The 288,358-nt window shown below is 25.1% G+C and overlaps 3 protein-coding genes across 12 annotated transcripts; 2 read left to right on the top strand and 1 right to left on the bottom strand.

Moving 5' to 3' along the window:
• Positions 1-124,180: 124,180 nt before the first annotated feature.
• On the bottom strand, positions 124,181-267,404 carry LOC129605517 (glutamine-dependent NAD(+) synthetase). 8 transcript variants are annotated; one of them, XM_055515323.1, is made up of 12 exons: positions 267,296-267,383; positions 264,855-264,949; positions 249,861-249,907; positions 198,597-198,706; positions 168,818-168,845; positions 128,553-129,037; positions 127,848-127,937; positions 127,471-127,782; positions 127,156-127,405; positions 125,989-127,083; positions 125,757-125,933; positions 124,181-125,696 (listed from the first exon to the last, which is right to left on the bottom strand). In XM_055515323.1, the coding sequence occupies exons 6-12, from the start codon at positions 128,696-128,698 to the stop codon at positions 125,412-125,414; spliced, it is 2,355 nt and encodes a 784-aa protein (XP_055371298.1). In that variant the 5' UTR covers positions 128,699-129,037; positions 168,818-168,845; positions 198,597-198,706; positions 249,861-249,907; positions 264,855-264,949; positions 267,296-267,383; the 3' UTR covers positions 124,181-125,411. The 8 variants fall into 8 exon arrangements, with proteins under 8 accessions (XP_055371298.1, XP_055371297.1, XP_055371296.1 ...); XM_055515322.1 differs by lacking the exons at positions 264,855-264,949; positions 267,296-267,383 and adding exons at positions 264,106-264,300; positions 265,223-265,283; XM_055515321.1 differs by lacking the exon at positions 264,855-264,949 and having other exon boundaries at positions 267,296-267,402.
• LOC129605661 (cytosolic carboxypeptidase 1) lies at positions 166,928-266,989 on the top strand. Its single transcript, XM_055515554.1, has 18 exons — positions 166,928-167,015; positions 180,946-181,124; positions 234,801-234,953; positions 251,540-252,112; positions 252,788-253,065; positions 253,364-253,510; positions 253,593-253,716; positions 253,787-253,921; positions 255,607-255,887; positions 256,020-256,179; positions 256,254-256,412; positions 256,532-256,600; positions 262,468-262,559; positions 262,690-262,840; positions 265,150-265,592; positions 265,667-265,879; positions 265,945-266,175; positions 266,272-266,989. The coding sequence occupies exons 1-18, from the start codon at positions 166,928-166,930 to the stop codon at positions 266,723-266,725; spliced, it is 3,930 nt and encodes a 1,309-aa protein (XP_055371529.1). The 3' UTR covers positions 266,726-266,989.
• Positions 267,405-268,660: 1,256 nt separating the features above from the next.
• LOC129619397 (SUN domain-containing protein 2-like) lies at positions 268,661-273,891 on the top strand. 3 transcript variants are annotated; one of them, XM_055534660.1, is made up of 5 exons: positions 268,667-268,932; positions 269,107-270,624; positions 270,681-271,718; positions 271,799-271,975; positions 272,038-273,889. In XM_055534660.1, exons 2-5 carry the CDS (start codon positions 269,136-269,138, stop codon positions 273,558-273,560), a joined length of 4,227 nt encoding a protein of 1,408 aa, XP_055390635.1. In that variant the 5' UTR covers positions 268,667-268,932; positions 269,107-269,135; the 3' UTR covers positions 273,561-273,889. The 3 variants fall into 3 exon arrangements, with proteins under 3 accessions (XP_055390634.1, XP_055390635.1, XP_055370700.1); XM_055534659.1 differs by having other exon boundaries at positions 268,661-270,624; XM_055514725.1 differs by having other exon boundaries at positions 268,667-270,624; positions 271,802-271,975; positions 272,038-273,891.
• Positions 273,892-288,358: the final 14,467 nt, after the last annotated feature.

Here is a 288,358-nt window from a genome sequence, read left to right as displayed (position 1 = left end):
TTTACCAATTTATATTTTAACACGAATTCGTATTATACAATTTATTTTTTATATTGAATGTTTTAATAGTAAATTGGTAATTTTGGAAAATCTTCTAAACTCTTATATTAGAAAACTAATATTTAAGAGACAGACATTTCGATTTATTGATATTAATTTCGGAAGTTTATGTAGAAAAATATTTGTGTTACAAAATTATTATGATATTTGTTTTAATATAATAGAATATTTTATGGAAAATTGTAAATTTTCATTAACATTATTTATAATTTTAAATCAAATTAGTATAATTTTGGGTATTTATTGGTCTTTACTCAAATATTATAATGATGGCTTTATATTGTGTAATTTAATTATAAAATTAAATATTTTGTAATAAGATTATTAAAATATAAAATTTATGAAGCATTTATAGGAATGGCATTACCAATATCAAATCTATGGACAATAATGTCATCAGCTCAAAAATCCATTGAAAATGTAATTTTATATAAATTTTATTATATATATATAGTTAGAGTTTAATGGTTATTATTGTATATTTTTATAGGTTGCGATTATTAGAAATCAAATAATAAAATTTGACTATACTTGTGTTTCATTACTAAACATTCAAATATCGGAACGTGTAAGAAAATTTCATTTTTAAAAATAACTTTAGATTTTAATTTTTATTAAAAAAAAATTTTTTTTAAGATTCAAAATTTTTATCTTCAAATTCATCATGAATGCATTTCATTTGATGTCATTGGATTATTTGAATTGAATTTGTATACTCTTAAGCAGGTAAAAGTTTTATGAAAAAGTAAATTCTTTGGGATTTTACGACTACGGTTTTATGGTGTTATTAGTTTTGTGTTCTAATACAAATTAGAAACATTGAAAAAATTAGACAATAAATTGAAATTTTGCATATAGTTTCTAAAATACCTAAAAATATGAGATCGGAATTCGTTACATTGACATTCGTTCTATTTAATTCTAAGAAGGTGTTGTTTCGGCTTTTCCATTAACTGGGTTTATAAATTAAAGCTTTCAATTCCAACTTTATTAAAAAGAATATTGCCCCAACAAATTTTTATCTTCATTTTCCAAATAAAATATAGGTGACGAACTCACAAATGCTGCATAATAGTAGCGACTTTTTTCACATTATTGCCTCTTTTTTCTTTAAATTATTTGAAAATTTTTCATGATTATTAATTAATTTTTTTTTTTAAATATTTTTAGATGTTTTCGTTTACTTTCACCTGTTTTCTAATATTCATCCAATTCTTGCCGAAACTGTAATTGCTGTAATGTGTATATTACATAAGCTTACGAATTTGTGTAATCTGTTAAAGTAGAAAAATAAAACGCATTTTTAAAATAAAAAATTTCTAGTTTCATTAAAAACAGAAAATTCCAGAGGTATTCAATTGTTTATGGTTGCCATTGTATAATCAAAGAGAACCGTAGTCTATAAATATTTTGGTATTCAAATAGGTAGAGAAAATTTATGGTTTCGGGTGAATTGAGTTCATAGTTCATGTTAAAATTTAAAAATATTTAAAAATATCACTTTTAATAACTGGAAGAGGTACATTTATTGAATTTTAATAGAATGTAGACGAAACTATCGTCGAGAATTCAAATTTCTTTAAAATTATAAGAGGATTCAAAAAAATGTAAGACTCATGTAAATTTACATTGATCACATAATAATTAAAAACAAGTTAATAAACAATTTTGGAATTAAAATCAAAATTCCAAATTTTTCTTATATGCAGCAACAACGTAATTCAAACAATTATTTGTTTGATGTCATTTGTACGCTGAAGTAAAATGTTTTCTACCTCTGTCTTAATAATAAATTGATTTCGAAAGTGTACCTCTATATTTTAAAGTGCACATGCATGCCAGTTATAATCAAAAAAATTTTAATAAAAAAAATTTAATTTAATGTTATTAAATAAATGTGAGCTCACTTTTAAGTAAATGAAATTTTCAAAATTTTAGAAAATGTTTAACATTTCAAGTTTTCATAAGAATTTTATAAAATTTTTTAGAATATTTTCATTTAGTACAATAATTTTTGATGATAATCCAAATAGAAAATGGAAAATTTATTTAATAACATTTATAAAATCCTTAATTGGCTTAATTATTTTAATTGTACCTTTAATATATTTTCAATTATTTCTTGAATGTGGTGCACTCTTAAATAATATTGTTGGTACAATGACTCATTGTTTCTGCTCTATAATAATTCAATTGACAATATTTGAATCAGTTATAAAATCTAAATATGAATATAAATTTTGGAAAGAATTTTCTAAGCTCAAGAATAATTATAAACTAGTCATTTATAAATTAAATTTTTTTAATATTATTAATGAATATTTAATTTGGTTTTTTAAAGCAATTCTTTTAATCGGAAGTTCATTAGTTGAACCATATTTTTTATTTTTTGTTTTTCCAAATGATAAGCGTTGGATGCGATTTTATTTATTCTTTTTACCAATTATTATTTTTATGCGATTTCGAATCATACATTTCGTATTCCTTATCGAATGTTTGAATAATAAATTGGGAATTTTAAAAAATCATTTGAATTTTTTTATTAAAGAGACAATATGTAAGGAATCCAAACTTCGATTTATTGATATTAATTTTGAAATTTCTTGGAAATTATTTCAATTACAAAATTATTATGATAGTTGTTTTAATATGATGGAATATTTTATGGAAAATTGTAAATTATCATTAGCTTTATTTATATTTTACAATCAGATCAATATAATTATATGTATTTTTTGGTCACTTTTGCAATATTATTATAATGGACTTACTTCAGGTAAATATTATAAAATTAAAGTTAATGAGTGTAAGAATCAACATATAGCTATATAGTATCTAATTTAAATTGTAAAGTTTATTTAGGAATGGCATTACCAATGTCAAATCTTTGGACAATAATGTCAGCAGCAGAAAAATGTATGGAAAAGGTACGAAAAATAAGTTAATTTATTAAAAAAACAAAATTATGATATTGCATACTTTTAGGTAGAAATAATTAGAAATTACATTGTTAAATTTAATTGTGGTTCTTCTTATTGTTTACGAAAACTTAAAATTTCTGAACAGGTATTTGATGTTTTTTTTTTTTTTTTATTTGAATATTTTTAGAATATTTAAAAATTTTTGGCATAATTTTTAAGATTCAAAATTTTTATCTTCAAATTCATCATGAATGCATTGTGTTCGAAGTTATTGGATTATTTAAACTTAATTTACATACTCTTAAACAGGTAAGAGTATGTGTTAATTTTATTGATACTGTGACCAGCGTGTTATACTTATTAAATCTATAAAAGGCGCTCAGAAAATTAGTGGCCTAATTGCAAAAATGGCATTTTGATTAAATTGCGATTGAAATATTTATTAAATTTAAAATATTTAAAAGCCAAAAACAAATATATTTCAAAATAAAGTGAAAAAAGGAGTAAATTAAATATTTTAAAAATGTAGAACAGTTCTCTAAGCAATTTTTTACAAAAATTTTAGATAGGCCATTAATGTGCACAGTGCCTCATATACAGCCTTCTAAATTAATTTATTTTCCATTAATTTAAAATTTTGTGATTTTAATTGAATACAATATGTTTTTATTTTCTAGATGTTTTCTTTTATGTTCACTTGTCTTGTAATATCGATGCAATTTTTACCGAAATTTTAATGACAATAATATGAATATGGAAAGAAATACGTCCTTCAATACTAATAATTTCTCTTTAATAAAATACTTAATTATAATATAAATAAATGTATAATTAAAATTAATTTATATGGTGTTTGAATTCTATTATTTTGTAAAATATTAAGCAAAAATTACAATTTTTTGAATGATATTTGTATTACAAATTTACAAACAATTCGTAAACATTATTAGCTGCTACAAGCAAATATTAAAATGATATTGACATTAGTTCCTTCTATATTAATGTAAATTCTGAAACAATTAATTATAAACCATAATATTTTTTTGAAAGCTCATTTCATAAGCTTCAAAATACTTACATTATATCTATATATGCTGCTTCTCAACAGATCTACAATATTACAAACAACTTACAAAATTATATTAATGAAGTAATGAAATTGTCTTTTTAAAGTGAAAAATTTTTTAATTTACTTTGCAATAATTTTAACTGTTATACGATTTTGCGTGCAAATACAATCATTAATTATTGTGAATAATATTGATTTTATGATAAATTAAATTATTTTCATTAAAATTAAGTAAATATATTTTTTGAAATTTTAAAAAATGTTTAACATTTCAACATTTCATAAGAATTCTATAAAAGTTTTTAGAATATTTTCATTTAGTACAATAATTTTTGATGATAATCCAAATAGAAAATGGAAAATATATTTAATATCATTTATAAAATCTTGTATTAATTTTATTATTTTAATTATACCTTTAATATATTTTCAATTATTTCTTGAATGTGGAACGTTATTAAATAATATTTTTGCTATTGTGGCACATTATTTCTTTTTTGCTGTTATTCAAATTACAATATTTGAATCTGTTATAAAATCTAAATGTGAATATAAATTTTGGGAAGAATTTTCTAAGCTCAATTATAACTATTATCAATTGGATATTTATAAATTAAAATTTTTCACAAAAATTTCAAAATATTCAGTTTGGTTTTTTAAAGTAATTCTTTTAATCGGAACTTCATTAATAGAACCAATTATTTTATTTTTTTTTTATTATAATGATAAGCGTTGGATGCGATTATATTTTCTATTTTTACCAATTCATATTTCAATGCGATTTCGTATTATACAATTTGTATTCCTCATACAATGTTTGAGTAATAAATTAGAGATTTTCGAAAATCATTTGAAGTTTTTTATTAAAGAGAGAATATGTAAAACATCCAAACTTCGATTTATTAATATTAATTATGAAATTTCTCGGAAATTATTTCAATTACAAAATTATTATGATAATTGTTTTAATATGATGGAATATTTTATGGAAAATTGTAAATTATCATTAATAACTTTTATACTTTATAATCAATGTTCTATAATAATAAGCATTTATTGGTCACTTATGCAATATTATAATCAAGGTTTTGAGTCAGGTAATTATTAATTTTAATATAGTTTATTAATAAAAGAAATAAATTATAAATTTAATTTAAATTGTAAAGGATATGTAGCAATTTTATTACCAATATCAAATCTTTGGACAATAATGTCAGCAGCAGAAAAATGTATGGAAGAGGTGATAAAGTTTTGAAAAAAACAAAAATGATTTAAAATTTTTAATAAATTATATTGCATATTTTTAGATCGCAGAAATAAAAAATCTTATTGTAAAATTTAATTGTTCTTCTTATTGCTTACGGAAACTTCAACTTTCCGAGCAGGTACCTATATATTGTTTTCTAGTATAAAAATTTTTAAAATTTTTTATTATTTATATGTAAAATTAATTTTTAAGGTACAAAATTTTTATCTTCAAACTCATCATGAATGTATTTTGTTTGAAGTCTTAGGATTATTCAAGTTAAATTTAAATACTCTTAAACAGGTAAGAATTTCTTTAAAATTTAAGAATTCTCTTTATTTTTATTCTTTATTCTCTCTTAATTATTGAGTGTTCTCTCTTAAACTGTAAAGTGTGATAATAAATTATTGATCTGCACATTTATTTATTTTATAGATGATATCCTTCATGTTCACATGTTTTTTAATATCAATTCAAATTCTGCCGGAACATTAAACAGAGCTTCTTTCTGAAATATTACTTAACATATACATGATTTCTGATCTAATAAATGCGCATTGCATTTTTGAATACAATAATTATAAAATACATACAACAATATTTTATTATATTAGCATTTTTAAATAATAAAATAAATTTTAAATGGTCACAAAAATGTAAAGTGTTTTGTTGGAATTTATAATTGTATTTTAATTTTGCAAAATATTAAGAGCAACATTTCCTCATTTCCGTTTGAAACTTAAAGGCAGTACAAGAAAAATGTAGAATATTATTAAAAAAAAACTCATTCTGAAGTAAAACTACCCTTCTGAAGTTTACGTATTGTGTACTTCAGATTATTTTATAACAGTTATTTCCGATCGATCAAACTCTATAAATAATTTATTTCTTTAATATACAAAATGAGGTTTTAATGAAATTGTCTTCTTTGTAAGTACACTGTAGAAAAAAATTGTGTAATCGGAGTGCAAATTGTTAATATAACTTTATTGAAGATACTCTATGATAGTAGAATATAGAAATTATTTGTCAAATTTAAATTGAATCGATTAATGCTAGAATAACAAAATGTTGTCATGAATGTTGGTCATACATATTAGTTGGTTATTCATACTAGTCTATCATGTGCTTAAAATATATTCGTCATTCATATTGTTTATGGAAGCTGGTCATACATAATGGTCATAAATACTTGATGGAAATTCATATTGGTAATGCGTACTAATCAAGAATGTTGATCATGCATGTTGGTCATACATGTTGGTAATGTATGTTGGCAAAGCATATTGGTCATGCATACTAGTCCATCATGCACTTTAATTATAATTTGGTAGCACATGTTTGATATGCATGTTGGTAATGAAAGCTGGTCATACATGTTGTTCATTAGTACAAGTTGGAAGTTCCTGTTGGCAATGCATGCTGTTCAAGAATGTTGATCATGCATGTTGGTCATACATGTTGGTAATGCAAGCTAAGTATACATGTCGATCATGCATATTGGTATAAAACCTACTAAAATTTAATATGCATTAGCGAATATACTGCAATAGTTAAAATGAAAATTACTCTTGTTTTCTAACTGTAATTTTCAATATATTTTTTACAGTGTGCTGTTCATATACTTACATAATATAAGTTAGCACGCATGTAAAAACTTAAAATTATCTTTGCAATTTATAAACTAATAAACGCTTTTCCATTTAAGTGCAATCTTTAATTATAACAAAATATTGATTTGACCATAACTAAAAGTAAGTTCACTTAAATTAAATAATTTTCAAAATTTTAGAAAATTGGTAACATTTCAACATTTCATAAAAATTCTATTAAATTTTTTAGAATATTTTCATTTAGTACAATAATTTTTGATGATAATCCAAATAGAAAATGGAAAATATATTTAATATTGTTTATAAAATTATTAATAAGTTTAACTATTTTCATTGTATCTTTTAAATATTTCTCAATATTTCTTGATTGTGAAACGTTCATAAATAATATTTTGTATTACACTAACACAAATTTCATATTTTGCAATAATTCAAGTTACAATAATTGAATTAGTTTTGAAATCAGAATTTGAATATAAATTTTGGGAAGAATTTTCTTAATTTAATAATGATACCAGTTTAACTAATTCTAAATCAAATTTTGTTAATTGTGAATATTTAGTATTTTTCTTGAAAGTAATCCTGTTAATTGGATGTTCATTAGTAGAAACTTTTATTTTATTTTGTGCTTTTCCTAATGACAAACGTTGGATGCGATTGTATTTTCTTACTTTACCAATACAAATATTAATGCTATTTCGAATAATACAATTTATTTTTATAATTGAATGTTTAAATAGTAAATTGGAAATTTTGGAAAACAATGTAAACTTTTTTATTAAAAGAATAAGATGTAAAAGACACAGAGATCGATTTTTTGGGGTTGATTTCGGAATTTCATGGAAAATTTTTCAATTACAAAATTATTATGATAATTGTTTTAATATAATGGAATTATCGTTAACACTTTTTATAATTTTCAACCAGATTAGTATAATGACGAATATTTTTTGGTCTATTCTTATGTATTATAATGCAGAATTTATATATTGTAATTAATAAAATTTAAAATTAAAATATGAAAAAAATTTATCATAAAAATAATTTTTATTTTTAAAGCATTTTTAGGAATAGCTTTACCGGTTTCAATTCTTTGGACAATAATGTCATCAGCTCAAAAATGCATTGAAAATGTATGTACGATTAATTTTCATTAATTAATGTATAATTTTGTTGAAATAAAAAATATTGCATATTTTTGGGTAGCAAGTATAAGAAATAATATTAGAAAATTTGATTACACCTCATTTTGTTTACGAAAAACTCAAATCTCCGAACAGGTAATACCTTTAATTTTAAAATAAATTGAAAATTTTAATTAAATCAAAAAAATTTTTGATTTAAATTTTTTTAAGATACAAAATTTTTGTCTACAAATCCATCATGAGTGTATTTTGTTTGAAATACTTGGATTATTTGAATTAAATTTGTATTCTTTTAAACAGGTAATTCTCTAAATTTCATATTATTTTTCAAAATTGGATCATATTCCCAGAAAAATTCCCCCTGAGAAGAGGGCGAGTTATTTTTATTATTTTTTTTATTCGTCTGGGCGAATTTTATCCTTTTACTTAACGAATACCATCAAATCTTTCACAATCTCGCAATATGAATACCAAATTATAATAATCTTCTATAATTGTTTAATAATCATTCTATATCTTTTTGCAGATATTTTCATTCATGTTCACATGTTTAATAATATTTGTTCAACTTTTACCAAGACTTTAGTTTGCAGCAATGGATACACGTCGGTTAAGAAGCAGAAAGCACTAAGACAAAAATTTTGTTTTGAGTAAATTCAATTTGAGAAAAAAAAAGGAAAATCGCAAAGCTAATCAATTAGTGCAACTGGATTGTCATTTGTAATTTCTAAACTGTTTTCTAGACTTGTATATAATTAATAATACAAGATATTTGTGCTGAACTGTAGAAGAACCTATGAACTGGAGAAGAACTTGATTAAAATTTTTCCCCAAAATGTTTGTATTTTAAGTAATGGATTCTCGAATAAGAAAGTCTGAATTTGTGTTTGAAATAAAACATGGAATGAATTAAGCAATAGGTTTTTTAGAACTATAATCTGTTAAAATAGACGCCCTTTCCCTAATCTGGTTTCATTTACAGAACTGAATTCGATGAATCTTCTTTTCTATGAAATGAGGGATAAAATTCACAATGCAACTTGCAAGGACTATATTCTTTCAATATTTATAAAATGCATAAATTTCTAAATAATACACAAAATTACATAAAACATTTGTAGTTGAATAAATTTTTCTATATTTTTCTATTGTTAAAAAGGATTTCATTTTTAAAGCGCAAAGATTTCTAAATGAAAAATAATAGAAGAAAAATTCTATTCTTTAAAATTCTTTATTCACTTTAAAAATTTTTATTTTTTGCGCTTTTTTTTTATTTAACATTCTATTTATAGTTCACCAGTTTTATACATTTTTTATTTAGGTACCTGTTACATAGTTTCAAGGTCATTTCATTACAATTTGTTCCTTGCTTTCGCCACTTCATTATAAATATTTATATATATGTATATATATATATATATATTTTGGCTGTTTGCTCATATTGTTGTTTATTTGAAATGAATTTTAAAATTTGAAAAAAAATATTCTGTGATCCTGTTCAAAAAAAGAACGCTCTATTCAGTAAGACTGTACATTTTTCTCTTTTCTATTTTCATATTAAAATCTACTACTGTGCTTCCTTTTCTTTCTTTCCTTTTAAATTACATTCTCTTAATACACAACTACTTATGTGTTTTGTAATCAAAAAATATTTTATAATAAAATGTTTGGAATTAAAGAAAATCTAAAACGTGTAGTGTAGCATTAAAGAATGTTAATTTTAGCTTTAAAACGCCTGCGTAGTATTAATGTAGTGGGCAACATTTACATATTTTACATTGAAAAAAGAAGAGAGCTTTTTTTATATTGTCAGAAAATTCACTGTTCCATGGTAGATGCACTTCTCAAATGTTAATTATTTTTAATATTAAGGGTAATGTTATTGTTAAAAAGATGTCAATGTAAAATAATTCGTAAAAAGAAGAAAGTCAAATAATGAGTGACACCATTACGGTGGTGTTTTAAAAAATACAAAGTCCATTTTGTATTTAGCAAGAGTATTGGTAAAATTCAAAAGAGAAATATTTTAAATTTTAATATTTACAGTCTTAAATGACGATTTATTTTCGAAATTGAATATGACATGATTATGGGATCCGAATAAGTAAAAGTATTTCACTCAATTAAATACCGATTCAGTGACAGGCTTCAGATATGCTCAAAATAATATGTTAATGTACAAAATTTTTTCACAAAGAGTTTTCGGAAAGGAGCTTTTATGATTTTTGTCGACATGAAAACAAATTTTAGGAGAAATATTCAGTTTGCATTTTGCTTTGTTACAAATTTTCTTCAGGAAATTTTCACCACACCATGCATATTGTTTTGTTATATTACCGAAATCTGTAAATTCTGTAACAGTTTTTTATTATTTTAAAATTTTTTTCTGTAAATTGTTGATACATTATGAATTTTTTATTGAGAACAGATTCTACATACCAAAAATAGAGGATTACAAATTTTTTTTTTCCATATCCGAATGTAAATTTACTCCGAAAGGATTTAGTATTAAAAATTATGGGTCAAAGAATGGATGAAATTTTTCTTATAATTTCAAAAAAAAAAATATTTAAATTAAATTTTATGATAAATAAATATTTATAAATATTTTGTTATTATTTTTAATATTTAACAAAAATCTTGGAATTTAGAAAAAGGATGCGTGCAGTTTAATGTTATTTTTAATGTTATTTTGAATTTATTTTTAGTTTCAGGGTTAATAAAATTAATTTATAAGTATTATCAGCTTCATATTGAAGTTGCATTTAATCATAACATTTTACATTTTTTTTTAATTGTATTTAATTTACTAGAAATGTACACAAAGTACAAGTAGCAATTGACTGCGTAATTTTTTCTAAAATATAACTATGTATATTGTTCTCACAAATTTTATAACTTGTTGCACATTCCTCTACTATTGTATAATTATTATAAAATAGAATTTTAATGAATATTACATATACTATTAAGTTATATAAAATCTATAAACTCCTCTAGAATACTGTTCAATAATTGCTACAACATTAAATTGGTATATTTTGCATTTTTCATATCACAAATGTCCTTTTCTAATATTGCTTATGTTTCTTTTTAATATCCTTGTTATAATAATTTGTAATTCAACTGGTTTCGTATTTTGAATTTGTATTACTATTTTGTAAAATAATAGGAAAATTGTCTTCCTTATTATTATTATGTGCACATCTTTACTTTTTACATATAGAAAGGAAAAAAAAGCACTTATATTAAAAATATTTAATTAAAAATTTTTGCCATTTACTGTTTCTTTCTTTTGTTTTTTTAAATTTCAATTGACTGTGTTTAATATTAATTGAAATATTCATTCAATGTTGAAAAAAAAGTATCCTTTTTATTTGCTTGTTTTTTTTTTAAATTTTTTATATAGGAAAAAATTAAAATTAATTTTTGTTTTGTGAAACAGTTTGTTTTTGTTCGCTCTATAAAAGATAAAAGAATTTTCATTTGAGAAAAAATTAATTTTTTTTATATCTAGTACAAGGTGAAAAATTAATTTTATTGGAAAATTTTATAATCAATACTCGTAACTATTTTTCTGTGGTAGAAATTTTATAGATTTGCAATATTTTGTGGCCTCACATAGCAATAGAATGAATTTTTGTAATTGGTTAATATGTAAGACTTTTAATATTGGAAGCTTTTAGCTAAATTTAATTTAAAGTTATTTTTACATATTATAAAAATTTTATTATGAATATTTTACAATTTCTAAATACAGAGAAAGTGCATAAATTATGGGGCGAAATAAGAAAAGATATTAATAATCTAAAAAGTATAAAGTTAATATGGTAATTAAGTTACGGTGGCTGACGTGATTTAAATTGATAGCTCGGTGTTTCCGCTAATGGAAGGGTTCCTAGCATTATATACAAGGAAACAACAAGAAAAGAAAAGGTGCTTTGAAATGGCATACAAATATGCGACCAAGATCAATATGGCCAAGGAGGGATAGAGCGAGGACATGAGCTATGTTTTAGTGTGAATGTTATTAGTATTACTGTAGGAAATTTTTCTGGGTATACTGTCTCTTAGGTAAGATAATTAGTCTAAGGTTTGTTGTGATTGCCAGGACATTGGGACAGTGGAAGATACTAGATAATCTTTCTGATTACCACTGCCTAAAGAAAAAATATCTTAAACGGATTCAGAAAACCTGTTGTGATTTATGAAGTTGTTAGACCATTTTAGAGGCGTAATGTATTTTAAAGGATTTTAATGGTTCTCTTAGTTGTCTAGCGCTGTTCGTTTACGTAAAGCAAAGGCCCCTATCCTACCACTACTACTTCCACTGCTAAGTCCACGTTCATAAAATAGTAGTGAATATTAATATTAATATTGCTTTTCAAAATCAAAATCTCTCTGTACCAATATTTTTTTCCTCTATAGATTTTTTGAAAATCCTCTCAATTAAACAACAATACAATGTCAAATATAACAAAAATTTCTTTTAAAACAACAATTTTCTTTTTTAAAAATAAAAAATTTTTAATGGATTAACCGAAGTGATGCATCAAAACAGAATGTCAAACCCAATAAGCAAAACATTTTCTGTTAAATTTAATTTAAAACTTTTGAAAAAAAAAATTGTTTTTCTAATTTATACGGAAGCATTTAAATGCATTGAAGGCGGAAAAACAGATTTTTTTTTTGTTGTTGTTTTTTTTTTTGTGAGCATCATTAACATTATGGTACAATTTTATTCAATTACCTTAACTTTCTCCTCACTGTTATTCATTTTTAATTGTTTTTTCTTTGTTTTTCTGCTTTGTTGTTGTTCCTACCAACTTTAACAAAAATTTCTGATTTTTTTTTCTGTTTGCCTTTAAATATTTTCTGATGCTGATGGGGCTTTTAAAGATTTTTTTTTTTTTTTTTTAAGTCATTAAAATATATAAAAAAATTTTAACATGGAAAGAATATTTAAGTTATTCTGAAAGGATAATTGTGTCATATTTTGTTTTTCTTTGTGTTTTTCGAAAATATTTTTAATGTTTTTGATATTATTTTATTGCAGGAAATTAATTTTGATGCGCTTAAACAAAAACAATAAGGGGGGGGCTGAGAAGATTAAACAAAACTTTTATATAATTGAATTAAATGGAAGAACCTGTTAAATATTAGACATTTTTATATATACGTACATGCATATAATGTAGAATAATTAAAATAATTTTATAAACAAGGATTTTTAAAGTCTTATAAGGTCTTGTTAATAACAGAATAAATGTTTTTGTGGAATAGAATGGGAAGCATTTATTATTGTGATGGTTATTAAATAATGTGTACGTGTAATATAAATTTGAAATTAGTTTATTTTTTTATAATGAATTTTAATTACACGGCTATCAGATTACTTTTAATGACAAAAGGAATTTTGATTGCAAGTGTTGATATGGGCGAAATAGGTGGAGGAGATTTTAAATTTAATCTTAAGTATGAGTTTAGTAAACTGAATTCGAAGTCTAGTTATCATACTTGAATCTTTTCCTGAAAGAGAATTGATATTCTATCAAGGTTTCGTGCTAAATGTGATATTTTGCAATTTGTTATTATTTATGTATTCAAAATGTAGATGTCCCAAAGAATATCATACGGTATTATACATTGATTTACAGCCCTGGAAGTGTATTTTGATTTTAAAAGTTTTGAAAAATTTTATTCGATATAATCCGTGTCATTAACATTTATAGGTGTATGAGAAACTTGATAGGAAGTCATTGATGAAAAAAATTAGTATAAAAAAAACATTTGCAGTGGTTACTTCAATAACTCCTAAATCATAACAAGCCAAAATATGCCTAAAACTCTGTTACCAATTGTAGTGCCAGCTGGACTAAAATTAAGGAGTGTGGAATCTGAGAAGAGTATTACTGATGTAGATGTTCATAAGAAATCCTTTGTTGTGAGAATACAAATTATATTTAATCAAGTGCTTATCTGAAACAGAAACTAAGTAATTTTTAAAATTTAAGGGTAAAAAAAACGTAATTGAGATTAATTTTCAGTAAATCGAAGCCTGTTGAGCTATCAACATTGTTTCCTTGTAAACTCGTGAGCGTCTATCCAATGCTATATAGAGGTATCCTTTACTTTATTTCATAAACGTATGGACTGTGTTGAATATTGAACTAAATAGAAGAAGATAATAGAACCTTTAGAGTTTATTCAAAAAATTCTAGCACTTTTAATTATTGTTTTGTTAAGATTGCCATATGCATTTAGTTTTAGAATATTTTCTCTCATATTATTATTAAAATAATTCAGGATCACTGTGTATGCAATTGCTATAAGATTATTGTAATTCATTTCACGATAATCCAAACTTTTCAATATTTTCCTAATTTTTTAAAATTTTCAAAAATTTTCCTAATAAAAATAATAAAATTGGTTAAAATTGAATAATTGAAATTTCAATTTATATAAAATTGCTCCCATAATCTTTTCTATTTGTTTAATTCTATTTTTTTCAAAAAATAAGTGAAAATTTCCTTAGAAAAAACACTAATATTTAAAAATTACTTCCAATTACTTAGTTTCAATTAAGCCATTAAAAAAATTTTTATTTTATAAATTTATTCTTTCTTTTCTAAAAAAAAAATTATTTTGTAAATATTTGGAAATTATTTCCCTTTAATTGAGCTCAATGCTGGTTTTTCTGTTTTTGTAAATAATGAATTTACTTATACTCGTACTCTTACTCTTACCATAGCAAAAATATTTGCCTATTAAAAAATTTCACTCTAAAAAAAAATTCAAGGATTATGTATATTATGTAAACGTTTCTATATTTATATGTCTTATATGTATACATACAAAATATAAATTACATTTTCGAATTTAATTGAATTTAAAAGAACGAGAAAAATGTTTTGCTTAGACTAGATACTTGCTCCAATTTCATCACCAATTATACTTGTTTGTATGTGTACGTGTGTACATCTATATAAGCTATTCTAATATTAAATCTATATTATAATTGAACTCTGTTCATATTTTCGTTATATGGTCACGTACGAAAATAATCTACTTTAGTATTTAGAAGATAAAAAAAAGATTTTTTGTTTTTCAAAAAAAAAATTTTTATTTGACTGGGATTTTGGAATGGACGTATAGCAGAGAAGAGTATTTTTAAAGTTGTTATCAATTTGAATAGTAAAAATTTCAATTAAATTTAAAAACACCATTAAAATTATTTGTTTGTATTAAAATATTTTTATTGCTTTATATTTAAGTTTGATATTGGATGAAAATTTGGAACAAAGTTATAATTAAGAATATCACTGAGGCAAGACCGCATTTAACTCTAAAGAAATTGTTAATGAATTCAAAATGCAAACCAATGTTTATTATACCTTCTTCCACTTCAATGTCCTTCACACACCTACTTAAAAAATATTTAAAATTTTTAATAATTTCCGAAATCTGGAAAATTGCATTATTTAAGTTATTACACTTTGGAGAATAGGGGTGCATTGCGTATAAAATATTCGATTGGAATTTTTAATTATTTAAGATAATTCAATTAAATTTTTTTCGAATTTATTAATTTTTCATTATAGAATTATGAGATTAATTAGCTTAAATAATTCATTGTATATATGCAATAAATTAAAATCAAAAAAGGTATTTTGTTAATGTGCAATGAATTTTAAATGATTCCCGATTTAACATATGTGCATTTGTGTATTCACATATATGTATATAAAAACCCTTTATTTTATTTGCTCAATGTAAGAGAAACTTTTCATCTCTTTCTTATTTTCTAGAAGGAGCTTTTCATCTGTTCCTTATCTCATATGAGGGAGAGGTGGCAATGTAGATTTATATATTGAGTTTACATAAGCTACACTACAAAATTCATGAAAAATTCATAAAATTTAAGATTTATTTATTTGAATTAATTAACCATTTCAAAAATAAGGATAAGTTTTAAGAAGGTTTTTTTTAGTTCATAACTTTTTAATTGTTACTATTGAATATGAACAATGTGAGTTAATGAGGTCATGTGTTCTGAAGCTAACACTTTGAATAGCTCCTAAAATCTCCTTATAATTATGTAGAATATTGAAGTCTGAGCTAAATTAATTTAATTATTAAAGTAATATTTGTATTAGATTTTGAATATTTTTTTAAAATTTTTCATGTTCCTTTTGTGAATGCCCCAAAAAATATGCAATTTTTTCTTTTATAATATTTGCCTGTATAAAGTAGTTTGTTTTTCATATAAACTTCTAGGTATAAATTTTCTATATTACAAAAATACCTACTCTATTTTATTTAACATAAAATCAAGTTTTCACTGTGCTAAAAACTTCTTCAAATCTTAAAGAAACTATGTTATTAAAAGAAGCACTCATTAAAAATTTAAAATCGTAAAAATTTTTTTCTAGAACTGAAAAAGAACCCTATTTTTTTTAAATATTTAAAGAAATTTTATCAAATGCCAAATCAAAGCTAACTTGTAAGCTACTCAAAAATTAGTTGACTAATTATTTTCCTATAGTTCAAAATAAAATTAGTTCCAGATTTTTTTAAGCATAGCTGAGTTTTTAATTAAAATTTGATTTAAGATTATTTTTCATTTTGTAATTTTTTAATGAGATTTAAAGTCATAAATTTTTTTTTGGTTTTTCTTAATTAAATTTCGTTATTACAATATTTTGTTAAAAAAATTTTTATTTCCTCTATTTTCAACAAAATTTCATTTGCTATCTTGGCATTTAAACTAAAAACCTTGTGTATACAAGTTTCTATACACCTATAATAAGGATTTGATAAAATTTCAAAAAAATTTTGTTTGTAAATAAAAAACAAGGTAAACAAGGATAATAAATTTTCATTGGAAAATATTTTAGTGTGCTATACAAGATATTGTTTTTTTTTTTGTAATTTAAGAATAAAATAGTAGGTGGAGGCAAAAAAAAATTTTAAAATAATTTTATTTTTGTTTTTAAAAGTACACAAATAATATCATAAATTTTTGTATAGAACTTGTAATTTTTTGATAAAATTAATGATTTATCAACTTTGATTTAGCAGTCAACTTGATTTCAGAGACTGAATTCTACATTGAAATAGCAATGGTTCGATATAAAGCAAATATTTATATAGAGAGTATGCAGAATAAAATTTTGGAATTCAAACTAAAAAAATGTGTAGAAAAATTTTTCTTTGATTCATTGAACTAGATCTTCAATTGGTATTCTTCCACAAAATACAATTAAAATTCAAATTTCAGTATAACAGAAATTTTAATGTTATTATTTTGCGGAAAAGAAGGAACAAAACTCGTTCATTTCAACAGATAAATGGCTTGAAACAGTAAAATTAAAAAATTTTCTTGGTTAATTACAATTTTCTAAGGGGGTGCTTTACATTCACTGAAATTCGAACTCACCTTCAATTCGAAATTATTATTTTTTTAAATTTAACTAGATTACTTTATTGAAATGGTCTAATTACTTACCGAGATATTTTTTTACAAGGGAAAAATGTTAAAAATATTCGGATCATTTTGTTTTGTTTTCAATCATAGTGTAGTTTGGGGAAGTAACATTGAAAAAGGATTTCGTATCAAGACTGTAGATACCATTAACTCATTTTCATAAATTTCTTCTGCGACAACAACATTCGAAAATTTCGAAAAATTCAATTTGGTCACTAAAGCAAAGACGAAAACCGCAAAAATTCTCTTTTATAGTAACTGCATTTTTGCTTGTATGTATTAAAAGCAGTATGTACCAATATTTTGTTTAACCTTTAGTAACATCTACATACACATAGAAATTTATTTTCCCTTTAATATTACCTTGTAATTTCACTAGTTATTGTTATGTCTTTTTAAAATAAATTCCTATTTCTTTTTTGTTATACAAAAAATTAATTAATGACTTTTAGTTACACTTACAAATATTTCGGATTCCTATGTAATTTAGTACAGTTATTGTGCTATAAATTTATTTTTCGTATTGTTCACACATTCATACATAAATATTTGTTATAAGATATATGTTTAAAATTTGATCCTGGGGTACAGGTGTTTCTTATAATGGAATTGCTTTTTGTGTCTATTGGTATGCTTATTATTCTATTTGTACATAATGTAGAAATTTATAAAATAAAATTTATAATTTATAATAAATTTTCTTATATTGAAATTATTTTTTGTTTTGAATTCTCCATTTAAACATACCCCCAAAAAAAAAACATTATTACGAATAACATGTATTTGTAAATACATGGGTAAAGTGAGTGTAATCACATTGTAATTTTGGGGTTGTAGTTCACCACAATTTACAATAAATGTGGTTGGTTTTCCTCTTTATACTAATCAATATAATAAATAACCTTTAGGCATCAAATATCCTTTTAATTTTTTAGATATAAAGCAATGAAAGTAATTTTATTTCGATTCAAAGATTTTATTAAAGTAATTTTTTAAATAAAATAACAAAATTTTGAAATTTTAAATTTAAGGATTTATCTTGGGCTAAATTTAAAATTGAGCTAAATTTGAAATTAATCTCGTATAAAATATGGATGTGAGACAACAGGTTTCACAAAAGAAAGGTAAATTTTTTTAACAATGGATAGTATGAAATCCTTTATTTCAATTCTTAAGCTTATCTAGAATATTCGCATGAAAAAGTTTTATAAATGACTGCTACCTTGTTTTAAATGGTTCGTATCATGCACGACTTTCAAATATGCTGTAACTCGACGGAAAATCTACTGAAATTGTAATAAATTTTTTAAAATTTAACCGCGTCGGGTATTTTTTCCTAAAGTAACGCAACTCTTTTGTTAATGATTCACAAGCAATAAAGAGAAGAAAGCCTCACAAGCGATTAAAAGAAAATTTCGGCAATTCCTTCGAATATTAAAAATTTACTAAAAATTATTTATTTAAAAAAAACCGAAATTGAATTCCAAAACCTTCCATTTGAATTCCAAAAATATTTCAATTGCAAGTTCGTAGCCAAAACATAGGCAAAGAAAGAATAAAAATAAAAAAAATTAAAAGAAACTTTTGAAAATGTTCGCGAAATTTGGATAATTTTTCAGCTTTGGCTCTGCATTATGGTATAATTTTAAAATGTCTAATTTTTTGGCTTCTAGCGTCAGATGCCGGTAGTCTGGCAACACAATTTGCATCGTAAATTTATAAATTGTAATTAATAAAAAAAATTTTCACTGTATCGTTGCTCGTAGTGGTCATTTATAACTTCTTTGTAGCCAAATTCTAATTTCTTTAAATAATACTAGTTTAATTGAGACAAAATTCAGTGCCATTATTACTCAAACACTTTATTCAATTTTATTTCATCGTAGTTCACTTCTTTTCTTCTACGTAGCACACTTTTTTTGATTCAAAAAAGACAACTATAAATTTTTTAAAATGCTGAAATTTTACAATGGCAATATGCGACCTACATTTTTTTAATTCTCAAACTTTTTAAATTAAGAACACAAAAAAAAAAGATCTTAAGAAAAAATTTATACTTAAGAAGCAATTAAATTCTTAAAGGGAATAACGAAATAAGTTTCCATTTTTGTTTTCTAAAGTTTTTACAAACACTAAAACAAGAAATCATCTTTTTTAACTTTATCATTAATTGTATGTGCAGAGTCAAACAAAAGGTATCCAAGAGTAAGTAAAAGAATAATAAGTTAAGTTTTGGCAAAGAGAATGAAAACGAAAAAACAATAGAGCAGAAGATGTGAAGCTAAACAAAAAAGAAAATGTAAAAGTGAAAAGTTTAAAATTCTCTTATACAACAAAAAAAGGATATTCAAGAAAAAGAAAACTAAAATCTTATATAAAGGAGGGCAGAAACAGGAGGCTAAAATTTTCTATAAGATATAAAAGAAGATATGGGAAGTATTAGCGTTTATGCCCCGAGAAAGATAAAAATTTTATGACCTTTTGTGCCAGCGAGTGGGTTTTTCTTTTTGAAGAATCTAGAAGAGATTAAATTGATTCACAATTCTTCTAGAAGAGATTAAATTGATTGACACGTACTCATTTTGGTATTAAGCATTCGCGACGCAAACTTGTCACGTTAGAATAAAAAAACTGTGAATATAAGAGTAGCACTTTAAGGAAATTTAAATGCACTAAAACCCGATTAAATTTTTTCTTAAAATGTTAGAAAATTAATGCAAGGAAAACGAAATGATCGTCGGTCAACTGTACAACATATGGCATAATCTGATCCATGCAAATAAAAAATGGGAGCTAATTAATGGACCCAAAAAAAAAATTTTCACACATTTGCACCAGAATCAATGAATGTTTTTTATAATATCGGTAATTGTGTGGGAAATACTTACTTGAACTTAAATCTTTTGACTGAAGACAACTTCCAACATATATGCAAGATGTACAGAACAAAACCCTATTAACAAATTCAAATGAAGTACCTATAAAAGAATTGAAAATTAAATTTCAAAAAATCAATAAACAAAAATTTTCTTTGAATTCATTGAAATTTACAAAAAAAAAAAAAAGAAAAATGAATGAAAAAAAACTGAAATAATCTTGAGATTTCAAACCTTCCCTTTTTTGTTCTTCCATTTTTTTTCATAAATTTAATAAAGGTTGCCTAACAAGTTGTGTAATGGAAAATATTAGCATATTCAAATTAAGTTGAAACTGTAAAAATTATTAAAATTTTAAAAGAATTGTAACGAAATTGTAAATCGAGAAGAATTGAGAAGATTTACAATTTTAGAATATTGTTATCGTATCTTACGAGCTGAAAATTTTTAATTAAATGAACGGAATTTCATTAGTAAGTCTACTAATACCGGTTTCATATACCTACATTTCGCATATTAAGATGATATGGCGCCCGAAATTAAATTTATAAAAGATTTGAAGTTAAAATTTTAGAATTGTTTGATTGACAATTACCTCCTTCATTATATTCAGCACCTATTTGACTCTTAAATTCAATATTGTTCAATACCGGTCCTAGTTTCAATATCGAAATTGAAATTTGATGTTAATATTTTGATTGCGGAATAATTTGTTATTTGAGCAGATTAATCGGTATTTGAACCCAGTTGAATTTACTTGAAAAATATGGAGAACTATACGGTTTTGCCTGTGATTCTTCCTCATAATTTGGATTATGTATAAATTTACGGACCAATTGAAATCTTTCAAATTTATTTTGAAATTTCAATCTGTTGAACGGCACGTAATAAACTAAAATTTTCAATCTTATGGCTCTTAGAATGAAATATTGCGTATGACCAAAATATTTGTAATGCAGTGACAAGACTTTTTACCAAAATCTAATTCTTTTCACAATCTTTTGATTCTTCATATTTCTTCCACAATTTTTGTACATTACAAATACCAACTTTTAAAATTCTGTTCGTTCTCATTTCACTTTTTGATTTAAAAACGAAAAAACTTCTTTGATTAATTTTTTTTTCATTCAACTTTTCATAAATAACCAAACCATTAAAACAGAATATTAATGTTAAAATAATTTCTCAAAAAATTAAGAATTCCTTAAAGTTTTACAGCTCTTATCTAGCTTTTTACATTATAAACTTTATTTTATATTACTGGTTCGTACATTGGAAGAAAAATTGGAAAATTACTTTTATTAAAAAAAAATTTTTCTTTTATGTTTTTACTTTCAGTATTGGTTTTTGATCTTAGGAAACTTTAAAAGTTATGAAAATGGCAAACTAGCAAAATGTTAACATGGATACGCTTTTAATGCTGGAAAATTGTTTGAAAGAAAATAAAAACCATAAAAATTGCAAGCCTTTTATTAAGTAGAAATTTTATTATTAGAAATTGGAAAATAGACGACTACGTGTTGAAAGAAACTTTTGTTTTATAAAATTTCTCAACTCAATTGGATTGTAAGTCTATATGGTAAGCGTCATTTTCTTTGGAGGAAGTCATCCTAATATTTCGTCCATAATTTTTAATTTAATTTTTATAATATTTCGAGAAAATTCATTGTTCATATTGCAATTTGCCTATGTAAGGCCCAACACAACAGTGTAGCAGGCAATTGTTAATTTAATAATGCAAATTTTATTGAAACTCGAGGTATAAAGTTTTCAAAAAACATTTTGTGAGAACGGGATGTATAGGTATCGATTTTGTAAGCCTAAAACAATGTTTCTCGATCCCGAACGTTATGCAGTAAATTTGAAAATCTTTATATATTAAATTTTGGGTATTGAATTCAGATCTAAGTTGAAGCCTGAATCCAGACCAAAAATTCAACTTTGACTCATTCGAAAAAGGAACCATATAGTTTGCTTCAATTATTTTGAAAATGTATGTTGCACAATCTCATAAACTTTCATACTTTACGTGAGTCTAGAATACAGCTGACACCAGCTTTAGCTCAAAGTAAATCTAAAGCTTTCACTATAGTATATATTAGTCTACGGGAAATATGTTACCCTTTGGATTTAACTCTATTTCATATTGTGATATCGTTAAAAAGTTATTCTTCAGGATACACTCTAGAATTTGAAATAGTTTATTAGGAAAAATATAACAATATTAAATTACTAATTCAAAATTAATGTACAAACTCTTAACTCATTAATTTGCATTTGTTCCATTAAATGGTAATTCAAATTTAAATTTTTTTATTAAAATTGTTTTTTAAACCATTCCATATGGGAACTTATTAAAAGAAATTATTAAAACAAAGATTGAACTTTTGAAATAAAAATATAAAAACATTTTTACAATTATTGCAAATTTCAAAATGATACTTGAGTTTTCAACTATCATTGAAAGAAACAAAATTAAAAGAATAAAAAATAATCAAAGAACAAATTCAATGAAAATTCATAAGTATCAGAATTGAATCCTTTCCCCACTCCTTTACTGTACTGCAGCAAATTCTCTATGAATGCTGCAGTTCAATTAAAACATTTTTCTTTGTGAAATTAAAATGTGTTTGAATGTTCCCACGAGTTTTACATATTTGCAATTTTCAGTCCTATTGATTGAGAAAAGACTTATTCATGGCCATGATGAAAATAATAAAATCAATAAAATTTCAAATATTTTTTATTACAAAATAGAATTGGCAGTACGCGTTTTTATTGAGAAAATTTTAACAAGTATTTTATTGTAAAACGAAAAATGTTAGAATTTATCGAATCAAATTTGTGACGAACGTACAAATATTTTCTTAGAGATATTCTGTTAGCTCCTGTCAGCGTTTAATTTTTTTTATAATGGTGGCCCTGGAACTGAACTAATTCATGCGAAATTTTTTGAAAGTTCTTTAAAATTCGTAGAAATACTAATGGAGGATTATGACATTGAATTTCCAGATCAAAATTTATGTCCGGAATCTCGTTTTTTTCATTATTATTTAGCTACGCTAAAATTGTTTGAATTAAATCAAATTTTGCTGTAAATTTTGCTTTTGTAATTTGAACTGTAATTATGGGAAATGTTATTATGGATCAATTACCATCATTAGGGTGTTAAGCCTTTCACTTAAACTGGAAAATATTGCAAAATTTCCAAATTTTTAATTCAAATTTAAAGAATTGAAAAATGGCAACGGGTTCATATGTGTTCCTTTAAAAATTATTGGATTTGATGATGTAATTGTATCATACATAAAATTTCAGATAAAAGCTTCGAAATATTAGGCACGAAATTAAATTAATTCTGTGGGAAATAAATAGCATTTTTGAATTGAAATTGATCCCTTTCATTTTAACACTCCGTTCTTTAAAAGAAGTGAAAAGTCATTGAAAATATTTTCAAAAAAAAATGAAACTTTTTAACTTTTGAATTGAAAATTTTTTTGGATATCTTATTAAGTTGCCATACTTATAAAAAAAAATTTTAAAATTTATTCGCGAACCACTCGACTTGACTTGTCCGTCTTTATAAAAATGAATTTTAAAAGTTTTATGGTTTGTTATTTTCTTAGAAGGCAAATAATTGCTTCTTTTATTTGTTTAACCTAAAATGGTAGAGTGCCAGTCATCATCTTTAAAATTCTTTTTAGAAAATTTTTATTTTTTTTTGGTTTTTTAGTTTTTCCATTCAAACTCTAAAGATTTCATCTCGATGATTTTCTTTTCGCTTACTTATTTCAAAACTTATTAAAAATAAAGCGACTTTAGGGAAAATAATTTCAAGGACTTTTTTTGATTCTATATTAAAAAAAAAAAAAAGAAAAACTTTCGTTTTTTTTTTGTTGCAGTTCTTTAGTGGAGCTACATAGTTTAAATATTTTGTGGTAAACTTCTGAATAGTGGAAAAATAAAAATCTCGGAATGAAAAAAATTTGAAGATGAAATGGGATAAAGAGATGAAAAGATAGAATCATAAGTAAATGCGATGATTGCTATAAAAAGTGTATAATGTTAGCAATGAATGCAAAAAAAAAGGTGTCAAAGCAACAATTTCAACAAAATAAGCTGATGAAAAAGTGAAAATGAAAGAAAAATTATGGTAATAAGTTTTTTTATATCTAAAGTGAAGTTTTTGGAAAAAAATGATGATTTTGTTCAATTTTATGACTTATAAAATTGCAAAAAATTTATTTTTATTTTAGTTGGTCATAAGTACATGGGTTCTTTTTGACTTACGGGCTCTTTTTAACGGGTATTTCCACTAACAATTTGTTCCGAAGCTGAAAGAGTTTTTCAAAAATAATTAGGAACATGCAGATAACAAAACTCAACTACGGCTAATTGTTGCATTAACATTTTTAATGTGGACTACTCTAAGAAGAAGCGTATCAGCAACAATCCCTAATTATTATTAAGCTCATTGTTGAAACAATCAAATTTTTACAAAATTGAAATAAAGCTGTCCCTGTGCGATTTTTATAATATTCGAGTAACTGAGAGCTTCCATATTTAATTTGGTAATTTATTTAATTTGGCAAACACTGTGTAGCAAAAGCTGACCTTCTATCACCATATTAATGTTTCACGAGAATATCAACTACAATATAGCGAGGTTCGACTACATCAAAACTACAATGAATAGCTTCAAAAATTAATAGATTATTAAATAAATAATCCTTAATGGTTTCTAATGGTTTAATGGTATTCTAAATATCTAAGCTGAAGAATTATTTTTAAAGCAAAATTTGACATTTTTGTTTATGAAGCACGTCTACACGTCTCTAAACTTCATATATTTTTCGTAATTTATGCAGGCATAAAATACTCATTTAATTTTTTAAAAGTTTTTTACTGTTTTTCATCAAAATGTCAAAATTACAAATTCTTTCATAAAAATACAAAATTTACCGTTATTAATTAACCCTTTCCAAAAAATTAAAATCAACGGGTTTGGTAAATTTGTTCCCAAAAAAAAACTTTTTTTTCTTCTGGTATTTTTTTTGGGAAAAAATTTTCCACAAATTTTTATATAGCAACAAACAATCCTAATTTGTTAGTTTATATTACAATAATTTTGTATGTATATATATATATATATATATTATATATTGAACTTTTGAAAACTATAAAACATAAAAGTAATAATATAGGGTAATTTATTATCAGCGCGAATTCTTAAAATACAGAAATGAACGGCAAAGTAAAAAAAAAAAAAACAATTTATTTTCTCAAAAAAGTTGCGCTTATAAAAGGTATGCTTGTTTATTGCTCAGGTAGTCACTCATTTCCACAATTTCCTCATATCCATATGTGCGAATTTTATGGCTCTTTTTTATTCAATAAATTTTTTTCTAAAAGTTCGATAACGAAACTTTGTAAAATAATGAGAAGAGTTTCGATTGGGAAAACATTTTGTATTATGTTGCATAGCTTAGGGAGTAAAATTTGATGTTAGTTAACGGTATTAGAATTTAAAAATAATTTACGTATTTTTGTAATAATATTTGGTAACCTTAATTATTTAGGACTTGCACATCAAACGCGACACATACGTTCGTAAAGTAACCACTGCAGTATAAATTGGATTTATGCGTGTCATATTTTAAAGAACCGCGAAATCGTATTCTTTGTTATATTCTTTATCGAATTTTCTTTGTTGTTGTGATAACATAAGTTGCAGGCATAGGATGCGATATTATATAGCGCTGTATTAGTGGTACCATAAAAAGAAGTATGCAAAAGTTTTCTTTTGCCAACAAACTGCACGACATTCTAATAGTTCTTTCAGATATGAAAAATGTATCCTTTAGAACTCCTACATGTACTTTCCGATACTTTTTAATCTTAATCCTTCACAACTAATGTTGTAAATTTTGCCCATATTTTTACGTTCATACACCTACAATTCTATAGTGTCGGTGTAGTTTTGTTGATTTTTTAAATAATTCTGTTTTCTAGCTTAAAAACCAAATAATCTTAAAAATTTTATAATTAGATTCCAAATAACTTAATTAACTGAATTTTTGCTAAGTTACTAAGGACTGACATCTAATTAGTAGTACGTCCTACCAGTTAAATCAGTATAGCGCATCCTGAGTAATGAAACGCATTTAATTTCCGGCATTACAATGTCGTTCATATCGAGTCTATTTAGGGGGTTATGACTAAATATATTTTTTTTTTGAAAATATACTTTTAAATAATTTTCTACACTTTTTAAAACTAGCATTGTTACACTTTCCATAAACTTAAATATTATGGTATTCTTCCAAAAAAAAAAAAACCAAAAATAATATTTACAAAAAAAAAATGTGAAAAAAATTTTTCAATTTAAAAGTGTAATGCAGCGTCAACCAAAATCAATTACTTTATTGTCAAAATTGTGTCATATTTGAAATTTCCTAACCCAAATAGGTTTGAGTGCTGAATTTTTTTTCTTATTTTAAATTTCTTCGTTATAATTTTTTTTCTTAACAGTGTTAAAAAAAAGACCAAAAAAATTTAAAACAATTTTTCACCTGAACAGAAACTATATTATGATTTTTCCGATAGTTGGTGCTTCTCAATCGCATTGCATATAGTAGTCATTAATGCTCGTTCTATATTAAGCACAAAGGCGACGATGTAAAAAATAAAAAGTACAATAGTGAAACAAAACGTGATGAATAAAATAAATGGATGAAGAGAAATTTTACAATGTATGAACGAATGAATAAACTTGTAATTTTTATCACATCTACAGTATAGAGGTAGAGATATACAGTATAGTCATAGGTAGAGATATACACCATATATGTAAATGGGGATCTCTCTAACTGTAGATGTATGTTATGTAGAAAATTTAGGTAATTTTGTAAAATCAAAAAAATATTGAATATAAATGGTATTACTCGAAATTCCGTTCGATATTTCAACGTATTGCTACATGTTTGAAAAGAAAGTATGGATGATGAAGCCAAAGGAGAGAAATTGCGGTGAAGAGAAATATTTTATGCTCTTAAATATTTTTTTTATTATTAACTATGATTACGTTAAAAAAGTTTTCTTTTTCTGTTTTTTGAAAGGTTATTTTTTCTCCCATTATGTTCAATTTACTCTTTTTTTTCTTTTCATATAATATAATTGAAAATAAAGAAGAGAAAGTTTGTGTGGTAAACGATAAAATAATGGTAATAAATGTGGCTAAAAATATGAAGAAAATGAATATTTATATACTCACTATAATGTATATATGTACATATATATACATGTTATGTAATACATGTAAGAGAGGGTACATCAAAATAAGACTACAATTTTCTACCACAATACTTAGAATTTTTAATATTGGTTTATGCACTTATGTCTATTATATGAAGTTTTATATCACTAATTCAAAATAGAACATATCTAGTGTTATTTAACACACAGTTCACACAAGTTCAGACCAAATATTATGCATATTCGAAGAAATTGGAAAATTCAATACGGAAATTCTAAATTAAATTAAGTAATTTTAGTGTTGTTGAAAATAAGACATTAAAATAAAAGAACAGTTCAAAATATTGGAATACTAAAGCGTAAATTAGAAGAGACATGTTTCTGGCAGCAGGATAACACGGTAAAATTGTATATAATGTCAGTACATTTGCTTTATATCATGCGATTTCTTCCTTATATCAAATGAATACAATTTAAAACATAAAATTTGCATACTTTTAGGCAAATTCAAGATTTCAAATAGAATTGAAATTAAAGTCTGTTTGAATTTTGTAACAATTTGAAACAAATTATGACTAAATTCTATACTAAACAAATTAATTCATTTGTGACTGAGATTTTTCAAAAACTAAAGTGACGCTGATCGTAATTCAAAAATTTTGGTATTATTAGTGCAAGTCTATTTATACTCATGTCAAATTAAAAAAAAATCAATATATTATTTTAGTTTGAAAGTAGCATGGCAGGGTTTTGCTATGAATTAATCGCCATTTGATACTTGTTAGTATTTGTTGTCAGCTTTAATTTTAGAAAATACGATATAATCATCAGTTTGTTGGCAGGAAAGTCGTTTCCTGCCATTAAAAAATTTTCTTCGCTCAAATCTGTAATTTACAATTTCTCATACACATGTATGGGGTTAATGATAAAATAAGAGGTTTTTTGTGTCACGATAATGCTATATGTGAAGTGCAACACGTTGAGGTCGTTATGTACGTGCAACATGACCGCTAGTCACTATTTAGCTTGGATATTTTGGTTTTTTCAACTGAATTAAACTTTAGGGATTGCCATATAGTAGTAAAGCATAGGTCTTAGCTTAATTTCCTTCAATTGGTTAAAGCAAGTCTTATTTCGACTTTATTTCCAATAGCTTTAGAAAAGCCTCAAATATTTTTTTCTTGATAAAACGAAGCAAAATTTTGATCTAGCTATTTTTAATAATTTTTTTTAACATCATGTGGTTTTTGAATTTATCACAAAAAAAATTGCTTGAGAAAAGTTCTACCAAAGTTTATTTATTTTTATTGTCATTTTAACTTTTGTTTTTTTGTTTTCGTTTTTTATTGAATCTATATGAAGAGAAAAGTAATTTGGTTTTGAAGTTTTCCTTTTTGGTATTTGTGATGACACTGATGAGAATTTATTAATTTTTTTACTAAAAATGTTCAAGAAAAAAAAAATTATTCTTAATTTTTTTTTTTTGGAGGCGGGTAGGTACATGTGTACCCACTACTCAAATAGAATATTAAAAGGGTATTTAAGTGAACACAATGACGGAATTCATTATGGTTTACTTAAATATTTCCTCTTGTTCTTCTTGGTACATTTACGATAAGAAAACAATCATAATACCATTGTGTTGGTGCGTTTAAAAGAAAAAAAATATGAAAAAAGGCGAAGAAAAAATTTGAAAGAAAAAGTTATCGTTCCTTTTTGGGGTTAATTTTTTTTAACGGTACAAAATAACATTAAATTTGTATTTAACCTAGGCAAACACAAAAAAATAAAAACATAAAAGGGCGCGGTTAAAATTTATGAAAAGAAAAATGATTAATGAAAATTTTATAAATATTTTTTTGATGAACTTTTTTTTTTTTTGGAGCGATGATGGATGCTTGGCATATTGTAGCTTTTAGCAATAAAATTTTTTTTATTTTAATGTTATACGAAGAGAAAAAAATAAATCATCACATTATGTTGATTAATACGAGGAAAAACAAAAAAAAAAATATGAAAACAAAATTAAAGGAAATGAAAAATTTTAGGAAAACAAGAGAAACGCAATGATGCGAGAACAAATGATAAGCAATAATTGTCATATCGTAATTTCTTTGAATTTTTCCACTTTATAAGGTTGTACGCCGATAAAACATTTTTTTGCTGTTACTGTAATGAGTAAAAAATTGTTATAACAATTGATGGTAGGTTGATATTTTTAGTGTTATTAGATGGTAGCTTGGAAGGAACACGCGTTATTTTACTTTTATGAAGGGCTCTTAAAGAACACGTAACCACGGATATTATGGAAATTAAGAAGGTAACCCAAGTAAGTTTCTGAAAATAGCAAGTGTTTTCTTAAAAATTTAGATGAAAATTTGTGCGTGGGTAGTTTTAGGTTCAAATAATAAAAATTACTTTATAAAATTCTCTGGTTTGCCACATCATTATCTGGTTCACCCGAATTACAAGCTGGAGCACATCCCATTCAAATAAGACTATCGAAATTACTATAATAAAATGATTTGCGAAATTTTGGAGATTTTCATTCTTCCAGTTTTTGAATTATTTGTTATAACTCTTTCAGATGGAAATCTCAGAGACTCAGAATTCGACAATGAAATTAGACTGTTAAATAATGCATATATATATACATATATAGAAGATAAGAAGGTGATTATTACATTTTACATTATCATATTTAATTTTAAATAGAAATTCGATGAAATACGTATGAATTGTTGAAGATATAGATTAATTGAAATTAAACAAGGTTTGATATAATTACTGAAGAGAGGCGGCAGATACATATAAAATCTGAAAATTCTAGACTTACTCAAAATGCCATAATATGTTAAATAACTTTAAAAATTAGGAGAAAACCAAGATTGGTTATCGTCTAATTCGGTTTTCTGAGACTCAAGAAATACTTCGCCTTTAGTTTATTTAAAAATCATGCATTTTTACGGTTTTAAACTGAAGATATAAGAGACTTAGCAAAATATCATAAAATTTGAGTAGATGTGTAAAATTTAATTATGGAAAACATATTATATTAAATGTGATTTTAATGACAACACATTTTGCTATCACAAGAAATAACTTTATGATTAAGAAAACCTTGATCAACTTGAGAATCAATTATTTTTCGATACAAACGCAACATTTTCTTACAATATTCCAATTACTTCTAACTAATTATTTTGAAAACCCTTTAAGTTCCAAATTTTATAAATATTCCAACTCATTCGTTAAATCCTTTAAATAACTTTACTTTTATTATTTTTTGTATATATATCACGAAATTTCATTAAAATTATGCTATAATATTAATCCTATATTATTACAAATATTATCTGAAATTTCCTGTAACAAGTCTTTAAGACGTACAGAGCGTGTCAACATGGAAAAAAATCTGATTATAATTCACTAAAATGCTATAAGAACTATTTAATAAATTTATTCAGTGTTTCAAACTATAATTATAATCAAATATAATATTGTGTTCTGTAAGGAGTAAAATAATAACAAAAACAAAAACACCTTTATTTTTTCTTCACTTAATTTTCATTCAAGGATATTATATTTTCTATTTACCCTATAATAATAAAAATATAAATATTTGCATATCAGAAATTATACTGTATAAATATACTGAAAAATATACTGTTAAAGTTAATTATGGTCATAAAATTTGAAGTTTCCTGAAAAAAAAAATTTTTTTAGAGGTTCTTGAAATCAAATTAAAACCAGTTATAACGTATAATGTATTTCATTCAACAAATTATATTATTGAAGGGCATATCAAGTATTGTACTTTACAATTGAAGTGTGTGTCCTTAAAATAATAATTAAGTGAACTTGATAGCATAAAATTTTGTACTAACAAGAATCCTTAAAAAAGTTTTCATTTAATGTTATTAAATATACAGGTACAAGTAGAAAACAAAAAAAAATTTTTTTTTAATAATATCCTGAAAATATTTGTTGATTATAGAAAAACAATCAAAGTTATAACTATAATTATATAAAAAAATTTATTCATATTAAGGGATTTAATGGTTATATTTTTGGATATTTGTGTAAATTGCCGGTTATAGCTATTGTTGTTAAGAAAATGCAAATATATCTAAGATACCAACCAAATTTACAGTGACCTGCTACAAAATTCGTGTTTTCTTTCGTTTTTCCTATATTATTGCTACAGCATCTTCAAGCTAGGCCGATTCTAAACTAATATTCACACATTTTTACACACTCTAAATGAATATAAACATTCTTACATACAAGAAAATATTTCATAAAAATTGAAAGCAAAATTGCAGAAACGCTGGTGGTACTCAGTATTTTTTGCAGAAATCTACTTAAAAATTCCTATTTCCTTATTTGTTCCTTATCCGTACAGAAATTTCTTAAATGTTATCTTTAGTGAATGTAAAATCTAACGATCTTAGCCGCAGAAAAAGTAGTGATTTAACAAGGGGTTAAAGTGGCCATAACCACATACTACTCGGTGGTCATCCTCACTTAGCTTTAATTATTTTATGTTCAATTCATCAACCAGAATATTTTATAAGATTTGGAAATATTTTTTAAATAGTTTCGTAGATTGTTTAGAGTGAGCCGCCAAGAAATGTGATTTTTCATATGATACAAAATTACGCACAAAAGGGTAATAAAGGGTAACAGGAATTATTAATATTGTGTATTCGTTTAATATTGCAGAGGATACAGTCATTTGTAATAAATAAAGGATATTTATAATTCCCTGTCATATCTTCTACTCATATTCTTTGTGTATAGTAAAATTATTGAATAAAACCCTAGATATTACTTAAATACAGTAATAATTTAAACCCAATTGAATATTTTCTTGCAAAAAATGGGGTGCATATAATGAAGTGGTGGCACAAATAACGATTAAATTATGATTTGCTCATATAGTATAAACAAATATACATGGTATTTTAATAATATGATCCTGACAGGAAAATATAATATTAATTGACATTATCCTACAATAGAAAAGGCATTATATTACGCTCTATATGTATCTTACTCCAATGTTATCTGGAGTAAGATACATATCTTACTCCAGATAACATACCTTCTTTATAAACATATGCAAATTTCTTACATGTCATCATTACTTCACGTGTGCTGCATTTACATTATTAAAGTATGCATAATTTATTACGTAATCTAATATTATAACAGTAATAAAATTCTGTTTATGATTATAGAACAATCAAACATATATGCGTTTATTTCATGTATCACTTTACATTTTTTTTTTGCTCTTAGATATACACGTTGTGTACCTAATTTGATGTGAATAAGAATTATGTAAAATATTCATAAGTGCATTCACATGTTAAGTTATGGATCTGTCAATAATATTTTATATATATTTATAAATATATATATGTAAGTATACAAAATATCCTTGTACTATTCGGAAATATGTCACCTTAATCTTATTCTCATCGTCTTCTTTTTAATATTTTATATTCAATAGTAGAAGCGTGCATGTTTCAATATTTGTTTCTATATTAAAAAGAAGGAAGCAAAAATTGGAACTGACATATTCAATACAATATTTGTATCAGAATTTCAATATGGCACTTCGGTGTTTACAATTTTACATACGGTAATATATAGCTTGTGTATAGTGAGCAAATAAAAAATAGTGTTTCTAGCACTACAAAATGTTGAAAGAACAATATTATTCTTGGCATCACTGGTAAAAATAAATTTTTAAAAATTGTTTTCAATAATAAATTTATTATACAATTTTTTAACTATATGGATTATGTACCATTCAGAATAATTCCGAACTTATACGGAGTAGTAGTCTACATGCTCTTGCTTTCATTTGGGTGGAATTAATTTAAATATTGAGAATTTCATATTTAGGGCTTGATTATATATCTCGCCCTTTTACTGGGAAAGGGTAAATGTGCTCGTATGATGTAATTTGCAAGTGCAAAGGTTTACAAATTATTCAATAATAAAACCGAGAATTTCGATTTGAAAACGAATAAAAAACTGCTATTTTTGTAGAAAGGCCATAACTATACTCTCTGGAGAGTATTATGGTATAGTCCGTACACTACACTTCCTCAAATTCTCCAATGCGTAGGCCGGTGTACTTGGGAATGTTATAAAATCTTTTGAACGAGTATAAAGATTATAAGCTGTCAATCTCAAAAATAAAAAAATTCACATTCCTTACATGATGTTTTCAAACACAGAACTAGTATAGCCATTTGTAAATTCAAATCAAGCCAATGATTTGGAAATTTTGAAATAAGAATGTGTACGTACAAAAAATGTTTATTGCATACTTTTAGGGAGAAACGAAAAAATTCTGAATATTAACAATTTTTCAAAAATTTCGACAATAACTGAATATTAAGGCGGTCATCGAAATTTGGAACCATAAAAATTTTTAGAAAAACAAGAAAAAACAGATAAATTGTTTTTAAGACATCAATGATGTTAAAAATTTAAGTAAAACAAGTTCAAAGAAAATGCGATTTTCTGGAAAGATAGAATTTTAAGGACCTTGAGGGACAATAAATTTTAGGGGACAGTAGGTAAGTGAATTTTTTCTTCTAGAGAAAAAACAAAATATCACACTAAAAATTGCAGTTTACTACAATTTGCTATATATATTAAATTTTGTTAACAGAAACAGACAGACGAACTGATAAACTGAAACTAATAAGTGTATTTTTCATTTTCAATTCAATTGAAAATATGCTTTAAATACATTCAACCTCTGTTTCAATAAATTTCCAATTAAAAATTTTTTATTTTTTAAGGATTTTTTTCTTCAAAATTATTTTTCTTCAAATTTTTTTTGGAATTTTTACAATATGGTATATACCAGTATTTTCTGTACATACAATTACACTTTTCACATCTACAATTACACTAGCATTTTTACGAGTAAATAGAAAATATAGATACTGTCTATATTTCAAATAAAAAAAAAACAGCAAAAAGAACTGACGTTGCAGTTCATTGGAGCATTCAAAAAAAAAAATATGTATAGAACTTACGGTCCTTATATATCACGGTTTATTAATTTTTGGGAAAAATTGAAAAATAAATTCAAGGATATTCGTGTAGAATTGTAGATAATATAGTAAATTGTGCTATAGATCAGGTACAAATGAGAAGTGTTTTCATTAAAACTATAGAACAATTTTTGAATAGAGAATTTTCAACGTTTTTCCAAATTTGTTCAGAGTGAAAGATACAAAAGTTGCTATTTTTTTTTATTTTTTGTTGTTTTTCTTTTTTTATGTCAATATTTTTTCATTAAAATTTTGAATTGCAATGAATACAATTTTTCTTTTGTTTTTGATAGAATAAAAATCTATTGAAATTTTTTTCTCATTCAATCCTCTATATACGTATATATTAATTATTTATTAATGAGAAATTTTTTACCCTGATCCTTATTCATATTCTATTTTATGTACAATAAAATTTTAGTTCTATAATTTCTCATGCGATTTTCATTTCATACAAAAATTTCTATAACAATTGTTGATTTAACTTAAAAAAATAGGTGAAAATATAGAAGATACTGAAATAGAAATGCCCAAAGGAATATAATATGAATAAGTGTGGCTGGTACCTTATCTGGTTCGCTTAAATAATTAACTATAAGAAAAGGATGTATGTATAATGTTGCCATAGAATAAGGAATATTTGTAAAGGTGCGAGATTCGAAAGCAATTTATTTCATTTTGTGCAGTTAAATCTGATAATTTAGTATTATAACTGTTCTATTCGAAAGATAAAATTGCTAATTTCAACTAAGCGATTGAACTGCAACATGTATATCTGATATGGGCAAAAAAGGAATTACCCTCGTCACTATTACCTTCAAGGCACTTATTACCGTTAGCTTATCATATATTCAGAACTACTATATGCACGAAATAACTTTTATGACATGGAATTTGTTTCACTGCAATATTATAACAGATTATATACAGATAGCGTAACAGTACACTCTGAACAGCTGTATATTGTGTCCTACTCTCATACAAAGAATCGTTTTAATTTATCCTTTTAGAATTTTTAGTGTTTAAAATTCTTTATTCAAAAACGGACGAAAATATCTTGAATTATTCGATCATAGTCATTTTACTCGTCCTAATTTAGCTTACCATATTATGAATTCGTCCTTTAAATAAGCATTATTTAATAGATAATGTAGTACAAATATTTTTACAAAATTACATAATATGCACTAGAAATATTTGAATTTAAAATTTTTTTAATGAAATTTCTAATGCCTTATGCTTGCAATAAAAATTCTTCACAATAATTATGGTATTTTGTAAAATTTACATATTGTACTTTAAATTAGTTTCTGTTCCTCTTCTTAAAAGTGACCCTAAGTTATTTCTAAATGTTGATACTTTCATAAGACGCACATACAAAAATTGTAATTTTAAATTTTTATAACTTTAAAATTCGAACATTAAAATGCACATAATCCTTACATTATGACCTATTTTGTACGAACGTATCACTACTATGAATTTCCAAAAGTATGTCACTCCATAGTTCCGTCAATTGCAATATAAACTTGATTACATACATATGTTATCTTTGGTTCCATTTATGCAAGTACCAAAACATGTAAATGTAACATTAAAAATTTTTTTTATATTCATCCTTTATATACGCATACATATAAAATTTAAACTTTTGAATTTTAAATGACACATGAATGACACTTAAAATATAAACAGAAATAAGAAACAACAAAAAAACACAACCCTAACAACATTTTATTTTTTATTGACATTACTGTACAATGTGCCATTATGTAAATAGAATTTGATAGAGGGAGGGGGGCACTCAAATATTGTAAATAGTGTAAAATATGGAAAAAAATCTTTCCCTTTGGTATTTAAGCAGCAAATTCTGATCAATTTTTCAATTCTATTTAGTAATAGTAGATGACGATGCCATTTTGTATTTTTATTCCCAATTTATTTTGTGAAATAACATTTATGGGATAGTGTTGATTTAAGACTGAGGATTTGAATCCAATAATATAACTTCATTTTTAAAAATATTATTGGGTTCTTACCAAATCGTATTTCATTAATGTCCAAAATTGGATCTACCACATATTCATTTACAATGAGCACTGGAAAATACTGAAAACTTAAAAAAAAAAAAAATTCAACACCATGTATCTATGTATGAACATTGCAAAACAAAAGCTGACATTTTAATTCTAGGCTTTAAACTCTATTACTAATTTTGTATGATAAAGTTACAAAAAAGTGATTTAATGTACGCAATGTACAATATTTAAAGCTTAAAAATGAGGTGGGTTTGATGACAATGAAACTCAGTATACATCTACACGTTACCATACTCTTCCTAATAGCTAGCACTGCGGTAGCGCTATTTTTTTAAAAATTAAATTGATGAGCAAAATGAAACATAGAACATTCATACTTTAATTGTAAAATAAAAAGTAGTTTCAACTTCGTTAACACGATAGATTGTTCAAATTTTCATTCATATGTGTGTAAAAAAAAGTGATTTATTACTCATCTGCATTATGAAAATGTATATATATAATTATATATTCGTGCCCAGTATAAAATTCTAAATTTGAAAATGCCGGTCCGTCCATCCGATCGCACAATCAAATCAAAATATCAGAAATTGTTTCTTTTCTTCCAAGGACGGTTGCTGTTGTAATAAAACAAATTCAAAGAACAGGCTTATGTAGGTACCACATAACACACCAAAAGCTAATTTTACATACTTATTCCAAAAATTAATTTTGTACCGTTAATTTGTCATATAGTGTAGGTTGTAATGCAGCCTGTCAAGGGTCAATTTTAAATACTTGACACGTTTTTACTTGTTCACTAATCCTTTTACTTTTAAATTGATTAAATTTTAAACTGCGTGATATAAAACTGGCCAATGTACAAATTCTTTATTCTTTTTGGTTGATTTCATCTCACTTTTTTTTCGCGTTTGTTACCTTTTAATTTATTTTCTAACCAAAGTTTTTTTTTCCTTCTTCCCGTTTGCAATCATATACCATTCCATATATTAAGAGATTTATTATGAAAATTGAATAATAAATAAAGTGAGTGAGTGTGTATGCGCTGCTATCCTTTTTTTTTGTACTTTATGAAAATCCATATTTTTCTGTCAAATTTTTCTGAATTTAGATTATTTTTTTTTTGTTTGTATTTACTAGAATTATTCATATTTTCATATATACATTGTGTGTAGGTCTTATGACGCGCACATGAACAAACATCCTATATATTTTCGTAATATTTTTTATAATTTCTTATGTGTATACGGAAATAAATTTTAAAACAGCACGTATACGCGTAAATAATCCGCATACCTTTATTTTATACGTGCAACAAAAAAAGAAAACAAAATTTTCAATTTCAGTAACGGTAAATGTACAACTAAGGGTATATAAGGGATTTTTATCTTTAATTTTTTTTTTATAATATTCTGCCTCCTACATCTGTTTTGTGGTGAATTTAATGTCTTTATGTTGTGTTCGTTATCCTTAAATGTATTTTGCATAATGTTTTATATACGAAATTGAAAGTAATCAAAGTGAAAAAGGAAACAAAACCGACAAAAAAAACGAATATCCAATGCTATTGTTGAAAGGACGAGAAATATTATATACAGCTATGTATGTATAGCGTATATGAATATAAAAATTTAAAACCGTAGCTGTTTTGATTGATGATGACATGAGTAATTGTGAATATGATGTATTATTCCTAGGAGCTTTTTAAATAAAAATTTGTGTGTATATACTTACATACTAACATAAACGCCTAAAAATAAATAGAAGGAGAAAATGAAATGATTTATTGTGAATTCTATGTTGAAATAGAATGGATTGGGGTTTACTTAAAATTAAAGAGTTTTTAAAATTTCAAAAAATTTTAAATTAGATTTTTATTTTGTGACATTTGCATATAGGGAAATACGCAAGAACGTTGAAATCTCACATAATATTCTGTATTGAAAATAATATTTTAGAAAAATGTAAATTGTATTAAGAAATTTTACTTATTCCAATTTGGTTTATGAGATTTTGTTTCTTGGTATTAAAATATTGCTTTAGGGAAATTTGCGTGTGAGAATTTTGTTGACAGTCAGAATAGAGTGAATACGGTGAGGATTTTGTTGACAATCAGAATAGAATTGTACATTTTCATTTTCTAAATGAAAAATTGCATCTAATTCTTTGTGGTGTCACATTATTAAATTCGAAATAAATTTCTGATTACAATCTTAAAATAAAATCGATCTTTTGTTGCAATATTTTAAGAGCATATGCGTCAAACCTTTACAAGTCAATAGACTTGATTTACAGGTAAAAATATTGTGTGGGCCAAAGCAGTTTTGGACATGTTAGTTTCTGTTTGTCAAATTTATATAGTTATTAGTCGGGCTTCAATATATATGTGGGTGTTCCAGAGCTTTATCTAATGAAATAATCAAATATTTCAATATGTTCAAAAATTCAATATGTTTGTATTGCGTCAGATAGTTGGAATTGGATGACAGTAATATAATTATTAAAACTTGAAATTTCTTGGTTTTTCGAAATAATTTTTTAGGGTTTTTAAGATTATGGAGTAGTTTGAAAGCAATACAAATAATTATTATTTCCAATGGATTTGAGTGCGTCCATATTTCTTCAACAAAATTTTACTGTGATTTGTCCATAATACAGCATGGTGGGTTCAAATATAATTTGAAAAGTCACAAGCCACACAAATTATCAAAGCCTGTTAGATCTTAACTAATTCAATAAAAACTACTTGTATAATTATAATTAAATTTATTTCTCTTAATACACAAATTCACGATCTCTTTGAAAATTGAAATTCTATATTCTAGTTAAAAAGAATTTTTCAAAAAACTTGACATAAAAATTTATTGAATTTTTTTTTCCATATTTTGTATATTGCAATATAAAATATGGAGTATATTAATATGTTAATGTATGTGTGTATATCACAATATTCATTATGTTATTCTGCCACAATATGTTATTGAAATTCAACTATTTCATTAATGAGAAAATCAATATACGCTTATAATGAAAAATAAGATGACGTAAGGATTATGTTTTGAAATAATTTTGCACGTAGCAAGTGTATAGATAGTTTTTGAATACATATAGACTTTATTTAATAATTTATGTCAGGGATAGTCGATCGGGGGAAAAAAAATATAAAATATTCTTACAATCTGTCTATTCGATTTGATTAGTTTCAGAATATTTTTTTTTGTTGTTTATAAATAAAAACTGAGGTTATTATTATGCTTACATAGAAATAGAACGAGGATATTATGATTTTAATACAATTTGGTATCTGGATGGTGGCAATGATGTAGACAATAGAGAAATCCTATACAAAAAAATAATTAACCACCATATTGTATTGATTATGAACAGAATGAATAAAATTCTATAATTGAGAAAAGATTATGATGGGTCTCAGGTGTTATATAAAATAATAACCGTACCTTATTTATGGAATATCCATGATTAATTCAGTTCGAAAAAGATTCTTCCACTTTGAATTGCGTGGTTTAGATTGGTTTGCCACCCTTAAGTAGTCATTCTATGAAAATGGGATGATAATTGACTTAATAACGCTGTACCCTCGATCGCTTATATGATTTTCATTCATCAACTTATTTGGGGTGCATGTTGGGGCACCAAAACTGTGAGTGTTACTTTCTTTTAAGGAAAATTCAAATAACTTGAGACCGGTTGCGCTGTTCAACGTTCATTTTTTTGACAATATATAGACTGTAGTAGAAATTATAAAGAATAGTGCATTTTTGTGATGTCATTCACACCTTGTTAGTTTTTTCTGTAGAAATGTAACCCTAGTGCTAATATAATTTCTATATCTTCAATCCAACTCTAACACACAAAGTTTTTACCATTTGTCACCTTTCCGTTCCTTGTTCAAATGACAACGATCCTTTTATTTTATATGTGTTTAGACGACGGTCTTTTTGCATTTTGTACTATTTCAGTTTTGTATGACAATTTCAATTTCTTGTAGAAAATTAATCTCACCTTCTTAAACATAGTGATATAATGTAAATTCGTCAACTAAAATTTTTTTTTCACATTTCTTGGAGCGGACCATTATATTGATAAATTTGGTATATAATTTTAATATTTACTTTAAACAAAAAAATTCCCTGGTGCAAAAATTTGGTAAATTTTCTCTTTTATCCTTGAAAAAGAAAATATTCATTTTCCACCTGTTTGAATCGATAAAATCATATTTATTTTACCATTAATCGCCATTTTCGCGGCATATTTAACTTTAACGGAATTTCTCGGCTCATTTCTTTGTGTACATTGAAAAAAAAAAACTTCCTGCTTTCTTTCTTGGCGTTTTCTTTATTGTTAAATTTTTTAAAAAGCGTTTTTCTTTTACCAATTTGTTTACTCTGTAAAACAAAAAAGAATGAAGTGAAAATTTTAAATCTCTTTCTTGTTGGCGTAAAAATAAAATGGTTTGTCCAACAAATATCACTTTATCAATGTTGTAAGAATGTCTAAAGAATGTTGAGTTGGAATTAGAAAGTGAATGAGAGTAAAAGAGGATGACAAAAGAAAAACACTTATTAAGAAGAAGTAAAGCGATGAATAATGAACAGTAAATAAAAAGAAAATGTTGTTCAACCGCAGGTGTTTGACTTTGTAAATAACATCCTACAATTATTGGAGGAACAAGTGTGTAATTAAAAGTCGAATATTGTTATACAAAAATATATGCACCTATTATACAGAATTGATTCAGATAGGGTCAACAAATTTATGAGATTTTTAAGGTTTTTAAATTTATTTACAAATTTTTCATGTAGAACTTATGCCAGTTATTGCGGCCATATTAGATCAGGGAATTTTATAATTTAATTGTTTTTTTGTAAAAATTTTATATTTTATAAATTCCTTGCAGCAAATTTCTATTTATGAAATCAAATCGAAAACAAAATAGAGACTTTATAAAAAAAAAATCATTTACATGAAGTTCATATCTTCTATGAGATAATTTCAAAAATATTTAAATTTTGTTAACCTCTTGGGGAAAATTTTTCAATAGAAAAATCAGCACGTATACAATTTTCATTTTGCTTTTTTCGAAAAATAAAATTAAAAAACACAGTCCGCATTCACGTTAAAAATTTCCCACGAGTTTGGAATAATAAATAAAAATTTTTTTTGTATTAAAAATAATAATACAAGTAAAACCGCAGTTTCCTACATACATATATACATTAATACCTATATATAATGTGTTATATTCGAATGAGAAACAATAATGGAGAAAGGACGGGTAAGGTGAAAAATAATGGGAAAAAATACGACGATCCTTTATGATTACGAAATGAATATTAAAAAAATAAATTACAAAGTTTTGTGTTCATTCTTGCAGAATATTTCCTAAAAATTATTTTGCTTTAAAAATTTTAACCCTCTAAAAATTTTCAATTTTTTTGTTATATTTCAAAGTATTTTGTATAACGAGAACACAATTTAGTGATCCTTTATGTTTTAAATCGGTAAAATCTACTCTTTAAATATCAAGTAAGTAAGATATGCTTATGTGCTAATAAAAAATGGCTAAATGATTCCATTATGGCATAATTTAATTTAATTGTTCATAAAGATTATTTTTTGATTATAAATGCATAATGAGTCTCTTATATACTAAGAGGTATATTATGAGATTATTCGGTATTAATTAAATTTATATTGAGGACTTTAATAAAAAAAGAATCTTCAATTCTTGCATTAAAATAATTCTTTTATATTGCAGCGAAATGTAGTACAAAAACCAGTGCAACAAAATCCAGGTGTTGATTAGTAGATGCCTATAAATTATATGTAAGATCTTCTGACCTAGAAAAATAAATTGGTAATACTGACCTGTTGGAATTGGTCAACGAGGAACCAGTAAATGTGTTGATAAGAAGAAAGAGATGGCGATGGTGCTGGCATACTTTTCGTTAGGCACTAGAAGCTATTGCCCGACAGGTTCTAGAATGGAAACCATAAGGAAAAATGCAATGTGCGAAGACCTCGATTTTTATTAGACTACCTTGTATTTTATTAAAGGTATATAAAAATTAAAATATGTAATTTCATAGAGGAGTGACTTAGAAATTAATTGTTCTTCAAATTTATTTAATCATTAAAATGTTTGTTTCGACTTGCATCCATAAAAAATATGCAACCATTTTTGATTTCCGATTTGGTTTTCTTGGTCTTACATCAAGTCGCGAGGAACGACCCTGGTACAAAGGCTTAAAATTTCCCAAACGCATATAGGCTCTTACTTTTAATTTACAATGTTGTTTTTGGAAATTCGGAATACTAACATTCTTGATGAAATTTCTCTTATTTCAAATTATTCAAGAAGAATTTCGGCATATTAAGTAAATATTTTAAATTGTATTTTAATTGTAATTAAATTTCTTTTTACTCTCCAAGATATTTCTAAAGGAATTTTGATTAAGTATAAGACATGGTAAGGCAAAGTAAATTTTAAATTATACTTTTATACCAATTTATTTTAATTATAAAAATATGATGTTAAAAAATTATTAAATTAATATTTACTACCTTCATACTAAATTATAATTGTCTTTTGTTTTAACAAAATTTCATCCATTTTACAAAATGATGGCAATTAATAATATTTTTAATGATCTTTCACCAAGTGTTATACTTAATCTACCTATATAAAATATAAAAATATCTAAAATTCTTCTAATTACAAAACTTTATAATGTTTGCTAAATTATCCTTGAAAAGTACTCAAAAAATAGAGATGACTTTCCTTATACTTCTTTTATAAATTTTGTTCTCCTTTTATTCATTCGTTACTCTTTCCTCTTCATCATAGACTATATACAACAATATTAGCTTTAATTTTATCTCATTATAAAGTACATGGAATTACAAAGAATTTAGAGACCAAATTATTCTTGATTTTTTATATTCTAATATTAAAACCATTTTAAAAGCGTTTCAAATAATTTTATAAAAAATTAAAAAAAAAATTAATTTTAGACGAGTATAAACTGGCGTAGATATAAAGAATCAAAAATATTTCAGATCAGCTAACCAGCCTGCAGAGTGGATAAGAAAGAAAAAAATTTATTAAAATTGAATATTTATTAAATCCTTATTAAAGGACTTAGACAACTTTAATACTTTACTGGTGAGTTTACTGTTAAAAATTAAAATTTAGTTTAATATAGTTAAAAAGAAATCAAAATTACAGCATTTTGTTATTCTCCCGGGTGTTTTATCATGATTTCATTTCTGTTAAGAGAATTTTAAAATATTCAAAAAAAACCATGAGAAATTGTCGGAACAAAAGAAGTAAAAAAATAAATTATGAGAAAAATTGTAATTTTCTTAAAGTTCGAATGCTTGTATTTTCGAAAAAAACATGTGAAACCAAATAACCCGCTGTTCTTTATTAAAACTCCTCTTAAAGCTATTTTAAAAATTATCTGTTTAAAACTTCTAACTTTTTTGGAACGGAAGCTATAAGCAAAAAAACATAAGTATGTTAAAATTTCGCCAAATTTCTTAAAATTCTTGTAGCTCAGAAACGGTTCCAATTTAACACTATGTTCTTAACAAAAATTTTATTCATTTTCGACCCTCTATCCGACGGTATATGGCTCCTAACATGTTGGTGGATCACCCTGTATAATAGAACACGACACATATCTATCTCTGTCTGAATTCAAAAATTTTATTCTCTGATTTTTCCAAAAAAATTTACAGATTCATTGTTTGTACACCCGAAACTTTAATATTAAATTTCAAGTAAATTGCTTGACTATTTGCCTTGATATACGCAAAGATGTGAAACTGACCTGCGAAATGTTCACTTACCGAGACCTGATATATTCTAAAAGTTCATCAATCCGTGATATAGCGCAAATAAATCCACATATAAAATTTCATAAATATCGGATAAGCTGAACTTGAGATCCTCGCGTGTATACAGACAAATGGACAGAAAGACCGACATTTTTGTAAAAACAGTTTATTTGCACTTCCCTACGATGGGGAAGTGCGTTTCCACTAAAAACTCGATATGCGAAACTTGGTGCCAACACATAACCTTCTTTGCTGCACGCAACGCAGTTGGTAAAAATGTAAATTTTCGAAGAGTACCACTTTTTTTCCTCCATAACCATATCTTATACTTTCCACACCTCTGCTTGTTCTTTAAATCTGTATTTTAATATTCAAGCATTCACGCTTGTGTATATGAAACATTAAGCATTAATTTACTTGTGAAGGTCCATTTATTCAAAAAAAAAAAAAAAATGAGCAGAAAAACAAAAAACTACAAGTATAAATGTCTTAAAGTGTACACTTTCATGTTTTCATCTTGTTGGTTTTAATACCATAGTATAATCGTAATTTTGCTTGTACACTGGCATAGCAGTATACACATAGTTATTGTATAATGCAAATTTCTACAATTGTATGTGTATTCTTATGTACATATATTTAAAATTAAACCAGCATATAGTTAAATGAATAAATCAGTAGCAAGTGAACCATATACAACAATATGTACAATTACCACAAAAAAATGGCTCATTAGAGGCATTTAACTACATGATGGAACAAAAAGCAAAGAAGTTAAATTACCAAAGGAACATTATCATTATAAAGTTTTCGTTTTCGTATACCATAGACTACATGCAACATTGTGTTTTACTCTTTTGAATTATTGTAGTGAAATTATCTCCATGTTTTCTTCACTTATTCTTTTAAATTGTTTTGAATTTCAGATATTCCATGTTTTCTTTGGAATGTGAAAGCATAGAAAATCTCTTACATTGACTAAAATAAAAATGCATAGCTTGGGGTAGCCTATGAAATGTAGAAAGTGAAGAATTTTGGAAGTAATTAAAAAATTTTATGGATGGTACCCCATGATTTTCGAACTTAAATTTCTTCATTTTACTGTAAAACAGCCTAGAAGATTTCCGAAGAATAAAATGAGGTTCTGACTCTAGTACACATAATAAATTTTAATATTTTTTTGGGACAATGTAATTATTTGAGTAAAAAATGCGATGGTGCCCTTATTTTTGAGAAAATTAAAATTTTCATTTATATTAAAGGCTTCTGAGTGTGTGCTTAATCATTATTTTCCCCGTAATATTTAATGTATCACATATAATATAAAAATTAATTTAAATCCCAGTGAGAAAACTACTTGAAATATTAAAATTCAAATCTTGTATATGAAAAACGAGCTTCAATGAGAAAATCAATCTTGATTAGATTTTCTCATTTACGTTTTCCATTGACAACATCAAAACTCAAAATTTCCCTTTTTTTAACTCACTTTATACACTATCAAATAAATTAATGATTTGAGCAACAAATAAGAGAATAAAACGATAAAACCATTCATCATCATTTTACATAGTACAAGTAATGTGATTCTAAATATAAATTTACTGTTTTTGTCTTGCTTACACGTGTGTATGTAATTTGACAGATTACAATAGCAATCGTAAATATAATAAATCCAATTTATTTATAGTATCAATGTATATTTGTAATAATTTTCTGTCATCATATTATATTTTTCATTTATTTGAGTATTATTAAATTTTATTAGAGGATTTCAATCAATTCTTATTATTAACACACACATACACACTTGAGAGTATAAAAGTATATACAATTGATTCTTGTATTCGTAAGTTCACGTTACCTTGTTGTTAATATTTCGTACTTGTTTTATATTGATTTTAGCACTCTTCCAAAAAAAAAAAATGCAAAAAAATACTTATTATTTTCATTTTGTCTGTCTATCCATTCATCAATACCTCGGTTTACAAAACTTCTATACCCTGTGAAACTGAAATTTTATGCAAAAAAAAATCTTTACTAAAAATTTGTTTTTGTATGGAAGAAGCTTTCCAAACTTTTTCAGTCTCAAAAGTTATTAAGGGGTTATAAGACCTTAAAATGTAATTTTTTGACTATTCACTGTAGCGAAACCATAAGCTTTTTTCAAATTTTGTAAACGCAGAAAAATAGCGGCTGGCTTCTTTCACCGCGGTATATCATAATTGAACTTTAAAAAACAAAATGGCCGTAAAGTTTTACCATTATCTAAAATCCGTTTTTTTTATACCAATTTCCATCTTCAGTCAGTTCTGGAGTAGAGGTCTGGAATTTTAGCTGCTATAAGATACTAGCAAATAGTTTATTTCATTAGAAGAAATTTTTTTTTCACATCCACTCCCTTCCAAGTCACCGTCTGTCGAAGTTCGTGTAATTTGAATTATCAGCGCCATATATTTTTCAAACTGCATGCTTTTCCTATTTCCCATAAAAGTAAGGAGCTAACGGTAAATGCTATCCTATTAAAAAATATTATTATTTTATCTTTAATCACTTACTTAAACTTCGAAGTTGACTATTATGTCATAGCTTCTTAAATTTTTTATTTGCTCATCCTAAATGTATGCAATTTTTTCGAAATATTTCTGTTTTTAGCACTTTTCCAAAAAAATTTTTTGAAAAAAGTGCTTATTAGTTTCACTCTGTCCGTCCGTCCGTCCGTCCGTCCGTCCGTCCGTCCGTCCGTCCGTCCGTCCGTCCGTCTGTCCGTGGACACTTTTTTTGTTTACAAAACTTCTACACCCTTTAAGATAGAAAGCTGAAATTTCATACGTACATAGATCTTCACTAGAAACTTATTTCCGTAGAACAAAATTTTTACCTATCTCCCCCCCTCTAGAAGTTATACCCCCCCAAAACCCTAAAAATGGCCTTTTTTAAATATTTGTTGCAATGAAACCATAACCATTTTTGAAATTTTGCAAACGCAGAAAGGCGGTAGCTTGCTTCCCCTAGCGCAATATACTATAGTTAAACTTTAGAAAAACAAAATGGCCGTTCAAATTTACCGTTATCTAAAGTCCTTTTTTTCCAAATTTTTGATGTCGTTTTTCTTCTAGACCCCAGCCTGTAGAAGCTTGAAATTTTAGGAGCTTTTAGACATTAACAAATAGTTTATTTTGTTAGAAGAAAATTTTTTTCCATCTCCACCCCCTCTCAAGTTATCACCTCTTGAAATTCGTAAAATTTGAATTTTTGACACCTTATATTTCCGAAACCGCAAGGTTTTCCAAATTTTTATAAACGCAAAAAGTTAACGGTAAATTCCATGAAATTAAAAAATATAATTATTTTTCTTAACTCACACAATTAACCCTTAAAATCGAGCGTTATGTTAACCCCTTTTTATATTAATTTTTGCTTTATTTCAAACACTGCATATATGCGTCATCCTAAATATATGCAATTCTAGAAATAGTTTTGTATATGAATGAAAATAATTTTAATAGTTTGATAGGTATACATAGACTGTATTTAAAAGCAGAATTTTCACTTGTTGAAGGGAAAAGTGCTACAATACAAACCATTGGTTTGACCCAACTTTATTTTTTTTCAAAGCAATTTTAATAATGTAATAACTATGTATATTGCTCAAGCAGTAGTATTTTCACTTATGGCAGAGAAAAGTGCTACTACACAAACCACTGGCTTGATCTAAATTTATTTCTCTACTTACCTTCATATATTTACTGACATTGTACATTTGTTCTTATGTACATTTGTTTTTTTTTTCTTGTATATCTTAAGTCCTTGTCAAAATGCTATAAGTAAAATTTCAGATGGTGATGCGGTTCATTGAAGCGCTCGCATTATTATTATTATCGAAATGAATACATCACGGTTTATTGAATTTCAACAATTGGAAAAATAAAATGAAAAATGAAAATGTAGAAAAAGAAAAATTGGAATGTTTATTTTATTTTAGTGAATTGGTGAAAAATCGTAAGATTATGGATCGTATAACAGTTTGGTTCAAAATTTTTTTTTATTTCAAAAGAATATAAAAAATTTAATTTGAACATAAAAAATATTGCTATATCGAATGTTGACAAATTGTTTTGTATCATTTAATCATATCACAAACTTACACTTTCAGCTCTCAAACTAATAAAATTTAAACAAACTCATAAGATTTATCTTCTTCTCCATTAGCTTCAATATAGTAATTTCGATCGTTGGCTGGTTCAATTAGTTATTCTTTATTTGAAATACTTGTGCACTCACTAATAAATTCTCTTTCTCTTTCAATTTCTACTTGCAAAATAAGTCAAAAAACATTAACACTTCATGTGAAAATTCTTCATTATCTTCATATGAAACATGTTGCTGCTCTTGAAATTATTGAAAATTAAATGACTGACCATACGAATTTCTGGCATTTTAAAAAAGCACCTCCTGTTATCATTATTCAGGAAAACTAATCTAGTGCAATCCCAATCAACAATAACAATTAGCAATTACAATGGGAAACAACAATTGGCAAAAAAAATTAAGCGGAAAATCTATGTATGTAATAAATTTATGGTTATATACTTTACGAGTCTGTGTTAATTGTGTAAATGAGTCATGTTTCGAGCTATATGTGTATAGCCGTTTTAATTTGTGCAATATTAGTCTATGTCGAGCTGAATATTAGTACTCTTTATATTCGCAAGGATATAAAATTTAAATAAATTTCTTTTAAAGATTTATGGTAGGTGTTCGGATGCCAGAAAGAATATAGAAAGTTAGCAGTAATTCCGTCCATATTTCATCGTTTATGTATTTTAGGTATGATTACAAAATGACAATATAAAGTAAACAATACAATATTTCCTCCATTTATATTTAATATTCTTTTATAATTCAAAATTTTCGGGAAAAAATAAAATTTTTTTAATCTGAATAGAAAAATAATTAAAGAGAGAAGAATATGTTTTTGTTTTAACTTTTCTTATGCCTCTAAGTCGTAACTTTACAAAAAAAATATTGTTTTTGTTTATTCAACCAGACTCTCAACAACATTCATAAAATGATACTTGTATATTTTGTTACAGCTATTTGTATATCCTACAATATTATTGTATTATAAAAATAATAAAGAAATTGTGATAACGTTTCTAACGTTTAGAAATTTTGAAAGGTCGTATGAAGTTTATGGGATAGCCCCAAATTTCGCATATTGAGTTTTCGGTGGAAATGCAATTTTTATGGTAAATAAACTAATTTTCTCACATTTCTCTTGTTGAAGGCCTACATTATATGAGTTTGCTTATGTTACGAATTGATTAACTTTCTCAGACTTTGTTAGATTTCTACAAGTGACTGATAAAACATGACCCAGGCCTCGTAGAACTAGACCTTGTAACGGACTGATATTACATCTTATAATTATTTTTAAGAAAATATTTACTATAAACATAATCAGAGCATAGTAATCCCAGAATTGCCAAGTGCACAATAATTGTTATTTAAAATACAATTATACAAGAAACCCAACAAATTATTTTGAAATTTAAATAACTGTAACACTTACCAAAAATACGATGCTAAAAAGTGTACATTGTTTTTTTAATATCAACATTCTACTTAAACCTACGTTACAATTTTTTTTTTTGTTTTTTTGTTCCTAATTCGAAATGCTTTTAAAAAGGACGAAATTGCATTTTATTTCGTTGGTCTTTTCATATATTTTTATTTTTATTCTCTTCTTTTTATAATGTAGTTAAAATATTTTTGTTCAAAATGAAAATAATTCCACCTCTTTGTTGTAAAATGCTCGTTTTACATTTTAATTTTCCAAAACGATTTTCTTTTGTTTCTCTTCCTCCCCATAGCTTATATACTAAAACGTTATTATTTTAAATTTCTTTGTTATTCGTTTGACGCCATAATGCACACTGTAAGTTGTCGTTTTTATTGAAACTTTAAGCCTTTAAAAATTATTGTTTTGTGTTTTGGTTTAAATTAAGAAATAAATTTTGGTTCAGCGATTTAGTGAAGAAATTTTTTAATATTTTAAATTTAAAGAGCCTTAAAAAAGTGGAAGAAACCATAATAATAAATAACATATTTGAAATATTTAAAAATTTTTTTGCGATTTAATAATTTAATAAAGATTATTTCAATTCTAAAGCTTAAATTATATTTTATTCTTTATCGATGGAATTATCACTTCATGAGACGAGAGATTTGGCGCGGCCCTCATGGCTAACATAGTTCAGATCCTCCGTTTCCTAAGCATTTATCTGATATAAAAGCTACGTACAAGGTTTTTGCCTTAAGTATGAATGGAGTTGTTCTGCAGAAAAATTACTAGGTCTGTTTATTAAAAATAATAGCTAAAAGAGCTGCTAAAGAAGAACTTCAACCACACCACTTGTACTACAGTAATATTATCAACCCAGGGACCCGCATTTCACAAATCAGAATCCTAAGATATTTATTCAGATTTCTAGGTTTCATTGTCTCTATATGGTTTCATAATTTTTAGCTTAATATCCCGAGTTTTATTAAACGTTCATCCTTCTGTGTTTGAAACAATTTATTGAAAAATATTGAGTATCTTATAAACTATTGAAATAATTTTTCAATTAATATTTCTACACTTTCAGAAAGCCGTCAAAATATTTCTAAATTTTCAATTGTTATCACTTAAAACATAAAATTTCACATACTTAATTTTAAGTATTACAAGAGTGCAAAACTATTATGTTGTTAACACAATTTTCTATTAAAATTTAGTAGAAATTCGAAAGGTTACAACAATTACGTAGAACTAGAAATTTCTATATAGATAAATTTTGTTATTATAGAAGTATATAGAGAAAGATAGAAAAAAATATAGAAAAATAAAAGATTTTTTCTGCCATGAAAACAAAAGGCTAATTCCAAACATTCTTGAACCGAACAAAAAGAAGGAAAAAATTAAAAATGAAATTCAAGTTGGAAAGGATTTAAAATTTTTTTTTTAAATTCAAAATGTATTTTAAATGTGTAAGTTTTCTATTGTAAACGTAAATGTAGGAAGGATATAGGAATGAAAATTGTTCGAATGAAAAATTTTTTTTGTTTCTATTTTAGTTGTTTACAGCAAGCATTCAATTACAAGGAAACTTTTGTAATTAAAGAAAAACTTTAAAGGAAAAATACAAATATTTTTTGCTCCTTTTGTTTCGTTACTATTGTTTTTGCATTTTTACCTTGGGTTATTTGTTGCACTTTTAATTTTGTTGGTCCTGCCAGTGTCTTTCATGGAATTTTATTTTTAAAAATAATTTAGTAAACATTTTTTTAATTTTTTTTTTTAATTTCTCGGCCTGAGTTGCGAATAAAATATATTTTATGTGATTTTAGTGCAGTGCCGAGAGCTTATGTCTGCAGGTCTATATTGCAATATTTCATTACCCGATCTGACATGAAGGTATCCAATAAACATAATAAACATAGGCTTCCACTTTTTAGTTTCCAGTTTTTTTGTTTAAATGGAATAAATTTAATAAGGTTGCATTGTGTATATAAGGTGTGCATTATGGTGATTTTGAGCCGGGTTAAATTTTAACATTAGCATTATTAAAGTACAACAGCTTTACTCTCCCTTAATTAAGACAATGACGATTCCTTTATCATATTCATAATTTTTGCAGCCTAAATTTTAAATCTCTGAATAATATTAAGAAATTCATCAAATTTAAAATTAGAAATGATTCACTGCAATTATTATAAAAAAAAAGACAAAAAAAAAAAACATTTTCTTTTAATAACATGAACTTATTGTTCTTCAATTCATTATAACACTTAATAGAGCAAGAGATGTAGGTTGAAGAAAAAAATTCTAAAAAAAAAGGTTTAAAAGATTTTTCTCTTTTTTGTTAATTCTGTATTAAATTTTCAAGAAAAAAAGAGAAAAAAAAATCAGGATTCAAAGAAAGGATTCAAAAGTTTTCGAACAAAAGAATGAAAATGAAAAAAAATTTTACAATTGTTCAGAATAAATTTTCAAACAACAGTAAAGGTCCTTTTTTTGTATATAAGAATGAGTGATTATACCCGTAAGAGATTTAAAGGTTCTAAAATTCAAGTGTTATTATGAAGCCGTCATAAATTTTTACAAAAAAAAAAAATTTTAAATTACAATGAAAAGAATGGCAAAAAAAACAAAATGAATGACCATTTTTATCCTTTTGAAATTGAAACTTTCGAAATGTATGTAGTTTTAAGTATTTAAGTGTTAGTGCTCGGTAACAAATAATTTGAAAGCTTGGGTTTTAAAGTTAAATCTTATGATAGCGTAAATTTAATTGCAATACATGAATTTTGCTCCTATAAGGAAAACATTTCGTATATAACGATTTTAACCCTATGAAATTTAAGATGTAAAAATTATTTGTGTTTCATTCTGAGAACGTACGATAAATCTGCAATTCCGATTTGTATTTTCAGAACCGGATTTTATTATAGAATTTTATTTAAAATCCAATTCCTTTCAAATTCTGTCTGAATTTATAAATTCTATGGTTACAAGGAATAAAGGTTTAATTTTAATTTAGTATGTGATCTCTCGTATTCTATTAAAATTTAAACGATGCCCCTCATACTTACCTCAAACTTAATATTTGAAGAATTTGAAATTGATTTACACGAACCACATTTATTTAACTTTAACATTTTAATTGTTCTCTTAAACTATAACAATGTAAATCCCAAAATTTTAATTTAAGGATAAGTTGCAAAACTTTTGTTATTGATACAAATCAAAAATCTAATATGAATTTTGAAAATAAATGAGTTTTGTCAGGAACACTGACCCAATTATTGAACTCGCGTTTCTTTAATGTTCTATTGTATACTTATAAAGCATATTTACTAGAATAACCATTGTTACTCTTAACATTTTATATAAGCAATGTTTTTTATATCTTCCACTTGCTCCACTATTGTAAAAAATTATTTAATTTACAGCAACTGTTATGATTAATCTGTTAATTAAAATCTAAATTACTAAACAATTTTAATAAATTTTTATGTTATTATGAAAAATTTTTGCTGGAGGGTGTATGATCAATACAAATAAATTAATTAGAAAAAACGTATCATAAGAACCGTATGGTTCATAACATTTTATTTAAAATTAAGATTGTATTTTTATCTCCTAAGGAAACTATGTGGCACAATATCACCATGAAAATATTGGCAACTCTTGGCACCATATAAAACTTTACAGAATCAAGCATGTTGACATTCTACAGATGTCCCTTAAAGCTCGCCTAAACTAATAATTACACACAAAAGTATACATTTTTTTTTCAAATCAAGCGGCTGGTACTAGAAAAGTAAATTAAATACTATCTCTATCGATCTAACATTTTAACAACTTCAGGTTCTCCCAACCATTTGACAACTCCAAGTTCTTCCAACATTTTGACAACTCCAGGTTCTTTCTAGCCGTTCCAAGAGCCACACTTTTCGCCCATGCCACTGCTATATATGAAAAAAGCGGCACCACCATAGTATATGTACATCGACCACATAATGTAGGGGGAGCAGCCCCACGGTCTGCCTAATATGACTTTGCAAACCGAAAGTACCCGGTTGGGCCGCACACACACAGTCTACTCGTGATTGCGGCAAAGAAAAATACTTTATCAACGCCTAGCTATTTTACTTCGGATTTCCTCTCAAACGAATTGTGTGCAGAAGTTCCAAATTCCTTCTTCTAGGTAAGGGTACTACGGTCATCATGCTAGGGTTATGTCTGAGACCTACAGCGTCACACCAGGCTTGTACCTCCCGTAGAGCTCTCCGGACTATGTCACAAAGAGTCCCTTCAGAATTATAGCATCGTATACTAAAATTGAACTTCATAATTAATGAATTCTTAAATTCATAATACAATATATTCCAAAATGCGTGCCTAAGGAGAAATTTGTGGCAAAAAAAAAAATTATTATAAAAACATGAAACAATTTTAAATGATAAGCTGGTGCCATTAGGCTTACGCGTATATGGATTTATCTCTTAATGGATCTTGTTCACAAACTCATATTATGTATACATATACACACATATAGACATTATTTACTTTTATAATGGCAATACGTTTCTGTAATACAAATATGTTACCACGTTTTTTTTTGTACACATACGCGTTCCTATATTCAATGTCATTGTCATATTTGATGAAATAAAGCAGCGGAGCAAAATAGAATGAAAAAAGTATTTGTAGTTGAAAATCACGTAAATAAATTTTCCGGAAATGAAAAAACAAATACAGTAAATGAAAATTGTGGGTTGGGATGTTCTGGGGTAAGTTGTTTTAATGAAATTGAAGGCTGCGGGTGAAAAATTTAAATTTGTGTAGGTGTTGAGAAAAAACATTTTTATAATTTTAAATTACAATATTTTTTAAAGGTAAATAATTATTGATTTTGTTGAAGAAAATTGCGGTTATGTGAAAGGAAAATATTAAAGTAAACTCTATGAAAAAATTTTTTCGAAAATAAGACCATACAAATTGTTGATTACAATATTCAGTCAGCTGGAATGTTTAATGAAAATTCGAAAATCAAGTTCGTAATTGCCCTACTCTCGTAGGGCAACACGAACTTGATACTTGCATCAGACATCGCTTCTTACAATTTCTATGTTCGTGTCATTTATCTCTTCAAATCGGTAACACTCTGCCACCCGTTGCAAGCATACTTTTTAAATACCCAAAAATCCTTTGACTCAGTATTTAAATCCTTTGACCCAAAAATCCTTATTTCAGTATTTTGTAAGTTTATTGGCATGTGGATTTCAAAAGTTATTCTCAAAGAATTTCACTTAGCGGGGTTTCTTAAAGCCCCAGTCTTCCTTCATTTAAATGTTAATCAGCCGCTGCAATTTTCCATCTCAATATTATCTATCGTGCCCCATAGTATTTTTTTGCTAAGTAATGTTTTTTTTGGCTGTAATCACTTATTCCATTCTAACCTTAATAGTAAACCTTTAAAATTTCTTAAAATTCTTGATTTTCCCATATTCCGGTAAGAAATCGTAATTCCAAGGCTGCTTGATTCAAAATAATTTGAGTTTTTATTGATAATTTGAATAAAAATCTTGCAATAATCGAAAAGAAAAAATTCTACCTTTATTTGATTTCATCTTTATTCTTATCGAAATTTATTTCTTAATTATAGTGGGAAATTTTCAAAAAAACCTTGTAATACAGCAACATTGTATGAATTAAAGGCTTGAATTTCAATTTGTAAAAAAATATTCCCCATTTTTTACTATTCATCTCTTTGTTCTGATGAATTTTCAACATGCTATGCCATATAGACTCAAATTCGTATAAATAAAAGTTTTCAAATAAAACCCGAGTAGTTCAAAGTTTAAATTTAATTGGAATTTTTTTTCTTTATATGAAATCATACACCATAAATTTTTGGGAGGAAAAATATGAAAAAAAAAAATAGTAAAAGATAATTGTAAAAAAAACTCCTTTATGAAATATTTTTCAAGAATTTTCTTTAACTTTTGTTTTTGTATATTTTAAAGCTTTAAGAATTAAGAAAAACTCAAGGCTCTTACGTATTATACGGGATATATATGAATGTATCTATATGTTATTCTAGTAGATTAACATATTATAATCTTAAGATTCTTTTGAAACAGTTCAAGAAAACTATATACAAAGTATAATTAAGTAAGAGATGATCTCATATGAATAACTAGAATTCTCATGTATATGAAAATTTTGTATAAGAATTATAAAAGTATGAGTGATGCCTTCGTTAATTTTCGTTTTTTGTTCTGTAAATTGTGATTTTTTCTTACAGTTGACTAGTTTTCAATGATTAAAATATAGTTACAATATACATGTATATTAAACTCTCGTATAGATATTTTTTTTGAAGAGAAATTATAATTTCAATTTCATATAGCTATAGTTTTCATATTAATATTTGAATAATTTGTTTGAATAACTTTAATTCTATATACATATGTACACATACTGAACGTTGGTATTTTGATGTAATGTGAAATCTTTAAATACGCAAGATAATAAGGAAATAATAAGGGTGGAATAATTTTTTGCTGAGAATTAAGTTTTAAAATGTTTGAAGTTATAGGCATTTTGAAAACATTATGATGTCATACTTTTTAAACTATCGTGCTTCTTTTTAAAATACAATAAATGATGATCTAGTTCTAAGATATCAGAACCAGAGTCGTTACACTAATTGCCAATTATTTTAAATTTTTTGCAGTCTTAAACTCGAAAGGCGCTTCTTCCTGAAAAATTTCAATAGAATGAAAAATTATTCAGCAGAATGGTTCTGCATGTGTTTGTACAGCAATTACCTTGAGATTTTTAATTTTCCAATATTTGGTCACGAAAATCATTTGATTTTATTCCCCTATATTATTTTCGTTGTATTCGATATTGATTACAATTTTGGAAATTTTTTTTTTTTTTGTAATACAGGTATTAAAACTCATCGAAAAACAAAGAGAGGCGGACCTCAACTGTCATCAGATCTATCAATAGTGAGGGAATTCAGTCGAATCTAAAACGCATTTCCAGCACTGATTTCCCTAAGCATGAAGTACTCCTCGTCCTATTTGATTCGAAGCCTGTTAGATAAATATGATTCAAGTAACTTCTATAATTGCAAAGGTATCAATTTCTTAAGTTTAAATAATAAACTGCCGTAAGAAACCTATCGAACGCCTGGGCCACGTCCAGAAATATTGGGAAGTAACCTTGAAACAATGAAAATAATATTGATTGTGTATGAATTAGGCTCTTTAATTAGAACATTTAAATTATAAACGATGCCAACATTTACACCCAATGCTATTTTATAAGTAAGTAGAAATAAAGTTGGGTCAAACCAATGGTTTGTATTGTAGCACTTTTCCCTTCAACAAGTGAAAATTCTGCTTTTAAAAACACTCTATGTATACCTATCACACTATAAAAATTATTTTCATTCATACACAAAACTATTTCTAGGATTGCATATATTTAGGATGACGCATATATGCATAGTCTTTGAAATAAAGCAAAAATTAATATAAAAAGGAGTTAACATAATGCTCGATTTTAAGGGTCAATTGTGTGAGTTAAGAAAAATAATTATATTTTTTAATTTCATGGAATTTACCGTTAGCCTTTTGAGTTTATAAAAATTTCGAAAAGCTTGCGGTTTCGGAAATATGAGGTGTCAAAAATTCAAATTTTACGAATTTCAAGAGGTGATAACTTGAGAGGGGGTGGAGATGGAAAAAAATTTTCTTCTAACAAAATGAACTATTTGTTAATATCTAAAAGCCCCTAAAATTTCAAAGTTCTAGATTATGGGGTCTAGAAGAAAAACGACATCAAAAATTTGGAAAAAAAGGGACTTTAGATAACGGTAAATTTGAACGGCCATTTTGTTTTCTTAAAGTTTAACTATAGTATATCACGCTAGGGGAAGCAAGCCACTGCCTTTCTGCGTTTGCAAAATTTCAAAAATGCTTATGGTTTCATTGCAACAAATATTTAAAAAAGGCCATTTTTAGGGTTTTGGGGGGGTATAACTTCTAGCGGGGGAGAGATAGGTAAAAATTTTGTTCTACGGAAATAAGTTTCTAGTGAAGATCTATGTACGTATGAAATTTCAGCTTTCTATCATCAAGGGTGTAGAAGTTTTGTAAACAAAAAAAGTGTCCACGGACGGACGGACGGACGGACGGACGGACGGACAGACGGACGGACGGACGGACGGACGGACGGACAGAGTGAAACTAATAAGCACTTTTTTCAAAAAAATTTTTGGAAAAGTGCTAAAAAGCTCAATTTATTGATTCAAACAAAAAATTACTTGCAAAAAAATTGTAATTCTTCTGTGATTTTATTTTATAACCTAAGGTTTTATTATTTCACTCATTACACAATGATTAATCATTATTATACTCAAAGAAAATTCAATAAAAAGTTTAACTTTCCATTCAATAACAGTTTCATTTTTAAATAACACGTACGGTCATGGCATAATTAAATGAGTAATTAATTTCAATTCAAAAGAATTATTTTACTGGCATACACGAATGAATTTTCTGAGAAGAAAATGTTTTATCTATGGAATTAAAAGTATAAATAATAAATAAAAGAGAATGGTACAATTAACAATTTCCTATATATATATATATATATAGAAAATTTAATTATGAAATTAAATGTGAAGAAAGAAAATACAATAATATCAATTTTCTTTCAAATTAACATAATAAAATATTATTAATGAAATCATCAATATAATTAATCAATCATCTCCTCGAACTATTCATTTAATTATTATAATGAAAGTGTATGTGTTTTTGGTAAATTTGCTGGCTGTCATTCACATTGAAAATAGTATTTAATATATAAGATTTGTTAAAAGTTAAATTAAATATTAAAATTTATTCCAGGAATCGAGATAATGAGATTTTATGTCACTTAAAATATTTATTGAGTAGCTAATTTAAATATTATATAATTATAGAAAATTGCATATCTATAGGGGCAAGAGAAAATTTTTTTTTTTGCATATGTTCACAGTTACTAGAAAGCTTCTTTTCGAATTATATTGTACCAATTAAGTGTTTTATTTTTTATAAATTTAATTTTCCTGAGCTTCAATGTGGCCAAACAATATTTTCTTTTCATAGATATTGGCGTTCTTGATGGGATTGAAAAATTCAATAATAATTGTGCGTATGCTCTTCTCTCCATGATCAGGTACCGAACAGCAAGGTTCTTAAGTGTTGTCATATGGTCTTAATATCTTAAAATCATCATTTCAATTATCATTTTCAGTTGATAAAAATTTCAATTGTTTTGCAGTAAAATGAGTTTACATTAAACTTTTATGAGAGTAGAAATCCACACATAATACAATGAAATATAAGCATTTTTAATTGAGATCAATTAAAATAGAATATATTTCATAAATGAAAATTTTAACAAAGTCATGATTCGCAGTCTTAACACAAACAGATTTTAAGGAACCCACAACAGATAATATTATTCATTTTGTGTATTACTTTTCAAGGTTAACGAAAACTTTTAAAAGTAGAAATGTAAAATATTTTTCCAATAATAAAAACCCCCATATACAATTAAAATAACATTCACGCTTCTACATTAACCTTTTTCTATTTATTATAAAATATATAAGCGAATATTATTCCAAAGAGTAAAAATTCCTACTCAAATATTTTACCAGTTGTACATAGAGCCCCAGTTTTTATGAATTTGAAAAATAATACTTGCACTAAATAAATTCCATATATGCATTCATTCTTTAAATGTTATACTATTTATTTATTATACTGTTATAAGTGTTATATTGTTACTTATATATTATGATTACTTTTATATAAATAATATGAATTTCATGATTTTTAGAGCAGGTGTACTTAACATACATTAAATATGTAAAATATTTTTAAAATATTTGTCTAAATGATGTCACTCTATGATGATGATGATGATGATGAATATGATGATGATGATAATTATTATTTTTTGATGCATTAAAAAAATTTTATGAATAAATTTCAAAAACTTTGAATTTCAAAAATGGAATAATAAAATTTGAAAGTTAAACTTTCTCTTATTTTTTAAGAAAATTAAATCTGAAATTTTACGATTTAAATAATTTTCCGAAATCCTTGTTTTCAATATTTTTTTAAATTTAATATTTTATTTAAAATTGTTGTTTGAATTTATAACCATAGCTATAAGAATAATTATAAATATTTGTAAGAAATGAATTGTAAGATTTTTTTTTAAAATAATTGAAGGCTATAAATTAGTTTTAACACCCTTTGTTAATATTGCCTATACTAGCTGCCTATATTAGGTTGAATCCTTCACGGGAAGGGTGCCATTATTCTCCTTTTCCTGATCACCAGAATTAACAAGCTATAGCAAAAATAATTTGAAGATAATATTAAAAAAATCCCGTGAAGAAAATGAAATGCGTATTCCAGCTTAACTAGAACATGTAGAGCAAATCTAAGTGGTTTTTGTGATCAAAAAACACAAAATGATAAAAGCAAACATTTCCGATTCAATCGAAAATTTTAAATATTTTGCTTACATCATTTTGTTTTTTTATTTTAAAAAAAGTTTTTTAAACATAAAAATTTTTGAAATAAAGTTTTTTGCAGAAACAAACCGAAATTTGTGAAGGAAAAATCGTATGGCAGCGTTCATGTGTCTCAAGAGAAAGTCTCTATTTGTGTATCAAGGGAAATTTTTAAACTTTATTTTGTAAATAATAGTTTGGAAAGTTTGATAACGTATTCTGAATAGTAAAATCTTAAATAAATTTTTTTGATTATTTCAAAAATAAAATAAAACTTTTCCTTTTCAATATAGTTTTGCAGAGAGATTTAACAGATATCAAGAATATTGAATTTCTTAGTTAATACCCCTGCGGCAGAAATTTATTTCAAGTAAATTAATAAGTTCTACACGATTTTCTACCTCGTCACGGTGTGCAAGCTGAGTAGGTCCAATGAGTCTTAGTATTCATCCCCAGATGAGGACTGAAACTAAAAGTTAATCAACTCTTTTCACAAGCACATCTTTCCTATTAAATGCTATCACTCCAGTGGTTCGCATCAACCTCGATTAAGCGAATGGGATAATGTGTAGCACGACAAAGAAGTCGTATCCAAAGCTCGACTCACGTGGTACAACGGATTTGATTTCTTTTTGATGGGACAATATCTTCGATTCAGTACCACAACGGGCCTAAGATGCCTAGGTGTACCCTTCGGGGTGGGCCGGGTAAGCCTAAACTAACTAGCATAGGTTACCCATTAAGCTCAAATTTGATAGTTTAGTCAAATCATATAATGTATTTGCGATTATTCCAATTTTATTGTGTTAATTAGACTAAAATTGGAATATATAAACAAACATATTGTCCACAAATCGAAGGCACTCAAAATTTTCATTATACTTCCTTTAATTTCCAATAAATTTCGTTTGAATACTTATATTTTGTTCGTTACCATTAAAAAACACAAAAAAAAAATTTATAAGTTAAGAAGGTTTTTATTACAATAGGATAATAAAAATTTTGTTATCACTTTTTCCAAATACATACTTGCAAAGTGCTCTATATTAAAATCTTTGTAGCTTCATTTTGAATCAATGCGATTTTAACTATTCCATAAAATATACAAAGAATACAACACCCATTTAAACATATTAAAATGTTCATACTATTATATTACCTATATTTATAAATAGAAGAAAAGGATAATTTGTCTATAAAAGGATAATGATATGTGTAGGTGACATTATTAGCTTTTATTGTATTTGTTATTATGTTAAGAAAAAAAAATGACTATTCTTTCTCATTTCCAATAAAACAGCGGGTGGAACGCTCTATTCTTTACTATTCTCTTTCATTTTCTTTTATATATTAGAAGAGATGAGAATATTGGGATGATCTTACATAATAAAAGTTGTAAAATTTTATATAATGAACTACAAAAACAAAAAGTTATAAAATGTTTTGCTTATATTAAACGGGTTTAGAGTAGCAATTTTTGTACCCATGCGAACAAAGGGTATACTAAATATGCCTTAACGTTTGTAATGCTAAGAAATAATGGTCTGACATATAGACTCGAGTATATGCTTCTGATCAGCGTAGAATTCTGAGTCGATTTAACCACGTCTGTCTGTCTGTCAGTCTATCCGTCTGTCCGATTTTCACAAATTGAAATAAGTTCACCAAATTTTCACAAATGATTTGTAATAGCAAATGCCAGAACCATATTCGAATTGAATACAACTTCAATTGCCTTACAACTTCAAAAATTATTTGGCTATATCTTAAAAATTATGGAACCTACAGTATTGAAATTTCTCTCAAGCAAATACTTTATTAGGGCTCTTATATTCGATAAAACTAATTCAAATTTCTTGACGATTGCTTGGTGGTAACTGCCATACAATTTCAAAATAAGATACCAGGAATAATTTTTTATAATCTCGTATTTTAATCTGTTTCAGATAATTTGATAAATCATTTTAATTATAAAAAGCTGCCATATACGAGTAGTTATACCATTCGACTCCATGAGCATTGAATGCTCTTTATATGCAAATCATTGAAATCATGGAAACTTCTGTGTACGCTACAACAGCCATCACAAGTAAGTTGTTTTAAATGCCTAAAGTATTGTATTTTTACCTTTAATTAACTTGCACATGTTCTTTAAAATATTGTCATGTACAAAGGCCGCAATTTTGCTAATAAAACCTTTCAGAAAAAAATTTTCTCAACGTAACAATTTTTCCTTCACCTGCCTCCTTTAAATTTTTCCTTAAAATGAACTTCTAATATTAAAATAATTTGGAAAAAGAGAACGACAAACATGTAGAGAGTGTTGAGAAAAATTTAATGAAATTGTACTAATTTAGGTCAAAAATTACCTTGCAGGTGAATTCAATAAGTACAAAAAGAAAAATTTTAAATGAAGCTAACAATTTCCATTGCATATTCAAAAAGACAAAACAAAAAAAAGCCTTACGGCATACAAATTTTTTTTCCTTGATTATAATGAACTCATAAAATGTAAAGTAAATATTATTTTATTTTCTATAATAGGGTGGTCCAATTAATTGAGAACTAGTAAGTTATTGTTGTGTAAAAGGCAATATATCGGATTAATTTAGTTTGTTTAACTCTACACCTAGAATATTGGTTTTAGCACTGGACGGATTTTCTGATAATTCTTTTGAGGGCCCTAATATTATTATAATTCTTTCAAAATAATACAATACCAATTGTTCTTCCTAAATTATCCATTAAATTTTCATGCTTTTATTTTCATGACAATGGATTCAAAACTCGTTTAACATAGCTTAAATACTAAAAACCAATGTGCATACATTCAGCTATTAGAAAAAACAAGACTTGTTAAATAAATTTATAAACTACTATTGGCCTTTGAATTTAATAACGAATATTTCTGAATTAGAAATATCATTAGAGGACCCATGCTTTCATTTTGTGAATAACCACTGTATTTAATCGGAAAATTTTATCATTACCGATTCTGGCTCAAGAAAATTTTAATTTTATAATATATTTCATGTTTTAAAGACACATTTTACGTTTTCACATAAAATCGAGCAGAGCTTTTATAAATCGCAAAATAAATATTAAATTTATGGAATCCATTATGAAAAAATTATAACTGATACTTTATTCCAAGGTACGAGTATATGTGAATGATAAGGATTGAATAATATTAGACAGCAGCAATGTAAAACGGAAATTATTGGTGTTATATTAAGAAAAACTGCAATAATAAATCGGAAATAATTAGTGTTATTAAAAAATAAATATTTTTTGATCGGAAATAATTATTTTTAATTGATCTACACCGTACATTACCTATATTTAATTAAAATATCAATAATAAATCATTAATATAAATATGAAAGGGTATCAAGTGTGTTTGCACTATCATTAGAATTTTTAAATTTAAAATGCTTAATTTAATTAGTAAATTTCAAGATTCGGTTCACGTGAATTCAGTATACCTAAGAATCTTAAAGAAATTTCATTACATTAAATCATAAACTGAATTATTTGCTAAATTGATAGTTCTGAATTAATGTAATACAATTTATATTTTATTGCAGGTTTGAATTTACGATATTTACGATATTTAATTGATATATTATTAAAGAGAGGGAAAGTTCCACTTCTCAAATTTTTTACTTCTTATAATTTATTATTAATTAATTTTATTGTTTACGTGTTTATCGTAAAAAATAACCGGAGTATCAGTGCAATATTATCTAGAGTATATAATGGTGAATTCCCTAATTCTCTTTCTCAACTATTATTATGCTTATATGTATATGATAAAACCTTGAAAATTCGTTAAATTGCTTCTTTCTAAAGAAAATGTTAAAATATAAATTTGTAAAATACCATATTCACGCAAGATAGGACGATATAGGAGAATAACATGTTTTTCTTCTCGATACAAGTCGGATTCTGAACAACAGAAAATGGGACTTGCACTACATGAACAGGCTTTCATATGACATCATTTTGTTATTTATTAAAATTTATTTTAATTCTTCAAAGTTGTAGTTTTGAGAAGAAAAATTTCCATTAAAAATTTCCTTAAGGTTTGAGCAAAAAATCTCAAAAACAAAATATCGGTATATAAAGAAATACGTTTCAAATGACAAGCTTTTCCGGAAAACATGAAGCTGAACGGTTCTCTTAACAATATGTTATTTGAGAACAACATGTTATTCGTTAGAGAACAATAGCTTGCAACAATATTTCTTGTTCCGCTCTAAGAAGCAAAAAAGCTAAAATTAAAATTCGTATACATATACAAAAAAAAATTGTCCTAAAAAATTATTACCCAAAACTTTTTTAAATTTTAATGTTCTTTGAATATACCCGAAGGAAATAAAATAAAAAAAAATAAGAAGGTTACTTTTGCTCCTTAAAATTTTGTTTTCTATATTTTTGTTTTTGTTGTTTTTGTTTTTATATTCCATTTATCCTTATATATTCTTTCGTTTTTCATAAATGTTTTTATTTGTAATAACACTGAAATCATTATTATTATTATTAAAAGCATACTCCATTTAGTACCATTTTTATTTAAAGGTAAATTTAAAAGGAAATTTCCTATTAAATGAGGGTTTCTAAATTTTAAGAAGAAGCGAAAATAAAAATAAGAGAGAAAAATTATTAAATGAGAAGTAGAGAAAAAAATTTTTTTTTTACAATATTATGTAAAGGTAATAATATTTTATCGTAACATAACAAATTGTTTATCGTAAACAAAATTATATAATATGTGTATACTGTTATGATAGTGTTATAACACAATAATAAAAAAATTTAACATAATGAGAACAAATTTGTTTTCTTAATATTGCATATATATAGGGGTAATTTAATAAAATATAATTTTATACTTAGGTATTTTAGTGTAAGGGGAGTTGAAGTGAATAAATCAGTGTGTATATATTTTATAATACGTATGTTCTCTCATTTGTTTACGTGTAGAGTAATATTTTAATGATTACATTTTTAATGATCACTTTGGTGTTATCAATTTAAGGGTTTTGTTATAATTGTATATTTCGTTATTTGTGTGTGTGTGTTCGTTATTTCATATTTTAACATTGAAATTAATTAGAAATATGGGTGCTGCTCCAATGCTGCAGAATGTTTTATACGAAATTATAAAAAAAAAATTGTTTTAAGATAACAACTTTTACGACACTTGAAACGACAGTATAACACATAATTTGTTGATAAGCTATTATCAACAATGTGTTTATTAGTGCATTATACATTACACATTAAACTATAAACACAATTGGTACAACTGAAAGAATGAAAGAATTCCTTGCACGCTGATATATACAAGAAATAAATCATTTACTCTTTCAAATTCTGGTTTATTGCTACGTAGGTATGGTATAGGTGTTTTACATGTCTGCAATTTCCCCGATTAAGAATTTCATTTTTTCAAATTCTTGTATGTTCTATAGATTGTTTCCAATATTAAATGAAAATTTTTAATTATTTTAATAATATTTCACACAGCAACAATAACACGACAACTGTGAGTCTTCGTCCGCAAAAATTTCAGAGACTGGTACCTAAAACTGTCATTACTGGCTTTCTTTCAATTTGCTCTTTTATTCTTATAGCAACGTTGGTATAGCTTATGGAATTGTAAATTAAAGTGATAAAAAAAAAATATGCTAAAGATAAATTGAATTGAGATGCTCGGTTGCGGTTTGCACAAAAATTTCTAAGTGAAAATGCGATTTGTATACAAATTTCTAAGGAATTTAGAAACAAATATTTTATAGTTTGCAACTCGAACTTCTAAAATTTAAATTAATTTATCAAATAAAACTAGAATTAGCTCTGTATTTTATTTAACTTGTTTAGAATTCTCTATCCCTGTTTTTCTTTTGAAGAAACAAATGAATTGAAGATGCAGCAATATTTTTTACTAGGGCTACAAAGTATCTTGTACATTATTATACCCTTGCCATTTATTTAATTATTTATAAACAAACAATTTATTTAAATGACCTTGAATTAAGAAAAGGACTTTCTTATATAATATTTTTAAAGAAATTTAAGAACAAAATGTCTAAGTGTGTGCCTGCACCTTAAATTACAAATAGGTTAAAAAAAAAAGGAGAGAAATAATGTAATTTATTTTTATATTATAAATGATTGATAGCATTTCTTCGTATACAACAAGTACAACAACAAAATAACAATAGATTTCTCATAATTTAAGTCTTTCTCTTATAAAATATTTAATGTTTTCTTAAGTTCTCTCTCATTTCTTTATTATATTTAAATTGCCTCTTAAGAATTTTTTTTTTATGAGCTATTAGAGATTAATTTTTATGAATTATTTAGTATGGTATTAAAAATCAACATTTAAAATTGCATGTGCGTGCGTGTGTGTATAAGATTTTAATGATGGGGTATTATAAAAGAATATTTTCTTTTATATATAAAAATTTTTATTTATGTGCTAATGCTTGTAATTTATAATATGGTAATATTATGATATTAATGAGAGGCCGTATACCGTTTTCTTGAAAATTGATATTTATTTTTAAGTACCCATATACAATAAGAAACCATATTGGAAAAGAATATTGTCTATTAAATTTGAAATTTATGTTCGAATGTGGGCTGAGATTCTATAAAATTGAAATTCATTGATATATCTTTTAAAAGTATCTTTAAATTGTTTAAATTGTTAATTGTAATATACCCCAAGATTTTTTATTTAAACAATTTATTATTATAAAAGATGTTCGGTACAATAAATGTAGAAATAAAATGAATTATATCGTAATATGGTGATCGGATAGGTTAGGATCTAAATTTATAAATACGTTTTGTCTATTATGTGTTAAGAAAATTTTTGTACAGGATTAGGTTAAATAATGTAGGATGAAATTAATCAAAAATTTTAATAGAATTTTACAAAATTTTTAAGATTAGGATTTCCGGAAAAATTGAAATATCAACATTATTCCGAAAATAATTTCTCACATGAAAATTTTATGATACTTCTATATAGAGTGAACTTGTAACATGGTGCAATTTTTCGGGAATAGAAAGGTTACACAATTTTCTGATAAAAAAATCGATCTTGGGGTAGACGGCGTAAATGAATTTTTAGACCCCAAAATCCCAGTTGAAATTTTTTTGATTTTGATAAAAATTTTTTGGTATCAACTGAAATAGCTATAACTTCATAATTTTTTTACCGACAAAAAACAAATCAGTACGCAATGGAAAGTAGTTTTTTATTTCAGGGAATGAGACAATCGTTTGCACGCTAATGTAGAAGAGAATCTAGGAGTAAATGATTTGTGTTAATTGAGGAATTACTCAAAAAGTTGTTGAGGAAATAAATCAAATAATTTTTTCTGGAAACTGTCTAGTTCGAAACCAAAAATTTTTAACTGGGATGTTGTGGATTAAATATTCATTTGCGGCCCCCACCCAAGAACGATTGTTTTCATAAAATTGTCCCACCTTTCCGCCCCGAGATAACACGTTACGGGTTCATTCTTTATGAAATTTTTTAAGTTCACTCATTTTTTTCTAATCCCGTAAGTAAAAATTAATGAAGGCAATTAAATGTTCAATCATTTTTAAATCTGAAAAGTAATTATTACAAAATTATCATTACAGTAATTTGGATTATAATTTTAGGTATATATTATGCTAATTCCAAATTTAAAATTTTTGGAACCTATACATTATTTAGCATTATTAAAAAATGGCTAAAACAAAGCAATAAATTCAAAGCAGTAATTGAAAATCGCGGATTAAATTCTTCTTATTTCGCTTGCAATTATTAAAAAATTTGAATATGAAAAATTTAATAAAGCAAAACCTTGTATAATTACTTTGGCAACCATAAACTGTGGCTTATCCATTATGTACAAGGAAACAAGCCAATCAGCCATCCAAACAAAACTTTTAATATCTTTTGGCTTTTAAAAACAATTTTTATTATTTTATTAATCGTTTTTTATACCACATTGTGTTGAATTTTGTGCTTTGGGTTTTTTTTTTCAATAATTTAAAAAAAAAACTTTCCTTTTACATCCGCTGTTTTAAATGGGTTTTTTGTTTTTTTGCATGTTACCCTTGAAAGTGTGAGGCCTTAAAACTTTTAAATGCCATAAAATTATTGATTTTTTGTGTTTAATTTTTCTTCCATATAGTTTTGAGGCCTTAAAAAAAAAAAAAAAATTGACCTCATGACAGAATTAAGAAGCGGAAGCGGAAAAAAAAATTTAAAGTGAAAATTGATTATAGAAAATTTTTGAAGGATTTTCTTTTTTTTTGCAGAAAAACGAAAGTTTTAAAATGTAATTAATGAATTAGATCGACCTTATCTAGTCATATATTTGAATTTTTAAGTCAAATTGTATATATGAGCTCTGAATGAGACCAACGAATACTCTGTTTTTCCTTCCCTTTGTAAATGTTAACGTAAATTTTGGTATTTCTTTACTATACTGACAGAAATACACAAAATTCCTTGTTTGGGTATAAAATAATTAAGGTAGTTATAGACCTATATAATTTCGGTTTAGAAGTTGGCATTCTTTAGTTGGTAATTAAACTTGAAAACTGCTCTTTTAAGTATTTTAAAATATTTAAACCTTAAAATAATTTCAAAACTAAGAGAAATAACAATCGGAATTTTCAAAATAAGTTCAATTATCACAGTTCTTTAAGTGTTTTGATTGCTAAATAACTTACGTTTTAAATTTTAGACTTGCATTGGAACTTTCTGCCACTTGAATTCTTAAGAAACAGTAGCTTAAACTCACTATCAATAAAAACCGAAGCGGCAATGCTACACGTAAATTAAAAATATGTGAACAATGAGGTAGCATGTACTCTTGAAAATGGAAACAAAATTGTTAAAGATGAACAGTTCTTGCCGGAATTCTTAAGCTCCTATATAAAATTTATTAATCTTTGAAGTTATAAGGGGATGAAGAACGTAAGAAAATTATTTCGTATTGTTAGTGTAATTTTTTATCCGTTCCAATACCGTACAAAACCAAATCCTTATGTTGTAAAAATGTAAAGCCCTACTTCAAAGTACTATTAATGGTCTCATTTTAGATTGTTCAATAAAAACAAAAAATTAGATAATTAAAACGAAAACCACGAAATTGCAATAAAAAAATTTTCTTAATTTATTTTAAATGTTTTCAGTTTTAAATTAAATTTTATTTTTTTCCTTTCTGCATTATTCGAATTAAATTCTTTTCTAATATTTTTAAATTGAGCAATTCATTTTCTAAAACCAATCTAAATTAAACTGAATTTTAAATTACATTCGTGTTGCATGTACTTACGTAAGTATGTTGGGATGTAAGAGAAAACAAAAATCCCAACAATTTATTAAATCTTGTACAAATCATTTATAGGTAAGTAAATTTGTAGATAAAAAAAATATTCATACCTGTATGACTGCATCTATAGATAGATTTGGTTAACATTACATAAATTACTGTTGAAAATGAACAGATTGAGAAAATTTTATTATACATAAAAACGATAATAAGAAATAAATGTAAAAAGGATTTTATAAAAAAAAAAAGAAATCCTCTACATATTTTTATATCCATACGAACGTATGTTCGAAATGTATACTAAATTTGCCTTACCCTTTGCTAAGGTAAGAAGTAATGCTCTGCTAAGAAATAATGCTCTGAGATATAGACTCAAGTGTATGTTTTTGATCAGCGTCGAGTTCTGAGTTGATTTGTCTTTGGCTGCCCGTCCGTCCTAGCGATAACTCAAAAACTAATTGAGCTAAGGTCATAAAATTTTAACAAATGATTTATTGTAGTAAGTGCCAGAACCCTATTTAAATTGGATATGATCGGGATACTGGTTCGGGTAGCTGCCATACAACTTCAATATTAGTTTGGTGCACACAGTATTTTGAGAAACACAGTACTGAAATTTTGCATAAATTAATATGGTAATACGGCAACTTAAAGTCATAGTCTGTCCCATAGTCAGTTATGGCATATTTATTCGCACATAGGATAACAAATTCGTACGGGTATCACAGAGTTGACAAGGTCAACTCCATTTTCTCTCGTTTTATTTTAAAATTTGAAAATAAAAAAATAAAAATTTGTATTTTAGAAACCTCAATGTAGTAGACTTCATTTTTAGACCTTTATCGTTCTTTGGGTTGCTCTTTAGAAAATATACACAAATATTTTTATTTATTCAAGTTTTTGAAAAAGAAATTTGAAATTTGAAAAGAAACTTGAATTCCAATTGCTTACATATAGATTTATTTAAGATTAATATAAGTAATGTATGAAAGTGTATAAGGATAATAATAGTAAGGATGTTGTGTAGGAATAACAAAACATGCATACAAACTGTAATCAAATGAAATTAAAAAAAAAAAGTTTTATTGAAAATTTTTTTGTTCGTCTAAAATTTGAAAAAAGAAATTAGAGTAAGAAAATTTTGTGCAATTATAGATATTGTGTTTTAGCACATTTACAACAAAATTGCAGTGTCTAACTAATGAATACTGTATGGCCGTGCTTATTATTTTTATTATACTATTGTTTTCGGCCCTGCGCCCGCCTTAGCTTGAATTTACGAAATTTCAACAAACGATTAAGATGAAATTTTTAAAATAAATGTATTAAAAATTCCTACAGCATATCACTCCCCTCCAGAACTCACTACACACAAAGCTCTTAAAATTCTGAAAAATTATTTCCTTTACTTCGAAACAGTTTAGACAAAATGGCTGCTAATTGAAATTAATCATTACCTTAATATAATTTTTCTCCTAGGCGGTAAGATGTATAAAATATATATAAGTATATAAATTTTAAAAAAATTTTTGAGCCTTGAAATTTGTACGACTAAAAGTAGTTGTACAACTTCCAAAAAAAAATTTGGTAAAATTAATTGCATTAACATTTTTCAACCCAATCTCCAAAAATTGAAAAAATCACTAAAATTTTTCTGCTTCTTCAATAAAATTACCCATCCAACACCACCCCTCCATCTTCCACATCTTCCACCCACCGCCCTCCCAATTACCCCCCCCCCCCCCCCCCCCCCCCCCAAATTCCTTATTTTCAAATGTAAAAAAAAAAAGATTTTACAAAAAATTTTTATACTCAAAAATTGTTTATAATCGAAGATTTTTTTTCATTTTATCTTGCAATGATAACTTTTGAAACATCTGTGCCCATTCTTTACAATTGCGCCATTATAACAATTTTTTATTCTACAAATTATTTGTAATAATTCGAGTCAAAAGCGAAAGAAAAATACAAAGTAAGCACTCCAAGGAATTTTTTAAAAAATTTATGAATTTGCTTTGACTGCGAAAATAAAATTTATTTTCTTGCCAGACAAATTAAATAAAGCGGGCAGTACGAATACTTGCAAAATAAAATTTTTAATTTAGTGTGATCAGAATTACAAATCGAATAATGTATAACATTACAATATTGTCATTGTTGGATTTATAGGTACTCGTATTATTAAATTATTATGATTGGAAAGAAGATCTTTGTGAAGCTTCAATACTTTAACGATTCTTTGCACCACGTTTATGAGCTACTTTGGCTCAATTTTAATATGCATATGCCCGTTAATCATTCAACCATTAAAAACTGGTGGAAATGAACCTTTGTCATTTTTGGGAAAATAATTAATTCATAATAATATAAAATTTTTACTAAGGAATTTAAAATTTCCACTTGAGCATGGAATACATAATTTTTTTGAAAAAATCATAAATATTTTCGAATTTGATCCAAAATTAAAACAACTTTCATATGTCCAGTTCTAAACAAGAAAAATTTTACCGACATTTAAGGCGACAGACCAGTTTTAGTCATCAGTATGAGTGCCGTCAAATTTTTAATTAATTTAGCTATTTTGACTTGTTAATTTGTCCATTAGTACTTGCGATATTAAAAAACGAATTAAATTAATTTCACAAAAATCTTCATCAATAGGTTGTAATATGAAATATACCACAACTTTATTTGATTTGAGGGCGACTCAACAAGTTGTTCAAATATAATATTGCTATACAACGTCTAAAAATATTATAAAAATTATTTGAAGCTCAATCAAACTCAAATAAAAGAAAGCTCTAGCATATTTTTTATTATAAACTACAATGCAAGAAAAAATTGATCTGGTAGACTCCACTTCCTTTTGTTTTGTCATTTATATCTCAAATTTCATATTTTGGGTAGTGATTTGTTTTACATTATCATCCTAGGTCAAAATTCATGTTAATAAAAAATTTTTTTGAAATCTAGCAAATTTAATTAAAGTAATACTCTTAACATTTTTTAACAGAAAAAAATGTACTCTGTGAAATCAATTAACTTAGGATAAAACAAAAAATTCAAAATAAAATTCAATTTAATGAAAATTCAAAAACAAAGCCAAAGTTCATCATTTTATCCTGCAATGAATTTGCAAACCTTTTAAATAAAATAATATTATGGTAATTCGATTTTTTATCATTCGATTTGTAAAAATTTTATTGCATTTTTTTTATAATTATTATGAAGGTCAATAGTAACAGAGTGTACCCATTTCCATTCCATTATTTAAGTGTAACACTAATATATTTTTGTTGAACAATGAAATACTTATATTCTGTGTGAATGCGGTTAAGAAATAAATTTAAATTATCACAATTGTACATGTTGACTGTTGGAAAAGCCCTCATAATTATTAAAAATCAGCAATGTAATGATTGTACAGGGAACAAATTTTTTGCATTTATTTTAAAACAGGCTGTAATAAAATCTATTGTTGGTTGCCATGGAAATTTCAATTTTAATTATGGTCATCAACGAATTTAATATGAAAGTTCAGTTGCTTATCGATTATAAAATTTGGAAATTACTTTTGGATCATAAAAATTTTCAAAACAAATTGTGGGTTTTATTGTCATTTGCGTGGAAATTAATGATTTGGTGGATTGTAATTAATAAACTCTAAAATAAAATGTAATGATTTCATAGATCCAAATCAAATTTTAGAAAAATTTACCTAATATACTGGAAACGAAGGCGGAATTCAACTATTTGGCATGAAAATTTTAAAACGAACACGAAGAATTTAAAATTAATACTTGTTGGTTATTATAGGCTTCAAATAATTTCTTCTACTGTTGTAACAACGGTTAAAGTGTCAATGTAAAAATATAAAAATTTAGTTAACCAAATTTCCAGGAAGAAAGACCAATTTATGGATTTTCATACATGGAAAATTTTACAATAATGTGTCTGTATTGAAATTTACCATATTTTCATAATCAACAGTAACAACTACCATCACCACCTAGGTACCTATAAAGATTTTTACATAGTACCATGAATTAGAGAAATTCCAATACATAACCACTCATACATTTGCATACTTCTAATATCACGATTTTAATATCCTTTCCATTATAAAATTTAATAAAATAATTTCAAGAAAATAAGAATAAACAAGAGTAGGAAAAATAACAAATAAAAGGGTAAACACACCATTTTGAAGAGAAAATTTCATTATTTTAAATAAAAATATCCTTTTTCTCTCTACAAACAAAAAAAAATGAAAAAAATATACAAAATTTTGTTTTTTTATGAATAATTCATTAGTATAGCAAATTTTTATAGTGTTGATTTATTTCATGTATAAGTATAAAAAAAATGTGCTCCTTTTTCCTCTATCTTTTTTTTTTGGCTCATCCTTTAAAATCGTAACTTAATTTTCATTTTTTTTTTTACCAGTTATTAAATTTATTAAAATTCCATAGTGGCAATCAATGTATATAAGAGAATTTATTTATTATTATGAAAAATTTTATTATCCTTAAATTTGTTATACTTTATGCTTTTGTTATTATTTTAATCTTGCAATATTTTAAAAATTTTAGTGAAAAATTTATAATTTTTATGGAAAATATTTTGCTAAATCAAATCTTTTTTGGTGCATGAATGGAAGAGTAAATATTTATGAAAAGTATAAAATATTTAGAAAGAATAACATAGATTGGAGCAACAACTGAAAGGAATTGCTATGGTATATGGTTTACTTCTTTAACGGAAAGGCTCTGAACTACTTTGAAACAGTTGAGAGTATGATTTGCAAATGGAAATAACTTTTATGTACAATTTCCTTTACAAAGTGTAGTAAACATTAAATCTATAAAAATTTAAATTTTAAGGTTTTGATGTTTATTTTCTCATACCATGACAAAAAAGGACCCATCAGCTGGAATAAGTTTGATTAACTAGTCCATTCAAATATTTGTATGAGAAAAACTAGTTTAATTGAGAGTATTATATTATACGCTTAGGGTGTTATAGGCTTAGAGAATGTTCTCTCAAAACAAACTCTGTTTGCAATTGTAATTCGCAAACTAAGAAAAGATCTAGTCTTAGAGATACACTTTAAATCTTTTAATACTTTAATAAGTAACTTCGGAACTCGTATTTCGTAATGTAATTATCTAAACTAAAATTTACATTAGGAAAATTTCTTACGATTTTGGGATTTGGATTCAGAAAGAAACTTGTTACACAAAAGCTTTTTTTGAGGCAATAAAAGCTAATCAAGGTCTAAATAATTAAAAATTACAATTACGATCTGCTTTTATCTTAAAGTTATAAAATTTCGAAAAAAGTTCATTTTTCTGATTTAGAATTTCTGAGTCAATTTGAATAAAATAATTTGTTATACTCTTAAATTGCTTAAAAATTTTCTAAATTGGTAAACCTTCTGGCTTCTGTTTTAAATAAAAATAAATGACCAAAAAATATTTATTGATTGCGATAAATTTTTTCCAAAATTTTTCATAACCTTTAAAGAACTTTACAAGACATAAATTTCAATTTTACATGTGTAATAACAGTGGTGTTAACTAATAATTATGATATACGACGCGATAGCAATGGTTTTGTTGAAATTTAAAAAAAATTCTTAAAAAAATCCAAATAAAATCCTTATTTCATTTAATTTTTAGTATATACATGGGTACATTCTATGTATAAGAATAAGGTTCTGATTTATGAATAACTGATATTCTTATAAAAATTATCCTTTACAAATAGTATTCCAGTTTGAATTTATGAAACTTACACCGTAGCCTGCATAATAGCGACAAATTCTCATTCTATATGAAAATCTTGATAAAGGATGCTATATAACTTTTTGATATGAGAATCTTCTCTTGCTTAATAATTCTCTTGTAAACTCAATATATTATATTTTACTGTTATATTATATAAAATTTTTATGTTGAAAAGTTAATGCTTAACTTTTATACAATACAAACATGCAATAATGTTAAAGTTAAATTTAAAAAAGTAGAGCAAAAAAAATATATACAAAACTTTTCATAAATATATTTTTTTTTTCAACAAATCATAGAAAAAAATCTGATCCTAATTACATACATATGTACATTTTTTATATTTGAATCATTTTATACGTGTCGTACATACTTAATACCCATATGCATTTCCTTAGTAAAACAGAAACTTCTAATTTACGAGGCAAAACTATTCATAGTTTGTTTGTTTTTTTGTTACCACATCCTTTTTTTTTTTGTATTCCTGATATTCCTGATGTTGGTGAATCCCAAAATTCTTGATAATTTTTATAATAATATACCCTTAAGAAAGGACAACATAATTCGTTTTTCTATTACATATTTGAATTTTTGATTCAAATGTACAGGGTCCTTTAAGGGTCAATTATATTTCCTTGTTGACATAGAAAATTTCATGAAAATTAGAAATTCATTCTCTCATTCATTTATTCAGGATTTTAAAATCATTTATAAGATTGTTCTGATAAGGACACGGAAGATGAGAATTACAGTAAATTTTTTGTTGTTAATAAGCATTTGGAGGCTTTCATAATTAAAAGAACGAATAATTTTTGTTAGTTATTCAATGAGATACAGTAGAATTCGCATTAGAAGAAAAAGGGAATAGTATGATGGTGTTAAGTAACATCAAAAGAGATATTTTGTATCAGCACTCTATGCAGAGGGATCTAGTGAAATAACATTTCTATTTTATGGAAATTAAGAAACTCTTATGCAAAATTTCTATCAAAGATTTGAAATCTAAGAATTTATCAATGTTATAACAGTACGCAAAATTGAATGATGAAATTATGAGAGGAAATATGCTCATATATGAGAAATTTAAAATTGACGCTACAATGACACCTTAAATTCGATATAGAGGAGAAAAGAAATGTTCTTCTCCCTCTTTTTTATCTAAAACTTTTGGAATATTGCACTAACAAATTGGTCTGAAAAAGGACAAACTGTTAATAATCAAAAATTTAGCACATATTATTAATTCCTTTTATAGAAATGCTCTTTGAAACGGAAGAAAAGTTGCCGTTGGCAATGTATGGTAGTCTTTTAAAAATCTAAGTTTTATCTAATAAATTGATCAGTACAACGTTTTTTTTTTTATACACAAACTATTTTTTGTATTATGAACCTGTGTGTAGGTGTGTGTTGTCAAGTATTCAACTGTATGCATGAATTCTTTATTGCTCAAACATACTGAATGTTAAATGGGAAATATTATAGAAGTACGAAAAATATGAGATCTAGGATAAGATACTAGAAAAACTACATGAAATTTGAATTAATGAGAAAAGTGAACGATTTTAGAATGAGTGAGAAAAACTTAAACTAGAACAAGATGAATATTTTTTTTTTGTTTGGTTTTTTGTTCCTTTATATACTTCCTCTTGGTTTAAACAAAAGTAAATAGAAATTATGTTTAGAGAGAGAGTGTATGTGTTTTTCATAATTTAATAAACTTTTGAATAAAATTCAATTGTAAACGAGTACATTTTTAAAACTATAATGAAGAAGTTCTGTAGAGAAGGTAATGTTGAAGAATTTGTAAAATAAATATTTACATTATATAAGAGATTAATGGAAATGAAAATATTTGAAAATGTTGAAAATGTTGAAGAAAGAACAGGATTTGAATGAATACTTAGAGAAATGTTGTTGTTATGGAAGTAATGGAGGATTATAAAATACGATATTTAAGTTATTATTACTTTTAAGATTAAAAATAACCAGCACGCAAAGATGATCTTCTAAATTTGACAGTTGAATACAAAAATATATACGATTCATAGTAATTAAGTAAGGGAGGCAGTTTGGTACGAAATAAGAAGATGCGACTTTAAAAAACAGCATTTGAAAATTATTTTATTTTCTAATTTTGAATTGGGATACCTTGACAGCAGATTTAAGCGGCTATTGTTCTGTTCTACTGCACAAAATTTTAAAATTATCAATTTTGAAGTAATGCTTTGCGTCCTAATAATTGTTGAAGTTTAACGCTATTGACTCATATTTATACTCAATTTAACGCAAGCATGCAAATGAAAATTTTTATTAAATGCAATTTTCCCAACTATATTGAATTTGGATAATATAATCACACATTTATTAATCATTCGCAATCTAAAATGAAACGTTGTACAAAATATTGCCAAAACAAATACCAAAATATCTGGGCAAAGCTTACAAAAACGAAATTCCAGTAGATGTTATTTGATTTATAAATTATGGACCAGAAGGACGACCAGAGTTAAAAAATTGTTTATTAATATTAGCTTGCTATCCGCAGAATAAATTTTAAACCCGAGCCTTTCATTGAATTAAATTAAAACCATTTGAATAAAAATTATATATATGGAAAAGAAGGGGGAGATTGCTATTTTTAACAAACCAAAAAAAAAAATTGTAATCCCCATCGCATTGACAGTTTTTTTTTTTTTAACAAAAACAAGAAGACAGAAAACATTATTTTCAAACAATTCATAACTTTCCTTTTGAATTTCACAAAAACTTTTAATCAAATAATTTTCATTTGAAATTTATTATTTTTTTAATTCATGTTCTGTGCAAGGAATTCATAGTGTTATACAGTTAACAAAGGCTCAGAGTATGAGAAATTTAAAACTTTATTTTTATGCTATCATTAATTGTGATTAGTTTTATAAAATTTTACTAAAATTTCCGAAATTTTCATTTATTTGTAATTTACCATTTATAAAAATTTATTAAACCTAGCTGTATAATTAGTTTTTGAGCTATCGCCGAGGTGAATGAACAGGCAGACAGATATTGTTAATATAGTTCAAACAAACGTTCGTACGGGGATAAATATCTTGCCAATAAACATCAATAAATTTTTCATAAATTTCGTCACTCATTCCTTTTTTCGAGTTTCTCTTTAAATAAACTCCATTCATACACTAGCAAAATGATCCACTTTCACTAATTATATTGTAAGCGTGCAACTGACTCACGGCATCCACCATATCAACCTCCTTAAAGGACCTTTTCATTTACAAAAAATTGAAATATGTTGTTCGAAAACGGGCAGACCAATCATTTTTCAAAATCGAAACTTTAAATTGCAAGAAAATGAACGTTTTTGTCAAAAATTTCTTTTGTAACAGTGTGGCTTTTATTCGAAATCTAAAATTTCTCTTTTATATTCCATGTATAAGTTTTTAATCGGGGGTGCAGTTTTTAGTCGAGATCTTCAAAAGCTACACTGAATGTAATTATTTTATTCAAAAATTTTGAATTGAACAATTTCCATTTAATATTTTGAATATTATAATAATTTATTAAACAATTTATTCAAATAATTATTTCAATTAATCAACTATAAAAAAAAGACACCTGCAACAATTCAATTTTCCTTTTGATAAAATAAAATATCAACAATATTAAATTGAAAGAGAAAAAAATTTGAGAAGAACATGACAAACAAATCCCAAATGAAATTATGAAAAAATTTTCACTCTTTCTCTTTACAACCTCTCACTCTTAAGCTAAAAAATGCAATTAAACTTGTGTAAGTGCTTAAATGATAATTTTGGAGTATAATAAATTTGAAAAAATAACGTGTATATGTAAGTAATAATGGAATCATCACGGATTTATGTACATACATGCAAACATATACACTATTCTACATGTTTAGTTACTCTTCATCATATGGTGCCGTATGTATTTGATCTACCTATTAGGTGTACTAAAAAATTTTATTGTGCTACATAATAGTAACTGGGATAAAATTTTATACATATAGAAATAGTAAGTTGTTGCAATTATTTTAATTACAAAAGAAATCCTTGATGGGTAACTTTGTAAAATTTTGCGCCCCAAGAGATAAATTCTAATAATTAACGAAAAATAAAAATAAATGAATAAAAGAGACAAAATGTATTGACAAGTGTCGTTTCATCCTCACAATCACATATACATTCATGTAAATTATGTATAGAGCTGGTATTTATAAGGTTTTTATGCATTTACCTGTTGTTGTCATGTAGTTTGTTGCGATTTTTAGAACTTCATGTAAAGGATATAAAAATGGTAATAAAAAAACTTCAAAAGAAATTTATTTTCCTGTTTGGATTATGCAATTTATTTGTATAATAATTGGTGGTTATGTGTGTGTATAATTTTGCCGGTCCAGAAAATTTTATTTCATCTCACGATTCCTATATATGCAAATCTATGAGCACAATTTCTATTTTAATACTAAAATAAAATTCAAAATTCTTATACAAAGAATATTTTAATTTTATGCCCCATTTCATTTTGAAAATTTTTTAATGTCGCAACTGAATCAAATTAAATGATTTTAGTTTATTTTATTATTGGTGTATGTATGTAGGTTTTTTTTGTGTATTGTGAGCACTTCAATATTTGTGCATTATGAATTTTACGTTATTGTTCTCTATAAAATTTTATAATTCATGAAGAAATTTTATGAAACTTCATATGAGTTAAGAACAGAAAAATTTTAAATTAAATAACTCTTGTATAGGTCTCATTGGAGTGTAGTAAAATATTTTATTAATTACTTTTGTAAATAAAGTCAAATTCGACTTTGTAGTGAATAAAAGGCAGTAAGCAACTAGGTACTATATTTATTAAAAATATTTGTGTTACAAGCCCATATTTCGAATTTATTTTAAATATATGAACAATTTTTACAAATTATTACTGAACTGAATGCATAATTTACATACCTGTATTCGGAAAGAGTTTCACAAGTTCTTCTTACAAAAATGACTGATTTCGTATCAATGTCAAAATGTACAACTCGAAAATGAATTTATGGACTAAGTTAGACTTGCGTCGCACAAGGATTCTGATATCTATTCGGCGGGAGGACATTTCTTATTTATGTAAGAAATTTTGAAAACTATACATTCTAAGGCTATTAAATTTTCTATGTTCATAACTTATAAGTATTTCAATTTGAATATTTGAACTCTTAAATAGCACATATTTGTGTTGTAAGCATTTTTATTAAAAATATTTAATAAAAATTCTTATAAATATTTTCAATGGCATTTCTGACCAACAGCACTCCTCTGTTATTAAATTATAAAGCTTTTAAAAATTTTTAATTTAAAAATAAAATTATTTATGTGAAACATTTTGGAAGAAATTTAATTTGAATATTAATTATATTTTAAATCCTCTTAGAATTTTCTTTTTATTTCATTTTTTAGGTATTTTGTTCTGCAAACGTTAAATAATTTAAAAACGCCCACCATTACTTCGTAAAGACTTAAGAGAAAAAGTAACAAATTCCCCCGACATATTTTGTTCAAAAATATTTTAAAGGAATTCGTAGAATTCCATGTAAACTAAAATATGCAACACAAGTATCATTTTTGAGGGTAAATAACCAATAAATTATACCCACATTTTATTGCGGTAGAATATAAGCGTGCAAGGCAGAGGCGTCAAGGGTCAAAGTTGCATAAATTCTTAAATTCGAATAAATAATTAATTTTGAACATTTCTTTGAGGAATTTGCCAATGCCGAATATGAACTATAGGAGTATGATAAGTTTTCTCTTGACAGGCTTCTGTGCGGAAATGATTTCTTTCTTATTGGAAGATGTTTCATAAGATTTCTTGTTAAATATGAGCATATACATACGCATATTATAACTTTGGGATCAAAATAAAAATTATTTTCTGTTAAAATTAATTTTTGATGTGTTATTTTACTTTCTAATACTGTATTAAAATTCAGACCTGTGAGATCCTCTAATTTTAAAAGGAGCTTTAAGAAAAAAATTGAAACGTGCAATATTGGAAATTTCCCGGTAGTGATTAAATAATAAAAAATTTCCGAATTATATTTTTGTAGAACAATAGGAGAATTAGGCCACATGAAAAGAAAAACAAATTCCTTTTTGGAATCGATCTAATTACTGAGCATTTATCTTCAAAAATAAGTTTCTATATAGTCTTAGAATAAAACTCATATTTTACGTCATATTTTACGTGAGTTTCATAGCCTTATAAAAACGTCCTTGCCGATTCCTAAATCATTATAATCACAAGTTTCAAATAAATCTATTTATACTTTAAATTTCTTCTGTTAACAACCTTTACTATGTGCACAAAAAAAAGCCTCGGCCTTTCTTCTTTGGTTCTAGATCATTGTGTATAGATTTAAGTGTAAAAAATAATTTAAAATTTCAGAAACTTTAACATAATTGAAGAGGAGTAATTAATAATTCCAGACTTCTTCCTTGGGTTTTGCATTGCATACAAAAATAGGCTTGAATGTGCTTTTGTTTAAAATATTTTTTTTCACAAAAATGCTTCCCCCAATTGTAAATTCTTTGTTAACCTAAAAATTTTAACAGTATTTCACGAATAAACATTAAAAACGCTAGTTGAAGCCTCAAATATGGGAAAAAAAATCTCTTAAATAATGTCTAAAACGTTACCATATTTCAATGATGAAAAATTCAGTTACAATGTTACGTTTATACTTAGCTATAATTATAAGGATTCGAGGCAAAATGCTGTCTGCTACGGTTACCCATTTTGACCTTCAATTTTATTTTTTATTCTGGCACAAAAATATTTCTTTTTTGTACTCGTTTATTTTCCGGTCAGTTTTACTTATTTCTATTTTTTTCATCTAATTTATAGAAAATTCAAAGATCCTTTTTGAAATTCAAAGATTCCTTTTTCCGTGCCTACATACTTTTTTATTGTGTGGCTTTGTGTTTCGTCTAAATGAGTTTTATAGACCGTAAATGAAAATTTTTTTATATTGAAAATATGAAATTGTTGAAATAAAGATGATAAAAATGACGCGTAATGATGATGAAAAGTGATGGTAACGAATGTATACCGGAGATTGTAAATTTCAATAAGGACTAAATTATAAAATAGGGGGAAAAAACACAAAAATTTGTTAAAAATAATAAAGGATAAATAGGCGAAAATGAATATTCTTAGGAAAAAATTGTTAGTGTCTCTTTGAGTATTATGCAAGATCTATGTATGTGGGAACCAATTCAAAAATGGAATTTTTTTTTTGATTTTTTTTTATGTTAGATTACAAGTTTTTCTCTTTGAATTTCAATGAACTCTGCCTTTTTTGCTATTGATATGAGAGGAAGGTTAATTAAGGACGAAATAAAGTTTCTTCAAAAAAAACCCCCGTCCACATTGTACAGGTTGTCCCGATGGGATTTGTATATTTGCATGCTCTTATAAATTTCTCTTCTGTATTTTTGTAAACTATAGATTTTTCGCAATTGTCAGTCATTTGGTCTTCGTCATTTAAGTTTATAGTAACCAAGAATTCAAAACTTTCAATTCGTGATCTTTTCTCCCGTTTTACTGCATTAAGGTACTCTATGTAAAATTTATCGCAATCATTACATTTTTCTTTAGTAAGCCCAACATCATTCTTACTTCAGAATTTGTCTATGCAAGAGTTCAATAAATTCCTTAATTGTTATTTTCTGTTGGTCTCAGATATTTGGATATTGTTAAAAATGTTTTGGGAAATTCATATTATTTAAATTAAATTTTCATATCCACAATAGGTTGATCACAAATTTGTGTAATATTTATTCCAACTTAAAAATCATGCTCTCTGGCTTCCTGGCTCTGAATTCTTTCCTCTGGATTCTTTGTTTTCTACATTAAACTCCATTTTGCATTATATAATAAGAAATTTAAGCAACTCGTAAGCAAAAACTCCGTTTTCGACCAGAAATCATTTCATAATAGCACAGATATTTTCGGCTTAATATATCTGCGCTATTGTGAAACCGTCTACATAACATTCTTGTATGTTATCCTCGCCGTTCTCTAAAGCTTTTACTGAATTGTAATGTGTACTTATATACATGCATGATATGTTTATACTAACATTGATTTGTACGTATGTTTCTAGTTTTATTAACAAGGCTATAAATAAATATTAGACTTTTCTTTTGGGAAACTTTCTATTCTAATCCTAACAATCAAATGATTAATGATTTTCGTTAACAAATACCACTTACTATTTTTATTATAATAAATTATTATGAATCTTAAGTTTTCCCTTTAAAGGAATGAGTCATCATTATTACATTGTTGCATCTATTCCTCAATGAATGATGAAAAAATTCATGGTTAATAAAGAAAAAGAAAGGAATATGAAATTTTTATATCTCGTAATGGGAAAATTTTACATACTCAGAAACATAAAATTACAACAATGACAATCTTAAAATTTTTATATATTTGGAATGAATAAAAAAAAAGAATCCGAAATTCATCTTCATCTAAATTGTAATTTATTTGTTATAAATGTGTTTTAGTATCAAAAAAAAATATAAGCAAGGAAAATGTTGGAACGAAAATATGATATTTAAGAACGCATTATGAGAAACAAAACAAAAATCTGAGGTTACACAAAAATTTATTCTTGTTGCTTTAACAGAAAATTTGAATAAGATCAAAATTGCCATTTTGGACCATATATCTGCTTTAACTTTTGAGTAAAAGCTGCTGATTTTGTACAGCATTTAAAAAAAAAAATAGTCCGAATAAAGTTTAAGATGCTAATTACTGGAGTACCGACTCCAATAATTTTAGGTTTATCATTTTCTCCAAGTGAACTGAAAAATAAAGTTGTCTCCAAATTGGTTTAGCAAAATCTGACTGATATTTGATGCCGGAACATTCTTCGTACTTACGAGAGTAGAACGTGTTAGCGAATTGTGGGTTCACAATCAGTTTTTTAAAAGTAAGATACCTACTTAAGAGTTGACGAATAAAAATATTTTGTCTACGAATTTCAAAGAATATTAAATTAATGTTTTAAGTGTTTGGGTCAAAAATGCCAAAAAATTTAGTAGTGGAAAACCATTAATCCAATTATTACCACCATTTGACGAAGTTGAGATGATGTGCCATTTTATATGGCCATCACAAACATGTTGAATTCTTTCTTAACAATTTAATATAAGGGTTTCTGGTTGTTGGTTCCTAAATAAATAAAATTAACCCATTTTTCAAATATTTTAATTTCTAAATTTCCCATTATTGCCAAAAACATGAAATATAAATCTTACTTACAAAAATTTTTAATTTATGCGCATTAATTTTTACCGACCGTATTGTATAAACAATAGGTAGGTTATGTGATGGCAACAAATATTGCATATCGAGTTTTCGGTGGGAATGCACTTCTCCATAGTAGAGAAGTGTAAGTAAACTATTTTTAGCAACCTGTCGGTCCGTCGGTCTGTCGGTCTGTCGATCTGTCGGTCTGTCGGTTGTCGGTCTGTCGGTCTGTCGGTCTGTCGGTCTGTGTGTGCGCGCGTGTATCTCAAGTTCTGCTGAACCGATTTTGATGAAATTTTTAGAATAAGAGCCAAATTTACATTTTTCTAGGAATGTTAACTATAAGCTTACTAATATCCTAAAAATTGGAAAGAAGTATTTAACAGACATTTTTATAATATTCTGTAACACTTTCATTTAACTAGACAATACACAATGCGGTCGGTTATGTGCTGACCACATCAGATTTTTTGTTAAAGAATCCTTTTTAAACAAAAAAATTAATTTATTTAAATTCCTTTTATTACCGTGATTTTTTTAATTACGTTATTATGTGTGCATAAACAAAGAACCAAAGATTTCTTGAAAAAATTAAAGATTTTTCTTAAAGAATTTTTATTAAGGATTATTAATTATTTCCTTAATGGTTAATGAAAAATAAGAAAAAAAAATAGAAATTAAAAAACACAGAATATCCTTTTAAACGACGGCACCTCAACACTGTTGAAAATTTTTCATTTAAGAAAAAATTTAGAAAGAAGTGCCGTCGTTGTTAAATTCAATACAATTTTTATTCGCTACAGAAAATATTTTGTGATCCTTACTCAATTTCTACATTTATACTTGTAACAAAAGTAATTAAGTTTTTGTGTCACATAATAAATCGTTACTATATTGAAATTTTAATTAAAAATCGGGTATTGTAAGAAAAAAAAAATGTGTTACACGAGAAAAATTTTAATTTACAACTTTGTGTACTTAAATTCATACATTCTAACATTGTGTAAATAAATTCATAAAAAATGTCGGCGATAAAATTATTTATGTAAAATAAAATTTTTGTGTTTGCAATAAATTAAGGATTAAATGAGTAGAATGACAGTAGTTTATTGGGTGTTTGGTGTATTGTTATTTGTAATATACAAGGTAGCATACAATTGAGTTGTTCTTATTAGTATAGAACAGTTTTGTTCAATTCAAATATTTTATCAATGTCCTTGAAGAAATTCGTAAAGAGTTTTCATTGCTAGCATTGTGGTTAAATAATTTTCCAATATAACAAAATTTAATTAATAAAAACCTCAAATTTTTTAAAAAAATTAGAAATATTTCCTTTAATAAAATGAGTTTCAAATTGTCCTGGTTAGTCGACCATCGTTATTTTATTAACCTTGCTGTTAAATATATTGTTACAGTGTCCTTTATAATTCAGTTTAGTTGTTTTTGTTAAATATTCATTAAATGAGTGCTTAGAAATTTCAACTTTTTTAATTGATCCTGTTAATTCTTAGATATTCTAATTTATGTTAAGTGTCATTCCATTATAAGCTCCAAAATGAAGGTATTTAATGGCAAAAACCTCTAAATAAATCCAGAAGAATATACGAATTTTTACTGGAACTTATTGTGAGAATAGTTATAGAATAAATTCTATGAATTCTTCAAAAACACTTCAATTGCACGAATCATTTCAAAAGTATGAACAATTCTATATAAAAGAATATTAAAAAAATTTGCTCTTATATAAAATGAAACAATTTAAAAGGAACGTCTTTGAATAAGAACGAAATCAATCGCTTTTACAATTTATTCTTTATTTATTAAAAATATCTACAAGTGTTTCAGTTATACTAGATCCTTTTTGATTAAATCTTCTCAAAGGAGAGAAATTTTATACTTTGAATATACGATTACTAAGTCTTAAACGTTCTTAGTAAGAAAAACTGTTGTAAACAAATAGAAAACTTCAATAATATTCTAGGATGATAATGATTGATAAAAATATATTGATTGACTTACATTGGAAATATTAAGGATAAATTTCAAAAAAAGAAATTGGTAAGAATTAACAGTTTGTTGTTGCTGTTGTTCTCTACATAAAGTTTACATTGAGATTTTGCAATAGAAAAGGCGAAAAGTTTTTATATTTTTATGATTGAATTTAATACGATTTTTATAGTTGAAAATGATGAAAAAGGACTCACTTAATTTTAATAGTGTAATAAAAATATTGTTGTTCATAAATGACTGTGAGTATATTGGAACTTTTTTTTGTTCTTAAAATATATTGGAAAAGCTAATGAACGTGACATTTGATTTGAATGACTGTGATTGTTAATTTTATTGTAGAAATGATGTAGAGAACTTCTTAAAGTTTTTTTTTTTGTTTTTATTAAAATGGTGAATGAAATTTGAATTTTACTGTCGTGACAGAGCAAAGATGAAAAATTTTACAATTACCATTGTTGAGAGTGAAAAAAATCATGGTCTATTTAAAAGCAATTCGTGACTATTAATTTTGGTGTTGACAAGTTTTCACCACACAAAAACATTAAATTTTTAATATTAATGCGATTACAATATTGTTATTAAAGAAAGAATTTTAAGTGAACTTTTAAATTTTGCTGAATCCTTTTGATATTTTGCTGAACCTTTTAATTGAGAGTGTTAAATGAAGGACTCCAATAAGTGAGAATTTAATGAAATATAGATGTATACACTTAATTTAACTGAACGGAAAAGTATAAATTAAATAAGAGCAAAGAATAGGAGAGCAGCAAGTAATTTTAACAATAGAAAGAATCCGTAGAGTTAATTTCGTATTTATTTAAGAGATAAATGTTTGTTGCTAAATTTAAGAGAATCATACTGATTTTAACAGTAAACAACGCAATGGAAGCAAAATTGTATATGGCAGTAAAACTAATCTACAAATTTGAATATGAAATGGGTAGTTATATACTGAAATTACTTCACTATAACATATAGAAACAAATATTATACAATAAAAAAAAATTGCATACCTTACGAGGAAAATAAAAGAAGAGAACAAGCATAATGGTCGAATTTAATGCTCAATTAGGTGCGTTAAGAAAATAAATTACATTTTTTTGATTAAAAGACATTTACCGTTAGTTATTCCTTTTTTTTTAATTCGTAAAACCTTGCAGTTTATGAAAAACTAGAAACTCAAAATGGAAATTTTGCTAATTTCATTACGCGATAACCTGTAAATTCCGACAACAAATCGAATCAATAATTTGGTTCTACAATAGAAAAAACCTAAAATAAAAAATAATATTAATAATTTAATAAAAAATCGTTTTAATATAACAGTTGGTTTCAAGAATTTAGAAAATGTTATGATACAATAAATTGGAAGTTAAGGAAGAAAGGGAAAAATTTTCTCGTGGAAAAATAAGTTCCTCGAAAAAACCTATTTGTATGTATATTAATTTCAACTTCCCTTATTACAAGGTATAGACATTATAGATGAAATATAGAGATAAGCAGACAGTGTGAAATGGCAACTAAAAAATTAAAACTAATTATTAATGAATTTGACATTTATTTCCCGCCATAAAAATAAATTCAATGGCATCTGTCGTAATTAAATGATTTACCTATATTTACCTACTTATATAACAACAAGCATAAAAACTTATATAAATAAAAATAAAGTGACAAAGCTGCTTAATTCTCCCTACGCACGATCCCTTTTTTAACTTGAAAATGTTAATAGAAATCATCCACTGCTGCATTAATAAATTATGATATTTTCTTTCCCCTCACCTCAAAATATTCCACCAATTGACTCAAAATATTCCCCTATTTTAATCTTTAACTATTAATCGTTTTCTTTTTTTGCTTTTTTAATTAAAACCTCTTTTTTATTCGATTTAAATTTTTATGTTTCAATAATTCTGGAATTGAAATTGAGTAATTAAAATTCTCATACTTTCATATCAATATTCATATTCATTCATATAAATGTGTTTGTATAACATCCTCCCATATAATACTCTTCTATATTTTTACTTTTATACTAACAATTATAATATATTTACTTAGTTTAAAAAAGAAATAGGGGAACAGGAAAATCTAAGAATTCATGATTTTGTTGACTTTTATGTCAATATTATTATTGTATAAGAGTATAAGAATGGAATGTGAAGGAGAGCATAAGAACTGAATGTGTGAGAAAGATAGATAATAAAATATTTTTCCTTTAAAAGATTTAGGGCGAGGCAGGGGAGAAGGGGTGGATAATAAAAATTCCGTTATAAAGTTATTCTTACTGCCATAATACTGTTTCTTATTTCTTAATACTTTTGTTTATATTAATCCATACTGTTTTTCTTTACAATTTCCTTCCTAAAGAATTTTTTCTTTCCTCATAATTTATAATGTATTTAAAGATAAACATATATATTAATATATCCTTTTGTTAATATGCTTAAAAAGAAAATTATTTACTCAACTCTTTTATTTCTTGTATTTTTTTCTTCATTTTTATTGCGTTTACGATTTATTTTCTCTTAAAATAATTTCATTCTTAATTCTGAAAAGGAGAGAATGGAAGAGAGAATTGGATGAAGAAACGCAATGTAATTTTCATTTTACTCTTGCATTATTTTAATATCGAATTTTCTTCTCTTTCTGTTACATTTCTCAGTTTTATTTAAGAAAAAAAATTAAAGACACTGGTAGCATTTTACAAACAATTTTAAGGTACGCAAAAAAAATTGAAATTTTTCGAATGTACTATAGAAGAAATTTTGATCAAACCATATGATTTGTACATAGCGCTTGTGCCCTTAAATGGATGAGAATGATCTCCGTAAAAAACAGATTTCAAGTAGCTATATATAAATCCACCCAAACCTTTTCGTTACCAAAAATTTCGCTATCAAAAATTATAAAAAAAAAATTGCATACTTTTGGGGGAAGAACAAAAGTTAAAAAGAAGCATTAACGTTATGATCGAATTGTACGTCCGATTAGATCAATTGAACTAATCGGAGTTGGTTTTTTGCCTTTAAAAACAATTCGGAAAAGCTTAAAGTTTCGGAAAAGCAAGAAACCGTACGGTTTAACGACAATAGTGGCAAATCGCTATTATTTTCTGCTTTTCCGAGATTTGAAAAATTTTCCAATGCAATAACTTGTCACAAATATTTTTAGAGTTTTTGGTTATAACTTCTATCGGGGAGGGAGGAGGAGGAAAAAAATAGTTTTTTTTTTAGTGAAATAAGTTTACTCTAAAAAAAAAAAGTATATTTGTATGCTAGTTTCAGCTTCCTATATTCCACACAGTGTTGAAATTTTGTATACAGGCACACAAATAAATAGAAAGACTGGCAAACTGATCTCTATCTGACAGACGGACAATTTTAAAATAATGGTTACTTTTTTTCCCATTTTGTTAAAAGTAAGTGTTACAAAAATTTTTTGCTTTAAATAACGCGTAACTTCTTTCTCATTTATTTATTTTACTGAATTTAATCTCACATATAATTTTTAAAATTAAAACATTCTTGAAAGATAAAATTTCGAATCGCGTAAACACAGCGATGACAAAATGACACACACAACAACAATGTCGCGTATAACCGTCGCAAAATTACGAATATTTTATTCATTTTCTCATATCATTTGTTTTACTTTATGACTTTACTTTCATTTTAAATTCATTTCAGTTTTATAATGCAAAAATATCGATGTTTGTATGTATATATGTATGTATATGTAAGCATTTTTAATGATAAATGTATATAAAAGCTTTATTAAAATACAAAATTCATCCTTCAAAAATTGCTGATTTTTTTTTAAGTATTTCCACGAAAAAATAAATGAAGAGCAGAAATGAAAATGAAAAAAAAAAAAAAATAAAATGATAAAAATAACAAAAACTCAATTACGAGAAAAAATGATAATCTTGTTTAACTATAGGATAGTCGAGCGTAAGATTTTATTTCACATATAACATTTTATGTTAAGAAAAATTCCAAATTTGTAGATTTGTACAACAAACAGTGCACTGCGACCGCATATAAAAATCTATTGGGTTCTTTTGATTTCAGGGAATACCTCTGCAGCACCCACTGGAAATGAACTGTCCTGATGAACTCGAGCACCTGAAGACTCCAACTCCTCTACCGATGTTAATAGACATAAAATTATTTGAGTTTTACTGGAGTAATACAACAAATACACTCGATTAATATTTGAATTCAAAATTGGTTTGTATGCAAAACTAGTTCTTGGTCATGCTGAATAAGCTGTGCTTACATAATTGAATAAAGACCTATAGTCCTCTAAACATAAAATTTAGAATTCTTATTGTAATAATTTTTACAATTATAATTAAAATGGCTTGAATAGTCCTAGCAACAATGCAATTTTCTTAATTATAAATGGCATATTATTCGACAAATTTCAACAAAATTTTATAAACTTTACTACAATTTCATTATACCATTATATAAATAAATTTATGCAAAATATTAAAACTCGAAATAATAACATAAGGGAAATATGAACCGCGTGTATTTTGAATGGTGGGTAATACGGTTGCAGCAGGAGTATGAAAATTGTTTAAAGCGCACGTATAATTTGTAAATATGACAAAAATAAAAACAATAATAATATCACCATGTACCTAAAAGTATACTTAATATAGTACACAAAAAAAAAAGGATAATGAATCATTTTAAAACTTAATACTTCCTGTAAAAACATGAACATAAAAACAATTTTTTTTTAAGCTAAAATAACTTTTTTACTTTAAAAATAAACAACGATGTTCATGTTTTTTTTAACTGTTTACATGGTAATGGTGGCTTTATTTTTTTAATGATAAAAAAATATATGAAAAGAAACTAAGTGACATTATTATTTAGAGGGATGATTTTGTTGGTTTTACAAAAATATGAGGTTAATTTTAGTCGTTTTTTATAAAATAATTTTGTAAGAGATTGTTTAAAGACTTTATTCTTAATAAATAACTTACTAAGTAACTTAATTATCTAATTAAAAAATATATAATTAACGTTTGTTCGTGGATTCATGGAGTATTTCCTGGTTAACGCCGACCTGACCGAATCATGCAAATCGTAAAGTATAGCCAAGTTTCTTTCAATATAAAATTCCTGATGTTCAGCGTTTATGCAATCAGTAAATGAAGAAAACAGAAAACAATTCATAAGCCGTGCCAATTTATCAAATTATTATATACAAATTTGGAATTAACCGTAACATTCTTGTATTCAACAAGAAGCACCAATCGAAACAATGGGATATTATTCAAAATTATTCAATTTTGGTATAGAACTTCATATTTCTGAAAAATTCTTGCTTTTTTTCTGGAAAATACCAGGTTTTTGCAATATTATTATCCTGTAAGTCTTATAAAATATTAATAATTTTTTTAAAATTAATTTTTCGAAAATGTCAATTACTCTTTTTTTAAAATTTTCTCAAAAACGAAATGCCCACATGCAGTAGAATTAAATTTTTCGTCCTATATATCAAGTGCTAACGAAATTTTCTCTGTAAATACCATGTAATTAATTCATATCTCCTAAAAGTAGGCAATTTTTTTTTACTATTTATTTTTTTAAAAAAAAATTTATTTTTGAGCAATTTATTAAATATAATTATTTAAATTAAGATTATAATAAAATTAAATTCTGAGGTATTCGAAAATCAAATTTTAGGAAAACTAAGTGAGCTAAGAGAGCTAATTTTGGAAAAACTAAGTGAGCTAAATAATTTAAATTGCTTTATTTGAATGTTTCTGTTGTATTATAATTTTACGCTTTCCACACATTCAAAATGAATTTAAAAACTGCTATGCTGCGTTTTGACTTGAGAAGCTATATGTTGATTATGGACACGAAATTATATGTTGTTTATACATGGGGAATTCTAGGCTGGCAACTGTGTAATCTTTAATTATTTGCTTATTCTTTTAAATTACAATGTTATATGCTTGTAATATTAATTATTAGAAAATGATATTTTTATTTCAATAACCTAAGTAAGAAAGATTCATTCTAATCATACCAATATTTCTGATAATAGCCATCTTAAATCTCATTGTTCTTGACTTCCATTTTTTTAATTTTATTTTTTTGGGTTTCAGCAATATTATGGTACTTATTTCTTTTAAATTTTTGCAATCAAAAATGATTTTTCAAAATATCCTTTTTACCAACTCAATTTTTTTTAGTTCATTTTAAATGATATTTTCTTCAAACAACTCAATTAAATGATAATAATTGAATCTAATTCTATAGATAATATTCTTATGAGAAAAATATCTACTGAGCTTCTTATTTTTTGTATAGTTCTGAACTCTAAAAGAAACCAAAAACAACAAGAAAACTAATTAATTCTTAAAAGGATCATTATTCATTCTGATAAAGAATAATATGTTTTTGAAAGAAAACTTATACGAGTACATGTTATTCTAATTTGTCTTATCTCAAGGATTATAAATAAAATCATAAACTATAAAATGTGGGAAAAAATGGAAAAAATTTTGTTGTACCTTGTGATGATGATTTTATATCCAGGAAATCTTTTGCAATTTATTTTCAAAAGACAACAATTTTCCGAGATTTCTAAAGAATAAATTAAAAATTTTTATTTTTATTCTAGAGAAAATTTTCATATGAATTTTTCAATTTTATTAAGGAAACAAATTAAGAATATCAAAATTTTTTTAAAAGAATTTTTCATATAAAAATTTGTGATTTCATTACTACACATTGTAATTGCATAATATTATAGACTTAGCTAAAACTTTTGTTATGATATGAAAAATTGAGACTTCTAGGGTTAAAATTGTTGGTAAAGCATTCGCCTAGAAAGCTGTAGATCAATGGTTCAAGTCCAGTTTGAAGAAAAAATTTTTTTTTTAATTTTTCTCTCTTGACTTACGGTTTTGATCACATCATGTATCTGTTCTACAGTAGTATGAAGAAATTTTCTTTCTTTATATCTATCTGCAATATAGAATCTGTAAATTATAAATAAAATAGTTCTGTAAAAGATTTATAATTATTAAAGGGTATGAATAAAAAATTTTGTATTCGTCATTTATCTGGAATTTTTTAATATTAAAAAAGTTTTGCCATTAAAAATTTTGTGATAATTTTACAAATTTATTCATTGAGTCTCATTAAAACACACTTATACTATGTTAATACTCTACTGCGGTACCAACTACCAGACCATTTTTCTTTTCTAATCAATTTATTTTAATTCTTTAAAAAATATTTCTTGAACAAGGATTGATCTTAGGATTAATACTGAAACGAATTTTTAAATTAAATCAAAAAATTTTTAAAATTTATTCCAATATAACTTCAATGTCAACCATTTTTTTTTTTTTTTTAATATTATTCAAATTTAATAAACTCATACTTAGAAAAATTCATTTTTAATTTAACTATTGCTTGCTATATTGCAGTCCCAAAAAAATGAACAATAATTCAATCCAATTTTATTTTTCATATTTTTCTCTATATTACTGTTATATATTTGGTCCTTGTTTACTGTTTATATTAGATTATTTCTCTTCTTCATGACTTTCTCTTTTTCATAATAAGAAAAACAAACAAACAAATGTTTAAATATTCATCATATGACAGATGTTTTGTCAGTTGTAAGTTCCTAAATTATATATCTGTTGCTAATGATGATTATGATGGTGATGATGATGATGATTGTGATATTGTTGATGGCACTGATAAATATGATAAAAATGATGCTGCTCCTCCTCTATGCGAAATATTAAAAATGTATAAAAAGTAAAAAAAAAAATTACTCTTTTATATTTTTTCTCATTCTTCCAAAAAGTACATCAGATGAAGACCCGAAAAACTTTCTTTTTGCAATAATGTAAACAAAAAGATGAAAAATACATTTTGAAAAGTGTCGCATTGACTTCAATCATAGTCACTTTTTTTAACATTTAGTTTTTTTTTTTCTTTGATATTTTTAAACTCAATTTATTATTTGATAGAGAGAAAAAATACATATACGAGAGAAATTTTATTCTCATTTCTCCATTTCATTTGAATATTTTCCAAATAAAAATGTAAATTTTTCTTTCTTTCTACTGCAAATTTTCCAAATATATTCCAAATCTACTTGTTTCTTATAATTTTATTATTTTTGTTTTATTAAAATGAAGAAAACTAAAAGGATATTTTTAAGGATATATGAAGCAACCTTACTGAATTTGGGAATTTTAAATGTAATATGCATTCCTATTGTAGTCTGGAATAATACTATCTTGTATAATATTACTTAAATTAATATTTGCTTTATATTTGGAATTTCTCATTTAAAATTCTCATATTTAAATGAGAATTCGAGGTTTATAGCACAATTCTTGAAAATTTTGTACCCATAGCTACGTTTAAAGCGAATACATTAATATTTCAATAATTACCACTCAAATAAAACTACCTCAATTTTAGTAATTTAGTAAATTTTAAACTCCTGGTCCCCAAGTCTTAAAATAATACAAAATTTTCTTCTTAATTCTAAAAAAAAAATATCAAATAATGCTCTCATTTACCTGTGATACATCATGAGATCAATCTCAAAATCTTCTTAAATTGCTCTACAAATTTGTACATATAATATTCATTTCTTTTACCTTTATTTACACAGGAAGAGTTACTCCTGTTTTCTTTAACGTATAATAATTTTATGAATCTCCAAATGTTTTAATGAAACACTTGCTACAATATGAAGTTCAAAGTGATCATTAGCACTCAAACAATTATTATTTAAAAAAACTCAAACATCAGAAAATAGACTTGCTAATTAAAAATAATTGGCTCTCCCTCCATCTCTTTCATTACAAATGTTTAATCTTTTATATGCAATTTTCTCAAAACTATTACTGGTATTAGAATCGGAGAATTAATTTCCAAATATGTATTTAAAATTTGTGTTTCATAAGATAAGCCGTGTATAACATATAGTAAAAGCATAATAAACAAACAAACAAAATTGTTATTCAATCTTATTCAAGGAATAAGAAAAAATTTCCTTTTTTTTTTTGTTTTTTAAGTATAAAGTAGCTAAGAAGTATTATGAGAAAAGTTTTTATCCTTTGAAACTTTTCTTGTGAACAAACAACATTTTATATGTTAAGTATATGCGCTGCAAAAGTAAATATTTAATAAGTTTATACAAAAAAAAAATAAAAAAAAAAAACAAAAAAAAAATTTCATATATGCAAAAACTTTAAAAAATTTTATTTAATGTGTAAGTTTTTTGGAAACGAGAAAGAAAAAGAAAATTTTCTTGTATAAGCTACTTTTGCGTTTTTTTCATAATAATTTTTTTATAGGTATCGCGCCTGAAAGTATGCAATTATTTTTTAATTGGATTTATTCAATACTTTTTTTGAGTACACTCTTTTCAATTCATCTCAATTTTTTTTTAAATCTTAAAGGTAGTTTGTGGGTTAACAAAAAAGTAATTTAATATTTATTTAAATTAGGTGAAAGTAGTTTAATTTTAATATTCGAAATTTCTTATGTTTTTCTTGGAAAATGGGTGACGTTTGTTCAAAGAATTATTTGTTTTCAGACAGGAAACTATTTGTAGAATTAAAAATTGTTTGATATTAAATAAAAAATAGAATTCCATTAATATTGTTAAAACATAACAAATCAATATGGTAATAGATGGGAGTAACACCATGACTATATTCGTATGATATCCGCACGAGCTTCTCATCCTATAGATTAAATAAGAAATACTAATTAAATTTAAATTAAATTGACAGCAAATTTTTTTAAATAATATAGCCTTATTTAGATCATAATAAATTTAACCACCAGAGATAGTCCAAATCCAAATATCATAGATAGTCCAAAATCTACTTTTTGACTGATATGGTATTTGTGGGACAATAGTAATATTACTGCATTAGAAAATTGTTATACTCACTATTGTTAATTACGTAAAATAATAATTGAATACCGAAAGTTATCGAAAATTACCGAAAATACCGAAAATTATGTATGAATCTTACACAAAATAAAATTGATAGTCTTTAGTGTCTCCTCAACATTTTTTTTTTTTAAATTTTAAGGTACACGGTATTTTATTATTATTTTGATTATTTTAATTATTATTAAGCTCGTAAGGCAATTACTCAATTAAATTACCAGTTGAAGATTGAATGAGCAAGTGGTGATCTTATTTAAAACCATTTGAGAAAGCTTGAAACATTGATGATTTTATAATAAACTTAAACAATTTTAATAATACTTAAATAATTAAAGAAATGACTGTGAAGGTTTTCATAACATTACACGAAAAATCTTTTCTCATTCCAATTTCATTGGAACGGAAACCTCATTCACATATTCGGAAAATTGATATTATCAACTGAAATAAATTTTTAAATAATTTTTCAAAAAATTTGCAATATAAGCTCATTATTCACAATAACATCTCTACATACAATATTGTAAAACCTAAATCAAATATTTGACTTAAAACATTTCATCCTTATAATTAATAAAATTAAATTTGAAAATATTTTAAGGTTTTCATTGCAATTCATGGAATGTTTTTTTTTTACTCATTTTTCTAATTCTAATAAAATTTCATTTGTTTTCATGTACATAGTTGTTCATTTAGCTTCGAATATCATTCAGTTTAATTCAAAAACCGAAATTCATGACCACAAATTTACCATAGTCATATTATAATTTAATTAAGCTAATCGTTGATTTAAAAGGATGCACTTGTATGGAATACAAAAATTTAAAATATAAAAACATATGAGGCTTATTGTATATTTCTGAATTTAATGAATTTGAGAGAGTCAAACAATCCGTCAATAAATTCATTTTATTTGAAAAACTTTTCAATCCTGTTACTAGAACTACAGCAGATTGTATTCGCGAGCCAATCTTGTTACCATTTAAATAAAATTTTGCACATTTTTCATTCGTCCCTGTTTCCAAGAGTGTGTCAGTACATTTTAAAAAATGACATTCCTCGTATGGTGTGAGGGCATTTGAATGGTGGTCCAGGAATGGTACGAATGCATTTGACTAATATTAATCAGCCTTCATTTTTCAAATTTTCAAAGTTCTAATTTACTCCAGCATTTCTCCATTAGCATTTGCCTTTCGGGGTGTCCTTTTTTTTTTAACTGGTATGTGCAACACACATTGTAATTTTAATCGTAAAAAATTTTCATTATATTTTATTTTCCTTTATATATGATTTTTATTTAATGAATATTTTTTAAAAATATCTAGTGATTGTTTTCATATAAGTATAGGTCAAATTAAGAATACAAGCAAATTAAAAATATCTCATTAAGGTTAACTCATATTTTTATGCTTGGTTGAATGGAAATTTTTTTCGCATACATGTGTATAATAGCCAGCCATTCATCAGGAATTCAAAAAAATGTAAATCCTTTTATAATGTAAAATTTATTACAGAAAATGTAGGAGCAAAATATCAAAGTGTTTATCGTAATTTAAGAACTCATCGTATAAATAGTATAACAGAATATTGTGGTTTCTAGGTTACTTTTTACAGATTAATACACAGAGCGAATGTAGATAGGAAAATGTAAAATTTATAAAAGTGAAATTTTAAGGCGATTTTTCTTTTTTTGTAATTTTTCAAGGATAGCATTAAAATGGTACGAAATTCAAAAAAGTTTTTATGAAACTGAAAGAGTATTTGCATTGCTTATCTAGCAAAATTTTGAGGTTATAATTAAAGTGGTTTGAAATCAGGATAAATCCAAAAAAAGGCCAAGACCAATTCATTGAACATCAAATTTAAGCTAGTATAAATTAAAGAATAACTAATAAATTTCAAAATATTTCAAAATCAACCCTTCAAAGAATTCTTTTAATTCGATTCAATTCAAAATCCCACAATACTCAATGGGAATTGCAAAATAATTGCACATTTTATACAACAAAGCACTTCAGAAAATATTCAAATAGTGGTTTTGAAAAAGATGAGTGTTATTAATCTAATATGTCGAATGATTAATTAGGACAATAAATTATTTTATAATATTGTGGACTAGATTAATATGTAGGAAAAAATCAATTCATAATTGTATGATAAAATAAATATTTCATAGCATAGTTAGTAACGATTTATTTAAAAATAATTTAAGGAGTGAAAGGATTTTATGAGTAGAATAATCATAGGAACTGTAAAAATTGAGTGAAATTTTAAAAAGTACAAGTGTTGTGAACTATTTAATTTAATAATATTTAATAGTACTGAAAATTTTAGATATATGTAGGATATTTTGAAAACTATATTGATGTTAAAGACCGGCTTAAAAATTCCTCATCGTTTTATGAGCGAGAATTAAAAATTTCATTGATAAACGCTCTTTACTACTTTAAAGCAGAGTATACTAAGGTAGGGTAGTATTTCATCTTTTTTTGAAGCACTGATATATTCTAGCTAACATAGTAAAATCTCTGTAAAAAAATATTGTTCCATAATAGATATTCTGTCGCATTTGAGAACTAGGGGCTCAAAAACATAAAAATAAACACTATTTTATGACTGTACTAAAATTATATTATAATTGTGGCTGTATTAGACATAAGAGCACGTCTGAACATTCGCTACAAAGTTAATACAGCAGGCTTTTAGCTGATCAGAAGGCTAAGAAACCAAAACAGGTTAGAATATGACCCTTTTCAATTTTTTCTTTAAATAATGAAAATAAATTGCAAATTTTTTAATTTTTCTCAAGATACGAGTAGATTCCCAAAAATTCAAAATTTATGATTTTATGCAAGTTATAATAGCACCCCGCCTAGTTACAAATTGAAAAATTTAATAATGAGTTAACCATAGTGTCAGGCTTTCGTCAAATAAATGAACACAGCTTATAAGTAAAATGCAATTTAATAAAAATTTTCCCTCTCTTATTCTTCATCTTTAGGAAAACCATTTAAAATTCTTGATATCCTTTTAAAAATGCTTGCTTGTCTAAACACACACAAAATGATAAATATTTTGAAAAAAAATTATGACAAATAGAGAAGTAAACAAAAACTATGATAGATGGCATAAAAAAAACAAACAAACAATTTAGATTCTGGAAAAAAAAATTAATAACTAAAATCAAAAGAGAAGAAGAGCAAAAAATTTGAAAATAAATGCGTTTGTTATGACAGCTTCCTATTTAGAAATTGGCAAAAAGAATAAAAATATTTTGAAACTTTAAAAAATTTAACAATGTTACAAGACTCCCACAATATTACAAACAACTATCTTCTTCAATATCATTTGGAATTTTAAGAGAATGGCAAAAATTCATTAATATTCTCTTACAATGTAAAATATGAAATGAAAATTAATCAAAAAAAAAAAAGTGAAATGATGAATTTTCCATTCACGTCTTAAGTTTTATGGCGTCAGTTTTATTACACTGTAAAGCAATTAATAATTTTATGTGAAAAATCTGTGGCGTTCATAATTCTCTATTACTTAACTGGTCAGATTATTATTGAGGAAAATTCTTCAATTATTTAGAGCAAATTTAAAAATTTAATCATATTTATTTCTAGATTTTCACATTGAACTTACTTATGATACTCTCGTAGTTGGACCTACGCTCAAAAACATGTTGCTACTCCGAAATCTTTACGTCGTAAAATATTTTTAGTTAGAATTTTCTCTGTCTGTACTCAACTTTGAAATCAAGAATCATTTCACTGAAAAATTAAATTAATAATACTCTAATGCCAACCTTGGTTTTATTTCCGAAGCAACTCTAGGCAGGCAAATTCTATCACATCACTTTTCTATTGAGCAAGAGAAAAGTGATGTTCAGTTATCTATGCCCACAACGACTTCAGTGACACAAAATACTCACGCACAATAGAGCGCTTAAGATAAATTAAGCAATTACTATATGAGCCCAACTAAATATTGCGCACTCCAAACAGTTTTTCCTGAAAATAATTACTTCCTTTTACGTAGTCATTTTACTCTACCCAGGAATGTTTATTATTACCAATGCTAACAGCAATTAAGTTCCAAAATAATCACATTGTAAATACACATTCAGTACAACCGCCTCAACAAACTTAATAATTCTAAATTCCTTATACGCAATACAGAAAAAAAATCAATTAATTTTTATATCCTTTATATACCAATGCAACATAAATTACAAAATCCTAACATAAGAATGAAATACAAGAATTCCTAAACTATAAGCTGATTACAAAATTTTGTGTCTTATTTAGCCTTAAGTTTTTCTACGTACACATATACAAACAAAATACAAAATCAAGAATAAAATCCTTAAATTAAATCTTAAATTCTTTTTTATTGTTTTTGTTATCTGAGAAAGAAAGAAACAAAAATTAATACATTCCATGTTCAGTAAACATTATTTTTCCTCTCTCTCTCTCTCTCTTTTATTATTGTCTCTTTTTTTGCGTTTTATTATCCTTTATTATTTTTCATTATCATAACAATAATATTGATTATTTTCAATTATAGCTAAAAATACTAAAAAGGACACAAATACTCTTACATACAAAAATACAAATTTCAAATAATTCGGTGATTCTGGGCGCAAAGACGAAACGAAAAGAAAAGCCATCCCATATATGAAAGAGAAAAAACTTATAGTTATCCAAAAAATTTATACAAAAGAAAATCGGATAAACATATAAAGTGGGTCCATTAAAATAATAAACACTTGATTATTGTAAACATTCAGTTTGAAGGAAGGTCTTTCACAGAATACAATCTATACACCCATTCTATTATAAGACATAGGAAGCTATATAACAGTTATATAGAGTGACTACATAATATAATACAATGAGAAATCATAAAATTTTGGAAGTTCATAGAAAATAAACGATGCTTATTGAAATAGCAAATTAAAGAGTCGAAAAGGGCTTTATGTCAAGAATTATTATTAGAAAATTATTAGAGGATCGTAAATTTAGTTGATTTTTGCTGAGTTATTGGGTACACTACCAAATCTCTTAAATGATATGTAAATCCTGATTTAGGCGTCATATAGCTCAATTAATCAACTTCATTGCAAGTACAGATAATTTTTACCGCAAATTGGAGGACTGACTTCTATTATTAACATTTAAAAACATTTCAGTTCCGTTTAGAATAGAAGAAACTAAAATTAAATAACAATACACAAATACTTTGATACATAAACTGAAAATAACATTAAGGACAGCAACTAAACAAAAGATGTAACATTTTTCTTATTTATATTGAAAAATTGTATTGATTAAGGATTACAAATGAAAAGAATCAGGAAAAAAAAATGAAATTTAATTGAAGTATAGAAGATATAAAAGACAAAATTGAAAAAAAACAAGAAGAGAAAAATGAAGAATAAAATGATCAAGTTGTTCTGATTTGAGTCCTTTTTAATTTAGGAATTCAGGATTAAATGTGTAGTATCGTTCTTTTAAAGGACAAAATCGTATACTTTCGCAATTTATAAATTTTATTTTATTTAGATTTTGAAGTTTTCGGATAAATTTTTTTTTACGAGTACAAAATCTTCATTTAATTTGAAATTGGCAATAAAATTTAATTTCAATGTAAAGAATTCATTTTAAAAAGTGAACTGAAAGGAAAACTGGAACGCCTAAATATTGTATAAAAATACAAAATGCAAAAAATCAGATTTAATTTATTAAAACTATTATAGCATTTGCGAAAAATAAAATCATATAAATGTTGAGCCAGCCATAGGAAAATCAAAATTTTGAAGGATTCACACATCCCGAATGTTGTGTTTCAGCTCTGGTATTGTGGTTTGCTTAGTCACATAGACCTGATAAAAATAAAAATACAAAAAGTAGCCGAGACTTTTAAAAATTGTTAGATGAAATGCATGTAAACTAGTCGCTTCATTGTTTATGTTTTTAGTCCTCAATCTTTTATGCAACCTAATTTAGACGAATTATGTTAAATAACAAACTGAACTTGAATTCCAGACAAATTTGGATCAAACAGAGAAAATTTCCAATTAGTGTAAGGGACGAATTGGGCTCCTAAAAATTAAATGTTTTTTATTAAATATTTTTTAGTATTTTGTTGAAAAATTTCCTAGATTTTCCTATATGTTTTTCCTTTTCTTGGAGAAAATCAAATAAATTGCTGAACAATTCTGTACTCCGAAGCGTAAAAAGCTTACAGAGTATTTGCATTTACATAATGGAACGAATTTGAAATTTAATTTCGTAAAAATTGTGTGTTTTGTCTTCATGTCTTTACATTTTTTTAACATAAATTCAAGAAATATTGACATTACCTATCATTAATGCTGCCCTGAATCTTAGGTTCTGATACTTTTATATCCTAATTGTACTTTTAAGTAAATAAGAGATAATTAAAGATAAAGGAAACATAATGCAAAAAATTTAAAGATTAAATTGAAATTCTTCTTTGAATACCTGAAAATTAATAACACCTTAAAGTCTGTTAAATCTATTAGATTTGGAATATCCAATCCAACCCGATTTATTCAATTCAAAACACCATTTCAAAGGTATTACATATAGGCTCAACTCGAACATACTTACATTTCCAATTCAAAATAACAAGCAATTATGAAAATTAAAATGTTAAAAACGCAATTTTTATTAAAATAATTTTCTTAAAATTTTCCCATGCATACACAAAAGGATTATTTATTCAGAAACTAAAGCTGATGATTTACGTGTATGTAAAAGTAAAATCAAAATTTAATTAAATTTTTCTTTAACAATAATCTAAAAATAATCACAAACATTTTCTACTCATATTATTCATACCCTATATTAATCCTCTCCTCACATGCACACACAAACACGGAATGGTTTTTTAAAACTGAATTGCGAATTCATTGAATCTTTTTTCTGTTCTTTTTTTTGTTCTATTTTAAAATCCTTTCAGTTCGCAATTTAATCTTATCCACCTATGCTACATATATATGTATATATATATATGTATGTATGTTAAAATTCAAGAAAACAAACAGGATAATAAAAATTCAATTTACAAAATGAAAATAACATTTTTCTTAAGAATGAACACTAAATGAAATGAATTTTTCCACCTACGGCATCATTTGTGGCTTTTCTTCTACTTTTTTCTTCTTTAAATTAAAAATGATTGTGTATGACATTTTGTATGACAAACAAAAAAAAACAGTTTACAATAAATTTTAAATTGAAGTAGGAACTGTGGTGTTGTTGTTGTTGTTGTTATGCTTTTCATATTAAGACTGAAATTTTCAAATAACGCGTGTAGTCATAAACGTTACGAATGGTAAGACGATTTTATTGTAAATGTTGTAAAGAAAATTCAATTAATTAAACGGAATTGTTGGCATTTAAGCATTCATACTCTTCCTTTATTTTATTGAACGTATGTTTCTTTTTTTTATTTTTTAAATAAAATGGGTTTTGATGGCAAATTGGAATGGAAAATGACATAAGAATTAAGTTTTTATATTGATTGGTTACGTATATTTTAAATATTGGCATGTTCACAGTCGAATTGCCGCATTGAATGTCAGCTAAGAAAACAAAATGGCTTAATTTCGGTTTCTGTTGTGGCACAATTTTCTGCAAGATCATTTTTTGCCAGCACTTTTTTGAAATATTAAAACAAATGGTGATACTTCTGAGATTTAAGGCTTGTACATGAAGGTTTGTGGTGAAGAAATTTTTATTCTTAACGACAAATTATATCTGAGTAAATGTGACATGGTTGCTCATCGTTTATGATTATTTAATCGCTTAAACAATATTTGCACATAGAAATGAGAAGCCAATTATTATATGTTCACAATATCGACGTAAAATTTACAATAGGAGCACCGCTGTCATATTTTGTTTGAAATCAGCTACTTAGATCGTGCTAAAAGCAGACGTGTCGTTGTTTCTTAATTAAATTGTTATAAATTTCTGAACATAAGGCACCTGTTGAGATTTATCAGGCGGTAAATTAAATTGAAGTCGAAAATTTTAATCTAGAAAAGGTATAAGATGGGTCAAAATGTTTTGACAATTTTTTGTTATTCAGGTGTTTAACATATTTAATATAGACACGACAGTTTCTAATGAATTAGCAAAGTAAAAATTGTATGATCTCAAACACCTCGTTCTAAGATCATACAATTTTTAATGATAATCTGGTTCTTTGAATAACAAACCTTTGTTATCATTATAAAATGTATAATTTCGCAAATAATCTTAATAGATTATAAGAATTTTAAATTTTTCCGAATAATTTTAGAATTATAGATACAATGCCTACAATTTTATCATAAATTTGTACAAAGAAATATTTTAAATCCAGATTCAAGAATCAATTAACACCAGACAGTGTTTAATGAAGCAAAATTTTAAAATTTTAGTCCATTTAATTCAGTTCGTCAATTAAAAGACATTGTATAATAAAAAAAACACAAGAAGCTGGGGCGATCGCTTTAGAAATATAGCGTTCTACATGCGTTTGGTAATCATTGGCTTAATTAAGGCTCACTACATGAAAATGTGATAAAATAAATTAAAATTTTTCGAAATGCGTACCTATATTTTACTCATCAATCCTTCAAAATCGCGATTTCATTTAATTATAAATTCATTAAAATTTTTCCTGATAAAAAGAGGCAACAATAACAAGAAAATATTTTTAATTAAAATTTTCCTCTTTCCATTCCATCACTCATTAAATACCATTATTGTGAGCGTTTCGTTTCAATAATATTTTCCAATCAAACATGATTTCCTGCTGCGGTACTCCGCACCATATACAAGATAATATTATATAATGTGCTACATTGTCATCCATCATTCATTTTCAGTCTAAAATAATAAAGAATTTTATTCGAATTTTATAATCTTTAAATCACAGCATCGCATATTTTCGTTTTTTTTTTTTATAGTCCTATTTTTATTGTTTTCATTAAACTAATTAAAAATATAAATTTACATAATGCTAGATAATAAAAACATTGAAATTAAATATGTTTGTATGTATATAAATCTATTGACACATTATATAGGAAATTTGCGTGTATATTATTAAGAAAAATTAGAATTTACATGTGTATATGTATAGATATAGGATCACAATAATAATAAAAGGCGCTGAAAAATAATCTGTGCGTAAAATAAAACTGTCACACCATAAAATTGATTTGTTGTTGAAAAAGGAACCACTCTATTATAAGAATATTTTATATTATATATAAGGTATCCGAGACTCGACTGTACAATCCCGAAACAGGATAATTCGAGGAATGTATGCAGGCCAACATAAAATAATTGAGAACGTTTTCTTTTTTCAAAATCCAGCTCGGATTACTCGGTCTCAAAGAAAATAATTTTAAAAACTTTCTTTTAGTTTGTTAACGATTTTATTTCATGCTTTTAGCATGTTATACCCAATCTTATACCCAATAATTGATTTAAAAAATTAATGCCAGGATACCACATTTTAATTAGGTTAATAACTGATCACCGCGTCTACGTGCAACTATGAGCAAATAATTATTAAATGAAAAGTTGCTTAAATATTTTTCAAAATTTTAATTTTGCCGCGGGACTTAGATATTATACCAGTAATTAAAATGACCATTGACATCTGAAGTAAGCCTAAGGAGAAAATTTTACGAACTTTTAAGAATAGTTCACCAAGCTTTTCTGCCTACAATATTTTTGACAATAATTCGGATGGTTTTCATAAGAAACAATTTTAAAGCCCAGTTAATTAAGAATGAGAGCGGAAAGAAGGGAAAATGTCTCATATATAATTCTTTATTCATGTGCAGAATATCACTATTATCTTGGGAATACCATTATGTTATGGATACTCTGTATAATTTCAATATAATAATATTTAGACGGATTTAGAAACTATATCATTTTACAAATAAAAATAGTCATAGCACAACTCGCATATATAATTGTTAGTTTATATTATGAGTGTGTGCACACCGTATTCACATAATGTGGAAAAGCTATAATATTAAACACATTAGCTTACGCCAACAGAGAAACTGAACTGAAGAAAATTAAATATAGGAACTATAGTAGTAAATACTTGGAGTGTTAGTTAAGGGTAGATATAGACTTAATTTTAGTTTCTAATACAAATTTCATTATAATCTAGGAAATTTAATAAATATTATAAAATTTTTATATATACGCATTACACTATTGCTCCGCAATATTTGTATAACATAGAAATTTAATATAATAATGAAATTGTAGAACATTTATATATATATACATATACATTATTATAATAGAATGTCGGTTTAATATTGCCACGATATCATTGGTTTCAATATGGAAAATTTTTTATATATAATATTGTGGAAATTGAATTTAATATCATAATATTCTCATTTATTTTTTTTTTTTCTGTTTGATATTCACATATAAACAAACAATATGGTGTAGATATATGTATGTATTCAAAATTTCATTATTAATTAGAATATAATGATTTTAATGGTAATAATTATAATAATGATGAAGATGGTGCTGATGATACTGATAATTATTATTATATATTTATAATTTTCCAAGGATTAATGAAGTAGAACAAAAATTTACATTATAGTTGTCAAATAGAATTTTTCAATTTTTATTGTAATATAATAATATGCCTAACTAATACACATCTATGTGACCGTATATAATGTGTTAGATATAGCATTTAAATTTTTATAAATATTCCTGTGTTATCCTTGTAAAAAATAATTAATTTAATTAGATTAAGTTTCATTATAATATGTACATTATTATTATATGTAGAAATTTTTTTTTCAAAAATTTTTAATTCAAAATATTATAAAATGATGTGTATACGTATGCAATATAAGGTCCAAATTACGGTAGAAACGGTGACTGGGGATAATTACGGTGGAGGTAATTATGATGAAATTTAATTTGAACAAAAATACTTTTGTGAAATGTTTACGTACATTAAAAAACAAAACATACATTAAATAATAAAGGCTATATTTGTTGGAGTAGTGCGGTTTGAAAAGATTATAAGTGAAAACATTTCTAAAGTTACTGCGTAATGATACTGATATTATGATTGTTTCTGCCAAACAACATATTCACTTGCAACTCCCACTGTTATATTCATTGTTTGTGCAGTAAAAAAAAAAATTGCTATAATAGCTGAGAAGTGCTAACAATTTGTGTCAATTAATATGGCTATCTGGAAAGAGAATGATTACGCCAAGTTATATAGTCTTGCCGGAAATAGTAACGAAAACAGTAAAATTTTATGCTTTATTATTTAGAAGCGTGAGATAAACAAATAGCAACTAATGGCAAGAATTCAATTTAATAAAACATGATAGAAAATGTTATTTTTTTGTACTGTTCCGATTTCTACCAGTTTTTATCACTAAGAGCATGCAAAATTATGACACTAGTATTATTATTTTCCTTGTAAAATATCTGTAAGTGCATGTACTATATATATTTTAGCGATATTTCTTTCTATTAATTAATTCTGAGTATAACAATAAATCAATAGTGTTATACTGAATTTAATTGAAATATTTTGAAGCTAATTTACAAAAATTACATAGATAATTTCCAAAAAGTTCCGCCGATTATACAAAAATTGGTTATACAAATTATTGGTATAGATTTTAGGGTCATATCATTCAAACTTGCTTTTGAATACAAACCGAATTTGCTCTTTACAACTTGAAGTTTCTATAAACCAATATTAACACACTCAAAAAAATTAATTAAGAAATAAAAGGGAATGCATTCGAATGTATCCATTTTTAATATTTCAAGTATTTTTTGTATTGTTTGCTCTTTCACACAACTGTTTCGTCAGTGTTTTCCCCAGTTTGCATAAGTTCGGTTATGTTCGTTTAAAGAATTGAATTTTGAGATTTCTTCCTGGAATTTTTAGCTACATAATTCAATAAGATTCAGAAATTATTAATTATTTTAACAGTAATAAGTAATTATCTTGTCAAATGACGGTAAACACATGAAATTTCGGAAATTGGAATGGTCATGTAAAAAACTCTCTCCCTTCAAACTAAATCCTTTAAACAAAGCCAATTAATAAGAATTTATGAATTATTTTGGGTAAAATTATTAAAACAAAAAATCATATTTTAAAAAATATTACCGTGTATACCAATAAATTATCTCGAATAAATTTATTTTTATTAATGAAATTAAATTAAAAAATAAAAAAGAAAAAAATTTAAAATTTTTCAATAATTGCAATTAATTTTCTTTTTTTTTTTTGTTTTAATTTTTCCTTTATCACGAAACGCGAATTTTATAAACTAATTAACTTTAATGAAAAATGTGGGTAAAAATTTATTGTAAATATTTAAAAATGCAAAACCAAAAAAAAAAAAATCACAAGAAAAAAAACAAAGAAAAACGATGATGAATTTTCCATTTTCCGGCATATTTAACAGCTTTTTACATAATGAAATTTTTTTTAATATTTTCATTTTTTTGTTTTGTGTTTTTTTTTTTTTGGTAATTAATTTGCCAGATTATGTAAAAAATGTTGACTTATCTTTCTTCTCTCTTTACAATATTTTACAAAACCGTTTATTAAACAGATAAATTGTGGTTTAATTTTTATTACGATAATGTTAAAGAATCGATTTATTTCATTATTTTATAATCGATTTAAAAAAATTTTTTAATAAAAATGTACAAAAGAGTAATTAAAGATTAATTATAAGAAAAAAAAATTGGGTAAGGATAAAGAAATTTTGATTTATTTTAATTTAATTTTATAAAATTTTTATTCAACTGATTTTAAAGAAGTTCGAAGAGAAAATGAAATTTCATAATAGCGTTATTTAAAAATATCGAATTTTCTCATCCCTCAACAATAACAAATTATTCTAATTTACTGATGAGAACTAATTTAGGATTTATGCTTATGTCAGATGTTTTTTTGTATCTTTAGACCGAAATGTTATCATTTTATAAATATAAGAGAAGAATTTAAAAAATTTAAAAATATTTAATAGAATTTTATTTTTCAATTGCACTGCAATGCAATGCAATATATCACTAGTATTTAAAGAATGAACAACAATTAAAATATGATGTTTATTATCACATCATGATTACGTCATGACCTCTTCAATTATAAATTGAGAACATGTACAATTTTTCTCTCTTTTCAAAAAATTACATTGAATATTTTCAATTTCTCAAAATTTAAAGAGTTTTAATGAACTTATTAAGAAAATTGTCACAAATTTCACAATAGTGATTCTGATTCTATTCACAAATCACAATAGTGATTCTGTGCTAAAAAAAAATAGCAGGTGTTTGCACAATAAGTTTTAACTTTAGACTTAATAATTATAAAGAAAATTAAATAATGCTTTTCCGTTTTGTCATTCTCTTTTGCAACAACAAAGTACCTATGTGACTTCAGTAAAAACTGATGGGATAGTGTTTCCATTAGTGAGCGTATAACCTTCGCCAATATTACTTTAAATAGAATAATTAAGTAATAAAATAATGATATTTTCTTTAAATGTTTTATCAAATTTAGAAAATTCTCTTTTCTCATTAAAATTATTATAAAATATTATAATCATTTTATAAAATTAATAATTTTATTTTAATTAAAACATTAAAATATTCTCTTGAAAAATTTAAGTTTTTTATCATTTAATGAATTCCACTCGTTGAATCCTACGAATTACGAACTTAACTACGAAGTAAACTTTTGAGTGATTACAAAATTTCTTTCATACAGTGTTGAATTGGTAATGGCAACATCATTTTCTAAGTGTCAAAATCTTTCATTCATACTGTCAGTTTCATTCATATTGTCAAATGCTTATTTATTTTTTATTGCTGTTTTACGAAACAACTTTCATACAAAAATACATGCTAAAAATCTACGAAAGAGATATTCACACGGAATGTTTGAATATTTTTTTCGTGGACTTGTGACGTTGTATTTTTACCATGAACGTAATTTTATGATGACTTGCGGAACTGCAAATATCATATTCGTAATTTCCTAAATTTCAGGACTACAAACGAAATTCATAATAGGTTTAATTATTGTTGTTCTTATTTTAACTTTCGACTCTTAAAATATTAACAAATAATAATAATTATTTAAAAAGTCAAAATAAGTATATAAATTTTGTTTTATTTTATAAAGAGTGGTCTTTAATATAGCTTATTACTTACGTACAAATTAACAATTTCAGAAACAGGAATATTTATAAGTATATTCTCTAGCATTATACTATATACTCATTTATAACGTATACACTTTTGTGTATACATAATATACATTCTAGAGTAGAATCAGAAATGATGGTTCTATATACATAATGTACATTTCAGTCAGGAATAACGTAAACTCTATATGTTTGTTTTAACTATATGAAATATATTTGTATAAGCCTGTGTAAATTTCTTTTTGAAGAAATCAGAATCGGTCAAAAGATAAAGAAAAGTTAATCATTTGGAAGAGGGTAAATAATATAAAATAAAATCCAAAAAAAAAAAACAAAACAATAAAAGAAAAATTAATTTTCCCTTTCTAAATATAAAACACAAATACAAAGTTAACTTTGACATACTATAGTAAGTAAAGGGAAAGTATAATAACAGCTAGAATACCGGTCCATGTTACTCGAATATAATAAAGGGCAATTTGAAAAGGTAAAATATTCTGACAATCAAAAATGTAAACAAAAATTTTAAATCTTGAAAGTTTTGCACATTTTTTTTTTCTTTCTTGTCAAATATGATGATAAGGAAGTCATTTTTCTATAAAAATTAATTTGTTAAATAAACACACATACGTACTTATATAAAAACAATGGATCGAGTTATTGATATAGGTCTTATTTTTTTAAAAATAAAATTTTAATGATATTCTAAATAGGCCATAATCTCGAAAATCCCGAACTTATAGTCTATTTAGAATTGAAGTGTTAATAGTAAACTACCCCCAATTTTTTTTATATTATTTACTCATACTGACGGGAGGGATTATCGAATGAAAGAGTTAAATGGATTTTTTTTTCTCCAAAAACAGGAATTTTGACACCATTTGACTTGTTAAAATTTTACGCATTTTTCAAAAAATCCCCATTTGTTCCATATTCATAGGGTTTCGTATTTTTAAAGTAGCAAGATTATATTTTTTAACCCTTTCAATTATATATGAACAAAAATAGACCTGAAGGAATTGTTCAACTGATCCATAATGCATATTTTTCGATTAAGTTTCCCTCTTCCACCCCATTTCTACCTTTCTAAATGCATATTATCGGAATTTCAAAGCTATTTTTTATTGCTAACGCTTAAATCATATCGAATCATCGAATTTTATACTAAATGCTGAGAAAAAAATCTTCAAATATGACTAAAATATTCCTTTTAATTTTAAATCGGCTTGGTATCGATTAATCTATTCTATTCTAGCTTTGCTATTCTAAGTACACAAAATACAATTTAAATCTTCTCATAATCGCAAAATTTCTTAAGAACATCTTAAACGAACACTAACTTGATTTTAACATTAATTTGAACAGGATTTTCGGAAGGCAACTTGCTTTTAGTCTGAGTTTCTTTCTTTCATTCCATTAAAGATTTATGATTTTCAATCTTTGTTTGTCCATTTATTTCATGTTTTTCCTATTATTATTTTTATTTTTTGTTTTTTTGGTTAGAGTGATCAAATAGCCTGTAGACATTATTTTTTCTCTTTCTTCATTTTTATAATTTACTTTTATACCTTCTATATGCAAGATTATTTTTTATTCAGTTAAAAAGGACCTTTATTACAGATCATAAAAATATTTATTCTATTTTTTTTTTGTATTACTTGTTTTCTTATGAATTTTGTTCTGATGTCAAGCAAATATTAACTGAAATCCTTTCTGTGAAGAATTTTGAAAAATATGAGGTAGATGGGATTTTCCTTTTTCTTTTTTGTTGTTTTTATTTTTTATGTTCTCTAAGTTAAATTGAATACTTTTTTGGGTATAATAAAAATAAAATTAAATAATGCCAATTTTTATACAATGCATTAAACTTAATTAAAATGAAAAATTTTTTATGTTCTTAGAAAACCTTAAAGATTTTACAATGTTTGGCACTTCATAACATTTTATAAAGTAAGCGCAGCAAAAAAAAAAATTAATTTTAAAAATTTAATAGAGATTTAAAAGCATGCATAGCACAAAAGGTTTATGTTACCTACTAAAAACAGAACCATACGAAAGAATTTAAGTGACTTTGAGTACAAAATAAATGAGAATTTCATTGATTTTTTAAAAAAATGTTGAAAGGATAAAGTAGTGAATTTGCACCTGTAAATTAGAAATTTTAAAGCAAATTTAATTAGGTTTAATGTCGTGCTCATACTGCTACGATACAAAATGCTAAAATATTTAATTATTGAAAAAATATTTGAGAATCACATCCATTGTCCTCTAAAATTCCTTCAAATTTCTTGAAATTTTATAAATTTTAATTTAGAAATTACTTGTCCATAAATTTTAATTAAATTACTTAAAAATTATACTAAAAATATTCTAATACTTGCAATCATTTTTTATAATTGAGTGATTTCGAATTATATATCCTTGAAATTTTAATAAACTAAGAAAGAATTTACACATCAAACATTGTTCACGGTAACTACTACGTTGTACACAGTTATCCCTTTATATAAATGCAGAACAGATGGATGACATAATCAAAAAAGAGTCAAGGCAGAAAAATTTAAAAACCTTTTCTCTTCAAATTAAACTCGAACCAGTGACACAACGATTTCTGGGCGGACGCTCTGCTCTATCAACTAACATACAGAAATATGAGGAAATTACCGGCGAATTGTTCTCCATATTGCTTTATACTGTTATTCTACATGATTACCAAGTATTTGTATATTTCCAAATATATTTATTCAGTGGTTCGAGTCCAGTTGAGATAAGAAAAAATTTTTTAATTTAAATATTTGTAATACTGACTCGTTCTTTTGATTACGTCATCCACATGTTCTGCAGTTGTATGAAGGAATTTCGATTACTTATTCTTATAAGAATTTAATGAAGGTAAACAACTACACGTTGCATTGATAATTATTGATTGGTAATATTGTTCACGGTTTCGGTATGAAATAAATTGTATGACGTTTTTAATCAAACTTTGATCATACATCAAACAGAATGTATGAACGAAGTTCAATTGTATTTTTATTTTAACCTTAAATTATTCACTTATTTAGCAATTATAAACAAAACGCTTCATTATACCCAATGAAAATACTCCAATAATTTAACCATTTAAACTTGATTATTCTAAACATCTATATATTCTAACTATAAAAATGTTTTATTCTATATTTGAGAAATATTTTATTCGAATATTCTACACTAATTCAAATTATCAACATTCTCTTCTAACTTAAATTTTTCTCGAAATTAAATTAAGCCGTGCTAGTCCAATGTCACAACAATTTAATAACAACATTGGTATAACATCCATACGTTAGACAAATCTATAATGCAGCTATAAATATTATGAATTTAAACACCATAAATATATTTTTCATTCAAGATTTAAAATCCTTAAGAAGACAGTGCCTTTAAATTTAATTTAAAGCACCTTGTTGTATAATATAAAGTATTCTCGGATTAAAAGTTTAAATTTTATTTAAAGATTTGCATTTTAAACAATTCTATACATTAGAAGCTAATATACAAATTTATTTCTAAAAGCAGCTAAAGACCCTATCATACTTTTAATAATAATCGCATTTCTTATAGCATTCCATATGAGTCATATTGTATTTCCAACATAATATTTTTTAAAAAAAAAAAATTAGAAAAAAATAGACGCTTTAAAAAATACACGAGAAAATTTTATTTTAACACTATATCTAACCCATCAAATTATATTCGCACACAACACACAAGCACACATTATGCTAATATTTGTATACATTTAGCATATAATATTTTCCTGAAAACATCAAAAGGATAATACGCATTAAAAAATAATTCCATATATATATAAAAAAAAGGATATTAGTTAATTTCCTTACTCAGCTAAACGTTCTTCTTCTCCATCCTATACCTGAATATCCTGAATATGAAGAAAATCTTTTTGATATTTAAGAAAATTATTATTCGTGTATAGAAAAAAAAAATCGTGATAAAACGAATGTATGGTTATGTGTTTTTAGAAGCGAGTTTTTCTAATCCTATTCTATATTTGAAAAGGGGGATGAGTAGAAAATTCCGAGTAGAGAAAATATCTTAGTTTATGTGTTTTTGTATAGAATATGTGCAGGCTTTTTAAAATATAACTAAAATAGCTTAGCACTTAAATACGTTTTATAATCCCATTTATTTTGTTTTGACGTTATCAATAGAGACATTGAAACCATATTCAAATTAGATTATTTCGGTATAATTTAATTAAATAAAAGTTTAGAATAGTATTGCAATTGGAGCCAAATTTTAGTACACTTTGTGGTCAAGTACAGGATTCCATATTTAATCAAGTTTAATAAATTCATAATTAATTATAAAGTGGCTTGCATCAACAGTAATGGTAAATTTTTATTCAATACAAAAATTTTTAAATAACGTTGCATAATTTTAGGGGCAGATTCAATAATATTGTATGGCGATCTATTACAGTTTTAATTTAAATAATATCATAACAAATTTCGTCACGATGAAGGGTACACTACGTTTTTAATTAACATTTTTATTAAATTTTCATGCACAATTAGAAAATCATTAACAAAAAATCTTGGGTCTTTTACTATGTTATTTGATTTTCGTATTCGGAGAAATGATAAGGTAGTGTGAATTAATTTGTATGGTACTACCTTCTCATTTTTTGCAAATACAAAAATCGTTTTACCAAAATCGAATTACATAGTAAGAAACCTTGTTTTTTGAGATTTTACTTAAATTATTTCAATAAAAATATGCGTACCTCAGAAATGGTATAAAATTCAATTCTAATAAATTATACTTTGAAGCATTTTGTTTTAAAGATTTTAAATTATACTTAATATTTAGATGCAATAAATTTCAAGATCATTTCACAATTTACCTAATGAATTCCCATAAAAAATTCTTAAATCCATGATTAACAATGTGTTTTACATTATACTTTTTATACGCATTTTCTACCTTGTATAGTTGAAGCTAAAATTACGAATAGATGTGGGTATCTATAGTTTGTATATGGGTAAAACGAAAAATTTCCAGAAATCTTCATTACTAGGTACTCATATCAATTATTATTTTTTAAAAATCATAGCATTTTTCTTTCCCTGTTTTCTCTAAAAATGTACGCTTGCGCTATTCAGATTCTTTCTATTCCTAGGTTTTTGAATTTCATTCTGGAACACAATTTGTAAACACAATAATATTACAAAATTTTTCATTAAAAATTATTAAAATAATAAAAAAAAAATTAAATTTATAATTTAAATTTATTCAAATGCTTACAAAAAACTTGTCAACACTTAACTTGATTGATGAAAAAAATTTCCAAAGCAAAATTCAACAGTAAACTACAAAAATTTCATTTCATGAGCATTAAAAATATTTTCTTGTTGTTCTACTTGAGTAGAAAATTGGAGAAAAAATTTTTACAAAAAAAAACTTATTTTTCTACGCAAAATCAAAAATGAGCTTTTATTTCATCAAATATACAATGTGGGGAAAATAATTGATGGTAAATGGCGATACTTTCTTATAAGAAAGCATGTAGTTTAAATATGGTGAAAAAATGTTGAAATTCTAATATAAAAATAAATCATTACTCTTTTGTAGTATTACAAGGCAGCAAAAGCATAGTACGTTGTTGTTATAAAGGGGAAATTTTGAGTAATTTTTAATCTTTAAGCAATTATTGCCACATTATTGAATTTATCTTGAAAATTATTTAATAATACTTGTTGCATGTGTTTTCATTTGAAATCTTACCAAAGAAACAAAACTTCCACCTTTTCAATTCTCAATTTTCATAATATATTCGTAATTTTAAGTTATAAGTAGTCGCCTATTAGAAAATCAAAACCAACTATCTGACTATCCCAGTTGATTTATTTATACTTTAAAGTAACACCCGATCCATTGATGTAGCTCACAATTAGTATGAGATGAAAGAGCTTTTTATTAGGTTTTCTTTTATTTTTGTTTTTTGTTGTTTTATGTTAATTTTTCATTTATTTTGTTTAGTCCTCTAAGAGAAATCTATAAATCTGCATTAATCGGCATATTTTAAAAAATTTCATTGTAAATTTTTGTGATTTCAATATTTTGCCCTTTAATAAATTCGAAATTTTAAAGGGATCACTGTTAGAAAATCATATGTGTACTATACACATATAGTTTAAATATAGTCCAACTAAAATTTTTCTCAAATAATTTTCAACTAATTTTGCAAATACAAAATGATTGTAATTAAAATTTACGGAAAGAGTAAGACAAGAAAATTAAAATTAAGGATTATTTAAAATATTTTTTAAGTACTTTGACTTCAATTTAAAAAAAATAACAATAATAATTCTAATTAAGGTCCTAGAACTAAATTGAATGAAGAGTAATAAAAATTTGATATATAAATATAAATAAAGATAACAGTGCTTAAGTTTGATTTCACATAATTTCCTGGAACTACATTATTAATTTCACATAGAAATTGAATGGGAATTTCAATGTGCTTTAAAGCATCACACACGCAATGAAAAACTGAAACAGCCCAGATGCGTGTCACTTTAACTAGCAATATTTTATATACTTTATGGCCTTTAAGTTTCACTTTAAACCAAATTAATGGAAATTATTTGATAAATTTTGTCATTTCAAAGTGAAATTATCAGCAATTTATAGGTGATTATCAGCAAAGGGCGATTATTGGTAAGATTTTTTAAATTCATTTTTATGAATTCATTTTTATTAATTTGAAATTAATTAATTTTCGAAAAAGAAATAATATAGAAGCTATTGGATTGATTAAAGTCAATTTTGGAAATTTAACTTAAGAATCGGGTCTAGAATTTTCTAAAAATTATTTATGTATGTACTCGTATATTTGTTATTATAATACAGTTTATAGCAATATAAAGTAAACAATTTTTGTAATCAAACAATAAAACCTTAATATTAATATTTTAAGGAGCCTAGCGGCCCTTATTCATTGTGTAGTTACAAATATTGTGTTCTGTATATGTATATATTACATCTTCGACAAATTTAGTTGTGATATATAAGAAAAATTGTGGCTTGCACACTTACTTCAATAAAATATAAATTTTTAAAAATTGTTCACCACGCAAAATCAGGACTCTACAAAAATTAATTACAAAAATATTGCGGCCATTGTTTTAAATTTTAAAATGCGAATGTTATTATTTTTACAGTAAAAATTCACAGACTCACAGAAAAACAATTACCATCTTAGATTCCGAACTAATCCTTCCCTCTAAAAAAAAAGAAAACTAATCCGAATTGATTAATAAACAAAAAATTTAATTTCTTTCTAAATTATTCATTTTTTCTAACGTTTCTTTTCAATTTCTTAATTAATTTTAAAAATAACCAACAAAAAAATTTTTTCCATATTTTGCATATTTTTCATTATCCTTAAAATATTAAATTAACTCGCAAACATTTCAATACTAAATTTTTTTATTATATGTACACCATAATTAACTGTTGTAACTGAAATAGCGAAAAAAAAAATGATGCCGGAAGGAGAATTTATTACTTGGTAAAAATAACGAAAAACCGTTGCGAAGTAATTAAACCTTAAATCCTTTTATACTTCTTTTTTTTTTATGAACAATAAAAAATAATTTCATTGTATCCTTTCTTTTTGCTTCGCAAACCATTCCAAGAAAATTATAAACGGGTTAATTCATTTTTTCATCAGAATTTTAATATAAAAAAAAAAATTACGAATAATAAAACTTTTTTGGGTACACAAACAACTATGTAAATTACAACATCCTTAAATTTGGACTTATAGAAAGTTTGTATATGAAATTCTTTAAGGATATTTTTAAATCAAAAAGCAAAGAATTTAAAATATAGTTTTTAAAAAATGCGAAATTCTAAATTTTTCAAAATTACCAATATTTCGTTTGGTAGATATTATGGAAAATCATTTTGTAAACGAAATTCAAGATTGAATTCGAATAAAATTAAAAAGCTATTCATTTAATCAAGTGGTATGTGAATAATATGGTCTCCAAATTGTGGTCAATCAAAATCCTTAAATTAAAAATCTTAACGTAATCAAAATTAATTTCCAAAGAATCTTAAATAATTTCTTCAATAGTTTCAGCATTAAAAATTGTAATAATCGCAAGTACAAATATTATTTTCGATTAAAATACAATATTCTCTAACAAATTTCTTATTTTAAGGCAAAATCAATGAGAAAACTCAACATTTTTCGGCTTACAACTCTTAATAACTTTGTGCATTTTCGAACACTTAAAAATATTAAAGGTGAAAAATAAATTCATTTTCCACATACATATTTCTTTTTTTCGCCTCTACGACACAGAATTATTAAAAAACAAAAACGCATATCAGCATTTCATGTCCTTTAATATCTTCTCAATTCTTAAAATCTTGTGTACACCTTGCTAAAGTAAAAAAACAATAAAAAAAATTTACCATTACCGCTGAAGTTATTCGGTTTAACACGTTTCAAATTATTTAACAAGGACATTTTTTATATAACTTGCAATATCATTATTTTATGTATGTAAGTATGTATGTATATGTACTCACATAATATTACGGGTACGTGGGATTCAAACAACTTAAATTCACGCCGTTGATTTTATTGTTCTTGTGTAAACGAAATCTTATATGGTCACGAACTTCAGAAAAAAAATTTTTTTTTTTTACTTTTTATTTATTTTTAAAAATTTTCATTAATTCAAAAGCCTTGTATATCTTGTACGCGTGTTTATTTTTTTATAAATAGTTTATATAACAATTTCAAGTATATTCACCTGTACGAATACCTAGTTGTTTAATATTGTATAATCCGTATGTATACATAGAATTTAATTAGAAGTAAAGAAAATATTTTGATCCTTTTAACTTAAAATCAATATTAATAAAAATGTCTCAAGGATATTTTTTTTTTGTTATACAAAATAATATAAATTATAATGAATTGTAAATGACCATATCAAGTTGAAATGTTTTCAAAGAAAATCTTAATAAGTATTTTCGCTTTCTATATAATAATCTTAAAATACACAAAATAATACACAAATAATAATATAATAATAATAATAAAAATATAATTTTATGCTTCCGGTATTCAAATACATACCATATACATTTAGCCTCTGTTATAATAATATAATACGATACGGTGTATATGTGTTTGTATAATGGTACAAAAATATTTTAATGTAGTGGAATGTTATTATGGTAAAATATTTTTATGATAATTATTATTGTTATTACATTAACATTTTCGAAAATTTTTATATTATAATATATTATGTAAGAATATTATAACAGTATAGATAGAAGTCAATTACTATTTATATTATGTACCTTAAATCTGATTATATTAACTCCTAAGGACAATATCCTGATGCTTTAAATTTAAACAAGGACCTATATGTAAAATAACTAATACCAATTCAATGTAAAGTAATAGACAGAAGTTTTTTGAATTTAAAAAGCATACAATATAAAAGAAACAGAAGCAAGTCATGTGTGTTTGTGTGTGTGTGTGTGGGGGGGGGGGGTTCTCATGTGTATGAAAAATGGACTTCTGCTAATGGTATTCCATAATAAAAATTGCTTTATCCAAGCATTGAAGTGATAACAAAATACAAAATTTATTTTAAATTGATTTTCTATTTTTTAAATATTAAAAATATATTGAAAATATTTGAAATTTGCATTTATTGTTAAATTTATTTTATTTATTTCATGTAAATGGACAATTCCTTCAGTTATGATTTATATAAGATAGTATAGAAAGCAGAAAAGAAATACACTTAGCATTGAAGATGAATATTTATGCCATAATATTATTTGAAATAATTTAAATTTTTCAGTACTAGGAATATATTTATTTTTGTTTATTATTATAATGAACATGACTACCTATAATATAGATTTTTCATACACATCATTATCACAAGATTAACTAGTCAATACAAATTCTACTTAAAAATTTGTAACAAAATAAATTGCTGCTATATAGAAGGGATGCAAATTCAATGAAAATTTTACTTAATTTGAGTGTGTTAATTGCATTTTCTATTACTATTTTATATGTAATTAACACATAATTTGAAATTGTGTATACGGGATAAGACATTTAATGACATCATATGAATAATATAAGGTAAAAGCTTTAGCACTGCCATGGTTACTATATTAGGGCAATGTATTCCATAATTATAAAGTATTTATAAAATATAATTATAATTATAAATAAAACATTCCTTTCCAGCATAAATTTCCACCAAGTAAATAAAAATAGAATTTACATTCTTTTTTTAATAACAAGTTTAAAAAAAAAAAACAAAACGTCAAAAGAGAAAAATTGCTTAAATATTTTTTACAAGGCAAAATTGAAATTCGTGGCAAAAGTATTTTCAATTTGTTTATAAAAATATTGCCAAAAATTCCACTATAAAATTCATGATCAACATAACATGAAGTTCAATAAAATTTGATCACGTTTTCTTTGATGTAATTAAAATTATTTGACCTTAACCCATTTTTTTCTACATAAAATAAGTTTAAAATTGCAATAAAAATCTGAAAATATGTAAATATGTGCGCTAGTGACTAAAAATACAATCATATTTTAGTACAAAATTTACGTAAATACAAGATTTGACTATTGAATTTTTTATACAGGTGTGAACATTTATATTTAGAGAATTAACCTAGATTTTCAAAAAGCGAATTTTGCAAAAAGCAAAAAGGGAAGTGAAAAACAGACTGTTTAATTTTAAGAATAAATACAATACTATATACATATAAAACATAAATATGAATTATTTCATTGGGAAGTGAAAAACAGACGAATTAAAATTTGGAATTTTTTCAAGAAAATCTTCCGCGTGCGTGAAACATTTTTTATGTTGTAGTTATTTTATATTCGGAATTTCTTATTATGTGTAAAAATTATTTATAAACCACTTGCTTTACATTTTAAAAATCATTATAAACTATTTATTTTTCATTTTACAGATTTAATGAAACAAGAAACTAACGGAATTCAAAGTGTTAAGATTACATCAAAATTTTAAGGATCACTCAATGTTGAAAATATTTTTCAATTACAACTTATATAGATGCAATATTGGAACAGCTAGAAATTGGGATAAAACATTATTAAAAGTCAATTAAATGATTAGCGCCCAAATCATCTCAAATTCACAATTTTATAAGATTTTTAATGTAAAATGTTACTTTTATTTTTTATATAACTTGTTTTTGTAAAAAAAAACTTATATAAATCAGTAAATCAAAAAAAAAAAGTTTCTATATGATTTCATGAATTCTTTCAAATAGAATAATTTTCTTTTAATTACTAGATACAAAGTTGTAAGAGATTACATCTTAAATAGATCCAATTTGATTTGTCGCAGTATAGGATTTTTTTGTTTAAAATAATTTCTTTTTGAAGAATAAAATAAAGCAGAGTGATCTTATAATTAAACTCAGCAATCTTATAAATCATATGAAAAAAAATCAACAATATACAATATAAACCCTATGAAAAAAAACAACAAGCAGTTTTGCCTGTGAACTACCTTGTCTTAGCGAAAAACTCCAAAAAAATTTAAATTATACATTAATAATTAAAATAGTTATGCATTTCTTACTAGTATAAGAGAAGCTGCTACATACTAAGTTAGACTTATTTAATACTTTCGACTATCTTTTATAACTTAAGCTCCTAAAATTTTTACATTATGAAAAACAGTTTGCATACTTTACTTATATAATTTTTATTTTTGTTTTTGTATTTTTTATTGATTTTACTTCTAAATTCTAATATTAATTTCTATTCTAAATTTATAAAGAATATTGTATAATATTTAAAATATTTTTTGTTTAGTTGTAGCATTAATAATTTCAGTATTTTTTGTTTTAATAAAAGAACATACAATTTTGAACTTATAATAACCTTTACATAGTTTGTTTTTAATAAGAAAAAAAATAAATTTCTATGAGTATAAAAATTAGTAACTTCAAGAAAATTTCATTTTGTTTCAAGTTCTAAATAATTTTTTACAAATTATTTAATTGTGCTATAAGCTCTAAGAAGGAAAAAAAGAAGTTTAAAATATTCTGCTTATTATAAAAATTAAAATAATCTAAATTCCACAAGGCAATAATTAATTTAATAAATAATTAAACTATTCTGTAATTTTTATTGATTATACATCTTTATATTTTAAAGAAGCCGATCATTTTTTAAAGTAGACAACCTTGGAAAATTATCAAGTAACATTTTATTTTAAATTTATTCAATATTTTTGAAATTATAGAATTTTATTTCTTTAATTAAATTAAGACTTTACGATAACATTAGGTAACTTTTTCAGTACAAAAATTAAAAATTTCTTTAAATGTATTGATAGCATATCAAAATATAGTGAAGTACACAGCAAATAATTGAAATTGTGCAAACCAAAAACAAATTCTAAATATTTTTTTTTTTTGTTATAAAATATTTTTCTAACATTAATTTTTTTTTTAACAACTAAATTTGTAATAGGTAGTTTTTCATTTTAAAAATGTAACTTTTAAAATAATTTTTTTTTTATATTTTCTTATAATATTCTCATTACTACTTCTAATGTTTTATTGTTTTATATATTTTTTAATATTTTTATTATAAAAGGCCAAATTTTTTAAAAATTGAAAATATTATTTGTTCTATTATATTATTATTTTCTTTAATATTATTATTATAATGAATAATCATCGCACTATATAAGATCGACATTACTAAATAACTAAGTTGTACATAGTTTATGTTTTTTTTTTGTATAATTTCTAAATTTTAAAAGTAAAAATTTTATTTTTATTTTAATTTATTTAATTTTCTTTTTACAAGGCTAAATAGTAAGAGGTCTTGTTTAAATTCTAAATATATGTACTATAATATCAATTCTATAATAAATATTAATTCCTTAAACATTAAATTCCTTTGAATACGTTTTGTGTTATATATAGGCATAATTTTCTTTTAGGGGGAAAATTCTATACCGTTTTTTGTTTTGTTTTGTGGTCCTGTAAGTGTATTTTATTAATTTATTAATTTTAAATTTAATATAAAATTATAATGTAAAATTTGAAAATAGACTTTAATTGAGCTAAAAACTCAAATAAATAAAGCGTTTTGTATAAAAGTATTATAATTTAAGAATGAACAATTAATATTATTATTAATAAGATAAAATTTGAAGCATTTGTTTTCTCTTGTGCTTCTGTACTAATGAAATTTTCTTAACGTTTAAAAGGAAAATTAATTTTTTACATTAAATATTATTGAAATCTCTTAACTCAGTAAGAGATAAGCTGGCTGAAATTGATTTTATTTCTTAAATTGTGGAATTGAACTATCAGCTCTTATTTCCTGAAATTCAGAAGTAGTTTTTATATATAAAATAGAGCCCTTGTATATTCGAATGTAATGAAAAATTCCTAATTTTAGTGCAGTTCTAAAATGCGAATTTCTTTAAATTTCTCAACTAGATATTTGATTCTCACTATTAACTAACAAAATAATTGTTCTAAATTTCTAAAGAAAATATCCATATATAATAATTTACTCTAATTTTAGACCTAATTACATGTAGCTATAACATTATGCATAAATGATTGAATTTATTCTTAATAATTTCATAATGTTAATATCAATTTAAAAAAAAAAAAAAACAAATACAAGAAAAATTTGATGGCAAAACAATATTGAAATAAAAAAAAAACACTAATACTAATTTATAAAAAATAGTATATATATATATGCAAATCTATGAAAATTTTAAACTGGTATTCCTGTTCTATCTTTTATTTTCCCCAAAACATTAACATGCACTTTACTATAACCACCACTAGTTGCTGCTGCGGACGTATTTGGTACTTTTTTTGTTGTTCCACTACCTCCAGCTTCAGCTGATGAGCATGATAGTGGAGATGAATTTTTTGAACCACGATGTGAAAATGTACGACTGTGATGACTAGTTGATTCAATATCTTCAGCAGATGTTTCATGTTGAGTTGGTTGCCTTTGAATAGAACCCGAACGGGTTGGTGTAAGTTTTTCAACCTTAAATCAAAACAACTTATTAGTAAAATATTGTTAAGAATTTTACAAAATCATATTTACCCCATCATCAATTGCTTTAAATTGCCAGCTCCAATTTGCCCTATAAAGGAAAGGTCGATGATCGAATCGATTATCATCTGGACTGTATGATTCGGCATGAACGGAAGGAGTTATTACAGTCATTTTATGACGATTGATTGCATAGCATCTAAAGAAATGTTTAACTTTGTCCGCGACCTTAAATTATAGAATATTATGAACAAGTTCAATTAAAATATTTCTATTATTTTACCTCTCTTGGTGTTAAATCTCCTTTCCATGTCGCAACTAGTTTACAAAACATGCTATAAGGACCACAATGATCTTGTTTTCTTAAACGACCATATTCTGTTAATTCTGCATATGTCATACCCATATCTTGTTCGTCAGTTTGTACTAAATTTCCTTCAGAAAGTGGTTCCAATTCAGCAGTTGGTGGAGATGAAATTATTTCTTCTAGAATTGGAAGATTGAATTTCTCTTTGGCAAAAATTAAAAACTTTTTTAAATCAGATTTTGAAATTCCTCCAATAGGATTTACATCAGCGCTTGAACAATCATATTTTGTTAAGTAACCCCTTAAACTTTCATCAACATTTGCTGAGCCTAATACTAGCAATCCACCTGGTCGATTACGTACCCAAAGCATTAATTGAGCGAATAAATAAGCCAAAACCATACGAAGTCTGGACTGTATATTTTGTAAAGCTAAATTCTGTCTTGGACATCCACCTTGATTTCTGAATTTTGGGGTTAATCCAGTTACCATGTTAAAAATTCCTAACAGTGCATTAACAGCTGTATCGATATTTATTTCTATATGATAACTACCGAGCTGATTAGCCAACACTGAAGCTCTGTGTCGAGTTTCCTTACTTGAATTTACACTGCCCATATAACATGTAACTAGTAAACGATTACAAAGAGCAGCTGGATTATCTGGTGTATATTCATGATCACCTAAAATTTTTCGAACATCATGTAAAACTTGTTCATCACCATTATCAACTGCAGCAACAATTAGTCTACACATTGAATGAACAATTGTAGCAGAACTACTTGAATCAACACCACCACTTAATGGAAGGAAAAATCCACCTTGACCAGAACGACGTAAATAGTCCCATAACCAGCAAGCTGGACCTAATGCAATTTCTTCTTCTGGACTATGATAAATCCATTGCATTGGACAATTTGAAATTTTAAAGATATCACCATGTGTTGACATTTCAAAATCGCAATAAATTCTAGGATATGTTGGAACTGAAGCAGCTGTTGTACATCTTGAACGTAATGCAACTCGATATGATCGAATATCTTCCAAATCAATTGTTGCTACAGTAACTTCCTAAAAAATATCAAATTTTATTATACAGATTAAAGGAATTTTAATATAAAAAATAAAATGTAGTTAACTTACAACATCTTGTAATGAAAATTGTTTTCCTCTTGCAATTATATCTCCATTTAAAGCTATAGCTGAACATCCATTAAAATATATTCTCTGACCATCACAACCTCTTAAATTACTAAATAAATAAGCTCCACCAGCTTTGAAACTAGCATTTCTTACTAAATCTGTTGTTATATAAGCTTTTCTCAATTCCATATAACTACCAGAACCATTAACAATTAATTCAACACCAGATAAAGACATTTCAATATGAGTACTAAAATGTTTAATAAATATTAACATTTAATTAATACATTTTAAGAAAATTTTCAATTTACATACCTATTAACATTCCATAATTCTTCACAAATTTCAAAACCAATACATGTATCTTTTGTTGCTATTACAGCATCACCAATAGGAACTGTATTTTGTCCAGTATGCTCTGATATCATTCTTGGTAAAACAAATTCTTCAGTTTCACGTTTTTTTGTCCATGATGTAAACCATCTAGTTTCTCTATAGTTACCATCATCAGCCATTGCCATTTTTGGACGTATTAATAAAATTTGTTTATTAAAAAAAACAACACGACAATTATAGGCAACATTACGATGCATAACAGGCATACCAACATCAATTAAAATATTTTCACTAAAAATTTAAGAAATAATTAAAAATTATATTTGTTGGTTAGTAACATATTAACAATATTTTACCTGAGCGGTGATAATAAAATTTCAAGAAGAACTTCCCAAGAATGTAAATATGTGTCAGGTTCATGAAAATGATCTTCACAACTGTATCCACTGTAAAAATTTTAAAAAATTATTTGAATTACAAGAAGTGTTTAAAATATTTTTTTTTATAATAGAGTGAAATTTTATAATCAGACTTAAACTAATTTTGTAAGAAATGTGCTTATAATATGAAATCATGGTGAATTTCAACAAATGAAATTTGTAGTATCCAATACATCATTATTTGCAAGAATTTACACTGTTTGCATTTGGTTGCATTTTCTTACTTAATAAAGGTAAATTATTTAATTATGAAAAAGTTTGACTCTTAATATTACAAAGTAGCTTTAAATAATGCTTATAAAATTGAACAAAAACCAAAGATCAAAAAATATACTAATCTGGTCAGCTGTTCGAATTGTACTACTGAATAAATGAAGTTGATCAATTGAGTTTTATTTCAATTGACGTCTTAAGTTGTCAATGTCAAATTAATATTCAAGTTAATATTCAAAAATAATAGCGGAATAATATTAAAGAAAATCTTAAACATCTTTTAGAATTTCAATAAATTAAAAATTACGAAAAAAATTATAAAGAAAATGCATCCAACGAAAAGTTTCAATTTGGCAATTAAAATTTCATCAAAATAATAAATGGGAAAAAGACATTAAATTTACTTACCATACTTCTAATTCTGGTCCTGTTCTATAACTTGCACCCATTTCTTTTGCTTGTAATATTGATTGCATTATTCTTGCTAAATTACCTTCAAAATCAAGTGCCCATTGATTAAGAGTTGAAACGGCTACAGTAATTTTACGTCCCATTTTTTCTACTCCCCTTTTTTTTTCGACAAATTATTTTTTCCGGTGCGTAAAAATTAATATATGTTTCCTTTTATAGCTTATGACTAAATGATGCTTTTCTTTTATTAATTCCAAATAAATATTTTATTTTTTTTTGAACTTTTATTTAAATGATTATTTTATATTCCAGCTTTGGTCCACTAATATGCAATATAATTATTATTATTATTATAATGAATTTCTTATTGATAATAATGATGATATTTGATGATTATATTATATTATGTAGGTTGTTGATGAATGACCATGAATTTCTTATTGGGATGTAAATTGATCTGATTATATTGTATGTAAGTTAATCTGAAATTAGATTTAAAAAAATAAATTATTAATTAATCATTATTATAATTGTATATATAATATTATTTATTAATTAATTTTAGATTTTTTATTACAAGTATTTTATAATTATTTAATTATGGTATTTATGTTAACAATTCGCTCGCTTTTTCCGATAATTTCATCAGAATACAAAAAAGAAACAATTTGATAATATTTAGAAAAGACACAAAATATTCAAATGTGTGTGTTTTACCGATGGGTAGAAAAAAAATAATATAAAATTTTCTAAAAATCCTTTTTACTTTTTTCTTCCTTTCTCAAAATAATGATGTATCATAGTTTCCATTACTTTGTTTAAAAAATATAAATAACGGCTGCTAAAATTTCACTAACACAAATGTAAAAACAAAAAAAATCCTAACCAAAATAGAAAAAAAAAATCTATGAATAAAATTTGTTTATGTCCTTTTTAGTTAAGAGAGGAAGAAATGCTTTTGAAAGCATTTGGAATACAAAATAAGAAAATGATTATATTATTAAATAAAGAAACTATAAAACGTGGGTATAGGAAATAGAGAAAATTAAAGTGTGAGAAATTGTAAATAGAAAAATAAAAAAAATAAACAAAAATCGATTTATTATTGATCAATCTTCATTTTTTTCTTGTATTCTTTTTATATTTTACTTTTTTCCCCCTTTTTAACTTTTACACATAAAGAAACTATTTAACACATGAAAAACTCAAAAAAAAAAAAAAAAAACAAAACGTGAGAAACAACAACAACAAAATGAGAAACGAAAACAAAAAAATGGCAAAAAAAATTTTTGATAAGTTCAAAACACAAAAAAGAAAAAACTGCGCTATTTCGAATAGAAAAGGACAAAGTATTGAACTTTACTAAATTTTCCATGCTTACGAAATTCACGTCATTTTCAAAATGTCTAGAAAAAAATTTTCAAAATTTTTTTCGAATGCATTAAGGTATAGCACATTTTACTTTTCATTCATAATTCATTCACAACGTCGTTTTATATAGACAAACCGGTTTTATCCGGTATAAAAATAGAGAATCCTAACGGTTATTAATAATTTATAAATAATTAATAAAGTTGTGTTCAATTTTTAATTATGCAATGATAAGATTACATAAATTCTGTCAGAATACAGTCAATTGGATTACAGTTTGTATGAAAGCATGCATCTCAATTGAGAATTCATCATTATGTCATTGTTATCGAAAGTGAGAGGGCCAGAAAAAAAATGTAATCAAACCCAATGAAGAGAGGCAGAATATATGCCCTTACAGAGAAAGGAAGAACTAGTATAATTAAATAAGATGACGAAACAGGACGTTTTAGCGCAATTCGGTTTTTATCAGGCTAACTTAAACCAACACTAGAAAAGAAGCACAAAATATTAATGCTAATTAAAATTTCACCAAGCTTGTTATACTTACAACACGGTCAAAAAATAATAAAATGAGTATTAAAATTAATTCATATACAGGAGGGACACCTTGAGTGGAAACACACAAAATCTTTAAATACTTATAAAATTTTTAATAAATGCGTAAGTAATTCATCGTTTTTGTTCAGTAATAAATTTTAAACTAAAACTATAATCCTATTATAAAGATTTCTTAAATTTTCATTTCTCTATTGTATATTTTTTGGCTTTTCAATGTCATTATCATTCACGTATTCCCTTAATGCTATCATCAAATTTAAGTAAATTGTGTGTAACATTAAAATCGATAAAATTAAGAATTTACAATTTTTGTTTTTTGAAATTATTTTGTAGACATAAACACTGTAAATATATTGAGAATTACATAGGCTACGTATGTAAGAATAAATTGTGCTTCTGTATTTTCTATTTCAATTTAAATTGAGCGAAATAAAAATGAAGAATTGTCGAAACTATAAACTTAAATATTATAAAGCCAGTCGGTCTACGTTTTTTAAATATTTAATGTTGTTTTTATTGGAATGTAAGATATAAACAAGAAATTAAAAAAATTCTGAAGAAAATCTTTTATTATTTTTATAGATTAAGACAAGTGTCGGCAGATCGAATACATATTTCGCTAGATAAATTTTGTTTTTTATGTTTACGTAGACGTATCGGAATAAAAATAGAATAGTTTCTTATAATAAACATGCGGATTCCATAAATTCAAGTTTGCACTTTAATATGTAAGAGAACACTTAACCAGTATTTCCAGAGAATTTCAAGCCTTTTTATTGTGGTAGGCAATCAATAGTGCGATTTGCATGTCATTCGACTCAACGTGTAATTGAACTCGGGCAAGAAGTTATATGGTATTGAAAAATAACTTTTATTCCAATCGCATTGCATTAAAATAAAAAGTATTTGAAAATTTTAAATACAAATGCAACTTTCAAACATTAGTAAGCAACAAAGCAAAATAAAAAAAAACGTTTGTTAAAAAAATCAAACTAAAATTATGCACATAATACATAGTGGTAAGCCAAGTTGACCAATACGATGGCTTTCATAAATTGTCGTTTGTAACATCACTAGTTCTTTTTTATTAAGAGTGAATTTTTAGCCGCTGCCCTTTAACTATAATATTGCTCAAATATTCCGTGTCTTCCCTTAAGATTTTAGGCATTCATTAAACCCTGTCATATATGTAGGTATTCTAGAATTTTGTCTTATATTATTTTAAACTTAAAGCAATTTGTGATTTTGTATTCAAGAGAAAATTGGATTTAATATAGGGTTTAAGAAAAATAACTTATACAACACCTTATCATACAAAATTAAATTTCGATTACACATTATTACACTCACCTATAACCAACAATATTTTATCACTACTTATTAACATGTCTATTAATAGCCAAATGAAGAATAGTAATAAAAGGAACACATTAATATAAACCACGTCGTGCTGTACGTGTATAAGAAAAAAAAATATAGCAAAAAGTAAAAAGAGTCCCTTTAACAACAACATTAATCCTAACAACATATAAAAAATTTTCGTTGGTGTAGATTGAAATCCCAATTTACAACAAAAATTAAACAAGAAACAAACAAAATGTAAAGCCTTTTAAGGTATAGTTGCTATGACTAACAAAAAAAAAAAAAAAAACAGAGCGTTTAAACAACAGTGGGATTTTATTTTTTTATAACTAAAAGGAAAACACAACAAAGATAATAAACAGGTGATAGGTTTTATATAACATGTAGATTTTTGTATGTTTAGCGAAAAATTTCAATTAAAAATCAAATAACCAAAAAAAAAAGAATCTTAGCAGTATTAGAGTACCTTATTCCTTGTATATTACTTTCCCAGGATCTCAGATTTTAAAATTTATCAGAACATTTGTTTTATTTATTTAATTTTATATTTCAAGAGAGAAATTTTGCTCATACAGCGTGTGGGTTACGGTGTTAAATTCTTTACATAAAATCATGTTCCCGGAACTTTTTTTTTTCTTTTTTCCTCCACGGAGACCGAGGCCCCTAGGTCCCACTCACATCGACCCATAGGATCTTTTGTGATACCTATTCCCCTACATTAGCCCTATTCTCTAGGCCCCTGATAAACCACAGTATGACAGCCACATTAAGCTGCGAGATCTTCACATAGCAAGTGCTCCATGGTTTCGTCCTCCTCCAGGCATAAACGGCAGACCTCATCCGCCACCCTGCCCATCCTTTTCAGGTGGACCCTCGGGAGGGAGTATCCAGTTAGAAACCCCCACTAATGTTCCGGTCCAATGAAGGGAGCCGCTGCTCCCTCCCTGGCAAGACCATCAACTCAATTTTTTGTGCCTAGCCAGGACGCCAAGGACGTCGATGCATTCCTTCAGCAGCCTCGATCCCACTACATCAGACAAGAGGGCCCCGAGAACAGCCTTACTGTCCGACAAATCCTGCTCCTTGTTATGTTCCTTCTGATACATTCTAGAGCACACAACTCTATGGCATATGTCTCAGCCTGAAATATCGATGGACAGCGTCCGAGGGCCATTGATATGCTTACACTCTCTCCGTACACACCCACGCCCACCCCTTCATTGGTTTTGGATCCATCCGTATAGAAGACTACGGCCCAGGGGCCAAGTTGTGGTCCCCCCCCCCCCCGTCCCAGATCCGCCTTTCAGCTAGATCCACAACGTATAGCCTCACTATTTTCCTCTCCCTCAGACCAAAATCCAAGGGCATCTCCATGTCATGTAGGTCACCATACTCCGCAATGATGGTTAAATGACCCCTAAGATCACCCGGCTTTGGTTCCCTGTATTGCCTTATCCGCAGTGCCCCCTTCATAGCCTCCCCTTTAGGTGAATATGAAACGGGGCTAAGCCCAGGAGAGCCTCCATCGAGGTCGTTGGGTACGTTCTCAGGGCATCAGTTATGCCAAGACGTGCGAGGAGCTGCAATCGAGTGGAGAAGCACGCGCCGTCAGCTGCTCAGGGTTCTGCCACCATAAGACAGAACGATAAGTTACAATTGGTCGAACAATTGTAGTGTAGGTCCAGTAGACCATTTTAGGTCTAAGACCCCACGTTTTCCCATATAGCCTCGTCGAAGCCCATAGAGCCCTGGTGGCCCTAACTATGACTCCATCAAGATGAGGCCTCCAGTTTAGTCGTTGGTCTAGGATTACTCCCAGATACTTGACCTTCTTGCAAGGCCCAATGTTTGTGCCCCTCAGGAGCAACGGGCGCACATTAAATTTCCGTCACCTAGTAAATGGTACAACGACTGCCTTTCCCGTGTTAATGCCAAGGCCCTCCACCTGCGTCCAGTCCCATATGGTGTTTAGGGCACCCTACATTCGGTTTCCCAGAACTTATTAAAATCACATACAGTATTTTTCATAACTTTATTAAAACCACATGTGTTTTTCATAACTTTATATACCATTACCAATACACCTTTAAAACCAAACTTCTGATCTAACAGAATGTTTCAATCAAAATTCCTCCATCAGTAAGAATAGGATACTCTATATATCTTTCATCTAAAACAGTTTTCATCTAAAAATTTCCTTATAATATTTTAATGTATGCAAAGTTTCAAGATCCAACTTTTTATTTTCATTTCTTTTAAATTGTTTTATCCTTGTGTATAGTTTTGTAGAAGGCCGGTTCAGTTTCGTAATTGACTCCATTCTTCATAATTTAGGAAACTTTAATCATAGACACACATAACTAATTCAAAATACAAATAAATGCATAAATTACTTTTATAAAGAAATGACAGAACACTTGGTCAAACAGATCAGGAAATCTTAATTGAATGGAAAAATGTGAAAGTTTTCGTTTTCAATGTTTTTCTTGATATTTAATGTCCACGTTTATTGAAATTTAATTGTAAATTATTAATATCGTGAATGCGAACTCATCTGTTTGTAATCTTCAATTTAATTACTTAAAAGTTCCCTTAAATCTATATGATAGAAACATGATTTCTTTTAATCCTATGTGTATTTATACAATATCAAGATTTTTTTAATATATTCTAAAATAATTACAACCTCACTTTAATATTAAATTACACAAAGGTTATTGGAATTCGAGATCACTGAAAGGTCATTTTAAATGTGAAAAAAAGAAGATTTTTACACGTACATTGTCCTTTTTTAATTTTATCCTTCTTTTTCTCTTAGAACAAAGATTCGTTTTCTGTATTTATAAATTAAACACAAAGGATTTCTTTTGCTTAAAGCATTTAAGTGTACAAAAACTACAACATAATAAAAGAATTGAAAGTAAATCATATAGAGAATACATGCGTAAAAAGAGACAAGGACGAATTACAATGAAAATGAAAGAAAAGAGCACAAGAATTTATTATCTTATTATTTTAAATAAATTCGTATGTATTTATCGCAATCTATAGAATTACGAGTAGTAATGGTTAGTAAACACGAAAATATTATATTTAGAACAGTTTTTATTGTCCTCTATTATAACAATGTCTTGCTTGGGACTTGGGACATGAAAATAGAATGAACTATTAGTTTCTATCATAAAAGATTTTTTCAGACTTTCAACATGAGGTTAATGTCCTTTAAAATAAATTCTAATAAAATTTATTTTAGAATAATTGAAATTTGAGAATTGTTTTTTTGTTATTTTCTTCATTATTAGCATTTTTAAAGTATAATGTGTAGGAATAAAAGGAATATGTATAATGAAATTAGACAAGCTAATATACTAGATATTTTATTAGAAACAATAAATTAACATACTCCGTCTAGTCTGTGACCGTATAATTTAAAAAAAAAATTTTCTTCAAAAAATTAATTATACTTTATATATAGCTTTGGAGTAATCAATTTGCACGTAATAAATTTCGACCTTTTTCATTATACTCGTAGTTCTAGCCAGTGTGTTCTAACTTGTGTAGTAATCTCTAAAAGTATGAAAATGACCTTACAGAGATCAAGTTTTCTATTATCATTTAAAATCTTAAATATACTGAAGATGAAATCTTGCCTGTTTTATACAATTAAATTAAATAATGGCTGATTACCACTCCCACTGATTTTGAGTGACAATCTGTAATTTCTGTAAAGAATTCCTGAACACGATTTCCAAATTCGTTGAATTTTCGTCACCAACGCAATAGAATTTTTATGTAATTACACTTATTTTTTGTCACTAGTTATGGTATCATATTTTTTAAAACACAAACAGATAACATGTGCCCGGCATCTTTGTTACCCTTTATTTACGAAAAAAATGTTTATTTCATGCTGAAACTTAGGAAATATTTGAAGTTATCTTGTAGATTTTTCATTCTAGATTACAATTGCAATTTTTCATAGATTTTTAGTTTTACTTGAAACATTAAATCAACTTGTTACTTCCACTTAAAATTCGGCTGTTATAAATTTTACAAAATTGTCAGCAGGAAAAACCCCCTTCCATATAAACCATTGGTTTAACGCTTATAAACCAATTTCAAACTATTACATATTTTCCCGTCCAATTCTCTGCATTGTATAAAATTTACATTAACAATTTAAAAAACTATTTTGAAGGAAAAACTAGCAAAAAAAAGGAAATCAGAAAAATTTTGGTATTTTTCTTTGAACATGAAAATATTAAAAAGTTGCGGATTTCCTCGTTATGATGAAAAAATTAAAAATGAATTTATGATTATATTGCAGTTTCAAATGCAAAAAGAAATATAGAGAAATTTTGCATGAAATAATTTCAATATTTCTAAAGGATTTACCATAATCTTTTCGTTTATACTCTTTGTTATTTAACACCTAATGAAAATTGTGATTTATTGATAAGAATAGGTTTAAATTTCTTAACTAGAATTGAAATATTCATAAATAAAATTGAATAGTAAAATACATCAGAGATTGAATTCTGGAGTGTTAACAACTTGATCGTGACTGCGGGTGTATAAATTTCATTCTGCTCATTCTAGTCAAATATTTCTACCTTCTTTTGCTAATTTTGTTAGTTTCAATTATTTTCAACTCTAATACTACTAACTAATTAAGTAAATTATGAATTTAAAGCAGTATAAATTGAATTTATATTTGGAAGACTAAGAATTTTTATTGAACTTAAAAGAAAAAACATTTTTAAAATGCACTAATTACCTATAAGATCAATCAGAACTAAAATTATTTATTAACTTCATACTAATAACAATGTTACTTCAATCGTAATCATTAAATCCTTAACAGTTCTTAAAAATCTCTCTAAAAATAATCGTTTACTTCTTAAAATGAGACTATCTTTAAAATTAAATTCTTAATTTAAAAATAATTTATTTTATTTTCTCACGTAAGAAAATCCTTTTCTTTCTCTAATGCTTAAAAAAAAATTCTTAAAATATGTACAATATAAAAAAAAATGGCAAAACTTTTCCGTAAGGATAAAAATATCCTTATACCTACTTAATGCAATTGCGGATGTGGGAAACTTTTCATAAATTTTTCGAGCAAAAGCATGTTTTTTTAAAAAACTTTATAATGCCTGTTACATGTACATTATATACATACATATACATATGTATATATAAGTATGCATAGAACAGTGAAAAATAAAATTCTTAAAATTTTAAAATGTCTAAAGTAATGTAAAATTGTGTGGTTTAAGAAGTACATTACAAAAATAAAACATTTCTTAAACCACACATCCTTCCTGAATAATGAACATAAGTACAAACACTTAAAATACATTTATTTAAGAGAAAATTCCTTTAGTTAAAAAATTTATGCTAGACTTCCTTTATATATGTACGTTCGTGCTTGTTTATGCATACATTGTAATTTGTGAGAGAACACAAAAAGAAAGTATGCATGTATGTGTGTACTGCGTTTTAGAGTAAATTACCTTTGTAATTACACAAGCAATTATGTACATTGCACTTAATTTTAATTAAGCCAGTGATAAATTTGAGTTACAGAAAAAAAATTTATTTTTAATTACTAATTTTAAGTTGCATGTTCCCCTTTTTATAGTGGTAATTTATTTGTAAAAAAATATTTATGTACTTGTTTGTGTAATTTCAATTATTCATTTACCAAATTAGGCGAATTTACTTTAGTTGCATTAATAATGTAATAGAATTAAATTATACAAGAAATAGAATATTTTTAGTGAAAAGCGAAACAGTGAAATTTAGCAAACAATTTACAATTTAAACATAAACGAACACGCGATAATTTTAAGGAATTGCTCACAATAATTACTATTTAAGGGTTTGATAAGGCGGCTTGAATACCGTTAATTATACGTTTGATATTTAGTATAACAAAGCTGCAATCTGTTTCAGATGCTATCCATAGGGCTACATAACAAGTCCAAAATCAGAAATTACGAGTAACTATTATTCATTAATAATTTGAAAGCGTCTTTCTGACTTCTATTCTGGTATATAATGAAATGGTGGACCAAAATTAAGCTGATTTGATAAACCATAGTAGCAAAAATGTGATCCCTAAAACAATATGAGTTATTCATGTAATTAGTATATAAATACAATTTACAATTATTAATTGCATAAATTCAAAAGCACCATAAAAAAAATGGGAAATTCCCTATTTATTCACAATTCACTTAATTTAAAATTGTGTAAGAAAGCATAAGTATACTCGTATAACGTACATACATAGGCATTTATACACACATGTTTTTTTTTATTGTGGCATATACAAAACACATGGCATAAAAAACGTAACCGCTTTCTTAATATAACTTTTCGAATAAGTGTAAAATTCATTATAGATTTTAGCGTATATTTAATTAGTATATTTTACAAATTTAGATAAGATAATCAGACCTTCTATTATGAATTTAATTGTAATTGACGATTTTTTCACTACTATAGTGTTTTAATTTTAATTTTATTATACTATAATTACTCGAAATAATTATCAGAATGTTATTAATATTAAATTCTATAATTTTTAATGTAATTAGGAAAATAACATTACATTATTACATTGCAATTAATTGAATTAAAAATGTAAATGTAAACTGCAATATTGTTCTCTAAATTAATTTTAATTGATTATATTGTGATCTTATTTATGTATGCCCCTGAATATTTAGACAAAGTTCCATAAAAAATTGAAATTTATTGCATTTTATTTGCATGTAGGCAAAAAACAGTACTGTATAATAAATTTTCCAAAAATCAATTAATTTCAAAATTAATTTTTAATTTTAAGGCTTTGAATTTTATTTCAAAATAAATTTCTGTGAAAATTATTTATTTTTTTAATAATTATTTCTAGATTTTTGTAATGGAATGAAATATTTGAATAAATAACCAAAAAAATTTTAAAATTAGCAAGTTGATCTAAATTGGAAGTTTAATTGTATATTGTTCATTAAGTGAAATTGTCATAAATTGAAATTAGTTTTTGATCAATCACAAAATTATTTTTGTTATTATTTGAGTTGTAAATATCAAATTTGTGATATTTTTTATGTGACTTCCTGCCCGTGCAATTTTCAAAGAAAATTTTTTAAATGAAAACCAAATATGAAAATAAATCAAGATTTCTTTCAAAAACTCGAAAAGGTAAATAATTTTTTCATTTACTTATACAAAATTTACATATTTTTTTATTTTTTTACTATTATAATTTACCCTTTTTTTGATTAATTTACTTATTTTAGTTTAAAATAAAACTTGATTACATCACAATTTTTTTAATGATTGTCACTAAATGTTTAAAAAACAACTAAGCGTTCTAAATTTTGATTTCATTTCTCTGCGAATGATCGCAATGAGAGTAAATAAACAATGAGCGATCATTTTTAACTGAATAATTGAGAATTAAAATATTTTTTGCGATAAGATTATAAGAATTTATTTATAAAACAGAGTGACACGAATGGAAATGAAATATTTTTGAATGAATGAATGAGAGCGAAGCCACTACTATAACACGCTCTACCAAAAGTGAAGATTATTCTTCAAAATGAAGATTTTTGCGTGATATTTTTTGTAACTTCAAGTTAAGATTTTTAAAAATTTTTAAAGTTTGCATAAAAAAATGTCTTCAATATTAAATATTTTTACTGCTATTGAAGTTTTTGAGAATTTATATCTAGTAACGTTACCTGCATGACAGAAAATTTTTGATATTCTCCGCTACAATTAATTCTATATTAATCGACTTGGCGCATTAACTAAATGCGTATACGGATATTTAATGTCATTGTGCATGTCATTAGTTTTTCTTTTTGATGTTTAATTTGATTCGAATTAAAATCAGCACATTTTGGCTTCCTACTTTTTTCAATTGAACTTCAATTGAAGATCTCGAAGGGTTCATGAAGATTTTTTCTATCGAATCTTTAAAATGATTTAATTTTTAAAAAAATAAGATATTTAGGTTTATTAATTTATTTGGCAACACTTGCTATGACATAATATACATATATGTATGTGTGCGCTCATAAACAAATAAGTAAGTAACTTTTTTTTTCATGTTTTCTCTCAGTTTACAATATTTTTAATAAAATTTTAAAAGAGAAATTTCGCTATGTGGTAATTTCCCGATTTTTAATTTAATATTAATTTTGATTGCATACAAAACAAATTATATAGGTATATGTATGTATGTACATATTGTAATACCTATGTATTTAATTATACATTCACGTGCTTTATTCTATGGTGTATTTTATGTAAACAATACAAGCAGGCAAGAAATTAATTTTATAAGCTCCGAGACAGGGTATTTTATTTCTCAATTTAAAAAAGTTATTGTGTATAAAATATAAAGTGAACTGCTACAAAAGGGTCCTTATTTACAAATTGTGTGTATATACATATGGAATTAAACTCATTTTCATGGTCAATTTAATAGACATTTACACACACATATATTACACATATATTTACATTTTGTTTGTTTTTTTGCAAAAGCAAACAAAATTCAATCATCATTCCTTTGTTCTGGATGATGTCAATAATTCTATACTGTCAAAAATTTACTCATATTTTTGCGAAAAATGAGAAAATTCAATTTTAAAGTCTAAGTATTTCTACATTCCGAGTAACAAGAAATTAAAAACAAAATGTAAACTTTTGACTTTTTCTAGCACACCTTGCGTTGTTATCATAATACTTTGTGTATGTATAATTTTGTGTACCTATAGTTGTGAGAAAACACATACATATGTATATACTAGATTCTCTCTTCAAAATAAAAGCTTATTTATTTCGATGCGGTTTAATATCTGTAGATTATTCATTAATCGATCAGAATTTGATAACAATCGAAACGCTGCTCCAATTCATTTATTTTTAGAAAGATATACAAAATTAGTATGTATTAAATATGTATACGAGTACATAATATGTACAAAATATTTAGCTGGTTAGAAATTTTTATAAGAGAAACAAAAAATTTGATTAGCATTTAAAATTTGTGAATAGTATTTACCTATGAATAGAATATGATGTCCAAACTTCCGATAGTGGAAAGGGGGACAGAAAAAGTAGTAAAACATTTTGTTGAATCGAAGAAAATAAATTTTTTTGCAATGGGAACCAGCTGATTTGGAGATTCTTACGTCGACCCATAATATTTCTCGTGATAAGCAAGTTAAAAAAAATCCTATTATATGCAGAATAAGATTTTTGCAAATTCTTAAAAAGAGGAACAGAGACTAGAAAAGGAGAAGTATTCTCTCTTTCGCTTCGTACTCCTTCATGTTGTACCCAATTTTGATTAAAGAATAAAACTGTAAACATTTTTTAACTCTATCCAAATAAAAAGTTTATATATTAAAAATTATTTAAAAATAACCTAAGATATAAGACCGAAATCTATAAGTAGATGTTCTAAAAACTATCTTTGGCGTAAAAATCAATATGATAAGCAAGAATATTTCAAAGTTTCATATACTTACATATATGAACGCAATGCATTAATTTACAAATTAAGTACATATTTCGTAAAATTTTCCGGGAGTTTATGTGTTAAAAATAAAACAAAAATTTAGAACTTTAATATAAATTAGCCGAATTATTTTTATCTTTGACCTACTTAAATTTGTTTTCAATATAAAAATGAGTTTAATATTAAACCTGTGAATATACGTATATATATGCTAAACTAGCACCACGTATTCGAATGGAAACCTTAATAGCATGAAATAAATTTCTTTCCAAAATAATGCGAAATTAATTTAGTGACAAATAAGAAAAATATTAAGCCCCAGTTTATCAATGAATATATTAAAGATACAATTGAATATTATTATTACTCTCATTATCAATTATTGCTCATATAATAATGTGGTTATTCAGGATAATAAAAATTACCTTAACTATTTCATACCATGAAAATAAATTTGGATCATATACAAAACACCTTCACACCTTCTTATATTTACTTAATAAATTTAGTATTGTTCAATACTCTAAATAATGTAATGTATGCACATAAATATGTAGAACGTATAACAAAAGTAAATAATTTATTAAGTATATTTATATTGCACAATAAAACCCAATTACATTTTCTAAGAGGATATGGCATTCAGAAAAATATTTCTTATACAAAAGAATGTTGCACGTTTTTAAGAATATACCAAATTACTCTTAATTGTAGTAAGTCTGCGATAAATATAAAAATTATGCGTAAGACCTTAATTAAATTTAGGATTATAAATTAAAATTAGAGGGCCACAAAATGTGAAATTTATGTTTATTAATGTATATAGCGTTGAATTACATTCTTAGATACTCTTACGAGAATCATATGATAAATTAAAATTATAAATTTTAACAATTAAATAGATTTTTTATTAATAGTTTTCTTCTTTTGCCTTCTTAACCCGAAATTTTGGTTAAAAATGATGAACATTAAAGTAGGCAAATAGAAAATTTTTCTAAAAATACTAAATTCTTGCGTTGTGTATCTAGAAACTTCCAGAATATTTTATCGAACAAAGTAAAAACTTTTTAATTTAATATACGAGAAAAAAAATTGGAACTTACTTTTTCTATTTATTACAATTTATTCCTGGTAACTTTTCAACAGAATATCAAAATAATACACATTGTCTCTCTCTATAATCGATAATGTGTTTATGATTCGATATAGTTTTCTAATGCAATTCCTTTCTTTTAAAAATATTTTTCTACTTTCTGGAAATCTAATAAAATTATATCGTGTAAAATAAGAATAAAATTCATAATAAATTGAAAATTGAATTCCTTATGATCATTATGTACTCGGCTATGTATATGTATATAACGTGTATTTTCTGATTTTCCAAATCAAAATGATAAAAAGAAAAGAAGGACACAATTACCATATAAATTCAAGTATCTATATGTATGTATGAACACAAAAAATACAAATTGCCATATTATTATATTTGAGACACAATATATGATATTGAACATGATAAAAATGTTCGGATAAGTTTGTAATACTAAAAAAAAATGAAGCAAACTTTAAATTACTATAAAATTCTTACTAATACTGTTTACACCGGGAATTTCTTAATATTGTGTATGAAACAAACAAATGTCCTAGCATAGAATCATACATATTTGTTATAATACAATTTTTAATTACACAAAATCTATAATCGGAAATGCCGTTCAAAAAATTTGAAATTTATAGATTAATCGACTAAAAGCATTTATTTTGTACACTTTTTCCAACTGGAATGCGTTTTCACCTACTTTGCTATTGATTACATTTAATTAATTCATATTCAATAATGATCTTAATAATAAAATGTAATTCTATGTTAACATTCTAACAAATTGTATTGTCCAACCAACAACTATTTTCATACAGTTGCAACATGTCAGAATGATTGCATATATCAATGTCATTCACGTTCATACAAATTCATATCAATGTAATACACGCGTTCATACAAATCTCATATTTCATACAAAGCGGTTAATTGTTCGATTACTGTTGAATTACACTTTATTTATTAGTTTTTTCAATAAAAAATTTCTCATTTCAAACGCCAAACCCAATGTTGCTAAAATCAACCATTTTCTATTTTGATATTTTATTTTTATTATACAGAATGGAAAATATATCGAATTGTTGGAAACACGTTTGAACTAGATAATTTTTAATATAAAATAGAAGACAAAACTATATAAGAATACAGCAACAAAAAAAAAAAACAAATTGCTTTGAGGACATGATAATTTTCTTTTCATTCTGCACAAACTCTATTATAAATTGAGAATGAATCTGATTAACTTAACATGTCAAGTGGGACTTCTATATCGTAAATATATTCATACATGCATACATACTTGTATGAATAAAAAAAAAATAAAGATAAAATGTATAAGATAAACAAAATTTTTTTAAGACTATTTTTCGAGACAACAACTTGTGGTCTTGCGTGTATTACAAAAATATCACGTATTGAAAGAATAAAGACAACAACAACCAAAAAAAAAAGGAATCAATAAAAAATTAAGGATTGCAATTATAAGATAAAAAAAAAACAGTGTATATAAGAAATCGGAAAACGATTTAAGAAAATTGTGATTTTGTCCTTTATATTTTTATTAAGAGTTTAGTAAAAAAAAAAATAAAAACAGGAGAGAAAAAATTTTCTAAATGCGTATTTGATTGCTAAAATATTCAAATTAAGTGTTGAAATTTAAATGTATCAACTTTGTATAACGTTTCTGAAATTATTGACAGAAAAGTCATTAGGTGAAATTTTTCAGGCCAAAAATAAAATTACACGTTTTAATTTCCACTAAATCTATTAAAATTCAATTTCAATGTTCTGACATTGGTTGTATAATATTAACCGAAATGCTAAGAAGCAGTTATAAAATCAATTCCGAACTTAATTCACGAGTTCTTGCGATTCTTTCTAGATTTTGTGATATGGAACTGAGTTCGCTCCAACGAGCTTCTAAATTTTTTTATAAATTCTAATATTTTCGTTTATTAACTATGAATTGAAAAAAATTAATTTAAGTATTTCAAAAGAGAAAATTTGTTTATGAACGCTAAAAATAGCATTACAAAATTGCTAAATCGCCTAACTTTTCGTTCAAAAGTTTGGCAACCTATTCGTTTAAAATTTAAACCATTTCGTTAATCATATAGCACCAACAATTCCAATTAGCCAAAAATTTAATTCGCTTCATCCGATCTACATATAAGGCTTCGATATGATAAGGCCCATAATTTCTGAATCTATATAAAGATTCTAAGTCTTCAACTATATCACATATGCGATCATGGTGCACTGTTACTCCGGTTATAATATAAGTTTAATTATAACTTAAAAGAAATAATTTTTTTTTAATTTACAAAAATTTTTTTAACAACGAAGATTTAAGTTTAAATAAAGTTTAATTGTAAGTGGCATATATCAATATGTTTTAAGCTTGTTAGTAGATCAAATTAGTAAATTCAAAAATGTAATTTGAATTGAGACATTTTTGAAATAGAACACTTTTAATTAAATAGAAAAAATAATTTGAGAAAAATTGAGATTTATGTATATGTATATAGAAATGAACATCGACTATATAGAAACGAACGAATCAGGAGTTGAAAATGCAATAAATATTTTCTTAACAATATTAGACTCTAATTAGTGAACGCCCGGTCTTTAGGTGAATGCTACCCTAAAATAACATGAAGAACTTATCTAAAACATTATAAGTTTGTAATCATATACGATATTTTAAAATAACCTTAACAGATTTAAAGAATCAAGAATTCAAAAATTGTTCGAAAATATTAACAATTTTGCTTTCTTTACATTAATTCTGTTCACTTTTAAGAAGTTTAAACAAATAACTTGCCATGCTGTGCCTTTCTTTGAATTAATAACACTTTTTTGCATATATTTATATTTTTACATTATTCTATTTTTGTTATACAACATTCTTAAAATACGAAATATGAAAACTTTAAGAAACAAGAAAAAAAGAGAGAAAAGCGAACACGAAGAAAACATTAAAAGCGTCCCACTTTATATGACAAAAAAAAAACACATACGTACGTGTACATAATGTTCGAAATTCCACAAATAATTCAATTCATTAAAAGGAGCCTTTAGGATAACAAAAATAATACAAAATAAACGTAACACTTTGACAAAAAAATATCATTCAAAAATCAAAAACAAAAAACACAGAGAAAAGAAAAGTAGCAAAGAAAAAGCAAAACAAAACAAATAAACAAATAAAAAAAAAGGACAAAATAATTTATTAGAGTGTTGTATGTTGTTAAGGTATTTTTTATTTTTTCGCTATGTTTTGCTATATTAGATATCCTTTTCCATCTTCTTCTATGCCCGTATATAGTGGTATTTAATGGAACTTCATTGCCAAATACCGATGATAAAATAAGACAGTCTTTTTCTGTTTTGCAATCGAAATGACAGTCGTCAAGTTGTTTTTCTTTTAGTTTAAAAAAATTTAATAAAATTTTTTTAAAAAAAAAAATTAATCGTATTTTCCTTTATGGTTTTAAAGTCCTTATTAAATTTGTTTTTCAATTAATTAATTAAAATATTTTCAAATATTTTGAAATTGATTAAATGGGAATTGTAATTTAAAAAAATAAATTAAAATTCAAATTTAAGAACAATAATAGAAGAGTGAAAACAAAAAAGAGAAAACAAAAAAACCGGTCACAATAATTTTATGCAGATAAAATAACGGTAACAAACGGTTATTCACCTCAGTTCACCTCAATTATTTTCTATATCAATAAAAAAACAAAAACAAATGAAAATTTTTGAAATTTTAAAACTGTTACTGTAAATAATTTGTAAAACTGCAAAAAAAAATTCTAAAAATAAATTCAATTTTTTTTTTCATTTATGTATGTTTGTACACCAATAATTTATAAAAATTAAAAATGCAGAAAAAAAAAACGATAATAGAAAAAACAGCAAAATTTAAATGACAATCGTGAATTTCAATCAAAAAATTTTTCTAAAAATAAATTGGATTTTTTAATTTAATTTTTGTTTTTTTTGTTGTTTTTTTATTTTCTGTTTCTATTTCAATTTCATACATGTTTGTGTGTTATGAGAACCGGAAGTGAAAATATTTTTAATTTTCAAATAACATGTAGCAGGATTATGACGCAATTTTCAATATTTCTACAATAAAATACAAAAAAAAAAAAAATAAATTTCTTCCTTTGATAAAAAATTTATCAGGATAATAAAATTTTTTTAGTGTAATTGAACTTTTTATCATAAATTTTTTTTTTAATTTTTCATGTAATTTTAGATTAATTTTGTTTTTTCTTTTGTTATTCTTGTTATTTGCAATATTCTATTTAAAAACTAAGCTTACATACATACACATATAATATCTATACATACATATAATATAGAGATATATTATGTTGAATGTGTTACAGTCCAACCCGGGAAAAAGGGAAAACTCAAAAACATTAAAAATTAAAGAAGTTAAGCAGTTTTTGCAATGAATACAAAATTTTATTGAAAAATTTTTACTCTTGAGCGATGATACCTCGTAATTGCAATATATTTAAATTTACCAAGTGCGGCTCTTCAATTTTATATTCATAACATAAGAATTTTTTTCATATTTTTAATTCAAATTCATATAAATTTTAATTTAATTCATTAAAAAAAAGTAGAAGACACAATTTTATATATTACAGGAAATTCATAGTTGATAGCAATTTTATTGAAGAGCTCAAAATAGAATAGCACATTTATAATTGACAATTTCCCATTGAATGGATTAAGATTTAGAAAGAAACTTAAATATAGATGTCGCTATATTGTTATAAATGAGAAATATCTGAATATGTGAATGATTTCCAAAAACTTAACAATTTCCATTCACATTTTATGCCATAATATAATTTGCAATTAGAAGGGTTTTTACATTTATACGGGCTGCTATTATCCGCTTAAAAAAATTTTTGGAAAAAATCATAAAAATGGGAAAGCATAAAATTATTTTACATTTTTAACTGGGTTTTGAAAGTTTGAATTGCAATTTATTCAATATGCAACTTATAATTTCGGACGGATTTGACTGTAGCACAAAACACATATATATAAAATGAAAAGTATTGGTGAATTTGAATGTTACATACATACATACAGTAGTGATGAATCTAAACGAAAGAAGAATCGATCAAACAAACTTCTATTATTATAAAGTATTTAAAAGGAAGAAATAAAATGCAAGAAATTTTTTATTTTTTAGTTTCTGACAATATTAAGGTACACAAACAGATTGTAGTGTCATAAAAATTCATACATTCGAATAAAAGTTATTAATAGAGTTCGAAGAAATCTCACTTACGATTTGTGTTATTACATAATCTTCAAAGTTTGGAACGGGATAAGGAAATTTCGGGCTATTTCTGCTATAATTTTGAATTAAAATCATTTTTCTGGCTTTTAATATCGAACACCAGAAAAAATTGTTAATATAAAGAACGGAACTACGATTTTCTTTTACTTTTTCTTTTTTGATATTTTTGTATTGCAAAATTCTCTAATATTGGAATTCGAATTAAAATACACAAATTGGTAAAATTGAACACAACTATTAAAAGTAATTAAAAAATTTCAACTAACTTCATAACGTGATTATTTTATGCTTAAACTTTTTTATGCAAAGATATCAAAAATATTGTAAGTTCTTTATTTTTAGAATTTTAGAAAACTTCAGTTTAAAAATTAAGGTTATCGACCTCATATCGGAAAGTATATTTTTAATAACTGCTTGTGTTTTACTATTTATTTATACATATGTACGAGTATATGAGCATATTAACGCGTACCTTCTATTCGATTTCTAATATAAAACTCTTCAAGCAATTCATTTCATGTTTGCGTGTTCGTCTTTCTCCACATTATATACATTTTATGTATATATGATTTTGAGAGTTTCGCACTAAAAAAAATTGATTTTGTTATTTCTGATTTTTGGTTTTCTTATTCATTATTTTATATCGTAAATAATTTCCGTGGAAAGGAAAACTGATTTTTAAGTTTATTACAGTTCAATTTTGAATACTTACCTACAATAAATAATATAATTGTATTGACGTTTAGGTCAAATATTTTTAGACATATTGTTTAACAAGCATTCTATATTTATACCTACCATTCTATATGCATACGTACATATACATTTATACAATTTATCAATTGGTTTAGTTAATTTTGTATTTATATCGCATAAATTTTTTTTATAGTTTTCTGATAGGAAGAAATAAGAAAACAACAAACACGAATAGCAATAATTTGTAGATCGATTAAGATGTGATAAGTATGAAATTGAAATTTTGAAATTATCTTATATAATTTTAAAAAATAATTATAAATATAGAAAATTATGAGAAAATGTTCATAATTTTTGTAATAAAAGTGACGAAATCGTTAAGGAATTAATAAAGAAAATATTTTCAATATTATCAACTAGCTATTGTGTAAATTGATGTAGAAGCACAATACTCAATCTGAATCAAATCCAATTTCCAAAATTTTTAATTAATATTTCTCAACTTTTACTCGTATCAACTAAAAGTCCTGAGTTAATAACTGGAAATGTAATAACAGCATGTAAAACAGTATATTTTTCGTCTAGCATAAAACAAATTCTAAGATGTAATATGAATAAAGAATTGTATAAAATTAATTTTCTTGAAATTTGGAAGATTTTTCGAAATTATCAATTCGAAAAAAAATATAGTCCTGGATTTTTCTCGTCCAGATTGAGACCGTGAGTCTTATACTCCAATGTATAAACAAGCGGCTATCAAAAAAATTCTTTTATTGCTTCTTTGCCCTCAGAATTTTTCAATTGTAAAATTTCAAATCCTGAGCCCTGAATTTCAATAATTCAAAATTTGCTATAGGACTCAAATAAAAAAAATTTGAAAATTTTGTTTTCGCAGCACACGTTTTTGTAGGAGCAATTACTTTTTGAGCAGAACTCTCATTTTCAGAGAACATTCGGTTCTGAAATATCGTGTTTAAATTATTTATAGAATTAATAATATCCTTAATCTGCAGCATTTAGCATTTAAGCCACACAATATAACATCGTGTAAATACAATGTACATTGCAACAGAAGTCATAAACTTGTTTTACAAAATATTCTAATAATGAAATTTCAATTAATAATAATTTTCTAAAAATTTTCAATAAAATACGCGAAAATAACTTCAATGTACTTGAAAATTAATATTACAATAATTTGTATAAATATTTTTGATTGAAAGAACAAAGTATAATAATATGTTGCCACCTCTTAACAATATTTTTAGATATTTTAACAACTCATTGTAATAACATTTATATAACAAAATCATAAATAATACGGTAATAAATAAACATATAATTTGTTCAACACGTGCAATAAATGTAAGATTTATTTTTGTAGGCAAGTTACCGTGAAATTGTAATAAATTATTAAAATAGAAATTTAATGTTGTCATACATATAACGTTTCTGAATATACAAAATTATGTACTAATGTCGTAAAAGATTTCACATTAACCATACACAAAGTACAGTGAAATTTATGCTAAATATTCTGATACTTTCCTTTAAATAAATCAAATTTTAGAAAAATGTTTAAGAATGTTGAGCCAATAACTTCAATTACGGAGATTTTCAAAAAAAAAAAAACTTCGATTCTTCACTCATAAAGTTGAAGTTTCACTCATAAAGTAACATGAAACTTTTCATTAATTTTATAAGTAAACATGAAGATAAAAAATTGACGAGATTTTGCTCAAAAATAGTTATGCTATAAAATCAGATGTAGTAATAGTTACGAGTATTGTAATCAAAATTGTCACCTTATGTCCACGATTTTTCTAATATTACAAAATATTTAATGAGAACTCTTTCTAATAATCAAGCATCCATTCATAATAATTCTTTGCCCTAATGTAAATTTTCTCTAAATAATTCCACCCTAAAAGTATGCAATTTTTATTTAAGTATGAAAAATTAATTATTACTTAAAATAAGCATTCAAAATCTCTACATTAATAAAATGTTAATAAATTTTAAAAATTAAAGGTCGCCTTTAATCCTTAATTTAAAACATTTAACAAAAAACAATTTTACAGCAATGAATTTAATATTTTCGAGCAAAATAAATCCTCCAGACATTATTAATTTTATATACTTAATAAAAACTCAATTCACAAAACAAAAAGGATTCTATTTTTATTTTAAATAATTTAAATAATTACTAATTTATTATTGTTATTTAACAAAATGTTCTTAAAATAATCGCTCTATTATTTTAAAATGCAGACAAATTAAAAGTTTCAAGGGAATATAAAAAAAAAAGGCTATTATTTTTAATTTATATTATAGAAATAGAAGGTCAAATAAGTCATAAAAATTAAATAGAATATTTCTCTTTGTTTTAAAAACATTAAATTTCTAAACAAAGAGCGTTTTGAATTATTAAAAAATTTTTTTATTTCAAAAAAAAATCTCAATTCTTTTTCTAAAATAATCGCATGTGAAACAACTTTAAAATTACGAGTAAAACTTTGCAATTTAATTTTATAATATTTTTGTTTTATTTTTCTGATAATAGATTTATTATTTTTGCAAAAAAACAACAAAAATATCTCACTTTCGTTATACTTATTACTTTGTTAACAAAAAAAAAATAATAATAATAACAATAATAAAGAAAAACTCTATTCACTCTATAATTTTCTTCTCATTTTTTCTCTATAATTTTCTCTTCATTCTACTCTCCTTCTCTACTCATCCCAATTATACCATATTTTTTGTACTTATATCCTTTTAATCGAATATATCCTTGAAGTAAATTTAATGAACTTTTTAGCTTGTTAGTTCAGAATAATATTGAATAAAACAAAAAAGCAAGAAGCTAGAAAAATCCATGTTAATCACGTAAAACTACGATTATTTTTTTGTATTTTTGTAATGTTTTACAACTTTTTCTACTACTACCATTTTTACTATAAACTTAATTTTACAATAATATCAATAGAAACAAAAACAAAAAAAATGTACAAAAGTATATAGAAGAATTTTATTATTAGAAATCCAAAAATAAAAGAGAATTTTTTTTTTTTCAAATCTACTCAAAATACACAAATACCACTTTAATTTGAGCGTTATAAAAATGTCCTTGCCCGTTTTACTGTATTCTCTGAATATTTTTTTTTTTTATTTGCATTTTTCATTTTTTTTTGTTTTTGCATAAATATATAAAAACTAAAATAGAAAATAATAAAACGGTACAAAATAATTTGTTAAGGATTTTAACCAGCTTTTGTCATTTTGTTATTTTTTGATATTTACATACATACACATATAAACATACACACATATAGAGTATATTATATGAACACAAAAATTATTGTTAAAATATAAATTATTTTTGTGACTTGATGAAATAAATTCATGTGATGTTGTATTAGATGCCGATATATCGAATTTACACAATACGACTAACACAATACGAAATGTGGAAATTCATCCGTTTATCTGCTTCATTGTGAAATTAATCAGGTTTTTAATTTTACCAAATTAGAGCGAGAGCCTCATAACCCTTCGTCCTTTATACTCCTTTTTAAAAATGAACTTTGAGCACTTCAACAAATCACGATATTATTACAGTTATATGAAGATATTGGACAGAGCCATCACTGAAACATCTTATAATTAAGCTGATAACAGAATAACATAATCAAGTATTCTTCTTTAAGCTTTACTACTTCTATTTAAACTCTACTACTTTTATATATTTACCCCTCAGTAAGACACCACTTTACAAATTCCATTAATTTTAATTTTTGGAATTTATTTCACTACACCACTATACACTAGTTTTCATAAATATTGCGACACTTTAAAAAATGGTTATTGTTCTTAAGTGAAAAGATACACAGTTCAAAGTTGTTTTACCGTTTAAGTCGCAAATGTGTTCCTGAAAATAAAACAGAGATATCATATTAAAGCCAGCTTTCTCCCACCTCCCATTTATCTAATAGACATTTGGCTTAATAGATTCAGTTTCCTTTTAATTGTTTACCAGTTTTTCTTTGATCATTATGCGTGCGTCGCTAACATGAAGTTTGAATTCGGATTCATCTGACAATATCACGTTATCCCATACACGATTAAAGCTAAACGTTCTTTGGCCCGTTTTTATTTCACCTTTTTACTGGAAGACTATTTCAAAAAAAATTTTTAAATAGAGAAATAAGATTTAAATAGAATTTAAATTTTTAAATAAAAAAAAATTCTTCTTAAAGTCAGGTTTTTCGCGGTTTCTTACACCCAACAGTTCGTTCTACACCGTAGCTTCATTATTTTTTTAATCAATTTGAAATAGTGGTTTTGCCTTAATTCTTTTTCTAATTCCGCGACAGTCCTTTCATCTGAAAAGCTATAACAACTAATTTTTCTGCTTTGTCTTAACTTCTTAGCCTTTAAATCAATACTAACTTAATAGGATGCATGTGCACCTACTTTAATGCTTGCACTCGTCTACCTCTTCTCAATATTAAAGGTCTTTTATTCTTGAATTTTTCAGGTGTCACGATTTTTATGAAAGTTACTGTATATGTAACTAAATATTAGAAAAATGTATTTTCACTGAAAATATCAATACAATAAGAATTTTGAAAAATATTTGGTAGAAAATAGAAAGAGCCCTCTCTCGCTTGAGATAACAAACACACAAATTATTAAAGTTTTACATTTCTTGTTATTATTATTATTTTTTTTAACCTTACCTTAATGGAAGTTAACTTTAATAATAAATCGAAAAAAATAATTTGCAATAAATAACAAAACTAAAACTGAAAACAAATGACACACGAATATTTGAATACAAAAATGGTTAAAACTTTAATCTAAAAAAGTTCATTAGATTTTTTTTTTAAGAGAATTTCGCGAAATTATTTCTATTTTTTTTTTTTGTTAGTTGTTCTTTTTTTTGTATGCGATTATTTTAATCCGCATAACTTTTTGTGTTTGGAATATAAAAATTTTCGGAAACAAGAATTTTTTTTGTTGACTTTCAGAAAACTTTTGGCAGTGAATTAAATCGGTTTCAATAAATTTTTCATATTTCTTTTTTTTCTTCAACTTTATACTAAAAGGATTTCCTATATGTTAAAAATAAAAACTTAAAAAAATTTGGAAAAAAAAAAATTAAAATTCGAAATTGTTATTGCAAACTGAAAGTGAACGGCAATTTTTAATTTATTATTGTCGAAAAAATAAAAATTTTCAAAAGAAAAATGTTTAAAATTTAAAATAAAAACCTTAGAATGTTGTGTGTTAGAACAAATTCAATGAAAAGGATTCATCTTTTAGTATCCTAGCAGTGTAATACTCGTATGTGCAAAAGTTTAAAAATACTAGCATAAAATTTTCACAGTACTCGTAGTTACAAATAAAATATTTTTAATTTAAGGGCACTTATATTTAAATTAACAATTAATTCGGAATTCTTAATCGTATATTTGCACTAGGAGCTAAAATTCAAAACTGTTGCGTGTTTTATAAAATAAAAATCTTAGTTAATAAAATTAAATTAATTTTGCAATTAAATTGCTAAACCAAATAACTTGTGTTCCAGAAAAAATCCAAAATCTTCTAAAAAACTTTGCTATTAAAATATTTCAGTTGAATAGTTGTAAATTTTTTTAAAAATATTAACTATTCCTCGTATTTTCAATTTAAAATTTCTTATGAGAATTCGAAGTGTTTATGCGTAAAAATATGCATGAAGAATTTATAAAGTGTTAAAAAACGAAAAGGAATAAAGGACCAATTGAACAAACAAAATTAAAAATTATAAAAATGAAATTTGAAAAAACTTTTTTGACTTTTTCGTAATGAGACGAGAAGTGTGCCAATAAAATTCATTAAAGCCATTTTGTAAATTCTTTGTTTTCTAAAAAAAAAAAAAAAAGTGCGATACAATAAATTTTTTGTCACCTAAACAAGGAAGTGAAGAAAGAACAAAATATGGATGCATCATTTACATTTGATTTTTTTACCACTGGTAAGTTAAATTTTACCATTTTATGGGCATATTATCTGTAAAATTAATATATTAAATTATATATAATAAATTCTTTACGAAAATTACAGTAGTGTCAAAGTGTTTAACTAGAAAACCACTCACTATTCGAGAAATAGTATTAACAGAGAGGGGCCCGCCTGGCCACTCCGCTGAAGCTTCTGTTGTAGGCCAACAAGAAGACCAATCGACAACCCTTAGCTTAATATTCCACAACCATCATATAATACCAATCCTAAAAAAACATCTACCGAAACCAATTTAACCTCTTTGGTAAATCATGAAAGCTGCGCAAAAATAGTTAAATAGGTCCCTCAGATCATCATAAAAGAAGGCTCCTGGATGTGCCTCCCCTTCCACTTCATAGATATGCCGCAATATCCTCCACTTCCGCCATATCCTGATATTATCAATAGACCCTCATTTCCCTCAGAGGCAATGCGCCGTTATCACCGCCACCAGTATGTTGAGATCAGTACTGCTGTATCCCAACCTGTTCTCTTCCCTACGAGGTCACATTCCTTTGCACTTATGAGATCCCGCCCACAGTACTTCACCCATCCTTTTAGTTTTCTTATCTCACTTAAGTCTTCTGTTTTCCCTTTAAGACTTTTGAGCGTTTTTTTTTTTAAATGACTTCTTCGTCTTCCGGATATTCCAGATATCTTTGTGATTTTTTCAGTGTGCATATCTAGTTCGATATATTATAGTAACGAAAATAATTATTGTGATTACTTCCTTTTGTGGCAGCAACAACGAAAATGTTTAATACTCACAAATAATTTTCAAAACTCAGTTTTTATACTATACTTGTCTTCCAAATACATTCAAGAAGGAGAACAACCACACAAAAATATAACAAATATCATTAAAAATATTAGCATAAATATTTTTATAAAGGATTTTAAAGTGATGAGATAAATTATTATGAATGTTATAAAAACGCTAATGAAAATTGAAATTAATTAAAAAAAATTTTTACTACACGAGTGTTCCATAGAAGCTAGAAAAGTGTGCATTACATAAACGTTTTACCGTCATAGAAATAGCTGTTTCGCGATGAATAATTTATGATGTAGATTTTGTAGAATAAAAGTGAATATTTTGAAGGTCATCCTTACCTCCTTCACACCACCACACACAAATGTAATCAAAATTTTTTAGTTCTTTTTATTTTTAGTATGATTTTTTTTTTAATTTTGTTATTCTTTTTTTAGAAAATCTACTTTTTTAACTAAAAATGAAAATTAACAAAAAACAAAAAAAAAACGAAAAAGCACTAAAGTCATTTTCTTTTTACATTTTTCACCTAAAATTTCTTGTATATAAAAAACACTTTGTAAAAATTTACTTTCATCACTGTATAAAGATTGAAATAAAACTGAATTTCTAGTTACACGGAAACTTGTAATCAACCGGAAGTTAAAAAGACAAAAAACAAAAAAAAGGAGGGAAAAAAATGGAAAAGTGTTTGAGACAAAAATCCCTGATTTATGATAGTCTCAGTTATTCAAATTTTTTTTTTACTTTAAATTTATTGTCAAAAATTTTTTTTATTCTTCTTTTTTCCCACATTAATTTACAAAACTTTTAACATTTTAACAAAAATTTAACTAAGCTAATAAGTAATAAAAAGAATAATAAGAATAACAAGAGCATTAAAGAAAGAAAGAGAAAGAGATCACTATTTTTTTTTGTTTGTTTTTTGTGTTTGTTCTTGTGTTTTTTTATGACGTGACCTCGTAAAGTTTTTAATTCCTTCAAAAATAAATTGACCTGTGGTTCTTTCTCTCTTTTCTTCTCCTTCAGTAAATTTCTATTATTTTTTTTTTATTTTTCGTTTTCTTTTCACCAAATATGATAAAAAGTTTTAAAAAGAAATAAATAAGAAATGACATTTAACTGTGATAAGGTATGAAACGGATTAAAAAACATAACAATAACAGGATTACGGTTAATGAGTATGAGAAACCTTTAAAATATATCAACAATAAAATAAATGTCATCTTCAGAAATTAAAAGCCTTTGTGAGATTCTCATTAGTTTTCTGGCGTATGTTTAATATTTGTGAAGTAATGTCATCTGCATGTGTAGAGTATAATAAATTTAATATTCCATTTGTAAAGGCAAATAGAGAAATAGACTAGAAAAGGAATTTAAACATTACTTAAGGTATATCATACTAAGCCACTGCTATGACGTAAAACATTTTATTTTCCAAAATATGAGAAATATCAACTTAGAACGATTTCATTCTCGAATTCTCTCTTATTAGGGGATTAGTGATTTTTCTCATATAAATTCTAAATGTACAAGTACCTCATTATATATTCAATTTATACAAAAATATTATGCGACCATACAAATATCCTTTAGTTGCTTCTAAATCCATTGTATTCCCTAATACATTATTTTTATTTCTATACATTGGTTAGGACATTACAAAGAACATTAAAATTAAAAGATAAGAAAAGGTATGTCCGTGACTTGAAAATTAATTTGCTATTTCCTGAAATATAATTTTAAATAGCTATCTGTGAAAAAAAAATTTATGTTTTGGTCAACTTAATGAATTGAGACAATTTTGATGTGAAATAAATTTTGTTTGTATTCTCAGAAGAGTAATTTCAAGACGAAATAATATTGCAAGTTTATTGCAACTATTTTATATGTTAAACAGTCCATGATATTCTCATTTAATATCTAAATTAAATTGGGTATTAAATGAGAATATACAAAAACTTCGGAAAACAAGCGGATTCTCCTATCGAATAAACAATTTCATTAAGTTTTACTTGAATTAAAAGTAAAAATTATTGGACAGTATCCAACCTTATTGAAATTTTAACTAGCATTCCGTTTCCTGGACAAAGATATTTCAATTTATACGTAGGCCGTTCTGATCATGCTCTATCAATAATTTGAAATAAATATCAAAGATAAAGTACATTTTCTTCTACCACGTATTTTATTACATGTACAACACAACATGATAAATTTTATGTATTTTATGCTTTCCATTTCAGAAAAAATAAAAATCAGATCAAATTTTCTACTTTAATATGAAAGAAATCCAAAAACAAAATTATAATTTTAAATAAATATCCCTTTATCTTGCAAATCGATGAAATGAAATTTCATGAATAATTTATAAACCGGGGGTAGAGAGAATTTATTTTTTGTTTTTTATTTTAAATATTAGGAATTTTAAATTTTATTTTATTATTATTGTTGTTATTAATAATCTTTGACTGAAATCAGAAAATACAGTAAAAAAAAAACTTTATGGTAATGTCCTCAGTATCGATATATTTAATTGGTATTCATCAATACCCAATAAGACCCTGACCCGTAACCTTTTTATCGTAATATTTTGTACTATGTATGAATTATTGATTCAAACTCCGATTAAACTTTGTTAAATTTTTTTTAAATTCACGTGCATATAGTTATAGAAAATTAGAAATGAAATTTACTGGTAAAACCTTATCTAAGGCTACACATAATTGACTCAAATAATCTGACTAAATCACAATAACAAAACGGATTTTTATACTAAAGAACCTCAAAGAAATTTTTTCTTTATCACAATTTTAGTTTTTCACATGTAGGCCAATTTTAAATTTTAAACTAGCATTAAAGCAGTTAAGAACTGAAACAAATCAAACTTATTTAAATTTTATAACAAATTTTACATTTTTTAAATAAATTGTTATACCACAAATTTTAAAAGAGCAATGTACCCTTCGTATAGGGTAACGAAAATGGGAGTTCAATAACATAATAATGTAATAATATACAAACGATTATTTATCATAAAACTCCAAATTAACATGCAAAATAAAATCTGTATTTTAATCTTTGTCAAATGTGTGTACCACTCCAAAAAAATTTTAATTAAACAGCATGTCATCATACTGTGATCACAATAAAAATATAAATTAAAAAATATTATTCTTTATTACCACTTGAAATACAATATAACAAAAGAAGAGAATATTAATCCCACAATTATTGGAAAACAAGTAGAAACATTCTAGTAAATCTCAACCGAATGAATTATACCCTACACTATGATAATTTGATTATTAATTATTTTTTGAAATATATACGAGTATATTTGAAAGTTTATATGGCAGCTACATGTTACCAGTACAGCCATTACATTAAAGCTTATTCGACACACGTTTTCAAATATTTACAATAATATTTTTGAATTTTGAAGCCAGCTACCCTAAGCAATTTTTTACAAGTTATAGGTGGTGTTCAATTTTCGTCGTTTTCCAGTTATTGTTTGATCGAACGGACGGACGAACATTTCTAAATCAACGTAGAATTTTACGTTGAACAAAATTACTTTTTCATATAACGCTAACGACTCCTGTAGTTAAAAACTCCCATTACAAAGTTAAAATACCTAAGACATAGGGTATAAAAAATTATTTGCAAATATAATGAGAGCCGATAATGAATACTCACATACACACAAATGCTACGGCTTATATTTATTCGGGTGTACATAATATTAAAATCTCTCTGAGAATGTGGAATTTTGCCAAAAAAAAAAAAACTAAAAAAACAAAAACGTAATGAAAGGAAAAAACATTTATGGTAGCTGTTAAATCATCCTTGGTTCACTGTAACAGAAATGAATGTTTTTTTCTTCTTTTGTGTACAAAGGAAAAAATTTCGAGTTCAATGTACCGTTACATTTTCTTGAAAATGATATTTTTACATTATTTTATATGACAGCATGATTAAAATTTTTTTTTTGTTTTTTTTTTTTATTATTTTTTGTTCGCATATTTAACAGAGACAACGAAGAAAACGAACAATGATAATGACAATGACCTGAATGAATTTCTTTTAATTTTAATTTTAAGAACAGCAAAAATTTGTTTACAAAAAAAATTGCATAATTTACGGGGTATTAGAAAATTGATTAATTTCATTTAACGTTTATGATTGAATTTATTTTATTATTACTTTGATATTTATTTTAAGTTAATTTTTTATTTTCTGTTTTCCTCTAGGTAAGCAGGAATTTTTAAATTTTTTACATTTTCCTGATTTTTAGTACATTTTGTTCTTCTCACTCTCGTTACAAAAGTTGAGTCAAATTCAATTTTACTCCGGATATTTTTTTTAAAACGATCATGAAAAAAATTTGTTCAACTTGAAAGCTTAAAAGCTACTATTGAGTCCAAATATTCTGCAAGTGATATCGAAAAGAATATGCAAAAGCGTCCTATAGCTCTAGTTATTACAAGTTTTATTATTAATGCTATTACCCGTCTATTCCCACTTATAGTCCAATAGTCGACAAGATTCGTTATTCTGATTACATTTCATCATCTTAAATTTTATTGTTAAATTTATTTTTCTGAAACTTAATATACAATGTCTCTTAAATATAAAAATGTACGTAGATGTGTGTGCAGGAAAATATTGTCAAGTAATTTTTTTATTATATGAATTTTATATGAATTTGAAAAACAGTCCAATAAACTTTATAATTTATTGAAATTTTTAATTTTATATTCTGTTTTTCTATAAATAATTACGATATATGAGGTCCAAAAAATTAATCTAAAGTAAACGTAGTTATTATTTATGTTTATCCTTGCATGATCTGTTCAAGTTATGGGACGTAGCAAATAATTTTAACTGCAAGCATTACACGATTAAAAAATTTATAAATAACTCTAGGGTTCCTTGTCAATTTCTAAATTATTTTAATAGGTTGCAACGGGTACAACTACTCTTGAATTAAATTTATGTCAGTTAGTTGTCAATAAATAGTAACAGTGAGAGCGTATTACCGTTTTAAATGTACAATGTGTACAAGTTCAAGAATCTAAGTGTTTCTTATATCTCTGAACTTTCGATATTGTAAAATTTTCTAAAGTTACCATAAAATTCAAAGAGATTTAATGTCAATGTGACAAAAAAATTTCAAAAATATATTTAATCTTTTTCTCTTTTTCATAGTTATCTATATTTTTTGAAAATCTTAAATAAACAACAAATTTTTTTTTAATAATATTCTTAAAGAAATAAAAAAAAATCCGTAATGTATAAACACTAAGACTCAATGTAAGTGTATGTAAAATAAAAAAAATTAAAATCATAAAAAAAATATTTGTTTACTTTTTGTCAAGTAATTTTACCGTAGTAACACAAAATTAAAGAATATTTTATTATACAAGCCAATAGACAGAGTGTTTCCGTTCTTATGACTCTCCTCTATACTGTTGCATAGGTTCTCATGAGTAGACAACACTTTTGTTTTTAGGCATAGTTCACATTTCAAAAATTTTCAAAATACTGGTACTTTAAATCAATTTTGGTAATTCATAAATAATTTTTCAATTTTGAGCCCAAGACATGCTAGATTTGTCTGCCTTCTAGAGAGATAATGAATCCCTAGAAGACAAACAACTCGAGCATTTCTCTGGAAAGCAGACGACTGAGAGAGTTCAGAGCTTTTCCATGAATATCTAAACTAATTTAATATTTAAATTTCAAAAATTCTTAATTTTTCAAGTGCAAAAAACATAGCAACTATTCCTAATTGTGGTTTCTCTGAAATCCCTGTATTTTAAGTTTTAATTCGACATATTACACAAACTCTCTATCTATTATAGTTTAAGGTTATTGAGCAAAATTAAGTTTTTTTAGCCACAATTAATTTTACTAACAAAGAACATGTCTTACACACAATAAACATAATATTTAAAATTTTAAACCGTTTTCGGAACTTGTTGAGGCGAAAATAAAAAATTCACACGCAACTGTTATACACTCAGGTTCCATATTTAATAGTATGGGCTGTTAGAACGAAAACACTCTGTGCTGCCTACATAATACTTATTTAATACCGAGGCAGATATACAAAATACTTGCAGGTATCGGAAATCATACTTTTGTTTATACATATAATTTTTAGGAACTGCTATATTTTATAACAAAACTTTAAAACTGGTCCTTATATTTTATAACAAAACTTTATTCAGGTCCGGTAACTTTATTAAAAGAATGCAGTCATAACACAAGTATATGATTTTGGTTATGTGTATTATAATATAGATGGGTCATGTACAAACTTATATACGAATTTATATTGAGTTTAAAGAAAATATAATATAACAAAATATTTGCCAATCAGGAAGCAACAATATTGGTTCAACATCAAACAATCATAATTATTATAATCCAATCAAATCTGAAATTTAAATCATAAATAATTACAAAATAATATTATTAAAAGAATTTTGCATAAATTGGAAATTTTACAAAATATTTTATGTAAAAACATGGAAAATTTTCATCTGATAATTCTCATGGGTTTTATCGAATAATTTTCTGATTTTACACTAAATTTCTAGTTTTCTCATTGTGCTTTGTTTTTGGAAAATTAAATAAAACTACAAAAATTATTTCGAAAGGATAAAAAAAGCACACAGAAAAATCTTCCTATACAATTCAAAACGCTAAAACAATAATGTAAGTGTAGTACAAATTTGAACATCATTACCCTTCTTCGTTCCCTATTACTTTCATTATTGTTTTATTGGTTAGTTACCAACCATATTGAACTGTTGCAATCATACTGACAATAATAAACATTTTTATATTCAATATTCTAGAAAATTTTTGTAATACTCAAAGGTTTTATTCATATTTTATTTCGTGAAAGAAATGTGGTTTAAACGCTGAGATATAAGCATTACAGTATTCATTCTCGGTTTGCGTTACACAATTAAAGTTTAGAAATTTTGAAAAAAAAAAATTGTGACATTTTTGGGACTGGGGGGCAGGATCTGACTTTGCTCAGTCGTCCAAATTTGACCACGGGGGGGATTTCGAGCTAGATGTGGCTGCCACACTGCGGTTTGTCGAGGGCCTAGGAATAGAGCTAATGTAGGGGGATGGGAATCACAAGAGATCCTATGGGTCGACGTGATTCCCATCGACCCATAGGGGCCTCTGTCCCCAGTGGGGGAAAAAAAAAAAGATGCAAATCTTACACAATTTCTTATAGCCGAATTTCCAGCTTTCAGAACAAGGTCTCGAATTACTCTTTTTAAAGTTGGAGGTTTGAAAGGGCTCGTCGGAGATGTCTAATAATCAGCTTCTAAAATTTTTGAATTATTGAATTGCACATCACTAATTTCGTATACAAGTCCCACAATTTTCCAGCAACAGAAAGAAACCATCTTTTTTTGCTTATTTGTTTTATTTTTTGTACAATTATCGTTTGTTACAGCTTACTGCTTAAGTATTTGAAGATTAACATAGATCCAAAACAAATACTCTAAAAGCTTAGAATCACAAAATCTCGAAGATCGATCGGCAGATTCCCAACTAACCAATCCACCATATTCACTTTTAATTAATTTTGTTAAATTTTAAAAAGTTATTCCGTCACCAGTTTCTTTCTTGCAAAACGGCAAAATAGAATGAGTCGATTTGACATTGACATATATAATGAACTATGCGTGAACTGTGAAAAAAACATAAAGAACCATACAGGTACAACTCGAATTCTATACGATCAATGAATACGATAATTTTATATACCCAAATGAATATTTCAAAAATTTTCTACTGTATAACCTTATAATCTACTGTGACAATTGTAAATTCAAAAAAAAATTTTTTTCATTTTTTTTTGGTTTATTTCACTTAGTTCCATATTGAAAATTTCAGACATATTGTATGTCATAAGCGAAAATTATATTTTCTCGTTTTACTGTCTACACAATAATGAAAAACAATATGAAAATAATTATAAGGAACATATCAATATACAGCCCCCCTATGTACCTATATGTACACTTTATACATAATGTTTACAATAAGCACTATGAAATTTCGTATATTTAGAAGAATTGAGTTTTTGGAAAAACTGATTGGAAACGAAAGGCTAAAGAAATTCGTGCATGTCAATAAGAAGGAAAATTCGATTTTTTTTTTGTTAAAATTAAAGGCGGTAGTTTTAATTTATAAACCTAAAATATGAGAAAGGGGTTGGGTGCGGGGAGCATAATGGTGTTTACCTAAAATCTCAAAATAATATAAAAATAAAAATATAATTTAGTTTTTTTGGAAACACGAGACATCGAACAGAAACACAATAACAAAATCATTATTGAAACTCTTTAGTATTGTTTTTTCTTTTTCTATTTCGTTCTTTGTTTTTCTAAATATGAGTTGTTGCCTGCATAATGTTAGTGTTAGCATTAGATTTAAAGAAGATATGCGAGGGTTATAGGTGTAGTTTGATTTTCACATAAAACATATTATGTACTATTAACAAACAAAATATAGAGAAGTAAAATAAACATGACGTACCTATAAAATTCGCATATATAGAAAAATTATATAGTGAAATTACTAAAAAAAAAAATAAACAAAAAAAGAAAGAAAGGATTTTTTCAACAGTTTTTCAATTGAGATTTTCATAAGTTACAATTCAGTTTTTCCTTATCATATGAAAGAAAACAATTATTAGGTTTCGCGGTAAAAATCATGTGTAATAAGAAAAAATTTTTATACGTTTACTTTTTTATATTGCGACAATATCGAGGAAGATAGTAAAATGATTTTTGAGAACAAGTCTGGAAAATGTGAAAAATTTAATTTAAATATTGAAATTAAAATTAAATAATTTTTCCAAAATTTTTTTAAAAGTTAAAAAATTTGTTTTTATAATGAAAGTTTAAAAATATTCGCAATATTTTAATTTTAATTTATTGATTAGTTATGAGAGTTAATAAAAAATTGGTGAATGTTTATTAATTTCCAAGTGATTACGTAAATTAACATTAAGAATGTTAAATCAATAATTAACAAGTTCAAGCACTAATTTCAACAAGTTCAAAATTTCATCAGAACAACTTTAATTTAGAAGAATTTAATTATAGCATATAGGAATTTAGATTTTAAAATACACTATTCTCTGCGTAACTAATGAACAAATAAACAATTGCTGAAGAAATAGCAATTATACTTAATTTATAAACTGAAATTTTAAACATAATATTAAATTAAACTCAAATAATGGCAGCTGTGGCCTCTTAAGAAAATAATCTTTGCAAATAATTATCAATAATATTCTATTTTTGATTTTCCCTTAATAAAATACGATTTCTGCATAAAGTAATATAGATTTTCTAAAAACCCCAAAAATTCTACTTTTGGCCATTTCAAATCAAAATTGCAAATTCATTGCAAGCTATCACATTTTATTATATCTAAGTTTAATAATTCCAGCTTGAAAATTTCCCATTTATATAAATGAAATGAGAATGGTACTAAAGTGCTATAGTATAACGTTGTACCATGAGATTCTTTTTCATAAGTTTTGAATCTTCATATTGGAAAATTGGAATTTTGAAAATAACTGGTTTTTGTAAAATTTCCATGGTGACCGCCTAATAAATTCTGGCTATCATCTTGTAGTTTTATTACTTATAAGTTATTATCTTTTGTTAAAAACACTAATTTTCGGCCAATTGTTCGAAAAACATCGAGGAATCAAAATTGATTTTTACACCAATTCGTGATTTATTATAAATTTTGCAATTATTTGATTTATTTTGAAAATATAAGGCTTGTAAAAAATTACTTTAAAAGAAAAAGTAACATTAAAGTTGCCAACAACATAAAATTTTCTTCTTGTAAAAAAAATCCATTTTTAATTCAAGTTTCTATTATTGAAATATTACACAGAGTTGGCAATCCTAATAATATTATGCTATTAATTCAAAATCATAAATAAGAATTAAATAAAATCACTTAAATTTCCAAAATATTTAAAATAATATCATAAATAAGAAAAATTAGAGCATAAAAACTCTTTATTATTAAGTGTGGAAAATAAAAAGAAAATTAAATTTGCTCGTGTTTTAAATTATAATTATTAAAAAAAATTTAATATGTTTTCATCCATCTATTATTTCTATCTATATATATATAAATTATATTAAATTATTATATACATAAAAGTATTATATTGTTCATTTTCCATAAAATTTATGACAACAAATGTTATAGTTATAATTTAGATTTTAGAATACAAAATTAAAGAATAATTTCAATATTTCAGACCACAAATAAAATAAATTATAAAACTATTAAAGAATGGTTCTCAAACTTTAATTCACAATATTACTTATTGCCACAATTAATTCACATTCAAGGTCTAAACATGAATATTTATTTATATAATAAACACACCTTTTTAAACGAATAATTTTTGGTTTTAAATTATAATACGTACTGATGAATATTTAGATCTTATCTACGAAAATTTACTATAGAAATAAGTTGGATATAATATAGAAATATTTAAAAACAAGTTACAATTCCATTTCAGTTTTTAGCAATTCTTTTATATTCAATTCAAAAATTAAATTCCAGTCTGAATTCTTCTATACTACAGTATTAAATTTTACTATAGTATTAAAGCCTTTACGTTTAATCCCAATAAGCTGTGGTTTTTAGCAAAAATTGCGTAATTCGAAATTAGGAATCTGTAAAAATCGAAATTTTGGGAGAAAATCTAATTAATTTCTGTGAAATTCAGTATTCATATTCGAAATATTATTTTTTAAATTAGCAAGCGTTTCATCAAATCCACTAATTATATCTAAGATAATAAAGCCAAACTGCTTAAATCAACTTAGTACGAAATCAAAATATTACAATGAGTTTTCATAACCATTCTCCGCATTTAAATGCAGTGAAATTACGTTTAATTCATAAAATATTTATGGGAAATTTTTAGTTAAAGATTAACCTTAATTGAGCAATTTAAGTCTCCTATAATTGTGAACAGTTTTGCCACATTACCGTAGATTTGTATTTCAATTTTAAACTAAAAAGTTCGAGAAGCTCTGATCTATAAAAGAAACACAATATTTTTTTTAAAATAAATTTATTATTTTTTCACTAAATAATTTGAGATTGATTAAATTTTTATTACCATTTTAATATTAAAAACTCAAAATTTGTCATACCTCATGAATTCCGTCCATTTTAATTAAATATTAATCAGAATTTAAAAAAAAAAAATTTTTTTTCATATTTTAATTTCATCTAAAAAATTTTATGTTTTGTAATAAAAACAAATTTTTTTTAATATCACATAAAAAGAATTTAAAAATTTAAATATGAAATTATTGTGAGTGTGTTTCGGTTCGGAATTTATCTTAAATAAATCGTCCGAAACTTTTATAAATTTAAGAATTAACAAATTATATAAAAATAAAAAAATTTTTTATAATAACAAAAATTATAAAATATTTGGACTAGTTTAAAAAATAATAGAGACTTTAATTTAAGTAACATGAAGATGACGTGGTCACACGGTGGTTTTGCCGGTGAACGTGTTCAATATTTACAAGCTCAACTATTTCCAATTTATACGATATCCTATGAAGGTAATTTATAAATTATTATTATTTTTATTTTATAAGGATTACTCTATGTAAACGTATTCGTATAAATATAGATAAGTTTAGTACTTTTAACGTGAATTGAAAATAAATTAAACTTTGAAGAAAATGCCAGCATTACAAGGGAAACATGACCCATTTTTCTTTTACATTTCGATTAAGAGCATTTAATAAACTTTGTCTTCATGCTCTAGTGTACTATTTTAAGAAATCTGACACGTAATTTTGGATTGGTTTTGCACTAATAAAGTTAAGAGTTAAAAAAAAAATTTATTATAAATTTGTGAAATTCTTATTTTATTCTTCTTTTACGCTTGAACAATGCATCTGAAACATGTGTTCCCGTATATAATCTGAAAAACTTGTAATTTAAAAAAAAAAATAACGAAAAATTCTTAATAAACTTTTTAAATATAATAAAATAGTGCCAAAATCGTCTACACTCTGATTCACAATTGAATATTTTAATATTGATTAAAAAATTTAATTTGCAAAATTTTGATCAAAAATTTCCAATTAATTCGAATATGGCAATATTTATTTTATACAATAACAATTTAAAATTTATAGATTAAATTTTATATAAAATGCAATTATTATTGTGAGTTTAAGGGCAAGGACATCACGTATTTAAAATTATAATTTTAAAAACTACAAAATTAAATTGTTCTTTTGTTTATTTATAAAATTTAATATAAAAGTTTGATAACTTATAAAATTCATATTCAAAGTTTATAAATAAAAAAAATATTAAAAAATATTTTTAAATATTTTAAATGGTATTATAAAATTCAAGAAATGTTAAAAATTATAAACTTATTGTCGTCGATATTTTCACTCAAAATTGATGAGACACATTGTAGATTATAAATTGTGAATTGCAAGAACAATCACCTCGACAATGCCCCTCACCCGATTATTAGTTGGATCTATTGTGTCTCCGACTAAGTAGAGATATGTCGATGGGGCAAATTAAAAAACACATTAAATGTAATTTTCCAATTATACTATTGCGTCATTTGAGAAATAAAATGGATATAGTATAAAATCACTACTTATATCTACAAGAGTTCAAAATCAGGCTGATCTCTGCCATACATTTTAAGACGGACCACGTTATTATTACACGTTATTCTGTATACTGACCACGTTTGACGATTGTGAAGAAAGCATGAAGAACTTTTTGGAAAAAGGAATTGTTTAAATATTGTACTATTTTATACCGTAAAATTGATGAGATCAACGATAAATTTTTAACTTATTTTTGATTTTTTTTATCTATATATTAATTATGACGCAACCGTCAACCACCAACCTGAAATTAATTTTATACAGCGTTGTAATATTTGATCAATAAAATAGAACTTGTCTTACATGATTTTGTGTGTTGCTTTTTCGAGAGAATTTTATTTAACAGAGGGAATTTCCTTGAAATTTCCTTTCCAACCTATAAATAAATTTTTGTTCAATAATTTTTGTGTTTTGTTCTCTTCTTTTGTCGTTCTCATCGTTTAATATTTGTTTTTCTCTTTTTTGTTATTAAAAGTCGTTATTTGGGTTTATTACATTAGTCATAAGGTATAGAAATGTTATAAATGCTCAACATAATTACCATTATTATTCATGTTTATTTTTTCTTCTTACTCTTTTTTGGAAAAAAAAAGATTAAATAGCGTACGGAAAAACTTGAAAAGTTTGAAAAAAAAACGTAATGAGAAACTGTTAAAACACGTAATCAGAACGGAAGTTAGTCTACAGTTATAAAACAAATTTTCTGATTTACTTACCTAATTTACTATGTTACTTTAAAATGATCTGAAAATAAAATAAAAAATGTAAAATAAAAGTTTGTTGTAAGAATTTGTCAAGCTACTAAAATTAGAAACAGAAAGTAACAGACGACAATCAGGTTAAAAACGGAAACATAAGAATTTAGAATATCTCAAGTAAAATTTTATTTAACAATTGCCTAACCTTCTGAATGAAAATTAATACAAATAGATCAAAAAAATTTAGTTTATACCCCGAATGCCGAAATTTTGAGATACACGAAAGCACACACAAATAGACCAATGTCTTTTTTTCGGCACTATACAAAAATTTTTCTGTTGCAAATTCGACATGAGAAATTTGGTCTCGTTCCCACTATTTATATTAAACACAATTTGATCGGTAGCTACATACATGCTATGTAAAGCAATGAAAATTCTATAGCAAATTTACATTAGCAAAAATGAGAATTTATTCAAGAAAATCTATTAATTATTTAAAATAGCATATACGAGTAATGATCCAAAAGTTCAAACTTAAGTGTTCAAAATTTTCCAATTCATCGGCTGGTTTCAGAAGGGCTTTCCAGAGTATTTATGAGCATTATTCAATTTTAAATTTTGTGAAACAAATAATTTTGAAACTTTTAAAATATTTCACTACACTTGGAATTTTCCACCATTTGCTTTAAAAACTAATATTTAAAAAAAAATCTTCGATAATGGGAAAAAACCAGAAAGGCGATAGCTAGTGTTTGTCTGTTGTGCTCACACTCCATTTGAGTGTCGCCCTTCATGCTTACACGAGAAAAACAGTGAGGCAAACTGATTTTTTAACTCAAATACAAAATCCTTTATAATTACAATTTTTTTCTTATAAACTAACTTAAAATTATTTATTATTTTCCAGACATTATAACAAAAATATTAACAATATAGTAGAGCAGTCATAAATTTTAATATTGCTAAAAATCGGTTTCAAAATCATCGTAAACAATAAATTTTATGATTATTGAAAAAAGAAATTTTATTAGCAATAAATTTATTATATTTCAAGGTAAACAATATTTTACAATAAATTTATAAGTAACTGTAATATTTTAGTACAAAGCAAACACACACACTTACATACATATTTCGTATAATAAAATTTATTATTAAGTATTTATAGTTCATAAATCTGTAAAATATTCTAACAGGTGCAACATAGCATTTAAAATTTCCTCTTCTGTAAAAGCATTTAAAAAAAAATTCACATGAAAAATTGTATATATGTCTATAGGAATAAACAAAATTGCATATTTCCGTAGGTGTGGAGGCGTTAATAGTGCCACATGCAGAATTATTACATGCCAAGATTATTATAAGAAATGATTCAATGCTTCCACCATGAAATAATTTTATTTTACGAAAATATTAAAAATATTTTACACAATTATTTGGTAAAGTAAGGAACAAAAATTGTTTGCCAAAAAATTTATAATTTGTGTTTTGGTTATTTTTTTTTTTCAGTTAATTAATTAAATTTATAAAAATTATTAATGAACAGGAATAAAATAACTAAATTTTTAATTGATTATTTTATTTACCAAATTGATAAAAAATTTTAAATTTTAAAAATAATCTGAAAATAATTTGAGTAATCAATTAAAATATCAAAAATATTTAATTTGTGAAAAATTTAACAGAATAATTATAAAAATAATTATTAGTCATTTTAATTAAAAACAGCGCAAAATTGCAAAATATGCAAAAATCCTTTAAATATTTGTCGTAATTTTTAATTTAAGTTGTTAAGGGCAAGAACTGTAATCCACAGCACGCTGTCGAAGAATCTGATACGAAGATTCGAAGTTGAAGAATTGAAGACGAACATTTAAATTCGAAGAATCGGAATGGAAGAGTTACATCTCAGTTGTTGAATTCAAAGAGCCTAAGTAAGAGGTTTAGAACCAATGAGCTGGTGTTAATAAATTAAATCGGAATAATGTAAAAGCATTTCAATTGATGCTTGTGTCTAATTTGGAGTCGAAAAGCGAAAAGATATATTAAACATATTTACCGGAAGCTGTAATCCGAAAACGCCTTATAAACTCAGCGAAATTCAACATAATGTATAGTAAACGCCAATCATACATATAACTAGCCTGTTATTATCTCTTATAACAAAATTGTTCTAAAATACCGCTAAAAATATAAATTATTGGATGAAAATATTCTTAATCAATTACCGTTTATAGAACAAAATCAAACTCTGAGACGATTGCCAACTAAGTGGAAAATGAAATTATATTAGAATAATTGTAGAGAGAGAGAGAGAGAGAGAGCTCTTGTACACATTTGAAGATCTTGTAGTTAAAAAATAGTCGTTGTACATTTAATGTAATGTAACTGTAAATTTGTACAGTAAATTTGACTCTACACAGATTTAAATGTCAATGTCATCAAATATTTTGCTTAGTTTTTTATAAGTTTTTCATAATACATAAAAAGATTCGAACGCCTCAAATGATGAGTGTATAAAAATCTTGCAAACAATTGATATTTATATTTCCTCTCCCAAATTTATTACGACTATAGTATATCTATCATCTACATCTCATAAATTTTAAATACTTGATTTTTATAGATATCGGAAAACAGTTGATTTTTTTTTATCTAAAGTCCCAATTAAAATAATCAACTAAAAGTGTAAAAGCCATTGCATTCTATACACTTCATAAAGAACTCAAACGATTAAAATGCTACACCATCAAAAAATAAATTGAATAATTCTACACCGTGCAGTACGTAACATCATTTTTCATTATTTTTTTTTTTTTTGGTATTGCATTATCCTTTACCCACATAAGTAATCCTTCGCAATTCATATTTCTCTGTTTTTTTTTTCCTTTATTTTTCATTTAACCAAAATTTCAAATTTAAATATTGATTTTGTGAATTTGTAATTTTTTTCTTTTGCAACACTTTTAAAACATTTTAAAAATTTACGTTTCGATTGGTCAATATCCTCGCTCTATATTAATTTGTTAAAATGAAAAAAAATTTATTGGCTTATACCAGTGAACTGTGAAATAAAAATGTTCGCAAACAAAAATTCATAAAAAAAAAATTAAATAAACCTTCAACTTAATATTTATGTATGTTCGCATATAGAATGTGAAATATAAACTATAACCTAAAATTAAATTTATTGGCAATGAACTGTAAAGAAAAATCAAGTTTTTATTCGAAATTGTTCACATATACCACAAGTCTTTTTTTTTTGCCCTAAAAGAATGTGGAATTGTTTTTTATTTCATTATAACACAATCAAATTAGTGGTTTTGAAGAATAATTTTTTAAAAGGACGATGAATATCAAAGGAATCATATCGTAAAAGTTTATTTTTTAGTTTTTATAGCAATTTCAGTAGATGTGCTCCCAAAAATATGCAATTTAAGTAAATTAAGTGCTTTTATTAAAATTATAAAATTAATTGAATTTTTATAGAAAATTTAAAAGAAAATTGAAAATTTTATACTTTCAATCTGGATAAAAGACCAACTAGTTACCAGCGTTCATTAAATCATATATTGCGTCTGAATTTATTCACGTTGCCAGGACGATCATTGAATAACTAATCAAATGAAATAGGTGTTTTAAGAGTCTTATTATCAATAAAGCCTTTTAAAAAATCATGTTGGAATATAAGAAAATTGACCAGTATAATTGAAGTTTCCTCCCCCGAATGAAAGCGAATTCAATTAATCCTAACTTGCAATCATAATCAATAGTCAATGAAATCATACTTACACTCAATGATCTACAATTATATACTATAGTTGAAATTCTATAATTTATTCTTCCTCTTAAAACTTCTATGGGTAAGCAAAGATAAACGCAAATAATTCCTTTCCAATTTTTAAAAATAGAACCTAATTCCGCAAGAAATCATTCCATAGAAATTCATTTCGCGATTGATTTTCTGGTTCAAACTATGTTACATATTCTACATTTTAAATAATTATTTTTTATATATGATATTTAGCAATTTTTAAAAAAAATTATCATAATTTGAATAAAATCGGTTTCAATTCAAAAATTTCAAAGTCCCACTAGAATCTAAGGCACATATACTTTAATTAAAAATAAATCAGTTCTCGAAGTTTCTTTCTATTTTCGCCCATTATAGCTCTTCGAAAAATACAAAATTTTGAAAAACTGATTATAAATATGTGAACCAATTGTGGTTTAAGCACGTTTCATAGTAAATTCCATTCAGGAAATTACATTCAAACTTTTTCAAGGATATTTTTTGAATTTCCTACTATATTCCTCTTTATTATTAACTAAAAGGCATCAAAATTAATTTAATAAATTACAAAAAAATTGAAACAAATTAAAAATTCAATTTTATTTTAGTTCTGCAATTCATTTTCTTATTTCAAAATTTTTATTCTTTTCTTCATATAGAAATTATAAGAAATAGAAAATCCACGTTAAATCTTTAAGCTCCCTATATTTTTAAAACAATATCCTTATATGCAATACATTATGTATTGAGTGTCCTTTTCATATACTCTCATTAAAATTATTGTTTTCTCCCTAGTTCTCTGTTTAACGAATTTAAATTTCACAATAATTATTTAAAATTTCAAGGTTAAATTAAATAGCTTTAAAGATTTAATAACCCTGAGACACATAAATTACGAGTTAAAGAAAAAAAAAATTTTTTTACTTTTTCTTTAAACATTGTTTTTGTTTAATAGCAAACATTTCTTTCCTTCCTTCAATTTCCTACGCTTATCCCTATCATCTTATCTGTTCATCTCTTTTTGCTTTTTTTTCTGCTTTTTTTCATTTATTGAGTCTGCGCTTTTCTAATTTTCCAAAGCAAAAAAAAAAAACATATTTTTTTTTATTGTTCTTCTTTTTCGATAAAATTGCATCTTATTTATTTCGCATTCCTTTACATGGATTTTGTTTTCTGAATTTCCCAAATGACAACTAACATTTTTTTTTTAAAAAATTGTACTTGCAAATTATTTGTAATAATGTTTAAGTAACCCACATAAAAATAAATGAAAACAAATGATATTTAATATTAGTAATTGTAACAGGTTTTGAATACCCTTGCCCCTTTTGTGTTTGTTTAAGAGAGTTAAACAATAGGCAAAGAATAAAAATAAAGAAATTTCAAATTATTTAATATTGCTCTGTCGTTATTCTAATTGGGTAAAATAATAAAAGTTACATAAATATTTTCTGGGGTACTAAAGCTACATTTGGAATTTTACTATAGTCCAATAAGCGACAAAAATTTTTTGTCTTTTTATAGTGTAGTTAAGGAATTTTCACGCAAAATCTAAATATTATGAAAATGTTAAAAAAAAAGCTTTGCTTGATTTTTAAGAGAGATGTTGGAATTCGACTTGAAATTCATTTACTGAACAACTTTCATATAGAATTTTTCAATTTTAAAATAAATGTAAAATTTCACGTTTATTTTCCCTTATTTGTCTTAATTAATCTTAAGCATCTTAACACAAAACTTCAGATATTGTTTATGGCGAAAACTCTTAAATATCTCGAAAGACCAAATAATAATCTACAGGAATTAGAAAAACTTTATATGTGTCACAAAGTGCCAGAATCAAACAAACAGACAAATTCAAAAAACTATTTCGAAATACTTAAATTTCATCTTAATTAAAAATTTTTTTAATTAATTTGCATAATATTTTATTTGATAGCAAAAAAAAATTTTCAAAATTTCATGAACTCTGGCAACATTTTGGCATATTAAATTTTATGATAATAATCTCTGTAAAGCTATTTGAAAATTTTAATCTCTCTCTCTCTCTCTCTCTCTCTTTCTCTCTCATATAATATTTCCATCTCCTACAATACTTTCTCCTTGCTTTCAAAAGGAAAAACATTTTGTTTACATAACAAAAAGAAAAAACTTTTCCGAAAAATTTACAAAACAAGATTATATACAAAAATTCCTTAACATAGTCAAAATAATTTTCACCACAGTTCTAATCCAACACATAATAATTACTATTAAAAATGGTGAATAAAACAAATAAATTCTGTATAAGTATAAAAAGAGCTTTCCTTTATTTTGTTTTTCTTACTCTCACTCTCATTCAAATTAAAAATACTCAGTGTAAGTTTTCTATTCTAGGTAGCTTTTTCCCAATTTTAATTTTATTTTCGTTCTTCTTTTTAATTTTTTTTTTTATGCTCTGCTCATATTCTGTGGTTTTTGTTTTTATTTTATTCTGTATACAATCAATTTGTTTTCCACAAGCAACATAAAAAACAAACATAATAAAAACAAGCAAAAAAAATTTTTAAAGCAACAAAAAATTATTTTTTTCGGAAAATTTGAAGAAAAAAAAATTTAATAAAATATTTTCATTTAAAATTTAGTCTTAACCGTGCCGAGCTACCGATAGGAAGTTCAAATAGAAAAAAAAATCTCTCATTCTTTTCAAAATAGAAAATCAAATGAAAAACGAGTTCTTAATTATCGTTTTTTAAAAAAAATTTTCGTTAAAGTGCCGTTACACAAAATATTCGGTATTTTGATTACATTTTTTCTATTTTTTCTTTTCTTATCGTTTTCAATTAAATTTTTTAATTTTCTTGTTAAAAAAAAAATACCCGGTCATGATACTTGTTTTTTTTAAAACCCGCAAAATTTTCCCGCAAATGTGAAAATAAAAGAAAATTAAATTTTAAATACAAAATTTTTTAAAAAGCTTTTTTTTTATGGCATTCGCCTTAATATTATTAAAAAAAAAATTAAATAATTAAATAAATAAATAAATAAAAAAAATTAATTTAAATTTTAAGCGATTTAAGAAAAAAAAAATAAAAAAATTGTGAAAATTTTTGTAATTAAAATATTTGAAAAAAATCCAAAATTTTTTCTTGTTGTTTCTTTTTGTTTTTTGTAAAAAAATTTACATGTTTTTAATTCAAAAAAAACATTTACTACATGCGGTTTCCTTTTCGATATAGTAGGGTTAAAAATCTATTAATTCAAAAGTTAAAATAAAAATTTAAAACGCGGGAAAATTTCATATTTCCTTGTACACTTGTTGTTAGCAATTTCATTTTGCGCTCGTTTTACATAGTTTTATATACGGGTAACGGGAATTTGTCACTATAGAAAGCCGGAAAAAAGTGTGTTTTCAAAAAAATTAATTAAAATTTTATTTTTTCGAAAAGTAATTGCTTTTCTTTTTTCAATTGATTATAGAAAAATATAGAGCAGAGTAATTAAAAAAAAAATAAGAAGAAAAAAATTACAATAAAAGTGAAAATTTAAAAAATTTCAAAAGTAAAAATAAAAATAAATTTGAAGTGATTGTGCTAACAGGTTTCTGTGTGCCTTATTGCCTTTTTTATATGTTTTACGTACATATAAAAAATTTTTGTAATTGTAAGACAAAATAGTTTAAATTTTAAGCAGAAGAAAATTTATTTGAAGTCAAATTAAAAAATTTTTAAGTTCAACAATCTTTAAATAGGAATTTTTTTTGTGCGAATTTTTAAGGTAAATATTTTTTACATTTGGGGGCCACATATATAAAATATTTAAATTAATATTTAATTTTATAATTATTGAAATTTTTTAGAATTATGACGAGAAAAGTTTCTTATAAATTTAATTTTCATAATTTATACTAAATCCCTTTTATTTACTTTAAAATGAAAATTACTTGGAAATTTGTTAAGAAATAATAAGAGGATTGTTTGAGGAAATTTTGGTATATTAAATGAAACAATTTCTATTAATATAAGAATATGCAAATTTTGGTTTATCAAAAATTATTAATTCTCAATGACTGAGCCTTACTACGTAATCCGATTTTTTTAAAACGAATTTTGTATTTGGAACAATAATAAAGTAGTACCAATCAATTTGTATGGCAATCTCTGCAAATGCGGAAATCTAGTTACATAGTAAAGCCCCTGAAATGTTCATAAAATTTATTACCAACAATTTTTTAATATTTTTTTAAACTTCAGTGCAGTTGATAGAGCATCCGCCTAAAAACTACTGGAAATCATTTTCAATCAAAGTCGGATTATTATTTTTATTTTTCTGCTTTCGGACTCGTTTTTAACTTTAAAAACAGTATACGGATAAAAAGAAAAAAATAAGAGATGAAAATTTCATTTTTAAAAATATTCGGTAAAATGAATAACCTGGTTGGAAATCACAAAAGATTTAAAGCAAACACTAAACCTAAAATTATTCGAATGCAAAATTTTTGGAAAATAAATTTGGTGACATACATATGCACATATATAGAAATTTCATTACTAGTAAAATTTTAAAACAAATTTTAACACTAAGAACAAATAAAATATGAGTTGCCTACGGAAAATATCAACTTAGAATATGCTAAATTCAGAATCAAATCGGATGTACAAACCAAGAGAAAATTGACGAAAATTAAAATTAATTTATTATTGGGGACTAGAGGAATACAAACACACTGACAAACACACTGACATACTCTAAATTTGTTAGTAACTAATATTTCTAAGTTATTTGAAATCCTCAACAGTTAACAGTTAATTTTTATTTTATCTTAATGTAGAGTCCAATTGTAACATCAAATTATTTTTGGTCGTTAGATTTAAGAGTAATTGTTTTCGAAATATTTTAAAATTGTCAAAAACTTAATTATTTTTAATTACAATTATCTTTTAATTAAATGAGTGCATTTTTTAAAATTGCTTTAAGCGTTCATTTGCTTACAATTTTTTGCAATTCGAGATGCTTAAATTTTAACATTAACACAGATAATTTTTAAAAACCGCTTAAATAAATTAAATGAAATGAGAAATAAAACCATTCACAAAATTATAAATAAAATTCACAAAAATTCCTCTTCCCCCCCGAATAAAAAGTGGAAGAAAATAACCAAATATCGACCTACAATAAATGTCAAAAAATAATCTGTTAAAATTTTTAACAAATTAAAATAATGGTTGAAACATAAAAATAACTATATGTCAAAAACAGAAAGGCAAAATAACAAAAACGGGAAAAAAAGAAACCTCTTTATGTTAAAACAGAAGTACACGCATACTAGCTACCCTTATTCCCAAAACAAAACATAATTTTTATACATATGCTCTTATTTCCCCCATATATTACAAAAATATATTTACCCGATGTCTTACTCTTCCCTCCCGAATAAAACTTGTTAAAAATTGACAACTATATTATGTACGTTACGTACACACATTTTAACATTCTGTTTGTATATATATATATTTCTTGTTTATTCTGGGAACTTGTTGCACACATGTTTACATTAAAATGAAATTATCATAAATGTTAACTATAAATAAAATACACTAATTTTATAATATACTCGTACATAAGTACGTAAATAGCATGTAATATGCACAATGAATGTTAAAAATAAATCCTGTTCTCATTTAAATATTATTATCCTTTTTTTTTTTACAAATTTACTATTGATTTCTGACTACTGATCAAATATTTTACGTTATTCTTTTATATTACATTTTCATATTTTTTTTTTTTTGAAAATTAATTTTCATTTCAAATTAATTTTCTCTTATTATGGAAAATAAAATGTCCAAATGTACTCGTATTTAACAAAAGCTTATTACAGATATTTTCATTAAAAATATTTACATTTATAAATGTGATAAAAATGTAAAATCATTAAAGGTAAAAGCAACAAAATTACAGAATATAGAGCACAAATTATTATTTGATTCCTTCATAAGGAAGTCGTATAATTAATAAAATCTGATGTAGTCAGCAAATAACCGACCGCATTGTATTGTTTAGTTTATTGAAAGTGTTACAGCGGAGCTTGACATGTTAGATTGCACACACAGACCGACATCTCTCTAAAATACCGACATCTCTCTAAAAATAGTGTATTTGCATTTCCCTACTATGAAGAACTGCGTTCCCACTGAAAACTCGACATACAAAATTTGGTGCAATCACATAACCTACCCCATTGTATATAATGCGGTCGTTAAAAATCAGGGATGATTATTGGTCTACTGCTTTAAATTGGAGATTAATAAAAACATTAACCCACCAAGTACTGAAGTCGATAGTCAAGCTCCAGTCCGGTAATAGAAGTGTAGAGAAGATCCTGTAAAAAAGCATATGACAGAAATAAAGAGATTAGATGTTGAAAGAGTACGCCCGAACGACTTGACCAAAACCGAAGAAAGAATCCAATAAAATTATTATGTTTTTGGTGCTAACATTGCCACAACATTCCACATATTGTGAAATTATTTAATATTTCACACCATGAGTGGAAATATCATTTGACTGTTGAGACAAAATAAGAAATATAAAATGAGTAAACAAGAATTTCAAATTGATATTTCTTCTCACCCGATTAGTAAAAACTGCACGCTTAGAAAGACTTCAAAATTCTCAACTCAAATTACTTAACACAATAAATTAATCTCTTATTTATCTCTTCAATAAAAATTCTTCTCTTTAAAAGAAACGCTTGTAACTTCAATTTTATATTACTCATTTGACACAATTTTTGTGCAAAACTTCCAAATTTTCCACTCGATATACTTTTGTTACAAAATTGTAATTGTAAAATTTTGGCATTAAACAGTTTCCACTGTATTGCAAATATTTTAAATTTTAAAAAAATAAAAAACATTTTGAATTGATGTACAATTTTGGTACGCCCATAATATACAAGTATGGAGGATAAAAGAAAGAACAGAAAGAAGTGATTGAAAGGCAACAATACTGCATTGCGTTTTTTGTTTTTATGAATTTTATGCACGATTATAATAACATGAAAAAATATTTTTGAAATAAAAATTTTTATAAAATGAAAAAATAATATGCAGCTGATTTTTCTCTTTTTATTAAAATTTTCATATTTTCATTTTATTTTATCATTTCAATAATTTTGTATAACTTTTTTAATCTTCTTTATTATTCTACCACGCGCCTCTCCTTTATGAAAATTAAATTCACATAATTATTTTACCCAATTCAATCAATATCAAACAATTTTATTTGTGCTTCTTTCTTTTTTTATAGAATCATTCAAGCTTGATTACATGCTTCAGACTTGTTTAATGTCTGCTTTTATCATTAATACTCTTAAAATTGCAATATTTTCTAAACGATAAAATTAATTAATTTCAGATCAGTGAATAAAATTTTTTTCTTCCTTTTGAAGTCTCCGATATTGTAGTTGAAAAGAATTGCAAAGAAATTCGGCTTATACAAAAATTAATATTGACGCATTATGGGGCAAAAAAATAGAAATGTTGGTTAAAATAGTAGATACTTTTAAAATTATTATAAAAGAATAATGAATGGATTATCTGAGTCTGGTGGCTAGTTTTTTTCTTTGTCGTGACCAGCAATTGGGTAAATGTTGCATAGATACAACAATTTTGTACTGAAATTATTGCTAGACTAAACTTATACGAGGAGCGCAAGAAATGTTTTCATAATCATTTCAGTTTTTTAAATTTACAGGAACATACGAAAAATTTCTCTAAATCAATCGTTTTCATTCACTCTTTGAATACGATTTTATTCAAGTAGACGTCAAAATCAAAGTTCCATTCCAGGAACGCGAAATATCACCGACTACCAATTCAACATTGTTTCGAAGTGTCTGATTGATGACGAATTGTCAACACAAATGCCAGACTTCATGTATTTTTTAAAAAAAACAATGATATAGAGACAAAAAACTGCATGATTTCGGCGGTTTTAGACATATCCAGAACGTGAAATAAATTGCTACCAGAACCCTTTTTTTTATTAACAAGCTCGTTCAGTTGAAATGCAAATAAGATTCGCTACTATGGCCATACGGAATTCACTATTCTGTAGAGCACAAAAAATATGAATTGCGAAGTCCATTTCTTTATTATCATAAAACGGAAAAAATTCTACCGCTTTATCTGTTTTCTTGCTCATTTCAACTTTGGCTTACGCATACGAGTATCTAGTGTTAGCCAGTAAACTATTGTTTGGCGAATAAAATAAACTAGAAACGTATAGTTAACATTAAAAAATCTGAAAAAAAATACTGTTTATTTGTAAAATATTTTATACTTTTAAATTTTTTCTTTATTTCTAGGATTTCTTGGTAGTTTTCTATCAAAAAATTTAAAAACAAATCAACTGGAGGTCAATACTGATGAAAAAACCTTAAGACCAATAGCTAGATTAAAAGAACCAAGAGATCTATTCGCCCTGTCTAAGGATAGTTCAAATGACTGTGCACAGCAGGCCGCCAGATGGCCAACCGAATGTCAGGTATGTCATTTTTTTAATATATAACAAGTCGAGATTATTTAAGCAAATCGTAATGAACAATTTAATTTTCGAACTTAATTATGAATTTATAAATTATGAGCTATTTGTATCTTATCTAGAACTTCTGTAATTTAAATATAATTGAGTAAAGAAACCCTACTCTACAATTCATAAATCATTAGGTACGAACAATATACTGAACCAAACTAATTATAAAGCAGCAAAAAAAAAATTAAAATAAAAAGCATTTTAAAATTTCAATTTAAATTCAAAAAGGTGTTTTTAGGCATCTTTGTAAAGAACATTAAATAAAAATTCATGCCTTTGAGCATTTCATAGTGAAATTAAAAATAAAACACTTTTAAAGAAATTCAAGGATTCTTTTTTGAATTTTTTTTGGAAAATTTTACTTTCAAATAATTATGAATAACGGTAGAATATCTTTTACTTAAATCCATTTTTAGTACATTTGCAAATAAATCGAGGAAAAAAATGTGTTAATGAATAAGTTTTACTTTGTCCACCAGTCCGTTCTTGCGCCTCTTTCCAAAACTTCTACATCTTTTAAGAGAAAAATTTGAAATTTCAAACAAAAATTGATCTTGTGTTGATAAATTTGTTTCTTTAGAAGAAAACTTTTACGTCGCTCTCCCTCGCTCTAAAACTAATGGCTACCGAAAATTCATAAAAACAGAAACATTTTTGATATCCTGCAAAACGTAAAAATAATTCGTTTGCGATATTTCGCCCTATTCTACCTTGCAATGAGAATATTACCATTCAAATTAACTGCTTTCTTGGGTTCGTTTTTTCAAATTCTTAACAAAATTTCTCTCTTATACGGCGAGACGTAAGAATTTGAAATATAAACAGTTTCTAGGCTAGACTCTAATAAATAATTCGTTTAAACTTTTTTTTCCACCTTCTTAACGCTGGAAGTTCCCTTGTTCAAAGGAAATTCGCTACTTTACAAACCATTATTCGAATTTATTTGTATTTTTTTTTTTCTGATTTTTTCTAAATGAGTTCTACAAAGCGTTTTTATCTAAATTATGTGTACTTAAAACAAGACATATAAAAAATAAAAATAAATGGAATTTAAGGACTAATTTATTTTAAGGATAATCTAAGAGTAAAGTTCGTAAATAAAATATTGATTTTTTTCTTCTTTTTCTTTTTATTTTGTTTGTTTTCGCAAAATATTACAACATCAAAAGAATTTCCTTGAAAAAAAATAAACCAAAAATACAAGAAAAGAAGAACAAAAAAACGATTATTTTTAAATTGCCATTTTTCTAAAACTTTATGGGTATTAAAAAGAATTTTAAATAAAAATTTTATTTATCTTGAAAATTACCATGAAATTTGTAGGTTTTGGTTATTAGGAACATATTGAAATACAAAACAAAAAGCAGAAAAAATATTTATTTTAAAAGTTTTGAACTCTACGACTTTATTACGCAATATTAGAGATTTTGTCCTTAAAATTTCCATGTATTTTGCTGAGACTCTTATATTTTAATGTTGTTTTGTTCTTATGAAAAATTATTTGAGTTTTTCCCTAATTATCAGCAAAATATGGTTTCTTATAAACCATTTCCAATGAAGTCAGCCGTAGAATCTCATAAAATCATAAATAAGAACAAAATGTAATTGAACATTTAGTGATAAAACTAGTAAGGTACAACCTGGGTTGAATTGAACTTTTAAAATTCAATTATAAATGAATGCTGCTACTTTTAAATTCTAGGACAATGCTGAGCTTTCTCCTAATCTATTGTACAAGATATTGTAATTTTTAAAATATCTTAAACCATGTTTCTCATGATGAATTCCACGGCACCATTTCAATTATAAACTAATGGCAAATCATAAAAAAAAATTAAATTTTAGAAAATTTTTGTTCAAATAAGTAAAAAATAGGGCAACTCTGATGAAAAAAAATGCTACCCTTTCTTCCCTAGTCTAAACTTATAGGCTTAACACATTCTTTAAAATCATATTACCTTTTCAGATTACACGTAATAAAGTTAAAAAAATTTAAAAGACATGTAATAGGTTTTTGACTTTTCCGTCAAATTTTTTTTTTTTAAAGAATTTTCCCTATTTATTATTTAAAACAGTCAATTAAACTTTCCTCCTACAGTTTCCATACTACAGTTAATAAAAAATTTAATATTTAATAAAAATTTATCACAGTAACACAATACGTCAAATTACCTCCGATATACATACTTACAGCCACACCACAATTAATACTGTGCCTACTTAGATCGGAAAGTAACATTCTTGACTTCCTTTAAGTTCAAAATATTCTATTTCATCGATGAAAACAAAATTTCTCTCCTACTACTTGCTTTCTCCTCTTTCTTGAAGCAACAAAAAAGAATAGAAATGGAAAAGAGAAGAGAAAAGAAAAGAGATGAGAAAATATAAACTAACGCGGAGAAAAAGTAAATTACCTTGCCAAGAAAGACATTAAGAAGTAATTAAACCCTAAATCTTTTTTAAAAAGTTGAGAGAAAAAACAGCCAAAGGAAAGAAAGGCGAAAGGTACCGAAAAAAAATAAAAGAAATAATTTATTTCTTTTCGTTTTATTTTTTCTCTTTAGAGAAGGGAACATTAAACTATGAGAAAATAACAAAAATAACAAGAAAAATAAAAAAAAAATCGAATATAATTCATAAAATCCTTAATACCGTTAAAAAAGGAATTCTTATTCAAATAAAATTTTACAACAAAAAAAGAAAATAAAATGAAAAATGCTCAACAACAAAATTGGATTCTTATATGCCTAAAATAGGAGCAATGATATCAAAAATTAGAAAAAGAAACAACAGCGAAATGAAAAAATATTAAAGAAAAGAAGTTCATGGAACACTTAAATAATAATTTTATACGATGAAAAGAGAAAAGATAACGTGGGTCTTTCAAAAACATAGTATAGTGAAAAAGGGTTCATCCCTCTAATAAATTTGTTTGAAATTTGATCATTAAAGTTGATAAAATTCCAGTGACCTTCCATGTAACTCTATATCGAACTTTATATTTTACTTAAAGACGACACTAACAATAGTACATAAACATTAAGTATTTGTATAAAAAGAGAGCAAGAGACTCATTCTGCAGAAAACATTTTGGTTCGAAGTTGTTGAAATTTTGTTTAAAAGGAGCACTTGTAGAAGCAAATTGTTTGTTAAAAGTAGCACGAGAACTACCAACACGATTTCAGTCACCGGTTGTTAAAAAATTGCTACATAATTTTTATTGTGGAACACTTCACTTAAATTTCAATTAAGCATGAATATTGTCTAAGTTATACGACAAAACTCCCGTATTGAAGTCCTAGTACTTCTTGATAAGATATAAAATTAATTTTGAATTTTTATGGGTATTACTTGAAATAGTTTCACTAAGGTGGTGTTCCCTAAGGCAGTGATAGTGTCATAATTAACTGGAATCCCAAAAATTTCCCAAATCGTTTAAGATTTTAAATTACAGACCACTATCTACGGTAATTCAAAACGGACGGCCTTATTTATTACTAGTTTTTGAAAGTTAAATATTACAGAAAATTTTAATTCAAACCTTTGTTTTTATAGCAATATTAAAGTTAATAAGTTCAAATTACGAAAATAAAAAAAAGAGAAAATTCTTTTTACTTTCGGATCAATTCATTGTTTTAAAATTCTTTTATAAAATTTTCTTTGAAAACTTTTTTCCTTCTATTAGCAACTTTATTCCCTTAACAGAAGGTTAAGAACAAAAGGCCAATTTCATTTGCTAAAGAACGTTAATCAATTTTTGTTTTTTTTTTCTTCATAATCGAATAGAAAAAAAAAACTTTGATTAATTGAAAAAATTGAAAATTAACTTTGCTCTTGGTTCAGAAAACTTTTAAATATTTCAAAAGGGTCCGGTAAATTGATAATAATTACATAAAATTTAAAATTAATTTGAATGACTCAAAATTTATTGAAACAAAAACTATTGAATGTACGAGTATAAAGCTTTGGATAAGCGAATAATAAAAATACGACGCGGCTTTTATCCCTTTTTTATAACGAGCTTCACTTTAATAGAGAATTATGTGCTCACTCCAGCTTCCTGCCGGGCCTTCAAAGCTGCTCGCGTTCATCAGGAGGGTGTGTCTTGAGGGAGATGTTGTAGGGCTTCGTCTCATACCTACTTGAGGGGCAAAATAGATCTATATTTTCTGGTCGCGGTACACTATTACCCCTTCTTTGCAATCTACAATCTAATATGAAAATTATCCAACGTATTCATTGCAAGGAATCAGTTTAATTGTCCTAGCGCAAGACTAAGATTATGAAACTGTTCAATTACGATTTCACTGTTCCTTACAGCACCCCCTCCTGTAAACTTATTATATCCTTTTAAACAAAAATCCTATTAAACAAAAATCCTTTTAAATCCTATTAAACAAAATCTCGTACACAAATCAAGAACAAAAAATGCTTTTAACTTAATTTACGTAAAAATTATTTCAATTTTTTTACCCTTTCTAAAAACAACACAAAAATTCAACTACACTTTATTTAAAAATTAGAACTATTAACGAATTTTTTTCTTTTGCCTCAAAAGGCGACAAAATTTTCAAAGGATACCTAATTATCCTTAATATAAGTAAAAAAAAAAAAATTAAAAACATTTGCAAAAAAAAAGCATCGAAAACCCTATCAAATGTTGCGTATCAAATTTCTACATCTCAGCTTTTTCTACATTCTTTAATGTTATCCTATTTAAGGACATGAATTTATCATTTAGAAAAAAAATCACACCATTACCGAAAATGAAAAAAAAAATTGTTAAGAATAAACTCTTGGAAACTACACTATTATTTCTCCTCAACTTTTGTCAAAATTAATCTAAAATAAATGGAAAATATATGGAAAAAAAAGGACATGAATTTTTTTAAAATTAAGTATTCCAAATTAAATAAATCGTAACACTTTTATTTGATCAAACCACCCTTCAGTACTCGTAATTCTTAGTGAAATTTTGAAAAAAAAAAAAAATTTGGATTTTCAATCAGGGGTTTTGAAATCTTTTGCAGTAGCTGTGGAATTAGTTTTTGAAAAATTCTAATTAAAGACGGTTTTGGTCAGACCATTGGCATATTGTGAATAGCACGCGATGTTGCTATAGAAGACAGTCGATTGAACACTTTCATTATAGGTGGTTGTTAGTAAAGTAACCTTGCACAGTTTTTAATAAGTTGATTGCAAAATATAAAACCTGGTTTGTGCAATAGGACTCGGATTATATATGTATGTTTTAACACCATATTATTTGAGGCGCAATATACATAAGCCGACAATAAAACTCTCACTATACCCAAGCATTCAGAAAATTGTTAGCCACTCACAAAAAAAAAAAACAGTTTGAACACCTTTTTTCTTTTTTTTTTTTCAAATCCTTTTCCTCTTTAATTTTTTTGTTTTTTGTCATCATTCGCTCTCTCGTTTATTTTCATTCATTACTTAAATCTGTACCATAATTTCAGAGTATTAACGCCTACATACGAACTATTAAGCTTTAATTTATTTATTTTTTTGTTGAGACTTTAATTTTTTATATACATACATACATACATATACATACGTTAAAATGTGAAAAACCGACAAAATGAAGACACAAGCGTGTTTAAGTGTAATACTTTTTCACATCAGAAGTATACGTTTAATGAAGGTGTATGAGTAGTTGAATATAACAAGCAAAAGAAAAAAACACGAACGAAAGGATTTTAATAAACTAGTAACAAAACCGGATACGACTTTTTTTATTTCATATATAAAAGTACCAGAAAATCATGCTGCACATTACCACCACAAGAAAAGAGAAAAAAATTGCCTAATTAGAGACTTTTAATTATATTGTACAAAATAGTAAAGAAATAAAAGAAAATAAAAAAAGGAATTAACTAACCTCAAACGTTGACATTTCAAATAAAATTTAATATCCTTTTTTTTTCTGCTAAATTAAATACACCTACTCTTATATTACATCTTATACATATACACTCAATCATTCCGGTAGCTAACGAATAACACTTTTAAATTTATTTTTGAGTTGCATTTAATATTTTTTCTTCCTGTTTCAATTTGATTGGGAAAATTTGTAGAAAAATGGTTTTCAAACAAAATTTACTGGACGAAATTAATGCTCTCTCTTTGTCAAATTTTCAATAAAATTAAATCTGAAAGAACTTACTAGATTCAATTTATCGTTCCCATCGTCTACTGTCATTAAAATAGAAATTTCTCCCAGCCTCTCTCTCTTTTAGAGCTGTTGACTTTTAAAATTTAAAATTCGACATTTTCCATCGGATAACGAGAAACGCTTTGCACTTTTACTCTGATTTGTTACAACTACAAAAGATCACTCAAAATATTCATTATCCTTTATCTTAAAAATATTATTATTGTAGTCATTATTTTAGAAACTCATCAATCTATATAACGTAACTCTTTAAAACTTTTTAAAATCACTGAATTGAAATTTATGCATTATGATGATCTACTGTCATTATTATTAAAATTTCAACAAATCACTGATCAAAAAAATGGAAATATTATTCAGACTCCATTGATGATTATAGTTATAGAAATACAGTAGAATCTAGATTGAATTAATAAAGTAAACTACGTTATACTTTTCCACAAAAATGAAGATTCACTTAAAACAAACACTAAATTGCCGCTTTTCTACCAATGTCTCTTGTAGCACTTTTTTTCACTGTGATTACATGGGAAGTATCTCCATAGAATGCCCGTTTTATGAAAAAACCTATTTAAAATATGTCAATTAAAACGAAGATTCACGAAAATGCATGACTAAATTACCGCTTTTCTACCACTGTCTCTTCTAACACTCCTTTTTCACTGTGTTTATAGAGGAAGTATTTCCATAGGATGCCCGTTTTATGAAGAAACCTATTAATTGCTGTTAAGGTTAACAAGTTCAACCACCTCACGTCTATTCAGCCCAACGTAAACAAATTTACTCGTCGTAGAACCAAAGAAATTCTAACAATAAAGAAGGAGAGCTTAAAGTCACATGTTTTTATATAGCCACGGCTGTCTCCTTCTACGTAATACACAAAATATTTTTAATTAGACAACATTTCAAATAATTTTTATTCCACTGGACTATACAACAGATTCCTAATTCTATACACTATAAACAAGAGTTCTTCTGTATTAACTTACATAAATATTTACATTAAGTATTGATTTTTGAACCGCATTGTTTTGACATTGGAGAGCGGAGAATAAAAATTTTCATTGAATTTCTTAGAAATCAAAAAAAAAAAAAAAATTGTTAATTTTGTTTTTATAAAATAAAAGTTTTCTTATTTTTTTTTTCTCTTCTGACATTGTTAAAGCAATTTTTAAGAAAATAAAAGACATTCTAACATTGTGACAATATAATATTGACAACTGACATTTATGGCATTATTATGTATATATATATTATATAGAGTAAAAAGAGAGAAATTACAAGGGACGACTTTTAAGAATTTTATTTGTTATACTAGAAAATTATTGGTATCTTGTGTATTCGAAATGAAAATTATAGATTACATACTTTCATATTTTTTCATTTGTAACATTGTACATAATATGGTGTATATGTATAATAGCATATTAAGAGAGATAAATATGAGTTAGAAAATTCAAAATCATGGTGCTTATAAAAATCATTACACGCATGGTGTTATTTCATGTAGAATTAAATTATGTGCAATAAAAATGGTAGTATCTAATATATAATTTTATTTTATTCAATAGAGATAACGATGGAACACATTATTTTTATGTTAAGTTCTTCATTTATAAACATACTTACATAAAATATTATAAAATTTTACTTTGTTTTTAATGATTCTGATAGCACAGTTAAGAGCACATAAAGATTCCTTTGTGTTACAAAATTTAATAATGATAAGGTTTGTTTGTGAATTTAAGAGGCTTCTGATCAGGATGTAAATGCTGCTTTCTTAAAATAATAAATAAAATAATTGTGAATATGAAGATTACACACATTAAAAGCACTTAAATTTAAGATTGTATTACATATGTTTGGTAAATTAGCATTGCCATTTTATTTAAAAGTATTATTCAAAATTTTACTAAATGAATAAATAATTAACATGAAGTTCGCAAATTCATTCTCAGTTAGTAGGTCTGTTAAACAATATTCAACGAACATATTGAAAAAGCAACCTTTGAATTATAAATCAATTTCTGAATAATAATTATTAAAATTTTTATTGATAATTTAACAATAAAGTAATAAATTCATGTTTCCATGTCCTATGTCATTCTCAAATTCTTATATCAAACAGTTGTTGTGCCATGCCAATTACCTCGATTTAAAAGACAGTCAGTCGTTTCACAGATAGTATAAATCATTTCTAAATTCTTTGTATTCTTTAAAATCTTTATTAGCCCAGCAAAATCGAACTTATTTTTACCTATGTAAGTTAACGCTGTAGATTAATTGCCTCGACTGATTTGCAACAAAAACAAAACCCGAACAATTCATATTAAAAATCAAGGAAAGAGAGAATTAAGAAATCTTCCCGGTGAGAGAAGAAAGTGTTACAAGAACCCCACATTTTTCTCATTGCAATCACGTTTTCAGTTGGTATATAGGTCAGTGATAAATCGTCACCATTTTGGTAATTGTCAATTAAGAGTTGAGCGTAGTTTGAATTATTATCAGTTATGTTTTACTATAGGCTCATTATAAATTTGTGATTTCTGATTCTCTCTTTCCGTCTTGTTTACCCAAATTATTAAAAATTTCCAAATTTTTCTCATATTATTAATTTTAATAACCCATCTACAATACAAAAAGAATCGAGATCTGAACAGACACAACCAATCAAAACTTCTCAAAATTCTGTGTAATATAGTTTTCATCACTTTGACCTGACCTCATAAAATCACTTTCACTTTTATACCTTTGGAATCCTTTCACAATTATTTTATTGCTCTTAAGGAACAAATTAATTTTTCATAAGTTTTTTTTTATATATTGACATTGACCTGATAAAATCATCCTTTTTTAAGAACCTTTTCTCCTTCTTTTACTTAATATCTTAAAGTAGAAAATATTTTATTTACCGTTAAAGTCCAAAAAAAAAAATGACAGAATAAAACAAAAAATTTCAAAAATTCAATAAAAATTTTCAACAAAATAAGAAGAAAATTAAAAAAAAATTATTTTTGCCATTTTGTTTAGCGTAACTTTTATTATTCTTATATGTAAGAATAAAAGCAAAATGCACGAAACCTCTAAAGAAATGAAAAACTCAATATATAAAGAATCGTACGTATAGAAACGAAATAATTCCATATTTTAAGGAAATCGTCCCTTGACAAAATTGTGACAAAACTTTTCTAATTAATAAAAGAAAAGATAAAATAAAAGTTGAGGGCAAAAAGAAAAAAAAATAAAGTTTTATTTGCTTTTCTCTTTTTTATTAACTTTTACTTTTCGGAAAATAAGTAGGAGCATAAAATAGGTTATAACAATGCTGTCAAACTCATAGATACAAGAACTCGAACTTAAATTAAATTAAAAAAATTATAAGAGAAAATTTTAAATAATATTTAAACCGTAACTGTTGAACAGGTTAAAATATCCAGGGGAACAATTGTGTATTTTAGCCCTCTGAGTTTCTGGCTAAAATTTTCAATAAACTTCATTTATGATTAACATTTGGCACATTTGCGTGAACAACAAGTCAAAATGCATAGTCGCCAACTTGCTTTTATTGCTTTTATACATAAAACTTTTCTCTAACAAAATAATACAGAAAAATCTTAAAATAGTTCTATACCCACGTTTTTTAGCCTTCAATTGTAATCTACACTCAGCTATAAATACTTTAAATTCCGGAAGTCAAAATTATATTTTTGAGTTGTGTCGCTATTATTTACAACGTACGGTTTGCACAGATCTCCTACACTCTCAATCTTTTCACCTACACATGCAAGCAATATAATTAAAACAAATAAATTCAAGGAAAAGACAACTTCCTTTTAATGTGGACTTTTAACCCCCACCGCCCTTCTGTTAAATTAGTTTCCACTACCCATTAAAGCCATTAAACCATGGCTGAAAATAGAAATAATTTTTACTGATTCGGAAATTGAATGCATAAAAGAGGATCTGTTAAATCCTAAACTAAAATTTCTCGTCCTAACACTTACGACCGATTTGAATTGATAAATCGATTTCAAAATACTAAGGAGCCCAATAAGCGCTTTTCCAAAAAAAAGGAATCAGATACGATTTATTTAATATTTAGACACTATAATTTTGATAACGCTTCAAATACGGAACCAAGTATAAACTTGCAAAAATTAAAAATTTTAAAGTCGTTACATTTACTAGTGCAATAAAGGAAAATGGGTCACATAAGGAATACAAAAATTTGCATTTCTTTTTAACAAAAACCAAATTAAAGGATAGGATTAATGTTCTCTTAAAACTAAAATTAAATTTATTAGTTACCAAATCTTAATTACTAATTATGGAAAATAACTATACACTTAAGTTAAATAAAATATTTGCCATTTTATAAAATATAAAAAACAAAGAGAACAATTGGTAAAAATTTATTTTCTTATAAAACATAAAATATTAGAGAAAAAGAAAAATTTCCATTTTCTATATTTTCCATTTTTAAATAGAAAAACTAACCACAAGGAAATCCAACAACAGGATTAAAAAACCGGAAGTAAAAGATAGAATAAGAAAACCCAAAGAACAAAATTATTTTATATAATTTTCACACAAGTAAAATATTTGTGAATGTTATTAGCATCCTTGTAATACTCTTGGCACCGACCAATTCACATTTCTTCTCTTCCTTGTTGTTTTACTGATTATAAAAAAATTCCTTTATTGTTTTGGAATGGCATTTGATTTCCCTCTTTTTTTATGTTTTTTAATCTCCGAGCACTCTTCTTGTCTTTCTCTGCATGGAAATGAAAAAGCAAGAATGAATATATTTTTCTTTTCTTATCATTTTAATTTTAAAAGGATATAAGAAACAAAAACGACAACAAAAAAAATGGTAAACGTTTATATTAAAAGAAAAAAAAAAAGAAATGTTTATCCTTTTTATCCTTCTAGGAATTAAAAGAAGATAAAGAAAATTTTTTTCTCTCAATTTCTTTTTTCTTTGGTTTTCTTTTTAAAGTATTTTTTTTTTTATATTTATCTTTTAAATATCGCCAAAATCAAGCGTTGGTTTCCTCACATTTTTCGTCGTCCTGTTTTTGTTTTTCTTTTTTCTGTTTGCTTTTAATTTCATACATTGTACAGTTTTAACTACGAAATCTTTGATATAATTTGGCAAAAAAAAATAAAACAAAAATTTCTTGTGTACTCTACTTAAACTTTTAATAGAAAATAATCAATAAGTACAGTATGTTTCGGTAGTGTACAAATGACTTAAGACCAAGGATCATTAATAGACCATTTATCTCGTTATCAACTACCTTTGAAGAAGTTTTGTGTACTGGGACACTATTGTGACTAAATTGAATCAGTACCACATAAATGAACACTAACATGGTTTAGAAGAAAAACCTCTGGTAATTCTAAATTTGACATTACCACAGTCAAACAATAAAAAAATATAAGCAAGAATGGTTATTACAAGGTGATTAATAACGATACTAAACGGAGATATATTTCATATGGTATCACCGATCCGTTTTACCCATTCGATTACAATATAAAATACTTTTAATTCTATGAGCTGCAACGCAATTATCTGTTATCTATGTTGTAAATAGGCATTGGTCATCCATCACATTCTCTTTCTTAGACAATTCCTATTCTAATATTCTATTTCCAAATAAAATATAGAGCCGAGTACTATATGGATACATTCGTATTTGTTTTTGTAAAAAAAATTTTAGAACTTTGGACTGATGATGACAAGGACAAATAGAAAAGAAATTTTTTTTTTCATTTTCACTTTATTTTCATATCTGATCAACAATAAGTTAAACAAAAATAAGAAAAATATAAAAATATTTTCAATTTATAAATTTTTGTTTTTTTTTTTTTTTTTTTTTTTGGAAAATTTTCTATACTTTCTTCTTCAAAACTTTTAAGCGCATGGTTGTTTTATATTCTTCTTTTATTTACTTAAAATTCATTGAATTTTGAATGTTCGTTCTTAAAAATAGAAAAAAAAAAGTTTTTAACAGAAAATTAAAAATTTAATGTCAAATATCATTTTTGTTTTATTAATGTTCAAAACAGTTTTTTTTATCAAAGATGTTAGATAAAGACGCTTGTTGAATTCAAAATTATTTTAAATTGAAAATAGATTTTCAGTGATTTAAATAAACATTAGTTAAAAATTATTGAATTATAAAATTGGAAAATTTTTCGAATTTCAAAATCAAGAATTAAAATTTCTACATTTTTGAAACCAAAAACAAAAGGGTTGGGTTTTTGTTTTACACTTTTGTTCAATATCAGGTGAAAGTCCTATCAAATGTCTTAGAAAAATCTACTCGAGAAACAGAGTAAATTATATCATATTAAAAATTGTAGTAATAAGCTTCCACGATATCGGAGACATGTTGAATTTATTTAAAAATAATTTTATTTTATTTTGACTGGCGCCCGTGCAGGGGAATATTTCAAAATACAAGAACGGACAAATGTTGTACAAACATAATTTAAAAAATTTTTTTATATCTTGTTTAGTTCGATTCAACAAATTGTTAAAATTATTCAAAAAATTATAATACTTAATTTTGACTGGCACCCGAGCGAGAGAATATTACAAGTGTGTAAATAAATCGTTATCATAATTTTTACAAAATTTACAAATTAAAAATGTACAAATTTTTCATATCCTGTTTGCTTTCGTTCAAAGAATTATTGAAATTATTTAAAATAATACTTAAGCTGAACTGGCGCCTGATTGAGACGATATTACAAATGTACTAGTATATCATCATCATTGGTTTGAAGAGTACAAGAACGGAGAAATGTTTGCAATTACACTTGCATAATATTCACAATTACACAATTTGCATATCTTGTTTGCTTTTAGTCCACAAATTGTTGAAATAATTTAAAATCAAAATCATGATACTGGAACTTTAAATGGCGCCCGAGCAAGGAAATATTATACATTTGCAAGTATATCGTCATTATTGGTTTCCAGAACGCAAGAACGGAAAAATGTTTACAAACATAATGTATACAATTTTTTTCCATCTTGTTTACTTTTCTTCAACAATCTAAATGAAGTAACCAAACAAAATGTTACTTGAAAATATTTTCTTAGTAAAAATGTTAAAAAAAAAAGTTACATGAATATTAACCGAAAAATTCGTAATGTATACCTTAAATTAAACGAATACCTACTTACATACTCTTATACAAGTCCTCACAAACTCTGTTTTTGAATTATATATATATATATAGGAATAAAAAAAATTCCTTGACAAATATTTGCTTAAGTAAATAAAAGATGTATTATATGGAATATTTCAATTTCAGAATGAAAAAAGTAAAAATGAAGACAATTTTCTAATGTTTTCTCCATAAATCTGAAAATATTTACTTAAAAAATGAAAAATTTTTACATTTTCATTCCACATACTTAAAATGTATACACAATATACAAGCCAAATGGAGGAAAATATTATGTATTTTCAAAAAAAAAAAAAATTACATAAAACATAATATATTGTGTGTGTGTACAAAATAAATTCCTTAATAAAAAACAAAAAATATTTTCAAGAAAATCTTTCTTTTCTTCTTCCCAGGAATCATGCTGAGTTTTTGACTTTTATTTATCCATTTTTTTTTTTGTTCTTCTGCATCTCGAAATTTTCATTTTAATGACATTACATATAAAATATCGTTTAACTTCTTGTCATTGTATTATTTATTTTATATTTATTTTATACAATTTATACTTAAGATTTGAATCATAAATTTCCGGAATAAATTTATTTTTGATAGTTTTAAAATGTGATATAGAGAAAGAGAGAGAAAAATATATTGCTTTCATTTAATTTTAAAATTTCATTGTCAATTCAATCAGTAAAATTAAATATTATAATAATGATTTTTAATTTAATAAGAGAAAAATTGTATTATAATTTAAAATTGTCTGTTGAACAAAGTATTTCTATAGAGAAAGCAGTATACAATTAAAATAGCATAGTATGAGATCAAGTTTATCATAATCCAATTCAACAAGCAAACGAAATGTTGATTATCGGCTAGTATGGGACACAAATTTTATGAGTCTGAATTTAAACCCATCGCGTATAATTACGAGCATTTTTAAATCTATCTAAGCTGCGGATTAACAAATCTATTCTTATGCAAGTAGCAGCATTAATTTGAAAATAGTAAAACAGTGAATATTTCTAGCATTCGAAATAGCTGCTATCAGCATTTTGCATTTAGTTTTAATTTTATGTTCGATACCATTCTTTCCTTGTAATTTTGTAATTTTAAAATGCTTACATATTACAAAGAGGTGACGTAAGCTCTATGATTGCCACATTGTTATGAATTAATTTCTTTTATCGCTAAGTAATTAAAACATTAACGTGTAAGTAAGTTATTCAAGTGAAGTTTTCTTTAATAATAAAATCAATATCTGTATTATCCTAAAAACTTTATAAAATATTTGTGTCGTCAATGCTCAAAAAACAATCTTACAAAACTTTATAAGATTAACTTGCATAATCTTTTCCTTTTTTTTATCAAATGCTTTAGTTTCCTTCGTTAACTTTTCGGTAATAAATACTTTCGTTTAGTTACAAAATGTATTCTTTTGAATTGAGACGTGCAAGGATTTGAATTATATCCGGTGAAAGGTCTAGAAGGCCTTTGAAGATTTATGTTTTAGGAGTTAATTCCACATAGTCTGACTGTCAATGACGAACAGTAACTGTTGTAACAATATTTTCACTTACTTGGCATTTGAATTAACAATGTTATGCCCTTAATTAGATATTAAATTTTTACATGCCCTCTCGTTTTATTGGTAGTTTTGTGGTATTTTGTGTTCAATGAACTTATACAATGATTTATTTTCTGAGATTAACTATATTTTATTAGTTTATCTCAACTCATACTTGAATCTGTTTATAACAACACAAGAATATTTTTTCAGTTTTTTGTTTAATCTCACTTCAATTTAACTATATTAACTATGTAGAAATAAAGAGCATATGGGAAGAGAAAAAGTTTTTATTTTTTTAATTTAATCAAATCGTTTCAAAAAATGTGCGTGATAAAGAATAAAGAAAGAATAATAATGCAAAATATTTGCAAAATAAAAAGCAGTAATAAAAAAATTCACGAAGCATGAGAAAAGAACACAAGAAAAAAATTTCAAACTTTCAGTATCCTGATGGGATTAAAATAAGGATAACTGACATAAAATATTATTATTTTGCCATTTATTATAATTTAATTTTATTCGTCTCAAACAATGGCTTGGCAATGGATCGCAAGAAGTATTGATGACTACATACTACATAAATAAATATTAACGCTCAGTTCAGACTCAGTTGTATGGAGGGAACTACAAATATTGTACAATATTTGTAGAAAACAGTCATCAGAATACTAAAAATTGAAAGAGAGCGTGGAAATATTTTGTATAATATTTCAAATTCTAATCATTGATTTAGTTATGTTACACTAAACATTACGAATTTATTTAAAACTCCAAAAAAATTTTCAAACAATATGTTTGCATGTTCAGCCAAGATTTTATTAAATTTTCTCATCAATTCTAATTCCGACATGATATTACGAGCAAATCCCAGCTAAATGATTTATTATGGTAAAAACAAATCAACAACTTAAATATAATTAAGTTCTACCTAACTCTCGGGCATTTCAAAAAAACTGAATACTGAATACATTTCAAAAAACTTCTCAATACTTCACGAATTTGTAATATTCAATTTCTCTTCATTAGGCTGTCAGCCAAAAGAGATCATTACCATTAGTATTCGATAACAATAACCATTACATTGAGTATTCGATTTTGCGTACCATAGTCTATATTTTTACGAACGTATTCGTAGGTATACTGATAATGTTGTAAATATAAGGTATTACAAACCTACATTGAAAATTCAAGACATAGTTTTTAAGATATACTTCCTATGATTAATGCGACCATGTAAAATTTCATATAACCATTGTATCACTTTTTCTTACGTCTTCTCCTCCTCACATAGCTTATATTGAAGACATGAGAGAAATTTTAATACAAGAACACACAATATTAAGTATATGCACGGAAAACAGATAAATTGTTTGTGAATCTTTTTTATATTATAGGAATTAATACACGTACATATCTCTATAGACATAATGTCTATAACTAATAAATACTAATATAACGTAGAACGTGCATTTCGGATAAACATGATATCTGTATTTGTATGAAGATTTTATTCGTACATTATTAAAATTTTTAAAATTACGTTTTTATGTTTTTAAATCTCTAAAATTATTTTTGAAAATGAGAGGTGCTATGAGATTAATAGCATTATCTCTCGGAATATAAATTTTTTTATTAAATAAAATTTGGAAACTAATGATTATTGTCCCATAGAAAAATAGTCTTACTGTACTTAATTATTATGAAATACAATTAAAAATCCAAAATTACTTTTGTGACAAAAAGTATTGCATACGAGTATAAGAGTTTTTTTTTTCTTGAACAGACAACTTACGCAACAATAATAATTACAGTCTGACCCTCCAACTCAGATCAGCCACTATTAACTCATTTTCTTGGACTAAAATCATTCCCGCAAATTGAGCTACAAGTCATGTTCGAATTGAGTGCACAAAACAGCTTAATTCCATAGAAAAATTTCATATATTTTAAATGAATTACTTTAAAAATTTAAAACATTTTAGTAGTATCAATTCAATTTAGTAATTTAATGAATGCACAAATTATTTTCATAAAAAAAATATTCCTGTATAATCATTATTATTTCTTATTGTAATTACTTTTTAAAATATTAAAGTTATTCAACAAATAAAATTTCCAATAACTAAAATTTCTAGATGAAGACTAAAATCTTTATGAAAATATTTCAAAATAATTTTATTAAAGCTTTATTACAATAATTTTTCTATTTTTTCTTAGCTTCTCTAACATTTGCTACCATCATTGTAAAATTAAATTTACCTTGATTACTGAAAAAAAAATTTTATTTAATTTTCATAAATTTTTTAACCTAAGTACATTCAATTGTATAGCATATAATAATATAAGAACATTTCCATCAACAAAGCACAAGTAGGAGATATTCCTTAAATAGATTTTTTGTTTCTTTTTTTTAAAAATTGGATCGAAGAGGATCTATAGAAAATAAGGGAAACATCATAAATATACTTACTTGACTACACAATACTGACTGTATAACTACTCCTCTTTCTTGTCTATATAGTTACAATTGACTGATTTTCAATATTGATGATTACGTTTTCCTGTAGAGATCAAAAGTTCCTGTAAATATAAGCAAAATAAATAAAAAAAAAAATTTAGTATAAAGAAGGAAAGAAAATTTAAGAAAATTTTATTTAAAAACAATTTTTTAAAATTATAAAATAAATATATTATAAGGAGCAATATAGTGAGGGCAATCAACATTTTCGACACTAACGTTTGTTGAAATCAGCAATAATATTATTCAGTCTAAATTTGACCTCTTATAAGCCCGCAGTCACACGAGAAAGTCCTAGTCTTTTATTATTTTATAACACGAAATATTGAATTTTCCACTTTGTTTTTCACATAGTGGAAAATTTTAATGGATATAATAGCAAATCTAATTTTGAGTGTCGCTACTGTAATTTGTCAGATTAATTTGTTCATCTGTCCAATAAATCGCTTAAAACCACCATTACTGTGGTGTAAATGTAGGTTTTTGTTAAAACAATAATAAATATTCATTTGTCAAATTATTCTCTTCTTCTATTAGATAATTAGCTTCACATAATGCCTAACAATTTCCAAATTACAAAATTTCGAAAATCACTCTAAACACAATGAATAAGCAGAACGTCTACAACAAGATAATAAACCTCTTGTTTTCAATTTACTGAAAATAGATCTCAATATATAGTGACCTACATACAATTTGTATTCCATTTTCATATCCTGTTTTTGTTTTTTTAATTTCAAATTTTAATATTAAATCAAAATAATATTTAAATTCCATTAATTCATTATTCAAATTAATATACAGTGGCATCTCTACAACAATAAAAAACGGCAAATCCTACTCAATTTGTTCGCAATATGAAATAAAACTTTATACATAATATTAAAATGTTTCTTATTTAGAGATTTCACTGTAAATATAAAGAATAAATATGAAATAAAAATGATAATGGACGGAATATAAGACCGGAAAATTTCAATGTTTCCGTTCACTTTATAAGATTTATCTTGAAGTATGACTTTTTCCTGTATATAAAATTTTATATTTTTTAAAAGTTAATTTCTAAAGAATTCTTACTTAAGAATTACTAATGGTACTTTTATACGCAAACCTATACATAGACACAGTATTTAATATTATACTTGGCAATATAGTAAATAATAATTATAAAACTATAGCATTATTTATATTGTATATATATTAACTTGTATGTATATGTCCAAATTTAAATATTAAATACACATGCATACATATGTACATATAAAAACAAAAAAAAAAATTAATTAATTCTTGAAAGGGACCATTATTCATTCTGTCAAAATATATGTTAAACACAATTTATATTCCTTTTTTCTATCTTAAGGATTAAAATAATATTGTAGGACTATAAAAACTTTAAGAACTGAAGTAAAAGAAGAAAATAAAACCCAAGAAAATTTTTTGTGTTTTTTATTGGAAATTACAAATTCAAGAAAATTTTAATATTGAAAGTATGATCTGCAATATAATTTTTGATTTCTTTTCTTCCTTTTGAACTTGGTTGTTCCTTAATAGAGAATAAGTTGAACTAAAAACTAAAATTTGCTTAGATTGTTTACTGGTTTCTATTTAAATGAACAGCAAAATCACAGCAGGAGATGAAAATTTTATGTTACAAACGAGAAATTCGAAAATTATGAATAGAAAATTCCAATAGAAAATTTAAATTTCTTGCAATTTGATATTAAGTTTTTCTATTATCTAATGTGGTGTCATGAATTCAGTGAGATATCTAAGACTTAATTTGGTTCAGTTTCATTCATATTAGGATAGGAAATTCAAAAACAAAAATTGTTGCTAAAAATATTTTGTTCCAATGGCGCCCGAAATGATGCGGAAATGATATCGGATACCATTCGTTTCATTATTGTCCCGATATCATTTCGGTATCATTCCGGGCGCCATTTGGAGCAATTTATTTCAAAATTTTTAATAGTTAAACAAAAATAATTGTGATTATTTTAGATTTAGTTTTCATCTTTTAGGTTTACTATTATACATAAATATTGAAACAGTAAAATTAAAATTTTTTTATAATCAGCCCTAAGGTATGCAATTTTTTTATTTTTTTATTACAAAGTCATGACTCCATCAATTTTAAAATAGTTATAATAGCTTTTAATTTGAATATATTTTCCCGTTCCTGTCAATAATAATAAGAATAAAAAAATTTAATCAAAAGTTCGAGATTTTTTAAGAACAACTTTTTTTTATCGCCATCTTTCTCATCAATAAACTTTGTATCTTATTTTAGCTTAAGTAATGAAATTTTCTTATAGCTTGTATATCTTTAGCATTTATTTCAAGTTTTCTATTATTTAATAATATAATGAAAAAAAAAAAATAGAAGAAAAAGGAAAAAAAATGAAGGATCTAAAGCATCTTTTTTCCTTCTCTGATCAATATTGTTCAATTTAAAAAAAAAAAACAAGAACAGGGATCCAATCTTGCATATTTTGAAAGGACAATTTTCTCTATTGTATTGAAAAGAGATTATATTGAATATAATCAATGACCCAAGAAAGAAAAAAAAAATATTTTCTTTAAAAAAAGCAAAAAAAAAAAAAAAATTACAAATTCAACAAAGGTCAAATAAAAAACATTTAAAATTAAAGCAAAAATTTTATTTTTTTTTTTTTGCTTTTCTTATTCTTTTTTAATATAGAATACAATAAAAATAAAGTTGGGTCAAACCAATGGTTTGTATTGTAGCACTTTTCCCTTAAACAAGTGAAAATACTGCTTTTAAAAACAGTCTATGTATATCCACCACACTATTAAAATTATTTTCATTTATAAACGAAACTATTTCTAGGATTGCATATATTTAGGATGAACCATTTATGCAGTCTTTGAAATAAAGCAAAATTTAATATAAACAGGGGTTAACATAATGCTCGATTTTAAGGGTTAATTGTGTGAGTTAAGAAAAATAATTATATTTTTTAATTTCATGGAATTTACTGTTAACTTTTTGCGTTTATAGAAATTTGAAAAAACTTGCGGTTTCAGAAATATAAGGTGTCAAAAATGCATATTTCACAAATTTCAAGAGGCCATAACTTGAGAGGGGGTGGAGATGGAAAAAAATTTACTTCTAACGAAATGAACTACTTGTTAATGTCTAAAAGCTCTTAAAATTTCAAGCTTCTACAGGCTGGGGTCTAGAAGAAAAACGACATGAAAAATTTGGAAAAAAAGGACTTTAGATAACGGTAAATTTGAACGGCCATTTTGTTTTTCTAAAGTTTAACTATAGTATACCGCGGTAGGGGAAGCAAGTCACTGCCCTTCTGCGTTTGCAAAATTTCAAAAATGCTTATGGTTTCATTGCAACAAATAGTTAAAATAGGCCATTTTTAGTGCTTTGGGGGGGTATAACTTCTAGAGGGGGGGAGATAGGTAAAAATTTTGTTCTACGAAAATAAGTTTCTAGTAAAGATCTATGTACGTATTAAATTTCAGCTTTCTATCTTTAAGAATGTAGAAGTTTTGTAAACAGACACACGGACAGACGGACGGACGGACGGACGGACGGACGGACAGACGGACGGACGGACGGACGGACGGACGGACGGACGGACGGACGGACGGACGGACGGACGGACGGACGGACAGAGTGAAACTAATAAGCACTTTTTTTCAAAAAATTTTTGGAAAAGTGCTAAAAAAAAAGGATCCTAAAGTCAATATTGTGCGAATTGATTTTAAAATTATTAAATTGGAAAAGGAACATTAAGTATGTGGATCCAAAATCCATTATCATCTCTCTATCTTCTATTCTAATTTTTTTTATATTAAAATGTTTGTTTGTATGTGTAAATTTGTAGCAATAATGTGAAATATAATTTAAATTTTGTGATATTGACAGGAAGAATATACACTAGTTTAATTCTAAAAATCAATCAAAATTTCATTATAGCTTCTTAGGCAAGCAGTCACCAATAATTTTCGCTATTATTATTTAAAATTTAACAACCATTCATAATAATTCTCGATATTATTTTCTGCTTAAATTCAGGGAATATTAATAATCAGAACTACAGAATAAAAGGAAATAACACAAGGACAATTTATACAAAGTTCACACAGAGTAGAGGCATTCACCACTCTTCTAATAGTAAAATTTTAATTGCCTTTATTAAGAATTTTGTAAGTAGAATAACTAATACATTGATCGACTGAAATCTTCACATTATGGTTGACAGGCTCTTTCCTCCTACAAAACTATCTCTAGCTCTGCTACAGTTTTGTTATGCATTGTGCCATATACTTGCGTAGTATTTTATGAAATTTTAAATTCTATTCTGATTAACATTATTGAAATCATATATTTTCTTTGATATTCTACTCATAACAATTTTATGTGGGTTTGAAACAATGAAATAAATTTACAATTTATTATCTGTAACTACTTCTATGACATTGAAATATGTATATATATATATATATAAAATAAATATTATCATTTTCCCTAATGACTTATTCTTTTCTAAGGAAAATTCTTTAAATATTCATCATGTGTCAGATGGTTTTGTCAAGGTAAGAAAAACTCTTATTTAATATTAGTTTTACTTGACATTGAAGATAATAATCATGATCATAATAATAATAATGATGATATAGAATTAATGATGATGATGATGATTAAGTTGATGATGACAATGTTATTCTCTATAAAAATAAAATACTTACTTAAAGATTTTTATTATTAAGTAAAAGACTATTAAAAAAAAAATATGAAAAATATTTTGCATCTTCCTATTCTTTTGTTTAATTTGTAATAAAAGAATAATGTTTGAAAAAGAAAATTTCAGGGAAAATTTTATGTTTTTTGAATGCATTGCTCAATTTTTCTCTATATTACAGATTTTTTTCTGAAAATTAACGACAAGTCGTTTAGTATCCTTGTAAAATATATGAGAAAAAAATTAAAATTGATGAGTAACGCATAGACTGACTCAGTGTTTAAATATGACCTACAAATAAATAAAATGTGACTCCTTTCAAGTAGATCTGTTCAAATAGCACACACAAATAAGTAAACTGTTCAAATGTAATAATCAAAAACTGAGTATATTTCGCACAAATGTAACAATTCTTCGATTTTAAAATTAAAAACTCCTCAAATCAAATCTTAACTAACTTATGAAGCCTATTGGCAATAAGATTTACAGAAGTTCTCATTTAAAATTCATTTCAAATAATTTGCTAAATTTTTTATTTAAAGCTGAAATATTTAAAATCCTTGTCCTACAATCAATTTATCCCATATTTAAAAGTTTAAATTGCATACCAAATTATCCTTTATTTTTATCTTGTTTTTTTTTCTCACTGTTGTATTCTTAAATTGCAGCTCGTTATTTTAATGCCATAATTTATTTAAAGCTTTAAATTGTTTCGTTGTTATAAAATTAATCTATGATAGCACTAGTGTTATTTTTATACCCTCTCGTTATTATTTTTTTCTTTTATTAAAATACTCGAAATGAACAATTTTATTTTTTTCCTTTTTTGTTATTTTTTGGGGAATCAATTTTTTTCCTTGGGGATCAATACACAAAATTACAAAATATAAAAGAAAACATTAAAAGAGAAGTGCAAAAAAAACAAAAAATACCACTGACTAGCACAGAATATAAGAGTTGACCAGATTATCATAGGGCAAGTTGTAGATGGTAATATAGAATTTTTGACAAGTTTAGAGGGACAATTTGCAATTTTTTTGTGTTAGGTTATTAGAAAATTAGTTTTAAATTTGAAATTTAATTCATTTTTATTGTTGGAATGAATTTATAAACGAAATTTTCTTTCATATTATGGCTATTCCGTAATCAAATTCTCTCTTACTATTAAATGTTTATATAAAAGGCTTAAATCATATAAAAGAGATACTATAGGAATAGCCCGAAAAAAGCGAATTATTAGAGTTAGCGAATTATTAGAAAAAAATTCAGTTGTAATTTGTAAAAATCCTCACACCTCGCATTTTAGCCAATTTTAGGTTATACTGGAAATTGAGTGCAATTGAATGAAAAGGCTAGCTTAAAAGGTTCCTATTATAAACATATAATACAAAATATGCAGTCCAAATTTCAACTCACATCACAATAGTATTTGCGGCATATGAATTAAAACATTTCTATACATTTTTACACCCCATAATGTTATTTTAACAATTTAGTTTTGTTGATATTATAAACGAAACTATGAATTTATAAAATTAAAATTTTTGCTATGAATATTTTCTATTTAATGAAGAGGAAAACAGAACATGAAAAATGATTTTTGTGAAATTTCAACTAAAAATAAATTTGCTTATCAATTCATCCATTTTAAAAGAACCCATTAAACAATGGTTGTTTTGCTTTCAGTATTTTTGTTTATTCTACATTTATTTCTCTCTTTCTATTTTTCTGTTTTGTGTATAAAACCAAAAAAATAATCAGATCATGTACAACACGCTAACAATAAGGAGAAAATAATTCTGCGGTAGATCTACTGCTGCCAGTGAACTGGTATAGTGAAACTTTGGAATTTTTTTGTTTTTCTTGTCTTTTTTATCCTTATGATTTTTATTAATTTAATTGGGGTTTTAATCCACTCTGTGTGCACATATATGAAACGAAGAGTTAGAAATGAAATTAATGTATAAATTTAGAGTACATCAATTTAAAAAAAAAAAAAAACTGAAATTTTAAAAATTGCAAATTCTCTTAATTGAATTTTTTATTTGAATAAAAAATTGTAAGAATGAGTGCACATTTTCGCAATAATTAATTTTCAAAAAAAAAAATTCTTAAAAGGATTTTTTATATAAGCTTTATATCTTAATATAGTACTTTTGGGTAAAAAAATCCCATTGGTCAATAAAGTTTTATTGGGGAAAAATTATGTTAAAAACGGTTAAAATATCCTTAATTTTAGAAGTGTTTTTTTTTTGTTGTATAGCGCTTAATTATACGCCAATTATTCTGCCCCAACCGATAGATGATCAGATGTAACTGCAACGACTCAGAAATCATTGGTGAACAAGAATATGTGAGTTCTTAGCCTTAAAATTCAACAGGAATCCAATATACCGTAACAATATAGAATTTTCTACAGTGAAAACTAAAAACCTTAATTAGATATGTGCATCCACTTATAGTATACAATAAGGTTAAATTGAAAGATTTCTATTAAGTATACTACTATATAAGTAATTGAAGTACTATATAATGCTATTGAAATTTATAATTAAAATCTTAAATTCAATTTTTGATAAACAATATTAATGACATTCATATTCTCATCAAAAGGTAGTTAATATAGTCTTAAGCAATTGCTTTATATTTTTCTTTTAAAAATAGTGAATCGAGTAACAGGATTGCCTCAATCATCCCAACTACGAATGGAAATCTAATTTAAATAATAAAAAATTTAAAAAGCCTATAAATTGCTCTGTAATCTGTAAATTCATTAATTTTTTCCGGAAACAATTACTGAAACTCTTGTTCCTAAAAATTTCCAAGCGATTAAAATTCTATTATATATGAAATTCTTAAAACACTTACACAAATCATAATATTTTCGAATAAAATAATTATAATAATTCTGAATAATTATTGTGAATTAAAATAAATTTCTAATTTTGGAGAAAAACACAATTTTTGTTGAATTTTACTTCAAACCACACAAACATGGTTTCCGTATACACACATACAAATTAAAAAAAAAAACACACACACACACACAAAAATCAATGCATAAATATGTAGAGCAAAAAATCATTGTACTAGTTAAGTGTGTACTTAGTTATCTAATAACAGTAATAATGATATTCAAATTATTATTCTATTATTTTTCGATAATAATAAATTTTGAATAATTTAAATAATAATAAATTAGAAAATTATTTATTTCTATATTATTTTAATACTGACATTTACAATAAATTCTACAATTACATATATACTTATTTTTTTTTTATATATTATTTTAAAGATCCTAAATCATAAAATTATCCTTGATAAAATATATTTTTTTTTTTGTTAGATATGTAAATATAGGTGTGTATATAGGTGTGTACAATACATTACAGAAAACGAAGAAAAAAAACAAAAAAATTCACCCTAAATATTTTAGGTTAGACACACGTATAGGTTTTTGTTCAATTTTATAATACGCATTATATTTTATGAAATTTTTTTGTTCATATATACTTATATACATATTCTATTCGGATACGCATATTATATACGTATATTGTAAAAGTATAGAGTAAGTACATACATAAGTATGTATGTAATTTAGAATATAATAGAAAACTCATGAATTTTTATTGCAATTTTTTATACAAATTCAATATTATCCTTTGATTCTTATTAAAATATACAAAGTGTGATTGATAAATTTTTGAAATAATATTTTGATTATTAAAATTTATTTCCGCTAATAACATACTTTGTTGCTGAAAATAATTGAACTCAGTATAGATTAATTTAATTTCAACTACGTAATGGATTAACTGCAGTAAAAATAATCATTCAAAATGTCAAGTCTCATGCGCTTTTAATATGACGATTTTGATGACAGTCTGATTTTTGACACTATATGAATGTGTGTTTAATTGAATTCAATTCTATGATATTTAGGCGTAAATAATGTTCTAGATAGACCCGTTGTAATACCGTTGGAACTCCGCATCTCCACTATTGCTTGAACCAGTCCGAAGCTTTTATAAATCGGTTTAGATTTTTGATATTAACACTTGCTAGGTACGTAACTCGAAAAAAGATATATGACCCAAGGAATCTCCATCTTTTCCGCAACAGAGTTAGATATATGGAGAGAAGAGGTGTCCGTTATATTATAGGAAATTTATAGATTTCAAATAATTAAACAATATTTTTAGTTGAGTTGTTGATTTCGCCCCAAATTCAAAACTTTTTTGTCCGATTCTAAAACTTATTGACCATACTGTTTATTTACAAGGAAGTTTATGCATACAAGTATTTTATTTTATTTTTTTTGCGGAAATTGGGTTATTATCTTTTTTTAATAAACACAAAAAAAAAATGTTATTCGTTTATCGATGAATGCGGCCTAAATATTGGCATTAAAAATATTTTTACAGCATTATTTTCTTTCTATACTTTTTATAGACTTTGACCTGATTTTAGATTATCCTATATATATACATATACAATTTTTGTCTTCCTTTTTTCTATTTCTGATAATTTTTATTATTTAAGGATATTTTTTTCTATAATAATATTTTGATTTTTTCTTTCTTTTGTTTTAGAAATTTTTCTTTAATATTTAGCACGAAAATTTTTTTTGTTTTTTGTTTTTTTTTTGGCAATTTTTCATTTCTATATAACGCTCTAGTACGGAAAAGTTTTCTTAAGAATTTTTATTATTACTTTCATTTAGAAATATTCGCCTATATTTTTGCTATATATTCAATATTTTCTAAAAATGGGGCTATTTTGAAAGTATTTATAGATTACACTTATAATAATAGAAATATTAAGTATTACCAAGAGGATAATTTAAAAAAAGAAATCATATTTTTTGATATTATTTAAGAATTATTAAAATCGATTTAAATGTTGATTCAAAATTTCATGTGGGCGTGTGAAATATGCCCCAAACGAAATTCAGCCCAATAAAATAAATTCTTTGTTTTTTCATTTTTGTTCAAATAATTGGAACAGTGTTAATGCTATATGCTGTTTAGATAAAAATAATTTTTAAATTGAGAATTAAGTTACCAGAAGAACTGAAAACCGGAACAACAAAAATTCGAAAATAAATTTACTATTTAACATTTGTTATACCATTTTTTAAGTTTTTTGAGAAAAACTTGTTAAAACTTTGAATTGGAGAAAAAATTTCGAAAAATAGATTACTGAATTTCAAGCCTTCATTAATTTTAATATTCATACATCAATGCCAAAGAATTGGTTTGTTCAAAATTAGCTTGAATTTCCTTACTTTTTTCAGTTCAATATTATTTTCCCTTATTTCTCGTTAAATTTTCACTTCTTATCTACTAAAAGTAAATAACCAAAATTCTTTATAAACTTTTAAGTTAAAAATAAAAATAAAACTAGACTAAATTCAACTACTAGTGTAGACAGTCATGATTCAGGCCAAATTCTACTTTCTTTCTCTCTTTTCTTTTTATTTAGATTATTGATTATTTAGATTTTGGAAATTTTCAACATTAAGCATTATTTTATTTGATTATATGCAAGTTTTATTCTTTTTTCGCTCTCTCTCTCAACATGCTCAAGTCAATTTTTCTTATTTATAATTTTATTAGTAGAAATCATAGAATTCGTGATAAACCAATAGATTATTTATTTATAGTTGAATAATAGCTAATTATCATTAAATAAAAAGAAAATTTTGTTTATTAAAGTTTTTTTCTTTATAAAGCATACTTTCTTTTGTCTAGGGTTTTTTGTAATAAATTTTAATATTAAAAGATTATAATCAGTTTATTATTGCAGAAAAATATATAAAAACATATACAGGGTGTTCGATTTTCAAAAGCACTGCCATATACACCATTGCATAGAACCGTATATGTTTGACTGTTTTCAGGATTCTGGGGTCTAAAATCGATTTCGAAAGATTTTTATTGAAAATTTTAAGTAATACTTCGGTTCAGTATCATATAGACGAGGGATTTCCAGAATAACAAGGGTTTTTCATAACTTTTAATTTTTAACCTTTCATTTGTGGAAAAAGCTAATTTTTTATATGATATAAGTTTGAGGTTTTCTCTGATTTTAGCACCATTTTCATCCCTGCAAACAGAGCTCGTTTTTGATTTATTAACTACCTTCCCGGCAGTTTAAGAGTTACTGAGCAAAATAATGTATAGTACAATGAAAGAACCAAACAGAAAATATACCAAATACCCAAATGGTGCCTCTCTGTTACGCAAATGTTCTCGTACTTAATGAGGTATATGCAATTGCATAGAGCAATGCATTCACAAACTGAATACACTGTTTATTAAGGAAAAAGAAAACTTATTAAAATGGGAGTTAAATTATTTTATAAATAAATTTTAATATTATAGAATGTGCAATTCATTTCCGGATACGTAATACATTTAAATCGAAAATTTCCAAAACAAAATTGCCGAAAAATAAAAATTATTTTCCAAATTTTTCGATCATAATAGGAAACAAACTCTTAATTAAATTCAATATTTAATAAATTAATATTTTTGCATAAATGATTTTAAAATCATAATTTTAATAAATTCTAAAACAACATCAGGATAAATAAAATAATAAATAAAATTAAAAAATAAATTGAATTCAATAAAATTTATTTCAATTCTATTATTTGTATTTGAATATTGAAAAATTAGGAAATTAATTCAAGTAATAAACATCATTTTAATTAAATTTAATTTAATTTTGAATACAATAATAGAACCATACATAATAACCTTGTATACATTTTATTATGGGGGGGGGCTTTTATTTAAAAATTAAATTTACCTTTAAACTGAACAAAAATACTATGAATAAATATTTTTTTATAATTTACACTCAATTAAATAATTTATTTTTGATTGAGAAAACACAATTTCTAAAAAAATGTAATATTTAAAGAAAAAAACAAAAGAAAAATTAATTTAATATTTGAATATTAAATATAATTAAATTATATCTGCATTTTATTTAATTTTTGAAAATTATGTCAGTGCTAATAATATAAAATGGATTTTAATTAATTAAATTGCATGTTAAAATTGCAGAGGTTTTATGTGTCCATTAAGTGTTGCACTATATGCTCTCTGTATTACCATTCATATGAGCATTTAGAGTATGTGCGAAAACTTTCATAAAACAAATTTTTCGAATTTATATTCTATTACCTCCAAATATAAGATTTTTCTCTGTTAATTTTTTAATATTTCGAAAATTATGATACTTTTGAACATATTATAGAAATTACGAAAAAATGATTAAAACTCTAAGAGCTCATTATTGAAATTATTAAAGTTCTGAGCTAAAATTGAAGTTGTGAGTTCACAAAATATACTGCATACAAAATTTGACAAAATAAAAAAAATTGCATACTTTTTGGGGAAACAATTTTGATATATTTTTGTGACATATAGGTGACATTCTCAATGACATAACACTATCGTGCTGACAAATTTAACTATGGCGAATAAAATAACAATAAATACTGATAATTGGCAATACTAACTTGACAAAACATAATCTGTTAAATTTACAGCTTCATTTACTGACTTATACTACCTATTTAGAAAGATTCTCAATTAAAATTAATTTACCCTGCCCCTAAATTTACAAGTAATAAATTGTTTAATAATTTCATTGATCTCTTTCCAGAACGTTGCATTTCACCAATATACATTACATACGTTTCATTCCCATTACATACTCAAGTATTAAAAATCAACATATTATTTTTATAGTATGGTAACTCATTAATTTAAATCATCAATATAAATATTATGTCATATTGGTGTCAATTATTATGTCAAAAATATTACGCATTCAATTTCATTTTATTGATAGTTTAGCACTTTAACTGATTAAATTCATGCATAATTCATATTTGTTTTATTTATTATAAAAGCAAACCTAAATACAAAATTTTATTTTGAAAGGTTTGCTTTTCTTACCAAAAATATTTTATATACTAAATAGGTAATCTATTTAACTATATCACATTCATAACAACTCCTTTCAAACCTCCTTTCTGAGTTGCCACCTTTTTTAATTCAATTAATAAAATTTATTTCATTGTGCACCAAATTATTTGTAATCGTATGTGTTCAGCCAATTATTTTTATATTCAATTCAAAATATAATTTTCATATAGAATTTTTATTCTTTATATAGATTGTTTTTCATTTTTATTACATTTTCTCATAAAATTTATCTATTGATAACTTCCGGTTATTATACATGTATAATATGTAAGTGCTTTGATTTTAATAAATCAAAATGTTCATAAATTTATGATTTACCTTACATATATCTGTATAGACCTATGAATAAATAGTAATGTATCCATTTACTTGATTTGATTGAAAATTATAATATTTTCTATTAAATTCAAGCATAAAAAGAAAATCATTTATCATTTTAATAGACTAAATCAAAGTACTATATGTAAAGTGCTTGAATCATGTAATAATAAAAAAATTTTACAACATTAAGTTTAATATTGAATAGGAAGATTTGAATTCTGAAATTTTACAAAAAATAAAAATAATTTCTTAATAACTCTTAACTAAAAAGTAATGGAGAAGACTATAGGAAAGCGTTTTAGAAATGTTATAAAACAGGCATAAGTAAAACTTTTATTAAGGCTATTAAACATAAATAGAATATTGAAGGAATTGGATTGAAATTGTGTTGGAAATTTCCTTTCAAAGCATTGGAAAAATTGCCTTATATTGTTGAATTCCTTAATAATGTAAAATGCAAGAATGTTAAGCAGTTTTTTCAATAGGATCTTTAAATTATTATAAATAGAATATACACGAATAATATAAGAGTTTAGTCAAACACAAATAATTGTTCATTTGAGTGTTCCTTTCATGTTATTCTTTTAATATCATAACATAGAGGAGATAGAAATTTTTCAAACAAACACACGGAAGAATGAGCATATATGAGTAAAAGTAACAAAAGCTTAAATTCTGTTATAAATGTGCTAAAAAGCCAAGAAATTTTCATTTATTAATCTCATGATTTAAAAGGATTGCTTCATCTTCAGTGATATGCTAAAATAAATATACGGAAAAAATATACTTAAAAAAAAAAAATCCTTTATACCCGACTTCTTTTCAATTTAATGAACTAAATAGTTTATTAAATCTCAAAGTGCCCCTCCATAAAATCACAAAAATTTTTTCACCACTTTAATTATCACATTATTCAATCTTAAATTAAGAAAATTTCAGCTACTCAAGAGCTCTGAGTAAATAATTTTGGCAGAAAAAAACTTAAGAAATTTTAATGTATGTATGTATGTATGTACTTTACCAATACATTAAACGCATACTTGTAATGTACAATAAATACGTGAGTAATAAATAACATATAAAAGACAGGTGTTGTCAATAATTAAAATTTAATTAAATAAATAAATTTTGTTTTCATAAATTTCTACTTCTTTTGCCATCCTTACCAACAAATCATAAAATAAATATATTTTCATTTAAATGTTCATCTGGTTCAATTATAATATTTTTACTATTTGCCACCTTACAATTTTGTATACACTCACAAAATAATACAAAATATTACAAAATAATATTTATATAAAATGTAAATATAATCAGTGTGATTAATTGTATAACAAGCTTACAAAATAACGAAAATTCTTAAACACACTATAGTACTCGTATTATACAATATATGTAGATTTATTCACCAATATACATATATACTTTAATATTTACAATAATATGTACATATAATATTTATGTAGGACGTTGTATATACATTAAAATATTTACATACATGACAAGAAAAAAAATTTATGCTTATTTTATTATTATTAAATTTTCTTTTACTATATACTATCATAATACTGTTGTGACAGTAATTTTATTTATATATTTTAATTTTCTCATTTCATTATTTTACCCCATAGAACAGTTACTGAGCATTAAAATAATAAGAAATTCTATTGTCTTTTTTTTTCCTGTTTTTGTTTTGACTCCTTATTATTTTCATAAAACTGATGAGCATATAGAAATTTCTCAAAAGAGAAAACATAGAGAAGCAAATGTTTGTATATGAAAATAATAAAGAGAACATAATAAAAAAATTAGGTGAGAAATAAAGTAAATATATTCCTAAATTAAAAACAAATATAATTTTATTATTAATTTATTTTCCCAGGTGTGTATTTAAGTAATAGCAAAATGGACTAATTATATATTATGTTAATGTATAGGTTACGTTTAAATCTATACAATTTTATAATTATTTCTAAAACAAAATAATCGTAATAAGGCATGTATAGGATATAAAAAAATATAAATGAGATTTACTACTAACGACGAAAACGATAAAATTTTCAGAAAATTGTAAAAGCATTGTAATATTAAAATTTCAGGATAGCTACTTAAGGTTTTGCAGAACTATATTGTGACAACAACAGAAATAAAAGTTCAGTTGGTAGAGCGTCCGCCTAGAAAGCGATAGATCACTGGCTCGAGTCCAATTCGAGGACAAAAATTTTTTGATCTTAGCTCGTTTTTTTGATTACGTCATCCTTCTGTTCTGCAGCTTTATAAAGAAATTTCCATTATGTTAATATTATTACTGTAATAGGCACAATACTTGTTAGTTAAACAACTACAGGTTGTATTAGTAACTCAGTAAATAATAAAAATTTTTTTCCATTTTCGATTAAATTAAGGTCAAAATTTAAAATTTATATTTTGAAAAATTTTAATAGATAGCTATTAAAACCCAAAAATTTAAAAAAAAATTATTAATTATTTTTTAATAATTAAATTTTTTAAAATTAAAAATAATCATAGCTAATTAAAATCAATTATTTCAAGAATAATAAAAGCAAATCCCTAGAAATATGCAATTTTTGCAAAAACAAACCAGAGCTAATTAAATTATTATTTACGTGTTTAGAGCGGCCGTATCCACGAATACCAAATTTGCAACAAAATTAAATCATTTTAGGAGAATTCGCATTATAGGATACAAGCAACGAAAAATTTATAATGTAAAATTTAAGAAAACCGCTCGTATTAAGGAAAATTTCGTCTTACGAGCTTTCGTATTACTGAAATTTGAATGTACACATTTCCAATCAAATTCATTGCCAAAAACAGAATTCACTATTAAAAATTAATCACTCATTTTTATAATTTGCGATAGACAGTTAAGCCCTCGTTATACAAGAATTTACAAAATTTTTTAATTTACACTTCCCTTTAATCCTATTCCTTATTATACATATTCCAAAACATAAAATTAATAAATCAATCCATTGTCCTCTTTAATATTAAAATACAAAACTTCAAATTCCAAAATGTGATTCGAATACTAAAAACTAAAAATAAACTATTCACAAAATATAGGCAAATAAATAAATAATTCATAAATGAAATACAAATTTTCCATTTTAAGCCCAATAAACCATGTACACGCATGCACATATAAAAATTTCATATGAAAAGGAATCAAAAAAAAAAACAGAGATTAAAGGACATGTTCAGATATTTTGAATGAAAATACAAAATTTTCGCTTTCATTTTTAATGTTCTGCTATAAATAAAAGAAAATTTAAGATCGGAACAACTAAAAAATTTGTTCTTTTGGATATTTTATCAAAAATTATAAATAAACAATAAATTACATACATACATATATTTTGTACGAGTGGCGTTTATCCTTTTATCGCAAATACTAAAAAAACAAAAAATAATAATCATAATAAGAATTAAGATGAATGTCCCTTTTAGGAAATAAATTTTTATATATGAGAGCAATTCTTTGTTAGTATAAGAAATAAATTTTTTAAATGAATGTCTCGGACGTATAAAAGCTTCATATTATAATTCACATATCTTATACCCGAAATATGCTTTCAAATTGTTACTAATTGAATTTAACTTAAAAAAATCCAAATGAAATTATTGTAAATGTTTTTAATTGTTTAGCTTAAATTTCAGCTTACAAGAGAATTTTACAAAACGGACACTGGTATGAGCTGGTAAGGGTTAAATTTAAAATCGATAATATGAAAACTCTAATGTTTACTTAAAAAATATCAAAAAAATTATTTTCATGGTGAACAAATTAAAAATTTCAAATCGAATTTATTAACCTTTTTTCCGATTGCATACTTTTAGGGATTTTGAAATTTTGAAAATTCAATTGTTACGAAAAATTTCACATGATATATTTGGTAATCGTATATCCGTTGTATTCTTGAAATATTATTACCACCTCAAATTGTACTGGAGAGTACAATAAGAGTTCTGTTAGTAAATATACTAACAACTTCTATCTAATTGAGTTAAATACATTTCTCTATTTATTTTGAATTCTCTACAATTAATCATGGTAGCTTGAAATTTTTTCTCAAATCCTTTCTTCTTCTACCTTAAAGAGTTTTAATATTATATAAATTTAGTACACGATTTTAGTATTAGTAAATCTATACATATACACTCGTATGCATAATTTATTAATCTATACCTATAGATACACACATATATAAATTTAGATTTGTTAAGGGTAACAAATGTCATTTACGCCTATATTGAGTTAAAAAAGGATTTTTTGTTTAATATTTTTTTTTTTTTTTTTTGAAAAACGTGTGAAGAAAAAAATAAGATTTTTATGATCCACAATAAAAGGTCCTTTTTAACTCAATAAAAGTAATCTTATAGGAGGTAAAATAAAAAAAATAAATATATATGAAAAGTACTTATATGAATGTATATATAAAATCTACGTCACTACACACATATGAAGAGGGGATATACAATAAAAAAAATATGACTGCAGGATTAATCATGAGAATATGGAAGAAATAAAAATATTATATTTGAAATCATAAATCTTTGTGTGAGTGAAAGGGAACGAAAATTTTTTTTGGTTGTCAGAAATTATAACATAAAAAGTATTTATGAGAAAAACCCTTCCGTAGTTGGATTTGACCAAAAATTTAGTTTAACAACGATAACGATATTAGTAGCAAAAAAACGAATTTTTAGCTTAAATTTGGACCCGAATTGATTCTTCATTTGATTCTCAAAGCTTCAATACGGCATACATTGGAGAGACGTTTATGAATTCTATCATAACTCTTGTATGAGTTAAAAACTTCCTTATGTTCTTATAGCATTTTCGCCGTCGAAAATACAATAACAAATATTCTTGCCTTGTTATAGGCTACCATTGAAGAATTAATCAGTTTACTATTAAGAATAATCAACAGAATTATAAAAAAAATGGTTCAAATTGAAATTTCTTGATGATCACTCTTTTTCTACGCAATTCCGATCTTAATAAATCGATTATTGAACACTTCGGGCAAGTTCAAGTGAAGATTGAGAGAAAAAAAAAATATTAGAGCGTACAGCAACAACCTATAAGCAGCGTAAGTAACACCAACCATGATCCCAGTTTAGTTAAAATGCTATACTGAATTAAAATTAATCAAACATTTTTGAAATTAAAAGAGAAATCTGTTGGTATAACAACAAAATTAATTTTAATTTAAAGAAAGTTTTAAAGTTAAAATGCAACTTTTATTTTGTTATACAAAAATTGTATCAATTCCATGAAACACATTTTTCTTAGACTAGTTTTTTCTTTTGTTATAGGAATGGACTTTAGCTTTGAGGAAATAGTTACATAGTTCCCAGATTGTTTAACAAAACAAAAGGATTTTCTCTTCATTTTCTCATGTTATAGTTTTCCGTTTTACAGTTTTAAAAATAAGTTTAAAAAAAAAGTTTTCTCAATAAAATTAAATTCTAAAATAAAATTTTTATAATTTCTCCTTTACAACTGTTTCTCTACAATATCAATGTGTGAATGTATAAAATAAAATGAAAAAACGGTTCAACTCTCTCTACAATATAGAATATTTTTTTTTTTCAAAATTAAAAATCTTTAAATCAAAAAAACGAAAGTCATATTCAAGTTAAAATGACATGAAAAATTAACGATAATAAAAAGAAACAAATTTATATATCAAAAAATTTCCCAGGATAACAAATGTCAACTCGTTCTTTAAATATTGCTCATTTTTTTGTTAATATTTTGAATATATAGTATGTTAAAGGATATTCGACTGTTGTGTATAAAACCTTGTATATACCCGTACACACGTAAATAAATTTGAAATTTTGTTCGCTGCTATCACATATCGTATACAATCCTCTCATGAATAAAATACAATGGGTGTAAAATATTACAATTTAATCTAATAAAATACTGACTATAGTATGTAATTCATGGAAAACTTTACACATATTTTTAGAATTATCATAATTTCTTCTTAAGCAACCTACCTAAATAAAGAAGATTTATAAGATTTACTATATTACATTAACAAGCTTACTCTTAGTTAATTCAAAATAGGTTCTTAGAAAACAATTTATTATGAAAAAAAATTAAAATAATTTCCTCGGCATTGAATTAAATGATCACAAAATGTTGATTTTATTTCAGCACATTTAATTTTAATCAAATCTAGAACAGAACTGAATTGATTCTTATCTGATAAGAGGGACTAACACCGTTGTATTTTAATTAAAATTTCATAAAATATTCTATTATAAACTTTATATATTTAAAATGTCATAAAAATTTAAAGAAAAGCGTGAAAATCATTTAATTTTTTTTTATTTTCTAATGAAATTGCGTAAACATATTACAGTTCGGTGTTTCTGGGCCCATAAATAAGCCATAAAATAAAATATATTTAAATGTATATAAAATATATAACAATGAAAACTTTGATAAATAATTTGCCTCCATTATTTTAAAGAAACTCACTCACAATATAATTTGTACAATTATTTTATTAAACAACTAAAAAAGTAATTATTCTCTTAAAAAATTCACAATTATTTCATTAATTACTTTAAAAAAAAAAATTAAAATTAAAATAAAAATTTTCTGAATTACGATTAAATAAAATTAGAATAAAATTTAATAGTATTTCACGCAATAGTTTAATTATTTAATTCATAAGTGACACAGTAATGCCCCAACAAGAGCTACCTGCCTAGCAGTGAAATCTACTTATTACGCGCGACATTATAATTTATTTTTGAAAAAAATGTCATAAAATTAACTATGTACAATTTTTTGGGGTAAATATGATAAAAATATTTTTTTAATTTACAACTAATTTTACTATGAAATTAAATTCGGAATCAAGAATTTGTATCGAAATAGGGAATATGCACGTATACTTGTACAGATTTCCAAAAATTTTTTTATAGTACCTCTTAAGCGAGATTTACTGTAATTAAAAATTCACTTATATGATAAAATTATTATTATAAAATTGCTGTATTTATTATTTAAAATATATTTTTTAAAAGAATCTTAATTAATTTTTCTCAAATACATGTAGAAAGCATTTCGTTCTCAAACACAAAGCATATTCCCTAAATACTGCTTTATATAGTCGATTAATGTAATTTTATTATATACAACTTAGGTTTAAGTGCACATCATTATAAACAAACTCCAGCTAGTCACTCATAATACGCATACAATTATGAAAATTGCATATTTATAGGCTAATTGCAATGAAAATTTCCATATTTCAACATTTTAATTGTATTAATTAATTTGTTAAAATTAAACATTTTTTAATAATTTTAAGTGCAAATTCATGAGGAATTGATTTTTGCGGCAAAATGGATGTAGCAATTTACTTTCGAAGCATTATAAACATACAAAATTTTATAATTAAAAATTTTAATGCTACGTTAATTGTATATGCCATGATTTCGAAAAACTACAAACCACACAAGGAATATACACTCTTAATAAATTGCATGCCAATTTATAATTTATTTAACCTTGAAATTTAAACCAAAAATACCGATAATATTTCACTTTTCTACGATACTCCTTTATTAAATTGAAAATAAGTAGGAAACGAAATTTTATACTATAATTTAAAAATTTTCATACTATAATTTAAACTTTTGTAAAAAGTGAAAAGCAATTAAAAGAATAAAAAAAAAATTGAATAATTTTTTTTAAATTAATAAATTTTCATTTTAAAATTTTTTTTTTCTCTTTTTTATACTTTAATTTATTGAGCATTCATAATTCATTCAATAATTGGACATTGAATGAAAATCGATTTTAATTAATTTCAAAAAAAAAAAGCAAATCTCAACTCACTGAATACAGGCACTGAGCGAAGTAGAAACAATATTTTTCTACCTTAACAGTGCGAACAAAAATTAAACGTACACAAGCTTTGAGATTCAATTGAGAATGAAATCATTATCGCAACCGATTATCGCAAACGAATTCACAATTTCAATTTATGTACTCAATAATCACCTATGTAATAGTTACAGATTAATTCAAAAATTAAATATACAAATTGAATATGTATGCGTTAAAACTCGTTGAATAAGAAAAAATAAAATTCAGGAAATTGAAAAAATAAATTTTTTCTTTTATTTTTTTGATTTTTAAATTCCAGACACTTTGTTATTTTTTAATTTGTTGTTGTTTTTAACTCAAAAAGTTGGAAGACTTTATGGGAAAATCGCAAAAAAAAAGTTGATGTGAACAGCAAGTCACCGACTTCGCCGTGGATTTTCTGTATAATATTAAGATTTCTAATTTGCACAAAATTTTGAAGAAGTTCCTTAAATATTTATTACAAATTTTAGCAAAGCTTGTAACCTCTCAAGCTATATACTGAGAAAAATGTAAATTTGTTTCTTAGAAGTGATTTAATTTCTGTGATCGCAATTCCTTTTTCAGTTTGTTCAATTAGTTAACAAACCGCACTCCAATATTAAATATGAGCAAATACCGTAAATTAGCTCCTTAGATATGGTGAAAAATGTGAAATCGGCTCCAATTGGAAGTCCAGATGTTGTTAAAAAATTTTTTGGTTCATTGTTTTATAAACCACAATTAAATCATTTCTCTTAAAAATGTGAATTCGCCCTTGAATAAAAGTGCAGATGCTGACATACAGTTTCCTTCAAAAAAGTAAATGTCTTGTCGGATTATCGTATCAGATAGTTCTCAAAGTAAATTAGTGTAAAGAAATGCATTTCAACCGTAATTTCGACTTTGAAATTTGACGCCATATCAATACCTGCCCTTATGCAATTCGGACAGTAAAAAAAGGGAAAAAAAGAAAAAAAATTATTTGAATTTCACAGCGATTAATACATAAATATTCAATTGATTATTTCGTTTGATTTTTAACTTTATTCCGACAACAATTATTATAATAGCTGTTATAAAAATTTATTTTGATTTAAATTTAAAAAAATTAAAATAATGATCTACTCGTAAATAAATATTAAAAATATCAATGGGAAATACAAAAATATACGCAGTACATTCGTTAGCAAAAGAAAGTGGATATGTAGATTTTTGACCTTTAAATTCAAAAAATTATAGGCTAAAATTTATAAGTTTTTTCGAATCTGAAAAAGATACCGATGAAAATTTTCAATGTGTTGACAAACAGCACTAGTTCAATAATGGGCCCATCAGCAATCCTCCATTACACAATTATCCTCTTCGCTATTCCATTTCCTTAAACAAATTCATTAAATCTCAAAATGATGCTTCTGAGAGTTCTTCCGGGCCGTTAGTTAAGTTGTCATTCCTCTAAATTGTCACTTCTTTTCTACAAAGAATAAGGATACTGCCAAGCCAACGTAATGACTAATACGACAATTATTAGACGAAACAATACCCAATCTGCTAGTTACCTTTCCTAACACATAGTGTAAAAAATACTACCTTCAGTATTGAGATCAGACCCTGCATGGTGCAAAAAGACCTTCCGTTCTTCTACTACAATGTTTTAGTCATCCAACAAGCCTTTGGTCAGTCTTCCGCCTACAATCAGCTTTTCAACTTTCTCATTTCTTCTAACGTTTCTTTGCCTGTGGTACTTAACCATAAGGTCACCTTGTTGGATAAAAATGTTTATCTACTTTTCATTAATCCAAAACAATTCACCGCCTGTGCAAATATATTTAAAATGATCCGCAAATCCTCCCCATCCATTATAAAATAAATAAATTACAATTTCTTTTTGTTTACTAATAATCTCATTTGAGAAAAAACGAAATGAATTATTTTCCATTCCAAACTAATTTAATTTGTTTTTAAATATTAAAATTTATTTATTTTCGCAAAAAATTTTATGTTTTATTCAAAAATTTTTTAAACAAAAAAAAAACAAGTTTTTCCACATGGATGAGAATGTGATTATGTAAATAAACCATTATCATAAATATGTCCAAATTAAATTCATAAACAATAATAAAAAATTGGTTAAAAGCATCTTTTCCACTCTATTCAAATGATCTAATTCCATTAAGGCGACAGAAGGGTAGGAAAAATTTTATACTTATATTTTTTTAAATAAATTCACCTGAAAATCTTAATTTACAAAATTCTCGATATTCTGAAATCATTTGTGAGTTGATTCCTTAAATTACCAGAGTTTTAATACTGAACTGAGTTCATTCCTTAAATTACGAAAACTTACGGATTATTGTTTTACATTATATATAACAAGCAAATCTAATTTGGCTCGTAAAAGAAATTCAATTGCTTAAACCCGATTTCTTTCGAAAACTTGAAAATTTGTCATATTGTTAAACAACGCTTATATACAAAATTCCGAAATCAAATATTTAATATTTTTTTAAAACCAAAAGTATGAAACCGACTTATAAAATGGATCGAGTTAGTGGAATCTCATATATCACCCGAATAAGGTTAAACCGAAAGAGAAATACACCAGTTTACAAACAGACAGAGAGACACAGAGAATATTTCATTTACGATACCCTTTCACCGAAAAATGTATTCAAATTTAAAACTCAATTTATGAAATTCGACACTATTTTAAGACCACCCTTATTATTTACCAACATCGCCGATAAAAACACCTAATTTCACCTTGCAAAATGTCAAAAATGAAATAAAATAAAGAAAAATTAAGGAAAATTATGAAAAGAAGAGATTAAAAGTAGATGGGGTGGGAATCTATTATATTTATTTGTCATTAAATAATAATTTTGAAAGAACAAAATTAAAAAAAGAAAAAAGAGTTATTTATTCTTTAGAATTAGATATTTAATTAAAATTAATTTATAAAAGAAAATATGAAATGCAAAGAACAGAAAGTCTCGTGCCTGCCAAATTTAAATTAAGTGATTGACGTAAATTATACTCGTAAGAACACACATAGTAGATTCATACAGCTTTGATCTTACTTTTTACCACTAAAATTTATTAAAATAATATTTTTATGATTTTCTTTTTTCTTTTTGAAAAAGAATAATAATTGTTTGTTGGTCTCAGGATTATTTTTTTTAAAATTATAAAATTTTGTATAGAATCTGCACTTAGTGCTTTCAATTAATTTTTACGAAAATATTTTAATTAAATTTATAAATAAAATTCATTTAATTGTGCTGAAGCATTTTGTTTAAAAAATATAGTTCCAATTACTTGAGAATTCCTCAGACAATTTGTCGTTCTTATTATTGTGCTCATCTCTTTGATTGTGTACTTCATCTAGTACGGAAAAAAATTATTTAAAATTATTCTTTTAATATTTATTAAAATTCTATTAATTAATACTAATACACTGTAATTCTAATTACCCACACTACCATATTAAGTGTAGAATTCTGCAGAGACTTACCAAATAACCGAATTTTAAATTTGCCATTTTTAGCCGAATTTGATCGATAATAAAAATTAGCTCTGACCTATCAAATCCTTTATTTTGTCGAAACCTAATGACAAAAAAGTTTGAAAACTCCTTGTTAAAAAAACAATGTAGAAATATTCCAATGTTTAACTGCAATAGCTTGAAATTATAATTTCGGAAATTTTGGACATTTAGGCAAATTTATGCTGAATTTGAAATTGAAATTGAATTGGTCAGAAAAACTGATCGATTCAGTTTGAGTTAAGGATATGATAGTCAAACCAACTTCTTTAATAAAATTTTTCTAAGAGGAGGAAAACAATAAAATTCTGTTGTCCGTAACAGTTACCAAAAAATGATTCTCAACTCATTCTTGTTGAAACACTTTGTACACATAAAATAAAATATGAAGAATTATTCTACAAATCTACAGTTTTTTTGATTGATAGGTTTTTGCCTTGTCTGTCTGTTGGAAGTAATCAAAACGTCAAAATAAGGCATTAGTTCTAACAAAGCATGAAATCCTTCAAATTTCAAATAAGAAAATTTTTTTTTGAAAAATTGAGCATTAAATAAATATTTTTAATGAATTCACATGAGACCAGATGTTCAAAAATAAATGAAGTGTTAAAATAATATAAAAAAAAAAATATTTTTATTGAATTCCGACAATTTCATGATTTTAAATGGTGGTGATAAAAAATCTTAATTGAAAATAATTTTTTGTTTTAAAATCTCATAAAAAAAAATTTTTTTTTTTGAATTTTTTTTTATTAAATTATTTAATTTTTTTAAGAGAAAAAGAAATAAAAATTTTATCTAAAATTTAAAAAAAAAATTTTTTAAAAAAAATTTCAAAAGATTTTGGCATTTTATTTGTGTTAATTTTAATTTACGATAAAATCTATTAAAACTACATTAAATTGAATGCTCACGTGTATAATGGTCCAAATCGTTAAAAGTACTCAAAGATGTTGTACACAATTGTACAAAGACCAAAATTAATTTTTTGATTTAAAAATTTCATCTATAAACTGCTACAATAACTCTTTCATATTGGTTTCCTTTAAAATTTTAGTATATATTTACCAGCATCGGGACAGATGGCCATTTAACTTTGTAACACTGCACCAATTTTACTTATATTTGTTAACCTCTATTATGACAGAACTACACAGAACTACATACTTACAGTCTTTACATTTCGCGTATTAAAGTAATTTTTGATATTGTATTTTGTTTACAAATTTATTCCATTCTCGTTCGGTAAAATTTAATTTCGGGAAAATATTAGATATTTCAGAGACTGTTGAGATTTTTGATTTTCTTCACTATTACGCTTACTATTACTGATTGCGGCAGAAACAAGTTTAGCTATAATTAATATTCGATTGTTGTAATCTTCAATATACATAGCGGGATATGGAAAGACTTTGGATGTCAAGTTCAAACGGAAAGAAAAAAATTAAATATGTAAAGAGAAATCGTAACTCTTAGGTGGTAGCTGTAAATGTTGATATATGACCAAATATGAACATCTGATATACAGCTTTCGGGTTGTGCTAAGCAAAGACATATCAAACATATACAAACTTTCAAGAAAGAGGTGCTTCGTAATATAGTAGCTACTCCCTGGTATGTAAGCATTCATATGAATTTTGGTGTCTCCGAAGTAAGTGATGAAACAATGAATCCATGGCGCTGGAATAAAGGGCGTGTTTGGAGACGGTTGTAAATGTTAAGTTCTTTCAACTTATTGAGGTAAGAATTGGGGCCGAAAGGCTGAAACGAACGAGATTTCTCGATTTAACCTAAAGTTCTGAAATAGCACTACCGTCCTTTCGCTCACGGAATGTAGAGGCGAAAACACAATAGAGCAAAATCCATTATTAGTCAGTATTACTAGCTTTAGGAAATTACGACCACCGGGGCGTTTTTAGTTGGATTAAGGTCTTCCCCTATATGTCCGACGACAATGCGCCTAGCTTTGTTTGGCTATGATTTTTAATACATGCATAAATGAAAATTATTTCTTGTGCCATCTTAACAAAAAAAAAAAATTTTAAATTAACAGGAAAGGGATGGTAGTGTTACAGCACCTTCCACAATAAATACATATTTAATTTTCAATCCTACTCAAAATTATATAAACAAAATCTTTTGGTGGCCTAAATTCAAAAATTTCAAAAGAAATTTCAATTTTAAAAATTAATTAAACTTTTTTCCAAAAAAAATCTTAACATTAATCTCTTTTTCTTCTTTTTTAATGTTAAAACTTTCATTTATTCGTATATAAAATTGATAATTTAATGGTATTCGGTTACCCAACAAACATTAATTTAAATTTAATCCACCTGTCTTAATTTCACTATCAATCATAAATTTTAAATATATATAGAAGAAAATAATATAGAAATTAAATAATAAGTATATATAATAAATTTACGGTAATATTTTGGACAGAAATTAATTTTAAAAAACCTCCAATTTATATAAATGTTATACATACATATATACACAAGTTCATAATATATGAAAAAACTTGAAAAAGATTTTCTCATCTAAAATATTTTAGTGTGGTCGCATTAGAACTCATATACGAAAACTTATTTTATAAATATTCGTAGGAACAAGCATAATACACATGTACATGTGTTTTCTTTTGAAAATTCTGACTCATTTATATATTTTAAAAATTTAAACTGTATAAAATGTCGACAAAATTCAAATGAATTCAATGTGAGTAGGTTTAAAATGAAGCAGAAAAATTACACGGAAACCATCATTTGTTTGCCGTCCACAAAATTAAAATAACAAAAAGAAAAAATAATAAAAATGATTTTCGTTTCAAGTAATACTCTTGTAGGCGTTTAACATGTGATATAAAAATATCGTGTTTTTTTTTTCACTGTTCACTCTTCATAAAAAAAGAGAAATTAACAATATATATAAATAAAAAAACGTTGATGAAACAAAAAATATATAAACAATTTCCTCATTTTTGTGGGATAGCGACATAATAATTTCGAAATTTTTTTTTGTTTCATTAAAAAAATTTCAGTATAAGAGATTTCAATAATTAAGAAGAAATTTCAGTAATATCGGAAATAAATTTAGGGTTTCTTTGCGGGAGTTTATAAGTATCTAAATTTCCCATTTAAATCGAAAAATTGTCATTACTTAAAATAAGGTTTCTATTTCTTAATATTACAAATAACGAATAGCTTAAATTTCGCCTTATAATTTAATCTCATTTCGGTTGGAGGAGCAACATAGCATAAAAGTTGTAGCACTTTGCATATATTTAAAATAAATTTTTGAGAAATTTAATCTATTTATTTACTTAAAAACATAGAAATGCAGGCGAACTATTTTAAATTATGACCATTTCCCAGTATATCAAATGCGTGAAACTGACGTTAGTTATAAATTCCAATGTGACATGACGTACGAGGCATAAATTCCAAAATACGTTGCCAACGCAACTGATGATTATGATAATCAAGCATAAGTGATTTTTACGTCCAACAAAATGAATGATGAGAAAATAATTTTGATTTTGAAATTTTAAATTTTCTGCTTTATCGAAATAATTATTAAAATTTCAATTATGAAAATTGCTTAATTGCAGATAAATGTCATTTGCAAAATCATACGAATGATGTGATTATCATAATCTTTGACATAAATGGCCTATAATTTCATTAAATCCCTAAAATTTAACTGTTTGAAAGTTAAAATTTATGAAATTTTTTTCACATAAACTAAAAGCATAAGTATGGGAAAAATAATATGAAATTAGACTCTAAGTAAGCATCTCAATCTTTACGGCAAAAACTTGATATTTTTTTAAAAGCAAAAAATTTTCATAAATTTTTTTTTTTGCATCAAAAACAAATCTGACTTTTGTTATTTTTGCATAATTTCAAAAAAAAATCTTGACAAGTCAAATGAATTTTTTTTTTATCTCATTTCTTTTGTTTTTTTTTTAAATCACTCACATTTTATAAACTAATTTGCTTATTATTTTGGCACACTTTTTAGTGTTGGTTTCAGAAAAAAAATTCTTGGCCATTACTCACATTTTTTTTTTGCAAATTTTAAAAAAAATTTTACGATAAAAATAAAAATTATTACTTAGAATAAAAGAAATGATTATTAAAATTAAAATTAATGCCATTTTTATTTTTTCTATTTTATTGTATTTTATTTATACGAGTATGCATAATTTCATAGAAAATCAATTTTAATACACATACATATGTTACAATTCAACCATATTATGTATATGTCATGCTCAAACTATTATAATTTGTTAAAGCATGCAATCGGAAAGAAAAACAATTGAAACGTATTGAAAAAGCGAACATAAACGAATTTAAAAGTACAAAACGAATTTTAAAAGGTTCATTAAACTTTGTTGAGTGGAAAAAAAATTTTGACAGATTTTGATTGTACGAGTATTCTAATGCCATCTTCCATCAAAAACAAATATTTTCGTATTCTAATTTTTTTTGCTTTTGTATTAACTAAAATAACTGTAAAAATGCCTAATAAATTCATGTCAAAATTTTTTACCCAACTTTCAAAAAACAAAAAAAAAATTATTTTATTTGTTTTTTATACTCTTTGGAAATCGAACATAAAAAAAAAGCAAAAATGTTGAATTAAAAATAGAAAAATGAAAATTTCAAAAAATTGAAAATCATAAATATTTTATTTTTATTTTAAAGGGAAATGTCAAAATTATTTTTTCCTCAATAATTTTTTATTTGAAAACAGAACATTTCGGTCAATTATTATTGCACATCAAAAACGATTTATGGAGAATTTATTTTTAAAATTGAAAAAAGAAAAAAAAATAATAAAGTATAGTTGACACAGAGAGAGCTTTTAAAATATTTCGGCAATAAAATTTTTTTTGGAATTTTTGCTCTTTTTTGGTTTTTTGTTTTTTTTTTCAAAAACACAAAATACAGTAACAAAAAAAAAATTTGACAGCAATCACATATTACAAAAGATTCCGTCTGCCAAAAATGTGAAGTTTGTAAAAATTCAAGAACTTTTGCATTTTTACAGTTACGAGTATTTTATATTTTATATAATCGCGAGAAATATGACTGTTACAACTGTCGCGTTATAATGTCAAAAATATTTTACATTTACGTATTTAAATTTTCTTTTTTTACCGACCGTATTGTGTAAACAATAGGTAGGTTATGTGATGGCAACAAATTTTGCATATCGAGTTTTCGGTGGGAACGTACTTCTCCGTAGTAGGGAAGTGTAAATAAACTATTTTTAGCAACCTGTCGGTCTGTCGGTCTGTCGGTCTGTGTGTGCACGCGTGTATCTCAAGTTCGGCTGAACCGATTTTGATGAAATTTTATATGTAAGTTTGTTTCCACCATGGCACGGATCGATCAACTTTTGGTATATATCAGGCCTCGGAAAATGCACTTTTTAGGGGGCCTGTTTTACATTTTTGAACATTTTGAAGAAAATATTCAACCGATTTACTTGAAATTTTATATATAAGCTCAGCTCGACCGTCCGCAAAAATTCGTATGTTTTGGAAGAAATCAGGCCTCGGCAACTAGACGTTTACTACGGGCCAAATATACATTTTTGTGTATATAAAGAGAAATAATCAACCGATTTCATTGAAATTTAATATATGAATTCCCCATATTAAAGCAATGAACATATAACTTTTTTGGAAAGATCAGGGCTCGAGAACTGATTTGCGGGCCGATTTTACATTTTTCACCATATCCACAGAACAAATTGATGGAATTTCTTGAAATTTGATATTTGAGTTCTGGTTGTTACCGAAACTAACTGGCGAGCATTTCAGCGAATTCGGGTAGCACAAAGCGAAACTCTACTAAGAGCCAAATTTACATTTTTCTAAGTATGTTATCTATAAGCTTACTAATGTCCTAAAAATTGGAAAGAAGTATTTAACAGACATTTTTATAATATTCTGTAACACTTTCATTTAACTAGACAATAACACAATGCGGTCGGTTATGTGCTGACCACATTAGATTTTTTAATTTAGAAACGCGAATTCAATATTAAAATTCAATATTAAAGTTCAATTAATTTTTGTCGTTTAGATCAATAGATTTATATGGAATTGTATTTACACATATACATACACTTGATATGTCATATCATATGCATATACAAAATATGAATATGTCAACTTTAAGATATAGAATACTTTCAACAAGTCGGTTGTAGAATAAAGTTGTCACACATAAAAAATTGTATAATAAAATAAATTTAAATTACGAGATTTTTCAGTTCAAAGTTCAATAATCTTTTTGCAATATTATAGAAAATTACTGTCTTTATCATTAGTATGTATATGAAAGAACCATAATTTTCAAAAATGATAGTTAATTACAGAAGTAACTCAATTTGAAGAAGTTTCAACTAAAAATAATTAATTTTCTATAAAAATCTCTGGGAAAAACAATTTTATTAAATTTATGGACCTTATATAAAACACAAGAAATCCTTAATAATGCTTTTATTAATTCAAATTCTCAAAACTGAACAATATTTAATTCTAACAACTTTTATTTTATTACCTAACTACTTAATTATAGAACTAAAACATGAGAGTGGTCTCAGAATTAAATTCCGTCGAGTACTTAATTTGAAATTCCGTTCCTCATTAATGAAATACCCCTAATTGAGCCGTGTTCGACAATACTGAACTATTTTCCACGAACTCGATACTGAGAAGTTTTATCGTCTTATATGCACAAGCATTTATTTCCAACAATAAAAAAATTTTAAATTTAGGGCACAAAATAATCAAGAGATGTGACAAATGTATATAAGTTTCCAAGTTAAATCAATTTAATTTCGTTGACAAAGTTACCAATTGTGCTTTGGGAGCAGAATTTTAAATATGTTTCAATATTATGTAAATGCTCATCAAAACCCAAATGATATTTTCACTTCATCAAGCATACATTCTGAAATATTTTATTTACAAAATAAATTCCATACAAATTTTAATTAAGCATAGTTATTCATTTATAACCACAAAAAGTAAAATCATAAAAATAATATAAGAAAATATTCTTGATTTTCGTTACATATTACGAGTATTATACAGACATATAAATTGAAAATCGAATATTTAATATTCCTGGAGGCAACATATACATACAATATATATACGTAGTAACAAAATAAGTAACTTATTACAATGGTAAACATGGACATATTCCAAATACAAAGAAATAATGAACAGAAAATAAAGAAAATAATTCAATATCCTTTTTACAACGGAAATCAAATTTTATATGCATGTACCTGTTCATTCGTATGCACTATACACACACAAACATACATATATTTAGGTATATATTTATCTATGTTATAATCTTTAACATCTGTAAATCGAATTTCATTCCTTTCATTTATCTTTTTTAAGCCTTTAAACAATATAAAACCCCTCCAATGCAAATACATATTTTTATATTGGAAATTCATGGAAAAACCAAATACAAAAAAATTCAATTTCCAATTGAGAAAATAAATTTTCTGCATAAGAAATTTTCATTATTTTTTTTCTTTATACCGCATCGTTTATTGCTTTTTATAACCAAATAAATTCAAACAGGTACTATGCACAATATCTCCAAAAAAATCAATGAAAGTTAAATACAAAAAAAAATTACGATTAAACAATAAAATATTTTGAAAATCTATTGTGAATCAGTCGCAACATGCGTATCAAACAAGTTTGATTGCTTGATATCAATTTAATTCAAAGTTTGATTGAATAGACAACCATGATTCGAATGGGCTATATAGCACAGCAATCGATCTCAGATCCTTACGTGATTAATATTTTTGTTTGCATACAGTTGAAAACTTAAGACAGAACTTAGAGATCAAACATTGTTTTATAAAAATTTTATTAAATAAAAATTTAATGGTATATAGTTTTTTTTGTCATACAGAAATCACCAATACTTGCATATTAAAATTTCATTCAATTTTATTCAAATCAAGCGACACAAAATCTAAAAATTTCGAGATAACGTTCCAAAATTAAATGAATATGTAGAAAACCATATAAATCGGATTCCAAACAGAAAAAGAAAAATTTTGTATACTTGCTTGCTTATAATACAATGACTAAGAATCCTTGACTTTAAGAATCTCAAAATAGAAAATTTTGTTATTCAATATGAGTAAATATTTGATGGCATAGCAGATGTTTAAAATTACGAATATTTAGCAACACTTAACACGATTTCAATTTCAATATCTATTCAATCAATAATTTATTCAGCTAAAGATAAAAAATTTGATTCTTATTCTCTTGCTCTATATAAAAATTGCGATGGTGGATTATTTTGGATGTTATATACACAAAGACTGCTTAAGATTTCATATTATTTTTCTTAATTCGAAAAATATACAAAAATAAATTCAAAGAGAAAGTGCAAAAAAAAAAAAAATTAATAAAGAAAAACTTAAAAACTCAGCAAATCCTTTTCAAATATATACTACAGATTTTTTTCTCTCAAATTTTTAGAAAAGCCTATTTTATTATATAAAAGAAGAAAAATCAAAAAATCATAAGCCATTCTATTTTCTTTATGGTTTTCCTTTTCGATTATCTTCCTAGAACTTTATTATTTTTTCTCTTTCTTAACTCTTCTTGATTTATTTTGTAAATATTTAAAAGAACTTCTATTTAATCAAAAAATTGTTTCCATTTATGTAAGACAAATATTCTTCAATATATATACGCGATCTTGTAGAGTATAGATATTTTGTGTTCAAGGTTTAGTATTCATTACATAATATTCTCTTTTTGAGAAATTTTGTCCCATCACCAAGTCACAAATTTAACATTGTTTTATACAATCTATGTAGACAGTCAATCGTTGTCCGACAGCCGATAGGAACCACAATAACTCATCCAAAGAAAATAATTTAAAAGCACATTCAAGGAAAATAATCAAGAGCTGTAAAGTCGTATGATCTCGACTAGAAATTTGCAAGTCCAAGATATTGAATTAATTACTCACTCACGCATTCTTAATTAATATTTGTTATATATAAATATTTTTAAAACTGTTGCTCGGGCGCCAGTTTCCCTATTATAAAATGACAAATCAAATTTAATGTCAATTTGATGTTGGCAAAGTGGAATGTCAAATATGAAAACACGAAAAACTGAACGCAGCCAAAAATTATTCGTTAAAATATGTATATAAGTACATTTAACAGACATAGACGTCTGTATGTAGCAGTTTTATAAGTTAATAATTTAAGAGATAATAAAGATAATATTTTTTGTTACATAAGTATATTGGATATACTGTTATACTCTTGAAAGAATGAAAAATTTCATTTCATTTCGTTCAACGTTATTATAATAAGTTGGGTGTTAGTTTTTTATAAGAATATTGTATGTATTAAAAATTATGTTTATTTAATCTATATGTACATGTATTAAAAATTATGTTTATTTAATCATCATGTGATCACAACTATACAAAATAAATTTAATCCATTCTGACAAATACATACATTGGTATATAAATTATATTATATTGTGATGTATATTAGTTTTGATGAAACATACACACATATTAAAAATGTGTATGAACAATATTGAAAATGATTAATTTTGTAAAATTTGAATTAATCCCACAAAGGATTAGTTTAGTAATTAATAAAGAATTTTTTTTTTTTTTTTTGAATTTTAAGCATTTTCAGTAAAATGTTATAAAATTCAGTATAACTTTATATGAAAATAAAGTTATAAATCTTGACAGTGGTAAAAATTGAGTATTTCCTTTAAATAAACATACAGATTTAAAATTGAATGATAAATGAATGTGAGAAAATAAATAATTTAAAAGATGTAGAAAGAACGCACAGAATTAAATACAAATTTCAAAACCCATTAACATAATGAACATAATGTTCGAAATTGAATCTCAAACCTGAAGCCACAGTAGCGTCCCAACTAAGAACAACCAAATGAAAGCAAAAGGGAAGAGTACTAGCTAACTTTTCTCGAAAGGCTTCGTCATTTTTTTTTAAACTCTAATAACTGGGATTTAGATTACTGCACCCGAATAATAACAGGATGACAGGTGTGATTCCGATTAATAGTGAGTTCATTAAATATATTATATAAAGTTTCAATTGCATCACTGTTATACTTTAAATTTTATTGATATCTAAAGTGAAGTTAAGATTTATAGAATTTCGGTGTGAAAAATTGAAAGCTTGAGTCTTAATTTGTTAAACTTTTGAAAGTGCTAGTAATATGACTCGTCTTGGCAACATTTTACATTTTCGAAAATGTTTCTAGTGAGATAGTGTTTTACTAAGACTGACTCTGCCTTTAAATGTATAATACGCGTAATGATATTTGGATAATTATGCAATTTTTTAAATAGCCCCCATAACTATGCAATTTTTTATAATTTTTTTTTTCTATAATTTAATTAATTTGTATTGGTCGTCCTTTAATATTAAATTTTTTTTTATCTAAATTATTTTTCAAAAGCAATTATATAGTTTGATCCTCCAAGTAATTTAACTTGATTTAAAAGACATTATTGATTATACGCGCAAATCTGATTTTCTCATCGATTTGTAATGGCGTCATATAAAATGAGCAACAAAGATAATAAAAATTTGAAAAAGAAAAAAAAAATAGAATGTTCTTTTGAAAAGCGTTCATTTTTTGCAATATCATAAAATTTTTTTTTTTATTAAAAAGGATATCTCTGCCATTTTAACGCAAAAATGGTAAAAAAAAAATGAACACCAAACACATTCAAAGAACATTATTTTTATTACTGCTGCCACCATATTTGTTTTTTTTTATTCTTTTATGTTGCGAAAGTAAGTGAACATTTTATGACATAACAGTTTTTTTTTTTTTCGTTTTGTAATGTGGCACAATATCAAAACAAGGATATTAATTTTCAAGTCATTTTAATATTTATTTTTTCTGGTTTGACATTTCCTTTTTTGATTTCTATTGTTATATGACAATGTAACAGTAAAAAAAAATTTTTTATCAAAGTTTTTTTTTCTTTTTTTTCCAAGTTGTTAAAATTAATGCGTAAATACATGGAAAATTTTCAATATGTTGGCAATCAATATGTTTTTTAAGTGTTTGAATAATTGAAAAAGTCGTCTTGTCCAATTTAAAATTTTTAATAATTTTTTGTTATATCGGCTTGAATATAGGGTGTTTTAAAATATTTATACCTGTATTAGCAATCCGTTGTCCCAACTATAAGATAAGACAATAGGAATTAAAGTTCTTACTTAAATAACATACTGGCATAAGGGTACTACTTTGAAAAAAACATACTTCGTTTTCGTCAAACTCGCAATTCATTACTAAATTTGAACTGCATTTTCAAAAATTCGCTTTGTTATCTCAATAATGTTTTATGAATATAAAGAAAAATCCAATTCTTTTCTCGTTTTCCTCAATTTCCTTGAAAGAATGATCAAATTAAAGTTAACACATAGTGTCTAAGACATAAACTCATATTAAAAATTCTATATTTTCCAATTAAGTCAAGCCTCTTTACTAATTTTATACTCGTAGTAATTAAATTTTTTTCTTTTTTTCTGAAATTTTTGCAGGTGCTTGAAGAACGAGTCTATCACATAGAATCTACACCAGAGATACCAGAACCATATTATAAACCAACTGGACATGAATTAAGACCACGTCCAGTCGGTGAAGAAAACGGAATTGTTGTGTTCAATTATAATCCAGTTAGTGCTGTTCATTATGTAAGTTTTATAAAATATTTAACTAACAATTTTGTTTACCAACAAAAAAAAAACTCGTATAAATTTTAAGCATAATATCGTATAATATAATAACTCCGATATATATAATCGTATTATAATAAATCTTAAATTTCAAAATATTTTAATGCCCAAAAAAGATGAAAGGGTATATTTTTAATAACAATAACGTGACTTCACTTAAAAATTTTTGCTATATAGTTTTGTTAACAAAAATAGTAAATTAAAGTCAATTGTTTCATCAAATATCTATATACACAATCGTATATACTTATGTATATTATGTACTACAAAATTTACTCTGCATGCACACCATATTGAAATGCTTCTCAAACACATTTTAATTATGTTTATTTACGTTTATAGAGTGATGCTTTTTCAAAGTACATGCCAGATGAATAAAGTTTACGTACATAATTTCTTTTATTTTTTTTTTTAATTAGTTACACAAGTGTATATGTGCTCTACTTTACAAGTGTATATATGTGTAAACGCTCTTATATAATAATTTCATAGCATATTTTCTTTTTTTTTTGTTTTTGCTCTTTTAATATTTAAAGTTGATGAAAGACATAATAATGTCATTTTAAGCACTTAAATATTTGTATATCACAATATATACATATAGTAATTTAAATGAGTTCTAATATTAATATTAGTTTTAACACTATATAGACGCACTCTTATAATGTATACGCACAAAATTACAATATGTTTATAAGGATATGTAATGTATTTATAATAGAAATTTTAAAAATTGACATAATAAGGTGTTTCAATTACAAAAAGGGTCATACAAACAAAAATTATTATAGTATAGTGAACTATGATTTATTCAGAAAAGCAAAATTTTACAAAATTGTGTCTACAAAAAATATGACGGAATTTAATTATTTTTACTCACCCTATACAAATTTTTTAAAATTTTGAAAGATTTTTAATAACACTTCCATTGTGAAACGTTCTCTTTTAATAGAAGATGAGAATTTAAAAATTAAAATTTGTGAATTATTATGGTAGCGTTCAGTACCACAAGAACTGTAGGTTTAATATTTCTTCAATTAAATCAAATTAAAATTGTATGGAAACGGTTCGAACCATTGTCTCGAAATTATAATTTTTAGGCTTTAATTTAATGTTTACTACTAAATATCACTTGTGAATACTTATTAAATTCAACTGGATAAATTTCTGCTAAATGCTAGTTGCTATGAGACTGACGGATAATAATGTTAACAATTACCAGCCAGCAACTTTTAATAAATTGAATAATTTTAAAAAAAAGCTCTATGTTCCGAATTGAAAAATATTTCCGCATTTTCTTGGAAAATTTTAATATAAATTATTAACAATAGTCATAACAAACGAACTATAATATTCAATATTAAAAATTTCTCTATAAATCCAAAAATAGAATTTTATAGAAATCTTTTGAATTCATGGTAACATAATTTTTCTCTGCTTTTCAGAAGACTTAAAAAAATAATTATTAATAATTCATGAAAATTCATATGGAAAACTCATTAAATTTAATTTCCACTTTATTATTTAGAGCAAAATAAATAAAAATTTTTTAATATTTAAACAATAATTTATTTCAAGTATTAAAAAATTACAGCCATATGGTTTTGTGTTAATTATAAATTTTTCTATTGGATTCTGTTTGAAAAAAAAAATGGAGAAAAATAAACCTTTTCTGAAAAATTATTTGAAAAGCATTAATTTTTGAAAAATTTATTTTCAAAAATATGCACGAAAAAAAAATTTATCATTGTTTTCACAAAATGCGTTCCCAGAACTTTCTATACTTTTTGAAATTTGAATTCTATACTTTTGAAATAATGATATTTTAATAGAATTCCTTGGTGTATTGTGGTAGTGCACTAAAAAGTTTGTAATTATTAAATGGAAATTTATAAAAAGTGATTAATTATTAATTATTGTCTACTGGATAACAATTATTTGCTATTATTCATTATTATTTGCTATCTATCTATTGGTCATTCTAAGGTATATTTTAAATAAATCAAATTGTTTTTGAATGTCGTGATCGCATCTAATTAAAATTTTCAGAAATTTGAAATAATTCTGATAAAAAATTTAATTTCTATCTTATTACACCAGGAAAATTAAAATTAAATGGAATAAAAACTGGAATTAAATAAGACAAATTTTTGAAGAAATGTAAAAATTTTAACCTTTGAAATTTATTTTCTGATATTTTTCCTATTTAACAATAAGGCAATTTGTCAGTGCCATACCACAGCAACGCTGTAACTTTGTTGTGTATTATTTCCATTCCGTTTATTATATTTAATGAGCATAATTTTATTTCTCAAAATATTTTCTACATCTTATCACATTTTAAAATTTGTTTCGCTCTCATAGCATATATAAAATGAGAGTTCCTGTTTCTATATATGTAATAACAAAAAAAAAATTGAGATGAAGGAATCTGTTATAAATCCAAAATTTCTATAACAGTCTTATCAAAAATTGTGTACGAGTAGGTGTATGAGTCTAATATTTTTCCCATATAATATTTTAGTAATATGAAGAAATTTTAATTTTTTTATTAAACGCAATGTGAAAACGAAGATGAAATGGACAATTTTCATAATTTCAAAAAAATTTTTATAAATTTTCATTTAAAAAAATTTAATATTTTTGCAAATCTTTTTAAAATTGCGAATTTTATTCCGCAATAATTCTAAAGCAATATGAAATTTTTTTTTACTTAAATCTCAATTCAAAACTAATTTTCTTATTTATTTTATTGCTACTGAGTTAAAAAAGAAATTTTTAAATTTAGTTCCATAACTAATTATGTGGGTTGAATTCATATGACACAGAATGCAAAAGTTTTGTAGAATAGAGCATTCAAATAAATTGACACTAAGAGTAAAAATGAAATTCTTGAGAAAATTAATTTTTTTTTTGTCATAATTTTAAGGTTATAATGTGATCCTTGTAAATTTGTTTTTACATATATGACATGCTATATTCCATTTAAAAATCAAATTCTTACACACATAGAATATTTAGTTATATATTAAAATATTAAATGCATATTACATTGAGTAAGAGAAAACAAGCAATTTGTTTATATGAAAAGTACAACATAACAGGAAAGAAATTCTTTTTACAAAGCACAAGCTGAATAATCAAAAATATGCTAAAATTACAACCAAGTATGATTTGTCAAATCAAAATCATGTGACGTTTCAGACTATTAAGAGAGGCAAAAACTATCAATTCAGCAGAATTACTGTACAAATAAAATCACTCATTTAAAACAACTCACATATGACATAAGAAATGAAGATTACGTGCTACACGTTAAAAATTTTTTAATTTCATTTCAAGCGGTACAAAATTGGTTTATCACACTAGTGTAATAAATTTCTAAGAGCCTTTTTTAATGTTTTATTTATAACTTATATTCATTGGACTAGAATGCACTCCAGCTACTGTATTTTCTAAAAATATTTTACCTTAAAAGGCAGAATCCCTAATAAAATTATGTGGTACCCAAAATAAATTTCAAAAGAATTATTATAAGCGCATGTTCTTTTTACATCATTCAAATTTTAATTAAATACCATTCCTATTACTCTCATTCCTAAAAATTAAAAAATAAAATTACAATTGTTTAATTATTTTTGATTTTTTAATTAATTTATTATATAATAATAATACGAGTATCACAAGTATTCTCTGCAATCAATAATTCAATAATTTCAATTTCATTGCCAACATTTCTTCTTAATATACCAAACTTTTTAAAGCATCACATATTAAACAAAATAAAGAACACTTTTAATTAAACATAGCTTAAAAATCTATTTTATAATTTTTAATTAAATTTTATTGACAAGCATGTGACACATCCATTCTTAACAATATTGATTTTTTTTCCACAAGCATTTGAAATAAGAACAAAAAACATATATACATACATAAATAAAATTTTGAGCATTTATTGAAGCCAAAAATTCATTTTTGAAAAATGTTCCAAAACAAAAAACAGAATTAAATGTCACACATAATTGTGGATGACTCAATTTTATTTACAATCAATTAATTTTCAAGAATGGGAATAAACAATAAGTTCACAATTTTTGCCACAGTAATGTCAGGTATTGAATATAAATGTCAAATTTAACACAAAGATACGCACAATGGATAAATAAATTATCTCTTAAATTGGAACGAATGTTCTCATTAAAATGCACTAATTATCTGATTTGGTGCGCCTCCGCGCATTAGTGGTCTACTTACAAAAATGATATTTCGAGTAAATTACGATTAAAATGTTAAATATTTTTAAGAAAATTTTTAAAAGGCAAAAGCAAACTTATGTTAAAATAGAGTTAAACGTATAAACTAAATATTTTGAAAATATAGAACAATTCTTTAGGCCATTACAGCTCTATTGAACATAATAACTAATTTTTGCAAAAATATTGTATAGGCCACTAATGCGCTGAGCGTCTCATTTGTGTTACTCTTTTTTTATTCTTTTTAATACTCAACTAATACTTTATGCTCTTGATATACTCTCACACAGTCACATCTCTCTCATTATAATATTAATAACAATTAACTCTCATTATTATTATCGTAAATTTTTTAATACTCGTATGTGTAGTTAATTTGAATACTAGAGTTTCACTTAGAGTTCCGAATAGCTGCGAAAACATTCCATTTATACTTCTAATTTCTAATATAGAGTAATGTTTTTTTTTTCCTTTTTGCATAAAAGATTTATAAATCTCGATATTAAATGTTCCTATTATTTGGCATATTCTATATAACAAATAGATTATAACCGTAATTATTGCGGTACTTTCAAAAGCATCTATAATTAAACTACAATAAAATAAAACATGCAAAAAACAAACATTGAAAACAATCAACAGGTGGAAATGAAATCTATCTAAAAAAAAAATTTTTTTTTTTCTCAGTTTTAATATATTAGTGCAAAAAAATAAAAAAAAATGAAAAACAACAAGAATAACACAACAAAATTTTTCACTAACGTTGTGAGTGTCAAGGTCATTTGTAAAAACAAACAAATTTTTCGTTTTTTTTTTCTCTCTTTAGTTTTTCATACTATTTTGTGTGATAGTGAAAATTTTATGCGACCTTTAGCCGACTGCTTTACGAAGTTCAAGGCAAAAAAAAAAAAATCGATTCTAAAAATAAATCACCTTCTATTCTAAACTATTAAGATTTCAAATGTATGTTCGCTTTTAAAGAAGTAAGAGGAGACGTTTTAGGTTTATGTTTTTTATATTTATTCAATATTTATAGACCGTCGGGTCGGTGCTATGTAAATGTATAAAATCAAGAAATTTTCAATTTGTTATTTATGGCAATTTTAATAAAATGTGATTTTGTATTCAATGAACAATATCAAGAGATTTTGGTTTATCACGAAAATGTTTTAGATAGAATAATAATGTTGACGTATCGAATTTCATGATTTCGGCCACCAATTCAATTAATAAATAAATTTAATTAAATTTATCAGATTTGTAAAAGTTGTTTGGTCGCCAACCTCATCTTAGTCAACTCAACTTAATCTTTATAACATTGACTATTGCTGGTATAACACTTGATGTATCAAAAATATAAATAGCACACAGCAAAAATATTCCTGATTATGCCTCAACACACTCAATATAATATACATATGCAAGTTTTTAATGCAAAAATTTATTTAAAATTAAAATATTGCATATCAATGACTATAATTACTTAAATGACTACTAACACTGCATAATGTCCTATATAATCGCTGTATGTATTTTGTTCTATATACTGACCGATGAGCCATTTACTACTTTCCTTTATATACGAGTATAAAAAAAAAACTATATAAATTAAAAAAGAACAATAAATATTATTCAATGATTTTATTTTTATTTGAGAAATATATATTTTTTCCCATTAATTAATTGTGGAACCCGAATTTCATTTAAATGGTAAGCAATTTCATTTAAATGATTGCCAAAACGTTAAATGGCACACGCCATTTTGAGTGTAGTATATATATGATATGAAAATAAATTGGGGTTGTTTTTATTACCAATAATTCTAAATAAAAAATTTTCAAAAATGTATGTGTTTATACATAGTTCATGCTTAACATGGCATCTAATTGATTATGGTGACTCTAAACGTGGTGACTAAGAAATGTCATAAATTACTATTAGAATTACTAATTTTAGAAATTAACGAATTATTTTGAATATTTTCGAATTAATTTCGATTCGATAATTAGTAGATTTTAAGAAGAATTTTAAAAATTCATATAGGAGCGCAATTTTAAATTTACGATTTACGATTCTTTTGTATTGAAAACTTATTAATTCGAATTTTCATGAAATTATTTTCCCAAATAGCCACATAATATAAACCTATCCAACATGTTATATAAATTGTAATATTTTATTTTTTGTAAATATTTTGAAATACTAAAAATCAATAAAATTTTTAAGAAAATTTTTAAGAGAAAACTACCAAATATAGTCATTGATTGAAAATAAAGGCAATAAATGTCTAAATATGGTTACTGAAATTTTCATTTTATATATTTTGTGCCTACATGCATAAACTCAGCTATAAATAAATAAAATTTTCAAATGGCAATATTTTGTAAACAAAAAATCGCTATTTTTAATTAAAATTGTCTCGAAAAAATTTTTATTTTCATTTCTTTTATGATGTTTAAACATCTATATTAGAAATCAATAATTTTAGAAGGTTATTTAATGATTTTTTGAATTAAATCAAAAGAACACCACTGAGTGGAACAAATTTTTAACTATACTTATAAAAAATAGAAGTAGTTTAACCCCTTCGGGATGAATTTAAATTTTGAAATCAATTGGGCTTTACATAACATTCTATAATTTTTAATTAATAATGGTTGATAAAGAAGCACATTTTATTACAATAACATTTCGCGGAAATAAATAACTTTGCAAAAATTCAAAGTTAAAAATGAAAAAAAAAAAAAGAATTAACTATTAGTAAAATAATTCAAAAATACAAAATTACATAATTGAAATTTTTGCATATATTTAGGGGAATGTGATGTAGTTAATTTGTATAACAAAGCAAATTGTTGAATGTTGACATTAGATTTGAAAATTTTCAGATAATTTCAGTCTGATATGTAAGCAACCATCAGATTTTTAAGACAAGAAATACTTTACAAATTTTTTACTACCAACAAATTCAAAAATTCCTTATGGTTTGAGCAAAACAGGTTGTCATATACATACTACAATGTGCTGAAATGATAAGTGCGAATGTTTTGTTACAGAGAAACAATTTTACAGGAAAATTTGTAGTAGACTAGATTAAGTTAGATTGATGATGCTTGCGTATATTACACATAGGTTAAAAAGGCAAGTTGTGATAACTTTCACAACAACCAGCTCGTTCTTTTTATAGGAACTGGTTACGTTCCCTGACATTTGCATTCACCAAGTCCATAGTCCGTAAAAAAGAAAATTAGCCAAGATGTCGACGCCTATTTCTTGCCAGAGCTGAACATGAGCAAAGGAGATCGACCAACGTCTTTCCTCCTTGTCACATAAGCTCCTACAGAGATCATTCGCAGAGCGGTCCATCTTCTTTGCATATGTGCGCCAATAAAACAATGCCCCGTTATAACCTCTATCACAACTCCAACGTCTCTACGGCGAAAAAGCATCATATCCCTGATGCAACGCAGATCCAGCCTTGATGACAATTCTCTGGTTGCATTGCAAATTAGTAATGACTGTAGTTCTTTCAAAAATTTATGTTTTCATCCATTTTGTAGAAACGAACGAACAAAAAGAAGAACAATAGGATCAGCGGGCAAGATCAGTAAGTCTATTTTACAAAATTTTTTTTTTTAAAAAATTTTTTATAATATACAAAAATATTGTAAATTTTGTAATTATTAAATTAACAAAGTTTAGAATAAATTTTTGCAAAATTCACAAATATAAAATATTAATTTTATAATTTATAAATATTTAATTAAGCTCGTGTACTAAAAATTTTCATCTAAATTGAAATAATAAATTAATTTTCAATAATTTTTACATTTTTATATTTACAAAGTTGTTAATTAAATGTTGGCAACGAATTTATTGTACATTAAATTAAATAATTTTTTTTTTTTAAATTTAATTCGTTCAGAAATCCCACTTGTTACAATTAAATTTTGTTTTTAATATTTTATCATCTTGTTTAAATCAAAAAATAATTTTTTTTTTAATATTTACAATACTCTTTTTGTTATTTATAATGCAAGTCGACACATAATCTAAATTATTCTATAATTGAGCCAATAAATTTCAAAACAAAGTCAACAATTAGAGTGCATTTTTATTTAAAATTTTGAATGTTGAATTTTCAATATATAAAAACACACTTAAACAAAGTGTGTTCAGTTTGTTTTTGTTTTGTTGATTTATTTAATTGTTACAGATAATAAAAATAAAATAATTAAATTCTATATAAATAATTTAAATATTTAAATTTATAATTTTTTTTTTCTGTTTCTTAATTGTATGCACACATTCAAATATGCAATAGAACAACAGATTTTATATAGAACAGATTTTTGTGAAATAATTGCTAAAAATTATAAGTATTTCATCACGCATATTAAATAAATATATAAAATACATTGTCAATGCCAAGAAAAAAGAAACACAAACATAGTTTACCAATCATTAAAATTATTAAACCCACAAAACCATGATAAATTTGACAATGAATGCCAGAATTGTGTCGCATTCTTGTAGAATTTCCTTTTGTAATTGTTGTATGAAATTGAAAATAATTTAAAACAAATTAAGAATTTCTGGGACCTTAAGAAAAATTTGGAAATTTCTAAGGCTTATAGACAATTTGGCCATCATTTTCAATCTGCATCGATTTTCTAAACCTAACAAATTTTTAAATGTTTTTACTTCAATTTCTGTGTGAGATAGGCATTCGAGCTTTTTGTATGAAATATTATTCAAACATTTACTATCGAACATGTATGAGAACGAAAAATAAATACAATTAACATAAGAACAATTGACAACATAAGTAGTGCACATATTTCCCAACTGATGGTTCTTAATTGGTAAAAATTTATTTCTACAAGGTTTGTAGCATCAAACTATTAAAAAAAACTAAATTTCCGTGAAAATATCAAAAATTATAAAATTTTTTAATTTTAAAAATACCCTGCAGGGTTAAGGTAATTTCAAATAATTTCGAAATCCGGAACTAAAATATATTTATATGCACCTGCTGCTTTTCAATATTGATAAACTTCATCAATATTATAGCAAAATTAAATTATACAAAAAAAAATTCTAATATTTTAATTATTTAATTTACCAATTTAAATAAATAAAATATTTTTCTTAATTTAAATTTAAAAATCTTAAAATTTTTGTTTCTTGTGACGTAAACGCCACCAACTTTTAATGTAAATTCAAAATATTTTGCATATATTTACCGACCGCTTTGAATACAATAAGAAGGGTTATGTGATAGTTTCAAGTAACAAGAAGGGTTTCGATGTAGAGTTTTCGGCAAAAATGCATTTCTCAGTGTTTCTCTGCGTATATAATTTATTTACGGATATCTAAGGAAGTAATTAACGAAATTTGATAAAATTTAGAGCTTGAGTTCAGTTTGCTACCAAAACTAACTGACAAACATTTCAGGGAACTTGGATGGCATAAAGTGAAAAACCACTAAGAGCCAAATTTACATTTTTTAGGTATATTAACTAAAACCTTACTAGCGTTCATGAATTTGTTTATAAAACATTTGTGGTCGTTTATGTACTGACCACATCAGATTTTATTTCTTTTCCCTTATTATACCCTGCACTTCGTGAAGGGTATATTAACTTTGGTATGGAGTTTGTAACTACTTGAAGGAGTTAACTGCGGTATGGACATATATATATATTCTTGCTCAGCGTAAAATTCTGCGTCGATTTAGACATGTCCGTCCGTCCGTCCGTCCGTCCGTCCGTCCGTCCGATCGCACGATAACTCAAAAACGAATAATGCAATCGACACCAAACTTTCACAAGTTTTTTCTTTTGTGCCAAGGACGAACCCTTTTGTTATTGGACTAAGTCGGACAACGGGTTCGGGTAGCTGCCATACAACTCCAAGAGTTTGTTTTAAATATTTCAAAAACTAATAAAGCTATAAATATAAAATTTTGTATACATGTGTCCAATTATATTCTACACATGCTCTAAAAATTATAATGGGATAGCTGCACCGGTTCGTGTGGCTGCCATACAACTCCAACAGCAAATTTTTTATATTCGGCAAAATAATAAAGTCAGATTCATGGAACTTGGCAGTCATGTGTCCATTTATGGGTCAGACATATTTCTGAAGTTGTGGTGGAATTGCTTAACAGGTTCGAGTAGATCCCATACAAGTCTAAAAGCTTATTCTTAATATTTGGAAAAATAATAAAGTCAGATTCATGAAACTTGGCAGTTGTGTGTCCGATTATAGATCAGATATATTTGTGAAGTTTTGATGGAATTGCTTGACAGGTTTAGGTACTTACCATACAACTCCAAAAGCTAATTTTAAATATTTTGAAAAATTATAAGGTCAGATTGATGAAACTTGGCAGTCGGATGTCCAATTATAGGTCAGACATGTCCGTGAAGTTTCTATAGAATGATCTCACAGGTTCGAGTAATTGCTACACAATAACGAAAGGTGCAGGGTATAATTCAATCGGTTTATACCGACTGAAACGTTTTTACTTGTTTTCAATTAAATTAAGAATAAATTGAAGCCAAAATATTAAATAAGAAAAATTTATATTATTTTTTTTTTTCAAAATTATTTTAATTTTGAACTTGAAACTTAAATTATGCGATTAAATTTGAAAAAAAAAAATGTGTTAGGTGTATTAGAAATAATGGACGGAAGAGATGATTTTTTTGGCAACAAATTGTTCAATAAGTCATGCGGTGATTGAAGCGCCTACTCTTAAGTTCAAATTTTTATTTTTTAAACAAATATCACATATGTGTTTGTTCAAAACATATGTGTTCAAAACTTGCATAAACATACACACAAGAATCATAAATAATGATTTGTAAGAATAAACACATATAAATAAACACGCTTTTATTTTTATTAGCCATTATTTGGGAATTTTTGGTACATAATTAAAAAAAATTTATATAAAATTTATTTTGAAAACTACAGAAGATATATGAGTAATTAATAAGTGGGGATTTAACAAAACATAAAACAAAAAACAAAATTCTATTTTAATTATTATTATTTTATTGAAAAATAATGATTTTTAATTACTTTAAATATATTAAAAATGTTGATTAATTGTCTTGAATAAACAACTTTGAATTTTAAATAGAAATAATATTTAGGAAAATTTATATAGAAATCTCCGCTGGGTATTTTATGCAGCATAAGGATTTAATTACAAAAATAAAGCGTCATTATCAAATTAAATATTGCATCCCATTAAGAACAAATCTAATATCCAATACGGTTATAGTAACACTATAACTAGCCTTCACGTTAACATCAACAATAATTTCTTTAAGATCAAATATAAAATCAAAATATTAAAATTAAAATTCTCGACCTCATTTTCAAATAATTCAAAATGATTTCATAAAAACTAATATAAAAGGAGAGAAATTATTTAATTCAAAGTTCAGTAGAATTCGTTAAAATTTGGACCAATTCTAACGAAAAGGTAACTTAATTAAAGAGAGGAAAACGCTTGTCAAAAAACCGATTCAGATGTAATTAACAATTTTTTATTTGACAAAATTTCATTGGAGTCTTCATATTTTCCCAAAATTTGCTTTCAATTTTTAAATTATGAATTACTTGAAACAACTTAGGACTCAGGCAAACATGTAATATTTAATTTTATAATTGATTGTTTACCTATTTGTATTCCATAGTTTTATATTCAAAGCACGCACATATTGCAACTGTATGATTTCATGCAATTAAGCAATCAAACAATTTGTAATTTTTCACAAATTTATTATAATTTTTAGTTTACGCAATCGATTTGAATAGATGCAAAAATTTAGTTACTTAGATGTGTGCCCAACAATTTTACAATCAAGCAGTAATTACAAAATTAAAAATTGCTTGTCTGCCAAAGCCCTTTGGCAACATTATATGATTTCACAGATTTCTTATATATAGGTATATGCAATACTTTAGGTGTTTTTATTCTCATCATACAATACGTATGATACAACTCATATCATACATATTGTGTGTTGTATGATGAGTACAATATTCTGATATCAAACACATTATACAATACATAAACACTACCAAAAATTTTTCTCGTTTTATATTTAAAATTTTTAATGATTTCCTTGCATTCATAATTTAATTTTCCAAAATTTTAATACCATTGTGAATTATTTATGACAACAAGCCACAATTTATTCATTAAGTACTTTGGTTGGTGTGCATAACATTGAATTTTCTCATCAAAAAAAATTTTTTTCTTATAATTTTTTTTTTTTAATTAGAAAACTATTCATTTTCTAAGTGCTTTAAAATACACATGCCTCCCCATCTTTCATTTTCATTTCAATGTTGTTTTTTTTTGATTATTCTATAAGGAGACTATGTAATTTTGTTGTTTTCCAAAATATTGCAATTAAAAATTCCAGCAAAAACCACAATAAATGATGTTAATGAGAAATGATTCTATTTTAAAGAATTGTTCCATTTCAATCAATTGCAATTAAAATTTTAATCTTACTAGCTCTGTGCATGTACGAGAAAGTTTTAGCGAAAAATTTTTCAGCTTCAAAAGAAATTCACTTTTAATTTTTCAACAAAATTTTTGTTTTTGTTTTTTTTGCCTCTAATTAAAAACTTTTTAATAACAAAATCATTGTTTTTTGTTTTCAGTTGGTTCTGTTTTACTTAATTTGTTTATTTTTTTTTCGAATATTTTCCAAAGAAAATTTTTGGTTAAAATTTTGGTAAAAAGCCAAAATAAAGAATTCAAAATTTTTTTTTATTAGATTTTTGTTAAAAAGTAAATTTGTTTAATAATTTTGTAATTTTTACAAAAATTTCGAAAACATTTTCAACTTATTCAATATTCAGACAATTAGAATTTTATGACCAAGAAAATGTTAAGGAAAGTAATTTGTTATTGTAAAAACAAACTCAAACAACTTTTGAAAATTTTGAGCAATTACTTGTAGTTTCATGGCTGTAGAATCACAATGTGAAGAAAATTGTAATATTCTATCTAAAATTCGTAATATATTGCATAAGTAAATGTAAAATATTGAAAACTTGTCTGTAGAAATTTAAATTAAGACTTTTGTTTTACGTAGGTTCTTTGCTCAACATTTGCTGTACGCCTCAAAGTAATCTTTTTAGAAAATAAAAAACAAAAATGCTGTGTGGTACAATGTGCTACACAATAAAGAGGAAAAAGAGTTTTTGAGCCGAACTGTTTAGAATTTTAAAGTAGGTTTTATATGACTTTGTTACATTCATTGAATCATTCTGATTTATGGGAACTGGATAACGTCCTGTTTTTTTTTATTAATCAAATATTTACAAATCAAATTTTCAATTTTTAAATAAAAATTGTATTAACAATGTAAAAAAAAAATTAATAATTTAAAACATTAAATTAAGAACAACTTGATATAAGAAAAACTTTTGTGATTCATGAAAATTTTCATTGTTTCATAAAAGTTCTTCCTAGAACAATTTTAATTTGAAAGAGAATTTGTTGTACCACAGAAATTTTCTCAAAACGAAAATTTCCATTAAACCAAACAATTTTTATCAAAAAAAAAAATTAATGAAATTTTTAGAAAATTTAAATTTTTTTGCAAAAATCCTAAGCAATTCTCATGTTTTCATAATAATTTCCTGTTCTCTGGAAAAAAAAAAATTCCGAGATGCATTACATTTTTCCACTTATTTCAATTACAATCGGACATCCATAAAACGAATTACCATTTTGCAACAAAATTAAATTTGTGTTAGAGAGAGAGTTAGTTCCCTTTAGGATGATTCAAAATGCATGTATTACACAATGTTACTAAGAATTTCATCTTATTGCAGTTTGTGTTATAGGAGTTTGACTGTAATGTACCATGGTTTATGAAAATATTGTCCCGGAATCCAATTGGAAATAATGAAATTTTATTTGTAATAATAAAGTTAAATTGGAACAAATTATTATTTAGTTTTAATTATTTTTGTTAATAACTTTAATTTTCTAAATTATATTTTAATCAAGTCCATAAAATGTTCACAATATCATAAAATTTTTTTTCGAAAAGTTAGTTTGGAAGATTTCGAAACATTTCATATTACATTTGCATATTACGTGCGGAACTGAGAAATTCTGACCAATAAGTGCCCCTTATATTCGATTCTTATACATACATTTTCACATATCTCATCACATGGTAACCAAAATATTAAATTCTAACTAAACTTTTGTATTAAATTCGGTTATTAACCTTCAAAACTGATGGCTGTACTTGTGTAAATTATTATTTCTTTAAAATACTGAAATTTTTATAAAATAAAAATTGTTTTTTCTTATGGTCATCTAGAAATTTATTTTTGGTTTACAAAAAATCCCTCTCATTTTCAAATAAATGATCTTTTAATAACCATGTAATTATGATTTCATAAATTTTTAGCAAAAAAAAAACAAAAAGTTTCATAAAACATTCTGACTTTCTCCATATTCTTGGGGGAAAAAAACACAATAAATAAAAAAAAGTAAATGGTCATAAAACATTTTTAAAAAAAAAGCAAATTTATTTTAATTCATACGAACCCACAAGAATTTTAGTTCCTAAAATTTATTCCTAGAACTTTCTGTACCTGAAATGAAAAGTACAAAAAAAAAAATATGAATGTAATTTAATATTCATTATTAAATTTTTTTTATTTGAAAGTAAAAGGTAAGCATTTTTTAATTATAAAAATAAAAAAAAATTTTTGGGGGAAAAGAAAAATTAAAAATTTCTAAAAAAAAAAGTTTGTATATAGGAAAAAAATTTTTAATGGTCACTTAAATTTAAATTTTTTTTCTGTTATATTCGAAGAGTCTAACAGAATTATTAAAGTCATTCATTTTTCATTGCTGAATATTTAAATATTCTAAATGGCATTTTAACATTTAAATAAAATTTTTTGTTTGTGTCACATTTAAAATTCAAATTAAAACCATAATTAATTTTACATTAAATTATAAACTGTTATACTCTTATTATTTAATGTATAATATTATATTTCGTGCATCTATATACAATAATAGTTATACGTTTGTTTCGGACATGTTATAAAATGTTAAGAATAATTAATAATTGGCAACTAAGGAGAATAGACGAAATATGCACCATTGTTGAGTAGAGATTGTATTACTACATTTACTTATGTAATATATTGATTGTAGCTATTCGATATAATTGGAATGGGAACCATATATGCATTGGATTTGGAACTAAATCGAACTAACAGTTCAAAAGACATCTCATTGCATTTTTCAAGATTTTTCCCATAATTAATTTTACAAAAGGTTCCTAAACATTAAAAATTCAAGGATTTCTTTTTAGATGTTTTCATATATAAAATCAGATTTGGCACCTTATATAAAATCAGATTTGACGACTTTCGATTACAACCAAAAAAGGGGATTGAAATGTTTGATTTGGATTCAGAAAGCATTAATTTTTTCATGTTGATGAACCGTTTTAATTGATCAATAACCGTACCAAATCTTTATTTCTCATTGGAGAGCTTTTTTTGATCATTCCTACTTCTTAGCCCTATTTTGATTTACCATATATAACTTATATGACTTGTGTAATTACAACAAATTTTTTCGATACTGAAAATCATTTGTTTTAGTTAGTTTCATTTTAATGACTTGATTTCATCTCAACCAAAATTAGAATTTCGCAGAACGTCGGACATTCAGAATAAGCCTATTGAACCTGATAAATTTGATTTAACTTCAATGCTCTTGAATTGAATTTGTTGCAAATTTATAGCCCCAATTACCTAAATTAAAGAAAAATGACCTAATTTGTTTAATGGAAACATAATATTCATATAAATTCTGCGTACCCGCAATACCCACATGCAAAGTAAAAAAAAATTTTCCAGAATGAAATCATTGCACGTTTGTCTTTAAAAATAAATCTTTTGTAATTTATTTTTTTTTTCCATTTTCAATAAAAATTCAAAATTTTCCTTTGTAATTGTTCTTTTTTTTTGGCTTAATTTTAAAACAAAAGAAAGCACGAAATCATCACTCTTTGGTCTATTTATAAACTTTTTTAATACACAAAAATGCAAATCAAAAAAAAAATAATAATTTTCAATTTTTCCAATATTAGAAAATAATTTTCTTCTTTCACCAATTTTTCACTATTTTTATTTACAAAATTTTCTTTTTTTTTTTTTTTTTTTTTTTTCGTTTTTTTTTCAATTAATTTTTAATTTCTATAGAAAGAAGATGGCGATTCCGATGAAAAATATTCTGATTCAGATACAACATCAAATTCAAGTCGTTGTTCATCAGTAGAACGTGAAAAAGGTAGTAATAATGACGATGATGAAAAAACAATCAATAGAGATAATGGTGATGGTGAAAATAGCAGTGTTAATAATGGTAGTCGAACCAATAAAAATCAGAAAAAAATTAAAAAATTAAAAAAATTTAGTAAATATTTTCAAACAACACGTAGCTCATCCAGTAACTCAGATTTGGGTAATGAAGAAGAAGAATGGTATAATACTAATAAGGATATTTACTATAATAATGGAATAGATGATGAAGAAGAAAATGATGACAATGATAATAATGAAAATAATCAAAATGTAAATAATAAAAAGAAATCAAAAAATCATCGTAAAAAGCATAGTAAATTAAAATTTAATGATCCAAATCATGATTTTCATAATGAATATGATGATAGAAATAATGATGGAGAAGAATTAAGAGAATATTATGAACCAGATTTTTTTGATCCAACACCAATTAAAGAAAAATTAACGAGAATTAATCCAATAAAAATACCTGTAATTCAAAATATTGCACATATTACATTATCAGCACGCTTAAATGCACATTTAGTAGATAATAGCAATGAAATAAATGTTACATCATCATTATTAGAAAATATATCATTATCATCATCAGTATCATCACAACCACAACCATTATTAAAATCAATTCATAATGATGATAATAATAGTAATGATAATCGAAATCAATTAAAAATAAATAATAATTTTGATAATATTAAAATATCATCAACATTATTAGCATCACCATCAAATAATTATTGTTGTTGTAGAAGTAGTAATTGTTGTAGTAGCAATAATAATTACAATAATAGTAATAATAATAATAGTAATAATAATGACTATTATTATAATAAAAATAATGATGAATCAACGAAATATAATTTAAATAATAATAATAATAATAATAATGATAACAGTAATAGTAATAATGATGATAATAACAATAATAGCAATATTTATAATAATAATAAAGATCAAAAGTCTAAAGAACGTCTAAACCAATCAATGACAATATTGAATCAATCATTATATAATAAAAAATATGAAAATATTAAAATAAATAATAGTAGTTGTTGTTGTTGTAGTAATAACAAAAATAATTGTTATAATAATAATAATGGTAACAATAATAATAATAGCAAATCAAAAATATATGGTTTTTCACAGTTCAGTCGTTCAAGTGTTGGTGGTTCAAAAATTATAATTAGTCAACAACAAGCGGATATTATTGATAATACAGCTATTACTGATGAATATAATATTAATAATGGCGGTTGTGATTCATTAGAATTTGAATCACGTTTTGAATCGGGTAATTTAGCAAAGGCTGTGAAAATAACATCAACATATTATGAATTATATTTAAGACCCGATATGTATACGAATCGTCATAGACAATGGTTTTATTTTCGTGTTAGTAATACTAAAAAAAATGTTATGTACAGGTTAGTTTCTATACTTATATTAATTATGATAACAAAAATATATTGTAGTTTTCGAAATTTCTGTGAAAATTTTACAGACAAAAATCCGACACCTCTAAAATTAAAGATAGTGTACATTTTTTCATTTTTATTTGTACATTTTTATTAAGAATATTTCTAACCAATTCTCACCGAGTGTTACAAAAAATAAAGGATTAGAATTGATCAATAATTAAAATGTTTGAAGAATTTTCACAGAATCCGAAATTATTTTCCGTAAATCCGTAATATTTTGTTTTTGTTTTCCATATAATTTCAGATTTTCAATAGTTAATTTAGTAAAATCAGATAGTTTATATAATGAAGGTATGAGACCATTAATGTATTCAAATGCAAATTCAAAATTAATGGGTATCGGTTGGCGTAGATGCGGCGATAATATTTGCTATTTTAAAAATGATGAAGAGTAAGTTGAATTTCTATTATGTATATTTTCAATATATTTAAAGAATTAAATTATATATATATATATATATATATATAAATAGAGCATCAAGTGAAGATGAAGATGAAAATACATCTTATACATTAACATTTAATATTCAATTTCCACATGATAATGATACAGTTTACTTCGCTCATAGTTATCCATATACCTACAGTGATTTACAGGTAAAATAAATCTGTTAATAACAATATTATTTTGTACGAATTAAATTTAATGGAAATTTATTAAATATAGGATTACTTAATGGCAATTCAAAATCATCCAGTTAAATCAAAATATTGTAAATTAAGACTGCTTTGTAGATCGTTAGCCGGTAATAATGTTTACTATTTAACTGTAACAGCACCATCTGAAGATGAAGAAATCAAAGTAAGTTTGAATAATAAAATTAAAATATTTACATATAGTACTCTAATATTGTATGTGTAATTTCAATTTCGTTCTCTTTGTGCTCTCATTTTGTAATTTCATTCTGTCCTATCTTTAAATCCCATTTTTTACTATTGATATATGTATTTCCTATTTTCTTTCTATCAAATACTAGGTATATGTATAAAGATACATTACACTATACTCTCAATAATTTAACTTGCAAAATCACTAATAAAAACTGTAATAAAATAAACGAAAAGCAATAACATATTTGATTTTTCAACGTTTAATCTACATGATACATAGATTCAAATGTATGAGTATAGAAATATATTTGATCTCATCATTGTTGAACATGTAAATTAAAATGTAAATTAGCATCTATTAGAAAACGTTATACCAAAAACAAAAAAACCAAGTCTTATACAAACACGAATATACAAACGAAATCGTAATTCTATTCCAAATAAAAAAGACTGAGTGAAAGATAAAAACCAATTAAAGTGGAAAATAAATCACAGGAATACAATAATCACTTGCTATTATAGGATCTTGTAATTGAAATTGTTATAGAAAAATTTTGTTTTTATATATATTTGTTTTAAAATTAGAAAATAAATATTATTAAAATTCGAATTTGTTGAAAAGCGTTCTAAGCTTTTCCTCCACCGATTATGTGATGCAAGTTATGAGTATAGAAGTAAATATTTCGTATAGAGATATTTAGTCATGATATAAGGCATATTCTCATTGGTACCCGTTTGATTCTCAAAGCATAATAATAAATTAGACAATCAATACAAAACAATGGTGCCAGTGCCGAAAGCACGCAAAACATACACACCGTGTTATTTGTGTTTCTGTGCTTTTATGAAACACTGAGAATTATTTTTTTTGTTGTATTAAATAATTTTTAACAAAAACGGACAATTTTTCAAGCATCATCATTCAATTATTTTAGAAATTCACTGAATTCAGAAATTTTCCAAAGAAATATTATAGATTATTAGAGATAATGTTGATGATTAGTCAATGTTTTTTAAAGGAATATTACGAAATTAATATCAATCTAATAACACCAATCTTTTGTAAAAAGAGACAATGAAAGGCAAAGATTCAATTGATAAACGCAATCAATTCCATTCATTTGACATTGACAACGATTTATTACACTTTTAAAATTTATTTTTTCTGATTACAAAATGCAAAAATAAAATTCTGTTTCAATAGATAGTCCTAGTCCATATAAAATTTACATAGAAAAATTCTATAGATTTTTAATTCGATTTCATTCTAATTTAAAACAGAGATAATACGGAATTTTAGCAATAGAATAATTTAAACAAGAATAAAATTTAACTAAATTTTAACATTATTAAATTTGCTCATAAGCTAAAAGTTCCCAATCACAAAGAACTGCTTTTTGATTAGTTTATGAAATGAAATTTGGACAACAGTAAGATAACAGATTAATTATAAGGGAGGCTTCACGAAAATTACAGTTTTAACTTATTAATATAACTGTTCGTATATAAATATATTAATATTTCCGAAATCGTGAGAAATTTTTAAGTAAAGATGAAAATTAAGCACACTTACAACCACATCCCATACACCACATTTTCTAATTTTTCCGTAATATTTATCTTGTGTTTTTTTTTTCTTTGAATGTCATAATATAGAAAAAGAAAGCAATTGTTGTATCAGCAAGAGTACATCCAGGTGAAACACCATCATCATGGATGATGAAAGGTTTAATGGATTTTATCACAGGAGATACAAATGCTGCCAAACGTTTACGTCATAAATTTATTTTCAAATTAATACCAATGTTAAATCCAGATGGTGTTATTGTTGGCAATACAAGAAGTTCATTAACAGGAAAAGATTTAAATCGACAATATCGTACTGTTATACGTGAAACATATCCATCAATATGGTATACAAAGGCAATGATTAAAAGGTAAATAAATATAAAAATTGTATAACATTAAAATGTTGACGTTAGTTGAAAAACACAGAAAATCTGTTATACAAAAATGTAATTTAAATAAAAATTAATAAAAATTTATAAAAATATTTATTAATCTTATAGACTGATTGATGACTGCGGTGTTGCCATGTACTGTGATATGCACGCTCATTCAAGAGCTCATAATATTTTTATTTATGGTTGCGAAAATAAACGTCAACCCGAAAAAAAACTTTTAGAACAAGTTTTTCCATTAATGGTACATAAAAATTGTGCAGATAAGGTGAAAATTTAATAATTTACTAAAAAAAAAAATTTTCAATAAATTTAATTTATTAAATCTTTTATATTTTATAGTTTTCATTTGAAAGTTGTAAATTTAAAATACAAAGAAGTAAAGAAGGTACTGGACGTATTGTTATTTGGATGTTAGGAATTTTAAATAGTTATACAATTGAAGCATCATTCGGTGGTACAAGCCTTGGATCAAGAAGTGGTACACATTTTTCAACAGCGGTAATTAATATAAAAAAATTAGAAAAATTTAATTTTTTATAATAAAGTACTCATTACAATATAATTACATTTACGTATGTATATTAAAATTTATTTTAATTTTTGCATTTCATTTAAAGGATTATGAACATGTTGGACGTACATTTTGTGAAACATTATTGGATTATTATGATGAACATCCTCATAAAGTAAACAAACGTGATCGATTATTTAGAAGAATTAAAAGATTAAGAAAACGTGAAAAACGTGAAAGAAAAGCAATGAAATTAAAAAAATTAGCTGAAGAGGGATGTATAATTGATAATATTATAATAACAGAGAAAACAGTTTGAAAATATAATCGTTTAGGATTATAAATATTTCTTGAAACGCTTCATAATTTAAACTCCATAAAAAAATTTGAAAATTTTATAATTATTATTAGGTAGAAAAAAGGCAAAACAAATAATATAGAACAAAAGCCTCCCTACTCTTATTCATTTCTTTAAATACTACATTAAAAAAATGTGTTAGAATAAGAGCTCCCATTTAATATTTTATAAAATTTTCAAAATTTAAAGAATCTATTCGAGTAATTCTGCTGAAATTTTTTTGATTATTGCTTAATTTTCCACTTATGTAGCTATAAATTTTATCTGGGGAGAATATGCTTTTTTAACAAAACAATGTAAATTTTTTTTTTTTTTTTTAAATTTAAAATTAAATATTTGCTTATATTGACAAAACATAGAGGGTATTTTTCTATAATTGAAACTTAGTTGAAAATTTTACACTAATAGAAAAGCGTATTGAAAATTTCAATATGCAATTAAGAAAATCTAGAAAATTCAATACAATTTTGAATTATTAATCTCGAGACTGTAATTTCTATGTTACTTAATCACAGATCTATTACACTATAATGCAAATTATACACGCAAAGTTCTACGATCACTTCTTCTCACAATCACTTCAAATTGAGAATTGTTAAGAACATGGAATGAAAAAAGAAAACAAACAATGAACGAACTATAAACATTTAAAACAAATCACAGGAGCCAAAACCATAAGAAATATTTTGTAGGCACCGACATATCAAAAGATTCAATTAAAATCTTAACAAATGGGCAACACCATCATGTACATGTAGATAATAAATGTTAACCTCAATTTAAAATTTTTTTTCTTTTCACTTCCAAATTTCATAATAATTCATAAATTTTTACAAAATTCAAAAGAAAATTTCCTAATAATCCAAAAAATAAAAAAATAAATTCTTTACTTTAAAAACTTTTATTCAAATTTATGAATATTTTAATTATGAAATGTTAATTAATTAAAAAAAAGCATCCCTCGACAATAATTAAATGAAAATTTTTTTACAAAATTAGAATTTTTAATTAAGAAAACAAAAATATTACAAAAACATTGCTTTTCTTTTGAAAATCTATTAAAAAAAAAAAATATTTTTAAAAATGCACACATAATTAAATTATTATTTTATTTACAAATATATAAATAATTTTTATATTTATACCATTGAATGCAAACAACAAATTAAAATCAATATAATTTAATTTTATTTTTTTTTTAAAGTTAAATAATAATTACACTTTCAAACAAATTACACACTATTACACTTAAATGAATCAAAAACAAATTAATTAATATGTTATATTTATTATAAGCCATAAAACAATTTAATAATGTTATAAAATGGACCTATAAAATTAGTGCGTTGAACATTAAGGTACTTTCAGAACATCAGAACATTATCAATCTGACGATCGTATCAATCATTTTAATAATTTTGATTGACAAACGACAGTTATGCAAATCAAACAACGCTTGTCAGCTGATGTTCCTTTTCTGCATTCATCAAAACCAGCCAATTTTAAAAATTAGTTTTTGCAAATGCAGTAACACATGAAAATATGCAAAAAAAAATCAGAAAATGATAATAACTTGCGTTAGCAGCAAAAACTGGAATTCATACTAATAGCCAAAGAGTTTTGAAATTCTTGTCTTTTGCAAATTCTTTACAATGACATTCTGCTTTAAAAATAATAGAAACTGAAAAAGTTAATTTTGAACTTTATTTTGAACTTTCCTAACTATTCACTTCAACATCGAACCTATTTTTATTAAAACTATTTTCTATTACTAAAACTTTTCAAGAAAAAATTAAAAACTTTTACAATACAATTAAATTTTTTCTTAAAAAATAAATATTTTAAATGTTTTTCTTATTTTCATTCAGTTTCTGTAATTTCAAATTTCGAATTCAAAAATTATAATAAAATCAACCCTATTAACCTCTTAAAAAAGGCCTTAATAAAATTCAATCTTACAACCCATTTTTCTAAGCATACACAATATTAGCACAAATTTTTAAATTTGGATTTCAGAAAATGTTTTAAGAATTTGCTTTTTTAAGCAATTACACCCCTATTTTTTCTGAAAATCTGAGTTATACTGAGAAAATATAATATATATTAAATATATTTTATCAAATTTTTTTTTCAAATCAATATCAGTTGTTTAATTAATTTTTAGTCCATTTAATAACATTAGGATTTAATTAAAAGAAATCAAAAAGCAAAGTCTATACTAAATAGTTAATAAAATTATAATTTTTGAAAACCCCAAAACCAGATTAATTAAATTAACAAAAAAAAAAGTAAAATGCATAAATTACGAAATTTATCAAAGTTTATAAAGTATTTAATAATTTATAACGATATTAAAACTAATCTAGCCTATAATTATGATAACATTTTAAAATAAATCTAACAAAATTAATTAAAACCAAATAAAAACATTTTAAAATTATATAAAAATAAAATTTATTCCTGATATACAAGAATTTTTATATAATAAATATAATATTAAAATTAATTATTTAATAATATTATGGATTTATTCAAAAGAACATCATATATACACAAAAACACACACAATGGAAACAAAAAAGTAATAATATGCAAAATACGCTTAGTTGAATGTTTATGTTTAAAAAAAAAAATAATAATTTTTAATAACACAAAATAGTGGCGAAAAAGAATAATGGCCTAAAGTTGACTTTATCGAAAAATTAGATAACTATGCTAATGTTTTCAATGTTCAAATCTATGTCCGAAAATATTTTGGCGTACTTATTATTCATTTTGGCAAAGTTACCAAAAAAAAATTCCTAATCACTAAAGTTTGAAATGAATGAACCAACATATTATGGAACAACCGATAAAATATAAATTTATTATTAAATATAATGGCAACATAATTAGCCAAAACAGCTTTAAGCAAAAAATTATGCAAATTTTAGTGATTATTCTCTTTTGCCACTCATTTAATTGTAAAAAAAAAAAAACAAATAAAATATTTGGATCAAAATTTATGAACTATTTGCCTGATTATATGGCAGCTTCCATCGTACTTAAAGCCTATTTTATGTCAATATAAACTTAAAGCGCATACTTAAAGCCTATCTGCTTAAAGCCTACTTGACTTGAAAATATTAATAATTACTTGAAATGTGATAGCTAAACGCCATTTTCAAGCATTCAAGCTGGCATAATAAAAATGTTGCTTCAGTATTGAACTGATTTCAAGTCAGGAATTGAGGCTGCTTTATAAAAGAGGTATATGACCTGTATACTCGTATGATTGAACACTTACAAAAATTCTAAATTTTGATCCTTAAATTTTATTTTAACTCTAGCTTAAGTAAACGAATATTTTAAAAACCATTTTAAATTTTAACATTAAACTGAACGAATTTTTTTTGTTTTTTTTTTTCTTGTCTCTAATATTATTTTTAAAAAAAATACAATAAATAAATTTAATTTATAATTTAACAAAAATATTTTGCTTTAATATTGTACCTGAGTTGCTATTTTTTAAAATTATTTAAACTTATTTAAACAAAAAACCGAAAATTCAACAAAAAAAAAAATTAATTATTGTGGATGTGTTTTTTTTTGTTTAATTTTAAATTACTTCAAATTTTGTGTTTTGGATTTCATGGAAACAAAATATATTTTTTGAAAAAAAATTTGTTTTATTTTAATTTTCTTAATTTATTTTTGTTTTTATTTATTTATTTTATGGTATTTGTATTTTTTATTTAATAGCATCAAATAATTTTAATTTACACAAAACTAGTGTGCATTATGAAGCTTAAAGATCACTTTTTGAAAACAAAAAGCCCTCAACATATGCGGTTAACACATCCAATTGTATTTGGGCGTTATGTCCAGATGTAATAATGTCGTAATTTATACGTAGCGTTGGCATAAAACAAAAATAAAATTTATTAATATAATTTCTTTTTCAAAAAAAAAATAGACGCATCAATTACAAATTCTTCGATGCTCATCAATTAAAAATTTTTGGATACAATTTTCAACATTTATTAGAATTCGAATAATTCCTGAAAATATTATTTTAAATTTCGATATTAAAATTTTTATTTTAAAATTATTTTTTTAAATTACAATACAGACAACAATATTAAATAGGTAATTCTCCAAAAATATACCAGAAATCTCAACTGAAACCAAAAAATTTGATGAATATTAAGATATTATTTTTTTTTCCTTTGTAAAGAATAAACTCCTCATTCACAAATTAAAGATGCAGAACTTAAATATTTTATAATTATTAAATAATTAATCAAATTCGAATGCTAAATATTGTTATTATTATACATAATAATTATAAAATAGCTTGCAGAAATTAAATTGAATTGAGAGCATGCATTGGTTTTAAATAAATAAATCTATAAAATGTATGATTACAAAAAAAAAAACAATAAATTATTTAATAATATTAATAATATGCACCTATTTAAATGATTTGAAGAATAAATACAATGGTAGAACAACAATTTCACAAATTTTAATTGAAAATTATGGAAGTTTATAATGGATTCTATTTATTAAACATCACTTTTTTCAATATATTTCCATTCAGATAGATAAAAAAGAAGGTTTTGTACATAATAATAATGAAAAATTCGTATGAAATGAAATATTTTATACAGATATTAGAAGATTAAACACTTTATATCCAATACAATTTCAATTTTATAAAAATAAATTTTAAATAAACTTAAAAATTATAATTAATTAACAAAATAAATTAAGGGAATTAGTATTTTTATTTTATAAAATACTCGTAGTACTTTCCATTAGAATACTAATAACAAAAAACAAAAACACAATGAAAAAAGGTAAGATGTTAAAAATCAAATGTTATCAATTAATTTTTATAAAATATTTCAAAATAATTTCATACATATATAATATAATGATCATAGAATTAAATTCAAGTGTTTTTGATTAATGAAAATCACAAATTCTACTAATAAATTATTTAGAATCAAAACTTCCTTTCCTTTTAAAAACAATAGGTTTTTTTTTTTTGGGGTTCATTCTTCACCGTAGCTTAAAATAAAGAAAACATGAATTTAATATCGTATTTTAATTATTACCTTCATTATTATCCTCTAATATGATTATTTCATTTTGTGGTTTCAATTCGCAATTGTAAAATTACATTCTTTTTAGTCATTTATTTCTTTATATTCAAAAATAAAACTCACAAAACTTTGAAAAACTAAAATTTAAAAAGAAAACAATTTTGATTAATAATAAAATAAATGAAAGCATCATGGATTTAACTAATATTTTCATTATTATATTAATTATTAAATAATAACAAAAAAGCACACTATTTTGAAATTTTGTAAATTAACTTTGATAATTACTAATAACATTAACTAGAAAAATAAAAATTCCGATGAACGAATATTCTAAATCAATTTAAAATTGAAAACTTTTGTAAACAATTATGTATTACAATCTCGTACAAAATTGATCTATTAATTAAATTACAATTTAATTTAAATATATAATTATTTTCATTTTGCTAAATTGAATTTTCTTAAATTTTTTTATTTTCTTGTAATTCTTTTTAAAAAATAAAATTTTCCTGTTTTTTTAATTTTTCAATTTTTATTTTATCATGATTTTTTTTTTAATTTTTTCTTTTATATTAAATTCATATTTCACAGGAAAGACTACGTCATAAAATTATTGATAGACTTTTAAAAGAAGGTTCAAGCGCTGACGAACCACTCAATATACCATTGTCTGATTACTCAAGGTGAGTATAATAAATTTTTTTGGTACTATAACATTAATTTTAAACCGCAATTAATAAATAGATTTCTAAGATTTTACAATATTTATAATAATTTTTCTTAGAAATTCTTAATATTTTTTTTTATTTTTAGTGATGAAGGAGATGATAGTTCAAGTAGTTCATCTGAAAATGAAGGAAAATCAAAATTATCTGATTTGGAAGGACCATGTTGTCAGCCAATGAAAGCACCACCTTGTACACCCGATTTAGATAATGAAGAAAAAGAATTAGAAATTCAAAAGGTATAAGATTAAAAAAGAATTTAATAATTACCGAAAATAAACAAAAAAAATACATTTAAAATCCTAAATATTTATATACATAAAATCAAAAATAAAGAAAGGCTTTCAATAAATAATTTATAAAACATTCAATTTACTTATTAATTTTTTTTTTTAATGCATAATTTTTGTTATTTTATTGTATTTTGTCCCTATAGTTTAAATATAAAATTCTTAAAAACATTATTCAAATTAATAACAAGTCGAAAAAAATTAAAAATAATGAAGAATTAGAAAATATTTGCTACTCACAAATCATAAAAGTTTTGAAAATAATTGATGGTACATCAATTTCTAAAAAAACAAAGAAAAAATTATTAAAGCAATGTTTTCGTATGAAGAAATTTATGAAAATTATTAAAAACGAAAAAATCAAGGTAAAATTATATAACAATTTAGAATTAAAACTCTAATTATTCTATTCATTTTGTTCTTTCAAACTGTTTTTGACCAATAGATAGGATTCCTAGTACATTCCTATAATCTAAGAGTCATTTACGTATAATATATTCAAAGGTGATCTAGTTCAATGTAATCCTATATGTTTGAAACACTTATTCTTGAACAACACAGTTAAGCTTCTTTAATTGAGTTCTTAGTTAATAATTGCTTAATTGAATCTAACTGTAGATATAGCCGAGAACGGAACATATGCCATAACTCATACTAAATATTTAAATTTCAATTATAATACTTATACAATTTAAGTGAATAATACAAATTCCTTCTTAATTTTTGCTTATTTTTTGTGTAAGTTATAGAATTTCAAATATGCTAATGAAGTAAATTGTAGATTTTTTCAAAAAATTTCAGATATTATTAAAACCAATCTCAAAAATATTTCGCCAATATAATATTCAAATTAAATTTCCACATTAGTTGATTAAAACTGAATATTAAAAATTTGTATATATTTGAATTTGGAATCTTTACCAACAAAATAAAAAACTATTGTACTAAAATTACTTCACATTTGTGATGAATGCACATATAAACATATGTACACATTCATACACATAAAATGATTTTGTTTAGCTTTCTGCTATTTATATTTTCAATTGTTTCTTAAGCGCCAAAAATTTTATTTTCAACCTTATAAAATATGTGGGTACCTAAAATAGATGTGAATATAGTGACCATTATTTCAATTTAAAACAAGCAACTTGGTTAAATGAAAATAAATTTACATAAAATCAATACTGCAATTAATTGTTATTAATTCTTACAAAACAAACATTGTTCTAGTTGCCGTTTTTACTTTTGAATAAGAACAATATCGTAAATTTGTAAAATATTTTGTTCATCGATTCATGCTGCTTCCCTTTAAATTTGAAACCGGTGTTAATGTGTTTATCTAAATTTTTATAAATTATTTTCCATAGTTAAATATTTGATTTGAAATAAGCTATTTCCATATTTTTCTAAAATAAAAAATATTTCATGAAATACTAGAGTGAAATATAAAAAATTTATTTGATTGAAATCAATAAGAATTCTTAAATTAACTTCAATTTCTTTGACTCTCAGTTTAATTTTACATTATTCATAAATATGGTCTCCTTAAATTTATTTTTCATTAATAAAAAACTCAATACATTCTAATAATGAATGAATCGCGCTATTCTTAAAGAGGACAATCAAAATAAGAAAAAACGATAATCTCTAAATAGTTTGCAAAAAAAATTTTTTAGTAAAAAGTTGAAATAATTTAAGGAATTTAAAAAATTTAATTGATTCTGTTTATACCAGAACCCTTGACTTTGATTTCCTTACTATTTATTTTAAAATTGCAAAGTATTATCACATTCTTCAATTTCTCTCAATAGAATTTTATGAAATTGCCATAATAGTGAAAGGTTAGCGATAAAATCTCAATAAAGAATCTAAACGTTTTATAACAAATCTACAAAATATTTGATAATATTTTTCTAATAATTAAATTAATGTTTCCAAAGGATTCTTAATACATACATACTTTAGTTTATTCAATTAAATATATTCAAAACAGCTTAAGTTCTATCCAACTACCATTCTACAAAACCAACAAAACTGATTAGAAAATGTGAAAATCTAAAAAAAAAACAAAAAATTTTAATGAAGCATTAAAAAATATTGATTTTAAACATATATGTAGTTGGTATTTTGTATAAAAATTAATTTATAATTATAGAGTCGTACAAGATATAAAAATAACTTAATGAATAACCCTACTTAATACTTATACTCGTACATATTTGCATATTTATTTAATTTTTCCTTTATTTAAACAGGTTCGTAAAGCTAAACTGCGAATTAAAACAAATAAACGGAAAAAGAAACAAATACGTAAAACTTTAGATTTACCAACAACAGATCCTGGATCAGATATACAATTTTCAAGCGATGATGAATTAACCGATGGAAATGAGGGTGCGGGTGACGGATATGATACTATTCCAAAAACAAGACGTACACTAATGAATAGTGATCTTCAACGAAAATATATTGAAGGTGAAACCGACAGTTTAAAAATGCCACCGGAATTGATAGTTACACCTGCAAAAAAGAAAAACGATTTATCAGGAAATTTATTTAAAAAAATGTATCCAGAAACTATGCACACTTTTAATAATAGCAACAATATGACTGAATTTCCTCCAATATCCGACAATAATTATTCACGAAGAACTAATTCATGGCATACATATAATAAACAAAGCGTCCCCAAAATAAGGTAAAATAAAAATTTAAAAAAAAAAAAAAAAAAGATTAATCATATTTTTAATTCTAACTTTCACTTTTGTTCAGAGTACATAATTCATCCAGTTATAATACGGAACATAATACAGATAATTTGCAATTCAAATTGTCATTAAAGAAAAAAATTTGGACTGGTGTTAATGAGCCTAGCTTAGGATCAAGTGCAGAGAGACGTCGGCCATTGTCCTGGGGAATTCCGCCTATTAACGAGAAACGAGATAGCAACGAAGTGGTTAAAGATGAACAAGAAGAGCTTTTAATGTTTGTTTTTAAATTATTTTTAGCTTTAACATATAAAAAATATAAAAATTTTTTTTTTAATTTAGAGCATGTTCTCAAAAACTACTAATATGGCAAGAAAAAGAACCAGAATTGAGAAGAGAATTTTATCAGTCACCAGTAAGAAATAAAGTTACAATAAATCTAACAGTTCCAACTATGAAAGAAGATCGACCTATATCCGTTAAATCTCGAAGTAAAAGTGGAAGATCTTCATCTAAATTAGAAAAATTAGACTCTGTAACGAATGATCAATTAAATAAAATTAGAAAAAAAAGGTAATGTATTCATAAAATCAACCCATTTTCTTATCATATAAAACTTGTGAATCCAGCCGAAATTATTTAATAAAGAAATTTTTTTTTCAATAACAGAAATTCACAAAATAAATCTACTGATGCTCTTCAAACGAATACTCCATGTATAACTACAAATACTAAGGCAAGACCAAAATCATTGTTAGGTGCTCGTAAATCAATAGGAAATATTGGTACAATTAATGCAAATTCTTTTAGTCAATTTTCTAATAATACATTAATGGTACCACCACTGCCAAAAAGTCATAAATTTAAAGCTACCGGTTTGGTTGCACAAACCACAACAAATGTTCAATCATCATCATATAGAAAGAAACGAAATCGATCCATACCAGCTATTAAAAATTTAAATCGTGATACATTTGGATTTCATCATAGTAATAGTCAAATAGAAGAAATAATCATCCATACAGAAAAGAGCGAATCACTGGAAATAATTGAAAAGGAGAGGCAATTTTCCAAAAGATCTAAAAATAAAAATAAAAAAAAGAAAAGTAAACAAAATTTATAGAAATTTTTTTTTTCTTTTTTAAATATTATTAGGATAGGAAAAGTAAAAAAAGAAATTCTTATAAAAAAATATCTCAATTTGTACTTAGCAATCCTCTAAATAAATATTATTAAATACCTACATAGGTAAATTGAATTTTTGTGTCTAAATTTTGTAAAATATTGTTTGTATTACATACTTATAATATATTCATGAACATTTACATATACACAAACTTGTATGTCAATGAAGATTTTATAAAAATCTATACCAAAATAAAAATTCTGTTTGTTAAAATTTATTTGTTAAGGAATAGAAATTCCGTTGAGATAAATTCGGATTTGTTATAATTTGTTAAATAAAAAAAGCCTGTATTATTATAAAATATTAAAATGTAACAATAAAAATTGAATTTTTTATGAAAATTTTCTAAATCATTTTTCTTTTCAAAAAAATTTTCGCAGTATACATCCAAGAACTAGGCTTTTCAAAAGAAAAATCAATGTAATTTTTATTTGATTTATGCAAAAATTAAAAAAAAATTGATAAAATAGACTTATAGGAAAAAAACTTTGAAAAGTTTCGTTTTACCTTTTTTGTTGTTTAAATTGATGAAGCAATTAATTTTCACTTTATACTTAATTTAAATTAAAATTATTTTTTTTTAAAACTTATCTTTTATTTATTTTTACTTTTCTCCTACTCTTCTTAACCTCACATTTATATTTAGTAAGTTTGACAGTGAACGACAACGCTATTTTCGGAAAAAATTGTAAGTTTTCAAGATATTTGACTCACTGAGTCAAATAGAAAACATTAATTTTATCAAAGAAAATTTTTATATGATTTGTCTGAGAATCTGACATAAAAAATTTTTTTTAAAAACTTTATAAAGCTTATTTTTTTCTAGAAATGACAATTTTTCCTCTCTTTGGTACAAGTGACGTTACATTTTTCTTGTTTTAAGGTTTTTATTTTAAACTTTATACTGTGTAAAGAAGCTGTGATTCTGTTTAAGATGCCTCATAACATTATATAAGGCATGTGACTTGGCGGAACCGATTTCAAACATTTTTTCAACACAAAACTTCTTCAAACTTTTATTAACATTTTCTTTGGATTTATAGCCTCGCAGAATCGATTTTGAAAAATTATTTATTCTTTTTTTATTAGTACCCTATGTGAATGTATTTGGTGATCTTAAACTATGACCAAAAAGAATTTTGGGGAGCGAGGACACTATTCCGAATTCAAAGAATTTCACTACGAGAGTTTTCAAGAAAACAAGAAACGTTCCATAATTGTCACATAATTTGCTAGGGCAAATATCAAAACAATGACAACTCAGTGCATGTCAGACCTATGTATTAAAATTTTGCTTAGTAATTTTGACATAACAAAAATATCTGTCAGCCGTGGTAGTAACTAAAATACATGCCTCAACAGTGGACGCATTAGCTTCATACATCGATTGCCTGAATACTGAGAGAGAATGACAATTTATTTCATCAGTCATGGTTCGTAACTTCTCGCAAAAATATGATTCAGCCCATTCAAATTAAACGGCAACGACAAGACGTATTTAATTTTTAAGCACGTCTTGTCACAAAACATAATATTTAACTTGTTTAATTATTATTTGAGTTATTTTTAAAATTTTTGTTACTTGCTTTTTGAAGAAAAGGTACATTTCCGAGTATGCGATTAACTGAAATTTTCAATTGAAATAAGAATTACAGAACCATCTATTGCCAGTTTTATAATTTAAAATAACTACTTTATGCAGCAACGAAAATGCATTTTCATATTGAAAGACAGTTGAACGACATTATGTATTGAGAACAAGACAAGCAGTTGGATTGTACGTAAATATGTTTTTTCAAGTAAGTTAAAAAAAAGAGAAGATATTGTAGATGTCATATTTAGAGTGGGATGAATCTAGTTTTTAATTTTAAAGCGTCGTAGTGTTGCAAAAATAAGTTGTAAGCCGCAAGTATAATTTTTTTTTTTAATATAATCAAATTTCATTCAAACTAAACAGTAACTAAATTAAAATTTAGTTTAATGTGTAATTTGGGACATATGTATTGAATAAATAAAAAAAATTAGAGTACTATATATATTCATATAACTCTGTAAGATAAATTTATCGCGCCGAAATAGACGCATCTTTGAAAATGGAGTTTTCGCTGCTTTGTAGTAAAAAAAATTCAATGTGAACTACAATTGTATGTAAAATATTCGTAATGTTTGTCAATTCAAAAGTTTTAAATACGGAAAAATGTTTACTTCTAAAATTACAAACTTATTAAATTTTATTATGTATAAGTGGTGGAAGAAATAACATAAGCAATTATAAAATTAAAATTGACAATTAAATAGAACAACTTTTTTCATTTTAGGTTTGTAATAATTTTGTTAAAAAACAGAAATGAGTCTTTCAGAATCATTATTTGAAAATTTAATTAAAGAAACTGAAGAAAAAGCAATTAATATAAAATATTTGTGTCCGAAAACTGGTTTAGAGAAATTAAACAAACAAAATGTTTTTAGCAAATTTTTGAAAAATACAAAAAACTCCAAAAAAGAGACAAAAACGATTGTTGATTTAACTGAAACTGAATCAGATCCCTTGGATCCTTTATCAACTCCGGATTTTTTAATATCTGATGATTATTTATCTATTGGAAGTTTACATAAGAATCGAAATAAAAAAACAAAAGCTAATCAAAAATTATTCGAAAATACATTAAAAATTAATGCACCAAATCTCTCTACCGATGAATTGGAGAATATTGTTTTTTCAGCAAAAAATCAAAAAATTTCTGAAACAAAAAAAAATCAAAAAGCAAAAGTTAATACACTAGTCAAAGATTTAGTGGTTCCACCTATAAAAATAAAATTAGGAAAAAATAAGAGTGAAGTGATTCCGATTACTAATACAAGTAGAAATTCTACAAAAAATAATTTACAAGCTCATCAGAAAGTAAAATCTCCCAGAACTAGTGAATTAGATAGGCTGTTGGGTGCTAATCCCGTTTTAAAAAAGAGTGCAGGCTCTCCTACACTTAATACAAATCTTGATAAATCTATGAAAAATAATAAAAATTTGCCGAATAGGCTGAGACACACAAGACAGCAAAACTATTCAACAATAGATTTAAGTGAAACCGAAACTAGTTTTAGTAAAAAAATTAATAAAGAACAAAATCATAATATGAAAGAAACTGAAAGCTTAATTAAAATATCTAGAAGATCTAAAAATTTGAAGAGTGCAAAAAATATTAAAAATACCAAGCGTTTTGGGAAGTCTCTCAAAATTTCTGTTAAAAGATTATCATTAAAAACAATACGACGTATGATAAAAACAAGAAAAACTAGTGTCAATAAAATTAAATCTTATCCAGAACGAACACCAACGACACCTAAAAATACTAAAAATACTTTGAATTCTAGATCCTCGTCATTCTCTAGGACTTCTAAAAGCTCGAAATTCTCTTCTCCAATAGCTGCAAGTAGTCCAAAGAGTACAACTAATATTAAAAGAGCTACAAGAAGTTTAAATTTACCTGTTCAAGAATTAAAACGTAGAACTTCGGACTCTCCTATAGATCAAAGCAAATTAAATTCTAAATTATTTTTCAAGTTAAATACAATTCCGAATTCTGTAAAAAGAAAAATGATCACCCGTAGTCCGCGATCTGTTGTTGCAGCAAAAAGGATTAAGTCATCTCCACCACCGAAAAATAGTCCCAGTGTTTCAAAGAAAACAGACACATCACCAAAAAAAGTCAAGATAAAAAAACCCAAGGAAAAAAAAATTGATCTAACACATTTTGAAAAACCGTATATAACCGAAAAATTCGGAAAACAATTTTTGAAGTGCCATGTAAAGATTGGAAAAATTAAATGTTTGGATGGTAAGTTTTATATATTCACTTTAATAACAAATATATTATCAATGCATTTTTAAAAGGGAATGTTACAATATCTGATTGGGAGGCTTACGAAGAGGACAAGATACAAAAACGAAAAGATAAAAGAAGATCCACTCTAAACAAATCAGTGTCTTTTTTGGAAACTGTCGAAATATTTGGCGAGTCTGAAACAGAAGGGAGTGAGTATGAAGACGAAAACATGGAAAATAGTGTCAACAATAGGGAAGAAAATGATACAAATAAATTTTCTGATAAGAAATCAGAAGACGAACATACTGAAAAACACATTGAACAAGACGATGAAAATATTAATGAAAATGAAGGTAGCTCACAAGAGGAAAATATTGTAACTAATCCAGATAAAACTAACTTTCCTGTTTCGTCTGAAAACGAGAAGAATATACATAAAACTTTGCAAGAAAAAGATGTAGAAGGAACGAGTAACATTAAAAACAGTCATACGTTGGAACTAGAAGGGGAAAAATTGGAGAATGTGATTTCGGAAGATAAAGTATTAAAGACACCAGCTGTTCAACTGGAAAATAAACTGAGTGATAATCATAGTTCCCAACTAGAAGAAAATTCGCAAAAAGAAATCAATCAAGCTAAAGAAAATAATGAACAAAAAGAAAATGAGGAACAACAAAATAATGATGCGCAAAGTGAGCTTTCAAGCTCAGAAAATATTGAAGCCAGTAACTCTAACAAAGAATTAGAGTCCGAAACTAAAATTAACCAAACAGTTCCTGAAGGGAACGATAGTTCGATTGAATCTTCAAAGGAGCATTCGCGAAAAATTCGGAAGAGAAAATATTACAGCCCCTTGAAATCAGACGAGTGTCCTCGTAATAAATCATTACGGGTGGCGGACGAGAAAATAATTAGACCATCCATAAAGACATTGTATGGATATGAAGTAATAAAAACTGAGAAGCAACAAAAAAGAGAGGAGACTAGATTGAAACGAGAACAAGAAAAGCAAGAAATGAAAGAAAAAAAGGCAAGGGAAAGATTGGAAAAGAATGAACAAAAGAAAAAAGAAAGACAAGAAGCTAAATTGCGGAAAAAACAAGAAGGTAAATATAATGTTTGTATAATCACCGCCATTACAAACTTTTACAAACAATTAGTTATTTTTAAATTAATTTTTAAATAGAAGAAGAAGAAGAAGAGGAGTATTTAGTTGAAAAAATTGAAGACCGACGAAAAAGATATGGTAAAATTGAGTATTACATTAAATGGGCTGGCTATCCCCAAGAAGAAAACACATGGGAACCAGAAGATAATATAACAGATAAAGATTTAATATTAGAGTTTGAAGCTAATTTTAAAGGTAGTACATAATTAATAAATAAAATTTGAATAAAAATAAGTAATAACATTAATTTGTTTTAGACGAAGATCAAAAAGCCGCTTCGCAGTGTCCACAAGAAAATTCAGCTAAAACTTTAGATAATACAAAAGAAATATCAAGTGTAAACGAGGAATCCGAAAATACGGAGAAGCAAGACAGCAAAAATAATGATGTTCCAGTTACCTTGAATGAAGCAAGTGAAAATGCCATTGATAACAACTCAGAACTTTCAGCTATATCTCATCAGAGTAATAGTGGAAAACCCGAAATATTAAACAACGAAAGTGAAAATCTAGATGCGGCAGAACAAAGTTCTGAAGAATCTTCTGAGAAAAATGTTATACCGAATGATAATGAAAGTAATGTTGAAGAGGAAATACTAGGAGTTAAAATAGTTGAGAATAAAAATGAAATTCAAAAAAAAGATAATGTCGAAAATGATGACGATGAAGAGAAGAAAATAAATAATAATTGCATAGAAAATAAAAACTCATTTAAAGAAAAAGGTACAGCCATTGAATTAAATGAAAGTAATGATGAGGATAATAATTCAGTAGATGACTTAGATAATGGAAATAATACAGATTTAAAACAAAGTGATGACAAAGGGGAAGATATAACCGAAGAAGATTACGTGGAGGAAAATTTAGAAAAAAAAGGAACAAAACATTATGAAGAAATGGAAGGGGAAGATGAAACTGCAGAAGAGGATGAGCAAATTAATAGCTTTGAAAAATCTTTTGAGAAAACTGGAGAAGTCGATATTTGTAAAAAATTGAACAACACAAATGAAATGCTAGAAAATTTAAATAACGAAAGCCGTGAGTTGGACAAAAAACTCGTAGAAAATAGCAAGAATGTAGAAAGAAAATTAAATAATGACAAATCAAACGAAAAAGTTAATGAAAAAGTTAAATTTTCTGATACAATACCTTCCGATTCCGTTTCAAATGAAAATATTGAAAATCAAAATACTGAAAATGTCACAAAAGAATTAGTTGATTTGGAATCCGTTTCTTCCGATCATTCAAATGATTTTGACGATACATTTGATGACAATGAAGTTAATATGGATACTGCGAAAGCTATTGAAGCAGCTATAGCAGCGACAAGTAATGATGATAATTGTAATGATGACTATAGCCCAAATAATAAAAAAGAAGAGAATACAACAAAATCATCATCATCAGCATTATCTGATATACATACGAAATCAACGACCCAAACAACAGTGTCATCAACATTATCTTCCACATTGAACTCATCAATTTCATTATCGAAAATAGAAAATACTGTTACGAAAACAGAAAACACTGTCATGAAAACAAAAACAACAACAACAACATCAACACCAGTCATAACATCAACAAAGGGAGCAACCAAAACAACATCCGTAATACAAACAAAAGATTCATCGGTAAAAGGACAAACATCATCAACATCAATAACAAAAACTACAACAACATCTTCTAGTTTTAGACCAGAAAATGATAAAAACAAACCTAAGCCGCAAAGAAATTTATTAGGTGGTTTTACATCATTTTTAAGTACATTCAAAAAATAAATATTTTACCTAGTATATATTTATTAAATACACAAAATACATATATAATTATATTTAATAGAATAATATTTATATAGACACAAAAGGTATTTGAATAAATAAATACATTGAAAAAAATAATTATTTAGTATGAAATAAGAATCTATTAAACTTTGTTTATTTATATTTTAATTGTTAAATTTCAATGAAACAATATTCACAATTAAAATCGAAACAGTCAACCCATAATATAAATATATAGTTTCAATTGTTTCAATTTAACTATATTATTGTATACATAAACGATATAAGAAATAATAGTTGAACACAAAAATTATCATTGTGAATAAGAAAACTAGATATCCTTGCAATATTTGTAAGCATTTTAATGTAGTTTTATAAATTCTTATTTTATTTTCATTTTTTACCATTTATGTAATATAATTTAAAATCTTACATAACACATAGATTAATACTGTAATTTCTGATATACATAAAAAAAAGAGAAAAAATGAAAAAAAAAATTATTTTTTGTTTCAAAGTACTCTTAAAATTTTTAAATTCAGAAAAGAATGTATTTTATTAGAATTTATTATAGGAAAGATTAAGATTAAAAAAAAAAAAATAGTTGTTTAAATTTAGATACAACTATTATAATACTTAATTATGTATATGTGTTAAATTTTACAAACATAGATCAAGTAAGTAACATAATATACATATTATATAAATAGTTAATATTGTATTATAATTAAAATTAAACTTAACGTACTATTATAGTATTTAACTATTCTGATAAATGAACACGACCATACAAAATAAGCTCATGTAATAAGACATTATTATTTTTGATTTAACAATAGGCTTATAACTTTGAAACTCATTATTATTATTATGTATTAGCATCCCTTTGCACAAATAAGATCATGATTCATCATAGTGTTAATAATATGAAAACATATATAAAATAAAATTGTAAAGTACAAAAAAGAAAATATGGTATTCAATAATATATTTAATTGCAATTTTATTAACCATAATGAATATGTCAATGGGAAGTTTCAAATATTTTGGTAAATTTTTCTATATTTTCATGTTGAATATAATATAATTATAATCAATATTTCAAATTTCTTAATATAAAATGAATCTTTTTAATAACTTCGTTTTTTTTTAATTATGAAATATTTTGATTTTTTATTCTCAATAATTTAAAAACTACAAATGTAAATAATTAAAAATCCAATTAATAAAATCGATAATAATAATATTAATATTCATTAAGATTCGTACATTGAATTTCTGTTAATTAAAATTTCATGAATACCATATTCTGCAAAACTACAATTATTATTATTATTGTGTATTAATTGATGCTATGATCTACAAGAAACTTCAAGTTAAAAATAAGTAATAATATTATACAATTTTCCGTTTTTAATTTAATTTTAAATAATTTTTGACATATTTGTAAATGTTAAAAGATATGAATAGTTGATAAAAAAATTTACAAAAAAAAAGTTATTTAACCTTTAAACAAAAATGGGTTTAACTAAGTTTAAAAGGGTTCTATTCTTTTTATTAAATGCGAGGAGAAATTAACGTAGAAATATTACATATTATAATTCTGTTATCCTTGATATAATTATATAGCTTATATTTTGTAGACTAATAAGTTTTAGGTAATTTAAGAAAAAGAAACTTTATACTTTATTATTATGTTTCGTATTATTGTGTTAAGAAAATGAATTAAATTAACTTGATCACATTTTATAATTAAATTGATATTTCAAATCCTTCACATTTTCGTTCGTTTATTATAGATTTAAATAGAAACAAACATATATTTTGAATTAATATTCTCGTTACTCATATTCAAAAAAAAAAAACAAAAAATAATTTTCATTTTTGTTGTGAATTAATTTTTGAATAGTAAAAACGGAATAATATCAATTTATTAAATATACATAGATATTTTAAACTATAATATTATAATTGTATCTTTTGTGTTTAAAATTAAAATTAAAAAATTTTAATAAAAAGATTTTGTTTTATTTAAAACGAATAATACATATTTATATATGCGTATGTAAAAAGAAAAAGATATGTATACATTTCCCAGTTGAGTTCAGCTGAATTGTCAAAGAAAAGAATTAAATGTGTCGTTTATACTAATATTAAAATTGTCCTATTAATTTTAAATTTATATGGAGTGCTGTAAATCAAAATTAGTTTAAGTTTGTTATTCTGATATTTTACGGTAAGATATAAGACCTAATTGTATGTACTTATTATCTTTATAATACTACGTCCAATATCTCCAAATTAAGAAGATACATTCCTCTGTTTAAGTACAGATAGCATTGTACCTATCTTCATATGCTCTTTAGAAGTTATTATTATCTTATTAAAAATCATCTTTAAACGAAAAAACTGAATACATTATGAATAAAGATTGCACCAAAAGCCTTATAAACCTTTTGTAGTTTAAACGTTGTGAAGATGATTTTACTTACCTATATTCGTGTTCATTGGTCCGATTAAAAACTTTTTTACCGCGAACAATTTCAATATTTTAAATTTAGGAAATTAAATGAACCAACAATATTCTTTTCATTAAACAATTATGTATTAAATTTCATAAAATATTCAAGTTGAAATGATGATTCTAATTTTACGGATTCCGCCTGATTTTCCAAATATACGATATTTTCAACTTTACTAACGCTAAGTCATCTATTAAGTTCTATTTATATTTAGATAGGTGTTAGATGCCGATATGTAGGACAAATCATGTCAGGATATACAAAAGTTTATTAAACAAGTTAAAAATATTTTTTCAATACTTTACATTTTATTAAACTTAATTCGAATTTTACAGTTTACTCTTATTCATGAATTATGTTTAAGTAACAGTTACAGACATATTTATGTATTACGAGAAAAATTTTTTGTGTAACATGCGTAAATTTTTTTAAATGCTATAATTTAGCAAATTTAAAGATAAAAAAAATTAAAGTGTAATATTTTCGTTCTTTAGTTGAGTTAGTTCTTTTCTTTCCTTATCTTAACATGGCATTTAAAATAACGTGTGCCAAAGATTTTTTCCAAGCATTTCTGCTCGGATATGCCCCTCTTAGGAGTTTTTTTAAGAAAACCATTTGAATTCCCGTTCTAAAAAATTAGTATTTTATTATTTTTGGTTTTTATAAAAAAAAAACGAGAAGGCTTTAAATTACCTGCAAATTATGTGGCTTGTTACCTCTAACTACAGTACTTTGTGCTGAGTTTGAGATTTCATTAAAAAAATCATTGAAGGATCTTCTTGATATCATCACTTTACACTTTTTCATTGTTGTGAATTTGTGGTATGCTTTTATTCTTACAATTTAACACACAAAACTGGTTTAAATTAATTGAGAACGATACAATACAATATAAAATAAATTTAATTCGCTTCTTCGAAACTTGAAAGTTGGAAATGCTTTGATGTATGTTTGATATTTTGATTCAATTTTTAAATTTGTTAATTGGTTGCTTTAGAAGATGTTGCCATGTACTTTATAACTGTCCTTTTATTGTTTACGTCAAAAAACAGTGTTATTTTGGTATTGTTTTTTTTTTTGGAATTTTTTCCGTGTGATGGATAGATCACTTTTAATGTACAGAAATCGTAAATGTTGCTAATGATTACCTTTTCTACTTTGATTGATTTCAAAGATTTGACCGATTTAAATGAGTTGCACTATTTCTTAGGAAAGTAGACCATCAGAAGATATCCCAGTTAAATTTTTTAATTTTATTTTTATTTTAAGAGGTGGGTTATACAATTGTATACGTGCATTGTGATATTTAAATGGATACAATCTAATGCAATCTGGTAACATAAATTTTGACATTGCTTTATTGTTTCAATTCACAAATTTTCAGAATTAAACTATTTTAATTTCATATATTTTTTCCATTCCATTCCATGTTTTAATAAAACCTGAGTTCTGTTGAAATACTAGATCAAACTAAAATTATCTGATAAACATCTGACGTTATGCTAAAATTTAATAATTTGGTTAAGAAAATCATATTTAAAAATAAATATTAGTTAATAGCTGTTTTAATTTCACCCACAAAAAATAATTGTGGCCATTTTACTTCTAGAAAATTTGACAATAAATCTGATGAAAATAGAGTAATTTCTATGTTTGATGTGTAAATACTTCCCGGGGTTGTTTCAATTTCATATTCAATAATCTTTTTCATTTATTCAGGCAAAGTTCGTTTATTCCTCTAATTCCGTATTGAAACGGAATATTTGATCAAGCTGTCATTCTATTAACGATTCCCGCTATTAACACCATCTTTGAAATATTTTACATTTTTTTTAATAAGTTTAAAGTTGATAACGTACTCAAATACTTAAAGCTTGAGTTTTAAATTTGAAAGAATAACAGTTAAATATGGAATGGAAAAGTTATTTTCGAAAAACAATTAGAGGAAAAGTGTTTGAGGAAAGTACAAAAAGCTATTTAATACAAGAAGATGAAAACTAGTAATTTTGGAACATGCTCATGACTGGTTACAGTGTATCTAGATAATATTCTTAAAGATTGTTGAATAATTATAAGATAAATCGAAATTGGTCGATTAAACTGATGGTTTAAAAAATAGTGTTATAAAAAATTTTTAAATATGATAGAGCTGAGAAATAAATTCTTCAGAGAAAAAAAACAGAAACAATAACGGTTAATAATGCACTTCAGTACATAAAAACGGTTCTTAAAATGTAAGTATGTACTTATGTATAAATTTGTGATTTGAATATTGCCTTTTTAAAAATAAACTTTTCCACCAGCTAGCTGAGGTAAACCTATTCTACTTTAGTATATTATGCACATTTATACATTGTATGTATTTATAATTATAATTATAATTATAATATGTCTGTATGTATGTACGTATATGATCATGAATGGATGTGCGTTTGTTGGTGTGTCTGAATCGGGTCCTTTTATAGTATAGCTTAAGATGAGTTTTCGCGATTTCTCGTACACTTAAGGTATTCTGTAGTGGTACCTGACCGTGTTAGCTATTCCTCGTTAAGATCAGTCCATAAGCCAAAGTGAAAATGAAGTGCGACTTTAGAAACCTATACTGTTTATAACCACTTTATATCATGACCCATTGATTTCCCTATCATATCATCGCAGCAATTTCCATAGAGATTTTTTACGGCTGCCTGATACTATAATATGTTAATTTGTTTAAATATTTAAACTTATGAGTCATAATGTGAGCATTGCATTTTAAATGTGTGTAAGTAAGTATATTAAAACAAATTTTATAATTGAAATTAAACGTTTTTTATTGCTATAAAGAACCGAAACTATCCATATTATACAAACTTTGCAGATTGGTTATATGAAATTGAATTTGTAGATAATTAACGGCGGCAATTGCAGACTTTTCTGCCATCACACCATCCACCACGGTATCCTTTAGCAATACAATGAGCAGCACATGCACGATCTCCCCATACACCACCAATGATATCACATGTTACTCTTGGTTGAATTTCAATCTCTTCTTCAGCTGGTATTGCGGAAGCAGCTGCGATTATAACAACAAAAATCAATAAAATATTTAAGAAACGCATTTTGATTTGATTTTTTTTAATTTCTGTGATTTCAGCAAGTTTTGTATTAGAATACTGAAGTTTAACTGATTTAAACAAATTTTTATTCTAACATTTATACTCGCAAATGTTCTCCTATTATCTATTTTAATAAAATAATTAAAATTTAATTAAAAAATAATATGTTTTATATAACACTTATGTATAAATTATATGGAATAGGAAATTTTTAATGATAAAATGAATAAATATCGGAAGTGTTTCAAAGAAATTTAATATGAATACACTTAATAATAAAAATTAAGGCGAAGAAAAAATTAAATCAAAATATTTTTCTTCTAGGGAAATTAATGATAAAAGATAATTTTCTATTTTTAAAACGTTTATTAAAGTTGCTATTTTTAAATTTAAAATTAATACAAAGCAATATTTAAAATATAATTGATATTGGTGATAATGATAAATTTGATAAAGAATTTACTTCGCAGTATCTATGGGATTGAATAAATTTATTATATATGTACCTACATGCATATATACATACAAAAACTAGATAAATTGGACTGATATAAGTACTTATTATATTTAAAAATTTTCGGAATTTGTAATTAATTTATTACTGTCTGTTTTATTTTATGTTTTTTAAGGTTTTTAGTATCTGCTTGGCTTTTCATTGATAAGAATTTAATTTAGACAAGTTTTAGCGAATTATTTTAAATTATAAATTCTGTGGTACCCAGTGTTGCGTATTATACCTACGCCCCGTTACATTTGCACGAATTAATATAAATTGCTTTGACTATACGAAAAACCTTGATTTAGACGCTTTATGTGTAAACAGTTGATTATATTGAATACGCCAGAATTGATGGGTATTTCAATAAGCATTGTTGTTACTATATGATTACATGAATGACATAGCATAATTATCTATTAATTTATGAAAGCATATTTTTTGATAATTCTCTTTTAAGTAATTCTTTTAAATATTAATTGCATTTCTGCTTTCATAAAAGTATTTGCAAGGAAATTGTATTTTAAGATGAAATTCGATTATTAATGGAGAACCTATATAATTTCCATTGATATTTAATTTATATTTTTTAAATCTATAAAATTTAACAAGTTGTTCATCATTTTTTAAACAAATTTCCCAGCAAGAAAACTTTGCAAATTAACATAATTTCTCCAGCAAAGGCTTTGCATTATATTGGCTTCATATTCGAAGACTCATCAGTTCTAATTTCACTTTTAAATACATAGATCTTTGAAAACTAAACTTATTTGTACAGTAAACATGTAGCTCTTAAAGCAATACCAAATATTACATACTTCACCTTACAAAGGTTGGATTAGAATGTGATGTTGCAAAAAAAAAAACCTTAATTGCAATATGGAACTACATATTGTATGAATTTTTAAATTTGATCATTGCAATATGGATAATATCTGCTTGTTTCAGGTTATAAAAAAATTTGTAAATTGATTTTCAAATAATCGTAATGCTGTTGAACTGAAGGAAATTTTTGAATAAAATTATTACATGGAGCGAATTCGGACCTCAATATTCGGAGAATTGTACATACTTATATCATTAAATAAATAAGCCTTTTTGAATAAGCCCCTTGCGAAACCTATTTGGGATTGTAATATCGAGTTTGTCTTATAGAGTGAAAATGAAATTTAAAAATTAGTAAGTACGTACATAATCATTTTGAAATATTAAATTTTATTTTATTAACAGTATTATTATTTTAAATTACATATATGAATTATATAGTTATTAAATATAGTGCCTTTTTTTTGGTTGTTACTGTTAAAATTTTATTGTGGTATGTAGGAAGTTTTCATCGTCGGCAATTACAAACTTTCTTACTATCACACCATCCACCACGATATCCTTTGGCTATACAATGAGCAGCACAACCACGATCACCCCATACACCACCAATAACATCACACATCACTCTTGGTTTCACTTCTAAATCATCTTGATTGAAGTCATCAGAACCCATGGTAATTCCAATTATAAGAGCGAAAATAAAGAAAATATTTAAAAGACGCATTTTGCTTCTCTGATTTATGTTTTATATTAAAGATTTTTCAATGTTGTTTTGTATTCAACTGGAAGTTAGAACAAAACCGCAGCTGTAATAAAATTGTAATGCTAATATAATTTTTTTGTCGGTTATATATACAAAAAAAAATTGATTTTTTTATTGGAATTTTGCACTGTGATTGATTCCTCATGTAATCATACACACAAGTTTTTGATAACAATTTTTTCCTTTGTTTAAATATTTGTTTTTTGTTAATTTTAAGAAAATTACACAATTTCCCATTGATAATGACCCCATTTTACAAATTCAATATTAATCTTATCGTCTTCTTTAATAGCTAATTTCCAAAAATATTTCTTAGAATTTTTGTCACATAAATAATTTATTTTAATTCTGACACTTTGTTTCTTTAGACTGCATTAAAATGTTTCGTATAAAAAAATCAAATAAGATGAATATTGTGTTATGAAATTTGTGGATAGTGGATGTAACTGAACTAAACTTAACTATAAATTTCCTCATTTAGCACAGTTTATTCACATTTAATTAATTTGGCAACTAAATAACTGTATATTATATTATGCAGGGTGTGGTGTCCTAGAATATATTCTTTTTGTTCGAGTTATTAGTCATCATAAGTTGAAATTTCTGGAAAGCGAACAAGTTTTATAATTTTTCTTAAATTACGGGAAAACTGAAAAAATTTTAATTTCTAATGATGTTTACTTTGAAAGGAAATTTCATAGGCTTTGGACATTTCATAGAACAGGAAGTTATACTTCACAAAATACGAAAAGGAGTCAGAAAACCCTCCTTCTTACGATTTCTAAATTGAAATTGGGTTCATTATATTACTATGCATCTGTAATATTAAAATAAAAATAATTAATTGATAAAAAATAAAATACTAACTTTTTAAGTAAACGAAAGAAATATTTGATTCAGAAAAATTACGTAGAATCTATAATTTTTAATCAAGATAGGTATTCAAGGTAGATATTCAATTTTATTACTATATTTGTATTTTATTACATAATTATTTTACAAACTTTTTTTTAACATCAAAGATCAATTTAAAAACATCCATTATAGAAATGTAATTTTTATAAATAATTTTTCTAAATGAATTGTTTATTTTCTTGTACAATAACAATAATTATCTTCTTTATTACAGAAACCTCCATTGTATCGGGGATAGAAAAGACATTGTAATCCGCATTTTGCATCTGATTCAATAGAACTACATGGTCCTAAACGTTCAGGTTTCTTATCATCGTCTGGAATTGGATATTTGAGATGACATCTACAAAGATTTTCTTCTCCACAAGATCCAATAGTATATTTTGGGAAAGAAAGGCAATATATTGAACATCTTATATCTCCATCTTCACCCATTTTACATGGTACACGATCCATTATATCAAAATATCTAACAGCTTGTGTTGCAGTAATTACTGCAATTATAATAGCGAAAACTAATGAAATATTTAAAGAACGCATTATGTTAATGTTTATATGTAAGTATATGCTTTTAATTTTTATTAAAATTTTTCGTTTACACTCAATAAACTTTAATTTAAATTAACGTTAAAACACAAAATGTATTCAATTTTATAAAAATTTCTATATTTATATTAAAACTTATTTTGTTATACACTCCAAACGTATTTAAATTATATTATATATATATTTTTAGTTTATTTGGAGTATGTACTTATAATATGAATAGATTTGGTAGGCACTTGGGAGATTTTTCAATTATTATATGTAGAATAAAATAAATATTTTAATCAAAGCAATTAAGTACAATGCAATTTTACTCTATTGTTTTATAAATTAGTTATAATCTTATAAAAAAAAAGGAACAATATAAAAATTGTGATCTGTATTCCGATAAATTTTAAAATTATTAATGAAACACTATGGCGTTGTATACATTCTTATACAACATTTAATTAATATTGAGGCGATCTATTTTGTTCTCCCTGAGATTGAGAACTCGGGAATAACATTTTAGTTTTAGTAATAGAAAAGATATTTAAGGTGGTGTAATTGAATCAGAAATTTTTCCAGTAAAATGCATTCACCTAAATACTATATAAACAATAATCTAAATAGAAGTAATAAAAATGTAATTAGAATTTTTTTATCTAAAACTTTTTAAATTTCGTTACACGCTATTTAAATTTTATGACAAAAACATTTTGGTCGTACCATTTTATTAATTAATTTTTATATATTTTTCGTGATTTATTCGGCTAATTGTTGTCAAAGTGGAATAATGTTCTTTAAAATTTTCATGTATTTTTTTTTTTACTAACAAATTAATAAATTAATTTGTTTGCAAATTCAATATTTTCGTTTAATTTATATAAAATGTGTGTCATTTATTCTAATACATTTTTATTATTAATAATAGAGTTTTAATGTAAAATGAACTTCCTTTTGGAATGAATTTTAATAAAAGTAAAATTGCATATATTTAGGATGATATTTTCTTGAAAATTAATAACATTTAGAAAAATGAATTAAATTTGAAAAGAATAAAAAAATAATCAACGAAAACGTTAAGTACAACAGAGCATTAGGAAATTGCATAAAAGCCTGTAATGCGCTATCTTGATGCGTACATATGTCCTGAAAACAATCTTCATTATTATAAAATTATTCTAGAAGCATAAAGGTAAAATGGTACGGTTGTTAATTTCCTCTAGTATGAAGTGTACCTAAATTTTTATGCTTTATTTTATTTTATATGAGCAGAATATAGTAATTATACGGTACAAGTTGGCTTGCAAATTACTTGTTGTACTATTATATTGCTTCATGGTATTGTTAATAGTAAATTTTTAAGGACTACGTTGCAAACAAAAGATTTCTAATTAAATGGAACAATATTTGGTATAAATTAATTTAAGTAGAGAGATCAGGGTTTAATGAAAAATTTTGTTTCAAAGGAACTATACTTAATATCTTAAAGTTTTAATCGCTTGAAATTTAATTAATTTCGACTTGGTTTCTTGTCTATTCAAATTTATAATTTTCACAAAATTATTTCAAAGTGAATAAGATCAATATATATATATATATATATATATATATATATTTTTCATAAAATTTATTTCATATTCCACTTAAAAGAACTTGTTGTTCACAATATTTTAAGCTTTAATATTAAAATTTAAAAAAAAAAAATAAATTTCTATTGCAAAATATTAATTGAAATTAAATTAAAAATATTTATTATTTTGTACAATAACATTGATTAGTAGTTTTATCACAATATCCACCGTTGTATCTTGGATAAAATAGGCATTCCAATGCACATTTTTCATCTGCATTAACAGAGTCGCATTTTCTTCCCAAAAGTTCAGGTGTATTAATATCCACAGGTTTTTTATATTTAAATTCACACTCGCAAACGTTGTTTGCATTACACCTGCCGCTTTTGTATTTTGGATAGAAAAGACATTGAAGTCCGCAAGTTATATCTCCTTCCGTCCCAAAATGACATTTTGGTCCAAGAATTTCATAGTTGCCATCATCCTGTGCTGCGACTGCAGTAATTATAACAGCAATAAATAGTAAAATATTTAAAAAACTCATTTTATTAAAAGTTTAATGTAAATTTTTGATTTATCCACTTTCAACTGATCGAGTTTATTTCACATTCTTTATTTATATTCAAATCTAAATTCTCGAAATTGTGTATGTGTTTGTCTTGTAAACATTCTTTTAAGGAACGCTACATAAGTTCTCATTTTTCAGTTAAAATTATATTATGTATGTTATTTATTTTTATTAATATTTTTAAAGTTCAGCATTTATAGTATAAGTATTATTAAAAAAAAATTTATTTACAGACATAACTTATGTTTAAAATACTTTTTTAAATTTCTGATTGAAGTTTTACCAGGTTTTAGTTTGGTATAATATTGAGTAGAATAATTTGAAAATGAGACATCAAACTTTTGAGAATAAGAATAAACAAGCTATAAGAATAAACTAATCTATTGTAAAAAAAATTCTCAAAATATTTGCTTTAACGATCATTGATTGTTCGAATGTCTGTATAAAGACTTGTTAAAATTTTAAAAACAATTACAAATTGTACATTTATATATGGGGTATGCTTATAAAAATTACACTGAAGGCATTGCTTTAAGATTTGAAAAGTATTTGGGACATATTGCCATCGTGAATATTTCAGAATATTGATTATTGCAGTTTCCGTACAAAACTCGTTGAAAATTCATCTTTTTCAGATCAATATTATTCATATTTTCACAACAATAACTCAATCTTCTCTGAAAACAAAGAAAGTTCCTATGCGACTCACATCAAACTATTATTTTACAATTGTATGTCAGTCTATGACAACTTTTTTATAAAAAAAATTATTAAACAGAAAATTACCCTTCATTATTTAGAACATTCTTGTGCTAATATACAAGAATACCTTGTGCTAGGAACATAGGACTGGTGCACGAGATTGTAGATAAACATGAACCAGTTTCTTACATTATTGAGTTTACTGGACGGGTGGCGAGCGAACCGTAGTTTTATATTAAATATTTAAGGTTATTGATATTTACTATTTTATTTTGCTGGTGTTTTTAATATTGGATATTATTGAGATATGGCAATTAGTCATATTAATATTAATAATTTATTTTTATGGCACCGGCCCTTTAACCGAAGGGTCTCGGGTTCAAACCCCGGGCAGGTCACTATAAAAATTATATTCAATATTATATAACTTAATATGCAATACTAATAAATATTATACAAGTAATTTTCAAATATTCATAATATTCGATACTAAAGACTAAGAAAAATAAACAGTAAATATTAATAACCTCAAATAATTAATATAAATAAAACTACGGTAGGCTAGTCACCTACCTAGTTAAACTCTATGACGCTATGAAACTAATGAAAAATCATGCGTAAGCCCTATGCTCCTTCTAGGAGTGAAGAAGGAAAAAAAAAAAAATATGCGTAGTGATGTGTAGAGCATAATATTTGCAAAACTTATATACAATGTTACTAACGCGAAGCCTACGTTAAATTGTGTAAACACAGATGTATAAATTGTAAATAAAAAAAATTACTGACTGAGTAATTCGACCGCAGCACTTTTCAAAATGAAAAAATCAAACTTAAAAAAAACACGAGAAAAAATAGAGACCTTGTCAACTCTGTGATACCCGTACAAATTTGTTATCCTATGTGCGAATATATATGCCATAACTGACTATGGGACAGACCATGACTTTAAGTTGTTGTATTACCATATTAATTTATGCAAAATTTCAGTACTGCGTTCTTCAAAATACTGTGTGTGCCAAAGTACTATTGAAGTTGTATGGCAGCTACCAGAAAGAGCCAAGAAATTTTAACGAATTTTACCAAGCACATCAGCCCTACCAATATATTCGCTTGTGTGAAATATCCATATTACACCTTTTATAGTTTCTGAGATATAGGCAAATAACTTTTGAAGTTGTACGACTTGAAGTTGGCTACCAAAAGGAGCCAAGCAATTTCAACGACTTTTATCAAACACATTGGCCCTACTAATATATTCGTTTGTGTGAAGCATCAATACCATGGTTTTTATACTTTCTGAGATATAGTCAAATAACTTTTGAAGTTGTATCGCAGGTACCAGAAGGACCCAAGTAATTTCAAAGACTTTTATGAGACACATTGGCCCTAGTAATATATTCGTTTGTGTGAAATTTCAATACCACAGCTTTTATAGTTTCTGAGATATATCCAAATAAATTTTGAAGTTGTATGGCATCTACCCGAACCGGTACCCTGATCATGTCCAATTTAAATGGGGTTCTGGCACTTACTACAATAAATTATTTGAATTAATTGAAAATTTGGTGAACTTAGCTCAATTAGTTTTTGAGTTATTAGTTTTGAGTTTCGGAGGGACGGACGGCCCGGCAGACGGACAGACAGAGCTAAATTAACTCAGAATTCGACGCTGATCAAAAACATACACTTGAGTCTATATATAAAACGGTTATTTCTTAGCGTTTCAAACGGTAAGGCAAATTTAGTATACCCTTCGAACATACGTTCGTACGGGTATAATCAGTATACATGTATAACTTGTAAATATGTTATAAATCACTAACATGAAGATTTTTTCGGTGAAATTACTTTGTTCTAAATTTTTTAAGTTTGTCAACGCGTAGAAAAATCAACAAACATATTATGTCAAATCAAAAAATTTTTTTTCTTTTGATTTAAATGAAATACAAAAACAATTTCTTTTTTTTTATTAGACAAGTTATAAAAAATTTTAAAGTACCAAATATTTTGGATGTTTATCCAATTGAAAATTTTAATTCATTAAAACATATATTTTATAAATATTTAAGGAACAATTAAACAATATTAGTTTTAATAGTTTCTAAGTTAAATTCTTCATTTTAAATTTTTTTTTAATATAGTTTTGGATTGATTTAAACCGGTGAAATAGAAATTGTTATATACTCAGCAATACTCAGCCTACAACAGAGAAATTTGGAAAGAACAATCCTTGTCATGAAGATAATCCTTATCAATTCTAGGAACAGAATACATTTTGCTATTTTATGTCTTATATTTAGCACTTTGAAAAAAATGCTAATTGGTTTCACTTTGTTCGTTCGTCCGTGGACCCGTTTAAAAAATTTCTACACCCTTTAAGATAAGCAGCTGAAATTTTACATATAAATAAATCTTTACTAGACTTATTTCCGTAGAAGGAAATTTTTACCTATCTGTCGCCTATAATTTTAGCCCGTCAAAAACCTTAAAAATGCCATTTTTGACTATTTATTGCGCAAACGCAGAAAAGTAGTTGTGGGTTTCTTCTACTGCAACATAATAATAGTTAATTTTTAAATTAACAAAATGGCTGTTGAAATTAACCGTTATTCAAAACCTTTTCTAGACAATAGGTTGTACGAGCTTAAATTTTTAGCAGCTTTTAGATTTGTATGAATTTGTATTTTGTTAAAACAAAATTTTTTTCTTATCCAATCCTCCCTCAAGTTATCGCCTCCCGAAATTTTTAAAATTTGAATATTTCCGAAATTGTAAGCTTTTATAAATTTTTAAAAATT

Source organism: Condylostylus longicornis, unplaced genomic scaffold (genome assembly GCF_029603195.1).
Source record: "Condylostylus longicornis isolate FDR11 unplaced genomic scaffold, ASM2960319v2 ptg000013l, whole genome shotgun sequence".
Taxonomy (NCBI): Eukaryota; Metazoa; Arthropoda; class Insecta; order Diptera; family Dolichopodidae; genus Condylostylus; species Condylostylus longicornis.
Note: the sequence above shows the minus strand (reverse complement) of the source record. Positions and strands in the feature narration are given on the sequence as shown.

Excerpts from the sequence above, each read along its gene's own strand:
- LOC129605661 (XM_055515554.1), top strand. The coding sequence starts at position 166,928 with ATGACGTGGTCACACGGTGGTTTTGCCGGTGAACGTGTTCAATATTTA. Across the intron at positions 255,888-256,019 it reads ACAAAGGCAATGATTAAAAG|ACTGATTGATGACTGCGGTG; the intron begins GTAAATAAATAT and ends TTAATCTTATAG. Across the intron at positions 265,880-265,944 it reads GAACAAGAAGAGCTTTTAAT|AGCATGTTCTCAAAAACTAC; the intron begins GTTTGTTTTTAA and ends TTTTTAATTTAG.
- LOC129619397 (XM_055534659.1), top strand. The coding sequence starts at position 269,136 with ATGAGTCTTTCAGAATCATTATTTGAAAATTTAATTAAAGAAACTGAA. Across the intron at positions 271,719-271,798 it reads ATTGCGGAAAAAACAAGAAG|AAGAAGAAGAAGAAGAGGAG; the intron begins GTAAATATAATG and ends ATTTTTAAATAG. Across the intron at positions 271,976-272,037 it reads GTTTGAAGCTAATTTTAAAG|ACGAAGATCAAAAAGCCGCT; the intron begins GTAGTACATAAT and ends AATTTGTTTTAG.
- LOC129605517 (XM_055515319.1), bottom strand. The coding sequence starts at position 128,698 with ATGGGACGTAAAATTACTGTAGCCGTTTCAACTCTTAATCAATGGGCA. Across the intron at positions 127,938-128,552 it reads GGACCAGAATTAGAAGTATG|TGGATACAGTTGTGAAGATC; the intron begins GTAAGTAAATTT and ends AAATTTTTACAG. Across the intron at positions 125,934-125,988 it reads GAGATTTAACACCAAGAGAG|GTCGCGGACAAAGTTAAACA; the intron begins GTAAAATAATAG and ends CTATAATTTAAG.